We start from the raw sequence: 288,358 nt of genomic DNA on the forward strand, positions 1-288,358 counted from the left end.
GAGACACAACCCATGTTTTTTGGTGGTGTGTCAAGATACAAAAATTTTGATTGAGGGTTCAGAGTTTTGTGTGTGATGTATTGGGTACTCATCTCATTTTGCCTCAGACTCTGTATTTTAGGTGATGGGGTGGTCATTGATGTAGAGGATAAGTACATGAAGAACTGGGTCCTGGCCGGTGTTATGAAAGGCAGACAGGTCATCCTTGGGGTAGGAAGTCAGCTAGAGCGCCCACGTTTCGTGAGTGGTACGCATAGATGGGCAGGGTAGCGACATTAGAAGATTTGTCACAGAGTGCTAGGCAACATGGATCTATTCAATAAGAAATGGGGCATCTATTTATCCTTTTTAGAAGGCTCCAGGGGAGGGGCAATGTAGGGAGACTTGTTGTTTTAAATGTGTGTTGTAACCTTTTTGATTTTATTTATGAATGTATACTTTTTATACATGTACATTTCTAAATATTTTCTACTGCTTTATTGTCTGTTTGTGTGTCATTGTCAATTGGCATTTGACCACTGGGGTGGGGGGGTTAATGTATCAGAGGAAAGGTTGTAAATGTGATTCCAAATAATCTGTTTTTTAAACAATAAAATTGTTTTAAAAAAATACAAGTTTCTAAATGTCTTTAAGACCAAGATCTTTACATGTCCTTTGAAGTGTCAACATTGCTCTAAAGGGTCTACATTGAAGTCTCCACCCAAAATCATATAATGAAGGATCCCAGATGCTTTCCCTCAAGATCTACAGTATTAAAAAAGTTCTTAACATTTTGGGTGCATAAATATTAGCCAAAATAAGATTTTGTTCCTGTATTTCAGTCAAAACAATAATGACTCTTCCTAAATTATCTTTGATCTGTTTGAGACATTTAAATTGTAAATGCTTACTTATCAATATAATGACTCCCCTGGGCCATTGGCCCTTGAATAAGCCCACAGGAGGTACGATTAAGCCCTGTGACAGTGGGAACGCAACTGGCCCTGGCATGCACTAGCACGCCCTCATATGGCCTGGCAGTGGAAACGTGGCTATTGATGAGGCTCTGTTACCTACAGGTGCATCCCATCATCCACCGCTAGACGGGAAATATTATGAAGCCCCTCATGCCTGCTCATTCCAGTTGTGGACCTTACAGAAGCACGGCCATCAGAAGAGGCAGGCAACTACTTTTTCCTGTTCTCTACAGAAATTCTGATTTAACTTCACCGATTCTTGACATAAGGGGCAAAACCAGTTCAAAGTTTTTATTTTTCTATATTTAATTTGAAATGGATATATTTGTAGACACAGGTTTCGGGTAAAAAACCATGTAATGGAACAGGTTTTTATAAAACAAAAAAACCACCTGAAAATGAACATTTATTCACTTAATTTATTCAACAATCTTACACGCATGCTATTTTAATCTGATCCATCCAAAAAGAGTGTAAAGTCTTTACTGAAAACCATTATTAGATAATTAAAGGATTTTTTTTTTTTTTCAGTTTTCACACTATTCTGAAAATTCTGACGTCTTAACCATGTGTTGTACTCTGGAGCCATGTTTTTTTTCACAGTTGAAGTGCCTCTAAAACCTAAACTAAAATGCCAGAATTCTTCCACAATCCTTAACAAAAATGATCAGAATGGGAATGGTGGAGTTGACATGTTGAGGCAGTGACTGTGAAAATATAATTTAAAGTTTACTTATGTATTGTTTGAAATCTTATAGATCCCTGCCTATTTGATTTTTATATCTATGAATTGTTGCATTTTTAATAGAGGTCGACCGACATGGGTTTTTTCAGGCCGATTAATGCTGCAGATTTATTTTGGCTGATATGTGCTTGTTTTGAACCTCTTATTTGAAAGATAAAATGTAACACAAATAATTACTTAAGATAGACAAAATTTCTCAACAAATACATTTATTGAACACTTGACCAATCTGCACTTGTACACTTAAAATTTAAAATGTATAATGTAAAAACATATTGTATAAATAATGTATATAAAATAAACAAAGCAGGTGTTACGAACTGCTCCGAGACACGAAGGTTGAGATCCAAATGCAGCTTTAATTAAGGGGCAATCCAGACACGTAATCCAATATTCAGAGCATCCAAGAGAAGCACAGGCATAACTAGGGATGGGTATCGTTAAGGTTTTAATGGTATTACTACTCTTACCGATACTGCTTATTGATCCGGTACTTTAACTGTATTCTTAATGGTTCTTTTGTTATAATATATATATATATATATATATTACACAAATATAAACGTTATATAGGCACAGTGATTTAATTTCAGGAATGTCTACTAACATTACTGTTCAGGTGTGGTCTAAAAAGAAATCTAATAAAGTAATCAATTGTAAAATAACACTGCATAGTTTATCATAGATTAATGCTTATTAATGCAGAAGTTATTCATTCAAGAGCTGTAAGTGATTTTCTCTTTGCCTTTTGTTGTTTGATTCGCAGTAATGGCTCAATCGTCACATGTTTAATAGACTGCTTCCCCTTTAAGACTGAGTTCAGATCTAATAGACTCCTGATGCAGCATATTTTCTCCCAACTATTTCCATAACTACGTTCATTTAAGACATAAACTGTGTTTAAGTGAATCTCCAAGCCGGTCGTTTTGACATATTTTTGTGTATAGTTGATCGTTTAGACGCATGAAACCCAAAGTAGCCTATAGTTTGCTTGTCTCTTTGCGGTGTGTTTCGGAGCGCGCGCCGCCTTGGGAACGGTATCTCTTGCGTTCTTTTTATTATTAAACGCGTCCCGCAATTTAGCAACAGTAGCTAGACTGCATTTTACAACAATCACCCGTTTTAGGGAGAAATGTCAGTGCACCGCTGTGAAGGGAAGGAAGTTGTGCTAGACAGAATGCGGCTTATGTATAAATATAATTTTTATAATCTTTGGAAGGCGAAATATAAAATAAAATCAGACTAATATCACAGATCTAAACCAGGCTATGTTTGAATGTTTAGTTCTGTCACTCATTAAGCTGGGCTCGTGTTGTGCTCGCTGTGCACGAGATCTCTCTCTCTCTCTCTCTCTCTCTGACTGCGAATAGCTAAATTGCATCACAGACAAATGGTTTCATATTATTATACATAGAAATGGCTGGCGAGATAAAATAACTTTCTCTTTATAGCAATAATAAATGTATTCTCTTAATTTCTCCAGTACCGACAGCAGAACCGATAACGTCCGAGCTTACCAAAGCCAGTCCTTCAATAGCCTATACTGCGTTGGTATATTTTTATTACTTATTTATCTGCATTGAGTGACAACCCTCTCAAATATAAGACACACAAACAGAACAAATAAAAGTCTCAGATTCACTGTCTGTACTTATTGTGACATGATAGCAACCCTTCTGCTGTGATAATGCTACTTCAACTACGCTATCAATATCCAAAGTAGCCGAACGTCATGTCAACTATCGCGTTTGTCACGTATTTTTCTTGAAGTTGGCAGTAACGTATCAAACGTTTTTAATTAAATATAAAGCAGTTAAACAAATATAATCCTTACTGTTTTCTCCAAGGAACTTAGCTCCTTCCTTAGGCACTGGATGAGGTCTGTTCACTCTGCTGGAAAATGACTCTAGGGGCAGTGTGCCTCGAACACGTGTTCCACAACAACACTAGGCTGCCCACAGATGCACCTGCCTAATAATCGGCGTGATATACTTGGATATTGGCCGATGCCGATTATGTTAAAAAATGCAAAAATAAATCGGCAGATTAATCGGTCGACCTCTAATTTTTAAACACTTGGCAGTTTAACATTTGTAACCTCTTGATGAGGACTGGTTAAGTTACATGTGAATTTCTTGATTTTTAACAAAGAGTACTTTATGCTGTACATGTTTTGAACCTTATCTCAAGAATCCGTGACACATATCTGCTTATCAACAAAACCTCTTTGTGTCACTTTCCACCCTTGACTTTGTAACATTGTTCTAACCATTCGAACAGCTCGTGTATGCATCCTCTCCACCTTGTCGGCAAACATGCAATTCTTCAGTGCAGCAGTTATCTGTAAAACCACCTACTTACATTTTGGTTGCCTTAAATTTAGTTATTGCACTATGACTTTATTTATCAACAACATACATTCTATACATGTCTTTCCTTTCCTTTGTTTGTTTTTTGTTGGCTCCTGCTCTTTACATAGCATAGTCATGTGGCCCCAAAAACCCAACCTTTGTGCTGGACTTCAGAATCCTGATTTTCAAAATTTCAGATTCATCAAGTGTTGTCTGAATGATTCTAGGTGTTCCCATCCATCCTGAACTTTACAGTTGATGAGAACAAGATCGCCAAGATCGCAAAAAAAAACACCTTTTGAGAAGTCCATGCAGAATTTACAGATGAAGGTAAAAGTAAATTGTGTGAAATGCGCATTGATGTGTGGTACGTATTTCAGAAAATTAACAGAAATCTGTTGGTATTGTGTCTTTTATATAGATGGATGAGGAAAAAGAAACAGCCCTCTGCTGCCAAGAAGGAACTTAAAAAGGCCAATGCAGATGTCAAGACACTTCTCGATGAGTAAAGTGCATTTCTTTTTTCAAAAAGTCAAAATAATTTTTTGTGGTAATCAAAAAGCTATTTATGCCTCAAAAAGCTGTCAGTTTGTATTGAACCCAGAACTATTCAATGTAATATCAAAGTTCACTCTAAAGGTGCTTGTTACTTGGTGAATCTTGGTTTTTGTGAGTCCAAAATCTCAGCCCTGGTGTGGAAAAAGTTTTAAGGTTGCTTTATGCTGCTTTAAAGTAATGAGGGGAAAAACATGCAGGAGGGAACAATGGGCTCTGGCAATTGTTCCTCTTGTATGTAATGTCCGTGGGTGGGGATGGTGGTTCAGGCCCAAGAAGTGTCTTTGAGTGTGAAGCACTCTTCTGCCTCTGCTCTCATCAGCCCACCTCTCTGCTTATTTTTGGAAAGACTCCCTGCTATGACACAATGGCCCGTTCAACACTGTTTCTACATGGGAAGGTCCTTTGTTTTTGAAAAGTATGTAAGAATATCCCTCTGACCTTTACTCAACCTGCGTGTGCGTGTGTGTGTGTGTGTGTGTGCGCGTGTGTGTGTTTGTGGAGGATCTCTCCAGCCTTGATGTCTTGTTTACCACTTTTGTGTCTCCATAAGTGCTAAAAATATGGCATTCCAATTAAGAATATCTATCTACTTCTAAATCCTCTTTGATTGACCCTTGAGAAGTCAAGGGTGGAGGAGATGCCTTTTACTCCCTGTTCTTATTCGGACACTGTAGACAACCACACACAAAGTGAAAAGGATGCTGCCATATATGCTGCCATGGATGTGTTATGAAGTTATGCTATTTTCATACAATAAATCTGTATTATTAATTATCAATAAATATGTAATTTGAAGACTATAATCTGCCCTAACATTTTACATTGAAAAGGTCATTTCAGGCATTTCAATTTCCAACTTGAACATAATTGTGAAGTCTGAAAAAACCAAACAAAAAAAAAACACTTTACACAACTGAAACACGTTAGTCAGTTAAATTATGTGAATTGTCTAATACCAGATAATCTGATAACTTTTAATGCTAATTCCTTGAATAATCCTGGAAGCAGAGGTCTCCTTTAAAATGTTTTAATCTCTAGACAGAAGGCATCAATGGCTTGGTCAGGGGAGAAACTCACAGATGCAAAATTTTCATCTCCATGGGTATCAAAAATAAATAAATAAGAAGTTTTAAAAACATTAAAATAGGAGAATACAATCCCATGGTACTAAAGCTTCAACATAGTGGCAGTACCACACTGTTTTTCATTAATTACAGTTGTATGAAGTATAGTAATATTTCCAGGTGTATTCGGTTAAAGTGAAGCATCTTAAAAAATCTAGATGCAGCGTGACTGATATAACAGAATACAAGGGCAGCAGTTTTAAAAGTTAACATTCTTTTTACCTTACACAGCATCTAAGATTACAACGTTCCTGCGTGAGACACTGGCACAGCAAAGCCCGTCTTGTGTATGTTTAAATATAAAGAAATGAAGAGTGCTAATGGTCACAAAACAGTTTTGTGTGAATGGGCCCCTTGTGCTTCGAGACGCTCATAATAGAGCAAGATGTACCGACCAAAAACCTAAGTCATCGTTAGTGCTTGGGTCAGATTGTGAAAAACAAGTCGACACAGCAGAAAGAATGGAACATTTCTTGGAGTACTGTACAGTGGGGAAAATGGAAATCACACACACTATAAACTATACCAATTTGTAAACACCAATTTAAAATACAGTATTCCTCACGTCTGCCAGAATGGCAGTTTTAAAACAGAAGAGGGCCTAATACTGAGCCTTGCTGTACACCATGTCTGTCTTCAATATGGACTACTATTATTTCTTATCACACCTTCAATCTGAGTATCTTTGGTTCTATGGTCTCGTTTTATCTACAGATTTTTTTATTAAGTATATATTTTAATGTAAAAAAAAAAAAAGGATATTAACCTTTTGACATTAAAGGTGAAAGGTATTTTTTTTTATGTACAGGGATGTACATTTCACATTAACAGTGACATTTTCTTATGATATTTATAGATTAATTGCTGTGCAAAGCGGATTTCATTTGGTTTAAAAGTTTCTTGTGAGAAAATCATGAATATGTTGCACAGCAGCAATAGTTACAGTACATGTGGAAGCTTGTTTATTGCAGTGAATAAATCCGTAACAATTGAAGGATATAAAATGAAAATCTGTAGACATGTACTGGAATTGAAAGTCCTTTAATGTATGCTCCCTGTTTTGAGCAGAAACAGGAGAAGCTAATGTAAAAATTTGTATGTAACATTTTATCAATCTTTAGCCTAAGTTTACAGATATTTTATTTTATAATATTGTTGGATATTTAAAAATATAATACAAATATTAACCGACTCTCATTTTCATGCCACCTTGGATAAAGGCTGCTTTTTATATATTGAATATGTATTTTATATTTTAAGTGGCTATAAAATTAGATTGTCCAGTATAGTACTAATAGACTTTGCTTTAAGTATTGTTTAAGATTAATACATTTAATAACCTAAAATCTAAATATATCTGGCAGTATAATGTAAGCGTAAGTACTGCTTTTTGCATAAGCAATGCTTTGCAGTAGTGTTTTGTAAAATATTAGGTCAAGTTTAGTGTAATTATTGACAGTTTAATGGTAAGATAACCCTTACACTAAACTGGGTTTGTCTTTTAGACTTTGTCAGGTGGTGCTTGTAGACATTGTTTACAGTATCATCACCATTAAAGGCACTACTACTAAAACAACAACAGTTTTATGATTTCAATGTAAACTGAGGGTTTGAAATGATCTTGTGTGCTGAACGCAGGATATTGAACTGAATGGATATGACAATCATTTGTGGTGTGGTTGGTATTTCTGGTGACAAACATTTTGAGAAAACACTTTGTTTATAGGGTCTAATGTGCAAAAATACCTACGACACATGCACTTAACAAAATGGCTTTTTGAATTTACGAAATTTCTCTAAGGAATGGTTGCACAAAATTGATTTATATTTAACATATATATTATGAATTTAAAATTATTTTTGTTGTTAAAACGTCTCAATTGCATTGAGTAAAGCCAGCAAATAAAACAAATTCTTGTTTATTCTACCTAATGAAAACCATACATGAGGCTTTGCGTTATCTTTTTAAGGAAAACTCAGTATTCAACTTCAGTGTATAGTCCATCTGTAGTTGAATAAGAATGGTTATTTGATTATCTAAATACATTTCTTTCAGATAGTAATAGTGCTGGATTATCTACGTTCTACAGTAATCACATGTTTAGCTGAAGAACATAATAATGAACATAAAAACAACTTCAGTACTACCTTTACTACTAAACAACTATTTGATTTAAGCCCCAGGGTCTACATAATTAAATATTCAGGAAGAGCCTATGGCCACTCCCTGCTCAACTGAATAATTGTTAAATAGAAAATATTTTAATTTGATGTTAAATAATTGTCTGTTAAAAAAATCTGAGAATACAACAACATGCGTGTATTTTTATTGAGTAAAATGAAAAACATAATTAAAATTAATAACATGTCTTTTAATAAACAATTTACAAAGGGCCAAATTAATTACTTTTATTACAACGTTGTTGATTCTTCTGTTGTGATATCGCCTATATCAGTGGTTCTCAACCAGGGGGCTGGGACCCACTAGGGGGCCTCAGCACACTTTCAAGGGGGCCTCAAGTTGACTTAAAATGAATATAATATAAGAAATATAAAAATAATAACAAATAATTCAACTTAATTAAAATGCAAAAAAAATATTTTAATGCAAATTATAAACCGACTATTTCTGAAACTTCTAGAATCAAAAATGATCCATGATCATTTTAATCAGACACGTGTAGTTTCGGGCAAGGGGGCCTTCAAATATTGTCTTGGACAGTGAGGGGCCTTGGAGTCAAAAAGGTTAAGAACCACTGGCCTATATGATTTTAAAGAAAAAACAATTAAATAACAATCAACTTTGATCAACATATTGATGTTCGATTTTATAACATATGAAACATATATTGAAGATGTTTAATTTTTCAAGTTTTTGAAGAATCATCCATAAATGCATATTAAAGACGAGTGATTAAAAACTAAATAATTTGCGCTGAAGTGGATCTTTCTTGATGGAACATTTAAATCGATAAGCCAGGCCTACACTAAAGGTTTTAAGGTCATATCCACATACGTCATGCCTGTTGCGCTGAAGATGCAATGTTAGATGAAGGCAGCAAATGCACCTGTGGTTTTGGTTTATAACCTCTTTCTATGAGGGCATTGTGCTATAGCAGTAGAGCTGTGGTATGTGTGCAGCACACTAGCTTCAACTTGGTCTTAGAATTGCAGAAAACTGTAAGAAAATGGCAAAAACTAGGTTACTGATTTGTGAAGGAGTTCCAGTAAGGCTGCAGCTTCTAAGGAATTTGTTTAGTTTGATTCGATTCAACCCAGTTAATGATATGATGTCACCTTAAATAGAAAGCATCTAGGCTTTCTTTTAGAGATGGGTCTCCACTTCATCAGCATTAAAATATTTTCACACACTTTTGGCATCATGCATCTCTATAATTGTGGGTACTGACTACCTAAATTTGTAAACTGAGGCGAGATTTCCTCAGTAGGGATGATAATCTACTGGCCCAGGCCAACAACACAGAATGCCTAAAAAATGAACAAAAGAACTGTTATAAAGGAATCTGTAAGGAATTTTACCCTTCCAGAGATGGAAACCAATCGCCAATCCACGGTGATAACATTTGTGTGTAGCTGGTGCCTGTGTGCTGTAGTTATAGTGCGGTTGATGGTAAACTGTTTGTGTATAGTTAGGTTATGTATGTGTTGAAGTGAATTTAATAGGAAATGGTGTTGTGTGTATAGTTAACATGAAATTGATTGTTTATGGTTGAGGTATAGATATAGACTTGTAGACATGGATGTATTTTAGAGGGATAAACATTTAAAACAATACCAAAAATAGGAAGTGAAACGGGTAAGAAATAACTGTATGAAGGACTGTTTAATTATTGAAAATTAATGCACTGCTGAGGTGTAAAAAATATATATTTTTGGAGGTAGATCTGCCTTGAAAGGTTCATATCTTGGCAATATAAATCCATTTATCTTTGGAGAAAATTATGATCTTTTTTTTTTTACTACCGGAACCCTACTGAATTACAAATTTTTGGATGATCTGCCACCTTGGCTCTGGAAGTATTTTTCCATGAAAAAAATGTCCATAGGGATTTCATAAAATCCTTAATATAAGAGTTCTAACGAATAGACTTTATTCATGCTAGCGCCATCTTTGATTTTAATGACTATGACGAGGCTGTGAGGGATAGAATTACTACCTCTTCAATGGCACAAACTGTATAAAGCTGTTTAAAGCTCCTAGATCACATCTGATTTTCCACAACTCATGTTGTCTGGAGTTCTTTGCATACTGAATGTTCTCGGACCGATATTTTATCAATGTTTTTTTCTATGGAACGATCCAAAAACAATTTAAATAACAGTACCCATTGAAAGGTCTGTACATCTATCCCTCACAGCCTCGTTGTCATTCCCATTAAAGATAAAAGATGGCGCTAGCGTGAATAAGGCCTATGAACCAAAGCAACCAGCTAAGAGGTGAAGCACACCATTACAACTTTGATTTGAAGTATTTAAAAATTGGAAAAAAGGCAAAGGTAACAAATAAAAACATGAAGAAGAAAAAACCTATTGATTTAAAGTTGTTAATTATAAGTACAGAATCAATTTACTTAAACTATTGGAAAATATTTATATATACCTTTTACTTGGGAGTGGACGGTCGCTGCAGAGCTCTTTTGGTGCACTTTGTTTTGCTGCATTTCTCTGTGTGGATCTTTATCTTCAGGATCATGGATAGTGTAGTTCTTCATCACAAATTCCTCTATTTATTTATTTATTTATTTATTTATTTATTTTATTCAGTTGAAATAACGGAGACTGAGGGCTTCAACAGTATACCTTCGATTAACAGTGCTCACGGTAAGTCTGTCTTTAAAGTTTTATAAGATATCGTTAACAATTCTCTCTATTTCGCTCTATTCCTTTATAAAATAGTAGGCAGTTGTAGATACTGTTCCGTATGTAGAACACTAGAATTCCAAATATTAGGCACTTTTCCGTGCGCTGTGTCTTTAAGAGGCCGTGTGTTCGGTGTGCTGTAAGGGTCGGTTGATGGGGGAAGGGCTCTCACACAACGACTCATGGCGGAGATCACCACATCTTACACTCGGCTCGATCACACCGCCAAACCCGCGTCTTATCATGGACACAAGACGTCACGAGCGCCGCTGAGATTGCGGACACATTGGATGTTCCGTTTCGGATTTTATTGAGTCCCAGAGAGCCAGCTGCATTCATACACGGTGAGACATTACAAAATCTGTGTTATTATTATCATCTTTATAAACAACATAGGCGCTCAGGTCCATATTGTAGATCACGTATAGCTCTATCATATCCGATTCATGTCTTAAAACAACATAAGCATATACAGTTCGTGATATTAGCAATGCAGTAACAGTGATTTTATTTTAATTTTATTTTTTATAATTTTTTTGTTGTGCAATGTGCTGGATCTGTATAAAAATGATCCAATGGGTTATAATTAACTGAATTGGATCATATCAACTCAATTTAATTTAATCTACTTGTAGATATCAGAAGATTACAGTGTAAATCTCATGGATTTATGCATGTGATCTGTTAATCATGTATCTGTAATAATAATCCACACACGTTTATGCACCGATTATCATTCACCTATTATTCACCATATGACATGTCTTTAATGTATACAGCAATCTATGTCCGTATAACTACAAATCAGGCCAATTTCAATAAGTGCAACTTACAAATGGACACGTGCATACAATTTATAGTAGCAGGCCTGTGTGTGTGTGTTTTCCTAACTGATGCATATGGTGCATTAACCACTGCCATGTTATTTTTTAAGATGTGTGTTTACATTCTTCCTTATTTTCATAGGTGTCCTCGCCAGGCCCAGGAGGCTGTGAATTATTCTTAAAGGAACTGGACAACAAACAGGGGAAATGGCTGCGACCACCGGCTTCTCCTCCAATGGTCCCTGGACACTGAGTGACACCGAGGTGAATAATCTGTACCGGGATCTCGAGCTGGGCACTGTATTGACTCTCTTTTACTCTAAAAAGTCTCAAAGACCCGAGAGAAGGACGTTTCAAGTCAAACTTGAGACCAGACAGATTATCTGGACCAGAGGAACGGATAAAATTGAGGGGGAAAGTAAGTATGAGCGCAAGTTTGGTGGATGTTAAATGACTGTTCGGCGTTATGGTTGCTTGGTGACATTTGCATGGTGTAACCACAGTTTTGATTCCTACAGCTTCAAAATGGGTCTTTAGCTATTCATCCATTCTAAAAGCGTGTCTATAAAATAGAAGTGTGTACATTTTTTCAATGTTGAAGTACTTTGTGGCACTTAAAAAAAAAAAAATTGCACTCTTTGTTGGCACATCCCTACTGGCATAACAAAACTGATTCAACCAATGGTGTGTATTTTGCGGACAGGACTATCTGTTTTCCAACTTACGAGTGTCAGGTTTACCAACGTAGGATGTCGGGAAGACTCATTAATTTTTATGGGGAATGCTCTTCCGGATTGGTTAGGGGTAGGGTTAGGGCTGGTTTAGTTTATCCAACCACTCAGTGCATTAATAATGAGTATTACTGATTCGTCTAATCAAGGATGGCTTTCTTCATGAATATAAGTGACTATTCCCCTTCCATTCTGTGTTTTCGGAAGTTTTCTTTCGGGAATCTTGTTTGAAAACTGTAATTATTTTGCTATTCTGTTTGGTGATGCTAGTGGCTCACAAATTGCACACTTCAGTATGCAATTTCCTTTCCATTTGCATCGGCAAGCAGAGCTGCATATGAATGGTTTACTTATAATTGTCTCTGGACATTAAGCAGAATACGAGAAAGTATTTTAATACTGACAAAGTTACACACTTCAGGTTTAAAGTGGCTGATGTCATTAAAAAAGCTTATTTTGCTTATTCTTCCAAATGTAATGACTGGTCAGCAATATGTATTTTACAAACCTGTGTAATTTAAAGAGCTTCGTGTATTCAACAATTCATTGTTGGTTTTCTTGGTGGAAAATGAAATGGATTTTCACTGATTCACATTTGTCTGATTACTATCTACAGTACTAGGTACTTGGTTTGATTTTCTCAAGCGTAACCAAAGTTTTGGTCTCATCAGTTTTAAAATGTGTCTTTAGCTGTTTGTCCTTAGTAAAATTTGTAGCCTGATCTCATGAGAATTCCATGACTGGCGACATTGACTTATCACAGCAGTTCTGAAATTAAATTAATTAAATTAAAGCGAGTGCACTTTTCTCCCAAACAGATAAGGTTTTTAAGGTTAATGCTCTTTCCAATTTTAATCAACCAAACTGACCTCCTTAAACCTAACCGATAGTGTCAGAAAAGCTAATGTAACCAATTGCTAAAATAACCACGTCATTTTGTGATGCTTATATGACAATTTCAGCTCGTGTTGACTCGCATGCTCTTCAGGACTCATACCTCGATCTTTTGCATTGCAAGTGCAACACACTATCAGTTCTCTTACGAGAGGTTCTCTCGTATTGCGAAAGCTAGCTTACGCTACGGGAAAGATTAATCTTTTCTGAGATATTGAAGCCAAAAAATTATCCTTAATTTTGTATCCATTGTCAACGCAGTGCGGCAGCTGCAGACCTTGAGCGGGCTAGCTAGCGAGCTCATTGGTTGCTCTGCGGCAACTGCTGCAGCCTATAGACGAGCTTGGGCGAACTCGCATCCAATGAGAGGCGTCCGTGCGCTCACGGCATCAAAGCCCGCCAAAAAGGGCGTGACTAGAGTGCATATAAGCGTAGTTCGTAGGCTGGAACCCTGATTTTCATCTCTTCAGCGAAGCTCTTCGCATCACTGAACCGGAATCGGACAGCGAGGAGTGGTCAGGCTCACACGCCGCCTCCTCGGCCCAGGAATCCAGCAGGACCCGCGCTGGAGTCGAAGGGGAACTAACACGCCTCCTCACACAGGCCGTCGACCGCCTCGGGCTCCAGTGGTCACCGCCCCTTGAGCAGGCACCCAACAGACTTGACGGCTGCTTTCTACAGAGCCGCCGCCACGGCACCCGCTACCGGGCCGCTCCCTTCCTGCCGGAACTCCACGCTGAGCTTTCCAAATCATGGAACGCGCCTTTCTCGGCCAGGGTCCGATCCCACGTCTCCACCTCTCTTGCTTCGGTGGACGGCGCCACTGAGAAGGGCTACGCTTCCATCCCTCCGGTCGAGGATGCGGTAGCAGCACACCTTTGCCCGCCCTCCGCAAGATGACGGTCTAAACCAGTGCTCCCGTCTAAGGCCTGCAGAACAACTTCCGCCTGTGTTGGCCGTGCCTATTCCGCCGCCGGCCAAGCTGCATCTGCTCTGCACTCTATGGCCGTCCTACAGACCCTCCAAGCGGACCTTCTGCGGGAGTGGGATGAGGAAAGCAGGCATCCAGAGGCAGTTGCAGACATACGGAGTGCTACGGACCTCGCCCTCCACGCTACCAAAGCTGCAGCCCAAGCTATAGGGAAGTGCATGGCCGCGCTGACTGTGACCGAGAGACATCTGTGGCTAACGCTAGCCGACATGGGAGAAGCAGAGCGCTCTACGTTCCTCAACGCACCGCTCTCTCCATCCGGTCTCTTCGGCTCCGCGGTGAGTGGTATCATTGACCGGTTTTCAGAGGTCCAAAAAGCCACACAAGCCATGAATCTCTTTCTGCCTCGTCGCGCTAGCTCCTCTGCAGGCCGCCCACGTGAGCCTCCTGCACGAGCCTCTTCACAGCGCCCAGCTCAACAAAGCCAGACTTCTCAGCGTCGACAGGGCGGCCGCCCTCGATCCCGCTCAGACAGCTGCCGCAGACCGCAACCCCCCTGCGGGCCTCGGACTAGAATTGCGCTGAAACCTGAACAACCGAAGTCCTCCTAGCTTTGTTGACAAAACGACGGATCAGTCCCGCTGCGGCCGGACCACCGTCAAAGCTTCGCCCCCTGTCAGTCCCCTTCCTTCAGGCTACTACAGTGGTAGATTCAGCAGCCAACAAGCCGGTGTTAACGCCCGCTTGCCTGCGCTCAAACACCATTTTCACGGCGACCCAAATAAATCTGGTAAAGAGCAAGCATGCCATATGTGTAGAAAATGTGCCCACAACCCAGTGTTCACCTCTACACACAAGAATTACACATCCCGTGTCCATACCAGAGAGCAAACATGTCTTATGTGTAGAAAATGTGCCCACAATCCAGTGTTCACCCCTACACACAAGCATTACACGTCCCGTGTCCCTATCAGAGCACACTCACATAAAGCGGTTACGACCCGCTCGAGTGTTAGGGTTAATAAACGCACCCACGAATCCGTGCGCGCGCCCATTCTCTGGCCGCTCTGTCACACGACCAGCCTTATGTGTAGAAAATGTGCCCACAATCCAGTGTTCACCTCTACACACAAGCATTACACGTTCCGTGTCCCCATCAGAGCACACTCAAAAGCGGTTACGAACCACTCGAGTGTTAGAGTCAATAAATGCGCTCACGAATACGTGCGCGCGCCCATTCTCTGCCTGCTCTGTCACACGGCCAGCAAACACTTCTCTGTATGTAAGTCCCGTGCCCGTGACTATGCTTGGCATGCTTCGTTCAGAAATAGCAAACCTTCTGTGCAAAAGGGCCATAGAGAGAGTGCCGCCTCCCCTGAGCGAGTCGGGGTTTTACAGCCGTTATTTTCTTGTCCCCAAGAAAGACGGCGGCCTCAGACCAATATTAGATCTCAGGGTTTTGAACAAAGCGCTTGCAAAAAGACCGTTCAAAATGCTTACAACCAGCAAACTCCTCGCGCATGTGCGCCAGGGGGACTGGTTTATTTCTCTCGATCTGAAAGATGCATACTTTCAGATTCAGATAAATCCCCGTCACAGGCCATTCTTGAGATTCGCCTTCGACGGCCAGGTTTATCAATACACCGTCCTTCCGTTCGGCCTGTCCTTAGCACCCCGTACTTTCACGAAGTGCATGGACGTGGCGCTCGCACCCCTGCGGAATCAGGGTTTGCGAATTCTGAACTATTTGGACGATTGGCTGATTTTGGCACAATCACATACGGAGCTTCTGTCTCACAGGACAGTTCTCCTCAGTCATCTGAACAGTTTGGGCCTTGCAGTCAATTGGACCAAGAGCTCACTACAGCCCAGTCAGACAATTTCCTTCCTTGGAATAGAACTAGACTCAGTGGCAATGACGGCTCGCTTATCTACACAGCCGCGCGTGTGCAGCGACTAGCAGCGTCATTTCAGATGAACAGCCTCACACCTCTGAAGAAGTTTCAGAGAGTGCTAGGCTACATGGCCTCAGCCGCAGCAGTACTTCAACTGGGTTTACTGCGCATGCGCCGCTTCAGCATTGGCTAAACACCCGCGCGTCTCGCCGGGCTTGGGCCACAGGCCGCCAGCCAATCAGAGTGACTCAGACCTGTATTTCAGCTCTGCAGCCCTGGACAGTGGCCGAGTGGTATCAGCGGGGAGTGATGATGGGAGCTGTATCTCGCCGAAAAGTCATCTTGACAGACGCGTCCAACACGGGTTGGGGCGCGGTCTGCGAGGGCTCTCCGGTTTTTGGCCTATGGTCAGTTCAGGAAAAGCTCCTTCACATAAATTGTCTGGAAATGATAGCGGTCGAGTACGTGCTCGTGCGCTTCCTCCCGATCATTCAGGGTCACCACGTCCTGGTCCGCTCAGACAACAGGTCTGTGGTATCCTATCTAAACCGTCAGGGCGGTGTCAGATCCAGGAACCTCTTCCATCTGACGAAACACATACTGAGTTGGTCCCAGCGCCACCTGCGCTCGCTGAGGGCGACGCACGTGCCAGGCCACCTGAACGACGGCCCAGACAGACTGTCCAGAGACAATATTCCCCCAGGGGAATGGTCCCTGCACGCTCAAACAGTCCAGACGTTATGGGGCATATTCGGCAGAGCAGAGATAGACCTCTTTGCGTCAGAAGCGAACTCTCACTGCCCAATATTTTTCTCGAAAAGCGAGGACGCGCTGGCCCAGGACTGGCCAAACCGCCCGCTTTACGCCTTCCCTCCCGTCTCGCTATTGCCTCTATTGCTGGGAGAATCAAACATGGTTCCCGGAGCTTACGCAGCTGTCACTGACAGCGCCGTGGCCCATCCCAGTGATAGCAGATCTCCTCTCGCAAGCTCGCGGAACGATCTGGCATCCCCACCCAGAGCGCTGAGCGCTACACGCGTGGGTGATCAACGACTACCCGTCGCTTTGCCAGGAGTAATAAACACCATCATACACGCTAGAGCCCCCTCCACGAGAAGACTCTATGTGTCAAAATGGTCTGTGTTTTCAAAATGGTGCACCGACAGAGACCTGGACCCACGGACATGTGGGGTGTCGCCGCTGCTCGTGTTTTTACAAGAGCTGCTGGATAAGGGCAGATCCCCATCCACGCTCAAAGTGTACGTGGCGGCCGTCGCGGCGTTCGCTGAACCCCTGCACGGCCAGTCACAGGGTAAAAACGAGCTGATCATCCGCTTCCTCAGGGGAGCTAGAAGGATGAACCCTCCGCGCCCCCCATCGGTTCCTATCTGGGACCTTTCTATAGTTCTCAAAGCTATGAAAGTCCCCCCTTTCGAACCGCTTCAATCCATGGATGTGAAACACCTCTCACTTAAAACCGTTTTTCTAACTGCCCTATCATCAGTTAAACGGGTGGGAGACCGTCACGCGCTATCTGTCAGCGCTGCGTGTCTTGAGTTTGGACCAAGTGACTCCAAGGTCATTTTAAAGCCTAGACACGGCTACGTCCCCAAGGTGGTCGGTACTCCTTTCAGAGCACAGATCATTTCCTTGTCGGCGCTACCAGCATCTGATAGCGAACGCGACGCCAATCTCCTTTGCCCAGTCAGAGCACTGAGATTGTATACTGCGCGCTCCGCATCTTTCAGAAGCTCCGAGCAGCTTTTCGTTTCGTTCGAGGGCGCACCAAAGGTCTCGCCGCCTGAAACAGACACTGTCCAGATGGATAGTGGACGCTATTGCTGCCGCGTACGCGTCAAAAGACCTACCATGCCCGCTAGGCATTAAGGCTCACTCCACTAGAGGCATGGCCTCCTCGTGGGCATGGTCCAGCGGGATTTCCATTCACGACATATGTGTGGCAGCGGGCTTGGCTTCCCCCTCCACCTTTGTCAGATTTTACAATCTGGAAGTACCCGCTCTGCAGGCTAAACTGCTAGCGGTTTAATATGCTACAGCTCCCCTGGTGAGCTGCATTAATGGGACACAGTCCACACAGACCGGCACCGCTGCTCTGTCTATGTGCTTATGTACTACACACACACTGGCCCGCACTCTTGCCGGCCAAATATTAATTCCCCACTCACAAGGGCTCCCCCGGGTCCCCCTTAATTCCCTGGGGCTCATGCAGTGGATGCTTGGCGCGCACGGCGTTGACAAAGGGTTCCCGTAGCGTAAGCTAGCTTACGCCATACGAGAGAACCTCTCGTAAGAGAACGAATCGGTTACTAACGTAACCTCGGTTCTCTCTAGATGAGGGAATGAGTATTGCGTAACCGGCCGTGCTCGCGCCACGAGCGATTTTTCGCTTCATTCAATGAAAACCAGGGTTCCAGCCTACGAACTACGCTTATATGCACTCTAGTCACGCCCTTTTTGGCGGGCTTTGATGCAGTGAGCGTGCGGACGCCTCTCATTGGATCTCGTCTATAGGCTGCAGCAGTTGCCGCAGAGCAACCAATGAGCTCGCTAGCTAGCCCGCTCAAGGTCTGCAGCTGCCGCACTGCGTTGACAATGGATACAAAATTAAGGATAATTTTTTGGCTTCAATATCTCAGAAAAGATGAATCTTTCCCGTAGCGTAAGCTAGCTTACGCAATACTCGTTCCCTCATCTAGAGAGAACCGAGGTTACCTTAGTAACCGATTAGTTTTCTCACATTTGAACAAGCTTGTAAATATAGCTGGTTTTGTAATGCAAACGTTAGAATGTATCGCCTTCCAAGTCATGTGTTATAGTAAAAGTGTTTAGTTGTCATAAGTTAGCATTTTGTGAGGAACAGGGTGATTTTTGTGTTTTTGAATTATCTTGGAAAGTGCTATGATGCGAACAATGAGCCATGTAAAAATAATTTGGATGTCATGTAAGAAAAGATGTTTATTCTACCAAACAATGATAGCTCAATTAGATGAAAAACAGTTCCGTCACTGTCACCAATGTTTTATTCATTTGCATTTTCCATAATGTATTCATGGTTTTCATGGTCGTAAACGACAAGCTCATATTTTGTTATGGTGCTTTAAATTAGTCAAATTTCGCACAATTACTATAAATGCTTGTTTTGTTTAAGTGGAGGTTAGGGTTTGAACATGAACTCATTTAACAGTAGTGTACAACTCGTCTCAGGTCTGATCGTATCACGGCCCATCTGTGCTGCTGCGCTCCTGCAGCCGGATGCCTTACACACAGCTGCGCTCTGCTCCGGATGCACCAGCCACACTATTAAAAAAAAATAAAATAGTGAGCTTCACCGTGGTATCATGAAGTCATATGTGACCGTATGTGATCTAATAAACAGATGGGATGATGCCAAATGACATCATTGAATTTGTTTATTCATTGATTCATTTTGGTTGGGGTGGATTGATGTAGTAGATATTCATTGTATTGCATTTTGTGAGAGATGTTTGCAATAAATTCACCTCCATGTTACCTAATGATACAAAGTTTTTATAATCGCAGGAAATTTTCAGTGTTTTGTGTGAGAACATATACCAAGGTTATCTTGTTCATGGGAAGATAATATTTTAAAATGTTAAATTTGTGATTTCCAGGCCTGGAAAATTAAAGAAATTATAAAAAGATGTAATGGAAATTTCTATAGTGAATTGCTTACAAATTTGTCAAGTTATGTGCCACTCTTAAATATTTCATTGGCTAGAAATTGCTTATAATGAGTGTGATCTGTATAAAATCATGAACAGCTAGAAAACTGGTTTGGGATGTAGTTTATTAGTGTATTTGCTAAGAGAGTGCAAGAGTCTGGTTCCTGAAGTCCCATTCATTTTCTTCATAGGCAGATACATTTTTAATGATATCTTCTAAACCTTTAAAGACAGACCAGCCTTGAGCTCTGAGGTTGTTAATCGATGGTATACGCCTCTGTTGAAGATTTCAGTCTACTTTATTTCAACTTCATTTTTTAAAAAACAAAATTATAATTATCTTTTTTTATATTGTTTAATGGAGCATTTTCTGGTTAAGAACTGCTCTACCCATGATTCTGAAGAGAAAGATCCACCAATTAGAGAATCGTAGTGAAAATGTGCCCCAAAAACCTGAATGACTCAATCGGGTCACTCCCTACACTCTCAAACTACTTATATATTTGTGTATATCTGAATATGTGATCTTTCAGGGCTGCATCAAAATGGCGATACTGCCATATGTGATTATATATATATATATATATATATATATATATATATATATATATATAAAAGGCTGCCATTAAAGATGAACTGTGTGTGCTTCAGAATAAACAGGTGATGAGCTGTCCTTTGTGAAAGAAAATGACACACAGGTTCAAGCAATTGCGCAATTCCAATCATAAGTAACCATTGCAATATATACATTTGATTTTATTCAGTGCCTTCATCTGCTTGGCTACAATGGCTGTTTGGATGAAATATTGTTCCTCTGATTTAAAAAAAAAAACAAATAATAATAACTTTTGAACTATTTTAGAACAAATACATAATACATCAAACAATGTCAATAGCCTGAAACGTATCGAGATATAGTTTTTTCCCATATCGCCCAGCCCTACTTTGGATTCAAGTTTATAATTTATTGATTCCGCTCGGAAATGGTTGTTTCATGGCTTAGAACTATTTTATGAAATCCATATAGAAAAAATAAATAAATTGGGAAAATACTTCTGGAACCAAAATGGCTTTAAAAGTGTGCGGGCACTGTTGCACTATATAATTTGCTTGGTTCTTTAAGTCATACTCAACTTCATTAAGTTTCATTTCAAGGATTTTTTAGCACATCAAAATAAAGCTGATGGAAATGCAAATTATCACTAAAATTTCACAAGGGTCGACATAATATTTTTCCATTTAGCTCTAGCGTATAAACTCTATGTCGATACTTCTAATGAAAAACTGGTTTGGAAACACTTTTTGTCGAGAACATTTGCATTAACGCAAAATTGCAGTGTCACAGGACAGAATTTGCCCATTAGAAGTGTTAATCATGACGACAAGGTATACATCCTTGAAAGCCAATTTATTGTACTTGATTATGGATTGATTTTTAAGACAAATAGATCTGATGCTGCAAACATGACATTTCCAGGAGTGCCAACACAAATATCTCGTATTTTGCACATCGACAATGGCACGGAGAACAAATGAATGGCCACTGTTTGTTATTTAATCACGGTAGACATCTATTTATTTATTAAAGTTTCTTTCCCACACCTTTCAAAATAATAGATGGCAGTCATGGTATTAGCCCACAATACAAAAAACATATGATTTTTGTGCACAAGATGTTTTAAATTAAAAATAAATAAACAATACTAGGAGAAAAGCTTCAGTGCGCTTTTAAGGAACACTAACATAGCCCAGTTCTATAAAATTACTGTTTAACTTTTGAAAAAATGCCGGCAAAATTCCCAGTATTAAATTAAATAAATTACCAAATGAAAAAAGCATTAAATTAAAAAAATTAATTACCAAATGAAATATTTATATTTTTAGATCTATATATGCCTTTTTATTTTTACACAAACTTAAATTAGCCTTTCCCTGTTCTGTATATGAAAAAAGTAAAGTAATAAGTTCTACACTTTTTTCAAGAATATAAACTATCAGAACTATTTGTCCAATGAGTTCACTTTCAGAAAACTAGATTTTGAACATTTTAATATGTTTAAATATAACCTTTTTCTTCAGAAAATGTAAATTGCATTATGACATTAAACTAATTTTAGATGACAATCAAGTTCAGTTGGTCATTAAAAGTTGCTGGACAAATATGTGGGACATAATGCAGTTGTGATGGTGATGCTTTAGATTAGATGATTGCTCAAAATAGCCTATTGAATTTCAGGAATGTATCATATGTAAACCCTGATATTGCACTGCATCAATTTTATTTTAATAGCTGTGCACAAAGTATTACACATCAATGGATGGTCCTTATACTAAGACCGAAAGTTTACCCCACTACTTGGTGCAGGTTGCCAGCTTGAACAGGGCCATGATGATTCACTTTCGGGTCAGAACCAGTGGTATCCTACGATAGGCGCAACATCAGGACCAATATTACAATAGTCCTATCAGAAGGGCAACCATTCCCTTTTGATTGCAATTCCTCATCTTCTGATTGCATTTATTTGTGAAATTAAAATGACAGTAAGCTGCTAATTTTAATGAAGTATCTCAATAATCTCCCCATTTTACCAAAACTTAGGAGGAAAAAAATGAGGGACATCTGAGAGGCGAAAGGCACAGTTAGGGATAAACACACATTTCTGTATGGAAAGGGGTTAAGGGCAGATTTCTTTCTCGATAAACCAAAACTTAGAGTTTTTTTTAAGCATGACGTCATCACACATAATTTTTATAGATAAAAGGCCATTTGAATGGAAACAGGCAGAAGACGCCAAATTTCACAAAGTTTTTTTTTCGCTTTGTCGATAACAAAATAGTGGATGGAAACTAGGCTACTGTGTCTTGTTTATTGAAATCTCTTCAAGTATGCTGAAAGTATGCACACACTTTGTACCCACTTAAGTCTGTTTTTAATCTTCCCAGACTTCTGTTGTTTTGTTCAGAGCTTTATGTTGTCAAAGGCAAATGCCACACATGACGAGATAATGTGAGGAACACGGACAAGGCTGGTTTTTCTTCTTTTTTGTTGTCATGCAAATTTATGCATGTTTTGGAATGATGTTACACTGTACAGATCAGTCAAACATCGGAAACTTCCAAAAATAAATGGTATGCTGATAATTTAGACAAGGGAAAGCTGACATGCAACTTAAGTATCAAGTTCAAACTTCAAGCACGCCATGCCTGGTTTGGTTTCTATACTCAAATGATCGTATTCAAAAGTTGCATTGTATGTCTGATAACTTGTTTCTTGATCTATATCAGTACTTTTATTTTAAGACATTGTCTTAAAAATAAGTTACGTCATTGATTATTCGGTTGGTTGGAGAGCAACCTAAATGTCATCAAAAGTTTCCCATAACTCCCTACCTAATTCACCATCTTACCTGCCAATAAAAAAAAAAAGATGGTGCTTGGGTGTCACTCAAGTCCGGCATTAATAAAGTCTGCTGTGGGTTTTGCCCTGTTGCATAAATGATATTTGGACAGTTGACTTGAAAGGAGCTGGGAACCAAATAAGGTCCCTTTTTTAAATATTGGAACCATATGACTTTTGGGTCCGGTATTGGTTCTCGAATGTCCATCCTTCCACTGATGCAGATGCAACACTGTGCTAAAATACTCTTGACAGTGTTTCCTGTAGCGTTCAGTGATTAGCACTGGCTGAATTAACAGTGCAAATCTAATAGGGGGTCCAGTTTAGTCTGATTCCCGAACAAATTACTCTTGTGAGCTGATTCTATTGGCTCAGTGTGAAAGATGCAGCATGACCAGTGTAATCTGATTCCAGAATGAAAGATTCAAATGAGCCGGTTCTTTAAAATCTACAGCAATGACTAGTGTTGTCCGATTCCAGATTAAATGACTTGTTTGAGCCAAAGCTCGGCATAAGAAAGTAAGTCACACAGACTTGGAACAACATGAGGGTACATAAATGATGGCATTTTAAACTATTGTGAACTATTTCTTTTAAGGTGTAAGAGTGTGTTTCAGTGAAACAGGAAGGTTCTTGGTTGTGCCTTGCAGTTGTGTTTCCTGCTGCCCTGTTTGGAAATGAGGAGCGGTTCTCTTGCACTCAGTGCTCTAATCTCAATGCCTTTGTCCTGTGTGTTTGTGTTTGTCTTAGAGAGGGGCTTCCTCCTCAGGACTGTTGTGTTTGTACTCTCCAACCTTATATAAAAAGAACAGATGTGCAAATGTGGAGAACCTGAACCACTGAGCTCGTATTTCACTTGTTCTTGAAGACTCCAATATGATCAGTCATAAAATGTACCTTTTAAAGGAAGAGTTAACCCAAAAATGAAACACAACTTCATATCATTTTAAATTCTAATAACTTTTTTCCATTAAATACAAAAGAAGAAATTTAGAAAAATGTAACTGGTTGCAATTAGATTGAATTGAGGCTTCAGAAAGCTCAAAGTATTATCTTTGCGTTGGGAAAACTTGTATATCTGAAAATGATGACGCATTTGTTGTCATGTGATGCATCCATTTGATCCATTCAACCAAAACAATTCAGATGCCGCTCCATGTTATAGCGGCACTGTTGTGCCTGATATTCACTTTGATAGTGTTGTTAAAGAAGTTCAAAGAAGTCTGTATGTACATGTGTTCTTTCAAGCGGCTTTTGATCTCGAGGAATTTGTCTTTTCTTTTTTTAGACACATTAGTGAGCGTATTAAAACCATTAAATAAAATGGCAAATTGAATCCTTGTAAATTTGCCCCCAAAAAATGTTTTTTATTAATCGTGAATCAAATCGGTTCACTTTCAATGCAAAGATTCACACCCAGTGTAAACTTCGAATATGGTGAATGGGAGACCATGGCAACGGCAAGCATAAATTTAGCTTATTAATTTGCTCCAACATTGGAAAAAATGCCACTATTACATTTCCACAACTTTCCATATGAAGAACAAAATAGAGTGATGTATTACGACAATCAGAAGAGAGAAGATGGCAAATGTACTCACTCTCTCTGCAGCTGCATTAGAAACCTCATCGCATCTGTTGTAACTTGTTTTTCAAATTAATTCCTGGGTAATATAATCCAAAGTATAATGTTATAAAATTACACTATATAATAAAATTAAATTGTAAAAAAAAGTGCGCTTGTTATGCTGCTAAATAAGGTGGAAACGCATCATCATAGTCTGCTAAAAGTTTTCATACATGGCCAAGCACCGTGCAGACGCCTTCTGGGACTGTAACCATAGTAACAGCTGCACAAACCACCCATGGCACAAGAGATTTTCACATTTAGGTTTACACCCAAAAAAACTCTTATTTTCTGTTATATATAGAATATTTTCGGCAAGTGTAAATAAAACAATTCATGTTTTATTAACAGATACTAAATTATTACGGTTAAATTAGCAGTGACATTTTTAATCATGGTTAATAGAGAAAACGTTTAATTGCAACATTGCTACTCTGTATATACATATACACACATACACACAGTGCATGCGTATGAATAGTATAGGAACAGGATTTGAACTTGCAGGTTTCCATGGATACTTTAAAAGATAAAGTGAATCAACTTCCATATTCATACGGTAATCGTTTTACATGGGGATGTGAAGTATGGCTACAACTAACGATTATTTTTATAATCGACTACCGTAATTTCCGGACTATAAGCCGCAACTTTTTTCCCACGCTTTGAACCTCGCGGCTTAAACAATGACACAGCTAATATATGGATTTTTCCCGCTTTCAAATATGTATTAAAAAAAAAAAACATTCTGTGACGTGCTCAGTTGTTAGGCGGCATGAAGCTATCATTAGACCAATGAAATTGCCGAACGGGTTAAGGTCAAACAACTTTTTTGTTTACTGTTTAGATTAAATCGAGCGCGCTCAAACTTCCCATCATTCTGATTACGGTAGTCATTTTGTCACCCTCAAGACACGGAGAAATGCATATGATGCTGCTTTCAAGTTGAAGGCGATTGATCTGGCTGTTGGAAAAGGATCGAGCTGCTGCATGGGAGCTTGGTTTAATGAGTCGATGATAAGACGTTGGAAACAGCAGCGTGAGGAATTGACTCAGTGCAAAAAGACAACTAAAGCTTTCAGAGGGAAGAAAAGAAGATGGCCCGAACTAGAATATGTGCTCGAAGACTGGGTCAACACTCAGAGCAGACGGCCGAGGAGTTTCAACTGTGCAAATCCGACTTATTTTTGTTACAAGCCGTGTTTCGTTAAAGCCTGTGTAAAGTTACTTTGTTTCAATGTACCGGTAGGCACCTTCGGCTTATAGACATGTGCGGCTTATTTATGTTCAAAATAAAATAAAAAAAATTCATTCAGTGGGCTTATATTCAGGTGCGCTCAATAGTCTGGACATTACGGTAATATAATGATTATTCGAACGATTATTTGACAATTCGAGCAATTATTGCAATGATTTATCATTAGCACTTATCTGACTATTCAGCTTTTGCCGAACTTACATTTTTTTTATTAAACATGCTTACTAACAATAAAGAGGACAAATTCATCTTAAAAATACTTCTAAATGACTTTCACTGAATTAAAGGGGAAAAACTACTTTTTATTGTTTAATTTATAAAATATTTCACTGCAAAAAATTATGTTTAAGTGTTTTTGTCTTGTTTTCCATTTAACATTGTCTAAAAATCCTTAAAACAAGATACATTTACTTGAGAAGCAACATATATTTAGACTTGCTTTAAGAGAATGTGTCTTAAATAGAAGTGTATTTTTCACTTGCTCATACTTCTGCCAGTGCAGTAAAGACAAAAATAAGTCTAAAAGCAAGTCTAAATATCTTATATGTTGCTTCTCAGGTATATGTGTCTTGTTTTAAGGATTTTTCGATATTTTAAAATATTTTAATATTAAAATTAATTAAACATTATATTCAAAACTCTCTGATAACAATTTTTTCTTCTGCAGTATCTGCTAAAGTAAATGTACATAAGGAGTTTGAGATATTTATAATAGAAAACAAACCTAAAAATAAAACAAATATTGTTTTGCATTGTATAATGGGCTAAGACTACACCCTCTCACCTTTTTTGTTCACTTGATTTCAATCCATCTTTAACTCACAAAAAACAAACTCTTTCTTCTTTATAGAGCTGCGTAACACCGATTTTCTTCACCATAAGATACACACCGGGACACTCATATAGAGGTCGACCGATTAATCGGCCGATTTTTAGCATTTTTTACATAATCGGCATCGGCCAATTTCCAAGTTTATCAAGCCGATTATTAGGCAGGTGCATCTGTGGGCAGCCTAGTGTTGTTGTGTAACACGTGTTCGACGCACACTGCCCCTAGAGTCATTTTCCAGCAGAGTGAACAGACCTCATCCAGTGCCTAAGGAAGGAGCTAAGTTCCTTGGAGAAAACAGTAAGGATTAAATTTGTATAACTTCTTTAGATTTAATTAAAAACGTTTGATATGTTACTGCCAACTTCAAGAAAAAACGCGACATGACGTTCGGCTACTTTGGATATTGATAGCGTAGTTGAAGTTGCATTATCACAGCAGAAGGGTTGCTATCATGTCACAATAAGTACAGACAGTGAATCTGAGACTTTTATTTGTTCTGTTTGTGTGTCTTATATTTGAGAGGGTTGTCACTCAATGCAGAGAAATAAGTAATAAAAAGATATCAACGCACTATAGGCTATTGAAGGACTGGCTTTGTTAAGCTCGGACGTTATCGGTTCTGCTGTCGGTACTGGAGAAATTAAGAAAATACATTTATTATTGCTATAAAGAGAAAGTTATTTTATCTAGCCAGCCATTTCTATGTATAATAATATGAAACCATTTGTCTGTGATGCAATTTAGCTATTCGCAGTCAGAGAGAGAGAGAGAGAGAGAGAGAGAGAGAGAGAGAGAGAGTATCTCGTGCACAGCGAGCACAACACGAGCCCAGCTAAATGAGTGACAGAACTAAACATTCAAACATAGCCTGGTTTAGATCTGTGATATTACTGCGATTTTATTTTATATTTCGCCTTCCAAAGATTATAAAAAGAATATTTATACATAAGCCGCATTCTGTCTAGCACAACTTCCTTCCCTTCACAGCGGTGCACTGACATTTCTCCCTAAAACTCAAACTTAACGTCAGAATCAGCACGATCGGTGATTGTTGTAAAATGCAGTCTAGCTACTGTTGCTAAATTGCGGGACGCGTTTAATAATAAAAGAGCGCAAGAGATACCGTTCCCAAGGCGGCACGCGCTCGAAACACACCGCAAAGAGACAAGCAAAGTATAGGCTACTTTGGGTTTCATGTGCGTCTAAACGATCAACTATACACAAAATATGTCTAAAGCGACCGGCTTGGAGATTCACTTAAACACAGTTTATGTCTTAAATGAACGTAGTTATGGAAATAGTTGGGAGAAAATATGCTGCATCAGGAGTCTATTAGATCTGAACTCAGTCTTAAAGGGGAAGCAGTCTATTAAACATGTGACGATTGAGCCATTACTGCGAATCAAACAACAAAAGGCAAAGAGAAAATCACTTACAGCTCTTGAATGAATAACTTCTGCATTAATAAGCATTAATCTATGATAAACTATGCAGTGTTATTTTACAATTGATTACTTTATTAGATTTCTTTTTAGACCACACCTGAACAGTAATGTTAGACCTTCCTGAAATATATATATAAAAAACAAAAAGAACCGTTAAGAATACAGTTAAAGTACCGGATCGATAAGCAGTATCGGTAAGAGTAGTAATACCATTAAAACCTTAACGATACCCATCCCTAGTTATGCCTGTGCTTCTCTTGGATGCTCTGAATATTGGATTACGTGTCTGGATTGCCCCTTAATTAAAGCTGCATTTGGATCTCAACCTTCGTGTCTCGGAGCAGTTTGTAACACCTGCTTTGTTTATTTTATATACATTATTTATACAATATGTTTTTACATTATACATTTTTAATTTTAAGTGTACAAGTGCAGATTGGTCAAGTGTTCAATAAATGTATTTGTTGAGAAATTTTGTGTATCTTAATTATTTGTGTTACATTTTATCTTTCAAATAAAAGGTTCAAACAAGAGGTTAAAATCAAGCACATATCGGCCAAATATCGGCCAAAATAAATCAACAGCATTAATCGGCCATTGGCCGACCCGGATTTCAAAAGATCGGCATCGGCCTGAAAAAACCAATATCGGTCGACCGCTACACTCATATTCTTATGTCGTGAGCAATCACTATAAACAAAATCTAGCTGCAGCCAGCATGAGCCAGCGATGAACGGCCCCGTGCAAAACAGTGTATCAGCCGTGAGACGTTTGAAACTCTCTCGCACAGTTTTTCATGTTTGTGAGTTTGTGCTTATTTATACAGACCATTTCCTTATTATTTGAACTTTAATAAAGATGCATTAAATACCGTATATAACGACACTGTGTTTCCTTTTTAGATGCTCTGACAGGCAAGTTTTGCTCAAGCTGAATTTCACGAGGACACTGCTTCTGTATTTACTTATTTTGCATTAATGTATTATAATACTCTGCGATCAACATCACCTTAATCTGTTTGGGAAGTTTAGCATCAATAGCGTTTCAAAAGATCTCATGTTGCTTTAAATGAGATCAAACGACTATTCGACAACGTAAATTGACGACAATTTTTTATTGTTGTCGATAATGTCGACTAATCGTTTCAGCCCTAATGTGAAGTTATCTCGGCATTTACAGGAGGTAGTCAGTTTTTTTTTTTTTTTTTTTTTTGTGCTTTCCTAATCGTAAATGTCTGGAGAAAATTCCTGGCATTTTTTTTGACAACAAATGTGTGCTCCATGAGTAAGTGTTTTTCCCCAGAGAGTTTTATCATCAAGGAGGAATGCAAATTTACTTTAACTGATGTCCCCCTGAGAAATAATTACCTTTACGGGTTATCCTTTCATATATGTAGACATGATTAACATTGTGATATTAACAGCAACATATTAAATTTCATCAGAGCCCCGAGAGGACTGATGAATGTTGTTAAATATCTAAACAAGTGTAATGAAAAGTACTGGTACTTCGGTACTAGGTTGGTACTAAAGTAAAACAAATGTAATGATCCCAGTGTTTCTGCAGTACCGATAGTACCTGTGTGCTGTATGACTGAAACACGACTGCTCTCAGATGCTCACATGCTTACTCGTGCATGTGCTCGGTTACTCTTTTTAAACTGAAATGCACAATTAATCTAATTAAAATCGTGATATGTCCTAGTGTGATTATTAAACCGTGAAAGGCTGTAATCTTAGTCTTGATGAGCTGCGTGCTTTAAAGTGAATGTGTGAAGCAGACTGCTCATACACTGAAAACAAACATTACAAAGCAAAGCACTAATCTGTGAAGCTGTATTTCAATTATACAGTATTTATATATATATATATAAATCACAGTATTTGCACTTTAACCATCACACTGGGCCATGTAGTGAACTGTTTATCCATCAGAAGGAGGGACGCTTCCATCAAAACCACATGTCAAAATAAAAGCTCTATTCTGAATAAAAATGCATTTCTTTAATGTTATTCAGTTAACATTTTTTATTGATTTGTAGACATTTGACAAAGAAAAAACAACACATATATATATATATATATATATATATATATATATTGAATAAACATTTAACCCGAATGTTTAAAAGACTTCTAATTCTCTGTGTAATACAACTGCGGTCCTACAGTCTGTTTTCTGGTCCTTTCAGTTGATATTCGGGAGATTAAGGAGATTAGGACGGGACAGAAGTCACGTGACTTTGAGCGGTATGTGGAGGATTCGACGGCTCGGACGGATCAGGCCCACTGCTTCGTCATTCTCTACGGGACGGAGTTTCGACTCAAAGCACTCAGTCTGGCTGGTAATGACACACTTTACAAACAAATCTATTTGTCAAAATAAGTACAATGCAATTAGTACAATCAATTAATGCTAGTTTTCTCTTTTCTGAGCTATTTTTTGCAATGATTTCAGATGTGTGAAGTCAGTTCTTGCCATTAACTCTGAACAAGTTCAACTTAAGTTTGATGACTAGAAAGTGTCCATGTTTTTTGTCTTCATTGTGAACACTATACCAATTATTTTATAATTTCAAGACCAATAGATATCTTTTGTGAAATGCTTTAATTGAAAAGTGTATCTTCCTTTCAAATAGATGCCACTTGGTTTGATATTTTATGGGCTTATTCTTTGACATTCAGCCAGTGACTTAAGTTTCCCAATTCTTTTGCGGGCCACTATACTCTTTATTACACTTTTAACTACATGTCTAGTATAAAAACCTTCCTATATCAACCAAACGCACATGTTCAGAAGTGATCTCTTCTCTTCTCTCTGTGTGTATGACAGCGACGTCAGATGAGGAGATGGTGATGTGGGTGAAGGGATTGAACTGGCTGATGTCAGACACGCTCCGCTCCCCCACACCCCTGCAGATAGAGAGGTAACCTTTGATCTTTATCTACACCCAGCTCTACACTCCATCGCATATTGATTGATAACAGCCATTAAGATCATGTGATCTGCATGTAAGCATTAACGTGTGACTCTAAGATCAACTCATCAACACAGTCTAAAAAAAACTGGAACTTTTAGGGAATTCTCAATTTGTGATGTCCAGCCCTGGAAAAGTTATGAAAATGAATCTCAGTAAAGTCATGGAAATATTTATAGTAAATATATAAATGTTCTAGCTATCCTCAACTCAGTTACTCTGTTAGCTAGAACATTTTTAATTTGAGTGCTACTGTATTTCTATAAATTGATTTAAAAAAATAATCCCTATACAGTACTTCCGAATGAAGGGAGATGTTATGGAAACGCATTGGTCAAAAAGTGAGAACCCTTGTGGGATGTGCACGGTTACCATTTTTAACATTTGGTTAACCGCGAGGTTGCCCACACGGTTAATCTTTTTTCGTTGGGACACTGGAATAAAGAATGTTTATTGTAATGAAATTTCCTCAAACTACTCCAATCAGAAACAAATAAAGTGCACAGTGAGCTATGAGCCTAAATAGCACAAATGATAAAATCTCACAACTCATACAGGCTGTGACACTTTGATTATTTTTGTTTAAGCGCTCCACCTGGGCAGATTCCGTGAGGCAGCAAAAGCAATGTTACCATGTGCCTGGAATGAGCACTTTTATAGCCTCTTCGGGGTGCTTTGATTTTGAAATGGTTTAAAATCAAATGGCATTGAATTTGTCTAATTATTGTTCTAAATATGCACACCAGAGCGGGGCGGGGGCACTATCTCACCGCTTATAAAGCGCTGAAATTTTGCAGTCACATGACATCCTCTTTACAACCTGAACAGCATTTATAAATATTAAAGTTCTTTTTCACTTTACTTGGTGTCTAAAAATGTGGCAATCTTACGCAACAGTGCAGATTCAGCGCAACAGTCAAAGACACCCTTCCAGTGCGTGTTAACAGTACAAAGATAAACAGCACAGACGCACACAAATGCATGTTTAAACAGCCCCTAACTCTCGCTCTACTTGAAAAAAGGGACCCAAACCCGGCCAGAAAACATGTAGAAAAAATGAATAGTGGTTTTGGTATTTAGCGTGTTGAATGGTTGGCCAATTGTGGGCTATCAGTGCACATCCCTTACTTGTATGTCCAGTGAAAAAAAAAAAGTGTTTGTTGGTTGACATTCAAGTGACCGTTGTTTTTCTTTTACTTTTGTTTGACTCAGGTGGCTTAGAAAACAGTTTCATGCAGTGGATCGCAACAGGGAAGACAGGTATGGTTTAAAATAATTTCCCTAACAAAATGATTGTATAATGTTTTGTGTATAATATGATGTGTAATAATAGAAGCTCTACAGTAGTTTTGTAAATAAAAATTCCATTTAATAATTCACTTCATACAAATTGCAGTAAGCATAAAAAAAGCTTTCAATACCTCAAAACAGTGCACAAATTGTCCCAAGTACACCTAGACAGTTTTTCTTGGTTTTTGGCAGATTGGATGTTTTTGGAGAACTTGCCACAGTTCTATCTATGTTTTCTGTCTCCGCTGCTTCTGACTTCATGTAATCCCAGACTGACTCAATGATGTAGAGATCCAAGATCTGTGGAGGTCATACCATCTGCTGTAGGGCTCTTTGTTCTACTCAGTTCTATTTGCAAAAGTAATTTTGTTTCATTCCTGAATGTTTGAAGTACTACATTACCCATGATCCTGAAGCAAGTTCAACCAATCAGAGAAGTATGCTGGGAATGGCTCATCTGCCTCTGTTGTTGACTGACTTGTGCGTCCAATGAAACTCAAACAAATTGTGTTTTTGGAACAAATTAATCTGTCACTTGGTAGAAGCGAATCAAATTAGATAGATGTCAAAATGGACAGGTTGTGTGATCTGCCCTCATCCTCGAAAAGCCTAAACAAATCAATGTAAGGAAAAAGGGAATATGTGTTTTGTGTTGAGTTGCCACTTGAAGTCCAAAGTGAGGTCTGGGTCCTGAAGTGAAACCAGTTGAGAACCAATGCTGTAATGTTGGAGGAAAAAAGGCAGTAATGGTTTTCTCTGATAAGCAAACACATTTAAATTACATTAAAACTTTGATTTGATTCTGTCATTGGCAGTGTAAATAATCTTTGAAAATGAACAGGAAAATACTTCAGAACACAGGCAAAACGGTCACTGTCACTATAAAAAGGCCATTTAAAAAGCTTCTGATCGCTAGCCGTGTTTTAACACATGGGTATGTATGATGTGGTGATGGGTGAATATAGTTTGGTAGATGTTCTGTGTTGATTTGAAGGTTTTTCTGGTGAACTGATGTTCATAATCCCATCTTCCTATCTGAGTGTCTTTACATTATGATGTATATGCTTAAAGAGCAAAATAGCTGACACGGAGTTACTGAGTCTTATCAGCCAGAACTACCCATACACACAAACACACACTCCTGTTGGGTAAATAGAACTCCGAGACAGCACATCCTGCAACAGGAAACAAAGATCAGAACATGTGAACACACACACACACACAGGAGGGGTGGAGAGACTCAGTTTGAGGTGTTGTGTTCAGTTGAAATGGTGCTCGTATGTAGAGTCGTGACATTTTCAGTTTGCCAAAACATCTGTGGCTAAATCAAATAAAGGTGAACGATCTTATCCCCGCAAAGTGGAAAGTTGTCTCTATGCTCTGTATTACACGAAGTGTGTATACTTGCGTACAACAAGCATACACACTATGTATATGTATGTTGGTTGGGTGGTTCGCTGTCCTTTTCTGCATATCGTGGCACTGTTTTGTGGTCTGTTCTGCATAACGCGGCGGCTCATAGTTGCTTTCGTGGCCGAACCACTGGCCCACTCGGTTCTCCCGATGGACATTCTGCTCCTGAACAAAGTGTGTTGGCCCACTGGGAAAATGTCCGGTATGCCAGATTACCAGTCCAGCCATGTATGTATTTGTGTATGAGGAATGTAACGATTCTCGGTAAAAAAAACGAACCGTACGGTTTGCCACCCATGGCTTGGTAAGCATTGAACTGCGGTCGGTTCGCCTCAAGGTTGCATCTGGAGCACAAGGTTTGGTGAAGAAAACAAAGCATTAAACAGACTTTTACAACCTCCGTTAATTCACCTGAATTGATCAGGTGATGGATATGGGCCGGTGTTTCACGTGTGTCAACTTGATGACATCACTGTTCTGCACGTGTTGTGTGTAGCTGAAAATGGTAAGCGGAGAAAACGAGCCGCTGATAGAGAAGTCCCTTGATTTTCTCCTTTCTGGGAACAATTTATTTTTGCAGTCAATTACAAAAGCGATGGTCAAAAAACATTTATAAAACAGACAATGTTTATTTAAAACGTTGATTTATTCCAAACGTTATTTTTAAGCAGACAGTCCGTGATAATTCGGACAGACATGAAACAATATTTAAAGCACTTGGGGTGTTCATGTGGGATTTCCACGTATTAAAATACTCAAGCAGCATTATCACAACATCCCTTCTCGTATTCATTTTAATAGCAAGGCTATTCCTTTTTATAGTGATGTACAGCTTCCGAATATTGAATATATGTTGAGATGATATCAGTAACCATAGTTTTACTATATATTGTAACCATGACAGTAACCATGTTTATATTGTTGTTACTAAGAGTTTACTACAAATGCCATGATTAAACTATGAAGACTGTTGTAAAACAATGATTGTTAATTTTAAGAGCAAACCTGTTGATGTTTTTACCGAATAGATTATTCTTTGGATTTGGCAGTAATATTCTTTTTTTCTGAACATGGCAAATACCGAACTGTACCAAAAATTGTGGCCTTAAAACCATGATACAAGAAATTCAAAACGTTACACCCCTAGTTTATATATATATATATATATATATATATATATATATATATATATATATATATATATATAATGTATATACAGTGGGTACGGAAAGTATTCAGACCCCCTTAAATTTTTCACTCTTTGTTATATTGCAGCCATTTGCTAATCATTTGTTCATTTTTTTTCCTCATTATTGTACACACAGCACCCCATATTGACAGAAAAACACAGAATTGTTGACATTTTTGCACATTTATTAAAAAAGAAAAACTGAAATATCACATGGTCCTAAGTATTCAGACCCTTTGTTCAGTATTTAGTAGAAGCACCCTTTTGATCTAATACAGCCATGAGTCTTTTTGGGAAAGATGCAACAAGTTTTTCACATCTGGATTTGGGTATCCTCTGCCATTCCTCCTTGCAGATCCTCTCCAGTTCTGTCAGGTTGGATGGTAAACGTTGGTGGACAGCCATTTTCAGGTCTCTCCAGAGATGCTCAATTGGGTTTAAGTCAGGGCTCTGGCTGGGCCATTCAAGAACAGTCACGGAGTTGTTGTGAAGCCACTGCTTCATTATTTTAGCGGTGTGCTTAGGGTCATTGTCTTGTTGGAAGGTGAACCTTCGGCCCAGTCTGAGGTCCAGAGCACACTTTTCGTCCAGGATATCCCTGTACTTGGCCGCATTCATCTTTCCCTCGATTGCAACCAGTCGTCCTGTCCCTGCAGCTGAAAAACACCCCCACAGCATGATGCTGCCACCACCATGCTTCACTGTTGAGACTGTATTGGACAGGTGATGAGCAGTGCCTGGTTTTCTCCACACATACTGCTTAGAATTAAGGCCAAAACGTTCTATCTTGGTCTCATCAGACCAGAGAATCTTATTTATCACCATCTTGGAGTCCTTCAGGTGTTTTTTAGCAAACTCCATGCGGGCTTTCGTGTGTCTTGCACTGAGGAGAGGCTTCCGTCGGGCCACTCTGCCATAAAGCCCCGACTGGTGGATGGCTGCAGTGATGGTTGACTTACTACAACTTTCTCCCATCTCCCGACTGCATCTCTGGAGCTCAGCCACAGTGATCTTTGGGTTCTTCTTTACCTCTCTCACCAAGGCTCTTCTCCCCCGATAGCTCAGTTTGGCCGGACGGCCAGCTCTAGGAAGGGTTCTGGTCGTCCCAAACGTCTTCCATTTAAGGATTATGGAGGCCACTGTGCTCTTATGAACCTTAAGGGCAGCAGAAATGTTTTTGTAACCTTGGCCAGATCTGTGCCTTGCCACAATTCTGTCTCTGAGCTCTTCAGGCAGTTCCTTTGACCTCATGATTCTCATTTGCTCTGACATGCACTGTGAGCTGTAAGGTCTTATATAGACAGGTGTGTGGCTTTCCTAATCAAGTCCAATCGGTATAATCAAACACAGCTGGACTCAATTGAAGGTGTAGAACCATCTCAAGGATGATCAGAAGAAATGGACAGCACCTGAGTTAAATATATGAGTGTCACAGCAAAGGGTCTGAATACTTAGGACCATGTGATATTTCAGTTTTTGCAAAAATGTCAACAATTCTGTGTTTTTCTGTCAATATGGGGTGCTGTGTGTACAATAATGAGGAAAAAAAATGAAGTTAAATGATTTTAGCAAATGGCTGCAATATAACAAAGAGTGAAAAATTTAAGGGGGTCTGAATACTTTCCGTACGCACTGTATATGTGTATATGTATGTATGTGTGTGTGTATGTGTAATATATATGTATATATATATATGTATATATGTATGTGTATATGTGTATGTATATGTGTATATATATATGTATATGTGTATATGTGTATATATATATATATATATATGTAGATGGGCTGGTTTGAGTATTTCAGTAGCCATATCATCCTGCAGCTATTGCCTGGTTGCCTACTAACACTAAGCAGTGTTGAGCCTGGCCAGTACCTGGATGGGAGACCTCCTGGGGAAAACAAAGGTTGCTGCTGGAAGTGGTATTAGGGAGGCCAGCAGGGGGTGCTCACCCTATGGTCTGTGTGGGTCCTAATGCCCCAGTATAGTGACGGGGACACTATACTGTAAAAAAGCACCGTCTTTCGGATGGGACGTTAAACCGAGGTCCTGACTTTCTGTGGTCATTAAAAAATCCCTAGGACACAGGGTTTAACCCCGGTGTCCTAGCCAAATTGGCCCCTCTCTATCATGGCCTCCTAATAATCTCCATCCCTAAATTGACTACATCACTCTACCATCTCCTCTCCACCAATAGCTGGTGTGTGGTGGGCGTTCTGGTGCACTATGGCTGCTGTCGCATCATCCAGGTGGATGCTGCACACTGGTGGTGGTTGAGGAGATTCCCCCTATACTATGTAAAGTGCTTTGAGTGCCTAGAAAAGTGCTATATAAATGTAAATTGTTATTTCTGTAACTGCTGTTCTCCTGGTATTTCCAACGCATCTCAGTTGCCTCCGCGTCTGAGACCGTCAATCCTCACATCTTATGTGACTTGAGCGCGTTACCATGGAGACATGGCGTGTGTGGAGGTTTCATGATGTTCTGTGCGGCATCCACGCACAACTCACCACGCGCCCCACTGAGAGCAAACCACATTATACGAGGAGGATACGAGGCGGTTACCCCATGTGACTCTACCCTCCCTAGCGAACGGGCCAATTTGGTTGCTTAGGAGACCTGGCTGGAGTCACTCTGCACACCCTGGATTCAAACTCGTGACTCCAGGGGCGGTAGTCAGCGTCAATACTCGCTGAGCTACCCAGGTCTGGACAAAATCATCTTTTAAAAATAACTCTGAATCTGGCATTTCTCTGTGCTGTCAGGGCCTCTTCTAGTTGCAGTTTAGAGTTTGTAGTTATTTACATGACTAGCTTCCTTATTATTTGAACTTTAATAAAGCTATAACATTTACCATTTATAACGCATTAAATATGTAACACCAGGGTGTTTCCTTTAAAGAGCTCCTACAACTGTATATATATACTTCAAAACAAATTGGAATTTCAAACAGGTGGATGGCATTTTTTAAGGACATTTAAATGTTTTATTGATTAGTAAATGCATTTATTTTGTCTTTACTAAAAAACACAAAAATTAGAACACTAAAACTTGGATGCATGAAAATTCTGCAGTGAACATTTCAAGCTTGAATTGTCCTGCAACAATACTGAACTTCCTCCAGAAATCAAACTGTTGACATCATCCTGTGAAACGTTTTATAATCACATTCCAAAACGTTTGTGTTTTCTTTGCAGAATTTCCTGTAAGGATTTGAAAAGTATGTTGTGTCAAGTCAACTACAGAGTTCCCAACATGAGGTTCTTACGAGAGAAACTTCCGGTAACACACCCAACACTTTGTAGTTTAAATGTTAATTGTAAATATTTTTTTTATTGCATTGGTTTAATTTGTGTCTTAAGTAAAAAAAAATAAAAAATAAATATTTATTCAATTGTGCAAATATTTTTTGTTTGTTGTATTTTGCTTTATTTTTTCACATTCATTTTTGTAATTTGTTTGTATTCATTTATTTATTTTATTTATTAAGATTAAGTATTCTGTATTTTATTTTCATACATAATTTTTGCGAATGTATTTGATTTATTATTTCTTTGGTTTCCCATTAATTTATTTATTAATTTTATTTTATTACTTTTTATTTTATTACGATAATTAATTTGGTTAATTTTTCATGATTTATTTAAATTTGTTAATTTAGTTTACTGCATTTAGTAATTTTCTAACACATTTTGTTTTTCTAATTTCAGTATTTTTTATTCAGTATATTTTCAGATTTTGTATTTTTGCCCATTATTTTCTGTATTTGTTTTCATTATTTCTTTTTAATTTTCTCAAATTGAGTTTAATTGAATTGGTTAATCTCTGTTAGGATGGAGAGCTGCGGAATGTAGATGTATCGTACAGTCATTTCGCTCAGTTGTACCGCAGTCTGATGTTTGACGCACAGAAATCAGTAAGTTACAGTTTTATTTATTTATGTTTGCTATTTATATGTTTGTGTAGCAGGGCAAGATGCCGAGGCACTTACGCCCATCAGACGTCTCTGTTTGCCCCGCTTCTCAAATGGACTTCACGTCAATACTCGCCCTTTTAAAACGCTGCAAGATCCCTCGGCTAAAAGCTATTAGGCCACACTAAACCACACACACACACACACACACACTCACGGCACCCGGATGACCCCAGTACTCACACGCCATCTGTGCTTGTGTGTGTTTGTGTGTTTGTGTTCCTTTGTTGATTTAATCACTCGTATCAAGCAGATTATATATGAAAATAAATGGTTCTGGCCATTTGATATCTCGTCACGTAACTTCATTAGGTTCTGATGGGTCTGAGCTGTTGGTATTCAGACATGTAGATGTCAGTCTGTGTGTTTCAGTGTGTTTTACTGTATTCAAGTGGGTTTAGTTATAGGATCATGCAATAAATGTATTACTCTCATAATCACCCTGTCTGTTTTTCATATAGATGGAGATTCCTCTGCTGCAAAGGTTATTTACTCATTCTCTTCTCTCATCTGCCACTATAATGTAATGCCTTTTGAATTAGCTTTATGTGTGGGCATTTCTCAGCAATATTTATGAGATTAATTAATCAAGTAATTCATTCAATCAAATATGACACATTTGCACATCTGTCTCAGGATGTATACAGCCACCGTACCACTGATTTGTCGTGTTCTTGCAGGTTTATTGAGAGACCTGAGCAGAAGATCTCTCTGGAGGACTTCCAGAACTTCCTCATTGAACATCAGAAGGTGAGAGGATCATTCTAGTCACTGCTGGATTCACACTGGATTTGCACACATATAGTGTTATTGTTTGTACAGTGTACTTGAGTTTGGAAAACTGCATAATTTCTTGATTTTGAACTATCCCTTTGAGGGGCGTTCACACAGGACGTGTGCAAAACATGATGCAACAGCCAAACATGTCCATCTGGATATGTACGTAGACCAAGAATTACAAAAGATGCAGATTTTGCAGCCTTCAGTAGGGTAACTGACAGACGTTCCACAAATAAACAGTGTACTTTTCTGTAACATTTTATTACACCAAAACTACAGACCTGCAGATTGTTTAATTATGGAAGTCTATCAGAAATTGCATTTAAATGTGTGTTGAATAGGGCTGCAACTAATGATTATTTTGATTATTGGTTCATTTAAGGAGTATTCGACTATTCAGCGATTATTAAATGATTAATCATTAGCTCTTAACTGATTATTCAGCTTGTGCCCCGAATTAAAAGTTTGTTAAAGAGGACAAAATACTTTTTTTAAAATACCTCTAAATGACATTCACTGAATTAAAGGGAGAAAATAGTTTAATTCAGTAAAGAAATTCACTGCAAAAATTCCTATTGTTATCAAGTGTTTTTGTCTTGTTTTCCATTTAACATTGTCTAAAAATTCTTAAAACAAGATTTACTTGAGAAGCAACAAACAAGATATTTAGACTTGCTTTAAGAGGATGTATCTTAAATAGAAGTGTATTTTGTATATAAGTGTATTTTGTTTATAAGTGTATTTTTCACTTGGTTCTACTTCTGCGAATGCAGTAAAGACAAAATATAATTCTATTCAAGATCTATTCTCTAAAAGCACATTTTTATTTTATATTCAACATTCTCAGAGAAGATATTTTTTCTACTGCAGTATAGCTGCTAAAGTAAATGTAAATTTTTTTAAAGGAGGTTTAGATATTCATATTAGAAAACAAGCAAAAACAAATCAAAAATGTGTTTTGTTGCAGTCTATAATAGGGTGTAGACTTCCTCTATCATCTTTCTGTTCTCTTCAATCCATCTTTAACTCACAAAAAACAAACTCTCTCTTATTAATAAAGCTGTGTATTGCCAGTTTTCTTCACGATAATAAACACACAGTAATGCATATATTATGATTCATTAAGTCGTGAGCCATCACGTTATAATCAAGCTGCAGCAAGCGTGTGCACTCGAGGGACGAGTGTACCTGTGACAGTGTGCCTCAGCCGTGTGCCGTTTCAATCCCTCCCCCTTAGATCGGAACAGTCACACAACTCATAGAAGTTTGGCGTGCATCTGGACTGTGATCTGTGTAATTCTTCCTCTCCTCAGTCTGGCACGAGCTGCGGTGCTGTTCTCGCGCATCATCATCAGAGTTTAATGTGATCTCATATTACGTTAAATCAGATAAAATAACTATTCGACAACGGAAATTTATGTCGACAACATTCTTTTGTCTATAACGTTAACTTAATTGCTTCAGCCCTATTTTTGAATAAGGCGAATTTGAAGCTCAAGTGCTGCTTTGATAAAAGAAAATGAACTTTGAGAATCTTCTCATTGTGGGTTTACAGTAATGAATGATATGTTTGTATGTTTTTCAGGAGCTTTGGGCCACAGATGATAACAAAGTGCAGGAGTTCATGTTTCATTACCTGAAGGATCCTCTACGAGAGATTGAACAGCCGTACTTTCATCAGGACGAGGTGACACTTCATCCTAAACACTTCCTGCATTACTCATCTCACTTCATTTATTACTATTTTCCCACCCATGTTCTATTTGCTAATTTAACAGATATTATCTGATGTGCTCTGAAAGACCTGAATTAGTTTTTCTTATGTTCATTCATGCAACACGTTAAAGATATTGCAGTGTGAAGATGCTCTCTAAATTTGGTGCATCCCTTTTGCAGAAGAAGTGTCTTCCAGGATGCTTGTGGCTTTAGTTTGTGGCATCTCTTTTTAGATTAGATTTTGTGATATATTGATATATTGAGACATTTATTACACATGGGAACAGGTCACTTAAGCTACATCCACACATGCATTTTTGTTTGAAAATACATTCATGTTTTGGCCTTCCATCCACACTGAGACAGTGTTTTTGTCCAGCAAAAACTGGGCTTTTCGTAAACGCTTGATAAATCACATTATCATTATGCAAGCAAAAGAGACATTATAATGAAAATATGCTCTAATATATCGAATCAGAATCGAATCGAGAGCTTGTGAATCAGAATCGTATCTGGAAATCTGAATCAACACCCAGCCCTAGCATTCACGTTGTAGTGTGGTCAGGGAAAATGGAGATATTCGAAAACGCATTTGTTAGCATGTGACTCAGTCAAGATGACGGCCCATGTTATAGCAGTGTTTTTGTGCCTGCTATCCACTTTGATAGCAGAGAAATATGTGAATAAACCTTCACATTGCATTCCTTCAAAGGCAACGGGAAGTTTACACTGAATTGCAGAATGGCGAATAGTTCGCTTTTTTAAAAGAGCCACTTGTTTCAAAGTAGCTTCCCCAACACCAATAACACGGTTGCAAAAAATGGCAAATCTCATCTAAAATATACTATTTAGTTGAACCTTCTGTGGCTAGTGACCGTTTGATTAAAAAAAAAAAAAGAGCAAAAATGTGACTTCGTTTTGACAAAATATTTCACAGACACTTTCAAGAGTTTCGGGTTCTATTTAGCTCGAAATAGAAAGAAATTCTGAGTTTGGTTGAAAACCTACATGTTGAGTACCAATTCATGCACGCTTTTAATCAGACTGTGTTCTATGTTTTGTGATTTTCAGTTCCTTACTTATCTGTTCTCTAAGGAGAACACTATCTGGGACTCTCAGCTGGATCAGGTGTGTCCAGAGGACATGAACAACCCCCTTTCCCATTACTGGATCTCCTCATCACACAACACGTGAGTATGACTGTGATCACAGTGCAATGATGGACATTAACATTGCTGCATGATTAGATTACATACAAATAAATGAAGTTGAACTATTTCCTAATGGCATTTATTTTCTATATCAAGCAGAATTCTAAAAATGTGATTAGGTTTATGCAGAAAACAAGACACAACAATTTGCTACTTTTTTTTCTTTAAGAACATTTAGATTTACAGGAGAACAAAACAAAAGTCATGAACAAGAAAAACATGTATATATTGTTTGAATTGCACTGTCAAATTAGCCTGCTAAAGTTGAATGGTCTGTTTTTTAAGCACTTTTAATGTGTGTGTGTACTGTTAAAGGTAAATGGTTACTGAGTGTAAGATGTGTGTGTGCGCATTTGATAATTCGAGTTGTAAGGGACATAACACACTCACACACAGGCCCTGACGTGTGTATTTTTAGCTACCTGACAGGAGACCAGTTTTCCAGCGAGTCGTCTCTGGAGGCGTATGCGCGCTGTCTGCACATGGGCTGCAGATGCATCGAGTGTGAGTTTCCCCAGCACTCAGCCAATCATTATTAATGTTATATACCACCTTTCAATGCTAATACCGCTGAGTACTTCATATACAAATCATTTCTGAAATATTTCAACTTGGATATTCTGAAATTGTTGTATAAGACTGCATTATAAGCCTTAAATTATATTATTATCATCATATTTTTTATTCCTTCTAGTAGTAATTGTCTGTGTTCCGATTTTCTTCTTTTTTTGGGTGAACTAGGAATAGTTCACCCAAAAATGAAAGTTCAGTCATTTATTTATTCACCCTCATGTCGCTTCAGACTCATGACTTTCTTTCCTCCGTGGAACACAAACGGTGAATTTTCAGTGTTTACAGGATCAATTTGTCATAACTGATCATCAAGATAAGTATTTTCGTCTTGTTTTACTATAAAAACATCTAAATGTGCTTAAAACTAGATGAATTAACTTGAGAAGCAAAACTGCTTAAGATATTTAGACTTGTTTTCAGAGAATATGTCTTGGGGTAAGAAACAAATGTTTACGTCAATCCTAAATTAATCGTATTTTTCTTACCAGATTGGCAAACCGTTTTTTAAGCTTACTTCAAGATACATTCTCTGAATACACGTCTTTATATCTTACACCATTTTGCATCTGGAGTAAATTTATCTTATTTTAAGGATGTTTACTGGTAGATATTTTTCTTTGAAAACAAGACAAAAATACTTTTTTTGCAGTGTAATGAATATGAATGGTTGTGAATAGTGACTCCGGTGTGACAAATAATTATAAAAAAACCCATAATCAATTAAACTCATGCACTTATATTTCAAGTCTTCTGAAGCCATACAATCACATATATGCCTAACATCATTGAAGTGTCAAACAGGGCTGACACTTCAATGATGTTAGGCATATATTACTTTGGGCAGATGTTTGGATGGTTTTCGGCTGCAGATGACTCATGAGTGAAGCAGCATATCAAACAACAGAGTGAATGGGCACTTAAGAGTATTTGAGTATATTTGATGACATTTGTGGACTAATTAAACTTAACTGACTGAATCAGCTGTCACCCTGAAAGTAGTTGGAGCTTCAGGTCACACCTACCGATGATGTGGAACAATGGCAGTACCCTTACAAAAATCGAAACTAGCTGCAAATATGCAGCTTCTTATTTTCACATGCAAATTAGCTTTTGATTTGCTGCAAATGTTTGACATAAATTTGCGGCTCTTCGCCGGTAGTGGTGAACCTCCAGCAAGCATTTGGCAACAATGGACAATTTGCCACAAGTTTGCCGCAAAGCTCATTTGCATGTGGAAATTATCAGTGGCGAGTTTGCGGTAAATTTGCCATAAACTCTTGATTTTCATAAGGGTAAGAAGGTGATTAGCAGCTGGTTAGAAATTTCCTGACAGTTCGCCTTGACAAGCTTTTATGATTAGGGCTACGTTTCCCAAAAGCATCGTAAGCTTAAGCTAATTTTAAAAACCGTTGGTGCCAATGGTCTCAATGATCATCTTAAACTTGCAATGCTTTTGGGAAACACAGCCCTGGTCATTTTCCAATTCGACTTGTGCCCCCCTCAGTCGATTTGGAAAACGACCCGGCCATGCACTCAAATCAAATGAAGTCAGTAATAAAGCACTGAAATCAAATATGGAGCCATAATGATACATTCAGACTCAAACTGGTTCTCATGACCAAACATCATGTGGCACGTCTATTCACTATTCACTGACATAACGGCAAATAAACCCTGTGAATACATGTACAAATATTTCCCTTTGTGTTCCACGGAAGAAAGACAGTCATATGGAAAAAGTAATTTGGAGCGACATTATAATGAAGGAACTGTTCATTGTTTTTATTTAGATATTTAAATGCAGCTTTAACACATCTTGTAGAGTATAAGGGAAATTCTGACTGGACACTACAGTAGGTTAGCCATATGGCACATTGGAATCTACTCGGTACTTCTTAATGCACATAAAAGTGCACTTTTGTAAAGTACAATTGAGTAAAGACAAATGTATTAAATTAAACAGGCTCCAAGTTCACCAGATGGTGAACTTCAAACAAATCACAGCTATCAACCAACTACAACAAAACAACAATAGTCATAAGAATTAAAACTCTATACATTTTTAAATATCAATTATTATTTTTCTATGCAAGTTCCCTTTTTTTGACCAAGCATATATAATTTATTCAAGCTCAAGGGTTTATGAGTATCCCACACATCTGCAATTTTGTGCCTGATAATTTTGAGTTGGTAGTATTCGAAGTCAAAGTTAAAGAACGTATATATATTTGAGTTATGATTCCAAAATGTGACATTTCAAGTAATGTTTAATTAAGACCACTTAAATGTTTTTATTAATGACAACTTTAAGATTTAGAGTGTAATGGTAATTTAATTAAAACTAGTAAGAATAGTAAAAAACTAACGCTTAAGTTGAGTAGACTATATTTTTACAATTTGAGATAACTATTAGTATTTACAGTGTATAGAGCATTGTAACAGGCCAAGTGTCTGTCATTTCAAAATAAGAGTCCATGGTGTATTTGGGGCCTAGTTTCTAGTTAAAAGTTATAGTTATACTTAATTTTGGTTGCACAATAAACTGCTTTTGTGATTTTATTCTTTTAAGGATCTTGTAGTCTTAATGTCCGTGCATGTGATGGTAAGGGGAGACAGAGAATTTCTTTAGCATTTTATAAATAGGTTTTTAGAAAAGCTATCGTTTCCAACTTTGCCAGCATCTTAGTTATCGGTATTGGCAAAATCCACTATCGGTCGACCTCTAATGGTCTAGTAGTGAAAGAGATGATTGTATTTATTTCAGGGGGTTGTTGGATGTATTTGTTGTGCATGTGTGTATATATGTCAGACTGTAGTGTGTTTTTGTGTTGTTTGTGCAGTGGACTGCTGGGACGGTCCTGACGGGATGCCCGTCATCTATCACGGTCACACGCTTACCACAAAAATCAAGTTCAGTGACGTGCTTCACACCATCAAAGAACATGCTTTCGTCACGTCTGAGTGAGTGTCAAACATGTCACAATTCTGCTCAAACAGAGATAATGATGACGTCTGGGTGATCATACTCTGTGTGTTTTGATTTCTGTGTGTGTGAAGTTTCATTTTGGTTATGTGTTCAAATACACCACCAAATAGTGTAGCTTAAATGCAAGAAATTGAGCCCATATACTGTATGTGCCCAACTCTTTAAATGGCTGTGGCAGTGGCTAGTAAAAGTGAAGCAGCCAACAAATGTCCAGCACACATAGGAACAGCACCTTTAATTCTCTGCTTATATTTTAATTGCTGCTATTAAATATGAAAAATAGTTATAACAAAGAATGAGTGGGTGATATTTATGTAGTAACATACAAGACCCCTCATTCCATCCTCAACAGCTGTGATGATTTGGATTGTCTTTGTGTGTGTGTGTGTGTGTGTGTGTGTGTGTGTGTGTGTGTTGGTGTCCAGCTATCCCATCATTCTCTCCATTGAAGACCACTGCAGTATAGTCCAACAGAGAAACATGGCCACCTACTTCAAGAAAGTGTTTGGAGAGATGCTCTTGACCAAAGCAGTGGACATCTCAGCGGACGGTCTGCCCTCGCCCAATCAGCTCAAGAGAAAGATCCTTATCAAGGTGAGAGCCTCTTGGCTTAGTGAGACGTAGGGTTTATGGGTAAGACAAGTGAGTCATAGTGCTGTCTTTTTTGCGGGATGTGTCCCATACGAGTCAAATCCAGGAAGAACTGGTTATAAAGGGGTGTTTGTTAGGCACAACAAAAAGTTGTATTTGATTTCGCATTTAATTTTACAATGTCTTTTAAAGAGGCACGTCCAATCAGAATGATCTGTATTATAAAATCTGTTTTTAAGCATTAAAAAATGTCAAGCTGTGTTTGCACTGATGCTAGATTTATCATTCATTTGTTATGAATGGTCTTATCTTTGAGTTTACATCAAGATCAAAATGATGAAATTAGATTTAAGTACTTTTCATTAGTAACATATTTAATTCATTAGCTATTCCAAAAATAAGTTGTTTAACAAAATATATTGTACAAAACCATCAAAAAATGAATTAATGTCAGACTTTTCTGTGATTAATCACGATTAATCATATTAGGTTTGATTAGAGCGGTCACCATTCATTTTGGATGATGATTAATTTCCATAAAAATACAATAATTACAATTAACAATATTATTGTCACTTACATTGTCTGCCTCTTACATATAAACCTTAAGATGAGGCTGTTTATTCATATGTAGATTCATATAGGCCCTACCTATCATATCAATTTATCTTCATAATAACATAATGAAGTCTTGCACTGGGGTAGAATGACATGAACAATAATTCAAATATTAAAATACTTGGACTCCAAATATTTAAAATATTTATCCTTTTGGTCAACTTAAGTCTTGATTCAATTATATTCAGACTATAGTATTTGGAACCCAGCCTAATATTAAATTCTAGGAACGTAATATCTATTATTATTATTATTATCAGATTTGTTTTTAAATATTATTATGCAATAATAATATAATTTGTTTCAAAATTTACTTTCACACATTATTTTCAGGTGACACATAAAATGCATATTTGATGAGATATAAAATGCATTTCATGGCCATAAAAATGCTTCAATATTTTTTACGTGTGAGTCTTGTCCTTATTAATCTCATGTTAATTTTCCCAGCCCTAAAATTGCTATTAATGTGATTTAAGGTTTTGGCCATACCGTCCATCTTTACCTGTCATCATTGCACAAAGAACTTTTTGTTGAAGGGTTAGTTCACCCAAAATTAAATTCTCTCATTATTTATTTACACTCATGCCATCCCACATGTGTATGACTTTCTTTCTGCAGAACACAAATTAAGATTTTTAGAAGAATATTTCAGCTCTGTAGGTTCAAACAATGCAAGTGAAGCTCCAAAAGGCATACAATGCATGAAGCTCCAAAAAGCATATAAAGGCAGCATAAAAGTAATCAATACGACTCCAGTTGTTTAATCCATGTCTTCAGAAGCGGTATGATGACTACAGGTGACAACACGTGATAAACAGATAATTATTTAAGTCTATACTATAAATTCTCATTCCTGCCCAGTAGGTGGCGATATGCATGAAGAATGTGAATAATCAAAAACAAGAGTGTGAAAGTGAACATTTCTAGTAAAAAAGGACTTAAATATGAATCTGTTGAATCTGATCTCACGTCTATGATATCACTTCTGAAGACATGGATTAAAACACTGGAGTCTGATTGATTACTTTTATGTTGCATTTATGTGCTTTTTGGAGCTTCAAAGTTCCATTCACTTGAAATGTATGGACCTACAGAGCTGACATATTCTTCTAAAAATCTTCATTTGTGTTCTGCAAAAGAAAGAATGTCAAACATCTGAGATGGCATGAGGGTGAGTAAATGAGAGAATTTTCAATTTTGGGTGAACTATCCCTTTAACACTGCATCATTGTTGATTTACATTTTGTATGAAGCACAAGAAGTTAGCTGAAGGCAGTGCGTATGAGGAGGTCTCGTCTTCAACACCTTACTCTGAGAATGACATCAGCAACTCCATCAAGAACGGCATACTCTATCTGGAGGACCCCATCAACCATGTGAGTGGATCATACACGATCCTTCTTCATATAGACACTTTCATATTTGCGTATAAAGCCTCCACCGTTAAATTTATAGTGGTCATTTTTTTAGATATGGATTTAATGTGTGAAACCGAGTGAATGTAAACTGTTCTTGTCCTTGTAGGAGTGGTATCCACACTTCTTTGTTCTGACCAGCAATAAGATCTATTACTCTGAAGAGACGTCCAGCAATCAAGGGAACGAGGATGAGGAGGAGCATAGAGAGGTAAGGAAAACACATCTCACTTTATCAGTGTTAAAAGGCCGATTTATGCTTCTGCGTCAATCCTGCAACTCGTAGCTACTCGTTTAAGGCAAAGCCTGTGCCGTAGCCTGACGTGTACCTCTCCAAAAATGTAACCATGCGTCATGTTTATGCAGACCACAACAGCTGTGATTGGTCCACTTTGTAACCTAAGACCCTCCGTCAGGACGATAAAAAAAGTATGAGGTAGTGTTGCATTTTCTTCAAGATTAGTTTTAGATCTATTCATCATATCACATTGTAATTGGGTTGTGAGTAAAATAATATTTGTCGTGTTCTACTCGAGACCTTTCCGATCTGTATGATGGTTTGACAGTATGGCACTCAGTCATATTTCATAAGTTATGAAAACCAAGCACTTCTAATTTGTCAGCACATTAAAAAGCACCTGTTAAGAGTTTGTTATATTGTCTATACGCATTTTGAAGTCCAGCTTCTTTGCTTTAAAACAACACCCATTTTGTGTTGTTCAAATGAGTAGTTATTAATTTATTTGACCCTCTGTGCTGAAAATAAAATCATCAATGTATGCTAGAATATTTATTTTATTATTAAGTGATTCAAGAGCAAGCATACAGTATATGCCTGATTTATTTTCTCTTTGCATGGCAAGCAACATAATAATTTAATAAATACATTTAAATCCACAACTCACACACAAATGCAAAACTAGAGCCTTTAAAAGTAACTTTTTCTTTTTATGGCCGATACTAATATCTAGAGAGCAGATTGGCCAATGGCTGCCGACGTTATCCTAATATATGCACAACACAATTTGATGAGAAATGAGACTTGCACAAAATTACTTGAAATCAAATGAATATTTATTTTGGACAGTATGTAATCTATATTCACTAAAACATCTGTTGTAAAGAATGTCGGTAATTTTGAAATTTATTGGAGGAACTAGAAGTTCTGTTTTATGAGCTATTTAATCTAAGTTTTCTTTCCTTTTTGGACATGAAATAGATATTTAGTTAAATTTGGACATGAAATAGATATTTAAAGTTTATCACTATGGTTTTGATGCAGTAGATACATTTTATTTATTAGGGCCCAAGCTTTGAAAAGGCAAGGCCCTATTGTTTTCGTTAGAATATTATTTTTCTTACGACTATTCGGGCACTTTTGGGGCTCTTAACGTGCTCTAAAACTCTTGAAACTTTGCACAAGGATCAGAACCCGCGGCCATTAGGGCCGGGCTGAAGCTGGTACCGGGGCGTGGCAGGGGGGCTCGACGGCGCCCCCTGGAACGGGGTCTGAAAACTTGGTCCATAAATCAAACACGCTTGCATGTAATAATATGAAACTTGGTACACATATAGATCTCATCGTTTCATATATCCTTCATACTTTTACTTTGTACCCCAGCCAAACAGGAAATCGTCTATTTAGGGTTGTTTGGAAAACGCATGCAATGGAATTTGAAATACTCCTCCTAGAGAATTCCACCAATCGCCACGAAACTCAGTCAGCATGAAGTCAAGACATTGAGGATGAAAAATTGCCGGTGGATTTTTGATATCTCGAACGGTTTGGCCGTGGCGAGGAAACGAAATGATGGCGCGAAAAGAGAAACAGGAAGTGTGTCATAACTTCTGCATACATTAATTGATCTCGATGAAACTTCAGCAGTGTGTTCGCTGTAACAGGCCGATCGCATGGATGTGACTATTGTGAGTCAAAGTTATAGCGCCACCAACTGGCAGAAGGAAGTGTGTCACTTTCAAAATGCTTTGAAATCACCCTCTTATTTTTACCCGATTTACTTAAAACTTTTGGTGTGTAATGTAAACACACGGCAGATGTAGACATGTGAAAGGATTATTGATATCTTGGATACCGTTGCCGCGGCAATGCTTCAAACTCGAATATTCTTTTTTTGATGCTTTTGAGACTCTTAGCATTCTTGAAATTGCATGAAACTCGACAGACACATCACATTTATTAGCCAGTAGACATGTGCAAATTTCAGAAACGGGCGTGGTGCAGGGGCTCAGTAGCGCCACCTTTTGACAAAAGTGAGGGGGTTGGTTTTACACTTTGACCCACAGTCACAAAACTCAGTAATTATATTGTTCTCATCGAGCCGGACAACTTTCTAATTTACAGTCATTAGCTCAGACCAACAGAAAGTCAGATATTTTGGTTTGAATGTGGATGTTTTGGAGCATTTTCTCTGCCTCTCCCACTGACCCTACGTCTCTCTGTGTCTGGGGGGAGGGGGATGATTTGGCTGTTGAGTGAGAATGCTTTTATTTTTGTTTTTCAAGGTTTTGGGGCCTTTAACGTGCTCAAACTCTTGAAACTTTGCACACGGGTCAGAACCCGCGGCCATCAGGGCCGGGCCGAAGATGGTACCCGGGCGTGGCAGGGGGGCTCGACAGCGCCCCCTGGAATGGGATTTGAACACTTGTCCATATATCAAACATGCTTGCATGTAATAATATGAAACTCTGTACACTTGTAGATCTCATCGGGCCGAACAACTTTCGTGCTCTAAGTTTTACGCCAGCCCAACAGGAAGTCTGCTATTATGGGTTGTTTGGAAACACATGCTCTGGAATTATATATATTCCTCCTAGAGAATGAATCCAATCGCCACCAAACTCGGTCAGCATGAAGTCAAGACATTGAGGATGCTACATTCCGGACGGATTATTGATATCTCAAACGGTTTGGCCGTGGCGAGGAAATTGATTTAGGACTAAAAAAGGACACATAAAGTGTGTTATAACTTAGTTAGTTCTATCTACAGTTACAAAACTCGGCGTGTATATTGTTCTCGTCAAGCCGAACAACTTTCTAATTTACAGTCATTAGCTCCGACCAACAGAAAGTCAGATATTGTGGTTTGAATGTGGATTTCTTGCAATTTTTCTCTCTCTGACAGACAGAGTGCCCCCTCCCATTCTGTGTTTTTTCTCTCTGTCTCTCTCTGACAGACATAGTGGCCCTGCCATTCTGTCTGTGTGTGTGTGTGTGTGTGTGTGTGTGTGTGCGTGTGGGGAGGGGAGGGGAGGGGGAGGGAATTTCTTTGTTGGAACTTTGAAGCTCCAAATCGCCCTGAACATAGACATCCCAAGTCATTGAAAAGTACAAATGGTATTATTTTAAGTTTTTTAATTTCTCGCTTACGTTGTAAAATGCCACGTTTTTGAATGGCATGTAAAATGTAAAAATAATCACTCAATCTCCATTTTTTTTCTCTGATATGTTGCTATTTTAATGATTTAAAAATCAAAGCACTGACCATTTAAAGTGTGAGCTTGTACATTTTGAAATAGTTATAAACAGTCACAGCAATGCAGTGTTGTTATGTGCCTAGATAGTCTTTCAAATAAAATGAGTTTACCCCAAAAAGATATTTCTCTCATCATTTACTCACCCTCAGGCACGTGCACACATAGACATCAAAGGGGGCTTGAGCACCTGCCCTTTTTCTTCCTCGAGAGAAAGTGCCCTTTTTTCTGGGGTGTTTTTTATTTATTTTTATAAATAAATTAATATGTATATTCCTGTTTGCGCACAGCTTCCCTGTCAAACAAATATATTTATTAAATAAAAAATCAAAACATCAGGTCGGTAGATGAGATTTTGTCGATAGTTAACTTGTGTCTTGCTAACATTCATGACTCATGAGCTACTAGCTAATGTAATAGGTTAGCTAAAGTCTAGCTAAGGCAATATATCATGGCCATACAGGCCAATATACTGTACTTATTGGAGACATTACAGGTGAATACAGTCACATTTGTGTGATGTACTTAACATAATGATAAATAATCTTAAGATATTATATCGTATGCTATGTATTGTGAATACACCCATGTTAAACATAAAAATGTACTTCCATTGCATATCATAAGAACACATAAGCGTAAATTATAATTACATTGATAAACCTGTACAAAGACCTCCAGATAAATACTGGCCTTCTGGATTAACACATTTAAGTGCTGCAAAAGATATTGAGCTATGACATTAAAAATTATTCTACATTTGAATTATCTCATAGATGTGACTATTGTGGTTCACGGTCATAGGCCCTGTCCCAAATGGCACTCTTCATATATATTTTCAGTCTTGTGTACTTATTTCATGTGTCCATTAACTCCATGAGACCGTAGGGTGTCTCATTTTTCATTTTAGGTATCGGAAGGGTGCTCACGCATACTTTGTGGTCGATATGTGCCCTCAATGCGCACTTTTGCAGTGCAAGCTCTACAGCACACATCTTCTCGACAGTCAAAGCGAGGTTACGTTATTGCCCATCGTGCACAGCAACCCTAAAGGCACAGGGGGTGGCGGTGCCACCGGCTTGGGCCCGCCATCGCTGCTCGCAGCTATATTTCTTTCTTTTATTCGTTATTTAGCTGTTATTTAATAACATAAGGCTGGGGTATACTTTGTTTCTACAAAAATTATTTGTTTCGGTTCTAGTTTATAAAAACTAGGCTGCACGCAGACAGTCCGAGCATACTGTGCTGATGATGGAATTTGCATCACACGAACTGTGCGTGATACGTACCATACACGGAAAACCGAAGTATGCTTTAGCTTAAATTTGTTTGTTTATTTGTACTTTTAATAGTTATTAGAAATGTAAAAAATATCAATACTTTGATTATTGATCGGCACGTTATTTTCTTGATATGGTTTTAAGGCATCAATATATTAACATTAGCTGACATTTAAATAAGAAGCCTAATTTGTGTGCTTTCCAATTCACTGTCAGTTGGCCTTCTGTTTAATGTAGTCTGGCACAATAGCTTTGGGAGACCACAAGGGGATGATATAACATTTGCTGAAGCCGGTCACACACAATGGACGAGAAGCGCCACGTTGTGACAGATTAAGCACACAGGATGCATCAATGTGGTGCAGGTGAAGTCCAAAGATGTGAATCGAGTCACCATACACACAAAATGTATGAAGGTTTTTGTACTTCAACAATGAATAAAGTGATGTTGATGAGTTTGCAGGTTAGTGTATGAAACTGAACAATTAGAAATGACTGCTTTTATTATGGAATTTCTCTGTATGTTGTCTTAAAAAGGTTTCATTCAAGCTGTTAAACCACAAAAAGTGACTGAAAATACATTGGGTAGGCTATATGAAAGCTACATACACACAATATATTATCCAGTGATGGCAAGAGTAGATAATCTATGTTCTTTGAAAATGATTTGGGTTGAATTTAATAGAAAACTATGAGTTTCACTCGGTGGTGCTGCTGAATTTTAGCAGCTTCCAAAGTCGTAGCTGGGGGAGCCGATATATGCCAAGTGACAGTGTGCGTACCTCCATAGAAAAATAATTATTTAAAATTTTGGAACATGCCTCGTGGTCCGCCAGACGTGTCCGATGTGTGACCCGCCTTTAAGTTACCCTGCCTTTCACACTTTACCAAAGTTGTGTTGAGAAATATGTATGAAGAGACAAAGACTATTGTGCAACGATTAGCACTATTCCTATCTGAAAATTGCTGATATAGATCCATAATCATCGATAAAATGTTCTGATTTTCAATGCATGAAAAAGTTATTGATCCTATGCATAATACTTGTTTAGCATTTTTTTTCAGTAACTTAACACTAAGGTATTTTTTTTTTCTCGTGCCATTCCATTTGGGCAAAGTCAGTGCTCGGCCTTTCAAAATATACTCTTTTACTGCAATACGGACATGTTTGATGCATGCACACTGCGACTGATTTGTGATGGACACTTAGCACAGCCAATGGCAGGCACATGTTCCAACGACGTGCAAATACGTTGACTGTCTGAGTGTCTAGAAAACTTACCGGCATGCAGAAAACTGAAGTATACTTTGGCCTTTAGTACTGAAGCTAACTACAAAAAAAAAAAAAGGGTAATTTGAATGGTATTTAGCTACTTTGAAACTGTAGCTTCGCAAACTGCTAACGTTATACTCGTAATCGGCATAGATTTATCATTTAAAGTAGCATCTCCTGCACTGATGAATCGTGTGTATGTATGTGTGTTTCTCTTCCTTGTCCTCTGTAGGTCTGTAACGGGATGGACCAACATGTAATGGAGAAGTGGTTTCACGGTAAGCTGGGTGCAGGGCGTGACGGGCGTCAGATCGCAGAGCGTCTGTTGTCTGATTACTGTCTGGAGACCGGAGCTCCTGACGGATCATTTCTGGTGCGCGAGAGTGAGACGTTTGTGGGCGACTACACACTTTCTTTTTGGTAATAATGCCTCATTTTACCTCACTGATTCATGGAGTAGTGTTTGACAGATATTATTTTTCTTTCATGACGATATCAAGCCAATCGATTTATAATACAATTAGTGACAGCAAATTAGAGGATTTAAAAATGTATGAAAATAAATGAACACTTATTTCACAATACTCAAAATTCCCCCAAAAACCCATTTGTAAACAGAAAATACGTCTCAGTCAAAGCCGCAAAATGTATTTGGCGCCACAGCCACAAAATAACATAGTTGAATGTTTCTTCTCATCAGGCGATCCGGACGAGTCCAGCACTGCAGGATTCACTCTCGACAGGAAGCTGGAAGCCCAAAGTTCTACCTGACAGATAATCTGGTGTTTGACACGCTGTTTGCGCTCATCATACATTACCAGCAGGTGCCTCTGCGCTGCAACGAGTTTGAGATGAAGCTGACGGAGCCAGTGCCGCAAACAAATGCTCACGAGAGCAAAGAGTGGGTCTTAAAATTACATTTGTAGTTGAATAAAAATAAATGGCATCTATTTATTTTAGATTTATTTCATAAATAATTTTTCACAGCTAAATAAGCTGAAAGAAATTGTGCCAGAAGAATAGGGACATTTTGTCCTATACCAGACTGTACTAGGTCGTTATTTCTGATGTTTAGAATGACAAAGGTGTTATGCCCAATTTAATTAATAAAGTGTGCTTTGTCTTTTTAATTTTCTCTCAAATCTCGAGTTTTACATCCACAATTACAATGTACAAGTAAAAAAATGCAACTTTTACATTTGAAATGAGGCAATAGAACATTTTAATGTATAATGTAAAAGAGTAATAACTATATAATACTCTGCAAACCTGACATGGAAATTAGTTTACTGTTCAAATATGAAAGCATTAGTTGGGTTTTTTTGGAAACTGATGCTTTAAATAAATAAAAAAAGTTCTGAATACATTTGATATCTCATGTATTCTTAAGAAATTGTTCTTTCACATGACTCTATACTTTATGCAATTTACAAATGATGTTGAGTTTGGGAATGTTCTACAGTCTGGTAGTCTATGATTGCCATCTACAAAAGAACTACATTAAAGCATTTGAGTTTTTAAATTTTTGTTATTTTTTGATATGTACCCCCGACTATCCACCTTTGTAGTTCATAGCTAAAAATACACACTTTCTGAAGTCAGCTTTTATTTAGAAAGCATCTGAACATTCACTTTAAACAGCAGAGGACCTGCAGTGGGAGTTTAACTGTTTCCTGCTCTCTGAGTCTAATCTCAGTGTGTTGTTGTTTTGTGCAGGTGGTATCACGCATGTCTCTCCCGCAGTCAGGCTGAAAACATGTTGATGAGAGTGCCGCGTGACGGGGCTTTCCTAGTGAGGAAGAGATCTGAATTCAACTCATTTGCCATTTCCTTCCGGTAAAATCGACACTGACACTTCCATGTTTTCATTGTGTCCTTGTTAGTGGTTTTTTGGAGGTCAAGCAGCATTGTTATGGTTATTGCTCGTATTTAGTTTTTACCTGGTGGATAAAATCTGAGGCAAATATATATATTCATTTTGATTTTGCCGTATGTCCAACTGTAAAGCTTTAAATACTATGCATTTCTCACTTGAGACCTAAAGGTTGAGGAATTTATACAGCCGAATTGATCTGTTGAACGCACAGTAGTGCAATGCCATTTAGTGATCGTTCGATATGGGTTTTTTTAATGGCTGATGCAGATATCTAGAGAGGAGCGTGGCAGATATAAATTATATCACAATTTAATATGACGATAAATGATGTGCATAAATGCAAAAAAAATAGAACAATATTTACTGAAAATGTCACACCAACTTTAACTTGCAGTAGAAAATAAATCTTAAAAAGAATTAGATTTGTGTGTGCTTTAGATGAGAAATAGCCGCATATCCTGGTTTCTGTTTAGTCATCCCATTTTAGTAATTAGTTCACACATGTAAGTTGGTGTGAACAAATTACCATCACGGTTCACAAAACTTATTGGCCAAATGGGAAAATATCGTCCTTTGCAAAATCAGTCGAATGCTTATGCCATTATTGAGCACTGTTCTTTCGAGGCCCACCAAATCGTGGCATTTATTTGCAAACTCGATATTGATGAAATGATAACCAATCAAATAAAAAGTATAATCATATATAATCCTAAATAAAAGAATATCGGTCAAACCAATTATTGACTAATTATGCCCTCAAGATTAGACTTGTATTCGTTGAGGGACCTGAGCCATATCAAGAGACCAGAACATCAGAAAGATTTGGGGATGGGCTCTTTTGATTTTGGCCTATAAGCAACATCCATATACAACCTAGAACACCTTAGCAATGCCCTAGCAGCCATCCAGAACACCCTAGCATTGTGACAGCAAGTATTGAAATATAATTTTCTGTCATTCTCTGTTTCTCAGAGCGGAGGGGAAGATAAAACACTGTCGTGTGCAGCAGGAGGGGCAGACGGTGGTTTTGGGCACATCTGAGTTTGACAGTTTAGTGGATCTAATCAGTTACTATGAGAAACATCCGCTGTACCGCAAGATGAAGCTGCGTTACCCCATCAATGAAGAGACACTGGAGAAGATTGGAACTGCTGTGAGTGCACATAAACAAGATATTTAAAGTCTGAACCTGTGAGACTTCTGTACTGTTGATCTGTCTTTGTGGACAGTCATGTTTGTGCTCTTCCTTGACTGTTGAAGGAATTTCATCAATACAAAGATTGTTTGTAATGATTTAGTTGTACAATGACAGAGCAGATGTACTCAAATAACACATTAGTTTGTAGTCTTGCATGCTTAAAAAGTAGGAATGATCTTTGTGTGTGTAGGAGCCTGATTATGGATCTCTGTATGAGGGTCGTAATCCTGGATTTTATGTGGAAGCCAATCAGATGCCCACATTCAAGGTACCTCTGCTCTCATTACAGATGGCGAACTTCTTCTCTGTTAAAATTAGTGTTGATGACATCATTGTGTGTGTGTGTTTGTTTGTTTGTGTACAGTGTACAGTCCGAGCAATGTATGAGTATAAAGCCCAGCGTGATGACGAGCTCTCCTTCAGTAAGAATGCCATCATTCAGAATGTGGACAAACAGGAAGGAGGCTGGTGAGTGCAAGAGAGTTCTGGGTTATGTTCTACACAAAGTGAATATACTGTTTGTTTGTTTGTTTGTTTGTTTTTTATTTTTGTGTTTTGTTTTTGTTTTCTTCATCTGTTCTTAAAAATATATAATAAAGTGTGTTTCTTCAAACACGTAAGCATTTCTTGTATTACCTTATGATTTAATCACTTTCGTCTTTGTTTATTTAATACAAATATACCTGTATATATTAATGAACCTGGAGAGTTGCGTTCACAATGCTTGAGCGAACTGCTCCGTCACAGCACCTCACGTAGATGATCGGAGATCATTTGCAGCATTCTCATAGACAACATTATTCTCCCATCAGTTTTCAGTTGAATGAAACAGAGAAAAGGAGTGATAACTCTTTACATGCACTTGTTTCACGAGACAGGGTCCTGCTGCATGCCTCTGAACAAACAGTGAAGCAGATACGAGCATTGACGGCTATTCTTTTGTCTTTTCTTAAAAATATAATAAAGTGTGTTTCTTCAAACACGTAAGCATTTCTTGTCATGTGTCACTCCGAGACCTCTTACAGGTCACCCACCTTTTGCAGGTAGATGAGTAAAGCGTTGGGAAGCGGGGAGTGCAAGCGTGGCAGAATGGCAATGCCAGAATTATAGAAATTGACAATGCTAATGCTAGAGTTATGGAATGAAAATAAGAGGTATTGAGAACGCTAGAGATATTGTGTGAAAATGATAGCATTATGGAATGAGAATTCAATTTTTTTTATTTTACAAAGTTGGTATAATCCCTCTGACCTGGGCTGCATTTCCCAAAAGCAAGTAAGTAGATTGTAGAAACCATTGGCACCAGTGGTCTCTATGATCAACTTAAGCTTGCGATGCTTTTGGGAAACGCAGCCTAGTTTGGTACAGTTTGTGCCTTGCGGCAATGCAACAATCAATCACACAAAAGCTTGTTAGATACACTTTAAACCACTGAGGTCAAGGCGAACAGTGACGGATGGATTCACCTTAAAGGCTTTAAAAAAGTGGGAAACGGTCACACTTTTCAGGACAAGTGACAATCCAATATACATTGGGAATTTAAAAGAGCAGGACAGGTCCACTTTGTGGGCTTATAAGGGCTTTTCTTTTCTCCATGCACTTAACTCCCAATTCCCTCGACAGTTTTTATTTACTTGCCAAAGCCAGATTTACTCTTATTTTTTTGTGCTTGTGTGTAGGGATGTTAATTATTAATCGATTAATTGCCATAATAATTTGATCAATTAAGATAATTGATCATCGATTAATTACTCAAAATTGATATTGTCTACAAGTTATTATTAACAGTAATTAAACAATTTCCAAATTTGTTACCTCATTCAGTCCCTGAAGCTGAATCAATGTAGATGAAAACATCAGGAACCTGTATGGGTGTATGAAAAAAAACCTTTTCTTCTTCTTACAGGTGGAAGGGAGACTTTGGCGGTAAGAAGCAGCTGTGGTTCCCTGCAAACTATGTTGAGGAGATCAGCTCTACAACCGTGGAGCCCGACAGATCTGTGAGTTCAGCGCATCTGTGTTTGTTTTCTGTTTGATGTGTGTTTGTGTTTATTGTTGCTCTGTTATGTCAGAGCCACTCTGATCTTTCACCTTCTCTCACATGGCAGGCGACGGAGAACAGTCCTCTTGGGGATCTGTTGAGGGGAAGTGTGGACGTGTCTTCCTGTCAGATTGGTGAGTGTTTTCATACCTTTCCCCCTCTTCCCTGATAAACATTCAGATTTGAGTCACAACCACATTTGAGGCCCTTCCTAAGGAGCTCTAGCTGTTTGCTTAATTAAGGCCACTTTGTGAGTGCTTGGCCTCCGCGTTGCCATTGCGTGGTCCAGTTGAACATACTTAATGTGTGTCCTTGCATTACTGTGGCGTTATTATCAAACCTCAGTACTCAAGGGGGCGATAGAGTTGCCTTCAGATGTCTGAAAAATCCATTAAACTGGATGTGTTACTATTCAGGTAAGTTGCTATAAATGACTTCTCAGTAATATTTTCATCAAACTGTTGCTCTGCCATGACTGTAGTTGACCTAAAGGAAAACGCACTGTAGAAGAATAAAGTTTACACTAATGTGCAACATTGAGTATGCAATGTACACTTGCGTTGTTATGAATTGCGGTCTGACACATTTTGAAATGCAACAATGTGCAAAAACAAGCTTGCTTTGCTAGAAGCTTCTGTGTTCACAGTCTTGCATAGAGTACGTTTCGGACTTAAATGTAGATGTAAAGATATAAATCTGAAAGAACAGTGTTTAGCACAAAATAGGCAAAAAGTTTATTTTTCAGCTTGGACAATTGATGTGCATGCATGTTTTCGAGAAGGTTATTCTGTGTTAATCTCGTGAACGAAATTGCTGACAAATGTTTGTTAATGAAGGGTCAACAATAACAAAGACAAGGTGAAAATCATGGTTATAATCAAATGTTTTTTAGTTTTTTTTTTTTGGCGGTTTTTAGTTTTTTTTTAGTTTTTTGTCCCCTTTTCTCCCCAATTTGGCATGCCCAATTCCCAATGTGCTCTAGTTCCTCTTGGTGGAGTAGTGCCTCTCCTCAATTGGGGTGGCAGAGGATAAAGCTCGGTTGTCTTGTCGTAGCTTGTTGAGCTCGTTACCGCGGAAATCTAGCGCGTGTGGAGGCTTCACGCTATTCTCCGCTACATCCACGCACAACTCACCATGCACCCCACCGAGAGAGAGAACCACATTATAGCAACCACCAGGAGGCTAACCCAACGTGACTCTAACCTCCCTAGCAACCGGGACAATTTGGTTGCTTAGCCTGACTGGAGTCACTCAGATAATCAAACGGTTTTAATTAAAACATACTATTGATTAAAAAAAATAATGAAAAAAAAAAAATATATATATTGGAAGATTTTAACTTTGCACTAATGTTTTTTATTTTCAGAAAGAAACATTTAGAGATATATTATTGGAATAATTCAGTTACAGTATGTTGGGGATTTCACCTCTTGAGCTGCAAGTAGTTTGTGCATTTTTGAAAATATTTGGTTAAAGTTTGGTCTTTCACAGTTTGAAACATTTTATGTCATTTAGCACATTATTGTCAAAAAATAATTTTCTAAAATAAAATAGCATTTTAGTCAGTGTAAACTTGACGTAAAGTAATGAATATGACATGATGAAGTATTGACTAAATTTAAAGGACATTTTCATCAAAAGACAAAACAAACAAAAAGCAATTTTTTCCAACTGCCACCATGATGTGTTGTGATTTGTGTGAGTGGAGTGACTTATACTATCTCTAATCTCACTCATTTGTTCTCTGCCTGTATTGTCTTTGAATTGAAATACATATATGGATCCTTTCATGTGGCCTTTATTCATCACGGTAAATCTATCAAACTTTTAATTTAAAATGGTTAAATTATTTAATGTAACTCTTATGTAACTTTACTTTGTTTTATTACTATGGCAATAATAATACCGTAATTTCCGGACTATTGAGCGCACCTGAATATAAGCCGCACCCACTGATTTTTAAATAAAATATTATTTTGAACATAAATAAGCCGCACCTGTCTATAAGCCGCAGGTGCCTACCGGTACATTGAAACAAATGAACTTTACTCAGGCTTTAACGAAACACGGCTTGTAACAAAAATAAATAGGCTTTAATGAAACACGGTGTGGCAGCGGGGGCATGGTCAAGCGCCCTTCCGGGAGAGAAAAGCGGTAAGGGCGCTTACACCTTAGCTAAATTATGTCTAACACCGGTGTCTAATTTCAGTAAGCATGGGGAGAGCGGCTTAAAAAGGCAGCAGCCACAGAGCTGAGAGAGTGACACACGTCAGTCTAGTGTTGGCGCATAGAAGAATTGAGAAACTTTATAAAATTGATTGTAAACATTGCTGTGGCCATTAAAAGCCTTACCTGGAACGTCAAGTGCCCTGCTGAAAACTGTCACACTGGTGCCCGTGTGACAGTTTTCCCAAGAAGGACACGTGAAGCAGGGCACTTAAAATTAGACACCGGTGTTAGACATAATTTAGCGCAGGCGTAAGCGCCCTTACAGCTTTTCTCTCCCGGACGGGCGCTTGACCACACCCCCGCTGCCACACACGGCTTGTAATAAAACATTTGTAGTAAACAGTAGCCTACCAAGAAAGTCATTGGTCACTATCTTCCTCGTCCTGTGCACTGAAACCACTGAAGTCATCTCCTTCGGTGTCGGAGTATAGCCTCAGATTTAGTTGTCTTTTTGCACTGAGTCAATTCCTCACGCTGCTGTTTCCAACGTCTTATCATCGACTCATTAAACCAAGCTCCCGTGCAGCAGCCAGATCAATCGCCTTCAACTTGAAAGCAGCATCATATGCGTTTCTCCATGTCTTTGCCATGGTGAGGGTGACAAAATTACTACCGTAATCAGAATGATGGGAAGTTTGAGCGCGCTCGATTTAATCTAAACAGTATACAAAAAAAGTTGTTTTGACCTTAACCCGTTCGGCAATTTCATTGGTCTAATGATAGCTTCATGCCGCCTAACAACTGAGCACGTCACAGAATGTTTTTTTTTAATATATATATATAAAACATTTGAAAGCGGGAAAAATCCATATATTAGCCGCGTCATTGTATAAGCCGCGAGGTTCAAAGTGTGGGAAAAAAGTTGCGGCTTATAGTCCGGAAATTACGGTAAATAAAAATCAGCAAACTAGCCAACACTGTTGCGACTGGTTTTCAAATGCATCTGCTGTCATAATCTCTCTCTCTCTCTCTCTCTCTCTCTCTCGCTCCTCTTTTGGTAAATTGTGGAAATGTAACGGTGGTTTTAATGCATTTTTTTTTATTTTGCCTTTGGAGCAAAAGAGCATGACAAATTAGCTATGGTCACCTATTCACCTCTACACACTAGCGGTGAATACCAAACACTGAAATGTGAAAATTCATGAAAGTCATGAAACATGTGACTGTCTTCTCTGTCCTTTAGTGGTGAGACAAGAAGGGAAGGGCAGCAGAACGTTTGTCTTCTCTCTGGTTCCCGTGGCTTCACCGCGTACAGGTCCAGTGCTGGACATCGCTGCCAGCTCACAGGAAGAGCTGAAGGACTGGGTGGTGAAGATCCGAGAGGTCACAATGACCTCTGAAGCCAAGGTCAGCTGATAGCCCAAGCTCAATCATTGCATATCAAATGTTATATTTGCATTTGGAACATTGGTGGCCTGTCTTTACTCCAAGTGTCCAAAAACCTCTCCAAGCAAGTATTCAGGTGTTTTAAAGGAATATTCTGTGTACAAGTTAAGCTGAATCGACAGCATTTGTGGCATAATATTGATTACCAGAAAAAATGGTTTTGACTCATCCCTCTTTCTTTAAAAAAAGCAAATATATTTGTTACAGTGAGACACTTACAATAGAAGTGAATGGGGGCAATTTTTTCGCGTTCCCACCAAAAATTGGCCCCGTTCCATTTCATTGTACGTGTCTCGCTGTCACCTCGATTTTTGCTTTTTAAAGAAAAAGAGGGATGAGTCTCAATACATTTTTTGTGGTAATCAATATTATGTCACAAATGCTGTCGATTCAGTTTATTTGTATTGAACACAGAATGTTCCTTTATGCTAGTGTCACACTAGCAGAATCCAAACAAATCGATTTGGCTGAGGGTGTCACACATGCTGACTGTTTTGCTGAGGTCTCGCTTGCTTCAGTCGGAAGTTTGACACACTTGCAAATAAATATGGTGGAGGGGTAACAAATATACCAACTGACCACAAATCTCTCTCTGATTCAGTCACATGGAGCTCGCCAAAATAACATCAGGAGTATAATCAATTGTAAAAGAGTGATATAAGAAGTGATTCATGGAGTGTTGCCACCTTGTGGACCCTCTAATTAGTACAAATAATCCCAGGCGCTTTCTGAATGTTCTAAGTGTGCACCGTTAGAAAAATCTGGCTGCACACGTTTAGTCCTTGAGGACTCTTGTGCCATGCGTACTGTACACAGACACCTAGTGTTCGCATCTGACCAAAGTATACTTTGTGCCAACACAGCTGCCATATCGCTCAGCACAACATAAACAAATCATTTACCATAAAATGGATGCAAATTCCTGTATAAATATGCACAAAATGTCATATATTGTATGAAAATATAATATATAATGTTTGATGTGACTAATCATGGTATGACTGTTTGTTTTCTATCAGCTTGAAGAAGGTAAAATGATGGAAAGAAGAAAGAAGATTGCGTTAGAGCTGTCAGACCTCGTCATCTACTGTCGGCCGGTTCCTTTTGATGAAGACAGTAAGACAGCCAGTAGCTTTCAAATCCAAACTTACTACCAACTCCGATAGAGCATTCATTCACAATTATGACCTTGTTATTCAGGCATCTCTGTCTACCTCAGACAGATGGGTCTTTAGGCTTCTGTTATATGGAAATAAACAATATATTGACTTCTAAAGCTTTTTTGTCTTATCGGACACAATAAATGTAATGTCGTTATCTGATTATTTAATATATTTGATTTTATGATTACTTTGATAAAGATTATTTAACTTTTGCGTCTTCTATCTCTTACAGAGATTGGGACGGAGCGGGCCTGTTTCCGGGACATGTCCTCTTTTCCAGAGACCAAAGCAGAGAAATACGTGAACCGCATCAAAGGGAAGAAGTTCCTGCAGTATAACAGGCTGCAGCTGTCACGCATCTACCCGCGAGGACAGCGGCTGGACTCCTCTAACTATGACCCGCTACCCATGTGGCTGTGCGGCAGTCAGCTTGTGGCCCTTAACTTCCAGACCGCAGGTACAAACACGACTATATCATGATGGATCCATCTCATAATGTGGTCCTTTAGTGGTCCTGCTGCCCTTCACTTTGGTAATGATGTCTCGTGTGGTCTCTCCGCAGACAAGCCAATGCAGATGAATCAGTCTCTGTTCATGCTGAATGGCAGGAGCGGTTACGTGCTGCAGCCACCAATCATGAGAGATGATAACTTTGACCCATTTGATAGACACACACTGAGAGGAGTCGAGCCATTCACACTCATCATAGAGGTACAAACAACACACACACACACACACACACCTGCTGTATATAGACTAGATTAGAAAATGGAGTATAATTTAGATACGTAGGAATTTGAATCTATTGCTAATTTAATATCTCATTTGTACATTTGAGAATGTATTTGAACAGAAAGAAGATAATATATCATAGAAAATAGATGGAATGTAATAGAGAAAACAATGAAAGGAATAGAATAGAACAAAAGTTATTTTTCAGTTAGAAATATCAAAAGCAAAATGACAAGATATTTTGTCTTGTTTTCAGAGAAATCTAACAAAATGTAGTAAAATTTATGCTTATAACAACAAAAACATTATTTGCCAATCGAGTGAGAGAGAATTTATTCAAAGGGAAAACAAGTTTATTTTTCTTACCCCATTGCCATTTTTCTTATTTTAAGCATAATCCCAACTAAATTTAGTGACATTTCTCTGTCATTTTGCTTCAAGTAACATTTTTTATTTTATTTTTATTTTTAAGGATGTTTAGATATTTTTACTGGGAAAATTTTTTTTTGTTTATTTATGAATATTATTATTATTATTAATATTATTCAATACTTTTTTCATGTTGTAGTGTATAATTGAAAGGAATTGAATACAGGGTTCCCAGAGTCATGGGAAAAAAAATTACAAATTGTGAAGAATTTGGAAAGTGTTTTTTCCAGGCCTGGAAAAGTCCTGGAAGTTCATAAATTCTCAGAGGTCATGGATATTTCTTTAGTTAACATATCTATTTTCTAGTTTTTCTTTGCTCTAAAATATTTGATCTTGTGTAGAGTAAACTTGTTTGCAAACCAGAATAATGTCCAATTTGCCAGTGAATCCTTCTTTTGAGTTTTCAATGAATTTGTGGAAACGGTTCACAAATCAGTCTAAAAGATTATTTGGCAAATCAGACTGAATCTAAAGGATTTAAAAAAAAAAATATGTATCCAGAAATCACAAATGCCTGAATAGGTCATTGAAAAGTTATTGAAAGTCATTAGTCAAAAAGGGTGGGGATCCCTGTGTTTAGAAAAGTGTGGAATAACAAAATGGAGAATAGAATATTGTCTTTATTTGTGGCCACACAACTGAGGAAATTTTCACATGACGTGGAATGATTTCCATATTCATAAACTGTAGTATTTACCATACATGATACTCCAAAAATACCTTGGCACATGGAAAAAAATAAAAATCATGAGATGACCATGTCCAAAATCTTTTTTTTTTTTTTTTTTTACAATTTTGTAAGTGTTCAAAACTTCTGACAATTACGTTTTTAATATGTTATTAAAATGAAATTAAAATGTTGTTAAAAACAGTGTATTCCCTATATGGACAAATAATCCAAGAGAATTATCCAAGAAAAAACAGTTTGAAGCTAAATCCCATATTATGAACACAACCTTTTGAACCAAATATGGTATTTGTTTTTTTCTGGGGTAATTTTTTATCAGTGTGGGGAAGTTACTTTGATACTGTAGCTTCACAAGCTATCAGATGCTCAGTCAGATGCACAGGTAAATGTCTAAGCCGCACCTCCAAGAGTGCCTTCAGTCCAGGTGCGGGGTCATCACCTGGGAACCACCCATCACTGATGTTTTGTCCCATTAATCCCGGAACATCTCCTGGTGGTGGGGCAGTAGTCAGGGACATCTCCCTCACCGCCTGCAGCTGGACACCAGCGCCTGGATTCACAAATATTTTTGTCTTACCATTAGGAGTTCTTCAAAGAGTTCCTAGCTTGGAGTTTTGCTTTAAAGCTTTTAAAACAAAGTTTTATTACGTAAATCTTAAGATAAATGTAAGGCGGAGTTGACCTCGTTGCTATCGATTGAACGTCACATTTTATGAGCACGTTCTTTCAAACCACCCAACGTGTTTGGTAGACAGGGAAGAGCAATTTGTCTGTGAATTCCTTACAGTTAGCTGGATATTATAAAATAATATCATTAAAATACATCCGCTCAAGCATGATTTAGGCGATATCTCTTTAAAATGTTTAGGCCAAAATAATATTCTTTTTAATGTGGATTGACGACAGTAGATATGCTTCAGGTTTATGACTCAGAAGTCCTTTAGACAAATTCTAAGCTGTCGTGGTTTTAGGAGCTACTTAACATGTTAAAATGCTTCATGAATTACTATTAGATGAAAAGTCCTAAAAATAGGAGTAATGCCCCAGTTGCTCCCAAAATTACAGGCCCAGATCCTTTCCAGTGCTTCTAGTTCTTGCATCCCCATCAAGAATTTTCTCCTTTTACAGGTCATACCGTGCAGCCAGGATTTGATAACTTGTTAAACTACAATCAAACTATACATATGAACAAAAAGTAGCTAACTACATAAAAGCATATATATATATACATATATATATATATATATATATATATATATATATATATATATATATATATATATACACACACACACCGATCAGCCACAACATTAAAACCACCTGCCTAATATTGTGTAGGTCCCCCTCGTGCCGCCAAAACAGCACCAACCCACATCTCAGAATAGCATTCAGAGATTTTATTCTTCTCATCACAATTGTACAGAGCAGTTATCTGAGTTACCGTAGACTTTATCAGTTCGAACCAGTCTGGCCATTCTCTGTTGACCTCTCTCATCAACAAGGCATTTTTGTCCACAGAACTGCCGCTCACTGGATGTTTTTTTGTTTTTGGCACCATTCTGAGTAAATATTAGAGACTGGTATGTGAAAATCCCAGAAGATCAGCAGTTACAGAAATACTCAAACCAGCCCGTCTGGTACCAACAATCATGACACGCTCCAAATCACTGAGATAATGTTTTTTCCCCATTCTGATGGTTGACGTGAACATTAACTGAAGCTCCTGACCCGCATTTGCATGATTTTATACACTGCACTGCTGCCACACAATTGGCTGATTGATAATCACATGGATGATTGTTGGTGCTAGACAGGCTGGTTTGAGTATTTCTGTAACTGCTGATCTCCTGGGATATTTTTGAGAATTTGGTTGAGAAAATGTCAAGAGTACATTTCTCCAAATTCTAGGCAAAGGGTGACTACTTTGAAGAAGCTAAAATATAACATAGTTTTGTGACAACATAATACCCATAGTTTCATTTCTGTTATTCCATTGTTTTGATGACTTTACTATTATCCTAAAATGTGAAGAAAAAAATAATTATAATAAAGAATGAGTAAGTGACCCCAAACTTTTGAATGGCAGCGTATATTAAATGATCAGATATTATTTATTTCTGCAATCAGTTGTGGAGTTTTGAATACATGATTATTTATTAGGGTGACAATATCACATGGCATGAGGGTGAGTAAATTATGAGAGAATAAAAATTTTTGGGTAAACTATCCCTTTGTGTTTTGTTATCCGTGTAGTCATGCACAATTTACAATAAAGTGTTAAATATTTAATTGAAAAAACAATAATTTGAACATTTATTTGTTTTTACTTTTGTTTGAAGGTTTTGGGAGCACGCCACCTGCCCAAAAACGGTCGAGGTATCGTTTGCCCTCTCATCGAGATCGAAGTTTGTGGAGCAGAATACGACAATGCCAAGCAGAGGACTGACTCTGAAGGTGAGCTTCTCTTGCAACAACAGTCCCCAAAAACAAACATTTTACATGTCGGATATATACAACAAAATACCTGGTGACAAAAACATGCACACTTGTGTATCTCTCAGCGGACAACGGCCTGAACCCCACCTGGCCCAGGAAGCCCTTCAGATTCACTGTATATAATCCTTCCTTCGCATTCCTGCGCTTTGTGGTTTATGAGATCGACATGTTCAATGACCAGAACTTCCTTGCTCAGGCAACATTCCCCATCAACTGTCTCAAAACAGGTACTGCTCCAAGAAAGAAAAAAAAACCCCATTATTTTAATGATAAGACATTTGTTTTGTTGAGACCTTTTATATATCAAAAACCAAAAAAATTACCCTTGGAACATGAAAGTGCCTAAAGCTGAAGAAACACTCTTGTAAAATGTAAACTCTTCTATCAAAGCATTGCCACCACTAGTTGACCTAGTTGTCAAATGACTGGTTGACCATCCTGATCCATCGATAAACCTGGAAAGGTTCGTTTTCTGTCTTGTCTGCAGGCTACCGGTCAGTTCCTCTGAAGAACAGCTACAGTGAGGATCTTGAGTTGGCATCTCTGCTGGTGCATATGGACATCATTCGAGGAAGGGTGGGCTATGAGATCATAGTATGTAGAAACGTACCTCAGTAACATCTCGTAATATGCTATATTACTATGCTGTATTGTAATGGCCATTCTGGTTCTCCTCGGCAGCATGAGAACGGGGAGATGTTGAGTCCATTCTCGGCGGCGGGAGCAATGGTGATGGCCATGCAGGTGGGACGGGAGCGTATGGGCGACTCAAGCTCTGTTTCTTCCACCTCCTCCATGTCACCGTTGCCCTCGTCTCCAGCACAGGTGCTGGGATACCGCGGTAGAGAGGGCTCCTTCGAGACCCGATACCAGTCTCCTATCGATGAATTCAGAGTTTCACAGGAGGTACTATTTGACCAAGAAAACAGGAGGTATGATGTGTTTTTTTTTTTAAATAAAAGGTTTTTGAGAGTATGGTTGCAGAATTTTTGTTTTTGTAATTAAAAGTTTTAATTGATTCGAAGATTCAACATTTCTATTTAACACCACCATTACCCCTCCCCAATCACCAACCCCACCCTGACCCCCAACAAACACCCCTGTGGTCACATATAAGAATACACACATAAAAAAAGAAGAAGAAAACAAAATATAATAATAAGATAATTAAAACTAACCTTCTCTCTCCATCAACCCCCACAAATCCCAAAACCCCAGCCTTCTACACTGCCGTTCAAAAGTTTGGGGTCACTTAATTCTTTATTATTATTTTTTTTCACATTTTAGGATAATAGTAAAGTCATCAAAACTATGGAATAACAGAAATGAAACTATGGGTATTATGTTGTCACAAATAAATCAAAACTGTTATTTTAGCATCTTCAAAGTGGCCACCCTTTGCCTAGAATTTGCAGAAATGTGCTCTTGGCATTTTCTCAACCAACTTCTTGAGGTATCACCCTGGGATGCTTTTTAAACAGTATTGAAAGAGTTCCAATCTATGCTTTTGCACTTTTTGGCTGCTTTCCTTTAGTCCAATTCATCCATTTAAAAAAAATAAAAAATTAATTTGTTTTTGTAATGAAATATGTTGGCACAATTTAATTTGTCTACAAAACTAATTTAAAACATTTAAGCATTTGCCTTCAGATCAAAAGGTTTTTAAGATCATGAGAAACATTTTAGTCAAGTGACCCCAGACTTTTAAATGGCAGTGTACTTAACACCCCACGAAAGCTGCCAACCTCCCCATTTCCGCACACCACTCCGGAAATGAGGGCGCTCCATCTGACTTCCATCCCCTTAAAATAACCTGCCTACCAATCATCACACTGGTCAGAACCCAATTTTTTATTTGTTTAACCCCCATATTGATGACCGCCCCATCGCCCAAAATACAGAGTCTGGGGCAAAATGAAATTCGAATGCCCAAAACGTCACAAATAAAACTCTGAACCTTCAACCAAAATTCTTGGATCTTAACACACCACAAAAAAAACATAGGTTGTGTCTCCAACTTCTATTCTGCATCGCCAGTAGGTGGGTGTGTCTTCTAAGTCCAAGCCTATACAATCTAGATGGGTCCGATAGAATCGGTGTTAAATCTTGAATTGCATAAGACACACCCTTGCATCTCTATATGCAGACTTGATGTTTTTTAGAATTCTTGCCCACTCTCCTTCCTCTGATACCAAGTTTAAATCTTTCTCCCATAATCTCTTAAGAGAAGCCAAAGCTCCGTCCCCCAGACTCTGAATTAACAGGGAGTAATACACTGATGCCTCATGACCTTTTCCAAAAGCAGTAATCACCACTTCCATTGTATCTGCTGCTTTAGGGGTGTGTAAACTACTCCCAAAAACAGTGCAGAGCAGGTGGCACAGCTGTAAATACTTGAAGAACTGAGATCTGGAAATCCCAAAATGTTGAACCAAATTTTTAAAAGATCTCAACACTCCACTCTCATATAGGTCACCGAGTGTAATAACCCCCCTCACAATCCACTCTGACCAGCAAAAAGTGGACTTATTAATTCATAATTTTGGGTTCAGCCATATGCTCGAGGCAACATTTAAATAATTGTCCAAATTAAACACTCTGGACACTTTTGTCCATACCGAGTGCAAATGTGAGATAACTGGGTGTAAATTTACATATCTGGTTAGTTTGATAGAAAGGCTTTGCAATGTAAAATATGGGCAAGAAATTCCTGTTCAATACCAAACCAGGGAGGGACTCTCTCAGGTGGAAGCAACCAATGAGACAAATGTCTGAGACCGAATGCTTAATAATAAAAAAAGAAAAATCTTGGGTTGGTCTAGTCCACCTTTGTCAATTGGCCTATGCAATTTACTGAAATGTAATCTGGGATGTTTACTATTCCAAATGAAGGTCTTCGCTATGCTATCAAATTGTTTGAAATAAGAGGGGGACATCTACAGGGAGAGATTGTAGCAGCATTATTAATATCAATGGCCGAGGTAAAAATTTTACCAACAGCAGATTTCACTGAGGGAATGGTAGAAAAAGAATCTCTCTGCTTTAAATTTTAAGTTAAAGTAATATTTTGGTATAGAATTCATTTTAATAACATTAACCTTCCCAATCATAGATAAATGTAATCAACCCCACCTACCCACATCGCTCAAAAACATTTTTATTAAGGGGTCAAAATTAAACTAATTAAATCAGACAAATTTTCTGTGAATAAAATGCCCAAATGCACTGTTTAGGCCACTGAAAGGTGCCCGGTTGAAAAGCTGTTACCAGACATTATGCTGTCAGAGCCAAAGCTTTGGATTTAGACCAATTGACTCTGTATCCTGAGAACTTAGAAAAGGAATTAATAATTCTGTAGAGGCAAGGCATAGATCTAATGAGGTTGGAGATTAATAATAAAATACCATCTGTGAAAAGCAAAAGCTTATGCGCCACACCTCCCGTCACCACCCCTGGCAAATCATCTTCCCTTCTTATCACGGCTGCTAATGGTTCCAGGGCAAGACATAACAATAATGGGGAAAGAAGGCAGCCCTGCTGGGTGCCCCTATCCAGAGTAAAATAATCTGAAATTAATCCATTTGTTTGTACTGCCGCTACAGGGTGTCTATAAAGCAACTTAAAACATGTCCACCTTATATCTTCCCTTAATTTGTCAGCTTCCTGCGGGGAAAGGTGCATTTCTTGAAGAAACACTACATCATATTTCTTACGTTTAAAAAATAAATAACCTTCCTTCTTTTTATGGGGTGCCCCAACCCATTCACATTAGACGTGGAGAGAGACAATCTGCTCATATTAACATTTTGACAAAATAGAAAAAAATAGATTGTGTGTCAAAAATAAAATTATAACGAACACATTTCAACATTAGTGCAACAATCAAACCCGAACCTCCCCCTGAACCAAACATACAGAAAAAAGAAATGCGTGCACATTAACCCCATGCACAACAGTGCCAACTGATGTCCACCTCTCTAAACTCAAACAGTCCATGTATGCCTACGAGTGCGACAAATTTGCTGTCGGATTGCTCAAGTCTGGTGCTTCTATACAAGTTTTGTTTGACAGAATTACACAACAGAAAATAATCTATAAAACATACTCCTAATTTTTTTGCAGCCATCCTTAGTATCTATTCTCAATTTGGATGGGAACATCAGTGCTAAAGGGACCTTGCGTTGATGTAAGAGTTTCTTACATACCTTGAATCGATCACGTTTTTCTCTTGTTGAATTTGCAAAGTTTGGGAGCAAGAAAGTGCTGTGGTTCTTCCAAGAAAGTGTTCCTTAACTCCTCGCGTAACACTAGATCTTTATCGGATGATCTCAGAAATTTGGCCAGAATTGATCAGGGCCTGTCTCCATTTGCAGATCCCCGATCCGGAACTCTGTGAGCTTGCTCGATTTCCAGCTTATGGCCTGTTATGTCCAGCAGATTCGGGAAAAGCCCATCTAGGAATTTTCTTGGTACTCGGGAATTCCAACAATTTGGATGTTGTTTTGCCGGTTACGATTCTCCAAGTCTTCCAACTTTTGCCAGACGCGCTCCAAGTCTGCCTTGGTCACTAGTGGGTCTGCAGCTAATTGATGGAAATGTTTTCTCTTGTGAGCTTATAACCATCAATGTGTACTCTACTTTTGGACAGAGAGAAATTGTGATCTTAAGTCTACATACATTTCATCGCTTAAAAAACAACCTGTGGTTGGTCGCTTTACTTGTCAATCAGACAGTCTCTTCCTGTCTAAAGGGGCTTCCACATTATTCGTGTCAGCATTGGCTAATACCTTGAACTCTATGGAGAGAAGTGTTAGCTTCAGTGTTACCCTCATGTCTCTAAGATGATCTGTTGGGTGTTGCTACATGGTTGCTAAACTGTTCCGAATGGTTGCTTGGCATTGCCAGGTTGTTCTGGTTGGTTACGAGGTGTTGCTAGCATGTTTAAGCTGGTTGATAGGGTGTTCTGACAAGTTTCGAGGCATTGCTAGCATGTTTTATCATGTAGCTATGAGTTTCTAACATGTTGTTAGGTGTTGCTAACATATTTTTGCATGTTGCTAGGCATTGCTAGTATGTTTCTAGGCATTTCTAGCATGCTTTACCATGTAGCTAGTATTGCTAACATGTTGTTAGGCATTGCTAGCATTAAGGGCAGGCGATATGACCAAAATCTTATATCACAATCGCTTTAAAAAAATCGAGAGTTCCTGGCAAATTTGCCACAAACTTTCCACAAACTCACTACTGAGAATTTCCATATGCAAATTATCTTTGTGGCAAACTTGCGGCAAATTGTCCATTGTTGCCAAAGGTTTGCTGCTACCGGCAAAGAGCTGCAAACTTCCGGCAAACATTTGCAGTGAATCAAATGCTCATTTGCATGTCAAAATAATGATCGGCAAGTTTGCGTCTAATTTAGATTTTTTTGTAAGGGTAATGATATAAACACATTTTTATTTTTAAAATGTAACTATAGCGTGTTGTATATGTTAATCATATTGTAATCCCTATTTTTGAAAAATCTACCGTAATTTCCGGACTATAAGCCGCAACTTTTTTCCCACGCTTTGAACCTCGCGGCTTATACAATGACGCGGCTAACATATGGATTTTTCCCGCTTTCAAATTTTATAAAAAAAATAATAAAAATATATATATTCTGTGACGTGCTCAGTTGTTAGGCAGCATGAAGCTTTCATTAGACCAATGAAATTGCCGAAAGGGTTAAGGTCAAAACAACTTTTTTTGTTTACTATTTAGATTAAATCGAGCGCGCTCAAACTTCCCATCATTCTGATAACGGTAGTAATTTTGTCACCCTCACCATGGCAAAGACATGGAGAAATGCATATGATGCTGCTTTCAAGTTGAAGGCGATTGATCTGGCTGTTGAAAAGGAAATAGATCTGCTGCACGGGAGCTTGGTTTAATGAGTCGATGATAAGACGTTGGAAACAGCAGCTTGAGGAATTGACTCAGTGCAAAAAGACAAAATCTGAGGCTATTCAACTCCGACACCGAAGGAGATGACTTCAGTGGTTTCAGTGCACAAGACGAGGAAGATAGTGACCTTTTACTTTCTTGGTAGGATACTGTTTACTGCAAATGTTTTATTACAAGCCGTGTGTGGCAGCGGGGGCGTGGTCAAGCGCCCGTCCGGGAGAGAAAAGCTGTAAGGGCGCTTACACCTGCGCTAAATTATGTCTAACACCGGTGTCTAATTTCAAGTGCCCTGCTTCACGTGTCCTTGGGAAAACTGTCACACGGGCACTAGTGTGACAGTTTTCAGCAGGGCACTTGACGTTCCAGGTAAGGCTTTTAATGGCCACAGCAATGTTTACAATCAATTTTATAAAGTTTCTCAATTCTTCTATGCGCCAACACTAGACTGACGTGTGTCACTCTATCAGCTCTGTGGCTGCTGCCTTTTTAAGCCGCTCTCCCCATGCTTACTGAAATTAGACACCGGTGTTAGACATAATTTAGCTAAGGTGTAAGCGCCCTTACCGCTTTTCTCTCCCGGACGGGCGCTTGACCACGCCCCCGCTGACACACCATGTTTCGTAAAATCCTATTTATTTTTGTTACAAGCCGTGTTTCGTTAAAGCCTGAGTAAAGTTCATTTGTTTCAATGTACCGGTAGGCACCTGCGGCTTATAGACAGGTGAGGCTTATTTATGTTCAAAATAATATTTTATTTAAAAATCAGTGGGTGCGGCTTATATTCAGGTGCGCTCAATAGTCCGGAAATTACGGTAGTCATTGTATTAAAAACTTTATAAATGAAAACTGCTTTCTCTTGTATAATTTTCTCTTTATTTGGAACTTGACAAACATAGAGTAAAAAAAAATCAATTGATGGTATTCAAAAGTTGTAATCAACCTTACCATTATGCGATTATTAGAATGATTATTAAAGGGAAAAAATACTTTTTTATTAAGTTTAATTCAGTAACAAATTCACTGCAAAAAATCCTATTATCAAGTGTTTTGTCTTGTTTTCCATTTTAATATTGTCAAAAAAGGGATGAGCGTCCCCGCGACAGTGTGCCTCAGCCGAGTACAGTTTCAATCTCCCCCCCCCTTAGATCGGGACACTTAGTGCAAATCATAGAAGAGGCGCTGACTGCACAGAGAAATGCCAGTTTCAGAGTTTGTATTTATTTACTTGACCTGTTTTCTAATTATTTGAACTTTAATAAAGGATGATGAATTAAAGATATAACGGTGAGGTCTTTCCTTTAAAGATGCTCTGAAACGCAAGTTTTGCTTCAGCGGAGTGGCAACTCGGCTCTGCTATATTTCACAATGAGAGTGCTTCTGTATTTACTTATTTTGTATTTTTGCATTATAATGACCTCATACTTTGTGATCTACATCACCTGAAGTTTTTGGAAAGTTTGGAGTGCATCTGGACTGTGATCTGTGTAATTCTTCCTCTCCTCAGTCTGGCACGAGCTGCGGTGCTGTTCTCGCGCATCACCATTACCGTTTAATGTGATCTCATGTTACGGTAGATCAGATAAAACGACTATTCGACAATGGAAATTTATGTCGACAATGTTTTATTGTCAACGTTGAATCAATCACATGAAACACAGCTGTATGTGAGATGAGAAGCATATTTAGATCACGAGAAGAATGCCATTGAATTTGCTCAGTCTTATGTGAAGCCGCGCCACCTTTTCCATTTCTACGACAGAATGTGTACCACTTACGTTACGTGAATAGAATGAGGTGCATATTTGTAGCCACATGGTGCGATTTTGCGAAACCATGATATGGAGGATAATTCCAAATTCTCTTTTTCCAACTTTCTACCCGTTTTTTGTGTCTTTTGGTATATCGCCCACCCCTAGCTAGCATGTTTCAGCATATAGGTAGGAGTTGCTAGAACTTTTTAACATGCAGATACAAATTGCTAGCATGTTTTAACATGTAGGAAGGTGTTGCTAGCATGTGGCTAGGCATTGCTAGCAGGTTTTAGCATGTAGCTAGGTGTCCCTAGCAAGTTTTAGCATGCAACTATGAGTTGTTAACATGTTATTAGGTGTTGTTAACATGTTCTAGCATGTTGTTTGACATGGCTAATATGTTGCATTCATACATGCTAACATGTAGCTAGGTGGTGTTAGCATGTGGCTTGGCATTACTAGTATATTTTAGTATGCAACTGTCTTCTTAGCATGTGGCTAGGCATTGTTAGCATGTTTTTCTTGTTGTTAGGCGTTTGTTAGACATTGCTAGCATGTAGCTAGCATGTTTTCAATGTTTAATTTGCACACCTCCCGCTTTCTTGCCTGCCCCAGTTTTTATCGCGCAGAGCAGTGACCCCCAGATGTGAGTTATGTGGAAGCAACTTGGCCAGAACAAACTATTGTGTGGACCAGACTTTATGCCATTAGTCCACTACCTATGACGATGGTGGAAATGATGGTCATATTAGCTGTTAATTAGCTGTTTCTTTTCTCTCTAGGATACGCAGGGCACGTGTCAGCGCTGACAACCGCGCGTAAACCCACCAGATGAGCGTACGACTGATGGACAGAGACAGACGCGAGGCTAGCGATAAGGTTCCTCCAGGGCTGATGTCAAGGACTGCCGTGAAACCCGTTTCTATGGAAATATCATAGGCAGTGTTCGCGAACCGAAATCCCTCTTTTTCGTGACTCTCTCGCACTCTGAGCTGGGCGAGTGGCTAGGGGCCTCGCGGAGTGTCTGCGCGGTAATGGAGCCTTCGCTCACGGACAAAAATGAACAAATATCTGCTTAGCTACAATCTAAAACTGTGGCGGAATGGAACAGGGTGTTCTGATCCAGTGCAAAATGCATGGACAGCAGTTTGGTGGATGACAAAAGGCCAATGTTTCAAAATTGAGTGGGAGCTGTATCATTCACTACTTTTGAAACCGATTCCAGGTTGACATTTATGGAGTAATAATACTGTCTTTATGCTATCTCTCTCTCTGGCTTGTATATGAATCTATAAATGTGCATTCCCCATTTTGCTGTTAAAGAGCTACTAACTTTTTTTACTTGATTTCAAAATGATTATTTTTATTATTTAAACATCTGTTTTAAACTTACATAATGTTATTGTTTTTTCTATACAAGTATGTTTTCTAACACGATGGCTTGGCCTTTATAATTGCGTTTCTCAAATTCTTTCTCCTTCCCTCTGTCAGATGGACTAAAGTGTTTGACCTATTCCAAAATGCTTGTGTTCTTATGTTTTTAAACAGGCAGGTGATGAAATATTGAAGAGTCTCAAATAATTATTCTTCAATGTAATGTTCTTTAACTCTAGAACAGCTTTTCTTTTCAATAAAGTCTTTACTGATGTTGTCAAGAGACCAGAGAACAATATCACTCTCCTTGTTTTAGGTTTTAGCCTGTAATGGGCTACAGGAGTGTTGGAAGCTAAATATTGTGCATTTAGTTTACGGATCGGAACTTGAATCATCTCAATTCAGAATGTTTTATCCTTTACAAAACTATTTCTGTGATTTTGACGTTATGATGCCTCCATGTTTTAGCACTCAAAATATATGGTTCCTGACACTGTTTTAATACATCTTATCAGCTCAAATACGTTTTATGTATTATTTAGTACCATTAGTAGTTTGTTATCTTCTGAGTCTGTTGAAAGAAAGCTGAAGGTAAGCAGTCCAGGTGACTAATATCGTCACCTTCCTAAAATAATGTCCTCTGTAATTTTTGGTCAAAAAATATTTTTGGGCCTAATCATCTCATGATATTTGGTTCAGTTTTCTGAAACACCTGAAAAAAATTACTTCTAACATTATTTTAGGAAGGTGATGATATGAGAAATTGGGACCAAAAATGTTTAACTCAGTATATTGGATAAGCAGAACACCTTGAGCTTTCAACTGTCTGAGAGGAGAACTTTGGGATTTGTTGATAAATTGGCCAACTTTTGTGTTATTGTAGCTGTGTAAAAGAGTAGAAGGGCATTTTTGCTAAATCTGCAAATCTTTGTTTAGATATATTTATCTTGTGCCAAGCAGTCGTTATAGTCGTTGGTTTTATTGTGCCATATTATTTCTCTGATACAGGTTATGTTAGTAACAGATAAACAAGACTGCTACATTTTAGTATTTACAATTGATGTACAGTTACTAAGGCCATATTTATTGTAGGAGCTCAGCAGTTCTCATGTTAAGCCAGTAGAGGCTGAGATATGTCGCTGTATAGTTCTGAAAATAATCGTTTAGTCGTACAGCCATAGAAGCCATTATCATGGTTTTTCCGCATAATTCTCCATCACTGATGCTTTTCCTGGCTCTCCATTTGACCTTGTTTTTACAATTTAATGCATTGCAGACCTTATTAAGAACTATTGGATTCTCTTTTTGCATTTTGGCTGCTAGGTGATGCAACTGTCATTGCAATATTCGATTCGGTGCATGACTGCTTTTGGTCTGAAAGCATTTGATCTAGAAGTTGAATCCCAAAGCAATGTTGTGTATATTTACCTGATAGGGCATATGCAAAATGCTGATTAAGATTAAAATTGTGTTTAATTCAAGCGATTGATTTCATGTCATGCATAAAGTTTTATGTACATCAAATTTGCATGATATTCTCTAGACATACAGGGACCATAATGACTTCCTGAGCTTTTAAGAGGGGCCAAACTCATTTTGAAGGAATTTCACTCTTCCTCCTGCATTCATTGCTTATTGCCTTCAGTGTTAAATCCCTTTCCCTATACTGACATAGCCCTTCTCATTCTGTAAATAATTTTTTTGCATCAACTTTCATGTGCCTTTGTGTATATGTATGCATCAACGAAAGATCCCCCTGCTGGACATGTATGACTTTTCTATGCTTTCTTGCATCAACATGTTAAAACTGTTCTTATTTACAAACCAAGCCTTTTCTGTAATGTGCCTATGCTATATTGGAGGAAGTATACATTTTTAATTTAGCTTTTCATATGAAACATAATCAAGCCTGAGAATAAAGTACTTATTCAACAATGAAGATTTGACTGTTCTTTTCAAACCTAAAAATGCATGACCAATTGTGTGTTTACAAAAGTTATTTATTCTGTAAATAATATTTGTAAAAAATCATAGCCTACACATTCACACAGGTGAAACAGTTTTGACACTGATAGTCATGATTTTAGTTATTTTGCTCTATGAAATTTCAGACAAAACGGCGTGCTGTGGTATTGATGCTTCACATGCAGCATACAGCCACACCCCTCTGAGGTGCAATATTGTCAGTCATATTTAAGAATTACAAAAGAGCTCAATGGGAGTTGTGCAGTTTGCATTTCGTACCACTTTAAGTCCCTTAAAAGTCACTTTTCCACATGTACAGCAAGGAAATAACATCTAAGAAAACTGTGGATATCCATTCAGGTGCATCTCATTTTGAGGCCAAAGTCTATTTTCTCTGTTCTGTCCATATATATATAAAAAAAAGCAGCTGGTTGTGTTTGGGGTGTTATCTACACCATGTATCCGATGGTTAAAAAATAAAAAAAATATTAATTTGTGGAGAGATCATAATCTTATCTGACACCCCCCCAAAAAAGTATAGTCCCAATAAAGGTCTTCTGTGCAATAATCCCATGGGGTGACATCTCTGCTCTTGGACACATTGATGTTTCCACATTCCTCTTCAGTCCGACTCTGTATAAGGAACAGACAAGTGCTGTAAACACAACATAGTTTCTCCTTCACAATGTTTATTTATGAAACATTTTCAAATGTTATGACTTTTTTTTATTTTTTTATTATTATTATTTTCAATTGCAAAATGCAATTACATTTTTTAGGTAGGAAACTGAAATCTGATTACAAGAATTTAAAATGTAATGTGTTACACTACTTTATGATGGTAAAAGTAATTACAGTAGCAAATTTGTTTTTATTAATCAGATTACACCGAACACTGCAGTTTTGTTTTACAAGGCAATAAAAAAATATGTCCTGTATGCTGGACTTTTTACTGCTTAACCAGTTCCCCCATCCCCAACAGAGCAAGGATTTAATTAATTTAGATTACTCACCATTAGTGGATGCTTCAACTGTCGACTTTGTGGTTTGATCCTTGCTTACTGATTGCTCAGCATTTGCATCTTGGTCTGGATGCTGTAATGTTAGAGCAGCTTCAGTTGGGGTTGCTGCTGTAGATGATTCAGACATGATGCTTTTCATGTTCTCAGACTTTTTATCCTCCAATAAAAGGGCCGTTTTATTTGCAAACCACCGCCGGATTGATTCCTCACCAAATCCACTTGATTTGGCAATCTCCTCCATTTTACTCTCATCTAGTTTACCATGGGCATCCAGGTGCTCCTTCAACACACTAATGTTAGCTTTCTGGAAGTCTTCTTCATCAACCATAGTCTGGTAACTCTCGAGCCACTTGAGCTGACCATTCTTCAGGACATAGCGGCAATCTCCAAACCAACGTACCACTTCTGGTCGCAATAGGCCAGTTTTAGCAATCAGTTCATTGTACTGGGGACTGCTGGGCCAATGGGTGCGTGCAAAGACTTGCTTAAGTAGGTGGAGCTGTTCGGGTGTTTTCTTGCCTCGGTATGGGGAATTCTGAGCAACAGCAGTCGGAGAGATGGATTGCACCACTATATTAGCCTCGATCTGGGGCAGTTGACCTTCCTCTGGCTCAACTTTTCCATTAGCTTCAGTAACTTTCAGCATTTTGAGATTGATCTTGATAGGGTTAACTTTTGGCTCAGAACCAGTCTCATCCATCCGTTTTTCCTCTTGGCCTTGTTTTGTATCAAAGGAGAGATCTTTAGCTTCAAGAATCTCCTGATTGCTTGTTTTCTCTTTTTGTTCTACCTCTTCCTCATTATCTTCTTGCTTTTCCACTCTCTCGGCTTCCTGTTTCTTCTTCTCTGCTGCCACCCTCCTCCGCCGCTCAGCAAACCAGCCATGGATCTCACGACGAGTCATCTTTGTTTCCGCCCTCAACCGGTCAACTTCTTCACTTGGTGGATCTGGGTCCTGTGCAAAGCTGGCCTCTAAAGAGCGGACTTGGTGAGGCTCCCGTTCTTTGTACCGTATAGCAGTAAAATCGGGTGATGGAGGTCGTGGATGACGTCGGTTAGGGGTTGGTGGGGATGATGTGTGCGTGGGGCTGAGAGGTGACAGCTGGGGAGTTTTGGGCCTCTCTGGGGGTGTACTGTTCTCTGACAAGTCTATAGCAGCAAATGTATCAAGTTGGGAAACGCTACCACTAGCTCCTCCAGTTGGACCACCAGCACTTGACTTTGAACCCTTCAGATTCCGGAAGTGGTAGCGGCGGTCACTGAACCATTTCCGTACCTCACGCACAGACAGACCAGTTAGGCTGATAAGCCGGTCTACTTCCTCTTGACTCGGAAACTGGCTAAGAAGAAAGCTCTCCTTTAAGGCTGCCAGCTGTACCTGGGACTTTTTGGCTTTGCTAAAGCTGGGGTCTAGGAAGTTAGCAGTGGAGAAAATGCGAGAGTTCATTGAGATCGGAGATGAGGAGTCCGATTTACTTGGTGTTGTGCTATCTGTGGTAAGTGTAGATATAAAAGTGGTGGCATTGTCGGGTGGACTGGCAAAACGGTCACTCAAACTCTTGGTGTCATTATTGTTGCCTTTACCCTCACTAGTACTTTTCACAATATTAGCATTGCTTTTAACACGAGTGTCATTAGTACCATTTGTTTTGACCTTAATATTGCTGTTGCCATTTGACTTGGCAGTGCTACTGCCACCAATACTGATTACACTAGCCTGGCTACTTATGCTGCTAGTACTTCTAATACTGCTTGAACTGCTGCTAGTACTAGCATTGCTGCTACTGCTGCAATTTCCACTACTGCTGCTACCAACAGTGCCTAAAACCATGCTGATTCCTTTTTCGGCCACAAGGGCTGCAGCGGGTCTTGCCTGCATCATAGGCTTTGCAGCAGCCTGAGGCTTGGGTGTTACGGCGAGTGTGATAGGAGCACTGCTGACCTGAATTCCGTTAGCCATCATAGGCTGGGTTACAATCACTCCTCCTTGCCCAACCAGGCTACCTTGTAAGATGTGAGAGATCCCAGCTGTACCCAGAACTGTGATAGTTGGCTGAGATGTGGTTTGTTGGGTCTGTCGATGCTGGTGCCCAGTAGAAGGTGCCACCTGTATGATTGTATTGAACATCTTTCTGCGGGCATCCTCAATCTCCTCTGGAGACCAGCTGATTCCTTGTTTCAGCCTCTGTGCAGTAAACCAGATTTTTATCTGCTCCTCGGGGCACTTGGTGACTACTGTAAGGTAGCACAGCTCAGCCTTGGTTGGATAAGGGAACTTGCTAAAGGATGTCTTTAAGAAACTGCTATTGTCCATGGATGCATTGTAGGTAGGAATGCTGCTGAGAGGGATCATAACTTTTGGAAGATTTTTGGTACTTGACAATGAGGAGGTCACAGAGGAGGGTGAAGAGGAGACAGCGATTGGAGCAGATTGTTGATTGAGACTTCTGTTCTGCACAACAGATACAACTTGTGTAACAGCCGTCTTCAGCATGGGTAAAGCCCCAGAGCCATTAACAATCTGTATGGCTGATGGTAGCGCGACTTTGCCAGCTGCTCCGTTGTGTACAATAGTGGGCACATGGGTGACTGAAACAGCAGGAGAGTCCATTTTCTCCACTGATTTAGTAATAGAAGGTGGAGGATTATCCGTGGTGGCATGAGAAACTACAATCCTTTTGGGTTCTGATTTACCCTTCAGCATTTTCATGATTGGTGTCTTGGTGATGGAAATCTCGGTTTCTTTAGAGCTAGTGTATTCAGAAGTTCCAATAGTAAGAGTCTGCTCTACCTGAACTCTGTTTTCCTTCTTCTTGAGCTGAAGGTTGGTGGTTATTGTACTGGGATGGAAACGGGCATTGTGCAGTGCTAAGCCCTCAAACTTTGCAGCACTTAATCCACAATCCACACAAAGAAAACAGGGGTCAAAGAGGAAATCTGGGTGCCGACTGTAGACATGATCAAGGAAAAGGTTTAGGTCCTTGGACTCAAAGTTGCAAGGCCTGCAAGTGTAAGTGCCAACCTCTTTTTGAGTATCACCTGTTTCTTGCCCAGAGGACTCACCCAATCTAGGACTACTTTTTCTACTTGACACCTCCCTGAAGGAGAAGTCAATGTCCTTGGTTGAAGGGCACAGTCTGTCCGGTTCATTGTCATCCTGCAGACGTATGGTCTTTACAGGAATCATGCATGGAATGGTGGACTTTCTCCTGCTAGCCATGGCTCTTTATAGCCAGTCTCTAGTGAGATACCAAAGTAATTATTATGGTTATCCAATCTTATAGACCATCGATTGAAAACCTGGTGATGGACATGACCATCAGTTCAATATAAGTATTTTGTGTCCTCTATGTGCTTCAAACCTCAGAACATCAACCTGTAAAGACATAAATAGTATTTAGAAGTAGAACCAAATAATTCTAGCTAAATAAAATTTGAAATTTAAATAACATTAAAAAAAAAACACATTTACTAGCCTACAATCACATTTGTTCATTTAGCTGCCACTTTTATCCAAAGCGATTTACAAATGAGGAATATAGCAAAAAGCACTTTATCTTAAGGAGACAATAATATGAGATTGCCTGGCTATTGTCCTTCTATCTTAAACTGTCTTTGACATTTCGAGACTGACTTGCTAATAGATTTCATTAGACACATAATTTTTTTTTAGCTCAGCCAAACACAGTAACAGTTTGGGAAGGGATCTGTTAGACAGGTGTTTAAGAAACTGTTGAGGAAGGCTGTTTGGAAACATTTATTATTTCTTGCAATTTTGTTCGGTGATGCTAGTTGTCCAGGAACTGCACACTTCTGCTAAAATGACTGCTTGTTTTTGACCGTCTTGTGTGAGTCTAAGCAACTTGAAAGTAACTACAAACCTGAATTTCCTTTCATAAATAGCTTGATATCCATCAAAAAAGTAATCCATATGGCTCCGGGGGTTAATAAAGGCCTTCTGAAGCAAAGCGATGCATTTTTGTAAGAAAAATATCTGTATTTATAACTTTATAATCTATAATTACTGGCTTGCAGTAATGGCCATCCGCGCATTCACGAGAGAGTCAAGTTCCGGTGTATGACAGCGTATGTATGTGTAGTGCATGCGCCGGTGAGAAGTGACGAATGCGGAAACGCAGAGGATAGAGGAAGCCAGTAAACATGCAGACGGCCGTTACAGAAGTTTTTATAAGTGATTATATATATTACTATTATTTATATAACTATTTATTAAGTTATAAATATGGATATTTTTCTGACAAAAACAAGTTCGCTTCGCTTAAGAAGGCCTTTACTAACCCCCTGGAGCTGTATGGATTACTTTTTTGATGGATGAATGTGCTTTTTTGGGCTTCAACATCTTAGGTACCATTCATTCCCATTATAAAGCTTGGAAGAGCCAGGATATTTTTTAATATAACTGATTGTGTTTGGCTGAAAGAAGAAAGTCATATACACCTAGGATGGCTTGTGGGTGAGTAAATTATGGGATAATTTTCATTTTTGGGTGCACTAACCCTTTAATTGCTCACTAATGGTTGCCAATGCCTTTTAGAAATGTAGGTCATTTCACACATATTCTCCAATTCTGGACTACAGCAACCAAACATAACCAGCAACAGGACAGCAGTTCTAGTTTGGATGCAAGCCTGAACCTTGAAAATAATGGGGGTGATGAAAGGTCCACAACACAACAATGAGAACAAAAGTAGCCAATAGAATAGACCAAATGTAGAGCTAACTGTGCTAATGATTTATAACGGAGCTGAAGTGCTAGGCCTTAAACATACTCTACACTAGTACGTGAACACAAATGCTTCTAGCTACACAATCTTGTGCATGTTTAAGCATTCCAAAATGTCTCAGTCTTTTATTCAAGACACAATGCAAGTGCTCATTGCATTCTCCGTATTGCCACAAAGGGTGCTATAGTAGACATTAAATGGTAACTTTTGATTTATACAGTCAGTTTTCTCTTTCAGGTCAATTGACCCTTCGCTAAGTTCTGCCCCCCTTAGTTACGGTCGCTCGCTCGGACAAGCTCTTCATTACAATAGGTAGTTCTGCATGGGAGATTGCCGTGAACCACACGGTTTTTGGAAAAATATTCTCATAAAAGTAATTGATAATATTTTTACGTGGGCTGATATGAAGGGTGACATTGTAATGCAAATTTATCCAAAGTTTTTTGTAAAAACAATTGTTAAATTATGCTGTAATTTGATTACAAAGACTGGAGACTGTGAGCGAAAAAGTAATTTAATGGCGATTACACATCTAATAACATTACTGTAAGTGAAGTAAGCCTTTTATAACGTCTCATAACACACTCATTTTGATGCTGTGAACCGTTTATTTACTATTGTGTTTACTACGATTTGAAATCAATACATTAATTAACATTCAGTTTTTAGCTTGAATTTTCCTTGGAGCAAATGTAGGTGTCCTTGCAGATTTTATATGTTCATTTGGGAATGAGGTCTGACCCAGTTTAATCCATAACATGCTCTTCTCCAGAATTATTGAAAGATTTTTTTCAAAAAGAAAAAGGAAAACACTGCGTGTATCCTCTCAGTAACTCGTGTCACTACTACAAATGACCCAGTAACAATGTTTTTAAAATGTTTTGATTATTTTTTTATAAAATCCCACTTAAAAGTACCCAAACACACATTACTTTAATAGGCTGTCATTGGAAAATAGCAAATGCATGTAAGGGTAATGGTGGCAGGGCCATGGATTTCAGGGATAATGGATTTCAGGGATGGTTTCAGGGATAATGGATTCTGGCAGAAGGTACATGTTGGTACATGAATCTTCTCCTAATATAAAAACTTGTGTCAACCTAGAGTGACCAATACGACAGCGGGTATAAAGTATATGTCCCAGCAATTTGAAAACAGAGAGGAACTTTTTTAGTCAACAATAGGGCTGATTTCATGGAGTTTGTTCATGATGCATTGATCCCAATCCATTTGTTTTTAATATATTAATTTATTATGGGTTTTATGTCAGTGGGAGCTTTTGGACACTTTTGGAAATCTGCTGATAAAGCCTCTTTTGAAGCAGTGTCTCCTTCCTCATTTCCTTGGATTCCACAGTGTCCAGGTACCCAGCAGAAGCTTGAAAATTTGGGCCTCCAAATCCAGCAGTTTGCATAGAATATTTACAAGCATTGGGTGATCGTTTTTTAAAGATGACATTGCTTGAAGACAAGATTTTGAAAAAATTAGTTAAGAACAGTCTCATGAGGGATCACCTCTGCTAAAGGAAAACACTTCTTTCCTCAGAGCTGAAATGCCTTTCATTTGGGTCTGCCACTCTGCAAAGGCAAGGCCCTGACATCAATCACATGGGTTGGCCCTGAGGATGCAGGACCAGTGAGTAGAGTGGGGGGCTGGGTGAGTAAGCTTGGCCCGAGGTGTGTGTGTGTGTAAATATTTGTTAGGAAGTTGGGGAGGGGCCGTTAACGGTCACAGGAAGCAGTGAGGTGTTTCACCCAGGATTATAATTTTTTTGGCCAAGATACCCCCCCACCCCCTTTTTCCACCCACATCCAACAATCACACAGCCATTATTCCCCCATCTCCTCCTCCTCTCTGGCTCACTCCAAAGGCTCTGGAATGTTCCGCCATGAGCTACTTAGCAAGTGGTCAACCTGGGAGCCAAGCTGCCATTTTGCATTAAGTGTCTCTTGAATAACCCACGAATACATGACCACGTGCTGCTGCATGCAACATCAAACTCAAACCCACTACTACAAAACCTATGGCTTGTTTGCCAATTGGTATACACTTCAATCACATATCTCCCAAAAACATTTTGTTAGCATTCATTTATGGTTCGACTGAGATGAGAACATCTCGAAACCACCCCTGTAACAGATACTTAATGGAATATTTTGGGTTAAACACGAGTTCAACTTTATCAACAGTAGTAGTGACATGCCGGCAAAAACTTCAGTTTATATTTACTAACTTGACAGAAACAAGTCATGTTTATCAAAGTTACAAATTGAATGCATGCACAAAATCTGAATATCACAAAACAGTTTGGGGAAAAAGCAGCGTTTCTGTCGTGTTTAAGAGAACAAAATAGTCACATCTGGAAAATTGGCCCAAAATAGATTTAATAAGAAGTTGAAGGTGCTGCACTCTTTTATTAATTGTAATAAATGACTTGTTGTTTGGATCGCATAGAAAAAATTCTGTTTGCTAGCTCACTAATACCGTAGGCAGTTATGTTTAATTAATCGTGAGAGGCGGCGTGCTCTATATACACAAGCATGCGCTGTAATTGTCCAGCAGGGGACATTGTCAATGCTAACAGATCCGCCCTCTCCAGATAAAGTGGATATTCTGATTTTCCTTAAAAAAAAAAAAATTTGTGATAAGAACAAGAGATGAGCTGAAAGGCAAAAGACAGAATTCTGCACTGCTAATGTCTTAATTGTGAATTTATAGCTCTATAAGCTTTGTATTGTAATTTCGTTGAAGAAATAGTGGTCATGAATAAATGAGGGATCACAGTAAAAATAGTTGCCCATCAGCCACTGTGTATTAAAAATAAAGAAAGATAAATTTTCCCTGCTGTACCGAACCCATACCAAACTGTGACCCCAAAACTGAGGTACATACCGAACCATGAATTTTGTGTACTGTTGTAACCCTATTTCCTACCGAATCAAAAAATGTATCCACCTCAACGAGTTGTTTAATGCACATTTTGGAGATTTGCATTTTGCTGTCAACATCCTGCATTTTTATGCAATATCCCATAATTTACATAAAAATACATGGCTGGAACCCCGGCTACTTTTAACCAAAGGTACTTATAGTCCATTTTTGTCAGTATGTGTGTTCACTGGGAATGAAACCCATGACCTTGCCACTGGTAGCACCAACTGAGATACCTAATCTTCAACACAAAACGTGTGTTCAGAGAAATACATTTACAAAGAAAGTCTAAAGGGTACAATGGTAGGCACAGATGCTGTTAATAGAGCTTAACTTGCAACTAGGAAAATGTATTTAAAAGTAACTTCTACTTGTTTGCATGAGAGCCGATTTTCTAAACCCCCAAGCGATTCACACTAAACCCTGATCTCTAGGTATTAGTATTATTGGTAATGTCTCTTTTTGTGTTCCACAGAAGAAAGCAACTCATCTTCACAGTAATTTCATTTTTTGGTAAAAATAGTCCTTAAAGAAACCTTTAAGAGTTTGAGGCCTGGCATTCAGACAGCCATCGTCCTGTAAACAACAGGACAGACTATCTTAGAATATCTTTGGAGAACATGTTAATATGCAATGTCACATGCCATATGCTTAAACTGACCAATTTCTAAAGCAAACAGCTGTTTTAGAGGCCAGGAACTCCAGCTTTACCCACTTTGCGTAGTTAGATCTGGGAACATTACACTGTTCTCCAATTGTACGTGAAAGTAACTCTTCTTGATCGTTACATTTATTTAATAGCTTTGGTGAAAACACGTACCCCAACGTAAGTCTGCCTGCCTTAACTTCCCCTCCCCCACTCCCTGTCTCTCTCGCTCAACAACTTCAGCCCAGTCTGCAGGGAGATGGGTCATCAGCACCACTGGTGTGTTACTATCACCATGGCAACCCCCCCCCACCACACACAACTCTCTCTCTCTCTCTCACACCAACATCAAATCACACATTAATACACACTGGTCAGCCCACAGACATCGTTGGGTTCCTGGCTCACACTGGTTTGTTTTTTTCCGGACGCTACTGGGAATGGCGAGCACAGGCCCTGATCCTATTTCAGACTGTGTTTGATAGGTGTGGTGTTCTCACCAGCACACTCATTGTCTATAGTATGGCACCCCCTTATCGTAGCCCCTCGGTCTGAGTGGCACATCAAAGTATGTTGGTTCTCTCATGCACAAACTTGTTTCTTATTCACAATTCTACTTATATGGTCACGTTTTGTTCTAGACTGCTAAAGTCTAACATGACTTAAATAAAGTAACGTAAACTGGTTAGTCCGATTTGTGTGTGTTTGTCTTCACAATATGCTTTAAATAAAAGAGTGCTTTGCCAGAGAAAACAACAGTGGCATTTACCTTTTTTGGTACGTTTTGATTGGTCAGTTTGGTTTTCAAATGTTGGTTCCCTAAGGCAAAAACACGCTTCTTTTTCGCAATTCAAATACTATAATCATGTTTGGTTGTAGACTGCCATGCAAACGTAATGCAACTAAAGCAACGTAAACGGGTTTGTCTTATTTTATTCTCTTTGCGATATGATTTAAAAAGAAAAGCTCTTTGCAAAAGAAAACAACACTATTTTAAGTTTTTGGTTGGCTACACTTTGATTCCTCAATCGTTTTCTAATACAAATTTAACTACAATTGCGTACCGCTTCATCATTATCGTGAGTTCAAAAGTGCCAGGGAACATCTGGCTTTTTAAATGCAGAGTGAGAGCACCTGAAGATTTGATTCTAACAAGCGGAAATGCTTTTTGTAGACATGATTCAACAAATATGAATACATTTCTTCAAGACTAGCTCCCAAAGTCAAATGTAATGTAAATTTAACTGTTTTGGAAGAGTTTGTCCGATTTGTTATTAGTTTCTACCATCAATATGCTTTGAAAACAAAAGTTTTTCCAAAGAATAAAAGAGTGGCGCTGATTGTTTTATGTTTTTTTGGTTTTCAAATGTTGGCTCTCTTAGGCAAATTTTTTTTTTACTACAATTTGACTAATATGATCACATTTTGTTCTAGACTTGTGCGCAAAGTCTAACGTAACACAAATAAAGTAGTGTAAACTGGTTTGTTAGATTTTAGTTTTTCCTCACAATTTAATTAAAAAATATAAATCACAGAGTTAGGTAGCTCAGCGAGTAAAAATGCTGACTACCGCCTCTGAAGTCACAAGTTCTAATCCAGGGCGTGCTGAGTGATTCCAGTCAGGCTTCCTAAGCAACCAATTTGCCCAGTTGCTAGGGTGGGTAGTGTCACTTTGGGTAACCTCCTCGTAGTCCCTATAATGTGGTTCTCGCTCTCGGTGGGGGTGGGGCGCGTGATGAGTTGTGCTTGGATGCCTCGTAGAATAGCGTGAAGCCTCCAGATGCACTACATCTCCGTGCTCAACAAGTCACGTGATAAGATTCGCGGATTGACGGTCTCAGACGACGGAGGCAACTGAGATTCGTCCTCCACCACCTGGATTGAGGCGAGTCACTATGCAACCACAAGGACCTAAGAGCGTATTGGGAATTAGGCATGCCAAATTGTGGAGAAAAGACCCCCCCCCCCACACACACAAAAAAATTGAAACTAACAAATATTATCACATTTTGTTCTAGACTGGCGCACAAACTTTGCATAAATAATCAAACTGGTTTGTCTGATTTGTTTCCCCTTACAATATAATTTTTAAATAAGGAATGCTTTGCCCAAGAAAGCACTAAACGTTAGGTTTTTGGTATGTTTTGATTGTTCAGTCTGGTTTTCATTGAAAATCTAACTACAATTGTGTACCGCCACATTATTCTTATGAGTTCAAATGTGCCAGGGAACATTTGCCTTTATAAATGCGGTGTGAGGGCACACATTCGAAGTGACCAGCACCTAAGGTGTTAAGGTTCAGTTAAAAATGGAAGAGCGAGAGGGGGAAACATGGCGGCACACCACACACTCTGCTGTCCAACCTAAAATGGCTGACATCACAGTCAGCAACCAGTGAGGCAGTGCAATGCCAGCTCGTGCTGACCAGAGCCGCTAAAACACGCACAGCGCAGGGACCCTTGTTCTGATTTCAGACGACGATGCGCTCATGACCAAGCTGAGGGAACGTTTCCAGGTTTTGTTTGGGAATTGATTAGCAATAATCCCACCTGAAAAGAAAAGTAAAAATAAAGAAATACTATACTAACAGACTCTCAAACTGATTTGGTGCAGTTTACCACAGTGATGTCTAACAGCAGAAAAATTATAGAAGTATCATTAGTATATAAAAACAAAACTTCTTGCATGGAGAGGCTCGACATAATCGAACACTTTCAAATGACAGTCGTTCTGAACTTCCAGAAATGTGTTCTGAATAATATGACTAGCTCTGAATAGATATTCATTTTAGATTGCAAACATTTTGAGATGTAAAAAGAGCTTTGTTAGAGTGACCATGGCCCTTGAGAAGAGAAGAGGCCCATGAAGGTTCTAAATCCTATACATCTACAGCATTCCATTCAATCAAACATCATGGCCCAAGTTCACCTCAGATAGCCTTGAGTTTCAGGAAAACTGACTTCATGGTTAGATGTAATAAGACTGTGAGATTTGTTTTCTTTTTATCCAAGCACGTTTTTCATGCTGTAGTACTGTCAGGAAACACTGGCATTACACCATACTACAAAACTCGGTCTGAATCAAAATGTAAATGATCATTCAAAAAAAATGTAAACTGTGAAACAACTTGTGATCCACCAATATGGGTATTTTAATACAGAAAGATTCATATATCAAGGTGGCAGAAGGCCGTTATAATGTTAATTATAATAGTTTAAACAATTATTTATGCCTAAGTATTTCAAAACAGACAATGTGCAGTCTGTAAATCTGAAACGGACACTGGGTGTAACAAGTGCTTCTGTAAATCGGCCAATCAGGCAGTTATCGGCCGATACTGATAATCTCAAAATTTAAAATATATGCTAATACTTATATCCATCTGTCACCAAGTAAAACATTTACATTTATTATATTTTGATCATATAGGAGTTTTTGTCATTACTGTCAAATTGAGGGATTTTAAAACAATAATATAAACGTAAAACTATATGACATCTGATCTGTTTAGTTTCACATGTCACTGATCTGAACAGATATAGACATTCACATATGTTGTGCATTGCTGATCACACAGGTGTGGCATTTAACTTTACATGTAGCATACAGTTATGACTATAAAACAATATTACAACAAGAACAACAACAACCCTGCACCCCTCCCACTGTCGCCATCCATCATCTCTATCTCTCTCTCTCTCTCTCTCTCACACACACACACACACACACACACACACACACACACACACACACACACAGTCACTTTAAATGTGTTAGCGGTAACAATGCTACATTGTGACGTCGCTATGTAACAATAAAATTCAAACATACTCACCCGCGCTCATGTGTCAAATCCCGCCAGAGACGCGTGGCTGTAGCAGCCACACACTTATTTAATAAAACTCAAGTAGACCTGTGCAGTAATACCGAGGAGTGTATCACAAAGGCCCTCGCTCTTGTTTATGTGCAGTCGAGCTCTGTGTGCGAGAGACGGAGAAAGAATCTCACGCTCTACGTCACCAGCAGCGGTGTCACATGACTCAACGCGTCACTGGCGTACGAAGCGCTGACGATCAGCACATGCACTGATTAAGAGCAATTCATTACAACATATAACAATACAATCATGCAAATTATACCAAAGGCAACAGCAAAGAATGTTAATGAAATTAAATTTGCGCTCAAATCAAATTGAAAATCAAAAACTGGTGTTACAGTTCAAAGTTACAGGAAAAATAAAGGTACACTGAAACAGTACAGCAAAGCAGATCTTACATGTATAGGCAAATATGCAGATGTATAGATGAGGTGCAGGAGAATTCTGTGGCTTTGCTTCCAGGCAGTAGTGTAATCCAGGACATACGCATGCATAAACTGTACACCCACCAGTAATAAGAGCATACGTTTGGCCACTAGAATAACAAGTAGTCTTGACCTGGAACTTTTTCAGTCTGCTAACGTGATGCATCAGCACCGTTGAGTGAACTGTGATTTTGTAATTCAAAAACACTACTACACCACTGCTACCAGGTTAAGTGAGTTTACATCTGTGTTGCGAAATAAGAGGTGTGACTGAACTTCTGATAATGGGGAAATAAATAAAGGATCTGTACACTGATATTGGAGATTTAGAGAAAATATTTGGAGAAATGGTGTGCCATTTTTGCTTCTTTTTTTCCTGGTCTGAACTGTAATATGAGCCTTACTGACAAAAATTGTAATATAAAAATAGTATAATATAATGTTATATAATATATAAAGTGATTGTATATATCCTCTGATAAAAGATATGTACATATTCTCTGTCTGTCTGTATTACTTTTTATTTTATTATTGATATTAGTTCATAAAATAAATATTCTGGGTTCAATACAAGTGAAGTTTAATCGACAGGACTATGTTGATTACCATATAAAATAATTTCAGTCTGTCCCTCCTTTTCATAAAAAAAATAAAATAAAAAAGGAGGTTACAGTGAGGCACTTACAATTGAAGTAAATGGGGCCAATTTTTGGAGGGTTTATAGGCAGAAATATGAAGCTTATAATTTGATAAAAGCACTTACATTAATTCTTCTGTTAAAGCTTGTATTTTTTAAACTGCTAAGTTTTTTTTAATAATTGATCTTAGAGTAATTTTAGGTTTTATGGTGTAATGCCATCATGGTAACATGGTCATAAAATGTTATATAACTTTGAATGTATATAAATGAATCGGAAATAGTTTAAATTTTATCACACTGAAATCATGTTAACAACATACATAATGTTTACGTCTTGTGATTATACTTTTTTAAAAAGTGAGTGAGTATCTTAACGTTTGCGGATTGGCCTCATTCACTTCAATTGTTAGTGCCTCACTTTAACCCAGATTTGAGCTTTTTTCAAAGAAAAGAAGAACTTTTATTGTTTAAATAAAACACAAGTTTTACAGTAGAATTAATGTAAGTGTTATTGTTTTTAATAAGCTTCACATTTCTGCCTTTAAACCCTCCAAAAATTGGCCCCATTCACGTCCATTGTAAATGCCTCACCACCATTTTGTTTTTAAGAAAAGGAGGAACGAATTTAAATACATTTTTGTGGTGATCAACATTATGCCACAAATGCTGCTGATTGAGCTGAACTTGTATTGAACCCGGAATATTCCTTTAGTGGTAGGCTATCTATAATTGTTAACATGATTTCTTTTAAATGTTGTTAATCAATCATCATTTTTTTATATAGAAAACCAAAGTTTAAAAGTCTAAAGCATGGATGTGTAATGATAGTGCAGCTCATATTAAAGGATGTTAATAATAAATAAAACTTTAAATTTAAATAAATATAAATGTTAATTCTATTTTCTTTATTTATAATTTAGATTATAATGTAATTACACCTTTATAAATAATATACGTATAAATAATAAACAAATTAAAACATATATGTTAATGGATATTTTGAAATAAAAACATGCACACATTTTAATTATGAATATAAAAACAAATTTACATAAACGCAATGTTGTCTGAATTCATTCATGTTTTCGTTCATTTACTGGCACTCCTCATTATTCACGCTTGCGTCACACCCCTTGCTCTGCCTTCTCATTGGCTAAACGTAGAGACGTCGCATTCGCTCATTGGACGTGCCGATAAGGTCATGAGTCGCGGGTGCATGCGCAATGTCAGAGTTTTGAGCCGAATCAATGTAGGCCATTCAACAGTGGATGTGAGATCTCACAATTGCAATACAAATTTCTCTTCAGATCGAGTTTAATTCGAGACTCAGATCTAGTGTGGCCATCATGACGAGCAGCTCGAAGCGGAAAGAGGAGGTGCACGTGCAGAATGGAGGAGTCAAGCAGTCCACATGGAGCAAAGCGATCAGCTGTAGAGCAGTGTGGGAAGAGAAGGTCTGATACCGTCATGTCATTATGTTTACCTACCATTATCTTGAACGTGTATTGTAAAGTGTTAAGGCGTGTACAGGTGTGTGTTTGAGCGGTGATTAAGGGTTCACTGTTAAGGGTTTAGGGGATTGGGCTATCTACAGGATTAACGTTGCCATGTGTCGCTTCCCCCTTTATTATCATTCACACATCAATCAATACTTTATAATGAACTACTATGGGTCATCAGATGGTACTACTATGGTACTTTTATGTATACCATGATTTTGAATGTTTAGCATATTATTGCATCAGTATTTGCATGACACTCAAGGTACTTCAAAGAGGATCATCGCATTAGCTTGAGTACATGTCGAAAAACTACCATGGTACATGTCTAAACAGTCATAGCATTACTTTAGTACCATGTCCAGAAAATAATTGTTTTATCATGGTACCAATAATAGGCCTAAAAAAACACGGTAATATGATTATATAATGTCCAAATGCATGGTAATACTATTGTGGATGTCCAACAAACATAGTATTACCATGGTAAATATAAAAAAAATAAAAATGTGTAATTACCACAGTCTGAGCAGATTAGAAAGTATTTCTGAAGCATTTGCTCACACAAGACCTGTAAATGTATTCGCCCAGGACATATGAGCATTATATGTATGTGTATATATATATGTGTATATATGTGTGTGTATATGTGTATATATATATACATGTGTGTGTGTGTGTGTGTGTGTGTGTGTGTGTGTGTGTGACCCATCTGACAAGTTACACCGATTTAGCACTCAGTGTTGTCAGGACAAACATGGTTTTTCATTACAAGGGCTGTTGAGGTAGATTTTTATCTGTTCTGATGTTGGTGTAAACATGTCAAAAATGGTTTGTCGCAGTTGTCTTATTCATTGATTTGAATACATTTCTCTTGATCTGTTTCCACTGCAGGATGAGTTTTTAGATGTGGTCTACTGGTTTCGTCAGATCATCGCCATCATTCTGGGTGTAATATGGGGCGTTGCGCCACTGAAAGGGTTTCTAGGTATAGCTATGTGAGTACTGCAGTCCTCCGCCTAAACGTGATCTTCATGAAATCATCAGTGATCTTTGATCTCCTGTCTGTGTTGTTTCCTCAGATTCTGTGTGATCAACGCAGGCATTCTGTACATGTACTTTAGCAGTTTTCAGCAGGTGGATGAGGAGGAGTATGGAGGGATGTGGGAGCTCACTAAAGAAGGCTTCATGACTTCATTTGCTTTGTTCCTGGTGGGTTTATTCTCTTTCTGTTCTTTGTGTTGCATTAAAGGGATAGTTCACCCAAAAATGAACATTCTCTCATCATTTACTCACCCACATGCCATCTCAGACGTGTATGACTTTCTTCTGATTAGGGCTGCAACTAACAATTATTTTGCTAATCGATTAATCTTCGATTATTTCTACAATTAATTGGATAAAAAAAGAAAATGCATTTCCTGTATTTTATTAATATATATTTATTTTTTACATTTATTTGTCAGACGCTTTTATCCAAAGCGACTTACAGTGCACTTATTACAGGGACAATCCCCCAGAGAAACCTGGAGTTAAGTGCCTTGCTCAAGGACACAATGGTGGTGGCTGCGGGGATCAAACCACTGACATTCTGATTAGAAGTTATGCGCTTAGCCCACTACACCACCACCAATCCATGTATACATTATAAAACAGAAAATAGCACCAGCATTTCATCATGTGATGGTGACAATCCACTCTTAAGCGCATCAAACAGCACAATCACTCAGTCAACACACCTGATGCAGCAACCGCTCCACATTCAACTGTATGCTTATTATGATCTTCATTGAGGTGTTTATTAAGTGTTCTTGTGCACTGGACCACTTGAGTCATGTTTTTCCACTTCAACTTGTTTCATCATGCAACACATTTTTCACAGGGCTGTAAAGTGACGTCACTAATCGATAGTGAAGTTCGTTGTCGATGATTTCCTTTAACAATAATAATATATTTTGTTGATTGGTTGTTGCAGCCCTACATCTGATGAACACAAAGGAAGATTTTTAGAAGAATATTTAAGCTCTTAAGTCATTATTCCAGAACTTTGAAGCTTCAAAAGCACATAAAGGAGGCATAAAAGTAATCCAATGATTTAATCCATGTCTTCAGAAGTGATATGATAGGTATGGGTGAGAAACGAATGAATATTTAAGTCCTTTTGTACTTTAAATCTCCACTTTTATATTCTTTTGTTTTTGAGGATTCACATTCTTCGTGCGTATCGCCACCTATTGGGCAGGGAGGAGAATTTAAAGTTAAAAAGGATTAATCTGTTTTTTACTCACAACTACCATGTCACTTCTGAAGACATGGATTAAACCATTGGAGTCTTATGGATTACTTTTATGCTGCCTTCATGTGCTTTTTGGAGCTTCAAAGTTCTGGTCACCATTCACTTGCATTGTTTGGAGCTAAAGAGCTGAAATATTCTTCTAATATATTAATTTGTGTTTTTTTTTTGGTCCCAAAACAATTATTAATTTATTTTAATGGGGTCTTTTGATTTATAAATATTTTTATGAATTGTATATAAAATGCTAAAATACACATCATAAAAATCATATATAACGTGATTTAACATCACTGTAACTGCGATTTTTGCTTTTCCTGTGTGGAAATCAACACTATGCCACATATGCTGTTAATTGAGCTTAACTTGTATTGAATCTGGAATATTCCTAATTATGTAATAAAATTACAATTAGGCACATTTTAATTCCCAATTTTCATTACTGTACGAAATTCTCATTCTTGTTACGCTAATACTTTTTAAAAAAAGTGATTGTTTTTATTATTATTTTAATTATTATTGATATCAGCATAAATTAAATTCAGTAGTCCAAATACTTCCATGCCATTTAATTACTTTCAGATTTAGGCAAAGATGTGCCAATGCAAAAAAGAAAAAATGCATTTAAATTGTAGTTTATTTTGAGGCGTCTGATAGTGCTGGGTTGTGTTTGGTGTGCAGGTGGTGTGGATCATTTTCTACACGGCGCTACACTACGACTGAGAACACACCGGAAACCCATAGTCCTGGAGAGACAATGATGGACATTTTATTTAATGTGATGATGAAGGGCTGGAGCTGCTGCTGCTCAAGGCATCTGTTTATGTGACCAGCAGCATGTTTGGGCCTCGACGAACAGCTGCATTGTGGGTACATCTCCATAACCTTGTTGAACCCAGGGCGAATGTTGTCCAGTGCACTGCCACGGCTTTTGGGTTGATGCTGTTGTTTTGGTTTTTCCTATTTTTCTTGTTTGAATGCTGCTGTATCAAACACAATTGAACTTAAATTGATGTTTTTTTGTTTGATTCACAATTGGCTTATGACCAGTAAGTCAAATAGCAGTGTGTAAATTCTGTACAATTTCATTTTATCAAGTCCATAATGTATTCATTTCTTATGTCTTGATGTAACATACTTCTCAGTATTTTATAGTGTATTCATGGAAATATGAATGTTCTGTATGCTTTTTATGATTAATAAGACATTAATGATGCTGTAGAGAGACTATTTTCTGGCCGAGATGTTTTGGAGAAAAAAATTAAACCTGGGCATTGTCTGCCCCACACTTTTCAACAGATGTTCTGCTGGACTCAGTGATTTTATCCATGAACTCAATTTGTAAAACTGCACTAGAATTGTTTTATTTGAAATTCTGTCCTCCAAATAACTTTTATATATCACCTATAGTGCATAAAGTTAACATTCATTCATTTCATTCAAAATGTGATCAAGGCTGGTTGCTTATGAGAGTTTTTATTCATATTGAACATTCATTAACCACAAACTGAACTCGTTTAGAGTGTGTCAGGTGCTTATTTCATTTCCGTATGTTATAACCACCTATGATAACAAAAAAATGCCATGCAATAATTCTGTATATATTACTGAATAATTGGCATTTGCTTCTACTGTACAGGACAACTATTAGCTTGGATTACATATTGGCAAAGTTTAAAACTAAGCATAGTACAAAAGTATACATTGTTCAATAAAGTTACATTGATGTATATATATCATTATTACATTGCTGGGTCATTACTTTTATTTATTATTGAAATATGTTCCTTGAGGTTCACTTATAATTTTATTATAAATGTAAGTGTTTTGCACAAAAAAACAGTTCTATATAAAGAAAACAGTCATATATATTTGTAAAACAAGATCATCTTTCACCCTCAATCTGACACTGTCAGAAATGCTCTGTTTTGGTGCTGCTTCTCCTTTTAAGACTTGACAGTAAAGCCCACTGTTCTGATTGGCTCTCTGCTCTTGATTGACCTGTCATCTCACATTTCACCGCTACAGGGTGGGGCTACAGAATTGATAAGCTAAAGTGGCAGTTGATGTGTTGTTGTGGAGACGGTCAGTGTGACATCACAATATGCTGGAAGTAGAGAAGTCATTTTGGTAGCTCAGTTTCAACAAATGCTCTTTTTGCAGTGAAGAGGAAGTTCTAAAATGTACAGTGTGTTTTTATAGTACAATGCCTCTTATATGTTAAATGATCAAGGAAAATTGTATTCCTCATGTTGTGACCCTTTTAAATAATTGTAATTCAAATGATTAATCTTACATTATGGCAAACACACACAGAGGTCAATCTTGACTGTTGGTCGGATATCCATGTTTTATTGTTACATGAATATCAATTAGTTATGTAGTAATTATTTTTGCAACCAATGGATACTATTTGCCAACATTATCTCACAGAGTCTTTTGATATCTTTTTACTGGTAGAAACTTGGCTTTAGTCTATCTTTTTAATTAATTTGACCACTAGTTGTTTTTACTGCTTATCTTCAGCTGTGTTTCAAGGTCCTTATCCTCATTATTTTGTTACAGCTGGGTGCTCTTTGAGGCCTCTGCAGCATCAACACTATTAGTAACCTCATATGCTCTCTCCTGGGTCACACAAAGGCCAGGAAACTTATGTAAGTACTTTGATATAAAATCATACTAGAATATTGAAAAATATACTATAGTCTTCATCCTGGTTTTAGCAATAAAAAAATAAAAAAATAAATACTTTATACATATACAGTAAATGTGTTGATCTTATAATTAAAGTACTATGAGATCTATATTATCAATTTTTTAAAAGAGTGTTTCAGTTAAGGTCAATCAACAGCATGTGTGGCATAAGTTTGATTACCACATTAAATCATTTTGACATTCTTTGTTTACTAAAAAAAAAAAAAAATTAAGCAAAAATCACATATTAAAGGTAGGAAATTACAATGGAAGTAATTGGTCTCAGTCTATAAACATTAAAATACATACTGTTTCAAAAGTATAGCCACAAGAAATAAATAGTATACATGTTAGCATAATTTAAGTGTGATAAAATCCAGGATATGCATTACAATGTTATACCAGATGCAGCAAATTTGTAATATTGGCTATAGCTTTACACAGAAAAGTTTATGAGTGATTTAATTACACTAAAATCACGTTAACACACATATCGTTTATGTCTTGTGGCTTTACTTTTGAAACCGTTAGTATTTTAATGTATACGGATTGGCCCCATTCACTTCCATTGTAAGTGCCTCACTGTAACCCTGATTGTGTTTATTTTTTTATTATATTGTTTTATTCTTCAAATAAAAAAAAAAGGGACAAGTTCAAGTGATTATTTATTATTATTATTTTGTGGTAATTAACATTACTTGACAAATACTGTTGATTGAGCTTAACTTGTATTGAACCTGGAAAATTCCATAAAAACTAAAACAGTTAAATAAATTATAAATTATAATAAAAATAAATCACACTTCAAATTATACAGTATTATGTTGTTTACATTTACAGTAATAAAATTAAATCACAATTGTAAAAAAAATATACAGTAAAATATTACAAATGTGTTTAATAGTTTTTATTGTAAAGTATTTATAATAATAATAATAATTGAGGAAAGAGGAACAAGTCAAAATAATAACAAATAATTATCACAATAAATCACTTTAAAATAAAATTTGAAAATATATTTATGTAAAAAATGTTATTAAGTTTATTTTTTTTTTTTAATTATTATTAATAATATGATTAGCATTATTACTACCAAAAACAAATATATCGGACGATTTGTTTTGGTTCGTCCAGTCTTTGTCGCCCTCTAGGGTCCAAATTAGAGCTTACGTGTTTTGATGACGTCCCTTGAAGCACATTACGTCGTGCATCATGGCGGCGCCCCACTCCACCATGAAATTCTGGAAACCCGGTAAAATGTACACCATCTAGCACAACAGAACTAACATTATATATGTTTATATATATATATAACTTAGAAGTGTTTTATGAAAGCACAGTAAATGCATTTACTGTGAGCAGTAGGGCGTGTGTGTCGTGATGTTAATGAAGCGTTAGTGTGCTACTGCAGCGGTGATAACATGATCACGTGCCTTTTGCATCACATCACAGCAACTTGTAGCGTATTGCGTTAGTTTTTACAGTTATTACACTGTCCTGCTCTAGACTGACATTATGTGATGAAGATGTATTTACTCAGTCTCTCAGAATGTATCGATTGAACCTGACGATGCATCACACAGAATGAGATGCTGTCAGTGCATTGAATCTTCATGTGTGTTTGGTTGCAGGATCAGAGGCACCCGGTGTGTGTGAGGAGAGAGATCTGTCCACCGAGACCACCGGCTCGCCCATCATCTTTAACCCTCACACTGCTCTCTCTATAGAGAAACAGAGACAGAGTCTGCCAGTGTTTAAGGTGAAACTGACAGCCACCCAACATAATACTGATTCCGATGCAGATCTGTGAACCTGCACAAATAATTTTTTTGTTTTTCGTTTTGTGCAAAAATGTGCAAAAGTTCTTTGTTTTCCCTCCAGCACAGAAACAACATCCTGTATCTGGTGGAGAGTTTCCAGACTGTGGTGATTGTTGGAGAAACAGGATCTGGAAAAAGCACACAGATCCCACAGGTCAGTCTGATGCCCTTGAGCAATCAGATTCAAGACCATTCCGGATGCAATTAGTCGCAACATTGATGCCGGATCTTAAATCAGGCTTTTTTCTTTGGCAAGCTTGCTTAGTGCATCTGTAATGGTTCTCATTGTTGATGTTTGTGGCAGTACTTGTTGGAGGCGGGATGGGCGGCAGACGGAAAGGTGATTGGTGTCACTCAACCTCGACGGGTGGCCGCTACATCTGTATGTATGCACGGCAGTTCTTCATGCCTAAACCTCAGATGCATTCCTGCTGCAGGCTGTTGTCTATTACTATTGTCTGTAACTGTGTGCGCAGGTGGCCAGTCGTGTTGCAGAGGAACGCGGGGCATTTCTGGGGCATGAAGTGGGCTACACCATCAGATTTGATGACTGTTCTGACCCTCACGCCACACGCATAAAGGTAGATGCAGTACTTTTCTACTACTAAAGCTATCCCACAATTAAAAGCTTCCATGTTTTTACATTTTCATTTAAACTAACATTTGTAAGGTTACTGTACCTTATACTTTAAATATTGAATTGAAGCATTGATTCAGTTGCAGTCGGTCATTTTCCGTCTCTCAGTTTCTGACAGATGGGATGTTGGTGCGGGAGATGATGTCTGACCCACTGTTAAAGAAATACAGGTACTGCAAAATGATCTGTTTATTGTTTATAACTTTTGGTAACACTTTACAATAATGGTATGCTCGTCGCATAAGGTATATTGAACTAACAATGAGCATTATATTTTTTACTAGGGTTGTCAATCAATTAAAATTTTTATTGGAATTAATTACATGATATGGCAATTAATTAATCATGATTAATCATAATGAGAAATTCCCTCAAATAACAATAATTTAACATGGAGTGATCAAATAATTATAAATATTTATGTTTTTAATAATTTTAAATATAAAATATATAATACAAATTGTAATTTATCTAATAAAATTATGTATATTATTGTGGCAGATGAGTAAATATTGATAAGACAAAAAATGGCTTTAGAAGGCAATAAATTGTTTATTTCCATATTACTGAACATAAACCTCTCATTGTCCTACAGTTCACAGCAATCCATTTTGCAATAGAATTTGTCAATCTGTTAGGGATTTATTATAAATTCCCCCAAAAATGAAAATTCTCTAATCATTTACTCACCCTCATGATATCCCAGGTGTGTATGACTATCTTTCTTCAGCAGAACACATTTGAAGAAAAATAGAAAAATATCTCCGCTCAGCAGGTCCTTAAAATGCGAGTGAATGGACATTTCTCTTTTGAAGCTCCAAAAATCACAGACAGTCAGCATAAACGTCATCGATATGACTCCAGTGGTTAAATGAATGTCTTCTAAAGCGATACAATTTCTTTTGGTGTGAAAAAGATCAATATTGGAGTACTTTTGTAACTCTAAATCATGCTTCTGTTCTGCAGCGGTACGCACGTGATGTAATCGCATTGGCATTTGAAACACGCAAGAACTGACACATGTGAGTCACAGCTGGAAGAGCAACACTGTTTACAAGTGAGGAGGAGGAACACTGTAAATTAGCTCGGTTGGTTTTGGTTTAGATCTGTATTTGTTTCTTTACTCACAATGATGTTTTTGTGTGCTTATCCTGGATGTCTCAACCAAGTGGAGAACTTGAGATTACCTCGGTTATCCATGGCAACATGGATATGTCACACAAGAGACCCCCTCATGAACCTTACCCTCACATTGGATTGTAGTAAAAAAGTACTTAAATATTGATCTTTTTCACACCAAAAGAAATTGTATCGCTTTAGAAGACATTAATTTAACCTGTGGTGTCGTTTCGATGACGTTAATATCGATAATTTCCATTTTTAAGATATTTTATAAGATATTTTCAATTTTTTCTTCAAATGTGTTCTGCTGAAGAAAGAAGGTTATACACACCTGGGACATCATGAGGGTGAGTAAATGATTAGATAATTTTCATTTTTGGATGAACTATCCCAAGTGTGCGTTTAAGTATGCGTTATTGTAAATATGTGTCAGACAGATGCTTTTGGAGCTCTTTGGTTGCATCGCATCATAAACATACCATTTTTAGTTCTCTGTGTCAAGTTAAACATAGTTTGAAACATAGACAATCACGTCTTGAGATTCCTGCATTCGGAGTTTTGCTCCATCCAGCTGTGTTTGTACGCAAGAACACATTCTCATTTTTTATTGATGCTCAAAACAGTACAGAAAGTAGTAACAGTCAACAACAAAATACATAAAAAAAGAGGAAAAGAAAAAACAAAACAAAAAAAACTAAAAGCACATAATATAATTAAATTGTACATATTGACAAATTATAAGAATTACATGACACTGAAAAAAGGAAAAGTATTGCAAACAGATAATGTTTTTAAGGCTTTTCTGTTCTCAGACAATTTAATTGAAATTTTTTATAAATACAAGAAAGAGAGGTTTAGCATTTAGGTATTTAGATTTATGTATGTGGAACTTGGCCAGTAACAAGATCAGATTAATTACATAAAATTGACCTTTTTTAGATTGATCATAATCACAATTCATTCCTAATAAATCCTAAAACATCTTGCCAGAACATTTTAGTAAAGGGAGAAAACCAAAAAAGATGCTCTACAGTTTTGTCAGAGTTGGCACAGAAAGAGCAACTGGAGGAAAGATCCTTTTTGAACTTTAAGTAGTGGTTATGAATTATTTTAAAAGAAATCTCTTTTACTTTATTGTTTAAAATGAAGAGATGTGGAAGCATCCACACTTTTTCCCAACAGGTATTACCTGCTGCATTATTCCAGTAAGCAGTTACAGGTGGTAAAGTAACAATTTCCTGCTGGAATAATGAACGGATTAATCCAGTATCATTTTTGTAGGGTGAAGCAAAACACAATTTACCAAAAGGGTTTTTAACCAAACTCAAATAGACTGGAAGTAGAGATTTAGCATCTCTCAATAAAACAGGAACACCTGATGGGATTGAACACATAACTATTGCAAATTCTTTTGGAGAAACAGGAAACTGAAAATGATCTAGAAATTCCTTGTATGAAAACAACAACCCTTGAGAATTGATTCATTGACTGACTAACAAAATATTTTTATCAAACCAATTCTGAAAAAATAGAGATTTATTCTTGTATAAAATATTACAGTTATTCCAAATAAAATATTTATGGGGTGAAAAATTGTGTTTAAATATCAAAGACCAAGCCAAAAGTGCCTGTTTATGTAATTTTTCAATTTTGTCGTTACATAACAAAAGGAAATCTAGGCCACCTAATTGGGAATAAAGTTCCATAAAGACCCTGGGTTCTTTCAAACTGTTTCAACCAGTTCATTTTAATGTGCTAAAATCCAATAAATTCTTCTTCTTCGAGTCCGTTGCAATCTCAGATGTCGTTCTGCCAATATCTGGCGCAGATCACAGCTGATGTAGTTGGTTCAGCCAGATCCTGGGCACTGCACTAAGGGGCGTTTTCACACTCCAGTAGATGGGACATTGTCTGTACTGCTCCGCAGCTACATGTGTCGTCTGTCTGGTGGTTCCATATTTTCATAAGTGCTTTGCACCTGCCCTGTTCCACTCGTAATCTGTTGAGGGTCTTCCAGGTTAGCCATGGGAGGTCGTGCCCGCTGGCGAGACATTCAGTCGGGGTGATTCCTCTCTCCATCCAATCCAATAAATTAAGACCACCCTTTTCATTAATGTTCATTACAACGAATATTCTAATATAATGAATTGAATTTTTCCACAACTTGAGAGACCTTCAGCCTTTGTAAGAAGTACCCTACCTCACAAAGAGAGATCTCTTTGTAGCCACTGGTTAAATCTCTTCTGAATTTTATCCAAAAGGGGTTGAAAATTAAAAATGCAAATTTCTTTTTGGTCCTTCACTATATGAACTCCTAAATAACAAACCTTTTCTTTCACAGGAATATTATGAATAAAGGGGTCATTGCCATTGGTTTATGGCCAAAAGCTCACATTTTGGAATATTTAAATGCAGGCCCGATGAAAACTCAATCAAAGGTATTGCCAAAGGGATCTGCAAAGCATCCCTAAGAAAGAGGGTGGTGTCATCAGCAAGCTGACTGATGATCACCTCTCCTTCAGCAATAGCTACTCCTTTCAGATTGCTAGTTTTTATGTGAGTACAAAGAAGCTGAGCAGCAAGAAGGAAAAGGTAAGGTGAAATGGGGCAGCCCTGCCTAATTCCCCTTGAAATTTCAAAGCGGTGGGTTGCACCATGTTTTAGGAGAACAGAACTACTGCCATTCATGTATAAAGTTTGTATGGCACTACAGTAGAAATCTCCAAATCCAAACTTTTCAAGAGACTGAGAAATACATTTATGCTCCAAAGTGTGGAAAGCTTTCTAAAAATCTAAAAAAAAGAAAACCATCATCAAAACTAGGCTAGAATGATCTAAAACATCTAAAACTAGACCAATATTATTTAAAATATGTCTATCATTTATGAATCCAGATCCAGCCTCATCTTTTATAGAATCGAGCACATTTGTAATTATTTTGGAAAGTATGTGAGCCAAAATCTTATACATTCTCATCTAGTGCTGAATTAAGCCTGTTGCTAATACAGCTGATGTTTCGCCCCCTGCTTTAAAGAGGAGGTACTTCAAGCTTGAATTGCTCCGATGGTAGGAATATTCCTTATTACGGTCCAGAACATGGTTTATTGTGTTCATTTCTTTAATGCATTATATTTGAGATAATTAATTGCACCGACGCTTTAAATTGACAGCCCTCATTTTTACTATAGACTGTTTTTTTTATTATTAGTTCATATTGAATTAACTATTGTTAACATAAGTATATTTTGAAATTAAGAGTAACCTTGACAAGTGCTGTAAAAGTTTTGTTCGTTGTTAGTTCATGTTGAATCATGTTGTTGACTAATAGTAAAGCTATACTATGGAACTTTGTGATCTGTGTTTGAAACTTAAAATTGCTCGCAATTTGCGGAAGAACAGTTTTAAGTTGGTCGTGTTTTGCCACTGTCTTTCTGCGCAGATGAATCACATGATTTGAGCTTACCTGTTCATCATCTGTGTGTTATCATGACTGAGTGATATTAAGAGCCAGAGTAATAACGTGCTATTTTCATGTTGATATTAAGTTATACGATTAAACATTTAAAACTGAATATTACTTGTTACAATACTCATATTTACCTATTTTGAATGAATGAATTGTTCACTTATAGCACTTTACTGTCACTACACACAAAGTGCTTTTACACAGATAACAAACCACCACAAGTTACCAGCATATTTTAATATGATTATTCAAGTGTTTTATCTAGTATACATTTTTATCAATTTAAGAAGTGAAACTTGTGATATGGTTGATACGAGTTCAATGGAAGACTTTGTTATTTTTATATTATATTTTACAGCCTCAGATGATAATGCAAGTAAAACCATAATATTACTGTAAAGAGTGTTCAATGGGAAGGAGGCGAGAACAGTCTTGACGATACAAATAATATTTTAATAATATTAAACAGACGCAAACACACACACATGATGGACATGTCCGTAAACGATCTCTCTCAATCGCACCATACTCCACAGTCGGCCTTTATCCCTCTCGGAGGCTTAATTAGCATGTTAAGGGACCGGGTGTGTAGAATCACGACCCGGCCCCACCCTCCGCCCTGCCACAATTACAATAGTACATCTACACAAATCACACAATAACACTGTAAACTAAAAACTAGGTTTGTCAATCGATTAACATTTTTAATCAAATTAATTACATGGTGTCCCGATTAATTAATCGCATATACAAATATTTGCTGAGAAAGCCCCTCATATAACAATAATTCAATGTATAATGATGAAATAATTATACATAGTTATCTTTAAATATTAAAAAATTATATATATAATTCTTGTGGCAGAAGAGTTAATCATTGATAAGACCATTCAAAAAGCGGCTTTAGAATACAATGTATTGTTTACTACCTTATTATTGATCATAAGTCATTCATTGGCATACAGTTCACAGCAATACATTTCACAAGTGAATTTGTCAATCAGTTGGAGATTTATTTTGAGGGGACCCTTCAATGTACAACTGCGTCAGACATTATATATATATATATATTTACAATAATGCCAAGACATTATATTCATTACATAGTGCAATGGTTTTCAATGCTTTGGAGTTGTTGGAGGTGCAAAGAGTATTTAAATAATATTTCAAGTCTTTACAAAAAAGAGCAAATAGGGGCTTTATAGACATAAATTTACACTTATGTATAAAAAAAAACTTGGCAAGAAAAATAAACAGATCAATCAGAAAATATTACCTGAAGTTATCAAATTTGTGAAAACCAAATAAAACGTCTTTATAAAGCAAAGAAAAACTAGTTAAAATGGATGTACGTACAAACAACATTTTCTCCAATAATACAGCATGGACACATTCCCGAAAAAGGTGAGGGGCAGATTCATCTACAGCATTACAGAAGGAGCAAAGTGGATCTATTTCAGGGAGCATGTTTCTTAAATAAAGATTGACTGGGTAAATATGGTGTAACAGTTTAAAGGACACCTCCTTAACCTTGTTGGTAATTCAATATTTGTGAGGTAAAGAACATACGACCTGCATCAGACATGCTTGTGTCACGTCTCTGGTGTGTTACGTCATAAAAATTAAATGTTTAGGTCACTGTATCAAGTTAAATATAGTTTAATACTCAATCTTTAAACACATCTTGAGATCCCTTAGTTTGCATTTGCGCTCATTCAAGTGTTTTGAACGCAAGAACGTAACGCATGTGTATGTTGTGTGTCCGCTGAAGGGTTGTTATTGTTTTGTTCACTGTATAAACTGTGTGTTGCTCACACAGCTGAAATTTCACTTACTGCCCTCTGGAGTAAACAGGTGGTACTACAAGCTTGAATTTCTCAGGAAAGCATTGCGACTAAAATGCGTGAATTTATTTTTACGACAGCCCTACTAAAAACATAAAACGAGGATTCAATAAAGATGGGGATTAAATATATGTTATTAAACATGGAAATAATATGCAGAAATATACAATATAACATTTAAAAAATACCTTTAATAATTTATTTAGCAGTGAAGTTATAATAGATAAAAGTACACTAAACAAATTAATATGTACTTTACTGTGCTATGAAATCTGTAAATTTTAAACAACTTGAGATTATTATACATTGTAAACAGACTGCTGAAAGGACAATAAGCGATAGCTTGTTCTTTTCTGCGACTGGGGAAAAATAAATTTAACAGTGGCACAGACACCCTTAGGGAACCTGGAAACTACATCAATGTTATAAATTACTCAGAAGTCATGAATATTAGTCAACATGTTTCAGAAACATCATAGGACATTGTAGATACATCACGATTAGTTAACACACGATTATTGTTCGATTCATACAAGCATGACAAGCAATATAAGCTTTAACAACCCTACCAGAAAACATCCACGTATTATAGCATGTAATGAACTTTGACAAACAGTGAAAATATAAACATCCATCTAGACTGCAGCGATGCTGACCTGAACTGTGTGACTTTGACTGAACTAAAGTAAAGAGTGTAGTTTCTCCTTCAGGAACACGTGACTGCCAGCTAATCTTTCCTGTGTTTACGGACATGACCGTATGACAAAATGATGAACGACTTAAGCCAGCGACTCACACCAAATCTGACCGACTACTCAAAATAAAATCATTTTTATAGGCCTAACGTAGTGAATCAGGTTAAGGTAGGAACATTGTTTTGAACACTGTTTTTATGTACAAATGGAACCTCATTGTAAAGTGTTAAGGAACAATATTTTCCTCCTGGAACTGATTTTCAGAGTGTTTTTTTAGGGCACAGTTTTTCTAACCATATAAAAACATGCCAAAAAGTTGACAAAATGTCTAAAAATGTATTCATTAAATAAATCATAATGGATAAAAGGGGTAAAGACTTTTAAATTATTTATAAATTCCTGATAAAATCACTAAATAAATCAATGAATGTGTCCCAGATATTTAAAATCACTAGATTTGCATCCATTTTTAATTGACCAATAGCTGTAGTTTCTCCATCAGTCTGGTATTGGAAGTAAAAATTCACCAAAGGTAAATTAGATATTTAAACATAACTTATAAACGTTTAAAGACAGATCTACTGTGAGCTCCGAGTTTGTTAATCAATAGTATGCACTTCTGTTGAAGCCATTAGTCCACATAATTTAAACTTAATAGTTTAATTCTTGGTAAAGAACTACACTACCCATGATCCCGAGGAGAATTGCAGTGACCGCCCACTCCCATGAAGAACTGTGAATGATGCAAGTCAAATCTTACTACATTATCTAACTACTTATATTTTTTATATATATCTGAATATTTATATACAACTGAATATACAATTTAGATTTAGATTTTTCCATCATTTTTTTATCGGATTGTGTCATTCACAATGCTTTATGGGATTGTAGTTCATTCTACTACATTAAGTACACAGTCTTGTACCCTGGTCTTTTTGTCTAATTTTCAAATACTTTTTAGCTTCAATTCAAAGTTTGTAATGTTGTGATTCACCTCGGAGCTGGTTAGATTGCTTCATGGCTTACAACTTTTGGAAAGCATGGTTGTCATCCACACAGGAAAGCACTGCTTGCCATTGCCAAGACCCATACTGATAAAGGTGTAGACCTTTGAGAATCTATACAGTGGTCTCATGAGCCAAAATGTTTTGGGGTTCTGATGGATTCCAAAATGCATTGTGTCACACAGGATTGAGGGAGGGAATACATGGTACCCACAGTGATGCACTGTGGTAGTAAAGTTCTTATATGGGGATTTATGAGTGCTGGAGGTATGGGGAATTGTACTTCACCAATGGCATCATGAAGTCACAGATACTCAGCAAAATCTTAAAAAAAAAGATGCCACCCTCTCTCCCCACCCTGGGCTGTCAGGCACTTTTTTATCATGACAATGACCCCAAACATTATTCCAAAGCCATGCTGCTTTGCTATGGATAAACAAGATAGTATGTCACCCAACCTTAACCCTATTTGAGCACCTGTGGGGAGCAAGTTGAGCATCACTCCCCATTAAACATCAGAGTACTCAAGGAGGTCATCCTCCAGGAGTGAAACAGGATAGACGTGACAATATGTCATGAACTTGGACACTTGATGTCAAGAAGGGTCAGAGCAGTATTTAAAAGTTATGGAGGACTTTCTAAGTACTAAAATATGAAACACTGTTTGAATTTATTCAAGGGTATACTCTTTTTTTGCAACCCTTTATTTTAGCAAAGCTGCCTAATTTAATTCTTTTATAGATATTGATAACATATCTTTAAATTTTGTTAAGTACAGTATGTGTTTGTATATGGATTAATGGAAAGGAGTAGGCGAGAACCGGCTTGACAATATAGACAACATTTAATTAAATAAAAAGACACACACAAACACACACGGTGGACAAACACTCTCACTCTCTCTCTCTCTCTCTCTCTCTCTCTCTCTCTCTCTAGCATCACCATCTACATGTTTAGCGGCTAGTAGGGATCTCCCCCAGCCCCTGGCAGCAGCCCTGACTGCTCCAGGTAGTCGTCTAGGAGCCCCTTCTCCCCTCGCTCCTCCGTTGGGGTGGATGGTTGTGGCGATAACTCCACTACTGCGTATCCCTCCTCCTTCCTGGGACTTCGGCACCAGTATAAAGGGATTAATGGAAAGGAGGAGGCGAGAACCGGCTTGACAATATAGACAAAATTTAATCAAATAAAAAGACACAAACACGCCAGTAAATAATCTCTCTCTCGCACGCACCACCGTCCGCAATCAGACTTTATCCATCTCGAAGGCTTGATTACCCTGATAAGAGGCCAGGTGTGTAGAATCACGACCCGGCCCTGCCCTCCGCCCTGTCATGGTGTTTAATACATTTCAATTTTGTCTTCTTCTCATAAATTGTAATAGTATGTTTTTAGAAATAGAAATATATCTTTGTTCAGAGGGGGTGTACTAATTTATTCTGCATACGGTATATATATATATAATATATTAATTAAACTGTGTGATATTTCATTTTTTTTCTTTTTAATAAATTTGCAAAGTTATCAAAAATCTGTTTTTTGCTTTGTCATTATGGTATATTGAGTGTAGATTGATCTGAAAATAAATCAATTAATAATTTAAAGCCTTTTAGCTTAAGGCTGCAACAACAAAATGTGAAAAAAATGAAGGGGTCTGAATGCTTTATGAATGCACTCTATATACACACAGACTGTTGTGTGTGAAAATCCCAGGAGATCAGCAGTTACAGAAATACTCAAACCAGCCCGTCTGACACCAATAATCATGACACGCTCCAAATCACGTTTTTCCCCATCCTGATGGTTAGTGTGAACATTAACTGAATCTCCTGACCCGTATCTGCATGATTTTATGCACTGCACTGCTGCGACACGATTGGCTGATTAGATAATCGCATGGATGATTGTTGGTGCGAGCTGGACTGTTTGAGTATTTCTGTAACTGCTGTTCTTCTGGGATTTTCACACACAACAGTCTCTAGAATTTACTCTGAATGGTGCCAAAAACAAAAACATCCAGTGAGCGGCAGTTCTGTGGACAGAAATGCCTTGTTGATGAGAGAGGTCAACAGAGAATGGCCAGACTGGTTTGAACTGACAAAGTCTATGGTAACTCAGATAACTGCTCTGTACAAATGTGCTGAGAAGTATAGCATCTCTGAATGCTATTCTGAGATGCGGATTGGTGCTGTTTTGGCAGTACAATATTAAGCAGGTGGTTTTAATTTTGTGGCTGATCGGTATATACAGTATATTGTTTTGTAAATATATATATATACACACACACAGTATATATAAATACATATTGTATGGTATACTATAGATAATATGAGACTTCAGCCCAGAGCCCTTGTCAGTTTCTGACCCTGATGTCATGGCATATTAAAAAATTGCTCTCGTTTTTTGTGTAGTGTGTTAATGCTGGATGAAGCTCATGAGAGAACGCTTTACACGGACATCGCAATCGGCCTGCTGAAGAAGGTGACACTTTACTTTACACTTTCATTTCCATCAGTTATTATCATTTGGTGTGTTTTTTTGGGGGGGTTTTTTACATTTAAATTTTTTTTCTTCTCTTTTCTCAGATTCAGAAGAAGCGGAGAGACTTGCGTCTGATTGTAGCCTCGGCCACACTGGATGCCGAGGTTAATATTCCCTTTATTTTGCACAATAATTACAACCACCAAAGTATTTGAAATCAGAAAACTACATTATCCAATGAAAAGACTGTTGGTAGGTTAAATGTTTGTAAATAATTTGCATGTCTGTTCTTTATTGGCCCTATGATTCACATGATTTGGAGAACCCGGATGGTATCACGGAATCTAGTAACACAATTATCAAACGCAGAATTTGACTTTGGGATTTGGAACAGTGCTGGGTAGCAGATTTACTCTCGCTCTTTTTTTTTTTTTGCTGATAATTCTCAAATATAAGTGATCTTGTGAACACGCATGCCAAAATTTCTGGAGAAAGAAAATTTTAATAATAAAAAAAAATTATTATTTAACAGAACTTCAGATTTTGATCATTAGGCAAGTTTTCTTTAATGCATTAAAGCAACATTGTCAAAATGGTACAAGATTATTCTACTTATATGCATGTGACATCAAATAAACAAGAATTATGTCAGAAGAAGTTTTGTCAAAAGTTGATACAAAAATAAAAAAAGATGTAAAACTAGTTTTTCTGCAGTACCGAGCACGGACTCAATCCGGTACCAGTGCGCAGAATGACTGACACATGACTGCTTTAAAATGCTCTTTTTGAGTGCATGCTCTGTTACTCCTTACACTGAAATGGACAATCAAATTAAAATCATGACATGTCTTAGTGTGATTTATTAAACCGTTAAAGGCTGCAATCTTAGTGTGGAAGAGCTGTATACTTTAAATACCATCTGGCCTCTCATCCACTAGAAACTCCACAGACATTGAGAATCATTCACAACATGTTGTATGAGATGACAGAGTATAGCACTAATCTACTGTGAACCAAGCAGCACATGCAAACTATATATTCATATAATTAAATCACAGCAATTGCACTTTAATCTCAACTCATCTTTATTTATTAAAAGCAAAGTGCTTCACAGTAATACAATTTAAAACATAACATTTTAAAATTACCACATACACACAACATTAATCTAAAATACTGTATGGGAATTTGGTATGCTAAATTTAGAAGGGAATTTAGGGTCTCGAAATATGTGAGCTATGAACTAAATTAAACTGTCCTGATTCTACATTACTATGTAAGGCAATTTATTATGGAATCAGTCACGTTCGACAACCATTATAAATTAGATAAATGACAAATAACTAGATTATTTGTCTGAAACAAATTCTCACCCATTAAAATCGTAATACAACGTCTTGTATCTGCTCACAATTTCTACTGTAAGGAATTAGCTTTAATAAGTGAATTATTATTAATTCACTTTTTTTGGAGTGATGATATTCTCATGGCTTATTGAAATTAATATCACATGTATTAAGGTACAGCTTTGAAGCTAAATATTTTAGAAACAGGGATGAGATTATATATCAAAATATACCAGTCAAATCATCTCTGAATAAAAAATTTATTGATATTTTAAACATAAATCTAATCAAACACATATATACATGAGACAGGTTGATGAGAAGAGTGACAGAATGTGAAATAAATGATCAACACAGTGAAAATTAACTTTATGGAATCTGTTGATAATACCTTAAGAACCATTTAACCTTATTTCAGTCTACATCGATTTGCCAAATCAGATTACCCAAAGTATTTAACTAATACACCAGCACTTTGAGCACAATATTGAAGATATACTTGCGTGTAGTGGTGTATCCTTGCTTTCTTTGTGTTGCTTGGTTCTTGGCTCTTGGTTGAAAGTTTGTTCCATCTATGTTTTGGACCTCTGTAAGATCGTATAGTTATTGTCTGTGTGAATGATGAGGTTGGCTTTGAAGCGAGGCCTTCTCATGGAGGATCCACAACTCCTGTTGGAGAATGAGAGGCTTCCTCGGGACTTTGAGTCCTGAGCTTCCTTGGTCCTTACATGGCATGGATCTGGTTCCGAAGAGATCCTGAGAAGACCACGAGGGAAGAGCCAGAGCAGAGAGTGCAGAAGGGATAAGACAAGAGAGGAAGAGAGAGAGCGTGTTCTTCCTGGTTGGAAACATTTGAACTGAAATTGGCTGCATCCCCAAAGGTGTCTTGCGCCAAGTAGAAGTGACTTTTCAGAGTCACATGGTCAGCTGGGCTGTCTTTTCCGACAGTTGATTTTATGGTCCTTTGTTTCAGATTCTTTTAAAGCTCCCTCTCAAAAATAGTGCATATTTTAATCATTAACTTTTATATCTTGAGAATGGTACAAGATACATGATATTCGTTGTCATCAGCTTTCTCTATGTAACTAAGCAAACCTTTACATACTAAACATTTTCATTGATATTATACACTCACCTAAAGGATTATTAGGAACACCTGTTCAATTTCTCATTAATGCAATTATCTAATCAACCAATCACATGGCAGTTGCTTCAATGCATTTAGGGGTGTGGTCCTGGTCAAGACAATCTCCTGAACTCCAAACTGTATGTCAGAATGGGAAAGAAAGGTGATTTAAGCAATTTTGAGCGTGGCATGGTTGTTGGTGCCAGATGGGCCGGTCTGAGTATTTCACAATCTGCTCAGTTACTGGGATTTTCACGCACAACCATTTCTAGGGTTTACAAAGAATGGTGTGAAAAGGGAAAAACATCCAGTATGCGGCAGTCCTGTGGGCGAAAATGCCTTGTTGATGCTAGAGGTCAGAGGAGAATGGGCCGACTAATTCAAGTTGATAGAAGAGCAACTTTGCCTGAAATAACCACTCGTTACAACCGAGGTATGCAGCAAAGAATTTGTGAAGCCACAACACGCACAACCTTGAGGCGGATGGGCTACAACAGCAGAAGACCCCACCGGGTACCACTCATCTCCACTACAAATAGGAAAAAGAGGCTACAATTTGCAAGAGCTCACCAAAATTGGACAGTTGAAGACTGGAAAAATGTTGCCTGGTTTGATGAGTCTCGGTTTCTGTTGAGGCATTCAGATGGTAGAGTCAGAATTTGGCGTAAACAGAATGAGAACATGGATCCATCATGCCTTGTTACCACTGTGCAGGCTGGTGGTGGTGGTGTAATGGTGTGGGGGATGTTTTCTTGGCACACTTTAGGCCCCTTAGTGCCAATTGGGCATCGTTTAAATGCCACGACCTACCTGAGCATTGTTTCTGACCATGTCCATCCCTTTATGGCCACCATGTACCCATCCTCTGATGGCTACTTCCAGCAGGATAATGCACCATGTCACAAAGCTTGAATCATTTCAAATTGGTTTCTTGAACATGACAATGAGTTCACTGTACTGAAATGGCCCCCACAGTCACCAGATCTCAACCCAATAGAGCATCTTTGGGATGTGGTGGAACGGGAGCTTCGTGCCCTGAATGTGCATCCCACAAATCTCCATCAACTGCAAGATGCTATCCTATCAATATGGGCCAACATTTCTAAAGAATGCTTTCAGCACCTTGTTGAATCAATGCCACGTACAATTAAGGCAGTTCTGAAGGCAAAAGGGGGTCAAACACAGTATTAGTATGGTGTTCCTAATAATCCTTTAGGTGAGTGTACATGTAGGTAACAAAACATGAAAATCCCTGGTTACAAATCATAATGGTTAACTCCTTGTTTATACAACATGGATAAAACATTGCACACATTTTAAAGAGGTACATCAGGCTATAATCATTAATTTGTCAGTTATACAAGTTACCCCAGTTCAAAGCAATTGTCAGAATTACCTATCAAGACTAGGTATTGTATAAATCGTGGATTTAAATGAATTCTGTACATTTTAGAAGGTTAAATCGGTAAAGTACTGTGACTTTGTGTAGATTAAGATGAAATGTGTTAGTATTCGAGTCGTGCAAATCTGATGGTCTTTTGGAAAACTTTCAAAGAGAAGTCTGCTTTAATACTGTGTGGAATTTCAGAAGGTCATGCTGAGGGGCCTTTCTGACCAATGACCCGTTTTGCTTTTAAATTAGGTTGTTTAGTGTGTCTTGACCATTTTATTGTCCAAAGACAGGCCTTCAGTAGGATTGTTGATACTTGGTCCATTATTTATGATGTTGAAGAATTCCATGATTAACAAGTTTGGGTTTTTCCTAGATTTAAATCATGTCATTTCAATTCTTCTGCATGTATAATGCTAAAATACAGACACTCCAAAACTGTGTCCTACATTTCATTTGTCAGATTCAAAGGCCAGTGTAAAGAGATGAGATTTCAGACATGACTTAAAAGTCTCGGTGTTGCAAACAGTTTATCCGGAAAGTGACGATTCTGGCAAAAAATACACGTCATAATAAAAGCCTGTTTCAAAATATAAGCTAGAGCCCTGAAATTCAAGAAATTGTGACAGAAATATATTACAACTGTATAGTAAAATGTAATATTAACTGTAATGATAATAATAAAGCAATATATCATGAGCAAGACTGCATTTGAAAAAAGTTTGGCAGTAATGACATGTTGAGAAGTTCTATTTTCACTTTTGTTTTTACAAATTAATTGATTGGACACCATTTTGATGATGAAATTAAATTAAACTCATGTATTTCTGAAAAAAATTAATAAAAATGGATGCTTCAAAGTGAATGTGTGAAGCCGGCCACACATACATTGATAATACTGCATCATCATCATCATCATCATCATCATCATCCCATGAAGCTCAGCACATGCAGACTATGTATTCATATAATTAAATTGCAGCCTTTTGCGGTTTAACAAGCACATTAAGCCATATAGCGAACTGCTTATACGAATGCGAGCATAAAACTTGAATCGGTTTCTTATAAAAGTGTGCTGCTATACTAAATAAGTTTTCATCAATGAATTTTATCAATTATTAAAAATAATTCCACTTTTGTTTTGTTTTGGAATGTGAGTATCTGACAGCACTTCATTTGAAAAAAAATAAATGATGTAATTGTATGTTAAAAAATAATTGTTCTATTCTCATGTGATTACATTTCAATAAATTCATTTGATTTGGCATGTTTTGTTTTTGGTATATAATTAAACTTAAAAACACATTTATAAAAAATGAAATGGAAAACATGGAATTTGGTACAAATAAAACAGATTTCATATGGCTCAGCTTGTACAGTCTTTGGCTTCTGGACTATATTTGCGTTGTTTGTTCCATGTACATCTAAAACAGCAGTTTTTCTCACAGAAATTTCAAGATTTCTTCAACCTGAACGAGTCTGGAGACCCAAGCAAAGACACCTGCGGGATTCTGACCGTTGAGGGCCGAACGTTCCCTGTGGATCTCTTCTACACTGTCAGGTGTGTACTTCATGAAATGAGCATTGTGTTCAGAGAGAATGAACCCTATGAGATTAATCCATCTCTCTGTTGTGTATAGCAATGATGGTTTAAGCAGAACTTTTTCAAATGTTTTCTCTGCAGTCCAGTCCCAGACTATGTGAAGGCTACGGTGGAAACGGTGCTGAAGATTCACGAGACAGAAGATGATGGTGATGTGTTGGCATTTCTCACAGGACAGGTGCGAGATCTATGGGGGATGCACCTGACAACAAAAGACTGCCAAAAAAATGTGTTGCTATTTTATGTTTGACCTCACTAATGTGTTTCAAACTGATTTATTGTTTACTAACTGTGATGATACTAAAATCACATAGCCGTAATATGATTATGTGTGCATATCAGTCTGTTAGGGTATGCAAGAATTAAAAGAATATTTCGGGTTCAATACAAGTTCAGCTCAATGGACAGCATTTGTGTCATAATATTGATTACCACCAAAATTTATTTTGACTCGTCCTTCCTTTAAAAAAAAAAAGAAAAAATCTAAATTACAGTGAGGCACTTACAATGAAAGTGAATGGGGGCCAGTCTGCAAACATTAAAATACTCAATGTTTGAAAAGTAAAGCCACAAGACATAAACAATATGTGTGTTAACATGATTTTGGTGTGATGAAATCACTTACTAACCTTTTCTGTTTAAAGTTATAGCCATTTTACAACTTCGTTGTCATGACGATGTAATGTTAAAAGTTCAAGGAAGGGAGGGAAATGAGGACACAGGAAACTTGGGCATCAACTCAAAGGTATAACTTGTAATAAACAAACTCAAAGGGGCTTTAACTAAACACACACACAGTCTCTTTCAGACAGGTAGCTCTCTCTCCCTCTTCTCTGGTGTGGTCCGTTTTTATCGCTCTCCCAAGTACTTACTGCAATCAGAAACGTCTCGGTTACTGATGTATCCTCCGTTCCCTGATGGAGGGAACGAGACGTTGTGTCGATGAGTTGACACTAGGGGTCACTCTTGGGAGACCAGACATCTCTGATCTTTGAGAAAAGGCCAATGAGAACTGGCGTGTGGGATTTGCATACGACTCCCCCGGACATACGGGTATAAAAGGAGTGCCTTTGCAAACACACACTCCGGTTTCGCACTGAGGAGCCGAGCCAAAGACCCGGCCATTTCAGCGGTTGGTTCAGTGTTGTGGCAAGAGGGACACAACGTCTCATTCCCTCCATTAGGGAATGGAGGTTACATCAGTAACCGTGATGTTCCCTGTCTGTCACTCACTCAACGTTGTGTCAAGGAGTTGACACTAGGGGTACCAATGGAAAACGCCACAAGAGTTGAACCGGGTTAGGCAGACTGGTGGTGCGAGATTGGCAGAACTATGTGTGCCTCGTAGCAAGCGCAGCAAGCTTTCGCTTAACTACCGCCAACATACAGGCAGGCATGAAGTGGTCTCCTACACCTCCGGGAGCGGCTAACTGCTCAGATGTTTAAGGACTGGCTGGCCCAGCCGTAGCCTTCTCTCTATTGTTCTCCCCAAAAAAGGAACAAATCGTTCAGCTGGGGGCCATATAAGTTCCACGTTGGGGGGTGTCCCTCTAAAGAGGAGGACACTGTGGAGACCACACCCGGCCCCCGAGGGGGGCAACAACGACTTCTAAGTGGAATACAACAGATGGTCTTATGGGGTCAGAGTGGAAGCACATCGTGCGAAGCGGCACTGGGGTAGGTCCTACCCAAGGAGGGGAGGAGTTACTACAAACACGGTGACCAGAGAGAGAGGGCCCTCTGCCCAAGGAAGGTGCGGTTTACCAGCAGGGAAAGCATTTTGCGGAATATACATCACACGGGGTTACCCAAGGAGACAACCAGCATATGAGGAGCACTTACCTCGTACGGGGGCCTAAGTGATGCACGTACTGGGGCGGCGGCCGCAACTTGGAGCCGCAACACCCCTGGTAGAGTGGGCTCGTAGGCCAGCAGGGGGCGGCACATGCTGGGCATGGTATGCCATGGTGATGGCATAAATAACCCAGTGAGTAATCCTCTGTTTGGAGAAAGAGATTCCAACAATCGTGTCGGACGTACCAGCGGGTGGGGCCTCACGATGGGGCAGAGCCTGAGGTGCCACTTGTGGCTGTGCTAAGTCTAGAGACATCCAAGCACTTACCTGGATCCTTGTGACCACTCCCGGAACAGCCTGGGATAGGGGAGGAAGATTTTCATCTAAGTTGGCCTAGGCGGCTAGGCCAACTTGGTTCGCTGTGTGTGTGTGTGTGTGTGTGTGTGTGTGTGTGTGTGTGTGTGTGTGTGTGTGTGTATATGTGTGTGTGTGTGTGTGTGTGTGTGTGTATGTATGTGTGTGTGTGTGTATATGTATGTGTATATATATATATATATATATATATATATATATATATATATATATAGTTTATATACAACCATTGTGTGTAAGGGGACAGCCTTTCAGAGAGAGAGATGAATGGAACAGCAGGAGGAATTTAGCTCTGTGAATACGTCCGCTCGGATCCGAAGAAGAAAACTGAGTGTGTGTTTGCAACGGCACTCGTTTTATGCCCATTTGTCTGGGGAGTGGCATGCAAATCCCACACGCCAATTCTCATTGGCCTTTTCTCAAAGATTAGAGATGGATGGTCTCCCAAGGGTGACCCCTAGTGTCAATTCATCGACACAATGTTGAGTGAGTGACAGATAGGGAACAGGTGTTACGACATTATAGCACTCAGGTGTGTGAACCCTTACCGCTTTCTCTCTGGATGAATGCTCGACCACGCCCCTACCACCACATCAACAAAACGCTAAAATGACTGTAAAAATGACAATTTAAATAATATTACAGCACAAATAAAACATGAGTTTTAACAGAAGAATTAATGTAAGTGATTTTATAAAATTATACACGTTACATTTCTGCCTTTTTAAACCCTCAAATATTGGCCCCATTCACTTCCATTGTAAGTTTAAAAAAAAATCAACTAACATTTTTGCGTCTTTGTTGCCTCTTCTTGGGTTGGGGTGCTTATTGACACTTTTTGAATATGTTTTATTAGTCGTTTTGTTTTTTTGCTAAATTTTGTAAACCCAAGGTTTCCTAGCAGAGTCACCACAGAGCACATGTTTTAAATTTGACAACCAAAAATTGACAACCATATCTATTGTTTTATTATTCAAATTGTCTGAGAACTTGGTAGTTGTAGCAATTTAAAATGCATTGACGAGTCCTCTGAATGTGTACAGGAGGAGGTGGAGAATGTAGTGTCGATGCTCAAGGAACAGGCTCGAACTCTGTCCCGCTATGGTATGAAGAAGCACCTGTATGTGCTGCCCATGTATGCCAGTGTGCCCTATAATGAACAGATGAGAGTGTTTGAGAGGATGTCCCCTACTGTCAGAAAGGTGCAACTGCACACATTCAACATAACATACCATAAAATATGAAGACTGGGACAAACTGCAATTTCATATTCTATAATCTTATATATTTTATAGCATGGATAGTATTTTAAGACTAATGTCTTCTGTTGGTTTCTTTCAGGTGGTGGTTGCTACCAATATAGCCGAAACATCCATCACCATTAATGGCGTGGTGTTTGTGATTGACTGTGCGTTTGTGAAGCTGAGAGCGTATAACCCTTGTACAGCGATAGAGTCACTGATCATAACGCCCATCTCTAAAGCCTCTGCATGTCAGAGAGCGGGAAGAGCTGGACGCAACCGCGCAGGGAAAGTGTTTCAGACTCTATACAGGTACCGTGCCTTGATTTACACAAATCTGAAGAATAGTTAGCATATAAACTAGGGAAGGGCATTTCAAGAAATGTTGTAGTTGTGTACTCTAACACATAAAAAAACAATAATCTATTACTCCAAAAATAACAAGTGTGAGTATATTTTTTATTTACTTTGAAATTGGACTGGGTGAAATATTGATATTCCTGGCTGGTAAATATTCAGGTTTCACTCACCAGTAATTGTGTAGTATAGGGGGAAGAAATTATTAACACCGAGATTCACCCTTCAGATGCTCTTTACAGAAATGCTGGTTTTCTTAAAGAGACAGTACTGGTTTTTAGCACATGTTCAACAAATCATCGTCAATCTTGAAAATGGTACAAATTATGCAATTAAAAAAGAAACATGTAAGAAAATATTATATATACATTGTAATATCATATTTAATGATGGAATCATGGATTTGACTGATAAATTAAATTATCCATACAGTTTATTTTCTTATTTAGGCCTTACTTTGTGACAATATTCACTTTAATATGTCTTGTTACAGCTGAAAGCCAACAGCAAGGAGTTTGTGCTCCCTTCTGTTTTACACTAGGGCTGAAACGATTATTTGATTTTATCGACAAGGTTGACCAAAAGAAAATGTCATTGTTGAATAGTCGTTTGATGTCATTTAACGTAACATAAGATCACATTACATGCGAGAACAGCACCGCAGCTCGTGCCAGACTGAGGAGAGGAAGAATTACACAGATCGCAGTCCAGATGCACTCCAAACTTTCCAAAAACTTCAGGTGATGTAGATCACAAAGTATGAGGAAATTATATAAAAATACCAAATAAGTAAATACAGAAGCACTCTCGTTGTGGAATAAGCGGAGTCGGAGCTCTTTAAAGGAAACACCCCGGTGTTTCATCTTAAATGCAGTTTTAATGCGTTATAGCTTTATTAACGTTCAAATAATATTGAAGCTGGTCATGTAAATAACTACAAACTCTGAAACTGGCATTTTTCTGGGCGGTCAGCGCCTCTTCTATGAGTTACGCGAATGTCCCGATCTAAGAGGAAAAGATTGAAACTGCATCCAGCTGATGAACACTGTCGCGGGGATGCTCATCCCTCAATCGCACACACTTAATGCAGCTAGATTATAATTTATTGGCTCACGATTTATTGAATCATAATATATGTCACTGTGCATTTCTTATCGTGAAGAAAACTGGCAATACGCAGCTTTATTAATAAGAGAGAGTTTGTTTTTTGTGAGTTAAAGATGGATTGAAGAGAACAGAAAGATGATAGAGGAAGTCTACACCCTATTATAGACTGCAACAAAACACATTTTTGATTTGTTTTTGCTTGTTTTCTAATATGAATATCTAAACCTCCTTTAAAAATATTTACATTTACTTTAGCAGCTATACTGCAGTAGAAAAAATATCTTCTCTGAGAATGTTGAATATAAAATAAAAATGTGCTTTTAGAGAATAGATCTTGAATAGAAGTATATTGTGTCTTTACTGCACTCGCAGAAGTAGAACCAAGTGAAAAATACACTAATATACAAAATACACTTCTATTTAAGATACATCCTCTTAAAGCAAATGTTATATGTTGCTTCTCAAGAAAATGTATCTTGTTTGAAGAATTTTAGACAATTTTAAATGGAAAACAAGACAAAAAAACTTGATGATGACAAGAGTTTTTTTTGCAGTGAATTTATTTACTGAATTAAACTTAAAGGGTTAGTTCACCCAAAAATTTAAATGATCCCATAATTGACTCACCCTCAAGCCATCTAGTTATATTAAAAAATATCCTGGCTCTTCCAAGCTTTATAATGGGAGTGAATGGTACCTTCGATTTTGAAGCCCAAAATAGCACATCCATCCATCAAAAAAGTAATCCATACAGCTCCAGGGGGGTTAATAAAGGTCTTCTGAAGAGAAGCAATGCGTTTTCTAAGAAAAATTTCCATAATTATAACTTTATAAACTATAATCACTGGCATCCGGTAACTGCCGTCCTCGCGTTCATGATAGAGTCGAGTTCCGTTGTCCCTTCTCTTTAAAAAAAAGAAAAAAGAAAAAATCAAGGTTATATTGAGGCACTTACAATGGATGAACAAGGCCAATTTTTTTTTTACATTAAAATACTAACTCAAATGTAAAGCCACAAGACAAAAGATATGTGTGTAAACATGATTTTAGTGTGATAAAATCACTTACTAACCTTTTCTGTGTAAAGTTATTGCCAATTTACAACTTTGTTGCCATGACTATGTAATGTCAACAAACCTTAAAACATAAAATGACTGTAAAAATGACAATTTAAACACATTTACAGCTCAAATAATGCACAAGTTTTGACAGAAAGATGTATGTAAGTGTAATTAATGTAAATTATAATCTTCACATTTCTGCCTTTTAAACCCTCCAAAATGTGGCCACATTTACTTCCATTGTAAGTGCTTCACTATAAACTAGATTATTTTTTTTTTGTGAGAAAAGGAGGAATGAGTCGAAATAAATTTTTGTTTTAATCAACATTATGCCACAAATGATGTCGATTGAACTTGTATTAAACCCGGAATATTCCTATAAAAACCTAATTTAGTTTTTATATCAATAATTCCATTGTTACTAATGAAAATGTCCATTCCTGATTTCTACAACTTACAATTAAAACAACAAATGCTAATTTGTGTACATATGTAAATGTATTTCAATATGTTTTGGAACGGAGAATGGTTCCAGTTTTTAAAAAAATACCAGAACCGTATAATCTTCATGACTTTCGCTTCCATGAACACTTCTCAAACGTGCTTTCTTCTGCTGATGCGAACTGAACACTGTGCTAAAATAATCTGACAGTGTTTTCTGCGCTAACATTCAGCGGCATTGCAACAACGCTACTGAATCAGCAGCATGAAAACTTGACTCTAATGAGCCAGTTCCTTTGAATCTACAGTGCGAAACATACAACATGACCTGAGTACTCCAATTCCCGAACAAATCACTCAAACAAGCGTATTGATTCCTTGCATCATGTTTGACTCGAAATGAACCAAGATCTGTTACTGTGTAATGTGTACTTAAGGCTTGAGTAACTTAAATCGGAGTAATTACTGGATGGTTGTTGAATTCCCATCCCTACTTGTCCCTCCTGTACAGTACTATACAACACTCATTGGACTATACAACATAAAACTCTACTCAACTCCACTGTGCTTTATTGTACTATACTGTGACACAACTGTTTCTGTCTCTATCAGAGGTGGACTTTGAGAAGTTGCCTGCATCTACAGTTCCAGAGATGCAGCGCTGTAATCTGGCTCCTGTCATTCTGCAGCTCAAAGCTCTGGGCATCGACAATGTTTTGCGATTCAGCTTCCTGTCTGTGAGTGCCACCTACATATGTCTGCTGCACAGATAACAAATACAAGCCCATTTATGAATCCTTTCTTTGTTTTAGAGTGGAAATCCTCAGCACAGATCAGTGTGGTCAGATGTGTCAATGCTGTGTTGTGTTTGTATTCCAGCCTCCACCAGCTCAGTCTATGGTTCAAGCTCTGGAGCTGCTCTTCGCTCTTGGAGGTATAAAAACACCACTGCCTAAATCACTGTTTCATCATCAATGTCTAGTGGATATTCTTTGCATTCTCATAAGAACTTGCTCTATCAGGCCTGGATCAGTACGGGCGTCTGACTGACCCGATGGGCGTGCGTATGGCAGAGTTTCCCCTCAGTCCCATGTTTGCCAAGATGCTGCTGGAATCTGGAAACTTCGGCTGCTCCAAAGAGATTGTCACCATAGCGGCCATGATGCAAATTCAGAACATTTTTATGGTGCCGCACAGTCAGAAGAAAGCAACTGTGTGTGTTTGATGTCAATGTTTCTACTTTGTACTCTTTATTTTATTTGAATCGTCAACAAATTTCAATAATTTTTACCATAAATTTGTGTATTTTTCTATCGGTCTGTGTTCAAAATACATCAGGCACGTGAGCACAGGAAGTTTGCAGTAGCTGAGGGCGATCATTTGACCATGCTGAATGTTTATGAGGCTTTTATAAAGGTAATTGCTCTGGCTGACATGCCACGTTCTGCTATTGAAAGCAGTTGTCGACTGATATGAGTTTTATTAATGTCCGATGTGGATACCAATAGCTAGAGAGCATAAATGGATGACATAAATGTTGATATACATAATAGAATGTAACAGTAGCAAATCACACAAAAGTTCTTAAGTGAAACAAACCCGTATTTTGTACAGTATTTACTCAAATTTACTTAAACTTTAAAAAAGCAACATCTTTGAAAACCGATATTGTTTTCTATTACTACCCATTTACAAATCTATTGGTAGATTTTGGAACTGAGTCAAGGTAACACTAGTGTTTATCGGATAAGTGAACACGGTTTTCGGCTGATGTGATAATCGCAAAAGGGCTAAATATTGGCCAATATATCGGTCCATCACAAATTGAAAAGCTGATTTTCTTAAAGATATACCTTGATATATTAGAGGACAAACTAGAGGTCAACTGATAGTGAATTTTGGCAATATGAATTAAGATGTTGGAAAAGTCAAATAACCAATTAATCAGAAAAGAAAAATCAATATATAAAACAATAAGAAATGTCTTGGTCTATCCTTACTATCACGCACAGACATTGATGCTACAATATTCTTAAATGAAAAAAATCCCAAAAGCAGATTATTGTGCAACCCAAATTCCAAATAGATAAAGTTTGTCAAGAGAAATTTTGATGTTGGCTTGAGAAAGCCTAGCATGAATGTTTGAAGTAGGTGTAAAAGCTTGAAGTTTGAAGGTTTTAAGTTTGAAGTAGTTACAAGTTTTAGTAGTTTTAAAAGTTCAAAGTTTAAAGATCATTAGACCATTCAGTCAGATATCAGATATCTATCAGATAGATAGATAGATAGCTCATTTGGTTACTAGGCAGTTACCACGGTGCTACTCAAAAGGCTTCTTGCTACCCTGAGTCCAATGAATGAAACCGGAAGTGTCTACTGTGTTCTGGTGCAGAGATGTGTGATTTGTAACTTGGTTGCTAGGGTAACCCCCTCTGGTTCCTAGGCAGTTATCAAGGTGATACTCAAAAGACTCCTTGCTAGCTTGAATCAAATGAATGAAACCGGAAGTCTCTACGATGTTCTGGTTCAGAGATATTTGTTTTGTTACTTGGTTGCTAGGCATTTTAATAACATACAATCCAACAATGAAGTCTATGATTCTGATCCAGTGATACCAATCTAAGCTTATTTTAATGGAAGTCAATGGTTTTTGGTTGCTAGGGTTCACTAAATGTTTGCTAGAGTGTGGCTAAGCATTGTCGAGAATGATATTTAAAGGCTCCTTGCTGGTCTGAGTCAAATAAACCAAAGTTTAAGTCTATATGATGTTGTGGTGCAGAGATATGTGTTTTGCTATACGGTTGCTAGGTTGTATGCAGTTGCTAGGGTGTTAATGTGATGGAGTGAAAGAAATAATAAAAAGAGTGGATTGATGGAAGGATAGAAAAAGAAAGTGGTGGAGTGATAAATAGACAGTATGAGTGGTGGAGTTATAGCATATAGCTTGAATCCTCTAAAGGAGTTATTACAGGAAAACTTTTTCATACCTTGAATGGAAGTCAAAGAGACATGAGGCCTTTTCGGAAGTCCGATATTGGAATATTGTTATTCCGATCATTTAGAAAAGATATAGCACACTATTCAGGATTAGTCTTAAGGTCTTTGCAGAGTTTGGTGCATGTAGCTTAAAAGCTCTAGGAGGAGTTAGAATCAGACATTTTTGTCTCAGAAGAATAATAATATGTTTAAATAGAATATCAGTATGCTGGCTTTCTCAAGCCAGTTTGGGACTTATTACTATAAACAATGCCTTCATACACCGGGGACTCTTATTTTGAAATGACAGACACTTGTCCCCAATACAATGCTCTATAAGAATTTACCAAATAAAAAAAACTATCACCGTATACCATAGATATTTGAAGCAACTATCGACACCGATTAATCAGTAAAACCGATATATCGGCCTACTTCTTATACAAACCCAGCTTATAAAATGTATTTATGAAGACCAAATGTGTTCATGTGTCCCACAGCATCAGAAGAGCTCTCAATGGTGTCAGGATCATTTCCTGAACTATAAAGGTCTCTTGCGTGCCGTGACTGTACGAGAACAGCTAAGACACCTCCTCAATAAGTTTAAGGTGCCTCGAACATCCAGTGAAGGTAAGCTGTCATTTCAGTTTATCATAACTGTGATCAATGTTCATGCTAATGTTAGGTCTAAAGCACATATGGTAATACATTCTACTGTAAAGACTGTAGCAGGGGTCGGCAACCTATGGTACGTGGTGGGGCAATCACACCTGCTTGCCGATCTATATCTTGATGTTATCCTTCCCCATGATCATGCAGCGTGTTTTTATGAGCTGAATGGGAAGGGTTTTATATGTTGCCTTTTGTTTTCAGACGAAGACACTGCCATCAATCCTTGAGATCTTCAAGCCAGTATGCACCCTCCTTAAACCACAATGATGGTCTCTCTCAAAACTACATTTAATGATTAAGAGTAAACATAAACACTCATCATGGGGTTCAAAAATCTTAGTTTGATTTAAAATAGAAATTCAACTCAGAAATTCAGGATTTAAAAAAAAATATGACAACAAATTATATACAGTATATATTTTTTTTTTTTGAAGATTCCGCACTTTATCCAATGTGATTTGTCACTAATCAGATAAGCTAATTTGTAACATTAACTGTTAACTTATTTTGTACAAAAGGTCAGGTTTTCCTGCTACCATTGAAGAATAAATGTTTCTGTTATGTGAATTAATGATACATTACAACAACCATACAAAATCATTATATTGTGGGGGCCTGGGAGCTCAGCAAGAAAAGACGTGACTGCCACCCCTGGGGTTGCGAGTTTGAATCCAGGGCATGTTGAGTGATTCCAGTCAGGCTTCCTAAGCAACCAATTGCTAGGGAGGGTAGAGTCACATAGGGTAACCTCCTCATGGTCGCTATAATGTGGTTCTCGCTCTTTGTGGGGCACGTGGTGAGTTGTGCGTGTATGCCATGTAGAATAGCCTGAAGCCTCCACTCGCACTATGTCTCTGTGGTAACGCTCTCAACAAGCCACACGATAAGATGCGTGGATTGACGGTCTCAGATGCGGAGGCAACTGAGATTCATCCAATTTGCTGAAGTTTAAAATCTCAAAACTGTTAATTTCTCTGGCTGCCATTCAGTCTCTACCACGCGGTTTCACTTTTGAAACTGGTTCAGATTAAAGTGAGTGAGCGTTTACAGGCGATGCAAAAATATACAGCTGCTTGCCCATATCTCTCACACACCTGGTTCACCACTTGCGGGTGAAGTCTTCATTCTCCGTACAGTAAATCCGCTCCCATGTTAAAATACTCATGTGTAATGAATACGCATGACTGCTCCACATAATCAGTTTCTGTGCTGGGATGTGCAGTCAAGTCGAGCATGTACCCCCTGCAAATGCCACTTTTAGCCACAGGAATTGGGGAAAAACAATATTGAAGTTTCTCCCATTGGACACATTTTCCTGGGTTTAAAGGTGTCGTCAAAGCCATTAACAAGGAAAATTTAAAATGGCACTCTGTCAAAAGGATGCCCTGGAACTAGGGCTGTGTTGATACAATGAAATATCGATTTATAGCAATTATATTTCTCACGATATTGTACCGATAATTAGATCCATATATCGTGATATTTTCAGTGCTGTCAGAAACATTTATATGAGGCACGAAAGAGACTGAATCTGATCCTGCAGGATTCACTGTTTCTCTCAAGGTCATGCTGTACCTCTCTCAGGCATTCTTCATTTGTTCAATCCCAATTTCAATTCTTAAAATACCAAGATCGCTCTTTCTTTCTATCGGCAATACCCTACAAACCTATGTGCCTAAATACATCCTATATGCAATAAAAAATGTCTGTGATATGATACTGGCTAGTGAAATATTTAGATTTCACTCACTGCGTGCTGAAGAGTAAAAGCTTTGACTCTTTCAGTGTGATGTGAGTCCAAAGACTAGATTCAAGCAAAACATTTGTTGTTTAATAATGTCTTTTTTAATATCCTTTCTGTTCTCTACAGTCAGTTATTTGGGCAGTAGTGGCTCATTGGTTAAGGCTCTGGGTTACTGACCAGAATGTCAGGGGTCAAGCCGCAGCACCGCCAAGATGCCACTGTTGGGCCTTGAGCAAGTCCCTTGACAGCAAGACAGCCGTAACATGGCTGACCCTGCGCTCTGACCCCAGCTTAGTTGTGATATGTGGAAAAAAATTATTACACTGTATATGTGCAAATGTACAATGTGTGACAAAAATAAAGACTTCTTGTTATTTATCAAAAACAACAAAGGAAACATTTAATTCTAATCATACATTGCATAGATGCTGTAAAGAAGCCATTTGACCAGACAAACACTTCTGTCAAAGTCCCTGCCACAGGTCTTAAAGAGACAGTACCATTTTAACATTGTTCTGCATGTCTAAGTAAATACTAGTAAATAGTACAAATTAGGCATATAAACAAAAAACATGTAACAATATACTGTATATATGTAATATAATATATGTCATTTCAATACATCATGTTTATTGATGTAATACATGGACTATATTTTTTAAAAAGCTACAATGTCACAAATATGATGAAAAACGAATGATAAAAAAAACAAATGTCCATAATAAAACAAGTTAGACAGTTCCCTGTATAATGAATAACATTAATTGAAAGAGTGTGTCTTTCATACTTTATGTAAGAAAAATGGACATTATAACAGAAATTTACCCAAATTAATTAAAAGCGAAATTGAAATCTAATCATGATATCATGGTGTATCATAATGGATACCGAATTGTGATCGTATCGTACCCAGCCCTAATCAAGCTCAGGTTTATCAACTCCATCATGTCTTTGTACAGTTTTGTTGGATTGTCATACAGTTAGATCTTATTGTCATATTGGTTTGTTGTAAAAAGGCTTGCACAATTTGGATAAAAACTCATGTTGCAATTTATTTTATAAATAAATCAGTGAAACAAAGAGAGAGAAGAAACACCGTCTTCATATTCACATTGTACCTGTCCACTGCGTATCTGTTTTGGTCCACTTTGCGATACTGTCTCAGCCCACTATTTATTATTGTTTTTTGGAACCCAGTCAACTTGAATATTTTGTTATTGTAATATAATAATATTATATTGATTTATTATTGTTTATCATACAAAAATAATATATTTCTTGTAGCTGCCAAACATATTTGGAATTACAAAAAGTGGCTAAAGCACAGGGCTGTTAATCAGAAGGTCACAGGTTCTAACCCCACAGCCACCACCATTGTGTCCTTGAGGAATGCACTTAACTCCAGGTTGCTCCGGGGGGATTGTCCCTGTAATAAGTTCTCTGTAAGTCGCTTTGGATAAAAGCGTCTGCCAAATGCAATGCATAAATGAATCTGGAGCACTTAAAACAGGAATGCTCACTTATTAAATGAGATCCATTTTTCATAATGTTTTTATAGCAAAATCTCCCATGCACAATATATATGTAAGCTGTGTTTTCACCACACCAAAATCTCAGTAGTTGGCAGTGAAATTTGATGACTCTTGATATAAATTTCTATACTACAACAAATAATAATACTAATTAGTTAATTATGTGCTCAAGTTCTTAATGAGTTATTCAAGACAAGAAATAGAAACAAAATAAAGCAATGAATAGAAACGAATGAAAAACATTAGAACGAAAAAAATACAAATTAAGAACTTTTATAAAACTTTTTAAGAGCAGTATCAAGTATTCAAATAAATGTTCAGGATGAAGTTCGTGTTTCTGTCTCTGTCCTCTTTCCCTTTTTGGCCTGTTACCAAGATTGACTAATGGTAGCCTTGCGATCAACGTAATGAGCACCCCTGGCTTAAAATAAAATTAGCTCAGCACACGTAAGCAGAGTAAGCGGATCTAAACTCGGAGCACATCTGTTACTCTGAGTACGAGATGGAGTTGTGCAGCACAGAACCGCACTGAAAACACTAACATTTCATTATTTAATTTAATGTCATTAAATCGCAGCCCTTTGCCCTTTGGTCATATCACGATTTCGATTTTGTTTCTATTAACTGTGCAGCCCTAGATGTAATGTTAGATTGTATTGTCATATTGGCTTGTTTTATTGTCTTGTCAGGTTGATGTTTTATTGTCAAAACATATTGTCATGAAAGTTTGTTGAATTGTCACACCATTTTTTCGTTATGTCCTAGCAGTTCATCAATCTGTCATAACGGTTTGCAATATTGCCAGACCGAATTATCATATCTATTTGTCATATTTATGTATCAGTTTGTCGTACTGTCAAATTGTATTGTCATATCAGTCTGATTGCAACTCTGATCTTCTGTCTGCTCTCAAGGTGACCCGGATGTGATTCTCAGATGTATTGTGTCAGGATTTTTTGCGAATGCTGCTCGTATGCATCACTCTGGCTCCTACAGGTCAGTCCGGTCAATCAGAGTTTCACCCTTCTTTATCCTCAATAATTCATTTTCATCACTATTATCATCTAACTATTCCAGCCATAAATGTGTTTGTCCTAATGTCCTTCACACATGTAGGGTATTTACAATTTAGAGATGTGGACTCAATCAGTTAAAATGGGTAATTTGCACGCATGCTAAATTTAGGAGGCAATTTAGGGTCTCGAAATATGTGAGCTATGAACTAAATTAAACTGTTCTTATTAGGTAAGGAAATGTATAACAGAATTAGAAATAACTGCTCAGTACAGTGAAGATGAACTCTGTGGAGTCTGTCGACAGTGCCTTAAGAACCATTTCATCCTTCTTTGAGTCTACATCAATTTGCTATCGGATTACCCAAAATATTTAATTAATTCACCAGCACTTTGAGCACAATATTGGAGGTGTTAATTGCTTGTCCTGGCATCCTTTATGTTGCTCAGTTCTTGGTCGAAAGTTTGTTCCGTCAATGTTTTGATCTCTTTGTATGATCAAATTTATTGTCTGTATGACTGATGATTCTATCTGTAAAGTGAGGCCTTCTCACTCCTTCTCGGGACATCGAGTCCCTAGTTCCCTTGGATCACACATGGGAGGAAGAGTGTTCAGAGAGCAGAGAGCAACTGGAGCAACGTGAAGAGAGGGCAAGAGAGATGAAAGGATGAAGAGTCAAGAGAGAGAGACTTCCTGTTTGGAACTATTTTAACTGAAATTAGCCGCATCCCCCAAAGGTGTCCTGCGCCAATCAGAAGTGACTTTTCAGAGTCACATGGTCAACTGTCTTTTCCGACAGTTGAGTTATGGTCCTTTGTTTCAGACTCTTAAAAATGTTCCGCTCAAAAATAGTGCCCATTTAATCATGAGCTTTTCTATCTTGAGAATGGTACAAGATACATGATATTCATTGTCATCAGATTTTTCTTCATACACAAACAAATGTTTACATACTAAACATTGTCATTATGGATGATATACATGTAGGTAATAAAAAAAGAAAATCTCTGTTTTACACAGAGTTTTACACATCATTGCATTTTATCAAGTTAAACCTTATAGTTACCATTCTTAGTAAAATTAGATAAATCATACAAAAATGAAAGATTACATTTATCAACTATATGTGATTGCACATTGCTACACACATTTTAAAGAGTTCCATCAGTCTATAATCCTTAATTTGTTAGGTACAAACGTTACCACAGTTGTCAAAGTGATTTTCAGCATTATCTAGCAAGGCTAGATTAAGATGAAATATCTTAGAGGTCTTAGTGATCCTTGTAACCTTATAAAAGAGAAGTCTGCTTTAACTGTGTGTGGAAGATCAGGTTGCAGAGGTGCCTTTCTGACCAATCAGGACGCCTGGGCCGTTTGGTTTATGACGGTGAAACATTCCAAACAGTTTTTTTTCCTAGATCCAGATATATGTTGTTTCAATTCTTCAGCATATATAATCTTACACACATCAGCATTCATGTTAATGTTTTACATACATTATGTACTTCATGTGAATTTGTTTTTTTTGTGTACAGGACCCTACGAGATGACAGAGAACTGTACATTCACCCCGATTCTGTACTGTATGGAGAAAAGCCCCCAAAATGGTACAATACATTACCTTTTGTAATCAGTGCATTGATTTCATCCAAATTAACCACCACAGCCCCCAATATTTATCTGTTTGTCATCCAGTATTTAAGGGATAGTTCACCCAAAAATGAAAATTATCTTTCATAAAAAAAGACAAAAAAATTAAGAAAATCATTTACTCACCCTCATGTCATCCAGGATGTGTATGACTTTCTTTCTTCTGCTGAACACAAATCATTTTAGAATATTTCAGCTCTGTTGGTCCTCACAATGCAAGTGAATGGTGACCAGAACTTCAATCTCCAAAAATCACATAAAGGTAACATAAAAGTAATCCATATGACTCCAGTTGTTTAATCTATATTTTCAGAAGTGATATGATAGGTGTGGGTGAGAAACAGATCAATATTTAAGTCCCTTTTTACTATAAATATCCACTTTTGACCAAGACTTAAATATTGATGTGTTTCTCACCCACACCTATCATGTCACTTCTGAAGATATGGATTAAACCATTTGAGTATTATGAATTACTTTTATGATGCCTTTATATGCTTTTTAGAGCTTCAATGTTCTGGCCACCATTCACTTACATTATGAGGACCAACAGAGCTGAAATATTCTTCTAAAAATGTTCATTTGTGTTCTGCAGAAGAAAGAAAGTCCTACACATCTGGGATGGCACGAGGGTGAGTAAATGATGAGAATTTAATTTTTGAATGAACTATCCATTTAACTGGACAGTTTCTCTTGTGTCTTATCTCAGGGTGGTTTTCAATGAGGTGGTTCAGACCAGTAAGTACTACATGAGGGACGTGACGGCGGTTGAGTCATCCTGGTTGGTAGAGTTGGCCCCTCACTTTTACAAACAGGCCAAGGTAAGATTCACTAACGTAAAGCCAGTATGCAGTGGATTTGTGGGTAGATGTGTTGGAGTCAGATCTGATCCATTCTGTACTGACTGCACTTAAAAATTACATTTTTGCAATGAGTTTGATTTGCTACAGTAGAAAGTCAGATTTCAGGTGCTATTTAAAAGGCTTGTAGCATGGAAAACAGGATTTTTCTTGCTCTATTACTATCTTCACAGGTCATTTTAGTTTCTTTGCTCCAGTAAAACAGTTTTGCATGTTTTCATGTGTTTTACAACAAAAGAAAACCAGATTTTCTTTTAAATATTTCTTCTCTTGTAGCACGGGTCTCTGAACAGCAAACGGGCCAAAGTCTTCTAAGCTGACCTTCAACACCAAAAACCAGGCACCCTCAATACTCCTTAGACAAAAGCTTAGACATAACTTTAATACACATTCAGATTTTGAGCACGGAAAACAGGAAAAACACTGTGTTACTTTTTGTAGATACAGATGTATGATATATTTATGCTGTCATGGCCATCTTTTTATTTAGTGACGCTGGACAGACATTGAAGTAATTTAAGTGTGATTTTATTGTTTACTGTTTGAGAGTGAAAAGTGAATATGAGATATCTACTGTATATTTGGATGGGTTAGGTTGTGTTAGGTTAGTTTTGGTTAGGTTGGGTTAGTTTAGCTTGGGTTTAGTTTGGTTAGATTGGGTTGGGTTTGTTTTGGTTGGGTTAGGTTGGATTAGTTTAGGTTGGGTTTGGGTTAGTTTAGTTTAGTTTGAGTTGGGTTAGGTTGAGTTGGGTTAGGTTAAGTTGAGTTGGGTTAGGTTAGGTATGTGTTAGTTTAGGTTTGAGTTGGGTTAGGCTGGGTTGGGTTAGTTTAGGTTAAGTTGGGTTAGGTTAGGTTTGTGTTAGTTTAGGTTTGAGTTGGGTTAGGCTGGTTTAGGTAGGATTAGGTTGGGTTAGGCTGGTTTAGTTAGGGTTAGTTTAGTTTAGGTCAGGATGCATTAGTTTAGGTTAGTTTGGGATATGGTTATAGTTGATGGACAGGTTGTAAAGCTTTACAACATTGCACGATTCCCTACTCTCAATAAAATCCATATTAATAACCAATATTACTATAATAAGCTATTTTTTACAAATTATTTCAAATCCTCATCGGAGAAAAACTGTGTAGATCAATCGTAGTGGCCTTTTTACCATTTTGTGCCAAATATTATGAAACCATAGAGCATTTCCTGGTATTTATGGAATGTGCAATTAGTCGTAGTTATACTAATAAGCATGCAACAAAAAGTGCCATTTTTATTTTAGTATCAGTAAAAATTAGCCTCTTTGTTCACCTATAGCTTCTAAAACTGTTATTAGGTGTAATTTGTCATAGTTCATACTGTCACTTCCTAAGGAATAACCAGCCATGACTAGATGTTTGATAAGATGAGAGTAAATAGCACAGTGAAAGACACTCCTCAGGGAGGAGCTTATTTCATAATTAATTGGACTGGGGTGCCAATCGTGTGAGTGAAGGCGGAGCCTCTATCTTGTCAATATGAATGTGATGTTCTTTAAACTCGGAAGCAGCCTTTTGTATTTCATTGCTGTTTTCATTTTACTGTGGTTTCTTTGTCCCCTAACACACTTTTGCCTCTCCAAAATGAATTTTAAAGTTGTTAAAGTCCATATAAAATCTTCTTTCATGGTAAGATCTCAACTGTATTGCCAAATCTCTCTATGGTAATGTACACAGTTATATATGTTGTCAGTTAGTGTAGATTTAACTTGTATTCAGCTGTCCTGTTTCACAGTCAAATTAGCTGAAAATAAAACCAGTTTAAACATAGCATGATCAACAGTGTCTTTAAATATGGAAAATCTCAAGTAGTTTCACATCAGTGCAGTAATTTGAATCAGTCATATATAATATGTGCAAAGTGTAATCTAATTTCTGTCCAAATGTCCCATTCCAAAGCACTGTACAGCATATAGTAAATGTATTTGTTTGTAGTAAATAATTGTGTTTATTCCTTATTGTGGTGCATTTTTAAAGGAAGAAATAAAGAAACAATTTAAAAGACAATAAATGTTAATGGGTTGTTTGTACTGAACTGTGTGTGGTCTTTGCGTTTGATGGTGTAACTCGTTGCGGACTTGGGAAACTGAAATTTGAGTTGTCAAATCTTTTCTGAGCCATTTAACTAACTGATGCTATTGTGTTGCTAGAATACATTGCCAGATTAAATATATGATTTTTCATGAATTGTTTTTTTTTTCTTTTTTCTCCATTTTAAGGACAGAATACTCAACAATTAAACCAACAAACATGGTAACAGGTGTTACAATTTCAGTGTGATGCCTAAAAAAAGTCAGTAACTTCTGACGTTGACCAGGATGTGTCAGTGTTGGCTTGAAAATGTATAATTAGCCATAATCAAATGCTTTTTCTAGTGGTCTCTCTCTCTCTCTCTCTCTCTCTCTCTCTCTCTCTCTCTCTCTCTCTCTCTCTCTCTAAATATATATATATATATTTAGACTAGAAAAAAAAAAAAAAAACTACCACTAGAAAAAGCATTTGATTATGGCTAATTATACATTATATATATATATATATATATATTTTATTTAAGAAACTTGGTAAGATAACAAATAGGACAACAAATCCATTTTGAGTCATTAATTGTGTTGTTTTAGGCATTTATCTTTAAAATGTGTCATTTGGTCTTGATTGACTATTAAAAGTACTGCCATTACTTTGTGGTACACTGTAAAAAATAAAAAGAATACGTAGTTTTTCTAATAAAATACTGTAAGCTGTGTCTGCCAGAAATATACTGTGAAAATTACAGTTACCATGTTCCAGGCTCTATGGGATGTTAATTTTGGTGCCTTTATATTTTACAGTTCTATACCGTTTATATTATTAAATGATATAAACTTGATATTCTAACCTTTAGGAACTATAAAAGTCTGGTTTTCACGTTAAATTGTATTGTTAATGACTGCAATAAATACAAAAGGCAACATGATGACTTAAAGTTTTTAAAGAGTGACCCTTTCCAGCAGCAATAATAATACAAATTACAGACGGTATACAGTCACCCACATAAACACAAAACACCATCATGAGAACACATGTAACACTCTAATAATACAGTAAATGCTAACTAAACTACACAATAGTTTACTATGAAAAGTACATGTATTCTCTTGTTAAACAATTATATGGAAAAATCATACTTTTTACATCTAAAAAACAAACGTTTTACAATATTTTCCTGTAGAGTTACACATATTGTCTAGTTAAATATAGGCTATTATAATTTTTTACTGGATATGTTAAGATAACTACCCTTAAAACAATAAATGGTCTTTTACTGTCATGTTTTTACATTCTTTTACCGTTAAAATTGACAGTATTTAACAGTTCTTTTACAGTGTACAGTTATTAAAATGTCTATTGAGGCTTTAAATGTTTGCAAATGTAAAAGTATTTTAGTACAAATAATTTGTGAAATACATTCTGTATTCAGTCTTACATTCACATACAGAACTAAACTGTTCTTATATACTTTCTTGTATCAAGACCATGCCAAAACTGTAATTATACAATAACTGTTTTTATTTTGGATATGTATGAGCATTCGTGATAGATATAAGAGTAACACTTTGCAATAAGTCTATCTGTTAACATTAGTTAATTCATTATGTATCATGAAAAAATAAAAATAATTTTCCACATCATTTGTTAATCATGTGGAAGTTTCCATTGTTAGTTCATATTGCGTTTACGCATTTTAACATACATTTTGATTTAAAAAATGTATTTTTATATGTTGAAATAAACATGAACTATGATTTATAAATGCTGTAAAAATATTGTTAATTGTTAGTTCAAGTAAACTACTACTAATGTTAACAAAAGGAAACTTATTGTAAAGTGTTACCAATATATGTAAGTACAACACAGGTAACACTAAACAGAATAAGCACTAGTGAAATGAGAATACGGAATTGACAGAGATAAATAAAAACGTCATTTGAATATCAAATAATTGATAAAAAACAACAATGAGATTACAATATTGGGTGAATACTGTAATCTTCTCACATTATATGTATATTCCTCTATTCAAAATAAAATAAACATTGTATCATTCTAAAATAGTATGTCACTGATTACATTAATGTAGACATTTGAATCATATTTTAAAAACAACAAAAACAAATGATCAGAAAGTGTTCTACTTTAGTTTATCCTTCTGTTATTCCAAGTGCACTTCAATATTTTTATGTAAACATGGTAAGTAAATGTAACAATCAGTAATTATTGCAGTTGCTCTCTTGAGGAGACATGTAAAGATGGAACAGTGGAAGGGTTCATACATTGGCAGAATGAGAAAGTTTATCTTGCTTATGTCTTCAAATTGCTCGGTAAGGAAAAGAACAGCTTCACGAGAGAGATAAAGCACGAGAGGAGCACTATACAACACACTGCACAACATTCACTTATACACACTCAACACACACTAACACATTTGACAACTGTGGCAGCGGGGGCGTGGTCAAGCGCCCGCCCGGGAGAGGAAAGCGGTAAGGGCGCTTACACCTGAGCTAAATTATGCCTAACACCTGTCTCTAATTCCAGTGAGGACGAGGAGAGCGGCATAAAAGCAGACTCCGAGCCTCCAGTGGAGAGAGAGAGCAAAAAGCAACTCAGTGTGCTGTATGAGTTTTTGTTATAAAGTACTATTTGTAAAACGGCAATAAAAGCCTACCTTCAGTTATTGATCCCCATTTCCTGTGTCGTCCTTGACCATCCTTCCCGTAACGTTCTACACTGGTGCCGAAACCCAGGAAAAATTTATTTCCAAGCATGGAGCAAAGTCGCCCCATAGAGTCCTCCCAGCTGGCAGAAGTCCTCCAGTCCCTCGCGACGCTGCATCAAGGCCTCCAGCAATCCCTGCTTGAGCTCCGGCAGGACCAAGATCGCCGGTTTTTTGAGATCATGCAGGCTCAGGCAGAGGACCGGCTTGCCATCCGGAGCCTCCTCAGCCAGGAGACGGAGCCGGCCACAGCCGCGACCCCGGACACCGCGCTACGCTACCCCCGCCCACGTTACAGAAGATGGGGGCAGCAGATGATCCTGAGGCCTTCCTCGACTTGTTGGAGCGGACGGCAGAAATCTGGGGCTGGCTGCCCGAACAGTGGGCAGCCCGCCTAATTCCTCTCCTGTCCGGGGAAGCTCAACTCGTGGCACAACATCTGCCGGCGACAAACCTCCTGGCTTACTCTGACCTGAAGAGGGCCATTCTGCAACGGGTCGGTCGGAGCCCAGAAGAGAATCGCCAGCTCTTCCGGGGAATGAAGTTAGAGAAGTCCAATCGCCCGTTCGCATTTGCTCAACGGCTCCGGGACGCCTGTCGGCGGTGGCTGCTCGCGGTGGACCGCGACCTCGAGGGAGTCATCGATCAGGTGGTGCTGGAACAATTCGCGCAACGGCTTCCCAGGAGAACGGCGGAGTGGGTCCAGTGCCACCGCCCGGCATCGCTGGAGGAAGCTGTTCGGCTGGCGGAGGACCATTTGGCGGCGATCCTGAGGGCGGACGAGCCGCCGCCTTCTCTCTCTCTCGCCCCTTCCCTTGTGTCTCCACCCCCCTCCTCCCCCTCCCCTGTGTTTTCTCGTTCTGTTTTCTCCCCAGGGCCCGTTCCTGTCCCGCGCAGGCGTGGAGGGTATGTGCGACCTGCTTCCCGGCCTTGGGAGAATGCTCCTTCCCCTTCCCCGTCCTTCAGCCGCTCTCCTCCTCAGGTGGGGGCCGGTCTGTTGGAGGTGCGGGGACCCCCCGACGTCCCGCAGGCTGCCCCCTATCGGGCTGGAGCATACCGGATTCCGGTAAGGATCAGGGGGGGTATTTACCAAGCTTTGCTGGATACCGGCTGCAATCAGACCACCATCCACCAACGCTTGTTCCACCCGGGGCTTTGGGTTTAGCTAAACTGGTGAGGGTGAGGTGTGTGCTTGTGTTCACAAGTATCCCATGGCGACTTTGGCGATTAAATTCAGGGGAAGAAACCATAGTGTGGAGGCAGCGGTTAGTTCCCGCCTCACCCATCCGCTAATCTTGGGTACTGATTGGCTGAATTTTAAAGATATTTTAGAGGGTATTTGTGCGGATGGGTCCTGCATAAAGAGGTGTGCGGTGTGCGATGCTTTGGCAGGGGAGGCGGAGCCGGGGCCATCCTCGGCTGCTCGGAATGACGAGGGAAGGGGCGAGGTGGCCACCCCTCCTCTCAGGGAATTCCCGGGGGGGACTTCCCTCTAGAGCAGTCGCGGGACGAAACCATTAAACATGCTCTTGACCTAGTGAGAGTAATTGATGGTCAACAGCTTCGGCCGGGCATCGCCATTGCATACCCATATTTTGCCATGATTAGAGATCGGTTATATAGAGTGACGCAGGACGCTCAAACAAAGAAAGAAGTGACACAATTATTGATCCCACGGAGCCGCCGGGAAATGGTTTTCCAGGCGGCTCACTATAATCCTATGGCCGGTCACCTAGGGGAACGGAAAACACTTCTCCGTCTAATAGCCCGTTTCTATTGGCCGGGCATTGGCGGTGACGTCCGCAGGTGGTGTGCGGCGTGCCGTGAATGTCAGCTGGTAAACCCACCGGCCACCCCAAAAGCGCCATTGCGCACTCTACCATTAATCGAGGTCCCCTTCGAAAGAATTGGGATGGACCTCGTCAGGCCATTAGAACGGTCAGCACGCGGACATCGCTCCGTGTTAGTCCTAGTGGATTACGCAACGCGATATCCGGAAGCAGTGCCTCTGAGCAACATCGCCGCACGTAGTGTTGCAGGGGCACTCTTCAAGATAATCTCCCGGGTGGGGATTCCGAAAGAAATCCTCACCGATCAAGGCACGACTTTTATGTCACGAACACTTCACGAACTTTACGAGCTCTTGGGCATTAAATCGATTCGCACTAGCATTTACCATCCGCAGACTGATGGCCTAGTGGAACGATTTAATAAAACGCTCAAGAACATGATTCGTAAATTTGTACACGATGACGCTAGAAATTGGGATAAGTGGCTAGACCCCCTGTTGTTTGCAGTACGAGAGGTCCCACAAGCCTCAACAGGGTTCTCCCCATTTGAGCTGCTGTACGGGTGACGCCCACGCGGTGTCCTTGACGTCATCCGCGAAGCTTGGAGGAGGGACCTTCTAATAGCAAAAATGAAATTCAGTTCGTTCTCGATCTTAGAGCAAAACTCCACACACTGGGGCGACTAACACAGGAGAATTTGCTCCAAGCTCAAGAACGCCAACGCCGGCTGTATGACAGGGGTGCTCGGCTACGGGAATTTGCACCGGGAGATAAGGTACTCGTATTACTCCCAACATCGAGCTCTAAATTACTCGCCAAGTGGCAAGGACCCTTTGAGGTCACACGACGAGTAGGGGATCTCGATTATGGAGATCTATTATGAATAGAGGGGGCGCACGTCAAATTTATCACCTCAACCTCCTGAAATTGTGGAGGGAGGAGGTGGCCTCTGTGACGTTGGCCACGGTAGTTCCGGAGAGGGCGGAGCTCAGACCGGACATAAACAAAAACTGCAATCTTAACACTCCGGTTACTTGTGGAGACCACCTCTCACCGCGTCAACTCACAGAGGTTTCCGAATTACAAAAGGAATTTGTGGATGTGTTTTCCCCTCTACCGGGTCGTACAAACATCATACAGCACCACATCGAGACCGAGCCGGGCACGGTGGTGCGTTGCCGCCCCTAACGCTTACCCGAACATAAAAAGAAAATAGTACGGGAGGAATTAGATGCGATGCTTGATATGGGCGTAACAGAGGAATCTCACAGTGATTGGTCCAGCCCGGTTGTTCTTGTTCCCAAGAGTGATGGGTCTGTTCGATTCTGTGTGGATTACAGAAAAGTCAACGCGGTGTCTAAATTTGACGCGTACCCAATGCCCCATGTTGATGAACTGCTCGATCGGTTAGGTACTGCTCGATTCTATTCGACCTTGGATTTAACAAAGGGTTATTGGCAGATCCCCTTGACACCAATGTCCCGTGAGAAAACAGCCTTCACTAAGCCGTTTGGATTACACCAATTTGTGACGCTTCCTTTCGGTTTGTTTGGAGCACCAGCCACGTTTCAGCGACTCATGGATCGGATCCTCAGACCGCACGCCGCATACGCCACTGCCTATTTAGATGATATTATCATTTATAGCAATGATTGGCAGCGGCACATGCAACATCTGAGGGCCGTCCTGAGATCGCTGTGGCGGGCGGGGCTCACGGCAAACCCTAAGAAGTGCGCGATTGGGCATGTGGAGGTACGGTATCTGGGGTTCCACTTGGGTCATGGCCAGGTGCGTCCCCAAATTGACAAAACCGCGGCGATTGCGACTTGCCCTAGACCCAAGACCAAAAAGGGGGTGAGGCAATTCCTGGGGCTGGCTGGCTATTATAGGAGGTTTGTGCCTAATTATTCGGACGTCACCAGCCCGCTGACTGACCTCACTAAAAAGGGGGCTCCAGATCCGGTCCAATGGTCGGAGCAGTGCCAACAGACGTTTATGCAGATTAAAGCCGCACTTTGTGGGGGGCCGCTTCTTCACGCACCTGATTTCTCTCTCCCTTTTGTATTGCAGACGGACGCTTCAGACAGAGGGCTGGGGGCCGTACTCTCGCAGGTGGTGGAGGGGGAGGAGCGCCCGGTGCTGTACATCAGCCGTAAGCTCTCCTTAAGGGAGACTAAGTACAGCACCGTGGAAAAGGAGTGTTTGGCCATCAAGTGGGCGGTCCTCACCCTCCGTTACTACCTGCTGGGGCGGGCCTTCACCCTCTGCTCGGATCATGCCCCACTGCAGTGGCTCCACCGCATGAAAGATACTAATGCCCGGATCACCCGTTGGTATCTGGCCCGCCAGCCCTTTAAATTCAAGGTGGTCCACAGACCGGGGGTGCAGATGGCTGTCGCCGACTTTCTCTCCAGAAATGGGGGGGGAGTGGTAGACAGGCCGGATGGCGCCCCGGCCTGAGTCGGGCAGTGGGGGTATGTGGCAGCGGGGGCGTGGTCAAGCGCCCGTCCGGGAAAGGAAAGCGGTAAGGGCGCTTACACCTGAGCTAAATTATGCCTAACACCTGTCTCTAATTCCAGTGAGGACGAGGAGAGCGGCATAAAAGCAGACTCCGGGCCTCCAGTGGAGAGAGAGAGCAAAAAGCAACTCAGTGTGCTGTATGTGTTTTTGTTATAAAGTACTATTTGTAAAACGGCAATAAAAGCCTACTTTCAGTTATTGATCCCCGTTTCCTGTGTCGTCCTTGACCATCCTTCCCGTAACGTTCTACAACAACATTGATAGTTCTTAGTTGATTTGTTCAGCATCTCATGAAAATTAGGTGAACGTGGCAACATTTTTATTTCCAATCTTTTTTATTGGTATTTAACAAGACAAAACACAACTGTACATTTGTTAAATCAAACAAAAACAGACCCTCCCCCATCCAAACTTCCAAATCAACATAGTACCAATAACATGCACCCTACATTCCAGGTAGGGGAAAAATAATAATAAATAAAAATAAATAAATAATAATAAAAAGTTCACGTGTTTCCATTTAAGAAGAATGGCTCATCTATCTAAAACTGTTTAAAAGCAATAACCCAGCGAGATGAAGCAGTTAAGTCAGGTCTCATGGAAATGCTGAAAAGGGCTGTCAATGGATTGGGGTCCAGGTCTATGTTAAGAAAATTTTTAAGCATATCAAAACCATTAGACCAAAGGTCTGCTAACTGGGGACAGCTCCAAAACATATGAAGGTGATCAGCAGGAGGCTGCTTACAATGATTACAGGCATCACTCTTATCTGTAAAAAATGTGGCCAATCGGGCATTAGTAAGATGGGCTCTGTAGAGCACCTTACATTGCAGTAGGCCATGCCTGGAAAATAAATAAATATACAGTTTATTTCAGTTATTATAAATAACTGAAATAAAATGTTTCTGACCTGCATTTAAGGAGAGAAGTTGATCAAGGGGGCATTCAGGAGGGTGATTGGGGAAGTAGGGAAACAACTTTTGAACAAAGTGACTAACCTGAAAAAAAAAAACTAAACAAATGACTACTGTGCAGATTGTATTTAGTAGACAAAAATGAGAAAGATGTATAGACTCCATCTACATACAGGTCATTGAGCGTAATAAGGCCGTTGACTGCCCAGGTGCTGAATGCAGGGTCAAAGCAAGATGGGGCGAAAAGGTGACTATTTAATATTAGTGTATAGATAGAAGCTCTATGCAAACCAAAATGTTTCCTGAATTGGACCCAGATTTGAATAGAGCTAGTGACTACTGGATTGGTTGAGATTTTGGTAATGGCTAAAAGAAGCTGAGAGCAAATAACAGAATATAAAGTTCATTTTGATGATGCAACCTCTATTTGGGCCCAAGAGGGGCAGGTTTCAGCATGGATAGAGCTATTCCAGTAGAGAATCTGGTTGATATTACAAGCCCAGTAATAATGTTGTAAGTTAGGAAGTGCTAGGCCTCCTTTAAACTTTTTGAGATGCACCAGATTGTTTTCCCCATAAAAATGAATGCAAAGTGCCATCAAATTTAGTAAAAAAGTATTTTTAATGCAAATTGGAATATGTTGAAAAAGATAAAAGGAATTAAGTCCAAGATTAATGCGACCGACAAGAGATTAAGGAAGCATGGTCCATCTGGACATGTCTAAATTGGTTTTATCCACAAGTGGTTGAAAATTCTTAACAAATAAATTATTATAAGAATTGATGAATAAAATCCCAAGATATTTGAATCCACTTAGTGCAATCTTGAAGGGAAAAAGAGAGTACGAGAGCTTCCTGGCCAGAGCATTAACAATACAAATTTCACTTTTTTGCAAATTTATCTTGTAAAGTGGTCAAATTTATCAAGAATTTTTAAAATAATAGGCAAGAAAGTGGTGGGATTAGAAATGTACAATAAAAGATCGTCAGCATAAAGAGAAAGTTTATGAAGTCAACCATAATGCAAAATTCCCTCAAAACCATTGTGTCTACGAAGCCTGATAGCAAGAGGCTCTATAGCAAGATTAAAGAATAAAGGGGAAAGAGGTCCACCCTGACGTATCACACGGTGAAGAGAAAAGAGAGGTGACAGCAAGCAATTAGTGATCTCAGAGGTGACATGGGATGAATAAAGAAGCCGAATCCAAGAGATAAAATTAGAATCAAATCCAAATTTCTCCAAAACAAAAAAAAGATAAACCCATTCTACCCTATCAAAGGCTTTTTCAGCATCTAAAGAAAGGATGATTTCTGGCGAATCAGATGAGGGGGAGAAAAGAATATTAAGAAGCTTCCTGGTATTAAAAAAAGAATGTCTTCATGGAGTGAAACCTGTCTGATCATGGGAGATTAAAGTCAGCAGTACCACCTGAAGCCGAGAACATAAAACTTTGGCAAAAAAAATTTAAATCAACATTTAGGAGTGATATTGGCCTATAACTACCACAAGAAGTGGGGTCCTTATCTTTTTTAAGGAGCAGAGAAATAGAAGCCTCGGATAAGTTTGAGGTGAGGCAGCCTGTCATAAAATAATCATTGTATAGCCTTGTCAAGGTAGGAGTTAACAAGGAGGCAAAATATTTGTAAAATTCAGCTGTAAAGCCATCAGGGCCAGGCGACTTTCCAGATTGCATAGATTTAATGGCCTCTTGTATTTCTAGCTCAGGGATTGGATCAACTAAACTTCTAGCAAGACTTCCATCAATTCTAGTGAAGGTTAATAAATTGTGAATATCAAAGCTTGCTGAAGCATTTGGGGAGTTCTCTGAAGTATACAATGTAACATAGTAATCTGAAAAAATAAGAATTGATCCCAACTTGATCTGATATCAGTTCATCTGCTAGGGACCTAACTCTTGAAATCCACCTTGAAGAGCTAACCATACGAGCTTGGTGAGCCAGGAGCTTCCAAGCTTTGTCACCATGCTCAAAGAACTGTTGCCTACTTTGTCTAAGTTGCCTCACTATTGTATTTGTCATATTCTGCATGTAACTGTAGCCATTTAGTATAAAAGGAGGAGTATTTATGCAGATCTTCAGCAATAGTTAATAGTCTAGACGTTTCAGTTTAGCGGTTTGCTATCAATTCTCTAGAAGGTGTGATGTACATGTGAAAAATATGTGAAAGCTTTATCTTGAGGATTCTTAAATCTCCAGGGGTCAGTGAGTCCCAGCTGGGTGGCATCATTTAATACTACGTTCACCGACATAGATAAACCAGATTGCTTAGAGGAAGATCTATTAAGCGAGGCATCTTATTCCAAATTGAATTCACCTCCAATAATTATATGGTGATCATCCACATTTGGAAGACTTGAAAAATACTTAACAAAGAATTCCTCATTATCCCAATTAGGGGCATATATAGAAACTAAAACAACTAGTACATTATGAAGATTACCCGTGACCACAACGAAACAGCCATTGGGGTCAGATATAGTATTAGTCAGTTCAAACATGACATTCTTATGAGTAATAAGCCCCACAAGATCTTTGGGAGAATTTAGAATGATACAATTGGCCCATCCAGGCCCTCTTGATTTAAAGCATGTCAGCAGTTCGCAGGTGTGTTTCTTGCTGAAACATAATATTGGCCTTAAGATGTTGTACTAGAACCTTACCAACCTTAACACTGTTATTCATTCCCTTAACATTCCAAGAGATTAGCCGCAGTCCGTGGCCTGTCATTGTAGGAATATTAGCCATTCTACGAAATTAGTAAAGCTGTGGTATCGATCTGATAGAATACACTTAGGATCCAAAGAAATGAAAAAGAGTAAAGATGAAGCACAAAAGAAGGTGGAAGAAAGCAGAGAGAGAAAAAATAAATTAAAAATAACTGAGTTTATAACTGAATAACCTTGACTGAGCACTCAGACTCAACATCTAATAACACTGCAATCTTACAGTGTCTTGCTCCCCTAGTTAACAATAGGTAAGCCCCAGAAAAGTAAAAAAGAAAAGAAAAGGAAACAAGTACTGAAAAAAAAGATAAATAGTGACCTTATGTCCTCCTTTATACCCTAACCCACTATTAAAACACAAATGGGTCAACAGGTTGTCTTTGATTAGTGACTGAGGAGGGCGCTCATGCAATAAAGGCACAAAAAGGACAAATAGCCCTTCAATAGAACAAATATTAAACATAACAAGGAACCATGCAATGCTAAACAAACAAGCCATTATATCAATTGATCAAGCAAATAGTCACTAAATACAAATAAACAATGGCATTATTAAAATAGAGGTCCATCGCGGTACATGACCAGCAGTCAAACTTATAACCAAAATGTTCGAGGCATTTTGTGAGCGTTTGAAACAGTATAAAAATGCCGTTGACCGTAGGGCATCACTGCGGGCACGGTAAAAATAAACACACCATATTTACGAGCAGCTGGCTACATGTCAGATAGTTTGGGTGAATGTTACAAAAACTGAGTTACGAAGATGAGCCAGCACGAATATACACAACGTATTCTCCAGCCTCTGCCACTGAGGAAAATGACCTCCTGTCCCCATCTTTGGTCCTGATGGAGAGCTTTGCAGGGAAAAGCAGGGTTGGTCTAAGTCCCAAGAGTGTGATGAGTCTGTCATCACACTTCGATATTTAGAACATTGTAATATCACCTCAGGAGTGTAGTCCTCATATATGGCGATCAGGCTACCCTGGAACATGAGCTTGCCTCTGTTAGCTCGAGCCTCGCAAACAACCAACTCTTTCTGCAGACAGCGGTGAAGCCAAATGATGACATCCTTGGCTTTCCTCCAGCTGCAGGTTTTTTGATGAGAGCACTATGTGCCCTCCGGTCTATCTCCGGTGGCGAGGAGAGAATATCCTTCCCCAGGACGTCAAACAGGAGTTGTGAAAAGAAGGCCCTCAATCGATTCCGGTAAGCCAACTATTCAAATGTTGTTACGGCGGCTACGGGACTCAAGATCAGTAACCTTTGCTAGTGTGACACCCTTGACGTATAGTCACAGGTATATTTCTTTTCATGCATATGAATATTTCATTTTCGTTATGCATGTTATTATTTGTTTGTGATGGTATTGCCTACCATTATACACCTGTACTGGACTAATGAGGTGTAGTTCGCTAAGTGAACAGTAGGGGCTGTGCATTCATTATGAGAGTACTGCGAGCCGCACCGGAAAGACTGTCATTACTAGAGCGGCTCCGGTGATGTTAACAGCACCACATTGTCTGTCTTTCATTTCTATTCTATAGGTGGTTGGAACTTGTTACTGTGAACACAATATCAAAAGAGCATAATGGTAAAGTGTATTTATCATTTGAGGAAGGGGATGTACATTTTGACACCGATGTAATATGATTTATGATGATGATGATATTTTATAGTTACATCAATGCCTCGTGCGTGAACATGTCGTGGCATGCCCAGGTGTTGCATCAAATAACTTAAAAGGTTATCTAAAGGCTCCAGAACACTGTAATCTGACACAAATGCTATATTTATTATATTTAAAATTCTAAACAGTGATTCCTACTTCAGTAGTTTTGTAAAATGTGATACCGGTTTTGCACTACAACCCAAAGTTGTTAAGACTTACCCCTTTGTTCCTCGAATATCACTGTATATGGGTTTAGAATGTGTTCACCATATTCTGTTAGTGAATTTAAGTGTTGTATTGTATTATTTGTGGCCAGCTCAAAGTATTTAGTTCTAAGGACAGTATATTACTTTGATACATTTTTCATACAGTATTGAGAGACTGTAATGTAGTATGATGTGAGTTGTTTGAATTAAGTCTAAATATGTGAATATATACACTAACATACTTCAAGAAAGATGGTTTATTGACATTACTAAGTTTAATGTGAAAACTTAGCTGAGCGAAAAAGATTAACAATGTTGAAAAGACATCAAATATGAAAATATAAAATGATTATAATAAAGTCATTACGAGAGCGGCTCCGGTGATGTTAACAGCACAACTTTGTTTGTCTTTCATTTCTATCTAATAGAAAAATTTTACTGCAGCACCACCAGTCGGATGGCGGGCGTGCTACACTAGCAACTTAGCGTTACTATGGTAAAATGGTCTGCACTTATATAGCGCTTTTTTTTTTTTAACCTTAGAGGTTACCAAAGCGCTTTACACTGTGTCCCAATCACCCATTCACACACAAATTCACACAGAGCTGCCATGCAAGGCGCTAGCCTGCCATTGGGAGTAACTTGGGGTTCAGTGTCTTGCCCAAGGACACTTCGGCATGTGGAGTCATGTGGGCCGGTTATCAAACAGCCAACCTTGCAATTGGCAGCTGACCCGCTCTACCACCTGAGCCACAGCCGCCCCTAACTATCAGATAGAGGGGCATGTGACGCTTCCAGTGCAAGCAAGCGTTCATCTAAGACATTAGTGTTAGATTCCAGTGAATCAATCTTGTGGGTATGGTCGTAAACCGCAGTTTGAACACTGTCTATCTTTGACTCGAGTGAAGAAATACTCAACCTGAATTCTGCTGATAGGGCCTGCCGGTGTTGATCTAAAAGCCTAGCAATGCTAAGCTTGTTGGTAGCGTCATCAGTGAGGTCTGTTTTAGGGTCTTTCCTGCTTTGCTTAGTCGATTTGGTGGATATATTGAAATTAAATTATACAAGTTTCTTCAGTACAATCAGATTAAAATTGAAATAACCACATAAAGGGGCTCAAATAGTCAAGAAAAACAGAAAGTGTGGGAGAAAGACAAACACGTCTACTCCATCTGCCTATCCACCCATCTTCAGAACGTGGCAACATTTTTGCAAAATTAAATTAAGTGCTTCATTACACGTTTGGCTGCAGTTTCCAAGTGAAATGTCCAGTGGGGGGCACCAAAAGCGAGTAAAATGGTGTCATAATCAGACAAGGTTTTTAAGGTGAATGTTAGATGGAGGTTTAATGAGTAAAACGTACCTCCCTAACCTAAAACTTTAACCTAAACCTAACCAGTATTGTTGTAAAAGCAAATGAGAGATGAACAAAACAGATATCCTTACCCTCAACCAACACCTAACCCTAACTGACAATGGCGCAAAACCAAATCTGACATGAAAAGCCCATTTTCTAAAGCAAACGCATCATCTCGTGTCACTTATACGACACTTTCGCCTCACGTGTTAGCTTGCGTGATTGGCTGGGCTCGAACTACGGACTTCCGAGACCAAAGTCCAAAACTAGCAGTTGAATTTGTTTTAAATGTCAATGTGGAGAAACCACATGCTGTAGTGCAAAACAAATGTAAAATGGACACATCTAAAATATGCAAGAATGTTCCCTTCATGTAAAAGTGATTCTTCTCAAAACACAGGATAATGTGTTTCTGCTAGAAACGTGCTTAGTTACATTGATATATAACATGAATAATTGTGAATGTGGATATACTGTATATAGATTTTAGGTGTGGTTTTTGACATACAGGATGACAATAATTGTTTGAAAGGGATTTTTATTCTATTAATCATTTAATCACAGAGAAAGGCTTGATTTCCAAGTTGATAACGAGCAAAGAAATTTTTTACTTGTTCATTCTGGTTGCCAATAATAAAGTGCATATGCAGCAATCTAGCAAAATGCAATATAATACCCTGTCATTTCATAAAACTTAGCATGTAAATAGTGAATAAAGAGTGTTTAATGATCTTGCCATCAATGAAAGCACTCTGTGCTAACATTAAGCTTTGAAAATATTCCAAGAGCTCTTCATTCATGCCACTAACATTGTATAGTATGCAGAAAATATATGTAATATATATATTACAATAAATACAGGACAGTAGAAAGGTAAACAATTTACACATTATTTATGGCAATGGAAACACAAAATCAGAAAAGTAAACATTATAGACAAGATTAAGAGTGTGAATAGTGTAGCATTGAGAAAATAAAGAAAATGACTAAGTAAAAAGTATATTGACTTGTTTGAGCCAATAAAAAGAATGTTCTAGATGCAGAAATAATATTCTGAATGTACAGAATAGCCTAATTATTTTTGAAAAACAAAAACAAATCACAATATCCACAGTGGAAGGGAGGAGTTGTGTGTGTATGTGGGTGTGTGGGTGTGTGGGTGTGGGGGGGGGAGGGGGCCCCTCCTGCCGGTGACAAATTGAATGTGCCTCGCTGTAGTTTATTGCCCTGATCAGGTCAAACGAAAAATATTGGAGGTCTGCACGCGGAGACAGTTCCGTCTGCCGCAGATAAATGGACTGATCATTTCTTATTGAGAAACAATTCCTAAAAGGTAGTTTACAGCATGACTGAGGGAAGCAGGCAGCGCTGCTCTACCCTGACCCTTACCGCCGCCGCGGGGATGAAATGGATAGAGAGCGCGTGAGTTTCTGATGGCACAACTCCACCGCACAGACACACCATTTATTATGAAGCTCGGGATTCTGATGAAGTGTAGGCAGCGGACTGCTGCTTCTATATTTATTTATTTATTTATTTTCTCTCTTTCTTTCTCAGGTGAAGTACAGGGCTGGCCTTCAGGCTCATACGCTCTCCAAATGGATAGAGGGAGGCGATTGAATTTAACACTCCTCTGGTTATGATTAATGCCCGTCTGTGGATGGGCGCAGAGGCGTGGAGTCGCCACAAAGTGGAGCTGGTAATCTACAAGCGTCTACTGTGATGTTAAAGGAATAATAAAACCTTATTCACAGTAGCACCATCTTTGATTTTTAACAGGAATTAAAAAGAGAAGGCGTGGGATGGATGTACAGCCTCTTCAATGCCATGCACTTTAAAAAGCTGCTTAAAGCTCCTTGGTGAAATTACTTGGAAAGATATTTTTTACAATGTTTCATAAGCAGAATGATTCAGAAATACTTTAAACAACTGTACAACCCAAAAACTGTACATCTATCTCTCACAGCCTCGTTTTCATTCCCATTATAAATCAAAGATGACGCTGCTGTATATAAGGTCTATTAAAAAATAAAGTGCAGCAGTCTGGTTCCAGAAGTTGATATCCAATTCATTTTTTTTTTTTTTTTCAATAGGGGAATTAATTATTAACAATAATTTTTTAACCTTAAAAAACAGACAGGTACCGTGAGCTCTAAGGTTGTTTGATGGCATATGCTTCTGTTGAAACCATCAATTTTATTTTTAAAGTTGTGTTAATAGCGGAATTTCTGATGAAGAGCTAGACTGGACTACTGTAACGCTCTCATTGCAGGCCTTCCTACATGTGCTATTAGACCTCTCCAAATGATCCAGAATGCAGCAGCACGTCTGGTCTTTAATGAACCTAAGAGAGCACATGTTACACCACTCTTTGTCTCTCTCCACTGGCTGCCGGTTGATGCACGTATTAAATTCAAGGCCCTGATGCTGGCATACATAAACAGTCACTGGGTCTGCTCCAGCATACCTAAAAACATTTATGCAGAGCTACGTTCCCGCCAGAAGCCTGCGGTCAGCTAAGGAATGTTGCCTTGTCGTACCAAAACAAAGGCACTAAAACACTTTCCCGGACTTTGTTTCATCATACCACGTTGGTGGAATGACCTTCCCAACTAAATCCGTGATATTGACTCTATCTTCAAAAAATGGCTAAAACACATCTTTTCCAAAAGCACTTAAAAAAAAAAAAAAACTTTAAAATTCTTGTTGCATTTAAATCTGTTTTGTATACTATTCTGATGATAGTCAAACTTTGTAGTATGGCACTTTTCGTACCACTGTCTCCTTAAGATGATTCGCTTATGTTTTCCTCTTTTGTAAGTCGCTTTGGATAAAAACGTCAGCCAAATGAATAAATGTAAACGTAAATGATAACATTGCTGCCACTGGTGTCTTAATGCCAGTAGGTCTCTCACTGGCTACAAATGTACTGTGACAGTCAATTGCGCCACAGGAAAATTGAAGCGCATCTCAAATCTCGCAATAGATGCGTTCTACATCCTCCTGACTGAAGAAAGGTGTTCATAAGAATGCAAGTCTGATGTCTGTGTTCTTAGCATTGAGAACCACCAAAGCTCTGATGTGAACGTCCATTTCCATGTGACACTGTGAATGATACAATCGATGATGCAGAAGCACTACAAAACTATCCACATGGCATTTACAGCTCAGGACATTCACTCCAAAAAGGTTGCCTACAGTTGAATGGCTCTGGGAAAATGCAGCAGTATGCTGGTCACATATTTATGTGTGTAACGTTTTCCTACTAAGGAAGGGTCGGAAACAGCGTCAGCTTCAAGGGTAAGCTTTCTTTTAATGTGTATTTTGGTCTTTTACAACAAATGACATCACAGTTAATTCTTGGCATTGGTCTCGGGCTCCCTCTCGATGTTCTGTGGCTGCTGCTTTTTATCCGCTCTCCTCACGCTACTGCAATTAGACACAGGTGTTAGGCTTAATTTAGCTCAGGTGTAAGCGCCCTTACCGCTTTTTTCTCCCGGATGGGTGCTTGACCACGCCCCCGCTGCCACAATGTACCTGCATGCTCCAACCTAGCAACTGCTATATGATGAATTGGAAAGCTAACTGATAGTTTAAATTAATTTAGACAAACTACACTTTGCTCTGCAGTCAGTGTTAATAGATAATCCTCGCCAGCAGCAGTGTTATTGCTGCATACTCGGTACACTGCTCTACTCTAGTAACCTGGTGAGTGGGCAGTAAACGTTTTTTTTTTATCACTTTACCCATTATAAAAGGGCGATAAGGTCTAATAAAACCCACACAAGGTGCTGTTATTAGACTACATAATGTGTGTTTTACGCCTTTGGTGCAGGTATTAAAATAACACTTGTAAATCTTTGGGGCAGGTATGAAATACTCCAGTTGAAGAATTTTAATTAAGGTTTATTCATTTTGTAAATGCATTTTTGTGAAACTCCTTAAATGTTTGAAATAAACTGATACTGCGATTTTGTTTTGTGAATGCCAAAACAGATGCACGCCACTTTGAGTCAGTGAATCTCTGACATGTATAAAGTGTGATTAGATCTAGATTCAGCCAGAATGTCTCAGCAACATGAAAGGAAGCACAGGAGACAGTGGCTGCTTTAATTTAGCATTAATAATGCAGAGGAACAGACCCGATGTGTATGTGATCATATCTGTTGGGATTTGAAATATGAAACGTGCTGGAAAACATTAAAGTCAGACCTTACAAACTATTATACTAAATACAAATTTTCCTTAACATTTTACACATTAGTAATTCCTGATATGTTTACTCAAAGATCATGTTTATTTTTCCAGCTCAAAAGCTTCCAACACACACGATTGATGCACTAACTCACTGACTCACTCTCTCTCACGCACACACACACACACACACACACACACACACACACACACACACACACACAGACAGGTGCAGGCTCAGCTCTCTCTTTCCTCACTGGTGTCTGGCTCACTCTTAAATCCGTCTCCAACTCTCACTGCACTGACAAACAGCTGGTAGAGACAATCATTGCCAGGTGATGATCCTTACTATTCTCATCTCCTGATCTCGCTCTCCATTCACAATCCGGCACTCAACCACGCCCCCACCACCACAACTGAATTGAACCAATATCACCCAAATGAAAAATTCAGGTAAAGAAAACCTAATAGTGGGCAGCTTGTCCTTGCAGGCAGATGCCGTACCTTCACCATCTGGGCTCAAAAGCATATTTTTCACTTAAAAGTAGCCACGTATTTTTACAAAATAAATATTTTTGCAAGCAACAGTTAAATCGCAATTTTAGTAGATGTTTTGTAGTTTTTGGATGGTTCTTAAAGGTTCACTCAGTAATATTTTTGTTTTGCTCTGACACCTTGTGATGTAAATGCAGTATAACGCAAGAGCTTTAATTTTCAGCAACGTTTTCTGTTACTATTGCCATTGTATGCCAATGCCATTGTCATTTTACAATGAAAAAAGCATTGGTTTTATTTATTTTTTAATTGTTTATTGATAATCATCGGATTCCTAAATCCGAGGCTATTCCATCTAATGGTGTTTTGCCTGATGCTTTTGAGTCAGAGGCTGTTTGTTTCATCTAATGCAGCTAGTTTGATACCTTTGAGTCTGAAGCCATTTCATCTCATGGTGTTTAGCTTGATGCCTTTGAGTTTGAGATTGTTTCGTCTGATGCCTTTGAGACTGATGTTGTTAAGTCTGATTCCTTTGAGTCTAAGGCTGTATCATCTAATGCCTTTGAGTCTGATACATTTTCACCTGATTCCTTTGAGTCGGATGCAATTTCATCTGATGCCATTTCTTCTGATGGCATTGAGTCTGATTCCTCTGTCTAATACCATGTCATCTGATTCCTTCAAGCCTGATGTATTTTCTTCTGATGCTGTTTAGTCTGATGGCTTTGAGTCTGAGGCCGTTTCATGTGATGCCTTTAAGTCTGATGTTTTTCAGTCTGAGTTTGTTTCATCTGATGCGGTTTTATCTGATGCCTTTGAGTCTGATGCCATTTCATTCAGTGCATTTTGGTCTGATGTCTTATTGAATGTGACCCTAAACATGACAGTATTTTTCCCAAGACCTGGAGCCTTTCAGTCTGATGCACAACGCAATTCTGTCTGTTGGCTGAAAACTGATGCTGAGGTAAAATGTTATCCTAAAATGAACAATTTACAAATGGAATTTAGGATAGTTAATGGAGTAGTTGCTAGTGAAGGGCTTTGGACTCCGTTCTTGGTTCAACCAATCAAGGTTGTCAGGATGTCATTATCCTGCAATTCCAAAGCGATTTGTCCAAATCCAAAGTGATACTATGGTTCTCACAATGTCAACCTCTGCAATTTCAGAGTGACTCCTGAATTTCTTGCACGCACGCACGCACGCACGCACACACACAGATTGATTTTTTAAGACTGTTTGGGTTGTTACTCCCAAAACTCTGCAGTGTGTACATGGCGTAAAAGGTCTAATTTTAACATTTAATTAATAAAGCTGTAATATTTTTGTCTACTTTGTTAGTATTTCAAAATTCTTCAAAAACTAATTTCTAAAATATATTTAGAAACAATTTGTGACTTTCAAGTCCAAAATCTGCCTACTATTGAGAATATCTCTGCACCTCTATTTCACCATAATGAGTCCTTCAAGCTGTGTTTCTGTCAACATAAAATGGTTGCCTGTGTAAAGTAAATGGACTGTGCAGTCTGGAGGGATATGAGCAGATAACTGGACGTACAAACAATGCAAAAGTGACGGAGCATAGGGTGCCGAGATTGAGGGAGAAATCGATAGAAAATCAGCGTTTTGAGAGGGTCACTCATTTATTAGATGACATGGTTAAATAGCGTTAAGGCACTAAAAATGAGAAAAATATGTCCCATCCCAGTCATTGTATTGATCACGGGTGAATGGGCCCTTAGAAGGTGAAGCTACTAATAAAACAAGACATATCTTAGAGTGAATCAGCCAAAGATCGATCGGGATGCTGATCAAGGCCAAAAACGTCTTCACTGGGATTTAAACTCTGATACTCTGACCCCACATACACACATATGCTTACACACCGTACACAACATAGGTTAGCTGGCTGTTTGACAAGGGTGATTCTTCTCAGTGCCTGCAATTTGGATTGGACTGGAATTGCCGACACTGTCCAGAACTCCTGCCAAAAGCTATAAGGTATCTAGAGATCAAGGTTACTGAGAAACCATAAACACAAGCCGACTTTTGCCCTAAAGCCTCTCCACACCAGGGCGATAAGTTTGGACACACTTGACTGAATTTGATAAAAAATTTATAATAATTATCTAAAGGCTTATACTTGAATGCTTGAAATTGGTTTTGTAGACACATATAAATAAGGTTTAAGTATGAATTTCTTAACAAAACTAGAAAGAATATTTTATTTGGAGTGGATAGGGCAGGAAACACAGACAAAAAGTGTCCAGCATACATGGGAATTCCTTCAAAACTATTTCATAAGCCACAGCTCACAGACAAAGAAGCTCAGATTCACAATGGTACAAATGTTCACATGATGTCTTGCACTTTTTTTAAGATTTAAAATTAGCTGCACAGCTCCTTCATTACCTAAGTGCTTCATGCTGTGATTTAATGGCTTCATTCAGCACCTCACTCTAAGTTCTGATGCTTTATGACTGTTGTAGCCTGTTTCAAGAAGATATTTTAAATCAGGAAATGCAAAACTGGCCCTTTTGTGAGATCTGACAGAGAAGCAGGGTACATTTAATGTATCAATAAAAATGAGAAGAAATGTTTGGCTGAAGAAGTTTCCAGAGGGAAGTTCAATTCAGGAGACACAGTTTACAGTTTACATGTACGTTTCACCTACAATACCTTAAGTGAAATAAAAATGGACACAAATGTGTTGATTGTTGACATACAGGAAGCATAGCATTGCTCAGATAATTAATCTTGGAAGAAGATATTTTTAAATTGATATTACGAATCTCCAGAGACATGTCAGGAAAAAACTATGAGAAGCAGAGGAATTTGATAAACCGGTCTCATAATAATATGATTGTGGCGTGGGGACGTGGTCGTGTGTCGGTTTGCGGGAGAGAGAGAGCGCGGTAAGGCTTGTCACCTGGTTTATAATTAACCCTAACACCTGTGTCTTGTTATAGTGATGCGGAGGGAGACATAAAAGGAACGCCAAGTGTCCAGAGAGGAAGAGAGGAAGGTTACTGTCGAGTGTATTATGGAGAGAATTAAAACTGACCTCAAGCTGTTTCTCTGTCTACTGGCTCCTCCATTAACCGACCAAATAGTGTTTCAATGATATAGCAAGAATTATATGAAAATAACTTTTATGTAAGACAACATCTAGGTTTGGATTGAAACAATGGAAGCATATTATGTAAGTGATATCTACAGTCAGCTGGTTATCACAAAATAAACCCCAGCAGTGTGATCAGGACGTGAAAAAGAGGGGTTTTGTATCAGCCTGATGGGGCTTATTTTGCAATATCAACTGGATGACTGTACATAATCCCACTTATTACACGGCTACTGTGCAAATAAATAGCAAATAAATATGGCATATAAATAGACATAAAATGTTGATTTGCATTGATATTATGTTTTTATATGAGAAGAAGAAAATCGCTGAACAGCTGAAATCCACTTCTGGTTTGCGTCAGAGTTCTGTTGGTGTTTAATTAGCCATTATTGAACATCTCACTACTCATTTCCAGCATATTACAAGACTACTTGCCAAATAATTAAAATAATGGACATGAAACATGATTTGATTTTAAATATTATTTTTTTTTAGCTGACTTGTAGAGATCGCAGAGTGATCCGAGAAGCAGGAAAGATGACTCACAATACAGCAGTCTGATCTGTGGATGGGCAGTTGTGATTGCTAGATGGCAATCAGAATCGAATATTCCAGAGTGCCATGTAATAAAGGTGACTGGGGCAGCATTTTTTAAACACTTAATTACGTACTTCAATAAACATTTCACTGCAGTTTTCCAGTGAAATGTCCAGTGGGGGTACCAAAATCAAGTGAAATAGTGTCATAATCAGACAAGAATTTTAAAATGAAATTGCACTATTAGTGTTAAACTGGTTATAAAAGCCCTACATTAATTGTATTGTCCATTTAATGAGCACAGATGTCTTTCTCCCAAAGTCACAATAATGCGATGCTGGCCCTTAAGGAATGTGTGTGTTGATCATGTTTGAGAGAGAGTAGATGGAGAAATTCAGGAGTCACTCTGAAATTGCAGAGGTTGACATTGTGAGAACCACAGTATCACTTTGGATTTGGACAAATCGCTTCTAACTAACGAGTTCTGACTAACAAGATCAGGATGAGAGCTGAATCCACAAAGCATGTAGCATGCAGTAGCCTGCGTTAATGCCAGTTGTTAGATAAAGTGATAAATGGGTGATAAATAAAGTGATAAAAAACTAAAACTAAAAATGGTCCTTTCTACCAACTAAGAAGTCTTTAGTTACAGCATAAGAGCAGTATTGAAGGGCTATTGAAGATTATTTTCATCGGATGGCGTAGATTTGGGAGTTTGTATTTTCTCGCATGGCAGAGGTGTTTTGAACTTGCAGAGTTTGATATTAATCTGCATGAGAGGGTAGTTCCTGAGTAATAACTAATTTTATGTGGCTCTCAATGCTTAGTTACATTCAGATTAAGTTCATATTTTCAAAATGTTAAGGAACAGTGTAGTATTTCATCTTTTATTGAACACAGAGGGGAGAGAGTTCATCAGATCCAGCGTGTGTGTGTGTGCACATCTGTCAATGTGATGATGAACAGTGAGTTTAAATCATTTAATTTTGTTTCAAGTACCACCCGGGACGATGCAACACCGCAGCGATGCCCTTTCCAGGAGACCAGGATCAGATGAACCAGAGCCTGAAAGTGAGGACACAGAGTATGTTGGCTGTGTGGCGATCTGTAACTGGCTTAGGACAGGAACAGTTTTAGGACCAGACTTGTTGGCAGCAGGAGTTGAGTGATGCAAAGCCAGGCAGTTGCAGGCATCCATGGCAAGAAAGGATGATGTTGGAACACCCCTACTTTGCCAGGATATTCAAAAGCAGAACTCCGTCAGTTTCAGGAGGCGGATCCAACACTCAGTGTGTTCAGGATGTGCTGGAGCAGACAAAGTAATCCTACCCGCCAAGAGTGATTAGGCTTGTCCAAACCTGTTTGGTCCCTGCGGAAACAGTGGCAGAAAATCAGAGAAAAGGAGGGGCTCTTATACCGTGTAATTGAAGATGTCCACACCAGAGAGTGTCACCAGTTGTTGTTACCCACCTGTCTGACTGATCAAGTCCTAAAGAGTGTCCATGATCAGATGGGACATCAGGATATAGAGAGAACACTAGGCCTGTTAAAACATAGATGCTTCTGGGGAGGTATGTACGAGGATGTGGAAAAGTGGGTGAAAAGATGCCAGTGATGTGTGCTAGCAAAAATGCCGTAGCCCAAGGTCCAAGAACCCTGGACACCATTCTTAGCCTCCCGACCACTGAAAGTTGTTGCAATAGACTTCACTACACTTGAACCAGCCACAGATGGGCATGAACATGTTCTGGTAGTGACTGATGTGTTCACCCAGTTCAGCCAAGCGTTCCGCACCCATGATCAGAAGGGGGAGACCACTGCAAAAATACTTTTAAGAGAATGGATTCTGAAGTACGCCGTGCTACAACGCTTACTCTCTGATCAGGGCAGAAATTTCTAAAGCACTGTTATATCTGAGCTCTGCAAGTTGTATGGAGTGAAGAAACCTTCCATGACACCGCATCACCCCCCCCAGGGGAATCCTGAATTCGAGAGGTTTAACAGAACTCTACACGACCTTCTAAGGGCTCTCCCACCAGAAAATAAGCACAGATGGCCGGAACACTTACCAGAGCTGGTGTATGCATATAATGTGACGCCACATTCATCCACAGATTATTCACTGTACTATCTGCTGTTTGAGACCTAGCCGCATCTCCCGATTGATGCTCTGTTGGGTCAGGAGCCAGTGACAACAACAAACCCGACTGGTTAACTGTACACAAACAATGTTTCCGAGATGCACATGTCCGAGCAAAAGAGTATGGCTGTAGAGAGAGTTATGCAGCAAGAAGAGAAGGTATATTGCCCAGCATTGGAGACTGGACAACATATGTACTTATTCCATCAACCACCCGGAAGGAACAAGATCCAGGACGCATGGTCATTCACCATGTATTGAGTGACAGAGGTCCAGGGATCCATGTACGTGGTAAAGCCTGTAGAAGGAGGCCCATTTAGGAGAGTGCACAGATATAACTTCAGGCCCTGTTTGAATCCACCACCCTTGCCCACCCCCAAGAGTCAGGAACCCCCTAATGTGGATGTACCTGCCTCGATTTCAGAGCCAGTGATGCCTTTACTGGATGCAGAATGTATGCTAATGGAGGACGTCCAATATCCAGTGGATAAGCAAGCACCAAACCCAAAACTTGAGGAGCTGGATCAGCCAGTTGCTGAAGTTGAAAATGGTTCCAGTGACCCGAGAGAGGAAACTGATGAGAGTGATGTTGTTTCAGGACCTGAGAGTCATGCGATTCCTATTGATACCCTGGAAGAGAGGCCAGTGTCTTCTTACCCAGAAAAGGAAAGTGTTAACTTATCTTCTGAAATAGCAGAAGTGAGACCTGTGCCTACTAGAAAGAAAAGGGAGGGGTTGCTGAGCCAAAAGTGCTTTGTCCTGTGCCACATAAAACACAGAGGGCAACGGCAGGGGTACATAGCAACCCAAACAGATTGCCTAAATCAGCTTGCAATGCAGTGTCCTTTAGTCCTGATGCTTTATCAGTTGTTAGCTGCTATGGTCCATTACACTTCCGGGATGATCCAGGGGAGACTTGATGAGTAGAGAGTGTTGGTAGTCACCGAGGACATTGACTATGGGCAGGGGAAAGTGTAACCACATTGAAGTTCTTTATCTTTAAGCTTTAAGCCCATCTTTACGCTGTGTACTTCTAAACATTGACAAAATTTGTTTTCAGAAGATATAAGCATTTATAATCTGCAGGCTCTCGCTTTTGCCTAAACAGACCCAGAAAAATGAATGACACAACTTAATTTTGTCCAATCAAATGCTTTTAGAAAGAGAACATACCATCCTCTTTCACCTGATCAGCCTGCCTGTCTATGTTGTAACTTGCCCTGATCATAACTTTGTAGGACATTATGAAGGGAGCACAGTCTATGCTGTAGTATCATTCCAAACAGAATTTACAATAAGAATCACTTGAAATTTTAGTTTTAAATGACCGTTATCACCTTTCAGCCCTATAAAGCTCAAGCAAATTTGTTTTATTCATAGACAACACTACAGTGAGTATTAGCATGTGAAATCTACATGTATCTTTAAAAAACAGGATAAACACCCTCCATCACACTTTTGTTTATTACTTCATGAAAAAACACATGGTAAAGTTAATGAGATATCACAATTTACAGCTAGCAATCCTGAGTCAAACAAGCCCTTCCTCAACATCATACAATTTGTAAAGCCAGCAAAATCTCTCGAAGAGTGTCCTAAGAGCTACTGTGGTTAGGTTAATGTTGCTAAAGCAACGGTGTTCTATGGGAGCATCTCACTGAAACGTGATTCTTCATGTCATAAACCTAGTTTCCATCCACTTTTCATGCTGTTTTGTTATCGACAAAGTGAAAATGCATAATTAATTTTTTTTTTGCAAAGTTTGCTTTCTTCTGCCTGTTTCCATTCAAATGGCCTTTTATCGATAAAAATGCTTAAAAAAACACTTTGTTGCATAAGTTTTGGTATCGCAAAATAACTCTTTCCATACAGAAATGTGTATATATCGCTAATTGTGTACCTTTTGCCTCCCAGATTTCAAAGTTTTGGTAAAATGGAGAGGGTATTGAGTTAAATTAGTTGAAATTAGCCAGCTTACTGTCATCTTAATTTCACAAATAAATTCAATCAGAAGATGAGGAATTGCAATCAAAAGGGAACAGATCTGATAGGACTGTAATATTGGTCCTGATGTTGCGCCTATCGTAGGATACCACTGGTTCTGACCCGAAAGCAAATCATCATGGCCCTGTTCAAGCTGGCAACCTGCACCAAGTAGTGGGGTAAACTTTCGGTCTTAGTATAAGGACCATCCATTGATGTGTTTATACTTTGTGCACAGCTATTAAAATAAAATTGATGCAGTGCAATATCAGGGTTTACATATGATACATTCCTGAAATTCAATAGGCTATTTTGAGCAATCATCTAATCTAAAGCATCACCATCACAACTGCATTATGTCCCACATATTTGTCCAGCAACTTTTAATGACCAACTGAACTTGATTGTCATCTAAAATTAGTTTTAGCATCATAATGCAATTTATGTTTTATGAAGAAGCTCAGCAAATCTGATCCGAGGTAAAGAGGGTTAGATTTAAAATATAAAAAATTTTCAAATGCTAGTTTTCTGAAAGTTTACTCAGCATTGTAAAAATAGTTTTATCTAGTCTAAAAAAATGTGGAACATTCTGAGAATGTCATTCAGCTGACTTTTTTCATCTACAGAACAGGATGCTTTATTCGTTTTGTAATTTTTTACATTTAATACTGGGAATTTTGCCGGCATTTTTTAAGTAATTTTATAGAACTGGGCTATGTTAGTGTTCCTTAAAAGCGCACTGAAGCTTTTCTCCCAGTATTGTTTATTTATATTTTATTTAAAACAACTTTGTGCACAGAAATCATATGTTTTTTGTATTGTGGGCTAATACCATGACTGCCATCTATTATTTTGAAAGGTGTGGAAAAGAAACTTGAATAAATAAACGGATTTCTACCACGATTAATTTAATCCCAAAGAATGGCCATTCATTGGATGCTGCGCTGAAAAAAGCCCTTTGGGAACAATCCTACATTGTGACCAGCTGTGAACATGTGTGTAACACGTCAATGAACATTGGCCGGAATTTATAGCCTCTGCTGGTGAGATCATTTGATGCACCTGTGGCCAGGCTATAAATGGATGTGTCACCAGTGTGTTGTCAGATCTATTTTCTTCAGAGCCATTCTATGTGTGTGTGTGTGTCTCACAAGCCTGTCACAAAATTTCTTTCCTCTGCTAGGAGTTAGAACTTGGTTAGGCAGTGCACAGTGAACCTTTTCTCCTTTCTCTGCTTTCTAAAAAGAAAAAAAAAAAAAGAAGAAAAAAAAACAAAACAAAAAAACAAATACATATATATGCGCGAGCACGGCGATCTGCTTTCGGTCAGGGTGCTTCGCACTCGCCTCGCTTACTTCCGGGAGCCAGCACCCACACTTCGTTCACGGGGCTCTCGCATGGATTTGGCTGAGGAGCGAGAGACGGGTTCGTCCCTTTCTCTCGCTCTCTCCCCAGACCCAGCTGGTCCTTCCCATGATCTCGAAGCACGTTCCGGTGCCTGTTCGGTTCATGAGGGGGACCTCGAATCTCTACCCGCCTCCGAGCTTTCCGTCCGCAATAAGAAATCGGTGGAGGAATTGCTCGATGTGGTTACTCGTGCGGTGGCCAGACTTCAGGCTAGATTTTTGTCTAGTGACCGGGGAAGGAACGCCTCATCAGTCCCTTCCAACCTCCATGAAGTGCTTTCTCGCTCATGGAGGAACCCGTATACTTCCCGTGTTCACGTACCCTCGACGTCTTTATACTCGACTATTGTGGGTGCTGAGACACGGGATTTTCAGTGATGCCGCCGGTCGAAGAGACGCTTGCGGGCTATCTCTCGCCGGGCTCGGCATCGTCATTTAAAAAGCCCTCTCTCCACACAAAGCCTTGCAGAATGACCTCCACTTTAGTGGGGAGGGCTTATCAAGCAGCAGGTCAGGCTGGTGCTGCTCTGCACACAATGGCTGTATTACAGGCTTACCAGGCTGACCTGCTGGACGACCTGAGTGTGGGTGCTGCGCTCGAAGAAACAAGTTTTTTCTGAGATTCGTTGAGCCACAAATCTTTCTCTCCGCGCGTCCAAGCAAACAGCCCATGCTATTGGCCGGTCTATGTCTGCCTTGGTCAGCGCAGGGAGGCACCTTTGGCTCAACCTTTCGGGCATCAAGGACAAGGATAACATTTTCCTCCTTGATGTCCCGGTTTCACCTTCTGGCCTATTCGGAGACGCCATGAGCACGGTTATCTCCAGGTTCCAAGAGGCGAAAAGCCATGAGGAGGCCATCGGGCAGTTCCTCCCTCGCCGCACTCAGGGGGCGGGTCCGTCGGCTACCCAGACCCGCTGTTAGAAGGGAGGCAAAAAAAAGCGTGGCAAGTCGTGCTCAGCAGCCCCCAAAGCAAGACCTCAGGATCCTAATTTCTAAAAGAAGAAAACCCTGATGGTCTTGCGCTTAGTCTTGTGGGGGTAGCTCCCCTCAGGACGGGGCGCGTGCTCCACTTCGCCCCTCCCGGTACCCCCGCGAAGCCTCTCCATTTCTGCTGCCTTTGGTGTTTCGGGTGTTAGAGGCTCCCAACAAAAAGTTGGGTGTTTCACTGCACCCTGCATTAATCCAGGACGTGGAACACTCGACACCCCCTCAACAGGAAGTGTTAAAAGATTTATACCCATCTCAAAGAACCTGGCAGCGTAGAAACTTCTGCCAGATATTTCGTGGGTCCTAAGAACAGAGTGGTTCCCACTACTGTAAACCGGATCAGTTATATCTACTGTGGGGAAAACTGCTAAATCTCCTGGTTAAAGGGGCCATAGAATGTGTTCTCCTTCCAGAGAGAGAGTCAGGTTATTACACCGAATACTTCCTGGTTCCCATGGAGGGTGAGGGTTTGCGTCTGGCCTTAGATCTTGAAGCTTGAACTGCCCAGTCTGGGTGCTCAAGTCCATGATGCCGCCTATCAAGACGATCGTGTCACAAGCCCAACATCACGTTTGGCTGGTCACCATCGATCTTATGATGCATTTCTTCACCTAAAAGTTCTGCCGCAACACAGGAAGTTCCTGAGGTTCGCTTTCGGGGGCGAAGCCTTCAAATATCGGGTTCTTCCATTCGGCCTAGCCCTCTTAACCCGCACATTCACAAATGCATGATGCAGCACTGGCTCCTTTGTGACTCCGAGGCATCCACATTCTGAATTACATAGATGACTGGCTGATCCTAGGGCAGTTCCAGCAACTGGCAGTTTAGCACAGGGATACCGTCTTAGCTCATCTAGTTTCAATGGGGTTGAGGCTCAACGCCAAGAAAAGCGTCCTCTCTCCCACTCAGAACACTGTCTATCGGGGGACCGTATGGAGTTCGATCACAATGCGGGCACAACTGTCTCCCGCTAGAATAGAGTCCATTCAGAATACCAAGGCTAGGTCAAGGTTGTACTAGGTCTCAGAGCGACTGCATCCTCTGTGATCCCTCTGGACCTTCTGCACATGAGACCGTCTTTGTTGTGGCTCAAAGCCAGGGGATTTCTTCCAAGGGCCAAATCCCCAAGGCTAATAAGGGTTACGCGCCGTGGGCTTTGTTCCCTTTTTATGTGGTTCAGACCCCGGTTTCTTACCTTGGGTCCCACTCTAGGTGCGTTTCATTGTCGCAGGCTGCTAACAACAGACGCCTCCCTGACGGGCTGGGTAACGGCCTTAAGTGGTCGTCCAGCTTAAAGGGAATCGGAGGGTCATCAGCTCAGTTGTCACAGTAACTGCCTCGAGTTGATGGCTGTATTTCTGGCCCTGAAATACTTCCTCCAGAGACTGCCATGTCTTCGTGTGGGTGGGCAATACAGCGGTAGTCTCTTACATAAACCATCAGGGAGATCCACGTTCACGTCAGCTGACTTTCTGGCACATCGGATTCTCCTTTGGGCCCAGGGTAGCTCCTGTCGCTCAGGGCATCCCTGGATGCCCGTATGTGGGAGCAGATTTACTGTCCAGACAGAAAATACCGATGGGGGAGTGGAAACTCCACCCTGAGGTAGTGGGTGAGATTTTTCCCGGGCAGAAGAGGACCTCTTCGCACCTATGAATAGCGCAATGTCTCCTCTACTTCTCCCCAGAGTCAGGGCACATACATGACCCGGAATGCGTCTGTATGCCTTTTTCCTCCAGTTTTTCTGCTCCTGGGAGTCTTGGCCAAGGTTCGCCAGCAAGGGTCTTGCCTCCTAATGATAGCGCCACGCTGGCCGAACAGGATATGGTTCTCGGAGCTAAATTCTCCCCTCGACGGCTCGCCTCGGGCGATTCCGAATAGGAAGGACCTTCTTTCTCAGGCACAGGGGACTGTATTTCATGCCCGGCCCGAATTGTGGAACCTTTTCATGCTTGGCCCCAACTGAGGTACACAGGGCTTTCTCCTTTCTTCCAGAGGGCTCGTCTCCTCTAAAGCCTTGGCGAGAGGTGTCCCTCTGCAGCAAGTTTGTGATGCGGCAGGTTGGTCCTTTCCGCACACATTCATTAGATTCTATAGTTTAGATGTTCATGCCACTCCGGGCTCCTATGCTCTCGAGTCGACATCTCAAGCTCATGTCTGAGATCTCTCACTTTCTTGTGAGCACACTTCACAACCGTAGGGGTCCGGACAGCCTCAGTGCGGCGGCGTGGGTATTCTCATTCCCAAAGCGCTTTTCTCAGCGCAGCATCCTAGTGAAGCTTTTTGTAAAGGGAACATCTCGGGTTACGTAGTGTAATCCCTGTTCCTTGAAAAAAGCGGAATGAGATGCTGCGCTTCTTTGCTGCACTGGGATGTCCCAGGACTGCTCTTCAGAAAAAAATATCTGACGACACGCTGGTGACGCATCTATTTATACAGGTGCATCCAATGATCTCACCAGCCGAGGCTATAAATTCCGGTCAATATTCATTGACGTGTTACACACGTATTCACAGCTGGTCACAATGTAGGATTGTTCCCAAAGCGCTTTTCTCAGTGCAGCATCTCGTTCCGCTTTTTTCAGGGAACAAGGGTTACACTATGTAACCCGAGACGTTTTCCATGATACGTGCAGGGGATTCTGTAGAGGTCCCCAGTGATTCCTAATAGAAGGCCTCCACTCTCTTCACAGTACGCCAATTGCATTCAGCTCAAGAATTCTGAAACAAACAGCACAAAATTTTAAGTTTGTGCAGTGATATAATTTTTTTTAAAACATACACAATCTACACAATTTATGTAATAAACACAACAAAAAATAAAAGTAGAGCTCTATGGTCCCATTTTGGCTGCTCAGAGCAAACACACTCAGCTGAGGGCATGCACAAAGACCTGGTGACACAGAAACACTGTTTATTATATAAAGAGGGTCGAAGTGTGGTAAAGTGCACTTTGGTTAATTTGCAGAATTGATTATGTGTACCTACTATGTGTGTATGCTGAGTGCGTTTTATACTGTACATGTGAGAGTATAATAGCTTTCATGCATTTTTGCTTTTGGATATCTAATAACAGCTGATGTAATTCACTTGTAGGTGGAGTTTACATTAGGCATCACATTCTCTAACCTGTGATTTTGATAAGAGGGTCTTCTTTGAAAGGGTCTTCTTATCAAAGCAGGCAAAGAGCTGCTCAGAGCAATTAGAGCTCTTCGTACAATCCAAATAGATGCACAAAGCAAGCAACGATAAGGCTAGGCTTGCATCCTCCCGGGGCAGCTTCGCTTGCAGGCTCAGGAACCTTGAGCATATAGCTCGGTCGTGGTCTCAGGATCATGTGAGAGTCTTCCGATTCTTTGCTGACCGAGAATGCTTGCAGGTCCCCGACCCTCTTGATGGAAATGAGCATGGTCAGGAGGGCGGTCTTTAATGAGATGGCCTTTAACTCGACTGACTGTAGGGCTCAAACGGGGATCTCCAAAAGGCCTAGAGGACCAAGGAGAGGTCCCATGAGGGAAGAGGCACGGCCTAGGAGGATTCAACCTCCTCATGCCTGTGAGGAACCTGATGATCAAGTAGTGCTTTCATAAAAACTTACCGTCTACTGTATCATTGTGCGCCGATATAGCAGCAACAAACACCTTTAAGGAGGGGGGGATAGCCACCCCAGCCTCTCCTGCAGGAAGGAAAGCACTGATCCGACTGCATCTCTGGGGGGTCTTAGGGTCTGGAGAACAACACTAAGCGAACACACGCCACTTCATGGTATACATCTGCCTTGTAGAAGGAGCCCTGGCAAGAGTGTTCGTTCTTACCACTTCGGGCGGTAGACCACATAAGTCTTATGCATCCTGTCCAGGGACCAGACGTGGAGATTCCAGAGGTCTGGGCATGGGTGCCAGACAGTGCCCCATCCCTGAAAAAGAATATTTTTCCTCAGGGAAATTTGTCAGGGAGGTGCTGTCACGAGGAGCATGAGGTCAGAGTCGCCTGAGTTGCCATTGACACCAGAGGAGGAGGTGACGGGCGATTTGCGACATGCAACGAGAGTGTAAACCGCCTTGGCATTTTATATAAGCCACTGTCACCATGTTATCTGTCCGGACCAACATGTGCCTGCCATGGATCAATGGTAATAGCCTCCGCAGGGTGAGTTGCACCACCAGTTGATGTGCCAACGCAGCCGCGGTCTTGTCCATGAGCCAGCGACTGCGTGCCCATTGCACGCGGCGCGCTAGCCTGACTTGGAGGCATATGTCATGACCACGACACACATGGACACTTGCTGTAGGGGGGACTCCAGCCCGCTGAAACGCAAGGTCTATCAAAGGGCTGAAAAAGTGGTGGCAGGCCATCGTGAAAGCCACATGATATGTGCCGTGGCGTCATGCGTACCTCGGGACTCGAGTCTGGAGCCAGTGCTGTAGCAGTCTCATATGCATCAACCTGAGCACCGTGACCGCCACTGAGGATGCCACGTGTGCTCTTTTGTGAGGTGAGCTGACATTGAGATTGAGACAAAAATGCATCAACATCTTGAACGGGAGTCTGTGCAAGGCCTGGTTCAGAACTCGCAGGTCCAGGAATAGTCGCAACCCACTGCCCTTCTTCGGAACGATGGCATAAGGGCAATAAACCCTTGCCTCAACTCGGCTGGAGGGACAGGCTCTATCGCGCCCTTCTGCAGAAGGATTGTGATCTCCGCATGTAGGACAGCAGCATTCTCGCCTTTCACGGATGTGAAGTGAACAGCGCAGAACCAGGCAGTCGCCTGACGAACTGAATCCCATAGCCGAGCCATATGGTTCTAGCCAACAGGCGTGACGGGTTGGAGAGTGTTAGCCACACGTCCAAACTCTGGGGAAGGGGCACTAATGGAAGGATCACATCCGACCTACCTGGGGGTGGGGCCTCATGGTGGGGGGAGCAGGAAATGCCACGTCAAGGAGTGACGCTCTGACCCGAGGTGGCCGCGCTGAGGAAGTCCTTGAAGCACTTACCTTGCTCTGCGAACCCGGCATAAGGCGGGTCGTCATCTGAGGAGGAGGGCCTATTGTGGCATCCCTTGAAACTCGTCACCACCGGCTGGCCGGGGTGTGGTTTGTGTGGTGCAGCTGGGCATGTGAAGGTGGGGAGCTGCATTCTTGAGGCCCTGGCTGCGAACGCTCGGTGTCCGGTCGCAGTGGCAATGACGACCGTGGGTACCAGCAGTGTGACCCAAGGAGAGAGGAAACTGCTCTTTTTTGACAATGTGGGTACCGCAGCCCATCCGGGGTGCAGTGAAAAGAAAAGGGGAACAAAAGATTCTCCTCCCAGCCCTCCACCGAGGGATGGAGTGGTCTGCTAACCTGCTCTTGAGTTCCGGCAGTCTCCTTCCTCGGGTCTCAGTGGTGCTTAGGAGCCCTTTTGGGGGTCTTAGTGGCGGGTCGAATGGCGGGGGGCGTCGACCTCCTGCGGGAGGGCTCTATGCCATGGCCAAGAGCTCAGTTCGGTCGCCAGAGATGACGTAGTCCTTCAGGCTCGAGAAGGTAGTTCCGGCTGGCACTCAGTGGGCACAGGTGTGCCGCGATTGCCTTTATCCAAATGGGGCATCGCAGCCTTGGCCAGTCCGCCATCGAGGTAGTGAGAGTGGATGAGCTGAAGGAATGGGTTCGGGCAGTAAAAGGTGCCTTCCACGACCTCGTCAGCTCGTCATGCACCTCTGGGAAGAAGGGGACTGGAGGGGACATGGCCGTGAGAGGCGTGTTGACCCCAAGAACTAGTCGTCAAGCCAAGAGTGCTCAGGGGTGGGTGGAGGGTTCCACTCTAGCCCAACACTTGTTGCAGCCCGGGCAAGCATGGTGGTCAGCTCCATCTTCTCTTAGTGAGAACATGAACCAACCAGGAATGCTTCCTCAACGTGATTATGGCCCAGACATGTAAGGCAGCGATTGTGGCCGTCAGAGGCGGAGAGGTAACGACCGCACCCAGGAACAACACAGAGACGGAAAGGCATCTTTAAAAAGATGCGTCTTTAAAAAGACGTTCATGTGTGTTTGCTCTGAGGAAATATACTCTTTAGAGGAGAAAAACACTCTTTTAATGCCGTCGAAGTGCCCAGGGGCATTGTTCTGCACTAAGCGTGCAGAGGAGAGAAAGCCACTGGAATGTGCTGTATATCCAACAGCAAACGCTTCTTTAGAGGTGAATTGGATTCAGCTCGCTGATACACAACCACTCGGCTCCTCTGGAATTAATCCTGCATTCCAGCTCCCTTTCATACCCGTATATCTGGGAGAGTGGCATACAAATTCCACACAACATTTTCATTGGCCTTTTCTCAAAGATTTGAAGGTGTTTTGGGGTTCCCAAGAGCGACTCCTAGTGTCACTGCATCGACAAAATGCAGAGTGAGTGACAGAAGGGGAACTATGTTTTTCAAGATACTGCAAGGGGACTTTAAGGTGAATATTAGATGGAGGTTTAATTGAGTAAAATGTACCACCATATCCCAAAACGTTAAGCTAAACCTAACCAATAGTGATTTAAAATTAAATGAGAGTTGAACAAAACAGACATCCTCACCTAACCGATAGTGTAGTAAATGCAAATGAGAGTTGAACAAAACAGACATCCTTACACTAAACCAACACCAAAACCAAACAGATAGTCGTAAAATCAAATGAGAGGTGAACAAGATAGACATCCTTACCCTAAACCAAGACCTAAACCTAACCGATAGTGTAGTAAAATCAAATGAGAGGTAAACAAAATAGACATCCTTACCCCAATCCAACACCTAAACCTAACCGACAGTGTAGTAAAATCAAATGAGAGATGAACAAAACAGACATCCTTACGCTCAACCAACATCTAAACCGAACCGATAGTGTGGAAAAAGCAAATATGATATGAAAAGCACATTTTCTGAAGCAAACACAGCATTTTGTGTCGCTTATATGACACTTTCATCTCATGTTACAGCTTCCATACTTGACTTAGCATACTTGACATAGCAGCGTGTAAGTAATAGTGCAAAAAATAAGTGTTTCTAAAGTCACAATCAGTCATTGTAGTTGTGATTTTTGTGAAAGTGAAGAAAACAGTTTTTATAGTGTTCTAGTGTTAACTGCAGCTAAATGTAGAACGTGTCACATAAGGTAAGTTTGCAAAAATTTAGTTGTAGTAATGTTCATATGAGACTAGGTTGGCACATTGGTAGGCGAGTAACCAAATATGTTCACAAATGTTTTCATTTCTTAAACTGTACAAGTGCTGGGTAGGAGGCTAGCTAAAATTTGAAGCTTGTACAACATCGATTCTGTTTGTTTGTTAATTGGTTGGTTTGTATTGTTGTTCATAGATGTGAAATGTATAAAACTTACAATAAACTTGACTTTAAGTTTGTTCGCCCAGTAGTCCTTGGTGACCAGCACAAACCGGCATTTAACAGAATGGAGATTTATGCTGGTGTAAGATGATCTTTTCAGGGGGGGTACCTGAATTTACCTTATGATATGTTTTTGCTTTAAATGAAGTTCAAACCAGGTCTCATAGAATCACATTACTATACCTACATTTTGCTAAATATGGCTACATTTGCTTTACATGGCTTGTTGTACGTATCATGGTAGTTTCCTGGTGAAATGAGCACTAGAGGCGCTACAGCAACAATGGCTTTAATTCACTTTGACATGAACAAATGGCAAATTATCAGTTCATAAACACTTTTAACCCTGTTCCACACACAATACTGTCTTATGACAGCTAAACAATTTTTCACCAGAAAATGACATGGTTGCTTCAGTATTTGTGTTTTTCATCACACTTTTACTGTTACTTTTGCTTTTACTGACACTATCGGTTATGTTTAGGTTTAAGGTTTAGGGTCAGCAGGCTGGTTTTGTTGATTTAACCTTAAAAACCTCATCTGTTTGGGAGAATATTTAACTCACTTTTAGTGACAGTCAAACAGACAGTCAGGATTGAATACATACACTCGTGTCTCCTCTTTGCTCTGAGTCTTGCACACATCGGCAACGCTACAATTCCCAGCAATCCTCAATAGGTCCATTGGAATTTCCTCGAGTTCCCAGATTCCAGTTTATCCATTCCAAATGGAAGAGAAAACATCCTGTCAGTGTTTCAGTGGAAGCAGGTATCTACAGGGAAGAGCAATATTTTCACATTGTCAGAAGTCATCATGATGAGAATGACTTTAATAATGTTTTACTGCTTCAGTCAGTTTTTTGGGGGGCATTTTTGAAGAATTGTTAGGAAGCTCATGCCATACATGGACAATATTATCAGTGAATCAGTGAAGCACTTACATTTCAATATATTCCCATAGGATTTGGAATATAATGTCTAAGACTTATTGAGTACTTTTATGGTGCTTTTTGCATAATTACTTTTAAACAATTTCCCAGAGTGAGTAAATAATGACATTTTTTTGGCTGAAAATTTCTTCAACAACTTCTTTCTAGACATCTTTTTGAGAAGTAAGAGACAGTTAAAAAAGGTGTTGAAAAGTTGTTGTGTTCTCTGTATATGATTTCCTGTAACAGGATAGGAAGTGACTTGAATGATTTCTGAGGAAGAATTGTGATGATGTTCTTGTCCCTCTGGTACCACATGAGTTCAGTCCATCAGTTTCCTTTCATGTTATCTTCTCTGCTCAGGCAGCGACCACACCACAAAAACAACATTTCCAAGATGTTCCTACTTTTCTAAACACCCATCTCCTATCAATATTTATTCACCATTGTGTTGTTCCAAAGGTGAATTTTTGAAGAACATCCTGGTCGCTCTGGACAGTAAATGAGGGTTGTGGGTGTCAAGCTCCAGAATGACACAGTACAAATACCATAGAAACAGACCATAAAAAATTTGCACTATATTCCAATTCTTGTGAGGTCATACAGCAGCTTTTTGTGGGCAACAGACTGAAATGTAAGTCATTGTTACCGGCCTCAGACCTAGGGGAAATGTGGGCTGGCAGCAAGGGTACACAGGCAGTGAAGCATGGTGCACCTATGAAACGCTGTGAAATAATAAAGAGACAGACAGGATAAGCGTCTTTCCCTTGGCGCGTCAGCTTTACTTCTGAGATCGCACAATATTAACAACTGTAAACATTTCTTGAATTACATACAGAAAAATAACATCATCTGCACATTAGCCGATATGTAATATGACTCATACATACTCTCAGTACCTGAATACACTCCTGTGATCCATAACCAATTTCACCAAAGCAATACATATATATATATATATATATATATATATATATATATATATATATATATATATATATATATATATGTTACATACCATATGCATAGAAGAGTATGTACAAAATAAACCAAGAAAGATTCACATAAATGTCACTTTTAGGTTAAACACATAAGCAAAATATTCCCACACACAAATGTGTATAGCTTAAATGTACCCAGTCTGAAAAATACATAAATCAATAATACCGCTGAAACCCGAACGGCATGTTCTATACACCATTTCACTCTCATTACCTCGTGTCACACGTTTACACGGCACGTGTACCCGTAAAGCACTCAAAATGGCGATCGAATTATAACTGTGTCACATATACTCAACTACTCAGTTTAAACCCAAATATAACAAATACCCTCGCAGTACTAATGCGATTAAACATTACAACAATGTCATCTGTCTTGAAACGCTTTTAAATGTATTTACTAACTGATTAATCTGTTTATATCTATAACCGTCGAGTTAATCAAATCTATATAAGCACATTAAAACACGAAAAAGTTACTTCAAACACTTCACAGTTACTTCCTTAAACCTTCTTGTGATCTCATGAACAGTTAGAAGTATGTATAAAGTGTATTTTATTTACCTGTGAAATAATAAAGAGACAGACAGGATAAGCATCTTTCCCTTGGCACTTCAGCTTCTGAGATCGCACCCGGGAGGAAGCTAGTCTCAATAATATACTTCACAGGAGCGCTCCAGCACCATCCGCTGGTGTGGCGGCGAACTGATTCCTAAATGTTAGTGTTCTTATTCAAAAAATAGGGGGGGGGGTCATTTTCCATTAATTAATAATTATCTGGTAACATCTTTTATCACATCCTTTTAGAACTATCCGTCTGATGCAGAGACAGGTAAGTATTTGAATTTAAACAGTCCTGTATCGCTTATTCTGTTCTGATCTAATTCTAATATGTCCACACAGGTGGTGAAGGATAGTGGCGATGATCAGGTATGACAGGGTAAGTATGAATAGGATACAGTACGCAGGTATGTATTGCATTCACTCCTGGTCCCCAAGATTGGTATGTAGGTTGTCCCATTCGATCATATGTGAACACTTCCTTTGGCTTTACTGCACGTGCAGATCTCCGCAGGGTACAGTCTTCTTCATTCATTAACTGAGCAACCGGTTCCACTTCCACGTCAGTATCTCCATAACTACTTCTAGCTATGCAGTCATCAACTTGTTCCTGATGTTCTGGAGATGGCAACGGATCAGCTAGTGTTTGTATAGGTTCTGATGTCACAACTCGAGGTTGTTGTTCCTGGGATAGAGGAGTTTGTACAGTTCTGTGGTGTTCTGGATTAAACTCTTGTGCAGCTACTCGAAGATCACCGTTTAAGTCATGATGTGACTGTTTTCGAGTGACTTTTTCTCTTTCGTATACTGGAACTGATCTGGGGTTACACGCATATTCTTCCTTGTTCCCAGAATCACTGGAGTCATGTTCCAAGATATTAAATCTGCGACGTCGGCTGTTCTTGTGGAGTCGTTTCTGTGTCCGATTATCCTGTCCATTATATTCAAGTGGCAAATCATTCACAGGCAACAGAAGATTACGGTGTAGAACACGCAGAGTGCGATCACCGGCTTCTGCTTGAATTTGATATACTGGACCATCTCCCATTCTTTTGACAACATGGTGAACCTTGTTCTCCCAGTAAGCACAGAGTTTGCCGGGCCCACCTCTCTCGGATATGTTATGAGCAAGCACATGATCACCGGGCTGGAGCACAATCCCTCTGACTCCACGATCATAGTTTCTTTTTCTTTTTGCAGAACTCTTTTTACTGTTTTCAGAAGCAATTTTGTACGCTTCCTGCATCCGAGAAGCCCACTTCTGCGCATACTCCTGCCGGGTTTCAGTCTGTGGCTCAGGTTCCAGGCCAAAGAGTAAGTCGATAGGCAATTGCGGGGCTCTTCCAAAGAGGAGAAAGAATGGTGAATACCCCGTGGCTTCATGCCTCGAACAATTGTTTGCGTGCACTATGTGTGGTAAGTGGTCTTTCCATGCAGATTTCTTGTCCTCTGACAAAGTTCGTAGCATCTGGAGAAGTGTTCTATTCAAGCGCTCAACGGGATTCCCCTGTGGATGATAAGGAGTCGGTCGAGAATGAGCAATGCCAGCCAGTTGCTGCAGCCGTTGGAATAAGTTATTCTCCAATTCGCGGCCCTGATCATGGTGTAACTTCTGTGGGTACTCAAAGCGTGGTATAAAGTCATAGAAAATCTTCTGCTTAATACATGGACACTGGCAAATGACATAATTTTCTATGTCACGCTGCATGAAAGGCCAATAAAATCTCTGCCTTGCTAGTTGAGTAACTTTGTCCGCTCCGACATGTCCCATGTCATCGTGAAGGTGTTTGAGCACCAGAGACTTTAAGGAATCAGGTAGGACCAGTTGTCTATGTTGTCCTGTCTGTCTGTAGAGAATTCCTTGGTCAAGTCGCAGTTTGTTCCATTCATGAATTAACCGTCGTGTAGTGAGTCTCATTTGTCTCTTGTCTTTGTCATTAGGATTCCATCCTCTCTCTTTCAATGCAATTACCTCGCCGATGGACGTATCCCCTTTCTGAGCAGTACGGATGTCTTCTGGAGGAAACAAAGGTGTACTGACCGGAAGCAAACTATCATCCCTGGAGCCCAGCTGAAGAGCCGCAACCCATGGTACTTCTCCTTCCCTCTTGGCTTTGTCTCCCTGCCATATGGCAGACACAACATTTGGAGGTAAAACCTCAGAGTACTCTCGGATGTGGTCCAGAAGCTTCACTGGGAAGCGTGATAGGGTGTCAGCGTCAGTGTTTGTCTTGCCTGGTCTATATTTTATGGTGAAGTGAAAGTCGGCCAGTTCACCCACCCACCGGTGCCCAACTGCACTCAACTTGGCGGTACTCAAGATATAGGTGAGGGGATTGTTATCGGTGAATACGGTGAACATGGGGGCATAGTAAAGGTAATCTCGGAATTTATCGCAGATGGCCCACTTCAAGGCAAGGAACTCAAGTTTGTTAGAATGGAGGTGGTAATTCTTCTCAGCGGGTGTGAGTGTCCTCGAGCCATAGGCGATAACGCGTAGCTTACCCCCTTGTTCTTGATAGAGTACCACCCCCAGACCTTCATTGGATGCGTCGGTGTGAAGGACAAAAGGTAAATTAAAGTCTGGGTAGGCCAAGATAGGAAAGGTGGTCAACATATCGACAAGGCAAGCAACCACAGCACGGTGTTGAGGTCCACTGGACCATTGTCTTCGATGGCAACTGACCCTTTTTCATACTTTGCTTAGTCGTTCTAGTTTTTACAGGTTTCTCTCCAAACTCATTAGAACTCTCTTGGAGTTTAAACAGTGGCCGGGCTATTCTGGAAAAATCCTGAATGAAGGACCGATAATAGCCCAAGAATCCCAAAAGAGCTCTTACTTATCCAACATTCTTCGGTTCCCGCTCCTTCCATTGCATCACTGCTTCCAAGTCTTTGGGATTGACTTGAATGCCCTCACTTGTAACTAAGCACCCAACATACCTCACTTGACGTTTAAATAACTCACACTTCTTTGGTCGTAATTTAACTCCATGCTCCCGCAAGCGGCAAAAAACTCTCTTCAAATCTTTGACATGGTCCTGAAAGGTTTTGGAAAAGCAGAGAACATCGTCTAAGTAAGGAAAACAGCATTCATCCCTCAGACCACTCAACACACCTACCATACACCTTTGGAAAGCTGCCGGTGCATTGGAAAGGCCAAAAGAAAGACGGATCCACTCATACAATCCCCACGGCATGCTGAAAGCTGTCAGGTGCCTAGAGTTCTCCTCCACAAAACCCTGGTGATATGCACTGCCCTGGTCAAGTATAGAGAACCATGAGTAACCTCCCAGGCTATCTAACAGATCCTGAATACGTGGAAGGGGATGACGGTCGGGAATGGTTTTGCAGTTTAGTCCACGAAAGTCCACACAAAGATGTAAGCTCATATCCTTTTTCCTTACGCAGACCACTGGGGAGGAATAAGGTGATACGGACTTCCTAATCCATCCGTGGTCTAGCAGCTTTTGGACGTATTTAACCTCTCTATACAAGGACTTTTGGACTGGGGTGTCATCTTTTAAGTAGATTTTGAGTTGTAAGTCAGAAATGCAACCAATATCGGTGTCATCTTCAGCAAAGACATCTGACTGGTCATATAACATACACTTCGCAATCTCTTTCTCTTGCTCAGCTAGATGAGACAGATCGACAGGAGGATGCCATTTGTCTTTGGTCTGGTGGGTGGTTTTATGCGTTTCCCTACTTGTTCTCAAAGTCTGCTCACAAGTACACAATTGAGCTGAACACAACACAGTTTATGGATGAATGTTTGATTGGTTTTAGATCAAGTATATCTTCAAGAGAACCAAGAACAGTTTTCTTTGCAAGATAGATGCCATGTTTTGTCGAGTTCTGAATCGGGACTTTGATCCGCTTAGATGATCCAACAGGGACATCAACTAAAGCTGGGAACACTTCCAGACCCTCCAGGCAATGATTCTCAGGGCGAGGCTGAAACATCATCGTACCTTCACTGTGCCATCCTCGAACTCTACACTGCAGAGTTCTATCTCTATCTTGCCTGCGGGGATATTTATACCTTTCTTGCAGAGGCGTACAATACACTCTGGCATTTCTGCGGGTCTAATAGTCTGGAGTGTAGAGACTAATGCTTCCACGGCGCTATCACTGACACTCAAAGCTTCTTTTAGTATTTGAGTTACGTCAGTGTTATCATGCTGATCGAGATTTGCTTTGATCGTCTCCGAAATGACGTTACTACCTAAGAGAGGGTAGTTGCAGTCGCGACTGATAAGTAGTGGTACTCGGATTGTCACACGGCCATGTTGCTGGCTACATATTCCTAACTGTTAGTGTTCTTATTCAAAATATAGGGGGTGGGTTCCATTAATTAATAATTATCTGGTAACATCTTTTATCACATCCGTTACATCATTATTCACTGAAAATCTTGACATCTGCCTTAGATCTCCTTCAAGGGTCAAGGGTAACACCTTACAATAAGGTCCATTTGTTAACATAAGTTAATGTGTTAGGTATCATAATCAAACAATGAACAATGTATTTTATTGTACAGCATTTATTAATCTTTGTTAATGTTAGTTAATGAACAATTTTATTTTTATGTTAACTAATGTTGTTTACTGAACTTAACACATGGAACCTTATTGTAAGGTGTTACCAAATCAATTGATCTAGTTCACAAAACGGGTCTGAATGATTTGTTCACAAACTGGACTGATCCTGTTCTCAAGGTCTCACTGACTCAGTGATCCAGTCGTAGTGATTAACAGCCCAAGATTTTCAATAAACTTAAATCATAACTCTCTCTCTCTTTCTCTCTCTCTCTTTTTTTTTGCTTGACAGTTCCAATCCTCCTCTGTTCATTGTAAGGAAAAGTGGGCAAAAAAAAAGTCACCTTTTGTGTTCCACAGAAGAAAGCAGCCTGATCTCTTGAACATTATGTGACTGTAGCCCAGTGCTTCTCAATTATTTTCTGTTACGCCCCCCCTAGGAAGAAGTAAACATTTCGCGCCCCCCAACTCTCCGCCGCGACTGTAAATAGTATCATTTGTCTATAAAATTGTTAGAAGTACACCTCTGCATAACATTGTATCCTTATTAACATAAAAAAAGAAATATAGATCAACTTACAACAAAAAATAACATTATTAACATTGTTTTTTATTCTGTAACAGGAAAGACTTAAAGTGCATCAATTTGCCTGAAATTACCCTTATTTAAACTGTAAACATTTTTTGACCATTTGATACTAATTTTTTTTTTTATATAATCAATAAATAATAATAAATTCAAATTGATCAGCAACATTAACTCAGGAGCACAATATATAAAACACTTTGACCTATAAAACAAAAATGAATAAAACAATTTGTGCTGATTTTTTCTTTTTATCAAAATGAGGAAGTCAGGATTAATGGCTACTATGAGCACGTTTTGCAGTGCACAGCTTTTCGAAGCGGGGTTTGAAGCATGATACTGCAACTCTCAGCTCCTGCTCAATGTTTAGCTTGGACCTGTACTTGGTCTTCAGTGCAGCAACAGCAGAGAAGCCAATCTCACAAAGATAAGATGTTGCAAAAGGAAGAAGAATGCCCATGGCCCTCTGCCCTAAGAGTGGATACTGCCTCTCTACAGTCAGCCAGAATTCACTCAGTGTCTGTGATGTGAACCTCAGTCTCAATGTGGAGTCAGACGTCATTTCAATGAACTGGTCCTCCTCTGCAGAGCTGAAACCAGTTGGAGCTGGTGCATTGAAAGGATCTCTCACCCAATCATATTGGGAACTGTTTTCAGGGAAGTACTTTTTAAAGAATCCCATCAGTGATGAAATATGCTCCTTGATATGTGGAATCACTGAGGTGGCATCATAGTCAGTAGTGTCAACAAATTCATGCAGGTTCTCGAATGAATCAGTATTTCCTTCATCGAGTCAGCCTGCCCCACATTGCAAGCTTTCGAGTGAAAGAGCTGATCTTGTCTGTGACCTGAGGGAGGTGTTTATCTTTCCCTTGAAGCTGTAAATTTAGTTCATTTAACTTTCCAAATATGTCACTCAGGTAGGCCAGTTTTGCCAGGAAGTTCTCACCACTAAATTTTTCTCTGCGAGGTCATACTTGTTCTCCTGCTCCAAAAACATTCTTATCTGCTCTCTGAGCTCAAAAACTCGGGACAAGACTTTTCCTCGTGACAGCCACCTTGCTTCACTGTGAAACAGCAGAGCTTGATGTTCAGCTCCCATCTCCTCACAGATAGCAGAGAAGACTCTTGTTTTCAGTGGTCTGGTCTTTATAAAATTTACTACACCTACAATGTCAGTCATAACCTCACTTAATTCAGAGGAAAGGTGCCTTGATGCCAGTGCTTCTCTGTGTATAACACAGTGTGTCCACTCAGCATTAGGTGATTCCTTCTTGATAAGAGCCCGAAGTCCTTTTCTCATCCCTGCCATGGTCTGTGCACCATCACTGCAAACACCAATGCAGTTCTCCCACTTTAGCCCATTCTCAGTCAGGAAGCAGTCCAGCATTTTGAATAGCTCTTCAGCTGTGGCTCTGTCTCTGACATATTTACAAAAAAGTAGATCCTCACACAGGGAGTTTGTCATGTCAAAACGCACATAAGCAATAAACAAACAGTCTTTGTTGCTGTCAGTTGCTTCATCGAACTGTAAGGCAAAACGTTTGTCTTTGAGTTTATCTACCAGCTGTTCTTTAAGATCGTTAGCAATGTCATTTATACGTCTGGCGACAGTGTCATTGGACAGAGGGATAGTTTTTATTTTTGCAGCACTTGCGTCATCCAGCATGACAGAGACCATGTCTAATGCTGCAGGCAGTATCAGCTCCTCTGCTATGGAGTGGGGTTTTTTGCACTGAGCAATTTGGTACGCCACCTTATATGACGCTAACAGTGCTCGCTGGTTTGCTGAAGTAGCATTCACAAAGCGGGACGATTGTTGACAATATTCGGCACGTTTTCGCTGAAAAAACTCAAGCGGCTTATCAGCGTGATTGGGGTGTAATGTCTTTAAGTGACGCCTTAATTTATTTGGCTTCATGCTGTCCGCTGCCAACATTTTTAGACACAGTAAACATACCGGTCTTTCCTCGTCTCCCACCGTATTCACAGTGAAGCCAAGCGCTACATACGCTTCGTCATATTTCCTCGTCTTAGCTCTCGGGAGACTTACGTTTGTCTCATTATCTCCGTCTTTCTCCGCCTTTCTTTTCATCCCCGTTAAATATTTTTCCATGGTGTCTCACGGGTTTGTTATCTGCACTTCATATCTCCTGCTCTGTGCTGTGTGTTCTTCTTCGTTGCAAAAAAAGCATGTTCCCTGGGGTCACACGCGCCCCCCCTGGCATCGCTCCGAGCCCCCTCAGGGGGGCGCGCCCCACTATTTGAGAACCACTGCTGTAGCCAAATGGTCAAAATTGTATTAAAAATGATATTACGTGGTTCATTACACATATCACGGCACTTATGAGTTGAAATATCCACTGTGTGGTGCTAAAAGTGAGTACAATTTTCTCCCAAACAGATTTTTAAGGTTAATGCTCTATCGAGTTTTAAATCAACAAAACCAATCTCCCTACCCTAAACCTTAAACCTAAACCTAACCGATAGTGTCAAAAAAGAAAATGTGAGATGAAAAACACAATTGCTGAAGCAACCACGTCATTTTGTGAAGCTTATATTATCCTGTTATCCTATTCTAAAATAAAATGTTTCACCTTACAAGTCATGCGATATAGTAAAAGTGATGTGATTTAGATGTCATAAGATAACATGGTATGAGAAACAGGGTGAAAAGTAAGTGTTTATGAACTGATAATCTGAAGTTATACTCGTGATTTATGTGAAAGTGAAGTTAAGTTGTTGTTGCGACTCTATTGTTAATTTCACCAGGAAACTGCAGCTAAATGTACAAGTAATGTTAATAAAAGTCATCCAAGTTTGCAATGACAAAGTGTAAGTAAACAACAGAATCTTTATTTTGGGTGACCTGTTCCTTTAAGAAAATACTGCATGTGAACTGGTGTGATAATCCCACACAGGATCATATCAAGCAGAAAATGTGCAATGCTAAACATACATTAGTGAAACCATCAGCACAAGAAACAGCTTTTATTAATTTCCTTAAGCACAACTGTTGTGCAGTATATGCTTTCCAAGAGTTCTGTGTTTGCAAAAAAAGGAATTGTGGGTGGGTGGGGTGCTGAAAGGGGGTCGAACTCACCAGCTGGGCTGAGAAATTGAAAATACAGCTTCATTCCACAGTTATTTATTTATTTATTTTCTGGTTGTACTAAAATGTTTACCACCGCAAAAAATCCTGCTTGGGTTTTAGGTTTCTGGTAATGCGTCCTGATGACGATTATGAAATCAAAAACCCAATAGGAAAATAATTAGGAAATTAAAGTGGGATCGATATTGTTTGCTCCGGCCTGCTGTGTGTATTCAGTGGTCAGTGCCTCTCTGCCGAGACCCCTCCTCCTAAATGTCACATATTGAGTTGAGCCTCTCAGAGCAATCTGTACTAGCCTCTCCTCTGTGGATTCAGCTCGGGCTCTTTTCATAGAAACAGCAATTTCTATTTTTTTGACGACTTTGTCGTTTTCTGCCTGCTCTCTCTGGCTCGCTAGTTTTTGCTAATTCTGTCTTTCTAAAGTTATGTTTAATATATTCATATTGCTTTGGCTGTGCTTTGATCAACTTCATTTATTGTCATTTTATATTTAGTTAAAATAACTGATGTTTACTCAGAAACAATGTGCATTTTTATTAGGCAATTTTTTTTTAATTCACAAATTGGCTAAATTAGTTTACACAACCAGGGAACCCCCATCCAGACTCTCAGCTAATTCAGGGCCCATAATACAATTTTTATTTTTTTTTTATAATAAAATTCACTAAGAATATTAGCTTACATGACCACATTTACAGTATAATGCTTGTTATGTAATTCATTCATGTTCCTTTAAATAGTTAGAAATGTCATGAGAGTTTTTTATAAGAAAAAATTTAATGTATTTTTGGGCCCCTGGAATATCCATTCAGACCCTCAGGGGACCCCATGGACCCCTGGTGGAACACTCTGGTACAAATACACAATTACTGCAAATGATTGCTTATTATCAAATAAATAGATATATTTTAAGTTTTAAGCAGTAATAGCAACATGCATAAAAAGAGCAGTGAGCAGTTTAACTTAGATGTTATAAATTCCTAATTAATACACTTATTCATATTTAATTTAGTTAAAACATAAAATGGGGTCCTGGGTAGCTCAGCAAGAAAAGACGCTGACTACCACACCTGAAGTCGCGAGTTTGAATCCAGGGTGTGCTGAGTGACTCCAGCCAGGTCTCCTAAGCAACCAAATTGGCCTGGTTGCTAGGGAGGGTAGAGTCACATGGGGTAACTTCCTCGCGGTCACTATAATGTGGTTCTCGCTCTCGGTGGGGCACATGCGGAGTTGTGCGTAGATGCCGCAGAGAATAGCATGAAGTCTCCACACATGCTACGTCTCGACGGTAATGAGCTCAACAAGCCACTAGATAAAATGCACGGACTGACTGTCTCAGATGGCGTGGCGTAGGACAAATCTCAGATGTGGAGACAACTGAGATTTGTCCTACGCCACCTGGATTGAGGCGAGTCACTGCACCACCACATGGATGTAGAGTGCATTGGGAATTCCTAATTGGGGAGAAAAGGGAAGAAAAAAAAAAAAAGAAAAAAAAAAGAAAATAAAAACATAAAATGCCCTAATTCATGATATATTTCACAATGTAGCAAAAAAGAGTAGTATATTGAGATTAAAAGGATAGATTAAATAATTTTGCCACAGTCTAATTTATTTATATTTACTAAGATTTGGTTACTAATATTGAATAAGTGTTACTAAGCATTTATAACACAATTTGCATAAACTGTGCCAGAAAACTTGTGTTTTAAAGATGTTCAGATATTTTTTCTGGAAAAAGAGACTTAAATACTGATAAAGATCAAGAATATTTTTGTGATTCTGGTAAAAGTATCTAAACAACCTTTAAACAAGAAAAAAAAAATAGTTTGAGATGCAGAATGACATGAGATATCAAATCTTGCTTTTAGAGAAATCTAACAAAATTAAAATAACTATTTGCCCCATTTTCAAATAGTTGTGTCTATTTATAAGCATAATCACTGCTAAGTTTTTTTTTCGATTTCTCTGAAAACAAAACAAAATATTGTATGTTGCATTTATCTTCTCAAGAAAATTCTTGTTTTAAGAATGTTTACTAGAAAACAAGACAAAAATACTCTAAGAAAATGATTTTTTGCAGAAGGCACAGTTTTGTACTGTACAGCTATTTGTTTCCTAAGATTAAAACAAAGTGCCTGCATTTTATCCATTCTATCTTAAATTAATCTTCTTTAACTGTTGGTTGGTACAGGAAATCCTGTTCTACATAATGCCTAAGCAAACCAACTATAACCAATGACTGTTCCACCAAGACTCTTGTCAGGTACTATCTGAGAAACCTCTGAACACTCAATCTGTCATACCTGCCCCTCAAATCTCACCAGAGGATTGGGGTCCAATCGGATTAGGTTAACACCTCGGGTCACGCAGGGGTCGGTCACATCACGCCGCAGGGCATGTTCGGGGCAAGACCCGGATACTGAATGACCAACGTACAGCAGGGATCCTTGCCCCTGATCCCTGCATGTCTTGCTCCTCATTCTGCCAGCCTGCTGGAAACAGCTTTCTTTTTTACTGGACAGAGGCATCGTGTCCACGGCCGGCTATTTGTCCTTGTCTAATTACAGCAGTGGGCTGCTGCTCCCTGCATGCTGATGAGTAATGGAGCGGACCGGTTGGGGGGGTGCTTGGGGGGTGGGGGGTTGGGGGAGCACTGGATGGGCCAGCACAGGGTGATTTGTGGGCCAGGAGCTCTGTCATCAGCACGTGCCCATTTGTCTTGTTGAGGCCGGGGTGAGGGGTACATGGAGCAGGGTGCTCCTGAGCAGAAAATAGTTGAGTATTACTTCCCATTTTACAGCACTTTATGCTCTCCTTCGCCACAATTTCGCGATGGCTGGGTGAATACAAATTTTACAGGAGCCTTGATGGCTGATCTTTTGAATGGAACTGGTGTTTTTGTCTTTGTCAGTCTGATGTGTTGATCCCTCATGGAAGGCAGGGCAGGATATTTATGTGGATCTTTTTTTAGAAGTATCTGTCAAAGACGAGTGAAATTAAAAATATCTTCCCATCATGCTGAACCTTGTGTACATATCTTGTCAACTGACTTTATTTAAAAAAAAAACATATTTGACCTTTTTAAGTCCACCATGAAGTGCGAGGCCTCGTCAACACTTATCCGTTTAAGTTTGAAACTTCTGTTTTCAGTTTCGTAGCATCATAGTTTTCCAAAGTATGCGGTAATGGAGAGCGTTTTCAAAGTCTTCTTTTTAAGTTGAGGAAACACTGTTCTATTGTGAAACACTAGTGTGCTGTGAAAGATTGGACTCAAGATGACGCCGAGTTTGGCTGCTGTGTTGCGAGCTCCGACACAACACTGCAGTTTGTTTGTTTTGTTTACAGTTTTTTGTTTTTTTTTGTCTTGGATGTTGTCTGCCTTATTGTATAAGATAGACAAACGCTTTTGGACATTGGTTCTGCAATTACACACCGAAAACCGGACTTCAAATTCCTCAATGCCGACCCACTGTTTACAAACACGCCAACGGAGCCTTTGTCTGGGCTGCCCGGCTGCAGAAACGCAGAACGAAAAGGGGAAAAGAGCCGGCGTTCTCATCAGAGTAAGACGTCGCGCAAATCGACCAGTATACTACTGGCAAATGTTCAGTCTCTGGACAACAAGCTCTGCGAGCTGAGAGCGCGGATCTCTTTCCAACGAAAGCCGAGGGATTGCTGAGTTATCTGCCTTACAGAAACCTGGTTGTCTGCGGAGATTCCAGACTCAGCCATCGAACCTGTGGGTTTCTCCGTGCACCAAGCGGACAGAGTGAAAGACCTCTCAGGTAAAAGCAGAGGTGGTGGTGTATGTTTTATGATCAACAAATCATGGTGTGATGAGAGGAACATACATTTTATTAAGTCTTTCTGCTCTCCTGATTGGAATATCTCATGGTTCTGTGTCGACCATTCTGGCTACTGAGGGAATTCACAGCGGTCATTATCAGAGCTGTGTACATCCCCCCACAAGCCGACACAGACCAGTCACTCAAGGAACTGTATGGGAGCATAAGTGAGCAGGAAACCACGCACACCGAGGCCGCGTTCATTGTTACCGGGGACTTTAACAAAGCCAATTTTAAAACAATCGCACCAAAATACCACCAACACATCAGCTTCAACACACGAGGGGACTAGGTTTTGGACCATTGCTATTCTAGTACAGGCACAAAATTGAAGGACAATGCGGTGCTTGACGCTGGGTTCAGCCTCCAGAACCATATTTTTGGATTTTTGGTTTAAACCGATGCGGAAACAGGAAGTTTTTAGTTGTTGATTGAGTTCTGTTCATTGTATTTGTTCCCCTTCTGTCACTCACTCAACGTTGTGTTGATTGTAGTGACACAAGGGGTCTCTTCTGAGAGCCTCGCATACCTCTGAACTTGAGAAAAGGCTAATGTCAAGTTGGCAGACAGAATTTGCATGCCCCGCCCCAGGACATACGGGTATAAAGGGATTTTTAAAGATTAAGATTTATAAAGTTTGTGGATGGTTCATGTTCTTTCTGTGAGGACATGGCCATGGCAAAATTGCGGCCGCCCCCCGCGTCGCTCCATCTTCCCACAGGATTGAGGACAACCCGGTTGGCAATGGAGGCGATTTGGGGATGGCAGCTGGCTCGGTTTCGCCAGGCACAGCCCCACAAACCACCCGCCCCCCGGCATGCTCATTTGCTTCCGTCTGCGCTCGGGACGGTGACGGCTGGCTTCACGGCCAGTTTGCATCATCCCTGGAGCCAGGTCTGGATGACAACATCGCCGCTGCATCGGAGAGCATTCAGGCGTCTGACGCTGAAGACCTGACCAGACTCCTGTCCTCGGGCCAGCCCCCCCAGTCAGAGTCTGACGTGCAGAAGGCCGACATTCTTTCCCGGAGCTAATTTCTCCTGAGACGGCACACCCAGGAAGCCAGACGTTTGCTCCGGAGCTGGTAACAAGACCACTCCGTCCCCTAGTGGAGGACCGGGAGGAGAATCCTCAGTTCTCCTTTTTTCTTTCGTCCAAAACGATCATCCCGTTAGTGCCCCTCACATGGAGCTTAGACACATGGCTTGCACTTCTCGATGGCTGGCCAGGACCATCCGACTCGGCTACGTGATTCAATTTGCCAGGCTCCCACCTCGTTTCAGCGGTATTCGCTCCACTCCGATGCGCAGTGAAAGCGCCAGCACTTTACAAGCAGAGATTGCCACTCTGCTACTCAGTATAGAAAAAGATAGAACCTGTCCCTCCAGCTGAGATGAAGAAGGGTTTCTACAGCCCTTACTTCATTGTACCCAAAAAAGACGGTGGGTTGCAGCCAATCTTGGACCTGCGAGTTCTCAACCGGACTTTACACAGACTCCCGTTCAAAATGCTCACACAGAAGCGAATTCTAACCTGCGTTCGGCATCGAGATTGTTTCGCAGAGGTAGACCTGAATGACTCGTACTTCCACGTCTCCATTCTGCCTCGACACCGACCCTTCTTACGGTTCGCATTCAGCAGCCAGGCGTATCAGTAGAAGGTCCTCCCCTTCGGCTTGTCCCTGACCCCTCGTGTCTTCATGGCGTTTTGAAGTGGGACCCCTTGTGTCACTACAATCAACAAAATGTTAAGTGAGTGACAGAAGGGGAACGTCATGGTTACTGTTGTAACCTCCGTTCCCCCGATGGAATGAACGAGACGTTGTGTTTTGATTGCCACGTCAGTATCCCTATGACTGTAATGCGCCGTAACCGTATTCTCGGCTCCTCAGTGAAAACCTGTCTGACATTTGCTCCCCAGCTACCCTTTATACCCATATGTCTGGGGGCGGGGCATGCAAATTCTGTCTGTCAACTTGACATTGGCCTTTTCTCAAGTTCAGAGGTATGCGAGGCTCTCAGAAGAGACCCCTTGTGTCATTATAATCAACACAACGTCTCGTTCCTTCCATCGGGAACGGAGGTTACAACAGTAACCATGATGTTCTTTGTAATATTGCATTGTTCATATGTTGTGTTTTAGTGGCTTCCGCTGTCACTGTGGGGAAAAACATTAATCTGCTTCATGTGGTGTCTCTGTTGTTCAACTGTTCTCTTCATAAATAAATAAATGCATAATCTGCTATATGCTCGTCCTGTAAGTTCATGATTAAAACTGAAAATGTGAATGAAAATAAAAGCTATTAAACGTCTTTTTATAATTAAAATATGAAAATACAATTTTATTATTTTATTGACATCTTGGACTGTTCGAGTCCTCAGATGACAGCAAAAACATGCGATGACAGTAAATATCTCACTATCTTTTAGGACACACCAGTTTGTTTGCTAAATCAAATTTTTTGTATTTAAATGCACTTGGCATATTAAAAACCCTTTTATTACTGTATAGATGTTAAAAGCTTCCTATTCTCATTTACTATTCTGGTGCCTTCCTTGTATGCCATTTTCATGGGTGAGGATTATGATAATTGTGAATGTCTGGAGTACACTAACAGACACATGTTTATCTAACAAATCCGGATGTGAATCTAGAGGAAAGTTTTCTGGAAGGTCTATTTTACAAAAGTTTAATAAATGAGGCTAAACGCATTTTCAAACAAAAACATATTAGCGTGGACAAGGACATAGCCTTTGACTCAGATGTTTCTGATAGAATTCATTAAGAGAAAGAAAATTAATCAAATAAGACATTATTGTTCCCAAAACATTATATTATATCATGAAATCAGAGTATAAATCAACAAAAGCAATGTGAATATCATCAGATAATTTGGTCTGGGAACAATTTTATGAGAAATATTTTAGTTCATATGGAGATCTAAGTAACTTACGTGACCCATTTGATGTTAATTTTAGTCAGTTGCTGTCTAAGTGAAACAAGTAATATGTTAAATTTATCTCTTTCCTAGAAAAAGTTATATTTCTTTCCTATTGGTTATTTATTATCTCCTTCCTCAGTACCAAGTTGAAACTCATATAAAGATGCTTTAGTATCAGTTTCTCCAATACACCAGAAGAGCATTTGGACACTCCCCTAAAAGCCTGTGAAAAAACTCTGATCAGAGGCCACATCTCCGTTACTCCTGTATTGATTTTCGGGACTTTTTCGCCTTCCACCCTGCTGCTACTTCCCCTTTTCTTTTTGAGTAAATAAACACCAGATTTGTCATGTGCATGTTGGTGGAGTGGGATATAGGGGCTACGACGCCCGGGTCAGGTCTGGGTCACAAATGATTCATACTACCATCTTATGGGTGGAGAGTTGGAGGCTCAGCCTGTGGCAATCCTCTCCTGACCCCAACTCCCGGAGCCGGGCCGGTGCTAAATCACTTCCTGTCAGCTGGCTTTTGGAACAATGCAGCCCATCACCTCCTCCGGCTGCTGTATCCTCTGTTGTTTGTGCAGAACACGTGGCTCAGGCTGGCTCTACGCCCCGAATGCTAACTCCTGGGATGGCTTTTAGGGCAGGCTTAAGGGGAAGAAGGATTCCAGAGCATCCTGGAACAGTGGATGACAGGTACTAACCAAATTTTCCATGAATCACCATTGTTCAGCATGCTGGGTGGAAGCAGAGGTTGGGGACATTGGTTGCATTGAGGCTACTTAATGACAACGTCTACAAGAGCAAGTCTTCAACATTAGTTCAACCCCAAAAAATTTTATTCTGTCATAATTTTACTCCCTTTATGTGATTTTAACTAGATTTGGGTTTGAGTCCACCTTAGTCAAGTCTGAGTCAAGTCCGAGTCTTTAAACAATCAAGTCTGAGTTAAGTCAGAGTCCAGAAGGTGCCGATTTGGAGTCCATTACATTCCGAGTCGAGTCCGAATGAATCTGTTTATGAATTTGAATTAAAATTGTAACCATAAACTCAACATCAATATTTAAGATTATTTTAAACTTCACAACTAAGAAAAACTGTTTGTCAATATAAATGTAACAAAAACACCTCTGTTGCCTTTCATATATATATTTTATGATTAGTATCCTGCTGAACAAACTTTAAAGTGGTTTCAGAATGAAAGCATATGCTTTAGGTGTATGAAGACAAAACTGTCCTTGAACACAATTCTTATTGTGTTCTTTTGACATTTCAATTATTTGTTGCTTTTTCCCCTCCACTCAAACATAGACATGGAAAGTGAAAGCTGCGTTAGTCATTACAACCTGAGTTATTAGTATTTCCAATTTTAATTTAGTTTTTATTTCTACTTCATTTTCAAATTGTCAATTCAGTTTAATTTAGTTTTATTTAAAATTACCCCTTTCTAAAGAAATAATAGTCTATACTGAGATTTCTGAAACATTTTTTCTCTATCTGCCGACTGGTTTGGGAAAATACAGTACATGCAAATGAGTCAACACAAATTAGCACTCACCGAGAAGTTACGTCTCATGATTTGACTGCAAATGCTACATCCAAAAACACTGAAAAAGCCCACTGATAATATTGGGACCATGTCATCACGGACATGATTTTCTAGTTAATTTGTGGGAAACCGCACAATGCTGAGCAGTACTGTGTGCTGCTTGTGTACCTAAATCCCTGATTCATCTCTGTGCGTCTTGCAGCAGCTGCCGCAGAAGATAAAAAAATTATAATATTTGATATTTGCTTGAGCGGCAGCCTTGTTGGTCTTCAATCAGTCTGAAATCTTTCAATACCAATGAAAGAAAATTTTATTAAGCTTTTCTTTAACCACTAAAACCTAAAAATATCATTTTGAGTCATAAATGTAACAGAATTGTATCAGAGATATAGGCTAAAAAAGATGTGCGTAAGGTGCCCGGTGGTTTACAATAAAAATTTAATAAAATACAAATGTAAAACATTTTTTTTATAACCAACCAAATTCATCTCGTAGCATGAAGTTTAGCTTCATAAACAAACTCGAATAATGTATTTATTTTATTGTCTACAATTCTATTATAAACAAAACTTTTCATTTCAAACATATTTTATTGTGCATGATTGAATGTGGTGGACAAATGCTGTAAAATAATGTATTTTAAGCACTTAGTCAATGCTTTGAAAATAGTCAATAATAAATAGGTGCTGTTTATCTGTTGCTGTCTTTTTTAGAAATAACACTTTTTTTCCCTGACTATTTAAAAAGTGACATGGTTAATTCATCAAGCTAATATGGACCAGTTCAAGCTGACAACACTGCGTTGACAACAAAAGACTACAGAAGCCTAAATGTGTAGATACATTACACCTAAAAAAACTTAATTTACAATAATATTAATACTATTTTTGTGTATTTTTATTTCAATATGCAGTTTTTAGTAAACTGTGAGAGAATTGATGTGGGTGACTTGACTCAATAAAGTTCTTGATTTTAAGTTTTTAACCACAATGAAACTTCAATGTGAGTACCTTCTTGCCTTCACAAATGCCACATGCACTTTTACCAGTTGCCAGGTCCCATGTCGTGTGAAACTACCTTGTTTAGTTTCTATTACATTGGATACATACCCATCTTAATGTTTTCGTCATGCCATTCACCTTGGTAGTCTATGTTTTACAGTAGTCTCTGTAGTAACATTTAAGTGTATTGGTTGACTGTATTTTGTTGACATGTGCCTGTGCTCATGCGTATGTGTGTGTGCGTATGTTTGCTTAAACACAGTGAAACAACTGGCTACATCTACGACTTCAGGGGCTGATAAAGCAGCATTAATTTCTGTTTTGTTATTTATTTATTTAATTGCATCACAAATATCATTGACTGTGAAAAAATATCACGAGTCCCAAAGGCTCGAGTCCGAGTCAAGTACGAGTAAAAATGCATCCGAGTCCGTGACAAGTCCAAGTCCATTAAAATTGGACTCGCTACTTGGACTAGAGTCCGAGTAAAAACTTGAGTACCCCAACTCTAATTAACCCGTTAGTAAAGTTCATTGTACAGGTGTTCAGCTCATGCATCTCAAGCTGAGAAATCCCCAACATGCTATCTCTGGTTTATTTCAATCAATTCTTTCTAGATTTTTCTTTCTTAAATAAATGTAAATAAATAAAAAACAGTGTGAGTGCATTGGTAATGTCTTGCAGTATTTTTCATTCGTCATATTTCTGTCAACAGTTGTTTTAATAAAAAAAGGCTTGATTATTGTCATCATGCATATTTTTCATCTCATCTTTGTTATCGTTAACAAAATAAAAAACTCTTCATCAATTAACAATTTAATCTGATTTACACTGACTTTAACAAAGAAAAAAGCTCATAAAATTTGTAACGACATGAGGGTGAGTAAATGAAGGCAGAATTGTCATTTTATGGGTGAACTATTCCAAATTGCATTCTACTGAGAATTTTATCAAGGCAAAAACAGGTCGGCTGCCACTTATGCTGTCAGTGCCTCTTACCACTTCTACATAAACAGCTTTCCTGTATTCAAGCTTTTTAGAACACTTATTTTTTAGAGTTGGTTCTGGAAGCATAATCTATCACTTCTCCTCAGTGGCAGGCAGATCAATATGTCAAAACCTACACACCACGAACATGCAGTAATGATAATGTTGGCGGTGATCGCGTTACAGTGCAGTGAGCAGAGGATCGAACCTGAGCTGTCAAGACAGCTGACAAAAAGCGTGAATCACTATTAGACTGGCTGCTTTTCCCCTTAGTCTCATTCCATACCCAATTTTTCTCTACATGTGAGTGAAATGCACCATTTGCTGCAACATTTATGCAACATTTATGCAACAAACATGCAAACTCCAAAATATACATACATTGCAATCATAAATTATTCAGACCCCTTCATGTTTTTCACATTTTATTATGTTGCAGCTGTGACGACCCTGAGTTCGCATTGTTGTCTGTGCTCCCCATGACATTGCGATTGGTTTCGTACAAATTGCTTCATTGCACACACCTGAACACGTCTAAGACTGTGAGATTGCTTCGAAGTGGGCTGCTCTTGGTGTCCGTTGGACCTTTTTCTTTGTTGTTTATTTTGTACATCCATCACCCCCCTCGGCAATACATTACATCAACGTCCACGTATTCTACTCTACACTACTGATTTTACTTAAATACACACAACATCTTTTTTTTATTTAAAGATATTATGAATAGAGCAATTGGGGGAGAAGGGCATTGGTAAGTGAGGTGACCAACAACCTGACGGTCACTCTGGTTGAGCTCCAGAGATCATGTGTGGAGATGGGAGAAACTTGCAGAAGGACAACCATCATTGCAAAACTCCAAGATCTGGGCTTTATGGTGAGCAGATGGAAGCCTCTCCTCAGTGCAAGACACATTGATTGAATCTCATACTGTGAGAAACAAGATTCTCTGGTGTGATGAAACTAATATTGAAATGTTTGGCCTCAATTACAAGCATCATATATGGAGGAAACCAGGCACCGCTCATCACCTGTGCCATACCATCCCAACAGTGAAGCTTGGTGGTGGTAGCATCATGCTGTTGGGTTTTTTTCAGGGGCAGGGGCTGGGGGACCAGACATGGAGCAAAATACAGAGATATCTTCAATGAAAACCTGGTCAAGAGCGCTCGGGACCTCAGACTGGGCCGAAGGTTCACCTTCCAACAGGACAATAACCCTATGCACACAGCCAAGACAATGCAAGAGTTGCTTAGGGACAACTCTGTGAATGTCCTTGAGTGGCACAGCCAGAGCCCGGACTTGAACACAATCAAACATCTCTGGAGAGATCTGAAAATGGATGTCCACCCATGGCCCCCATCCAACCTGACAGAGCTTGAGAGGATCTGCAGAGAAGAATGGCAAAAAATCCCCAAATCCAGGTGTGCAAAGCTTGTGGCATCATACCCAAACAGACTTCAACTAAGTACTGAGTTAAGGTTCTGAATACTTATTTAAATGTGTTATTTAAGTTTTTCATTTGAATAAATTTGCAAAGTTATAAAAAATCTGACTTTTGGGGGCCTGGGTAGCTCAATGAGTATTGACGCTGACTACCACCCCTGGATTCGCGAGTTCGAATCCATGGTGTGCCAAGTGAATCCAGCAAGATCTCCAAAGAAACCAAATTGGTTGCTGGTGTTCATGATAACCACGGCCTGGGAGACCGGAAATAGAGCCTAGGGGCTGAGGAAACTGCTCTTTTTTGAAAATGTGGGTACCGCAGCCCGTTTGGCTTGCGGCGAAATAACATTTGTAAAGAAATAAGGATTCTCCACCCAACCCTACAGCGGGGGAGGGAGTGGTCTGCTTACCAGCTCCCGTAGTGCAGTTTCCGGAGTCCTGGGGCTCAGAGGAGCTTTGAAGCCTTCTTTGGGAGTGTGGGGTTCTGTGGCTCCGCCTGGGCAGGATGTGCTGTATGTCCGCCAGGTGGAGGCACTTTGCGGGCATAAGTGCACCGCAACTGCTTGATCCACCTGGGGAATTCACCCTTGGCACCCCGCCATCAAGGGTACTGAGAGATATCTGATGTGTGTTTGCAGCATCACTCCTTTTATACCCGTTTGTCCGGGAGTGGCATGCAAATTCCACTGTTGAGAGAGTGCCCAGATGCAGTCTCAGGAGAAAGTCTTGATGGGTCCTTGAGTCGATGGTGTTGAAGATACAATAAACCTCTTCCACTTTGAATGAAGAAATGATGATGAACTTGCGGTGTTAGTTTGACTGTTATCGTCAAGGAAGTTACACATGGCTTGACGTGTTGAGGCCTGCCGGCCCACGCCCTCACAGTCGGACCGGGTGTTTCCGGTCCCACACAAGTGAAGAAGGAAGAGAGAGGGAGTCACTCCGACAGTGCACTTTAACTCCTGAGGTAGGTCACTCCTCTCGAGTTTGGCTTGATCAATGAGAAAGGTGCAATTTTCCAGCAGGAAAAGTTATTTTGTTTGGAAGCTGACTCATTTGCATGATTGGAGTAAGCTGGCAGTTTGTGCCCCTTTATGCTCTGATTAATAAAACAAGCATACAATGTATGCTATAAGGAGGTGATATACCCCAAAGTGCAGGGCATCACACAATGATTAATTTGATAGGATTAATTTGAAAAAAATTATAATTTTACATTTTCTACTGGTTCTGTCATAAGGCATGCATAAAACGGTATACAGTACAAAATAAACTATACAAGACAGTAATAATCATACACACAATGTCCTGGGGATATGCATGTTCATTTATAGAACAGTTTGTCTGTAAATGAATGATGAAAAGTCTTTTTATGGCCTTTATGTGTCTTTCCTATGGGGAAATGGAGCAAGTTACTCTCCCCACATTCCTTTGTTCAACATGACCAAGATATACTGAAAAAAAATCCCTAAATTGACTGGATACTTTAAGATCTTTGCACAGGAGCAGCTAATCTGCAGAAGGAATATGCATGTGTTCTAGAGGAGGATTTTGTGGATGAAATTAGACAATTCAGACAATTTATCAAAGAAAAGAGGACACCTCAGCAAGGTCACGGCTGCAACTTATAAGAGCAAGGAAACTACTATCAGTGTTTCCAAATGTTTATATAGCATTCCAGCTATTTATGACTTTGCCTGTAACCAACGCCAGCGGGGAGAGCTCTTTTTCAAAACTTGGACTAATTAAAAATAGACTGAAATCCACAATGTTGGGCCAAAACCACCTGTCTCTGATGTCCATTGAAAATGACATTCTGCGCAAATTGGATTTTACCACTCTCATTAAGGACTTCTCTGCCAGAAAATCAAGAAAGAAACAATTCTAAAAGGTAGGAATATGCAATAATATGTACATATTTATTATTTTGCTGCTGTTTCATTATTGCTGTTATAATATAATGTTTTATACACAGTTTAGTGTATTGCACTGTGGTTTGTGTCTCAGTAATGATGTTGTGATTTTGCCTCAGTAAAACAGGGTGTTCTGTTCTGATGCAGATGCTGTAGCCTACCTGTTGGTTTATAAAGCTAAAAGCGGTTACCAGCTTGCAGTTGAACTGTGAATGCAGGGGATTCTGTTGCTTTGCTGTTTATAGTTACATATTTCCTTGTGATTGTTTTGTGGCGGCAGAGGGTAATATCTGGTATTCTTTCCACTTACATCACTGTATGTTATTTTGGTTGTAGTGCCAGTGTTTCTTGATCATAAAGGGCTGCTTCTAAGCTCTGGGCCATGTTCTTGTTTGTATTTTGTTGGTAATGTTCAGTTTCTCATTTTAATTATGTGGTGTGGTGGTAATTTACTTACTGTGGTGGTCCACCATTTTAAGAAATGTAGAGGAAACACTGTAGTATTGGTGTGAGTCTTAAAGTGTGTGTGTATGACCGTTCACCTTACTATTTGTGTGTGGACCATGTATGGCACTAAATCAATTTTTCCAGTTAAGCATAATGATTAATGGGGGGCCTCACACAAAGAGCAGCCTAGGGGCCCCTGACCACCTAAATCCGCCTCTGCCTACATGGAATATCTCTGAGGTCCACTAGTTGCTGGACCAGTGTCAGAAAGGGGGAGTAAAAGCTGATAATGATCAGTGGGAGGGCAGATATCTCGGAGTCTGCTTGGGCCTACTTGGACCCTTGCTTGTTTTGGTCTTGAGACTGGATTATTCATTAAATAATTAATAATTGTGTGTCTGATTGGTCCAGATGCTTCACAGCATTCACAATTTTTTTTTTTTTTTAAAGATTAACAGTACATATTTACTCAAGATTTACGTGTTTCAATTTCATAATGAATTTCCATCCAATTGAGTAATCTTTTAAAATTAAGTAAAAAAAATATCTTAAATTTTTTCCGTTTGACTAATTTCCAGTTCCTTTCAGCAACGTCTACTCTCTAAAGAGAAACCCTTTTTGTCTGAGAAAATGTTAGAGATTGCAGATCATGCCTTCATCACTTCTCGTCTGGACTACTGTAATTCTCGCTATTGTGGAATTTCCTAATCTCTAATTGCTTGACTCCACTTATAGTTCAGCAATTTGAACTTGAACTTTGAGAAGTTTGAAAATTTGAAAATTGTTGCGTAAATCTTAAAAATAGTCATCATACTCTCTCAATCGTCTGAACAAATTGGTTCGCTAAAATTAATCAGACTTTCTTGTGAATGCATATTGTGTCCTGGAATGGATTGAATTTTTCCAAGACCAAAAACTGGGATGATCCTGGAAAATCCTGGATGGGTGTCAACCCTAACAGTAGATACACTTACCAATCATCCACTCTTTTAATGTCATGAATTTAAAATGGTCCCACATTCAAAAATGTGTTCCTGGGCTTACTGCACACAATTCTGTGCACATTATCTGAATAAAGACAAGTTTGCATTTGTAATCTTTTATCATCATGTATTAACTCTGAAAGCCATTGAAACAACTTGCCTTTTTGCTGATTTCAAAGAATTGCTCTTACTTTTCATCCCCTCCAACAACCTGGCTCCATTCTGTTATAAAATGCTCACTTTTTATGATCCAAATGGAACCTATTTCACTTGGGAATAAATCAGATCAATATGATCAAAAAGGAAATTGACATACTCTTAAATCAATCCCATTCTGCCGAATTACTGATACCCTTACCAGACATTTTTGCATCAATTCAGACATCAACACATTTCTTTAGTTCTACTGATTGTGCATTGTGCTAGCAATCTCCGATGCACTGATTCTGGTCCCATGGGAACCAGGAAATAATCACATTCACAGAATCAATGGTGAGTACAATTTCGAGGTTGCCCCTAATGAAAATTGAGAGATCTGACAAACTTGCTACAAATTAGCCACTCATTATTTTCACATGCATATTAGCTTTGTGGCAAACTCTTCAATGTCGCCTATGGTAAACTGCAGGTTCACAACTACCAGTGAAGAGCTGCAAACCTATAGCAAATATTTGTGGCGAATTGGAAGCTCATTTGCATGTGACAATATTGAGTGGGAAATTTGTGGTAAGTTTGCAGAAAATTTTGTTTTTTTTTTGTAAGAGGAATTTTTGCTCTAAAATTACATTTTCACTCCTTAGACGGTTAGGTTTAAAGTTGGGGTTTTGGTTAGGGCTTATGGTTAATAAAATATGCATTCCTGTTGACTGTATAAGCAATTAAATAATAATAAAAAAAAGAAAGAAACTCTTTTGGCGGCACTCTGTGGACATTCCACCCCAAAACTGGAGCTCACACATGCCCAAACGTTCACAACACTTTCAGCTTCGGCCACTGAGGGCAGTGATTTGAATTTCAGTAAGCACAGATCAATTTCATTTACTGGAAAAAAGATGTACTGTAATTTTATTAAATAATTCAGATTTAAATCTTTTTGAGAAAACACAACTACTTTTAAATGACCGTTAACGGAGAAACAAGCTTTTTTGCCATCATATGGTGTAGTTCCAGCATCTACATGCAGGGTCTAAAGGGGACCTGCTAACCAGCCCCTGATGCCCTGGTTTCAACTTGTTCTTCCTAGCTGGTAAAACTTGATCATACCAGCTTAAGGTGGTCAAGCTGGTTTGTTTCTGGTCCAAGGTGGACTACCAGATCTCTTCTTTTTGGCCAAGAGGGTCTACCACAGGGGTGTCAAACTTGCAGCCCGCAGGCCACAAAGGACTACAATCTGACATGCATGATGATATCAGGGGAAAAAAATACTTAAAAACATTCACGTTGATTTAGCCTGTTACATCGGTATGATGATCTTTTAAGCTACAGCAGGACAGATAAACATTTTAATTTGCTGTGTTGTATGGATGTCATATATTGCATCATCGGTGGAAATTATCTGAATTACGCACGATATTCAGCGCTTGATGATTCATGCCTATTAGTGAATACCCCCGCTTGTATTCACAACAGTCCCATGACAACCCATCCCACTGTGAAATTTGTGCAAGACTTTACAATGTGCAATTAATGACTCTCATCTGGTACGTTTTCCAAATGACTTGCCAACTCACGAGTTATTGGTTTCAATCAGTCTGAAGATTCCTTCACAGAATGAACTTACATTTAAGCGAATTGTGAATTAGGTTGACACAGTCACCCGAAATTGGATGCTTTGCTCCACGTTCCATAAGTCATGAGTGACTTGCAGTGTCTGCATTTTAATTATTTGTCTATATTCATTTCCCCCAAAATTACAAACCCACATTTACGGTATAAAAAAATTAAAATAAAAAACGGAAACTGATTTCTGTTTAAAAAAATTATTTGCGCAGCTGTCACCAATGCATTCGTTGAGAGGGTGTTTTCACTGATGATGGTTGCGTGGGTGGAGCAAAGAAACTGAGCCAGTTTGGACCTCATCAAAAAATGTACTCCTGGTGAAGGGTAACTACTGCTGCACCTGCCAAGAGTTCCTTGCTCGAAGCTGCCAGATCTGACAAAAAAAAAAAAAAGTTTAAGATGCATTGAATCCCGTAAGCACACATTTAATTTTTGTATAGTCTAATAAAGGAGCATAAGCTAGTCGCTACTTAAGGGAATTATTTTTTGTATAAATTGTGATTTTTTTTTTCTGTTATATTCAGCTCATTATAGATTCCTGTGCTGTTAAAATGAGATTATGTCACTAAAGCCTGGACAAATTGAGTGCTGAATAGAGCACTGCCTTAAAATTAGCATTTCGTAAAGACAAGCAATTTAAAGCACATTATTATCCAATGTCACTGCAAATAGGCATTCCTACTAAATAGTCTCATAATAGTTATTTCTTTCTCTTCCATGTGTCCCGCATTGTCCTGCAAAATCACATCTTCTGTCCTGCATCAGAGCAATAACCAGGTGGTCACCCTATTGTAAATTGAAATGAAACAAGATCTGTTTTTACACAAAATTTATTCAATCATTACACTTGTTGTTCAAATGATAACATCAGGTTAAGATTCACATTTTTTGTAATAAATGGTTTTATAATTTCAATACATGACACACACACACGCGCGCGCCTGCACGCGCGCATGAACGCGCACACACACATGCAGTGTGGACAACTTGTGAATTGTAATCTGTTACTGATTACAAATTACAGTGGCATGCAAAGGTTTGGGCACCCCTGATTAAAAATTCTGTTGCTGTGAATAGCTAAGCAAGCAAAAGTTGACACATTTCTTTAATATTTTAAGCAATTTAAATTTTTTAGATCCATATTTTACTGTTTCAAAATAACAAAAAAGGGACTGAAGCAAAATTTTGGGCACCCGACATGGTCGGAACTTATTATCCCAGCTTGTAAAAGCTTTTTGTAGCCAGCTAAATGTCTTTCAGTTATTGTTTGGGTGATTTTCACCCATTCTTCCTTGCAAAAGGCTTCTAGTTCTTTGAGATTCTTGGGCCATCTTGCATGCACTGCTCTTTTCAGGTCTATCCCCAGATTTTCGATGATGAAACCTTCAGCTTGCGCCTCTTGAGGTAGTCCATTGTAGATATTGAGTTGTGTTTAGGATCATTATCCTGTTGTAGAAGCAATCCTCTTTTCATCTTCAGCTTTTTTACAGATGGCGTGAGGTTTGCCTCCAGATTTTGCTGGTATTTAATTTAATCCATTCTTTTGTCTACCAGAGAAATGTTCCCCTGTGCCACTGGCATAAACACAAGCCCAAATCATGATCGATCCACCCCTGTGCTTGGAGAAGTGTTCTAGTACACGCTGGCGCCGCCATCTTTGTTTTGGGTCCGACGAATCGACGCGCATATTTTGCGCCGACGATGTCGACGCGTTGTCCCAGCCCTAATTACTACCCAGCACTGTATATACATTTATACCATGGTCTGTTCTATTCTGATTTGATGGAATGCATGCAGTTCAAACTTGCAGCAAATTGTGATTGTATTAATACAATCAGTCGTTCAGCCTTGATGGATACCATTCCGATGTCTCAGAGGTCAAAAGTGTGTTTTGAATGATTTTCCCCTTATTTATACAGTAAGTGCTACTTTTTCTGTCACTGCCACATTTGTAACGTCGGTTTTTCCACATTAATGTAAAAACATCAATTTAAATAATACATTTTCTCTGGAGTGCCAACCCCTCTACATTCTGTGGATAACATTATTTCTGGTCTGTGCATTTAAAATTCACAGTTTTGACCAAGTGTGTGGTTGCACTACTTTTTCTCTGCATCTGATTTAGAACAGGCGGAGCTGCAGATCTTAGCTAAAATTAACCATTATTTTTTATTCTTCCCATCAAAATTTACACTGCAAAAAATCTATGACAGCTGTAACTAATCAGTTCTGGCAAGTGACCATGGTATAAGCCAGATAATCCAAGGCTAGCTTAAACGAATATGGAGAAGATGAATCTTTTATATTCCGATTTTACATTATTATTTCCTGTTTGGCCACCCATAATATGTACATAGTGTATATATAAATATGTATGTATATACTGTATATATACAGTATATTTGTGGCAAGTTTGCAGCACATTTGCAGTGATTTCTAGGGGAATCTAGCTACCATAAGAAGCTGGTTTTGGCAAGACTTTTTAGCAAAGACTTGTTATCAAGATATTTTTGTTTTGTTGAATGAATGCAAATTATGAGCTTTTTTGACATCTACCTTCTTTCACCAAAATCTAATAAACAAGGTCACCATCCATTAGCATAATCTTTAAGGTGGTTACTTCTAATGCTAACCAACCAAACTTAATACTAAATATAGCTGCAAGCAGCAATGCGGATTCCTCCTCAAAATGGCAAATCATTTAAAATTGATCAGTAGAGGATTGGGGTTAAACCCCAAAACACGTATTTCTGTCTGAATCCTAAACGAAACATTTTCAGTGTACAGGAAAATCCATCATACCAGACCTTATGGATCCTTGAGGCTTTTTTGTTCCCAATGAGAAATGAGGCATGTACACCAAGTTTGAGAAGAATTGGTTAAATGGTGTGGAAATGGTATCACTTTGAAAATATTTTTTGGGGGCGTGGCCTGTAGCACCACCTGTGGGCGAATGTGGGCCATTCTTGGTTTGTGGGTTCCTGTTGGCCTGTAGTTTCAATGTACAAAATTAGAACATTTTTGACCAGAAAATGGGACTTTTGGGAATTACCTGTAGCGCCCCCTAGGGGCGAATGTTGGCCATTCTTGGTTTGTGGGTTCCTGTTGGCATGTAGTATCAATGTACCAAATTAGAACATTTTTGACCAGAAAATGGGAATTTTGGCGTTTCCTGTAGTGCCCCCTATGGGCGAATGTGGGTCATTCTTGGTTTGTGGGTTCCTGTTGGCCTGTAGTATCAATGTACCAAATTAGAACATTTTTGACCAGAAAATGAGAATTTTGGCGTGGCTTGTAGCGCCCCCTAGGGGCGAATGTTGGCCATTCTTGGTTTGTGGGTTCCTGTTGCCCTGTAGTATCAATGTACCAAATTAGAACATTTTTGACCAGAAAATGGGAATTTTGGCATGGCCTGTAGCGCCACCTGTGGGCGAATGTGGGCCATTCTTGGTTTGTGGGTTCCTGTTGGCCTGTAGTTTCAATGTACAAAATTAGAAAATATTTGACCAGAAAATGGGACTTTTGGGAATTACCTGTAGCGCCCCCTAGGGGGCGAATGTTGGCCATTCTTTGCACAGTACTTCAGAGTGATGTCATCTTGAAGCATGTTAGGTTTGAAAAACCATCAGTCAAAATTCATTTGATATATTGACACATATATATTGTTAAAATTTGGACATTTATATAAACACGCCCCTTTCAGCCATTTTGTATCGTATTCATTTTTCCTAAGTTATGTTTTCAAAGACTTCAATTCTACACATGTGTACCAAATTTCAAGTCAATTGGAGCTACGGTTCAGGAGAAGAAGAGTTTTGTATGTTTTCGCAAATTTTCAACGTACGGGAAAATACATCATGGCGGAAGTTATGGGTCCTTGAGGCTTTTTTGTTCCCCATGAGAAATGAGGCATGAATAACAAGTTTCAGAATATTTGGACAAATGGCGTGGAAATGGTATCGCTTTGAAAATATTTTGTTTGGGCGTGGCCTGTAGCGCCACCTATGGGCGAATGTGGACCATTCTTGGTTTGGGGGTACCCGTTGGCATGGAGTATCAATGTGCCAATTTAGAAAATTTTTGACCAGTGACTTTTTGAGATATTGGGGCTCAAGGAGAATAATAATAATAATAATAATAATAATAATAATAATAATAATAATAATAATAATAATAATAATAAATATAGCTGCAAGCAGCAATGCGGATTCCTCCTCAAAATGGCAAATCATTTAAAATTGATCAGTAGATGGTTGGGGATAAACCCTCCCAATTAAGGAATTCAAAAAAACATGTCTTCGTCTGATTCCTAAACAAAACATTTTCAGTCTACAGGAAAATCCATCATACCTTATGGATCCTTGAGGCGTTTTTGTTCCCAATGAGAAATGAGGCATGTACACCAAGATTCAAAAGAATTGGTTAAATGGCGTGGAAATGGTATCACTTTGAAAATATTTTTTGGGGGCGTGGCCTGTAGCGCCTCCTATGGGCAAATGTGGGTCATTCTTGGTTTGTGGGTTCCTGTTGGCCTGTAGTATCAATGTACATAATTAGAAAATATTTGACCAGAAAATGGGACTTTTGGGAATTACCTGTAGCTCCCTAGGGGTGAATGTTGGCCATTCTTGGTTTGAGGGTTCCTGTTGACCTGTAGTATCAATGTACCAAATTAGAACATTTTTGACCATAAAATGGGAATTTCAGTGGCCTCTAGTGACCCCTAGGGCTGAATGTTGGCCATTCTTTGTTTGTGGGTTCCTGTTGGCCAGTAGTATCAATGTACCATATTAGAAAATTTTTGACCAGAAAACGAAATTTTGGGAGTGGCCTGTAGCTCCCTAATGGCTAATGTGGGCCATACTTGGTTTGTGGGTTCCTGTTGGCCTGTAGTATCAATGTACCAAATTATAACTTTTTGACCAGAAAATGGGAATTTCGGCTTGGCCTCTAGCGCCACCTAGTGGTGAATGTCGGTCATTCTTGGTTTGTGGATTCCTTTTGGCCTGTACTATTAATGTACCAAATTAGAACATTTTTGACCAGAAAATGGGAATTTCGGCATGGCCTGTAGTGCTCCCTAGGGGCTTAATGTTGGCCATTCTTGGTTTGAGGGTTCCTGTTGACCTGCAGTACCAATGTACCAAATTAGAACGTTTTTGACCAGAAAACGAAATTTTGGAGTAGCCTGTAGCTCCCTAAGGGCTGAATGTGGGCCACACTTGGTATGTGGGTTCCTGTTGGCCTGTAGTATCAAAGTACCAAATTAGAAAATTTTTGACCAGAAAATGGGAATTTTGGCTTGTCCTGTAGTGCCCCTAGTGGCGTAATGTCGGTCATTCTTGGTTTGTGGATTCCTGTTGGCCTGTACTATTCTTGTACCGAATTAGAACATTTTTGACCAGAAAATGGGAATTTTGGCTTGTCCTGTAGTGCCCCCTAGTGGCGTATGTCGGTCATTCTTGGTTTGTGGATTCCTGTTGGCCTGTACTATTAATTTACCAAATTAGAACATTTTTGACCAGAAAATGGGAATTTTGGCATGGCCATTCTTTGCACAGTACTTCAGAGTGATGTCATCTTTAAGCATGTTAGGTTTGAAAAACCATCAGTCAAAATTACATTTGATTTATTGACACGTATATATTGTTAAAATTTGGACATTTACATAAACACTCCTTTCAGCCATTTTGTATCGTATTCATTTTTCCTAAGTAACGCTTTCAAGGATGTCCATTCTACACATGTGTACCAAATTTCAAGTCAATTGGAGCTACGGTTCAGGAGAAGAAGAGTTTTGTAGGTTTTCGCAAATTTTCAACGTACGGGAAAATCCATCATGGCGGAAGTTATGGGTTCTTGAGGCTTTTTTGTTCCCCATGAGGAATGAGGCATGTACACCAAATTTCAGAAGATTTGGACAAATGGCGTGGAAATTGTATCACTTTGAATTTTGTTTTTTTGGGCGTGGCCTGTAGCGCCACCTATGGGCGAATGTGGGCCATTCTTGGTTTGGGGGTACCCGTTGGCATGGAGTATCAATGTGCCAATTTAGAAAATTTTTGACCAGTGACTTTTTGAGCTATTGGGGCTCAAGGAGAATAATAATAATAATAATAATAATAAATATAGCTGCAAGCAGCAATGCGGATTCCTCCTCAAAATGGCAAATCATTTAAAATTGATCAGTAGATGGTTGGGGATAAACCCTCCCAATTAAGGAATTCAAAAAACATGTCTTCGCCTGATTCCTAAACAAAACATTTTCAATGTACAGGAAAATCCATACCGACCTTATGGATCCTTGAGGCTTTTTTGTTCCCAATGAGAAATGCGCATGTACACCAAGTTTCAGAAGAATTGGACAAATGGGGTGGATATTATATCATTTTGAAAAAAAAATTTGGGGCGTGGCCTGTAGCGCCACCTATGGGCAAATGTTGGTCATTCTTGGTTTGTGGGTTCCTGTTGGCCTGTAGTATAAATGTACAAAATTAGAAAATATTTGACCAGAAAATGGGAATTTTGGAGTGGTTCTGTAGCTCTCTAGGGGCTTAATGTGGGCCTTTCTTGGTTTGTGGGTTCCTGTCGGCCTGTAGAATCAATACACCAAATTAGAAAATGTTTGACCAGAAAATGGGATTTTTGGAATTACCTGTAGCGCCTCTAATGGCTTAATGTTGGCCATTCGTGGTTTGTGGGTTCCTGTTGGCATGTAGTATCAGTGTACCAAATTAGAACATTTTTGACCAGAAAATGGGAATTTTGGCATGGCCTGTAGCTCCCTAGGGGTGAATGTTGTCCATTCTTGGTTTGTGGGTTCCTGTCTGCCTGTAGTATCAATGTACCAAATTAAAAAAAATTTGACCAGAAAACGGGAATTTTGGCGTGGCCTTTAGCTTCCTAGTGGCTTAATGTCGGCCATTCTTGGTTTGTGGGTTCCTGTTGGCCTGTAGTACCATTGTACCAAATTAGAACATTTTAGACCAGAAAATGGGAATTTCGACATGGCCTGTAGCTCCCTAGGGGCTTAATGTCGGCCATTCTTTATGCAGTACTTCAGAGTGATGTCATCTTGAAGCATGTTAGGTTTGAAAACCATCAGTCAAAATTACATTTGATTTATTGACAGGTATATATTGTTAAAATTTGGACATTTACATAAACACGCTCTTTCAGACATTTTGTATCACATTCATTTTTCCTAAGTAATGTTTTCAAGGATGTCCATTCTACAAATGTGTACCAAATTTCAAGTCAATTGGAGCTACGGTTCAGGAGAAGAAGAGTATTTTTAGGTTTTCGTAAATTTTCAACGTGACGGGAAAATCCATCATGGTGAAAGTTATGGGTCCTTAAGGCTTTTTTGTTCCCCATGAGGAATGAGGCATGTACACCAAGTTTCAGAAGATTTAGACAAATGGCATGGAAATTGTATCACTTTGAATGAAAAATCACTTTGAAAATCTCTACTTTCACTTTCACTTCTCTCTTAAGATTTTTTTCTGTTTTTTTGTGTGATTTACATAAGCATATCACAAGCAATTTTATTTGAAAGACTATCTAGGCACATAATAACACTGTATAGCTGTGACTGTTTATAACTATTTCAAAATGTAGCCTACAAGCTCACACTTTAAATGGTCAGTGCTTTGATTTTTAAATCATTAAAATAGCAACAGATCCAGTGAAAAAATGGAGTGATTGTGTTTACATGCCATTCAAAAACGTGGCATTTTACAAGGTAAGAGAGAAATAAAAAAACTTAAAATAATACCATTTGTACTTCTCAATTACTTGGGAATGTCTATGTTCAGGACCTAAGGCTAAATTGTTACTGTCTCTTTAAGAGGCTTTTATCGCATGATACGATACTTAAGGCACAGTTCAGTTTAATCTTTTGAGAACTGAGAAGTATCATTATTTTCGTTTTGTGCCATGCTTGTTGCATTTGTATTCATTGTGAGATGATAAAATACAGACTGCGTGAATGGTTGATTTTGTTCACTTGAATTTTGTGACGTGTTTCAGAAAAATAATCGCGAAGACAGAGACTGAGCACCCTGTTTATTTATTTTACAAAAGCACAAGGTTTTGTTGTTATTGTAAGTGTACACAAATAAAAGTAAACATTTCATAGTTCGTAATGATGTCTTGCATGTTTCTGTATGGGCAAAAATGACGCAGTATTTTGTTTAAGTTGTTTCCGCTGTTTCGAGAGAAAAATATAGCAGGACGCCATCTGAATAATGCCAGAATAAAATATAATTATTCCAGATTTCTTTCTCAACTGTTTGTTCACTTGAGACATAACAGACTCCTCAATATATCATGTATTTTGACACTCTGTTGTATGAAATTGTCCGCTCAGACGCAAGCAGCAGCGAAAGACATCGGAGTGCGTGGAGTTAGACGCGACGCGCTCGCTGTGTCACACAAACAGCTCGCAAACATGTATTTGAGTTGTTTTGACATTTGTTGAGTTGAATAGTGTAAAATCGCTTGAATGTTCAAACAGGCAAACATTGTATACAACCGACAAACCTTCATGATGATGCGAGCAAAAATGATCTCGCCATGGGTTTATGCGGTTGTCAGAGACAATTAAACAACATCATTCTCGGAAGTTTTGATAACGCTAGGATTGATCAGCCCATCCCTACTTTCTTTAGACATATGTTTCATGTTTGTGTAAGTTTTTGTGACGTGTTTCAGAAAGATATTCGCTTAGACAAAGAGCACACGGTTTATTTTCTTTATTTTACAACAAATAAAAGTACAACTTTCATAGTTTGTGACGATGTATTAAATGTATCTGTATGTGCAAAAATAACGCAGTATTTTGTTTAAGCTGTTAACGCTGTTTCGAGAGAAAAATCTTAACAGGACACCACAGCTGCATCCGTGTTGTTCACAATAATTCATAATTAAATATATTGATACCCAATTTCTTTATCAACTGTTTGTTCACTTGATACATAACAGACACCCCAATATATCATGTATTTTGGTGTATGAAATTGTCCGCTCAAACGCATGAAGCTGTGAAAGCGTAACTCTCATCGGCGCAGCGAAGCGTTAGTCGCGACGCTGCTCGCTTCGCTGTGTCACACAAACTGCTCGAAAACATTTATTTGAGTTGTTTTGCCTTTGTTGAGTTGAATAGTGTAAAATCGCTTGAATGTTCAAGCAGGCAACCATTGTACACAACCAACAAACCTTCGTGAAGATGCAGCAAAATGATCTCACGAGGATTGCGGTTGTCAGAGACAATTAAACAACATCATACTCGGAAGTTTTGATGACGCTAACGCTGTCTCGATAGAGAAAAATCTAACAGGACATCACAGCCGCATCACTAGACCCCTTCAATAATTCATAATTCAATATATTGATACCCGATTTCTTTATCAACTGTTTGTTCACTTGAGATATAGCAGACACCCCAATATATCATGTATTTTGGTGTATGAAATTGTCCGCTGAAACGCTAAGAAGGGAAAGCTTAACTCTCATCGGCGCATGAACGTTAGACGCGACGCTGCTCGCTCGCTGTGTCACACAAACTGCTCGAAAACATTTATTTGAGTTGTTTTGCCTTTGTTGAGTTGAATAGTGTAAAATCGCTTGAATGTTCAAACTGGAAAGCATTAAGACACACAATTGATTTGACATACCTCCGTGCAGACGCAAAATGTCTTCTGTAGTCTAAGTCTGAGCTCCACCCACTAGGAGACCGAAATGCTTCATTAGAGAGATTGCTACAGAAGAGCTGCATGTGGTAGACAGAGTTACTCCAGTAGAGGGAGCCTCTTTGCTCAGCCAATGTAAGTGAATGGGATTTTACATGTGGACCATATTTGTCCAGTAGAGGGAGCACTTTTGCTCAGCCATTGTAAATCAATGGGATTTTAAAAATTTTTGATCATCTTTTGTGTGTACATTTACATAAACACGCCCATTTCAGCCATTTTGTATTGTATTCATTTTTGCTAAGTAACGCTTGGAAAGACATACATACTACACACGTGTGCCAAATTCCAAGTCAATTGGAGCTGAGGTTCAGGAGAAGAAGAGTTTTGTAGGTTTTCCAAAATTTTCACTGTACAGGAAAATCCATAATGGCAGAAGTATGGGTCCTTGAGGCTTTTTTGTTCCCCATGAGAAATGAGGCATGTTTACAAAGTTTCAGAAGATTTGGACAAATGGGGTGGAAATTATATCACTTTGAATTTTTGTTTTTGGGCGTGGCCTGTAGCGCCACCTATGGGCGAATGTTGACCATTCTTGGTTTGGGGGTACCGTTGGCATGGAGTATCAATGTGCCAATTTAGAAAATTTTTGACCAGTGACTTTTTGAGCTATTGGGGCTCAAGGAGAAGAAGAATAATAATAATAATAATAATAATAATAATAATAATAATAATAATAATAATAATAATAAAACCGACAAATACAATAGATTCCTCCTTACGGAGGAATCTAATAATAAAACCATCAATTACAATAGATTCCTCCTACGGAGGAATCTAATAATAATAATAATAATAATAATAATAATAATGGCAAATCATTTCAAATTGATCAGTAGAGGGTTGGTGTTAAACCCTCTCAATGGATGAATCCAAAAAACATGTATTTCTGTCTGAATCCTAAACGAAACATTTTCAGTCTACAGGAAAATCCATCATACCTTATGGATCCTTGAGGCGTTTTTGTTCCCAATGAGAAATGAGGCATGTACACCAAGATTCAAAAGAATTGGTTAAATGGCGTGGAAATGGTATCACTTTGAAAATATTTTTTGGGGCGTGGCCTGTAGCGCCTCCTATGGGCAAATGTGGGTCATTCTTGGTTTGTGGGTTCCTGTTGGCCTGTAGTATCAATGTACATAATTAGAAAATATTTGACCAGAAAATGGGACTTTTGGGAATTACCTGTAGCCTACCTAGGGGTGAATGTTGGCCATTCTTGGTTTGAGGGTTCCTGTTGACCTGTAGTATCAATGTACCAAATTAGAACATTTTTGACCATAAAATGGGAATTTCAAGTGGCCTCTAGTGCTCCCTAGGGCTTAATGTTGGCCATTCTTTGTTTGTGGGTTCCTGTTGGCCAGTAGTATCAATGTACCATATTAGAAAATTTTTGACCAGAAAACGAAATTTTGGGAGTGGCCTGTAGCTCTCTAATGGCTTAATGTGGGCCATACTTGGTTTGTGGGTTCCTGTTGGCCTGTAGTATCAATGTACCAAATTATAACTTTTTGACCAGAAAATGGGAATTTCGGCTTGGCCTCTAGCCCACCTAGTGGTGAATGTCGGTCATTCTTGGTTTGTGGATTCCTTTTGGCCTGTACTATTAATGTACCAAATTAGAACATTTTTGACCAGAAAATGGGAATTTCGGCATGGCCTGTAGTGCTCCCTAGGGGCTTAATGTTGGCCATTCTTGGTTTGAGGGTTCCTGTTGACCTGCAGTATCAATGTACCAAATTAGAACGCTTTTTGACCAGAAAACGAAATTTTGGAGTAGCCTGTAGCTCCCTAAGGGCTTAATGTGGGCCACACTTGGTATGTGGGTTCCTGTTGGCCTGTAGTATCAAAGTACCAAATTAGAAAATTTTTGACCAGAAAATGGGAATTTTGGCTTGTCCTGTAGTGCTCCCTAGTGGCTTAATGTCGGTCATTCTTGGTTTGTGGATTCCTGTTGGCCTGTACTATTCTTGTACCGAATTAGAACATTTTTGACCAGAAAATGGGAATTTTGGCTTGTCCTGTAGTGCCCCTAGTGGCGTATGTCGGTCATTCTTGGTTTGTGGATTCCTGTTGGCCTGTACTATTAATTTACCAAATTAGAACATTTTTGACCAGAAAATGGGAATTTTGGCATGGCCATTCTTTGCACAGTACTTCAGAGTGATGTCATCTTTAAGCATGTTAGGTTTGAAAAACCATCAGTCAAAATTACATTTGATTTATTGACACGTATATATTGTTAAAATTTGGACATTTACATAAACACGCCCTTTCAGCCATTTTGTATCGTATTCATTTTTCCTAAGTAACGCTTTCAAGGATGTCCATTCTACACATGTGTACCAAATTTCAAGTCAATTGGAGCTACGGTTCAGGAGAAGAAGAGTTTTGTAGGTTTTCGCAAATTTTCAACGTACGGGAAAATCCATCATGGCGGAAGTTATGGGTTCTTGAGGCTTTTTGTTCCCCATGAGGAATGAGGCATGTACACCAAATTTCAGAAGATTTGGACAAATGGCGTGGAAATTGTATCACTTTGAATTTTGTTTTTTTGGGCGTGGCCTGTAGCGCCACCTATGGGCGAATGTGGGCCATTCTTGGTTTGGGGGTACCCGTTGGCATGGAGTATCAATGTGCCAATTTAGAAAATTTTTGACCAGTGACTTTTTGAGCTATTGGGGCTCAAGGAGAAGAAGAATAATAATAATAATAATAATAATAATAATAATAATAATAATAATAATAAAACCATCAATTACAATAGATTCCCTCCTACGGAGGAATCTAATAATAATAATAATAATAATAATAAAACCATCAATTACAATAGATTCCCTCCTACGGAGGAATCTAATAAAACCGTCAGATATAGCTGCAAGCAGCAATGCGATTCCTCCTCAAAATGGCAAATCATTTCAAATTGATCAGTAGAGGGTTGGGGTTAAACCCTCCCAATGGAGGAATCTAAAAAAACATGTCTTTGTATCTGAATCCTAAACAAAACATTTTCAGTGTACAGAAAAATCCATTATGCCAGACCTTATGGATCCTTGAGGCTTTTTTGTTCCCCATAAGAAATGAGGCATGTACATTAAGTTTCAGAAGAGTTGAATGAATGGGGTGGAAATTACAACTTTGAAAATAGGACATTTGGACATGGTCTGTAGTGCCCCCTAAGTGTGAATGTGGGCCATTCTTGGTTTGTGGGTTCCTTTTGGCCTGTAGTATCAATGTACCAAATTAGAACAGAAAATAGGAATTTGGGCATGGTCTGTAGCGCCCCCTAAGGGTGAATGTGGGCCATTCTTGGTTTGTGGGTTCCTGTTGGCATATAGTATCAATGTACCAAATTAGATCATTTTTGAACAGAAAATTAGAATTTTGGGCATGGCCTGTAGAGCCCCCTAAGGGCGAATGTGGGCCATTATTGGTTTGTGGGTTCCTGTTGGCCTGTAGTATCAATGTACGAAATAAGAACATTTTTGAACAGAAAAAAGGTAATTTCGGCTTGGCTTGTATCGCCCCCTAGGGGCGAATATCGGCCATTCTTGGATTGTGGATTCCTGTTGGCCTGTAGTATCAATGTACCAAATTAGAAAATTTTTGACCAGAAAATGGGAATTTCGGCGTGGCCTGTAGTGCCCCCTGGGGCGAATGTCGGCCATTCTTGGTTTGTGGATTCCTGTTGGCCTGTAGTATCATTGTACCAAATTAGAACATTTTTGACCAGAAAATGGGAATTTCGGCGTGGACTGTAGCGCCCCCTAGGGGCGAATGTTGGCCATTCTTTGCGCAGTACTTCAGAGTGAAGTCATCTTGAAGCATGTTAGGTTTGAATAACCATCAGTCAAAGTTACATTTGATTTATTGACACGCATATATTGTTAAAATTTGGACATTTACATAAACACGCCCCTTTCAGCCATTTTGTATCGTATTCATTTTTCCTATGTATCGTTTTCAAAGACTTCAATTCTACACATGTGTACCAAATTTCAAGTCAATTGGAGCTACGTTTCAGGAGAAGAAGAGTTTTGTAGGTTTCCGCAAATTTTCAACGTACGGGAAAATCCATCATGGCGGAAGTTATGGGTTCTTGAGGCTTTTTTGTTCCCCATGAGAAATGAGGCATGTACACCAAGCGGTAATGGTATCACTTTGAAAATATTTCTTTTGGGCGTGGCCTGTAGCGCCACCTACGGGCGAATGTGGACCATTCTTGGTTTGGGGGTACCCGTTGGCATGGAGTATCAATGTGCCAATTTAGAACATTTTTGACCAGTGACTTTTTGAGATATTGGGGCTCGAGGAGGAGGAGAAGAAGAAGAAGAAGAATAAGGAGAAGAAGAAGAAGAAGAAGAAGAAGAAGAAGAAGAAGAAGAAGAAGAATACTATCAATTACAATAGATTCCCTCCTTACGGAGGAATCTAATAATAAAACTGGGGCACTCTTGGTCAAGACTCCTAATAAATCCCATGATTAGGCAATATTAGAAATCCCTATAAGTAAATTTTAAGAAGTACTGCTATGGAACATTTTTATCAGAGTTTTTTAGTAGAAAGTGCAAACAAATTATACAGATATAATCAACAGTACAATTTTTAAACATTTATTTCTAACCTGGTCTCGTACATTCACGCTACTATACCTACATTTTGCAAAATATTTTTTAACGTGTCTTGTTGAATGCATCGTTTTCTGGTAAATTGAACAATAGAGGTGCTAAAACAACAATAACTTTAATTAACTTTCACACAAATCATGAGTAAAAGAGCAGATTATCAATTCATAAACAATTACTGTACTTTTCGCCCTGTTCCTCATCTAATGCTATTTTATGACATTTACATTTTTTTACTTTAGCACATGATTCATTTTAATGTTGCATTACACAACCAACTACATTTAAGCATGATCAAGTTGCTGATCTGAGAATGAGTTGCATTTGTTAAACAAAGGACATGGGGATTAGTCGAAACATGAGACGAAAGTGTCATTGAAGTAACACAAAAGGACGTGGTACCTTAGTAATTATGTTTTTCATCTCATAATTTCTTTACTGACACTATCGGTAACGTTTAGGTTTAAGGTGCATAAACCTTAAAAACCTCATCTGTTTGTGTTTTAAGCGCCACACAGGGGATATTTTTAGAGTATTAGATAAGTGTAAGGAGCCATATAGTTTAATTTAGTAAAAATATCACCACAATTCCGTAATTTTCACGAGATCAGGCTGTTGTTTTTAGTGAAACAAAATATGAGATGTAATTATTATTTCTTTGAAAACACTGCTTAGCTTTCCTCCACACATAATTACCCAGGTACATTTTAATAACAACTCGACTGATTAAGTCAAATACAGGATGGAAAGAATATTACAGAGGAATAACAGGACAAAAATATGATCAAATTAAGCCTTCTATCAGAGAAAACAATAGTTTTAAGCTGGCCTGCAGCAACAGCGTAGTTTTATGATGGACTGGCTTTTAATTATACCTCAATGTAATTTCAACAGGGTTTCATCAGCCAGGACTGTTTGTTGCTAATCTGATATGATTCTACTAAACACCTGCTGCTTGTTTCAGATGGTAAGCAGTCCACCTCAGCGACTTGATGAGAGATAAGTTTCAGTTAATTCATGCATTTAACCCTGCTAAACAATCACACTCACCACAACAAAGCTAGCAGAAAAAGTATTGTGAGTGGCGCTAGGCTAGTCTCTAATGCTCCTCAGCCTATGTCAACAGCCATTTAACCTGCTAGACTGCAACTATTGCCTGTGCTATTTGCCCTAATAGCCAGCGATGGTTATGCATTTTTGTGTGTGTGTTTAAGTAATGTGCTCTTTTGTATGTGTGAAAGTAAGGGATATTATTTGAGTTTACAGGATGCAATTTTTTTCTATATAAATGTCCTAATTTAATTTAGCGTCAGGCGTGCGGTTTAGCTCCGAGCATTTGGCAAGTGTATGTTTCTGCTGACTATCTGCTTTAGCAATTTTTGCAGATGAGTGGCTCTCGGGGTGTGCATTATGCATCTCACTCACTTGCTTAAAGATTACATGTGCACTGGAAAGGCATTACACAAACAAGGAAATATGCCTTTGATTAATATATCTTTTACAATTTGGTAATAGAGTGTGTCTGCCCCTCCTACTTGATCTATGTTTCCCCTTCTGTCACTTCACTCGACGTTGTGTCGAATGAAGTGACAAAAGGGGTCTTCCTGGGACACCAAAAGTACCTCTGAACCTGAGAAAAGGCCCATGGCAAGTTGGCAGACAGAATTTGCATGCCCCGTCCCAGACATACGGGTATAAAGGGAAGCGGGGAAGCGAGTGCCACTGTTTCACTCACCTCTGTCAGCGAGAAGCATTGCTGTTGGATCTACGGCGCATTTCCAGCTGGCGTTCTCTCTCTCTGCACGCAGACTATGTCCCTGGGCTCTTCGACAGCACTTTTCACTTTTAAAAGAGTATTCTCCTCCCAAAAGTGTTTGATTTCTCTAAAAGAGTTTGCGTTTTCCACTCACAAAAGAGCAATACACAGCAGCGTTGAACTTTTCCAAGATGCCTTTCCGCCCCTGTGTTGTTTCTGGATACGGTTGATTTCTCGTGGATGGCTCATGTACTCATTGCGAGAACATGACCATGGCAGTGTTGTGGTCACGTCTCTCTTTCCTCAAGGTAAATGCCACTTCAGCCCATCCCCCTGCGTCGCTCCTCCTTCTCACAGGATTGAGGATGACCCGGCTGGAAATGAAGGTGATATGGGGAAAACGACGGGCTCGGTTTCAACGGGTAAATCCCCACGAACCACCCGCCCGCCGACATGCTCGATGCTTCCGTCCGAGCTTGGGATGAGTGCGGCTCTCCTCACAGCCAGCTGGCATTCTCCCTTGAGCCCCTGGACTTGGATGATGACATCGCCGCTGCATCGGAGAGCGTCCAGGCATCTGATGCAGAAGACTGCCGCCTTTGGGCCAGCCCGCCCAGTCTGAGGCGGACACGCAGATGGCCGACATACTTGCCTGGGCTGCCGTGAGCGTGGGCTTGGACTGGAACCCTCCATCGTCTCCACAGCCTTCACGGCTTGACGACTGGTATCTCGGCTCCAGGCGCCGCTCACAGCCACGCCCCCCGGTACCGTTCTTCCCGGAAGTGCATGACGAGCTGACCATGTGACCCAGAGAAAGAGGAAATTGCTCTTTTATTGACAATGTGGTTACCGCAGCCCGAAGGGGGGAACGGAGTGGTCTGCTTACCAGATCCGGAGCAAACGTCTCGATCTCTGGGTCATCTGTCTCAGGAACGCTTGGGAGCCTTCCAGGTCCTGGAGGATGTTCATGGTAAATGGTCTGCACTTATATAGTGCTTTTTTTCTAACCTCAGAGGTTACCAAAGCACTTTACACTGTGTCCCAATCACCCATTCACACACACATTCATACACCAATGGCGGCAGAGCTGCCATGCAAGGCGCTAGCCTATCATTGAGAGCAACTTGGGGTTCAGTGTCTTGCCCAAGGACACTTCGGCATGTAGAGTTGTGTGGGCCGGGAATCGAACCGTGCGATTAGCAACCGACCTGCTCTACCAACTGAGCCACAGCCACCCCTTTGAGACGGGGGGCGTGTGCTTCCTGCAGGGCGCTCGATGCTGGGGCTGAGAGCTGGGCACAGGATGAGGCAGAACAGCACGTTTCCTGGAAGCCGCAGGAGGATGCCTTCGGCGAGCAGACGGAGCACATGATGTGAGAAATGGCCTCCGTCTGTTTCTTCACCGCTGAGAAATGCTGGCCGAAGAGACAGAACTGGGAGATGGGGGCGTTAAGGAAGCGTGCTTTGTCTACATCCTGCATCTCGGCCAGGTTCAGCCACAGATGTCGTTCCTGAACCACGAGGGTGGCCATCGCCTGCCTGAGTGTCCGCGTTGTGACCTTCGTGGCCCTAAGAGCGAGGTTGGTCGCTGAGCACAGTTCCTGCAACACGTCGGGATCAGGACAACCCAAGTGCAGATCTTTAAATGCCTTGAACTGGTGGACTTGCAGGAGGGCCATGGTGTGCAAGGCGAAAGCGGCCTGTCCGGTGGCGCTGTAGGCTTTGGAAGTCAGTGACAACGTCATTCTACAGGCCTCTCTCATACGGTTTGACATCTGTGCTGTTCCTCCTGCTCCCACGCCCACACCCCCCCATCGTCGTCGCATCATTACCTCATCCACAGTTGATGACTTTGTTGCTGCTTTTACTGTTTCTGATTTCGCCTCTACTGCTGGATTGGCATCGCCTCTATGTCCTGACCTTTTCCTCTCCTCCTTCCACACCGTCTGCTCCCAGATTATGGACTCTGTTGCGCCCTACAAGGTAAAGACGACCAAAGGTACTATGGATCCCTGGCTCAATGATACAACAAGGGTCGTCAGGCGTCAGTGTAGACAGGCTGAACGAAAATGGAAGAAGGATAGGCTGCAGGTGTCACTGGAGATGTTTAGATACAGTCTTGCCACCTATCAGAATGCAGTGAAGGAATCTAAAGGACAGTACCTTTTTAATCTCATCAATAGCAACAGCCACCGTCCTGGAATCCTGTTCAGCACTATTAATTTGGTTATAAATCCGGTGTCTGTTGCTTTAAATGATGTATCTGAAAATACATGCAATGCATTTAAACAATACTTTTTGGACAAGGTTTTGTCTGTCAGGCAAACCATCACTCAAGCCCCTGCTGTTGCCATGTCCACCCGAGCGGCACAATGTGTGCTGGAGAACTTAGAGACAGTTTCTATTGTGGACCTCAAAAAAGCTGTCCATGAGTTGAATCCTACCACCTGCACTCTAGATGCTGTTCCTGCTAAGATTTTGAAGGAGTTTATTGACATCATAGGTCCCTTCCTCATCTCCTTCATAAACACCTGTCTTAGTTTGGGCACTGTGCCCGCTGCTCTCAAACACGCCATTGTTAGACCGCTGCTCAAGAAACCCAACCTTGATCCCTCCATACTTTCCAACTTCCATCCAATATCTCACCTGTCATTTCTGTCCAAGTTTAGTTTAGTTTAGTTTAGTTTATTAAGATCCCCATTAGCTGCTTCTTCCTGGGGTCTATAGACTTCAACACATAATTTTTTTTTCTTTTAATATGAAACCATACATTATATTGACAAAAAAGGAGTGTACACATTCATACATAACAATACAAAAAAAATCACAATACACAGTTACAGCCCTACTACTATAGGGTTCATAATTTTCACAATGTTTTTCCTCTTTTCAACCATCATATCAAAAAAACAACACAAATAAAATAATTACAATTATTAAAATGTAAATAAATAAAGTCTTAATCTTTTACGAAAATTCATTGCATTCATTCCCAAAATCAAAAACAGCAGAAGAGAATTCCATACCACCATTGCTCTATACAGCACCGTCTTTTGTATAAGGTTAGTTCGACACGGAGGTAACAAAAAGCGACTCTCTGTTGACTGACGTGTGGAATATTGATGCACAGCACTAAAAAAAGCCAGTCTGCTGTATAGTATTTCTGGCATTTTTGTAACAATAATTTTCCTAACAAAGTTAACAATGCAATAATTAATTCTACTTTTTACACTTAGAAAACTAACCTAATATTCAGGTCTCTAACACTTGTCCTGAACGGGCAACTTAAATCTACCCGAGCTGCTTTATTTTGAGCAACTTGCAATTTTCTTAAATTCATTTCAGTTGTACTTGACCAGATAATTGAACAATAATCCAAATGTGATAGAACTAATGATTCTACTAGTATTTTCATCACTCGATTTGGAATAAATTTTCTACAATGCTTAACAACTGCCAGACTCCTGCCCATTTTCAATAATATTTGATTTATATGACTATTCCAATTTAACAAATTGTCAACAGTCACACCGAGTAGCTTTACCTCCGTGACCTGTTCTATTACAATACCCCCCACAGTCAGACTCAACACAAGCGGATCTTTTAACAAATACTTGGATCCTAGCACCATACATTTACTTTTCTCTGCATTAATCACCATTTTATTGTCCCTAATCCAATTTTCAATTAGTCTCAGTTCAACTTGTAAAATTTTATTAAGTTCAACAAGTGTTTGCGCGGACATATAAATTGTAGAATCATCAGCATATAGAGCCATGGTGGAATTCTCTAAAACAAAAGGCAGATCATTTGTAAAAATAGAGAATAAGAGTGGCCCAAGGCAACTCCCTTGTGGCACACCACAATCAAGAGTCTGTATATCAGAATTACTCCCATTAAATGTTACAGTAAATTCTCTATTGGCAAGATAACTTTTAATCCATTCAATAGATTTTTCAAAACCATAACAAATTAACTTTTCCAACAAAATTTCATGATCAAGTACATCAAAAGCAGCACTCAGATCTAACAATACTGTTCTAACAATCTTTTTATTTTCAATATCTTTTATCCAGTCCTCAGTTATCTGAGCCAAAGCTGTTGTTGTAGAATGTTCCTTCCTATATGCATGCTGATAAACAGAATTTAAATAATTTATACTAAAGTACATACTGATTTGATCAAAAACAATTCTTTCCGTAATCTTACTCAGAATAGATAGGTCTACTATTTTTTCCCGCCAGTGGTTCTTTATTATTCTTTATAAGTGGCATCATTTTAGCTACTTTCCAACTAGTAGGACAAATACCTTTCTCTAAACTTAGATTTATTATATAACTTATAGGCCTAGCAATTACACCAGCTACTAATTTCAATAATTTTGCATCAAGGTTATCAGCACCTGATGGTTTCTCTTTAATTACTTTTAATAAATTCTCAACAGTAGTAGTACTTACTCTTTCAAAGTCAAATTTGCATGTTTTATTTCCCATTATTTTATTACATATTGTTCTATTATTTAAATAACTTTTATGATTCAGATTCATACCTTGTCTTAAAGTTGAAACTTTATTCTTGAAATAAGAACTTAAATGATTTGCAATATCACTGGGTTTAGTCAAAAAGGATCCAGCAACTTCAATAAAAGATGGCACTATTTTAGTTTTTCTTCCCATTATTGTATTAAGCATACTCCAAATTTTATCAGATTTTGCCTCTTTGATCTTATTTTCATAGTAATTTCTTTTTTTTGTTCTGTTTAATTTAGTAACAAAATTTCTTAATTTCCTATACTTATTCCACAGGATACTGTTTCCTGATGCGAATGCTTCAGTCTTTAATTCATTTCTCAGCTTAATGTGATCCTTAAGTTCTAAATCTACCCAAGGAGCAGCAATAGTTCTCACAGTAATTCGTGTCAAAGGCGCATATTTATCCATGATTGGCATTATTGAACTAGTAAAAGCCTCTAAGTCTCTATTAGGATCGTCCTCAACTAATATCTTTAACCAGTCATCATTTCAACAACTTCTTCACAATATTCATTTTCATTAAAATGTTTAAATATCCTTTTAACAATCATTTTCTGCCCTGATTTGGGAACCTTAGTTTTCCTATTAATTGAAACTAAATTATGTCTACTACTCACTACTTTCTACTGGCCTAGAAATTGCTTTTGAACATAAGTCTGCAGCATTTGTAAAAATTAGATCAATACATGTAGCTATTTTTGTGCCATCAGATCTATAAGAAACTCTAGTTGATTTTTTAACAACTTGTGATAAATTACAGATCTCTGCTAATGAAAGCAACTTATTTTTTAACGAACAGTTTTTCAAATGCCAATCAATATTCAAATCTCCTAAAAAATATATTTCATATTTTGTATAACAAACTTTGTCTAACATAGTACAAATCTTATCTAAATAAACTATGGGTACATTAGGTGGTCGATAACAAACACCGATTAGAACAGGCCGAAGATGTGGTAACTGTACTTGTAACCACAAAGCTTCTACACCCACACAACTAAAATCATTTCTAATTTTTGCAGGTATTTGATTTTGAACGTAAATTGCAACCCCACCACCATATGCATTTCTATCATATCTATACAGATTGTACCTATTTATATGCAATAATGAATTGTCTATATTTGTATCTAAATGAGTTTCTGATATTGCCAGAATATGCAGATTATTATTTATTAGTGTTTCCGAAATATCCTGAATCTTATTTCTCAGACTACAGACATTTAAATGTGCTATGCATAACCCTTTAATATTTAATCCATCTTTTACCATAACCATTGTATCTGATTGAACATCTGTCAATAGTAGAGCTGTACAACAACAAAAAATAACATCTAACAGAAAAACATACAAACAATCAAAACAACATACAAACATACACACCCACACTTATGCACACCCCACTTGTCAACATTTATGAGCAAAACCAATTGGCAGCCACACCATCTCCTGACATAAACATAAATTATTTTCACATTACTCTGCTGTAACGAACACATAAACAAACTTATAATCATTTAGTTATTATGAAACATTCCGTTCTACAGTCTCACAAAATTCATGTTGATGGAATTGCTGGTTTTCTCTCAGCTTCAATCTCATCTCCAACTGCACGTCATTGGTGATAAATTTCAGTCCGGTTTCAGGTCTAGACATAGCACCGAATCGGCACTATTGAGGGTCCATAATGACATTCTTGGAGCACTGGACTGTAAAAGCTCTGTGGTTTTGGTGTTACTGGATCTGACCGCTGCATTTGACACTGTGGATCATGCCATTCTTATCTCCCGTCTTCAACATGTTGTCGGTCTGCAGGGCGCGGTGCTCAGTTGGTTCTCTTCTTATCTCACTAACAGAACATTTTCAGTAATGCTTAATGACTTTTCCTCCTCAGCTGCCCCTCTCTCTTCCGGTGTGCCTCAAGGATCCATTCTCGGTCTGATTCTATTTTCATTGTATATGCTGCCACTTGGTAAACTCATTTCCAATCACAATGTACATTTCCATTTCTATGCTGACGACCTCCAGATCTACCTTCCTGTGATTTTGAGCAATCGTTCTGCACTGGATCCTCTGCATAACTGCCTTCAGGACATCAAACAGTGGCTTTCCCAGAATTTCCTTCATATGAATGAAGGAAAGACTGAGTACATTCTGTTCAATCCAGACTCATCCAATAGGTCTCTCAGTTTTGGTCCTCTAACACCTCAGTTTGCACCCAATGTGCGTAACCTGGGTGTTATTTTTGACAAAGGTATGCAGTACGATAAACAGATTAGTGCAGTTGTGAAGGTGAGCTTTTACCAGTTAAGGCTCCTGAGTAAGGTCAAACCATTTCTGTCCAGAGCTGACCTTGAAAAAGCCATTCATGCCTTCATCAGTTCGAGGATAAACTACTGCAATGCCCTCTACATTGGATTGAATCAATCACTTCTCAATAGGCTTCAACTGGTACAAAACGCAGCAGCACGTCTCCTCTGCAATGCCACCAAACGATCACATATCACCCTGATCCTCCGCTCGCTCCACTGGCTCCCGGTGCGGTTTAGGGTGGAGTATAAGGTCCTGCTGTTCGTGTTCAAGGCCATTAACGGTTTGGCCCCGGCCAATCTCACAGAATTACTAACGGTCCACCAACCAGCCAGAACCTTGCGCTCCTCTGAACACACCTCTCTGGTGATTCCAAAGTCTAAATATAAAAAGTTTGGAGGTCGGTCATTTGCCGTCCAGGGCCCAAAACTGTGGAACGCACTTCAACCACCCTTACGAAGTATCACCATGTTGAGTGTTTTTAAATCGCAGTTGAAAACACATCTATTTAGACAAGCTTTTAACACGTAGCCTCCGACTTGATTCGATTGCTATTTTTATGTACACTTATGTTTTTTTATATACTGTTGTCTATTGATGTTTTTACTGGAAAGCGCCTTGTGCACCTTTTGGCTGTTGTAAGGCGCTCTACAAATAAAATTTGATTGATTGATTGGAGGGGAGCACCGGGCGATCCCGCCAGGTGGTGGCGTTCTCAGGACATCACAACCGCCCTATCCACCTGGGGGACCGCCGAGTACCCGTGGGCCGCTCCGCCATCGAGGGTAGTGAGAGCGGATGAGCTAGGACCCTCCACGACCTCGTCAGCTCATCATGTACCTCCGGGTGCTGTGAGTGGCGCCTATACACAAGGAACCAATCATCCAGCCGTGAAGGCTGTGGGGAGGACGGAGAGCTCCAGTCCAGCCCCACGCTAACGGCAGCTCGGGCAAGCATGTCAGCCATCTGGGTGCGTGAAGCAAGCCGCTGTCACCCCGAGCCTGGGTGGAAGTCAAAGAGCCTGTCGGGGGCGGGTGGTTTGTGGGGATGTACCTGGCGAAACAGAGCCCGCTGCCATCCCCAAATCACCTCCATCGCCAGCCGGGTCATCCTCAATCCCGTGGGAAGAAGGAGTGACGCGAGGGGGCGGCTGTGACCGTCAGGAGTGGAGAGAACTCGACTGCATCCAGGAACTACACGGGGCGGAAGGGCATCTATATAAAGACGTGTCCTGAAAAGGACGTTCAACGCCGCTGTGTATTACTCTTTTAGAGAAATAAACTTTTTTAAGAAAATATTCTCTTTTATAAAAGCACTGTCGAAGTGCCCAGTGGCAAAGCTGCACTACCGTGAAAAGAAGGACAAAGCCGCTGATATGCGCCGTAGATCCAACAGCATACGCTCTTTCAAGAGATGAAGTGAACAGTCTTGTTCACAGCTCGCTGATCACACAACCGGTCGGCTCCGAAGCAAAATTCTGAATGGACTGACACATTTCCCTGCCTTTATACCCGTATGTCCGGGGGTGGGACATACAAATTCTGTCTGCCATTTTCTCATTGGCCTTTTATCAAGTTCAGAGATGCGTGAGGCTCTCAAGAGAGACCCTTAGTGTCGCTTCTTCGACACAACGTCGAAGTGAGTGACAGACGGGGAACATGGGTGAAATATTCATATGGACCCTTACCACAACCTTTACAGTTTTAGCAATACATGTTTTGAGAGTTATTAATAATAAAAATGTGTATCCTTTCTCATATGCTAAACCGAGAACTTTGGTTACCCCTAGATTTCTGACCATTTTGGAAGGTGTAATTGTAGAATAACCCAGCAGAACGGTGATGTTGTGCTCAACAGCAGGGTTGGCTGGAAAGATGAGGAGCTCAGACTTATACAATTATATTAGTATTTTCTTTTCTCGATTATTTATCTTCTTTGTCTTATTAATATATCCATTTGTGCTGATATATGCTTTTTCTTTTGCTTTTTATTTATTTTTTTACATTATTTTTTCATTTTTTTTCCTTTCCCCTGTACTTCTTGTCTTTATGACTCAGTGATTGTATTCATACATTGTTAAATCTGTGTAATCTTCTTTAACATTTACATTGAATCTTCTGTTTTTCAATGAAAAAAAAAATCCACAGTTTTAGCACAATGTGTGGACTTTTTACCCACCATAGGTAAAATTCCAACTCTTATCAATGTTAAATTAGCGATCTGATCAGCTTAAATATGGAACAATCACATTCTGTATTGAATAAATATGGGATACATCATGTCATCTTTAAATATGGGATGATCCCGTAATTCATAATAAAAGACAATAACTGATTGTAACCAGTGCATATTATGACCATGAATAGCTTGCTAGCATTAGCAGCATGATTGCAGACATACAAATTACACACAATTTACTGCATACAGTATATATTATTTTAAATAATAACTGAATAATTAAAACAGCTTCTTTTACTGATCTCATGTGGATTATTTTCACAAAACGCATCATTAAATACATAAACAGATGGCGCAGTGCATATTATGGCATCCCTTATAAGAAATCTCGAGTTACCACAAACTCTAAAAAACAAAATTAACCACTCATTAATTTTCACATGCAAATGAGCTTTGTGGCAATATCTTCATTGTTTCCAAAGGTTTGCTGGAGGTTCAACACTACTAGTGAAGAGCTGCAAACATTTGCAAACAATAGCAACCTCATTTGGGTGTGAAAATACTGAGTGGTGAAATTGCGTTGTTTGCGGCAAGATTCCCAGAACTGTAGATTTTTTGTGAGGGGTCATATAGCTTGTTAGCATTAGCCCCATAAATTCAACATGTAAATGTTCAAAATCATACATTATATCCTGCATATTTATTATTTTAAATTATCATCAAGTGGTTCTTTTACTGATCTCATGTGGACTCTTTTGTAGTCAATTTACAAAAAATCTAAAGTTCTGACAAACGTGCCAAAGATTTGCTGCAAAACTTGCAAATTTACCACTCATTATTTTCACATGCCAGTGAGCTTGTAAATGTTTGCCGGAAGTTGGCAGCCCTTCACCTGTAATGCCAAAACCTTTGGCGACAATTAAGAGTTTGCAGCAAGTTTGCCAGAACTCTCGATTTTTATAAGGGCATTGATAACACATTTTAATGTCACATTAGTTAATGTTATACACATAGCCAATTGACAGGGCAGTGTCTCATATTTAAGTGGTCCTGTAAATGCCGGCCCCTATACTGTTGCTCAGCTGTTTCAACCATCTGTCTAGTTCTGAGCTAAGAATAAAGAAGCCCTTTGCTGTGAGTGCATCTGAGCCTTTAAGGGTTGTTCACACAGAACGTGTGTCTCACAGAAAAAAGACATGCTTCGCATTAGGTGGTATCCTCATCAATGAATTTACGTTAGAATCAGGGGGCCTGTTTAATTTAGTTCATTTAATCATTTACATTTTACATTTACGTCATTCATTTGGAATACGTTTTTATCCAAGAAGATAAAATACAACATAAGCGATTCATCTTAAGGAGACAGTAGTATGAAAAGTGCTGCATTACAAAGTTTAATTTGCATCAGAAAAATACTATCCAAGACAGATTAGAGTGCAACAATAATAAAATCTATGTTTTATATCTCACGGATGGTGTTGGGAAGATCGTTCCACCCAGGGTTGGGGAGTAACGAAATGCATGTAATGGGATTATGTATTTAAAATACAAAATATATGTAACTGTATTCCACTATAGTTATAATTTAAATCATTGGTATTTAAAATACAGATACAGTTATTTTTACATTTTATTGTAATTTGTTTATGGAAAAATGTATACATATAAATGATGCATCCAAAATGCATTTGAACGGCATTGAAACACTTTCTTATAATGCGTTACATTCATACGAGCAGACAGAGAAGTAAGTTTGAATTAAGTTTGTAGCAGAAGAAACTTTGTCTGCAGAAATAGTATGTAAATTGTCAGCTTTACGCTAAGCTAAAAGGCTATTTCTTGCCATTTTACATGCATGTTACCAGGCACGATCATATTTTTATTATCAAGAAAATTCACGTTGAATCATAATTAATTTTTTTCTAGTAAGACCTTTGATATTATCATATTCTTGATAATAATTTATTTTATCGTTTTCCTGTAGAAATATATAAAAATCCCTAAAACAAGATCAATTTGATTTATCTTGTTTTAGAAACAACACTGCATAAGATATTTAGGTTTTTGAGAGAATGTATTTTAACATGTGTATTTTGTCTTACTGTACTGACAAAGTTTTTATAGTCAAAACAAGTGAAAAAAATCTACCAGTGCTGAAGAAGTAATCCAAAGTATTTAGAATACGTTACTGACATTGAGTAATCTAACAGAATATGTTACAAATGACATTTTACAGCATGTATTCTGTAATCTGTAGTGGATTACATTTCAAAAGTAACCTTGGTTCCACCAACGGTAGAGTAAAGCCAAAATCCAGGAAAGTAATTTGGTGGCATTACAGTAATCCAGTCTAGAAATGACAAATGACTAAATAAGGAGTTGTGTGGCATGTTCAGAGCGGAAGTGTCTTATTTTCCTATTGTTATAGAGTGCAAATGTACATGATCAGGCTGTCTTTGAGATGTGGTCGGTGAAACTGAGTTGGTTGTCGATGGTTACCCCTAGATTTCTGACCATTTTGGAAGGTGTTATTGTAGATTAACCCAGCTGAACAGTGATGTTGTGCTCAACAGCAGGGTTGGCTGGTAAGAAAAGGAGCTCAGTTTTCGAGGATGATTCTTCATCTGGCCGAGATATCTGCCAAACAGACTGAGATTCGAGCCGTCACTGTAGGGGCTGGAAAGACAAGTAAAGCTGTGTGCCATCAGCATAGCAGTAGTAAGAGAACCCATGTGCTTAAATTATTGGTGTTAGTGATGTTGTATATGAAGAGGAGAGAAGTGGGCCAAGCTCTGACCCCTGAGGTTCCCCAGAACGTAGCTGATGTGACTTGGACACCTCACCCCTCCAGGCTACCTTGAAAGACCTACCTGAGTGATTGGACTTGAACCAGCCAAGCACAATTCCTGTAATGCCCAGAGTAGAGAGGGTGGACAGGGGGATCTGATGGATGACTTTGTCAAAGGCTGCAGATAATCACAATAAATTAACAGATTTTTCTCCCTAGATTTGTTTATTGACAGCCAAACATAAATTGAACATGCAATCTCTTGTTCAACAAGCCAATTGATTTCAGCATGATATTTGTGGCAGGGCGGAGGGCGGGGCCAGGTCGTGATCCTACACACCCGGTCCCGTATTAGGCTAATTATGCCTCTGTGAGGTTTAAAGGCTGACTGCAGAGGGCCGTGCGGGAGAGAGAGATCATTAGCGGACATGTCCGTCATGTGTGTTTGTGTTGTCTTTTAAGTTTTCCATTAAACTATGATTTATATCGTCAAGCCGGTTCTCGCCTCCTCCTTGCCCATCCTTTAACGGTTTTACATTGGTGCCGGAACCCGGGAAGGAGGAGGGATACGCCGTAGTAGAGTTCTCACCACTACCGTCCACCCCAACGGAGCAGCCGTGGCCATCTGCCGGGGGACGAGGAGCCCAGCCACCTGAACGAGGACGATGGCCGCCGACCGCGAGGGGAGGAGGAGCTCCTAGCCGACCGCCTGGAGCAGTCAGGGCCGCTGCCAGGGGCGGAGGAGTCGCCTACCGGCCGCTGAAACGCAGCAGGGTTTAAGACCGCCTACCGCGAGCGGGGAGGGGCTCACTGCCGACCGCCTGGAGCGAGAGAACCGTTGCCAGGGGCGGGGGAGACCCCTTCTAGTCCCCGAGAACGCGGCGGGGTGTTCCGTCCGCCAGGGGCTGGAGGACTGCCTCAGATCCGCCCGGAGAGGCGCGGCTGTCGTCCGATAAAGGGTGGAGGAGTGGCCGAGGAACAAGCTGCGGCGTATCGGAGAACTGGCGAGTAAGTTTTTTTTTTTTTCATCTCTCTCTCCTCTCTCTCTCTCACTGTCACTCTGCGTTGGCCTTTATCCTCTTTTAAATTTTACAGTTTTTTTTGGGGGGGGGGTACTACACTGTTACAGGAGTACCCTCCCATTTTAATAATTTCTGTTTCCCTCCACTTGTCCCCTCCCTCGTCCAGGTAGATGGGGATGACCTGCCGGCAGTCAGCGCGGGGATGTACGTCAGGCCGGGGGCTCCCCAGCCTGAGAGAACGAGGGAGGAATGTGGCAGGGCGGAGGGCGGGGCCGGGTCGTGATCCTACACACCCGGTCCCGTATTAGGCTAATTATGCCTCCGTGAGGTTTAAAGGCTGACTGCAGAGGGCCGTGCGGGAGAGAGAGATCGTTAGCGGACATGTCCGTCATGTGTGTTTGTGTTGTCTTTTAAGTTTTCCATTAAACTATGATTTATATCGTCAAGCCGGTTCTCGCCTCCTCCTTGCCCATCCTTTAACGGTTTTACAATATTATTAATGTCCGTAGCATAAATGGTACAGGAAGATTTAAGCACAAAAGTGTAATACTTAGGATTATGGGGGTTTAAAAAAATGCTGATGTGTTCATGAATTGGACTGATCTGTTCAACTCACTGACTTTCGTATCTGGTCACAATATTACTCAATGTAAAGCTCACTGTAGGAGAATATTTTCATAACTTCTTACATTTTTGTCTGTTTCTCACACAAAGCTATCAAATTTCTTCAAAAGATTTGGAATATCCCCATTCATAGTACATTTTTAAACATTGCCGACAAGAACATTTAGCCTTTTGTGTTCCACAGAGAAAAGAAAGTCATACCGGTTTGGAACAAAAGGAAATAACATTTTGGGTAAACTATTCCTTTAAAATTATGAAGAGGAGAGCACGGATAAAAACAGAGGAGTCATTGCTTGGTGTCTGAGGAAGAAAGAGGGGCCTTTGAATGAGAACAGATGGAGATTTGCTCTTTAATTAACCCCACAGAATCAGGAGGGTGGAACCAGGCCTCAGCCCGTGAATAACACCCCGTGTCACGCAGCACCATACCGGCGGGAGAGTTATCAGACTGTCCCCCTTGCAAACTCCGCCTGAAAATCCCTTTCCCCTTGCGCACATGGTATTTTATTTCTCATTAGTGTGAGGCAAACTGCTAGGGGATGAAATTTGCTAACAGGAATTAAAAGCGCATTAACACATCGGGGGGGAGACCATTTCTGCTAATAGTTTTATTAGTGCTTTGACCTTTCAGTTCATTAGAGGGGTTGATATAGGAGAGAAAGAGAGAGAGAGAGAGAGAGGTGAGAGATGAGTGTTTAACACGCAGGGTTAAAAGCACACTGAGAGCAGGGTAGTGCAGACGTCACAAGACAATATTATAAGTTTACTGTTAATCACAATCTTTTCAAGATCCCATGAAATTTATATTTTAATTCTGTGGCTTGTAGTTCATGTATGTTATCTCTGAGGTTGTCTACATGCTAATGTGAAAGTGGTATCACTCATACTTTATTTCATAATTTAATTCCTTCTATCCTTTAACTGTCAGTTGGTTGCACAGGATGCAGCTGAATCTCCTATCAGACATGTTAGCATCAGCTTCAGTATGATTACCTACCTTTGTGGTGTGACTGGAAGCGTGACACGTCTGCAGCGTGGGATTTAAGCCAAATGGCTTGGCCCACCTTTTCTGCATATCGTGGTGCCGTTTTGTGGTCCGTTCTGCATAACGCGGCGGCTTTTTGTTGCTTATCGCTGCACATTCGGCTCGTTTCGCGGCTGAACAACCAACCCTCTCGTTTCTTCCGATGGCCATTACGCCCATGATCGGCCCAAATGTGCGTCGGCCCACCAGGAAAATGTCCGGTATGCAAGATGACCAGTCCAGCCCTGCGTTAACATAATCAGTGTTGTATTTTTCCCTATAAAATTACATCTTTACTCCAATGATGGTTAGGTTTGGAGGATACAATTTATAAAATATGCATTCTTCACTGTATTACAGCCTGCACAGCTGTATGGCAGGGCGGAGGGCAGAGCCGGGTTGTGATGCCGCACACCCGGCCCCTAATCAGGCTAATCAAGCCTCCGAGAGGGATAAGGGCCGACCAGAGATGGCAGTGTGACAGAGAAAGAGTTACGGGCAGCTGTAGGACACGTGTGTGTGTTTGTCTTTTTGGTTAAGTTCATTATTAAATTATTATTTACATTTTCAAGCTGGTTCTTGCCGCCTCCTTTCCATTTGACCTTGTTACAAGCTGAAAACAATATGTGGACAAAATGAAGCTCACACATATCCATACACCCAACAACACACTGCTTTAGCCACTGGGAGCAGTGTATCGAATTTTGGTAAGCACAGACAGATTTTAAAGAAAAGTCAAAACTAATTTTGATTTCATGGCATATTTAATGTGATCTTTAATATCCTGAACTGTAACAAATTATATTGTGTTTAACCTCATTTGTTTTACGAAGGTAAAAGGTTGTTTTAATTGGGGAACACACAAACGTTACAAGTTGGAGGTAATTAGCACCTTAAATAATAATAATAATATTGACGTCCTGGATCAATAGGCTTGATCTGTTGCTAAATTAATCCTACTATCGACGCAACATGGAAACCATGCAATTAAGAGAATGAGATGGACCAACAAGTGAGAAATAGGGTGCTTTTTATCTGGCTAGTTCAACTTGGAGAAATCCTATGAAGGCTTTAATTAATTCATGCATTATTAATGAAGACTGCAGTGAGGAGTTTAGGATTATGCACAAAGAGAAAGCAAAACACAATTAGTGATATCAACCTAATAATTTTTACACGTCATCGAAACGCAATGTATTTGTTGTGAGGATGAATTGGGCTAAAATTTGCTTGGTTGTGTCTTTGTGTCAGGGTACGTATGTGTGTTAGCAAAGATAATTGTCTCACTTTTTAGATGCTGTAACCTGAAAGTTCATATTCTCTGCCAATCTGAGGGAACCGTTGTGGCTGAACAGAGAAAGAGGAAGAGAAGGAAGAAAAGTAGGAAGAGGAAAAATAATTGCCTCTCAAGAGTTATGAGGCATTAAATCACACACAGGAAATCTCAAGGTTCCTCAAGAGTGCTGCACAAGGAATCTTCGACCAAAGAAATATTGTTTATGGTTTAAAAGTCTCACCGATGGATTTATAAAAGAAACATTCATCATGACAGGAAAATGGAAGAAAACATTCATGAAATAAATACTCACTCTATAGGTATACTTGTCACCTGGACAGCACAATAACAAGTGAATTGGAAGGAAGATCCTTCATCCATTGGCAACTGGCCACTGATGGGCCAAGTGGATCGCTGCTCTCTGACTCCACTGAAGGGTCTGGAAATCAGAAGAACCATAAAGCACACCGCTCAACACCAGCCCTTAATGGATTTTAGCCCTCTCTCTTTCAAAATTACATGTCCCAATACTTTTGCTCCACCATAATTTTGAAAGGAAAACATGTCAGTATTGTTTATATTTTATAATACTGAAAATGAGCATCTTTTATCAGTGAGTGAAATATTAGTATAAACATATTTGTTTAAATATAAAATGTTTCAGGTAGGGATTTCTCAGTAGTGCACTCAATATTAAAGATTTTGTAATGTCCAAGTATGGCTCAAAATTTTTCTACCTGCAGCAAACTGATATCCTAAACTAAAGCAAGAAACAGAAAGACAATTTTGAAATAGTAATTAGTATAGGCACTATGAAATCTAAATGTGGAGATGGGGAGGGGGAGGTGGAGGGATGAATCTGGAAGGATCGTCATCAGTGCGAGGGAAGCAGCATTTTATATATCCTTGGGGTATGATTGGAAGGTCTAGATGAACAAGCTTCTCCTGAACTTAGGTTTGGAACTTCAAACACCTCTGATCTTTGAGAAAAGGCCAAAGGGAATTGGCGAGTGGAATTTGCATGCCATTACCCCAGACATACGTGTATAAAAGTAGCTGGCTTGCCACCATTCATTCAGGTTTTGTGTTGAGGAGCCAAGACAAGGTCCCAGACATTTTAGCGGGTATTTCAGTATTGTGGCAGGAGGAACACAATGTCTAGTTCCCTCCATCAGGGAACGGAGGTTAAGAAAGCAACCAGAAAGTAACCAGGACTTGACGTTGTCGATGTAGTGACACTCTAGGACTACTTATACAATATGCCATGATAACTGAACTTTGTTACGTGGACTGACAATGCGAGATGGGCAGACCTTTGTGTGCCTCGTAGCCAGCACACCCGGCCGTAATGTAACCTCCCCAACACTCTTACAGGCATCATATGGTCCCCTGCACCTCGGGGACCAGTCGACTGCCCAAAAATAGGGACCGGCTGTCCCAGCCTTGGCCTCTTAGGAACAAAATCGTTCAGCTGGGGGCCATATAGGGTCCAAATCGAGGGGTGTCCCTCAGAAGGGGAGGACACCGCGGAGACCACACCCCACCCGGAGGGGGGGTATTTGAGTGGAAATACGTCACATGGTCTTACCGAGTCTTGTCGGTAGTATCTCATGTGGAGAAGTCCCATGGTAGGTCCTACCCCAGGGGGGGAGGAGCTCTTACAAACATGGTGGCCGGGGGCAGAGGGGCCTCTGCCCAAGGAAGACATGGGTTTACCAACAGGGAAACTTTCATGGGAGATACATCACACAGGGTTACCAACCAGTGCCAGTGGAGCCAGTACCAGTGCAGCACCTACCCCAGTACAGGGGCTAGTTAGCACACATACTGGGCCGGCAGCGAGTTTCTCCATAAACGCGTCTGCCACAGGGCTAAGGAGGAAGGACATCCAGGGTCCACAACTTTGTGAACACGACTGGGGGTAAAAGCGCATGTCTTCACCTCATGGAGGGTAAAAGTGCTGGGCACAAGCAGTACACCCGCAGCCTGTTGCTTTGGCACGGGACATCACCTGCATGGCGAAGACTACAAAACCCTACATGCGGAGATTGCAACCCTTTTACTCAAAGACGCGATAGAGCCTGTCCCTCAAGCCAAGAGGAAAGGTTTCTACAGCCATTACTTCATCGTACCCAAGAAAGGCGGCGGCGGCTTACGACCGAACTTGCACTTGCTAGTTTTCAACCGGGCCTTGCAAAATCACAATTGTTCACACAAAGACACATTCTAACTTCTGTCCGGCATCAAGATTGTTTTGCAGCGGTAGACCTGAAGGACGCGTACTTCCACGTCTCTATCTAGCCTCGACACCTACCCTTCCTACGGTTCACGTTTGATGGCCAGGCGTATCAGTGTTCATCACCCCCGCCTGCTGCCAGACTTTCAACCTCTGGACAGAGTCCCCCTACAGCAGGTGTCCCGACGCATTCTGGTCACCACAGACACCTCCAAACTTTGGGGCGCCATTTACAACGGGCACGCAGCCGATGGCTCCTGGACGAGGCCCCGGCTGGCTTGGCACATCAACTGCCTAGAGTTGCTGGCTGTAATCCTTGCCCTGCGGAGGTTTCTCCCACTAATACGGGGAAACCGCATCTTCATTCACTCAGTTAGCACTGCTACGTTAGCGTACATAAATCGTCATGTCACCGTGCGATCTCGTTATATGTCACAACTCGCCCGCCATCTCCTCCTTTGGAGTCAGCACCACTCACATCCCAGGCAACCTCAACACGGCAGCGGATGCGCTGTCGCGACAAGGTACGCTCAGCTGAGAGTGGAGGCTCCACCCCAGACGGTCCAGCTGATTTGGGAGCAGTTCGGCAAAGCACAGGTAGACCTGCTTGCTTCACAAGAGACCTCCCACTGCCCGGTCTGGTACTCCCTAGCGGAGGCTCCCCTTGGGACAGACGCGCTGGCACACAGCTGGCCCCGGGGGCTGCATCCCCAGTGAGCCTACTTGCACAGGTGCTGTGCAAGGTCAGGGAGGACGAGGAACCTGGCCCACACGGACTTGGTTCTCAGATCTCACGCTCCTCGCAACAGCCCCTCCCTGGTGAATTCCCATGAGGAAGGACCTTCTTTCTCAGGGATGGAGCACCCTCTGGCATCCACGATAAAAGACCTCTGGAAACTCCATATCTGGCCCCTGGATGGGATGCGGAAGATCAAAGTGGCCTACCACCTGCTGTCGTAGACATGATCAACAAAGCCAGAGCTCCCTCTACCAGGTAACTTTACGCCCTGAAGTGGTGCTTGTTCACAAACGCTGCTGACGCTACAGATGATGGTTCACTCTCCGTCTCTGTTGCGGATGTAACCCGATCCTTCCGACAGGTGAACATACGTAAAGCCGCGGGTCCAGACGGCATTCCGTGCCGCATCATCAGAGCATGCGCGAACCAACTGGCTGGTGTTTTTACGGACATTTTCAACCTGTCCCTCTCCCTGTCTGTAGTCCCCACATGCTTCAAAACGTCAACCATTGTTCCTGTACCGAAGCAAGCCAAAATCACTTGCTTAAATGACTGGCACCCTGTTGCTCTGACCCCCATCATCAGCAAATGCTTTGAGAGGTTAATCAGAGATCACATCTGCTCTGTGCTTCCCACGTCTTTGGACCCATTGCAGTTTGCCTACCCCAACAACTGCTCCAATGATGATGCCATTGCATCTACAATACACACTGCTCTCTCCCACCTGGAAAAAAGGAACACATATGTGAGAATGCTGTTTGTAGACTACAGCTCAGCATTCAACACCATAGTGCCCTCCAAGCTTGATGAGAAACTCTGGGCTATGGGCTTAAACAGCTCGCTGTGCAGCTGGATCCTGGACTTCCTGTCAGACAGACGCCAGGTGGTTAGAATGGGCAGCAACATCTCATCACTGACCCTCAACACTGGAGCCCCGCAAGGCTGTGTTCTCAGCCCACTCCTGTATTCCCTGTACACACATGACTGTGTGGCAACACATAGCTCCAATGCCATCATTAAGTTTGCTGATGATACACTGACAATGATGAAACAGCCTACAGCGAGGAGGTGCACACTGTGACACGCTGGTGCCAGGAGCACAACCTCTCCCTCAACGTCAGTAAAACCAAGGAGCTTGTGATGGACTTCAGGAAGAAAGACAGAGAACAGTGAGTCAGCAGTTTCAAGTTCCTCATGTCCACATCACTGAGGAACTCACATGGTCCGTCCACACTGAGGCCGTTGTGAAGAAGGCTCACCAGCACCTCTTCTTCCTAAGACGGCTGAGGAAGTTTGAAATGAACCACCACATCCTCACACGGTTCTACACCAGCACTGTAGAGAGCCTCCTGACTTGCTGCATCACTGCCTGGTATGGCAATAGCACCGCTTACAACTGCAAAGCCCTGCAAAGGGTGGTGTGAACTGCCAGAAACATCATCGGAGGTGAGCTTCTGTCCCTCCAGGACATATATAATAGGCGGTGTGTGAAAAAAGCTCGGAGGATCATCAGAGACTCCAGCCACCCGAGTCATGGGCTGCTCTCACTGCTACCATCAGGCAGGCAGTATCGCAGCATCAGAACCCGCACCAGCTGACTACATGACAGCTTCTTCCCTCAAGCAATCAGACTTTTGAACATTTGATCTCTCACGATCAATAATCAGCACCGCACTTTATTAATCTTATATCTCACACTGGACTGTCAAATATATTCTCCTCAATACAACTACTGTATATATATATTTTTATATACTTTTTATTTAAAAATGTTATTGTAAGTGTATTCTATATTGTCTGTATTGTTTACTGTACATTGCATATAATTATTGTGTTGTGTAAGTATGTGTACATTTGATATGTAAATTGTGTTGTGTAAATATGTTGTTTATTGTAATTGGTATATGTCTTGTCACTGTCATGACTGCTATGTTGCTCGGAACTGCACACAAGACTTTCACCTACTGTTGCGCATGTGTACAAGGTAGTGTGACAATAAAGTGATTTGATATGATTTGATTTGATTTGATTTGGTATTGTTCCCGATCTGAAGACCCACAGAGATGCACAGTCGGGACAGCACAAGAGAGGCTGGAGGGGAGTCCTTCCTCCTCCATCTTGAAGTTTTATGTAGCTGCCATATCGGCTCACCACGACGCAGTGGACGGTAAGTCTCTAGGGAAGCACTTACTTAGATTAGCAGGTTACTTAGAGGTGCCCGGAGGCTGAACCCTCCAATGCCATGCCTGTTTCTCTCATGGGATCTCTTCATGGTCCTTTCAGGCCTTCAGAGACCCCCCATCAAGCCACTAGAATCAGTCTAGCTCAAAGCCCTCTCGTTGAAGACGGCCCTCCTGATCGCGCTCACTTCCATCAAGAGAGTTGGGTACCTGCAATTGTTCTCTGTCAGTGACACATGCCGATGTCATCCTAAGACCAGGACCGGGCTATGTATTTTGTTGCTGTGTCCGGTCCGTGCTTTGCCTACCTATGTGGACCGGACGCAGAGCTTTAGATGTTCTGAGCATACTTAACGAGAAGTGTGGCATCCTTGTGGGCACTGGCCAACGGCATCTCCCTAGCAGACATCTGCAGAGCAGCGGGCTGGGCAACACCCAATACCTTTACAAGATTTTACTCAGGGTTGAGTCGGTCTTGTCCCGTGTTCTCTCAGGTCCGAGCACGTAGAAATCGGGAATGGGGAACGTCTGACCGGGTCTTCCGCTTGCTCATAGTGCCTTTCAGTACCTCCACTGAGGTGATCACGTGCGCTATTTTCCCCCAGGATAGTCCTCTGGATTCGCGCTCCCTGTATGTTCTTCCTCCCTAGCCCTCTGGTCCGTGAATTCAGTGGAGTAATTCCCTGACCAGACCCAATACAGGTACTAAAATTACCCTTTAACCAATTCATGTGTAGTTCTGAATGCCCCTAGAGTGTGAGCACATAAAACATTATGTTCAAAGAATGCCAAAACCGCTAGGACAAAAATACTTTCACGTGGTATGTCACATCCAGCACACTAGAGGGGGACAGAGTTTAGGTGACACAGGACATGGCATAAAGGTAATCCATACAACTAGAGTTGTTTAATTTATGTTCTGAAGCAATATGATACAATGCAGTGCACAGTTCTCTGCACATGTGTCAAACACGAGGAAGTGTAATCGAGTTTCAGATCAAGAGTGCTTCTATGGCTGAAGTATTTGCCTTGCTGTCAACAAAAACCCACTCTCATGGGGTTATTTTAAATATGTACATTAAATTGTAGAGGCCAAACATAAAGAAATGTGAAATTACAAAATGTTTCAATTAAAGGTGCTTTAAATAATGAGCTCAATGCACGTTATCACACTGAACTTATAGGCAGCAGATAGATAGCGTTTGTGAGTATGAATCACAGAACCACTCTGAAACCACATGTGTAATACACTGATCCTGTTTACATGTATGTAAGAAAGCACTACAGACAAAACAGCCGTGCACGTATTGAGAATATTCATTTATTTAATAAATTGTTTTCCATGTAATCATTCGCTAGACGGATGTCTTTTGACAACTGCATCATGTTTCACTGTGTTTTTAAGCATCTCTCACAGGAGCACTAGATTTTTAGAAGCAGTGTGAAGTTAAAAAGAACTTCTTCCACTGATAAAAACACGTCTCAAGACACCTGCTTGTGCTGCATTTTGCTTTATTTAGCACGAGAACATGTTTGTTCTGAATAGTTACTAGAAGAATTGCTTCAGCCAATCATTACATGAACGCTACTCATACTTGAGAAATAAAATACTTCTATCAAATTCACCAGAATTGAATGCTTTGGTTGTTTTTGCAAAGTAAATCTCATGGGGGAGCACACCCCCTGTCCCCCCTTGATATAAGGTTGTATTAGACAGATTTCTGTGTGTACCCTCAGATGATGTCCTGCGGGTGCATTTTTAGATGTCAGTATTGTTCAACCTTGAACTTCCAGTGGAGACAGATGTTTCTTCTTTTGTTAGTTCCTAATGTAAATGACTAAAAGTGTAGAGAAATGCAAGTAAATCACCTTAAACAACTTAAACTTATCAGTCACAACATTAAAACTACCTGCCTAATATTGTGTAGGTACCCCTTGTGCCACCAAACAGCGCCAACCTGCATCTCAAAATAGCATGAGTTCTCTTACGAGAGGTTCCCTCGTATTGCGTAAGCTAGCTTACGCTACGGGAAAGATTCATCTTTTCTGAGATATTGAAGCCAAAAAATTATCCTTAATTTTGTATCATTTGTCAACGCAGTGCAGCAACTGCAGACCTTGAGCGGGCTAGCTAGCGAGCTCATTGGTTGCTCTGCGGCAACTGCTGCAGCCTATAGACGAACTTGCGTGAACTCGCTCCAATGAGAGGCGCCAGCGTGCTCACTGTCCCAATGCCCGCCAGAATGGGCGTGGCTAGGGTGCATATAAGCGCAGTTCGTAGGCTGGAACCCTGATTTTCATCTCTTCAGCGAAGCTCTTCGCATCTCTGAAACTGCAAGAAGCCGCGTCGCCGTTCGAGGGGCATCAAGCAAGCTTGGACAGCGCTCGAAGAAGCCGGCGCCGCCACCTTCAGCCATCCTGCGAGCTACGCCATCCGGCGACGTATCCTTTTAAAGCAAACTAGTTCCTCAGTGAACTTCACAAAAGAGCACGAGCGTCTTTTTAAAGATGCCTCGCACCTGCGGTTCATGCCGCACCCTCTCAGCGCCGGAGACCGCCACATCATCTGGCGCTCTCTGCCTGGGACTGGGGCATGCAGAGCTCGCCTTCGCTGACGGCAGATGCGACCTCTGCGAGGAGCTTCCGATGTCGACCCTGCGGGCTAGACTCGAAGCGCTCAGGACCGAAGCCGCCGCGCCGCCTTCTGTTTCGCCGCGCCGGAAGAAGCGCCGCTCCCAAAGGCTTCCGGAACTGGGTTTAGAAGCGACTGTCTCGCCGGAGCCTCTCCCTCGAGCATCGCGTTCACTCTCCCCGCCCCCCCGGGACGCGCAGTTGCTGCCTCTCTCGGCCAGGATTCGATCCCACGTCTCCACTTCTCTCGCTTCAGTGGACGGTGCTGCCGAGAAGGGCTACTCTTCCATCCCCCCGGTCGAGGATTCGGTAGCAACACACCTTTGCCCGCCCTCCGCGAGATGGCGGTCTAAGCCAGTGCTCCCGTCTAAGGCCTGCAGAACTACTTCCGCCTGTGTTGGCCGCGCCTATTCCGCCGCCGGCCAAGCCGCATCTGCTCTGCATTCCATGGCCGTCTTGCAGATCCTCCAAGCAGACCTTCTTCGGGAATGGGATGAGAAAGGCAGGCACCCAGAGGCTGTTACAGATCTAAGGAGTGAATTCAGCAGCCAACAAGCCGATGTTACTACCCGCTTGCCTGCACTCAAACGCTGTTTTCACGGCGACACAAAAAGATCTTGTAAAGAGCAAACATGTCTTATGTGTAGAAAATGTGCCCACAATCCAGTGTTCACCCCTACACACAAGCATTACACTTCCCGTGTTCCTATCAGAGCACACTCACATAAAGCGGGAACAGCAATAAACGCACCCACGAGCCCGTGCGCGTGTCCCCTCTCTGCCCGCTCTGTCACACGGCCAGCAAATACCTCTCTATGTGTAAGTCCCGTGCCCGTGACTATGCTCGCGCATCACTTAACAGATGTGACTCTTTCCCCATTCATCTCAATCGGGAAGTCACTCACAGAACAGCATGTCCCTGCTGTCTGCGAGCAGTCATGCATAAGCACAATAAGCGCGCTCACTCATTCTGTTCAGCCCGCTGTGTACGGCAATCAGGGCGACTCGGCCATTCACCCTCTAGCGTTACACTTCAAAGCGTGGGAAGCTATCCCAGGGATATGCAAATGGGTGTTAAGCACAATAAAACAGGGCTATTTGCTACAGTTCGATCGCCGCCCTCCCGCTTCAGGGCGCGGCTCGAAACTACTGTGAACACGGAAGCAGCCTGCATGCTTCGTTCAGAAATAGCAAACCTTCTGTGCAAAAGGGCCATAGAGAGAGTGCCGCCTTCACTGAGCGAGTCAGGGTTTTACAGCCGTTATTTTCTTGTCCCCAAGAAAGACGGCGGCCTCAGACCAATATTAGATCTCAGGGTTTTGAACAAGGTGCTTGCAAAAAGACCGTTCAAAATGCTTACAATAAGGAAACTCCTCGCGCATGTGCGCCAGGGGGACTGGTTTATTTCTCTCGATCTGAAAGATGCCTATTTTCAGATTCAGATAAATCCCCGTCACAGGCCATTCTTGAGATTCGCCTTCGACGGTCAGGTTTATCAATACACCGTCCTTCCGTTTGGCCTGTCCTTAGCACCCCGTACTTTCACGAAGTGCATGGATGCGGCGCTCGCACCCCTGCGGAGTCAGGGCTTGCGAATTCTGAACTATTTGGACAATTGGCTGATTTTGGCACAGTCACATACGGAGCTTCTGTCTCACAGCACAGTTCTCCTCAGTCATCTGAACAGTCTGGGTCTTGCAGTCAATTGGACCAAGAGCTCAGTACAGCCCAGTCAGGCAATTTCCTTCCTTGGAATAGAACTAGACTCTGTGGCAATGACGGCTCGCTTATCTACACGGCGCACGAGATGAACAGCCTCACGCCTCTGAAAAAATTTCAGAGAGTGTTAGGTTACATGGCCTCAGCCGCAGCAGTACTTCAGCTGGGTTTACTGTGCATGCGCCCGCTTCAGCATTGGCTAAACACCCGTGCGTCTCGCCGGGCGTGGGCCACAGGCCTCCAGCCGATCAGAGTGACTCAGACCTTTATATCAGCTCTGCAGCCTTGGACGGTGGCCGAATGGCTCCCCGAATCAGCGGGGAGTGACGATGGGACCTGTATCTCGCCGAAAAGTCATCTCGACAGACGCGTACAACACGGGTTGGGGCGCGGTCTGCGAGGGCTCGCCGGTTTTCGGCCTATGGTCAGTTCAGGAAAAGCTCCTTCACATAAATTGTCTGGAAATGATAGCGGTCGAGTACGCGCTCGTGCGCTTCCTCCCGGTCATTCAGGGTCACCACGTTCTGGTCTGTTTGGACAACAGATCTGTGGTATCCTATCAGATCCAGGAACATCTTCCATCTGACAAAACGCATACTAAGTTGGTCCCAGCGCCACCTGCGCTCGCTGAGGGCGACGCACGTGCCAGGCCACCTGAACGACGGCCCAGACAGACTGTCCAGACACAATGTTCCCCCAGGGGAATGGTTCCTGCACGCTCAGACAGTCCAGAAATTATGGCAAATATTCGGCAGAGCAGAGATAGACCTCTTCGCATCAGAAGAGAACTCTCACTGCCCAGTATTTTTCTCGAAAAGCGAGGACGCGCTGGCCCAGGACTGGCCCAACTGCCCGCTTTACGCCTTCCCTCCCGTCTCGCTATTGCCACAGGTAATGCAGAGGATCAGGGAAACGCGTCACTCGGTGCTCCTCATAGCCCCGCGCTGGGAGAATCAGACATGGTTCCCGGAGCTTACGCAGCTGTCACTGACAGCCCCGTGGCCCATCCCAGTGAGAGCAGATCTCCTCTCTCAAGCTCGCGGCACGATCTGGCATCCCCACCCAGAGCGCTGGGCGCTGCACGCGTGGGAGATCAACAACTACCCGTCGCTTTGCCAGAAGGAGTAATGAACATTATCATACACGCTAGAGCCCCTTCCACGAGAAGACTCTATGCGTCCAAATGGTCGGTGTTTTCAAAATGGTGCACCGACAGAGACCTGGACCCACGGACATGTGGGGTGTCGTCACTGCTCGTGTTTTTACAAGAGCTGTTGGATAAGGGCAGATCCCCATCCATGCTCAAAGTGTACATGGCGGCCATCGCGGCGTTCGCCGAACCCCTGCACGGCCAGTCATGGGGAAAAAACGAGCTGGTCATCCGCTTCCTCAGGGGAGCTAGAAGGATGAACCCCCCGCACCCCCCATCGGTTCCTATCTGGGATGAAAGCCCCCCCTTTCGAACCGCTTGAATCCGTGGATTTGAAATACCTTTCACTCAAAACCGTTTTTCTGACTGCCTTGTCATCAGTTAAACGTGTGAGAGACCTTCACGCGCTGTCTGTCAGCGCTGCGTGTATGGAGTTTGGACCAAGTGACTCCAAGGTCATTTTAAAGCCTAGACAGGGCTATGTCCCCAAGGTGATCGGTACTCCTTTCAGAGCACAGATTATTTCCCTATCGGCTCTGCCAGCATCCGATCGCGAACGCGACACAAATCTCCTTTGCCCAGTCAGAGCACTGAGATTGTATACTGCGCGCTCCGCCTCTTTCAGATGCGCTGAGCAGCTTTTCGTTTCGTTCGGAGGGCGCACCAAGGGTCTCGCCACCTCGAAACAGACACTGTCTAAATGGATAGTGGACGCTATTGCTGCCGCGTACGCGTCGAAAGACCTGCCATGCCCGTTAGGCATTAGGGCTCACTCCACCAGAGGCATGGCCTCCTCGTGGGCATGGTCCAGCGGGATTTCCATTCAGGACATATGTGTGGCAGCGGGCTGGGCTTCCCCTCCACCTTTGTCAGATTTTACAATCTGGAAGTGCCCGCTCTGCAGGCAAAACTACTAGCAGTTTAATACGCTACAGCTCCCCTGGTGAGCTGCACTAATGGGACACATTCCACACAGACCGGCACCGCCGCTCTGTTTTCCCTTCCCACTATGTGCTTATGTATCACACACACACTGACCTGCACTCTTGCCGGCCAAATATTATTTCCCCACTCACAAGGGCTCCCCGGGTCCCCCACCCCCTGGGGCTCATGCAGTGGATGCTTGGCGCGACGGCGTTGACAATGGGTTCCCGTAGCGTAAGCTAGCTTACATAATACGAGAGAACCTCTCGTGAAGAGAACGTCTCGGTTACCTACGTAACCTCGGTTCTCTCTAGATGAGGGAACGAGTATTGCGTAGCTGGCCGTGCTCGCGCCACGAGCGATTTTCGCTTCATTCAATGAAAACCAGGGTTCCAGCCTACGAACTGCGCTTATATGCACCCTAGCCACGGCCATTCTGGCGGGCTTTGGGACAGTGAGCGTGCGGGCACCTCTCATTGGGCACGAGTTCACGCAAGTTCATCTATAGGCTGCAGCAGTTGCCGCAGAGCAACCAATGAGCTCGCTAGCTAGCCTGCTCAAGGTCTGCAGTTGCTGCACTGCGTTGACAATTGATACAAAATTAAGGATAATTTTTTGGCTTCAATATCTCAGAAAAGATGAATCTTTCCCGTAGCGTAAGCTAGCTTACGCAATACTCGTTCCCTCATCTGGAGAGAACCGAGGTTACGTAGGTAACCGAGACGATTCTTCTCACCACAATTGTACAGATCAGTTATCTGAGTTACCGTAGACTTTGTCAGTTCGAATCAGTCTGGCCATTCTCTGTTGACCTCTCTCATCAACAAGGCATTTTTGTCCACAGAACTGCCGCTCACTGGATGTTTTTGGTTTTTGGCACCGTTATGAGTAAATTCTAGAGACTGTGGTGCGTGAAAATCCCAGGAGATCAGCAGTTACAGAAATACTCAAACCAGCCCGTCTGGTACCAACAATCATCCATTCGATTATCAATCAGCCAATTGTGTGGCAGCAGTGCAGTGTATAAAATCATGCAGATACAGGTCAAGAGCTTCAGTTAATGTTCACATCAACCATCAGAATGGGGAAAAAGTGTGATCTTTGGACCATGGCATGATTGTTGGTTGACTTGCCATATCTGATTATACATAAACACAAATGAGATTTGAGAGCTTCAGCAGAGTGGAAGATTATCAGTGAATAACAACTTACTTTTTGGTCTGTTTCTCACACAAAAATATCATATAACTTAAGAAGACTTGGAACATCGCACACAAGTTGTATGGACCACTTTGTTTTTTTTTTTTGTAAATTTTTGGAGCTGGACAACCCCAGTTGCCATTCACTTGCATCCTATGGAAAAGAGCAGCCAATACATTCTTCAGCATTTCTCATTTTTTGTTCCACAGAACAAAGTTTGGAACGTTATGAAGGTCAGGAATGGTCAATTTTGGGAGTCTTAAAATATTAATTTAAAACATTAGATCTCAGAAAAATGTGAAATGAAACCAAAAGCAAGTGAATTCAGGAGGTGAAGTTGTGCAGGCAGACAGATGGCTGTGTAAGTGAGAGAGACAGAGATATTGCCAACGGTGGGGTGTTAGGGATGGGACGTGCAGCAGGCAGATGTGTGCATGATGGATGGTCCGGCCAAGCAAGGCCGCAGATAAGAGTGCAAACAAACTCTGTAATAAATGAACAGGGCCGAGCGGCACTATTGAAGCTGGCTCCTCACGCCGTGATGCATGCCGAGGGAAGCCGTCGGCAATTTGTAATGGAGAAATGAGGGAGTTGTCAGCCCAATGAAGAGACAACACTCAGGAGAAAAGGAACAGGACTGGGCCAGCGTGGGCTGGGCAGCATTCTGTGTGTCCACTCACCAGGGGGGGTAATCAGGCCTGGCGGGGTGCTAATTCACCCCATAATGAGACTTGCTGTCATGGCGCACTGTGAGTGTAAGACCTGCAAAATAATTCATGTGAGGAGCGGAAAAGAAGAAGGCTGACTGATTCAATTCATGTTTAATGACAGACTCATTATAATTCATCCAAGCCCAGAGGAAAATGTTATTGCCCAGTTGTTTCACTTTCAAATTGTATGAGTTTTTAGTTGTTTTATTTAAGATCAACTCACAGATGTTTCTCCTAAATTTTAAGAGAAATATGAATAGACATAAATTAGTCAATGTTGACCTGCACTAGAGTATAGTGAAATAAAATTCAAGTGTTAGTTCATCCAAAAATGAAATTCCTGTCATCATTTACTTAACCTCATTTTGTTACAAATGCGTATGCCTTTCTTCTCTGGAACACAAAAGGAGAGGTTTTGAAGAATGCTGCTCATTTCCATACAATGAATGTGAATGGTGACTTTGGCTATAATTCTGCTTAGTGTCTCCTTTTTAAGTGTTTCACAGAAAAAATATAGTCATATGGGTTTATGGTCACATGGGAACAACATGAGGGTGAGTAAATGATGACATTGTTTACATTTTTGTGTGAACTATTCTTTTAATATGGATTATGTAAGGTAGAGGAGACACATGAGCGATTACTGGGGCTTTTTTTTTTTCTTCAGGAGAATGAAGCAAAGAATCCCTTTAATATCAATTTGCATTGCTGTCTAAAAGAAAGAACTGAAACATTAAAGAGATCTTTTCTTAAAGAGAAAGAATGTTTCTTTCTTATGGGAGACTCTTAATAGATTTACTCAAAGATTTCCCATGATTACCAGAGTTCCCTTTACAAAAAGCTTCACTATGATGCTGCGCTTTGCTAAGCGCTTTGGGAACACGTCTCAGTGTGACCAGCTGTGAATATGTGTGCAACACGTCAATGAACATTGACTGGAATTTATAGCCTCTGCCGATGTAATACATTGTACGCACCTGGCGCAGTGGGTATAAATAGATGCATCACTGGTGCATCATCACAGATTTCATCTTCAGAGCCATTCTGTGCTGTGTGCTATCACAAACTGTCAAATTTTATTTCCTCTGTTAGGAGTTAGATTCTGTTAGGCAGTGTGCAGTGAACCTTTTCTCCTTTCGGTTTCCCCTGAAAAGAAGAATTTCTTCTTCTTCTTCTTCTTCTAATATATATATATATATATATATATATATATATATATATATATATATATATATATATCTGTCGTTTTAAGAAGAAATGACTGAAAATCAAGGTAAACGATGCGTGTTTCCCTGTCTCCGGACAGGCATTAGTTTTGTTCCCTTTACAAAAAGCTTCACTTTGATGCTTTTTTGCTAAGCGCTACGGGGAACAACTCTAGCTGTGAACTGAGCTGAATAATGTGTGTAACACATCAATGAACATTCACCGGAATTTATAGCCTCGGCTGATGTAATCATTAGATGCACCTGCGGCCAGGCTATAAATGGATACGTCACCAGGTGTCGTCAGAAACTCTTTTTTCAGAGCGATTCTGTTTCTGTGTGTTTCACAAACCCTGTTCAAAACTTTCTTTCCTCTGTTAGAAGTTAGAATCAGTTAGGCAGTGTGCAGTGAACGTTGTTCTCTTCTGTTTAGCTAAAGAGAGAATGACTGAAAGCCGCAAACGGTGCGTGTTCCCCTCTTCTCGCTCTATAGCTGAAGATGACACACATCAGTTTTTGCTCTGTTTGTTTGGGGGTAAGAGCACGCTGCTCTCGCGTTGCAGCAGGGTGGGTGAGAGCACTGCGATTTGCTTTAACAGGCAGAGTGCGTTGTGCTCACCTCGCTTGCTTCCGGGAGTCAGCACTCACAAAAAAAAAAAAATCGTTCGTGGGGCTCTTGCATGGATTTGGCTGAGGAGCAAAATACGGGTTGATCCCTTTCTCTCACTCTCTCCCCAAACCCAGCTGGTCCTTCACATGATCTCGACGCTTCTTCGGATCATGAGGTGGATCGCGATTCTCTTCCTGCCTCCGAGCTTTCCGTCCGCGATAAAAAATCTATGGAGGAATTGCTCGATGTTGTTACTCGTGTGGTTGCCAGATTGGACTGGCCACGTGAAAAAGAGACCCCCAAACGCTCCAAATTAGGGGATAGATTTTATCTTTCAGTCTAAGAAAGGGAACGCCTCATGGGTCCCTTCCCTTCTTTGATAACCTCCATGAAGAGCTTTTTCGCTCATGGAGGAACCTCTAAAAAATAAAAATATATAGGTCTATATATATTTTCTTCCCGTGTTCACATACCCTCGACGTCATTATATTCGACTATCGTGGGTGCTGAGGCACGGCGGTATTCAGTGATGCCGCCGGTCGAAGAGACGCTTATGGGCTATCTCTCGCTGGGCTCGGCATCGTCACTTAAGAAGCCCTCTCTCCCCTCAAAGCCTTGTAGGACAACCTCCACTTTAGTGGGAAGGGCTTATCAAGCAGCAGGTCAGGCTGGTGCTGCTCTGCACACTATGCTGCTCTGCACACTATGCTCCTCCTCCCAGGGACTGGGGACAGTCTCGCCGCCCTCGCCAGCCCCCGAAGCAAGACCTCAGGACTATAAATTCTAGTAAGAGAAAACCCTGACGGTCTTGCGCCTAGATTAGGGGGTAGCTCCCCTCGGGACGGGGCGCGTGCTTCACTTCACCCCTCCCGGTACCCCCTCGAAGCCCCTCCAACCCCGCCACCTCAAGTGAAGTCAAGTCAAGTGGTTTTTATTGTCGTTTCAACCATATACAGCAAAACGAGACAACGTTCCTCCAGAACCGTGGTGCTACATAAAAACAACAAAGGACCAACACAGGACCACATGAGACAACACAACGAAATAAAAAAAACCTATATATACCTATATAAAGTGCACGTGCAAACGTGCAAAAAGTACAGGACAGTACAACAAATTTCTGACAATGAACAGGACAATAGACAGAGTGCAGCGCCGACCAGTACTCAGTAGTGCAAAAAGATGACAGTTTCTAAAAATGTAAACATAACATACTATGAGATAGTGTTCTATGCACATAGCAGTTATTGAGGTAGCAGACAGTTATAAAGTGACAGTAATTAAAGTGCAACTCAGGACACGTGTGTGTCAAACCAGTCTCTGAGTATTGAGGAGTATGATAGCTTGGGGGAAAAAGCTGTTACACAATCTGGCCGTGAGGGCCCGAATGCTTCGGTACCTCTTGCCAGACGGGAGGAGGGTAAAGAGTTTGTGTGAGGGGTGTGTGGGGTCGTCCACAATGCTGGTTGCTTTGCGGATACAGTGTTTTTTGTAAATGTCTTTGATGGAGGGAAGAGAGACCCCAATGATCTTCTCAGCTGTCCTCACTATCCTCTGCAGGGCTTTGCGGTCCGAAGCGGTGCAAGTCCCAAACCAGGCAGTGATGCAGCTGCTCAGGATGCTCTCAATAGTCCCTCTATAGAATGTAGTGAGGATGGGGGTTGGGAGATGTGCTTTCCTCAGCCTTCGAAGAAAGTAGAGACGCTGCTGGGCTTTCTTGGTGATAGAGCTGGTGTTGAGGGACCAGGTGAGGTTCTCCGCCAAGTGAACACCAAGGAATTTGGTGCTTTTGATGATCTCCACAGAGGAGCCGTCGATGTTCAGCGGAGTGTGTTCACCTTGTGCTCTCCTAAAGTCAACAACCATCTCTTTTGTTTTGTCGACATTCAGGGACAGGTTGTTGGCTCTACACCAGTTCGTCAGCCGCTGCACCTCCTCTCTGTATGCTGACTCGTCGTTCTTGCTGATGAGACCCACCACGGTCGTGTCATCGGCAAACTTGACAATGTGATTCGAGCTGTGCATTGCTGCACAGTCGTGAGTCAGCAGAGTGAACAGCAGTGGACTGAGCACACAGCCCTGGGGGGCCCCAGTGCTCAGTGTGGTGGTGGTGGAGATGCTGTTCCCGATCCGGACTGACTGAGGTCTCCCAGTCAGGAAGTCCAGGATCCAGTTGCAGAGGGAGGTGTCCAGGCCCAGCAGGTTCAGCTTTCCAATCAGGTGCTGGGGAATGATTGTGTTGAATGCTGAGCTGAAATCTATGAACAGCATTCGAACGTATGAGTCCTTATTGTCTAGGTGGGTGAGGGCCAGATGGAGGGTTGTGGTGATGGCATCGTCCGTTGAACGGTTTGAACGATACGCAAACTGCAGTGGGTCTAGTGAGGGGGCAGCTGGGTCTTAATCTGCCTCATGACGAGCCTCTCGAAGCACTTCATGATGATGGGTGTAAGTGCGACGGGACGGTAGTCGTTGAGGCAGGACACTGAAGACTTCTTTGGCATGGGGATGATGGTGGTGGCCTTGAAGCACGTTGGAACGACGGCGCTGCTCAGAGAGATGTTGAAGATGTCAGTAAGAACATCTGCTAGCTGGTCTGCACATCCTCTGAGCACTCTGCCAGGAATGTTGTCTGGTCCAGCAGCCTTCCGTGGGTTGACTCTACGTAGAGTTTTCCTCACATCTGCCGTGGTAAGACAGAGCACCTGGTCGTTGGGAGGAGGGGTGGACTTCCTCGCCATCACGTCATTCTGCACTTCAAACCGAGCGTAGAAGTCGTTCACCTCTTGGTGTTTCGGGTTGCAGAGGCTTCCGTCAAAATTGGGTGTTTTCGCTGTTCCTGCATTTTATTCAGGACTCCAAACACTCGACAACCCCTCAACAGGAAGTGTTAAAATATAATACCCATCTCAGAGATCCTGGCAGCGTGGAAACTTCTGCCGGATATATTCTTTTCTGTGGGTCTTATAAGGGCGTCACGATTGAATTCACTCGCCGCTTTTCCGTGTTTCAACGGCGTGTTCTCACTACCGTGAACCGGATTTCTTTTTATGTAAAAAAAAAAAACTCAATCTCCTGGTTAAAGGGGCCATGGTATGTGTTCCCCTTCCAGAGAGAGAGTTAGGTTATTACACTAAATACTTCCCATTTCCCATGGAGGGTGAGGGGTGGCATCTGGCTTAGATCTTAAAGTTAGAACTACCCGTGGGTGTTCAAGTCCAAGATGATGCCTGTCAAGACGGTCATGTCTCAAGCCCTACAACTCGTTTGGCTGGTCACCATCGATCTTATGACGCACTTCTATACGTCATTTAGAAGTTCTGCCACAACATGGAATGTTCCTGAGGGTCACTTCCGGGGGCGAAGTCTTCCAGGGTCAGGTTCTTTCACTCAGCCTAGCCCTTTTTACCTGCACATTCACAATGCATGATGTAGCGCTGGGTCCTTGCGACTCCAGGGCATCTGCATTCTGAATTATGTAGACGACTGGCTGATCCTAGCGCAGTTCCAGGAACTGGTAGTTCAGCACAGTGATACTGTCTTAGCTCATCTAGTTTCTATGGGGTAGAGGCTCAACGCCATGAAAAGCGTCCTCTCTCCCACTCAGAACACTGTTCATTGGGTATGATGTTCGATCACTATGCGGGCACAACTGTCTCCCTCTAGAATCGAGTCCATTCAGTATACCCTGAGCAAAGTCAGGCTAGGTCAAGGTTCTACTAGGTCTCAAGGTGACTGCGTCCTCTGTGATCCCTCTGGACCTTCTGCATAAGACCGTTTTTGTTGTGGTTCAAAGCCAGGGGGTTTTCCTCCAAGGGCCAAACCCCCTAGGCTAATGAGGGTTACGCGCCTCGGGCTTCGTTCCCTTTCTATGTGGTTCAGACCCCGGTTTTCTACCTTGGGTCCCACTCTAGGTGTGTCTTGTTGTCGCAGGCTGCTAACGACAGATGCCTCCCTGATGGGCTGGGTAGCGGCCTTAAGTGGTCATCCAGCTTAAGGGGATAGGAGTGTCGTCAGCTTGGTTGTCACAGTCACTGTCTCGAGTTGATGGCTGTATTTCTGGCCTTGAAATACTTCCTCCTGAGGCTGCCATGTCTTGGCTTGGCCATGTCTCGGGTGGGCAATACAGTGGTAGATCCACGTTCTTTTCAGCTGTATTTCTGACATGTTGGATTCTCCTTTGGGCCCAGGGAAGCTCCTGTCACTCAGGGCAGTATATCCCTGGATGCCCGTATGTGGGAGCAGATTTACTGTTCAGACAGAAAATACCAACGGGGGAGTGAAAACTCCACCCTAAGGTAGTAGTTGGCCAGAGTTCGCCAGCAAGGGTCTTGCCTCTTACTGATAGCGCCACGCTGGCCGAACAGGGTATGGTTCTCGGAGATAATATCTTTCCTCAACGGCTCGCCTTGGGCGATTCCGAACAGGAAGGATCTTCTTTCTCGGGCACAGGGGACAATATTTCATCCCTGGCCCGAATTGTGGAACCTTTCATGCTTGGCCCCTGAAGGGTACCAACAGAGGGACACAGGGCTTTCTCCTGAGGTTATCGAGACCATTTTAAATGCTAGGGCTCCTTCCACTTGGAGGAAGTTTGGGTGAGATTGTACAGGGCAGAAGAGGACCTCTTCGTCTCTATGAACAGCACAATGTCTCCTCTACTTCTCCCTGTGTCACCCAGACCCGTTGGGTGTGGACATAATGACACGTACATGACCCGGAATGCGTCCGAATGCGTTTCTTTCCCCGTTTTCTCTGCTCCCGGGAGTCTTGGCCAAGGATTGCCAGCAAGGGTCTTGCCTCCTACTGATAGCGCCACGCTGGCCGAACAGGGTATGGTTCTCGGAGTTAATATCTCTCCTCCTAACAGGAAGGACCTTCTTTCTCAGGCTCAGGGGACAATATTCATCCCCGCCCCAAATTTTGAAACTTTTCATACTCCGGGCTCTTACGTCCTTGAGTCGACATCTCAAGCTCATGTCTGAGACCTCTCGTGTTCTTGTGAGCACACTTCACAACCGTGGGGGTCCGGACATCCCCAGTGTGGTGGCGTGGGTATTGCGTTCCCAAAGCGCTTAACAAAGCGCAGCATCATAGTGAAGCTTTTTGTAAAGGGAACGTCTCGGGTTACATGTGTAACCCTTGTTCCCTGAAAAAAGCGGAACGAGATGCTGCGCTTCTATGCCGCACTGCGACGTCCCAGGACTGCTCTTCAGACGAAATATCTGATGATGCACCGGTTACGCATTTATTTATAGCCACTGCGCCAGGTGCGTCCAATGATTACATAGGCAGAGGCTATAAATTCCAATCATTGTTCATTGACGTGTTGCATACATATTCACAGCTGGTCACATTGACACATGTTCCCAAAGCGCTCTTCAGCGCAGCATCTCGTTCCGTTTTTTCAGGGAACAAGGGTTACACATGTAACCCGAGACGTTTCTGCCAAAATACCATAGTTACAGTTTTACAGATATTGTTACTACAATAAAACTGGGGTAACAGTAAAGAGTCTCCCTGGTCAACGACATCAACAAAAGACATTAAAATGATTTTAAGATTCTGAAATCTTTGAATTACAATCCAAATTAATGTATTATGATGATGATGATGATGATTATTATTATGATTATTATTAACAGAAGAAAAATTAACCAGGGTAATTTGGTGTTAAGTGTCATGGTAAAGTTATCATAAAGATTTTGTAAGGGGTTTTAGCCACTGTTAAAGATTTATATTTTTTTTATTGCTCATGAATTTTCAGCCTGATCTCATTATAATATACAATGTTTGTGGTATTCGTATGAAACATATAAACAGACATTTTTGTATGCTTGGATAGATTCTGAAATGTACATTATGGATGTATTGATGTATTAGTTACATTTATACATTTATAAATGTACAGGTTTTGCTCTTATGGAAAGAAATTGGTATTCAACTGATCTCAATGTATAGAAAATATAACATTACAATTATAACTATTACAATTTGAAAGAACTTTTCAGAACTTACTTCAAAGAATGCTCATCAAAAAATCCTCCACATGCAGCAATGACAGTTTTGCAGATCCTTGGCATTCTATCTGTCAGTTTGTCCTGAAACTCAGGTGACATTTCACCCCACACTTCCTGTAGCAATTGCCATAGATGTGGCTGTCTTGTCAGGCACTTCTCACGCACCTTACAGTCTAGCTGATCCCACAAAAGCTCAATGGGTTTAAGATCCATAACACTCTTTTCCAATTGTCTGTTGTCCAATGTCTGTGTTTCTTTGCCCACTCTAAATGTTTAGTTTTTCTGTTTCAAATGTATTTTCTTTACTGTTATACATCAAACTGGTGTTGAACAGGTTGAATTCAATGAAGCTGTCAGCTGAGGACATGTGAGGTGACTAATTTTCTCAAACTAGAGACTCTGATGTAGACGACTTCATTGGATATGGATTCTGCAGGGTTTCCACACAAATCTTGTGGGAGCAGGCAGTTTTAACTTTGCTGCGGATGGGAGTGGGCAGTCAAAAAATATACCTGGGATTTAGCTAGTTCTAACAAGAAGCACAGAGTTAACTAATTAATTTGAAAAGAAAATTAAAGTGGGGTTTTACTATACAAACCCAAAACAAGGCAAGCCTGAAATTTGGACAAATTTCTCAGTTGTGACCGATTCACAGACTGGAAAGACCTGGAACGCATCCTGCATTTCAGCACCAAACCCTGTCAATGCTAAAATAGCGGAATATCTCAGCACCTGGCTCTCGGACAACCCAGACCCAGACAGTGTGCTTGAATTGTGGATGTTCAACAGAGTGCTTTCATGTGCTCTCAAAACTTGCACATTTCTTCTTGAGTATCCCTGCATCTAGTGGGTCGTCAGTGAGGGTATTTAGTGTGTGTGTGTGGGCGCATCTTGGGAGAGAGATGCACAAGCCTTGGACCGCAGTCGGTCAGTAACATTTTCTTCCTCCACAGCAATCTTAAGTATGCCAAGTGATTAATTCGTTTCAGTCATTAGTTAAGTTCCTTTAATTTATTAGTATTATTTAGGCCATTCATATGTCTTGCTTTGCTATTTGTAATTACATAAACAGGTGTGAAAATACCTTGAGGCATCTTGCTATACAGCTAATAATTTTTAAGCTGCTTTTGTTCATTTTATTTCTTATAATGGGATATTTGCAAATGTGGTGATTTAGTAGGCTTTAGCCAAACAGTTGTGATGCTTTCTATTAAAAGCTGAGAGATTTATTTGATTTCCTATTTATTTAATTTTTTTACTTAGTCATCTGGCATTTTAGAGGCCTTAATTTGAGTTTTAAAGTAAAGTAATTAATATAAATATTGTGCCTCGTTAGACCATCACAGCATGATAATATTGCTATTTGTCAATTATAGAGTTATTGCGCATACTTTTGAATATAATGTTTTTGTAGGCTCTGCTGAAGCCTAACATTTGTGAAGTTCAGATCAAAATCTGAGAGAGTTTTATTAGGCAAATAAAAAATAGGCCCAAGTTATTTGTCATGTGTGGTGCTTTACTTTAGCTTGACATGAACACATTTAAATTATGGTCCGTTTAATTGAATGCAATGTTTTATATCTGTTATTCTGAACGTTTAGCATAGCCATAAAATTTTTGTAAATTCTTCACTATCTTGTACTTATCCTTATGTTTAGTTGTATCTGGACCTTCCACATCTCTTTCTGTCCTTGTTATAGCCAGTTGTCCTTTGTCTTTGAAGACTGTAGTGTACACTTTTGTATAATTTTGGCAATTTCAAGCATTGTATAGCCTTTATTCCTGAAAACAATGATTGACTGATGAGTTTCTAGAGAAAGCGGTTTCTTTTTTGTAGTTGCCATTTTTTTATCTAATACTGACCTTAAGACATGCCAGTCTATTGCATACTGTGGCAACTCAAAAACAAACATGAAGACAATGTTAAGCTTCATTTAACAAACCAAATCATTTTCAGCTATGTTTAATTTAATGGCAAGAGATTAGTAGTACCAAATGATCAATTTAGCATGATTACTCAAGGAAAAGGTGTTGGGTGATGGCTGCTGGAAATGTCCTGACTATACTTAGTGATCAGCTGAATGCCACTTTGGTGAATTAAAGTACCAATTTCCTTCCAAAACAGCAAGCCAGTTTGATTGATCAAAGATCTGTTAGGAATTTAGCATCTTCAATATCTTGGCATATTGTTGTCTAAATTTGGTGACAGTCACATGAATCTCCTCGGTGGAGTATTTAAAAGTTCAGAGCCTGCAATGTTCCAAAAATGTTTTTTGAAATTTTTTTGACTTCCTGTTGGGCAGAGCTAATCACTGTAGTTAATAAAGTTGTCCAGCTTGATGAGAACAATATGTGTATCAAGTTTTGTGACTGTAGGTGCCACAGAGCCCCCCTTACATGCCCATTTTCAAGGGGGTGCTACAGAGCCGCACCCGAGAGCCCCCCCTGCACACCATAATGGCAGTTTTTAACACATGTTAAGTACCCCCAAAGTACCAAAATCCTTGAAAAAAATTATAATAGTAATCCTTAGAAGACCAATAGGGTCTCTGCAGACCAATAGTGCTTGGGCCCTAATAATAATAATAATAATAATAATAATAATCCTTAGAAGAACAATAGGGCCTCCCCACTTTCAGTGCTTGGGACCTAAATATATGATGATGGGCCCAAGCACCATGGGTCCATTTCCATCTGTTGGCTTTCGGAAAACAATGCAAGGTGGACACATACATTTGACATTTGACATTTTTCAAAAAAAAATTTAAGCAATGTGGGTAAATATAAGAGGACTATTTTAAAGTCTGTTTTATGATCCACACTTCATGCGGCCAGGTGGTGGCACTGTGACCGTGACCCAAAATAGTAAGAAAGGAATAATAACAATCAATGCTTTGCCATGGCAACAGTATTTAATATATCAAATATTCCTTTACAATTTTACATCAGCAATGTCTTGACATTATTCTGAAGAATTTTGAAGCAATTCATGTAAACAGAAGAGGGCTATTTCAAAGTCTGTTAAAAGTGCCATATGTCTGATGTAATGGAACCCCTGTCTTCCAAACAGTTCTCCTTTTGACTCATCAGTCCACATAACATTCTTCCAAAGTGTTTGAGGATCATCAAGGTGTGTTTTGGCAAAATTCAGATGAACCTTAATGTTCTTCTGGGTTAGCAGTGGTTTTCACCATGCCATACTTCCATGGATGGCATTTTTGGCCAGTGTCTTACTTATAGTGGAGTCGTGAAAAGTGACCTTTATTGATGCGAGAGAGGCCTGCAGTTCTTTGAATGTTGTCCTTGGCTTTTTTGTGACTTCCTGGATGAGTCGTCGCTGTGCTTTTGGAGGAATTTTAGAAGGTTTGCCACTTCTGGGAAGGTTCACTACTGTGCCAAGTGTTGTCCATTTGGAGATAATGGATATCACTGTGTTTCTTTGGAGACCCAGAGCCTTTGAAATAGCTTTGTAACCCTTCCCAGACTGATGTATTTCAATCACCTTTTTTCATTATCATTTATGGAATTTCTCTGGCATAGTGTGGTACTGGGTGAGACCTTTTAGCCAACTTCATGATGCTGAAAAAGTTTTATTTAGGTGTTGATTTGATTGAACATGGCTGGCCGAAATCATGGGTGTGTACCCATGAAAACTGCACATGCACAGTTTTTATTGGATAACTTTTTTGTGTCAATAAATATAATTATCATTTAAAAACTGTATTTTGTGGTTACTTAGATTCCCTTTGTTTTATGTTAGATTTAGTTTGACCTTTTGAAACAATTTAGTATGAGAAATACACAAAAACAGAAGAAATCAGGATGGGGCAAATACTTTTTCACAGCACTACACACACACACACACACACACACACACACACGCACACACACACACTATTTATTGGGTACACAGGGCTAAAGGCACCTCTTAAGGAAAGTTAACATTTTTCTGGTCACAAAATTTATCAAGTTTGGAATATTTGTTTTTATTGACCGTTGATGAAGAAACATAATGTGTGTGAAAATAAATAATAAATGGAAAGTTGTTTTGATTAAAATTCAGTTTTCAAAAAAAGGTGGTGAGAACGTCCTGCTTACTTCTGTAACCTCCATTCCCTGATGGAGGGAACGAGACATTGTGTCGATGTAGTGACACTTGGGGTCGCTCTTGAGAGCCCGAGACACCTCTGATCTTTGATAAAAGGCCAATGGGAATTGGCGAGTGGTATTTGCATGCCACTCCCCTGGACAAAAGGTTATAATGGAGGGGACGTGCATACCGCTCATTCAGGTTTTGTGCTGAGGAGCTGAGAATAAGGTCCAGCCCTTTCAGCGGGTAGTTCAGCATTGTGGCATGAGGGACAACGCTGAAGTAGCCAGGAAATTCCCTATCTGTCACTCACTCGATGTTGTGTCCATGTAGTGACACTAGGGGTCCCCTACAAAAACGCCACAACTAGCTGAACTGTGTTGTGTGGATTGGCGGTTCGAGACGGGCAGACTACTGTGTGCCGCATAGCCAGTGCACCGGGTCGGCACGTAACCACCCATGATACTAGTATGAGTGACGAACAGCCCTTTGAGGATGAGTCGACTGCCCAAAGGATTGGGACAGGCAAGCCCACTCGTGCCTCTTCCCACTTTTTTCTTTTTCTGGGTAGGTCCTACCCAATGGGGGAGGAGGCTCTACAAGCATGGCGACTGGGGCAGAGGGGCTTCTGCTTAAGGAAGACACAGTTTACCTACGCAAGAGCTTACCTATGGGGAACCAGCACATGCAGAGCACCTGTCCCAGGCTTAGTTAGCACAAGTACTGAGCCAGCAGTGAGTTTCTCTGCAAACTATGCCACAGGGCTAGGAGTAATTCAACCAGGGACCACATTTGTGAACGCTACTGGGAATCAACAATGCACATCTTCAGCTCAAGGGAGGTGAAAGGTGCTATGTGCAAGTGATATACCCGGCCGGATGACCCGGACTTATCTGTTCGTTCCTGCTAAGACACAGGACTTTTACACGGGATTGTAGAATCTCGCAAAAGTGTTGGGTGTAGCCAAGCCCACTGCTCTGCAAATGTCTGTTAGAGAGGCGCCACTGGTGAGAGCCCAGAAGGCCACCACACTCCTGGTGGAATGGGCTGGTAGCCCTGCAGGGGGCGGCACGTGCTGAGCTTGGTAAGCAATGGTTATGGTGTCAATGATCCAGTGGACGATCCTCTTTTTGGAGACAGCACTTCCTTTCCGCTGTCCACTAAAGCAGACAAAGAGCTGCTCAGAGACCCTAAAGCTCTGCATGCGATCCAAATAGATGTGTAAAGCGCACACCAGACACAGCAAGTCAAGTCAAGTCAAGTGGTTTTTATTGTCGTTTCAACCATATACAGTTAGTACAGTACACAGCAAAACGAGACAACGTTCCTCCAGGACCATGGTGCTACATAAAAACAACAAAGGACCAACATAGGACCACATGAGACTACACAACGAAATAAAATACCTATATAAACTACCTATATAAAGTGCACGTGCAAACATGTGCAAAAAGTACAGGACAGTACAACAAATTACTGACAATGAACAGGACAATAGACAGTGCAGCACGACCAGTACTCAGTAGTGCAAAAAGATGACAGTTTCTAAAAATGTAAACATAACATACTATGAGATAATGTTCTATGCACATAGCAGTTATTGAGGTAGCAGACGGTTATAAAGTGACAGTTATTAAAGTGCAACTCAGGACACGTGTGTGTCAAACCAGTCTCTGAGTATTGAGAAGTCTGATGGCTTGGGGAAGAAGCTGTTACACAGTCTGGCCGTGAGGGGCCGAATGCTTCGGTACCTCTTGCCAGACGGGAGGAGGGTAAAGAGTTTGTGTGAGGGGTGTGTGGGGTCGTCCACAATGCTGGTTGCTTTTGGGATACAGTGTTTTTTGTAAATGTCTTTGATGGAGGGAAGAGAGACCCCAATGATCTTCTCAGCTGTCCTCACTATCCTCTGCAGGGCTTTGCGGTCCGAAACGGTGCAAGTCCCAAACCAGGCAGTGATGCAGCTGCTCAGGATGCTCTCAATAATCCCTCTGTAGAATGTAGTGAGGATGGGGGGTGGGAGATGTGCTTTCCTCAGCCTTCGAAGAAAGTAGAGACGCTGCTGGGCTTTCTTGGTGATAGAGCTGGTGTTGAGGGACCAGGTGAGGTTCTCCGCCAGGTGAACACCAAGAAATTTGGTGCTCTTGACGATCTCCACAGAGGAGCCGTCGATGTTCAGCGGAGTGTGTTCACCTTGTGCTCTCCTAAAGTCAACAACCATCTCTTTTGTTTTGTCGACATTCAGGGACAGGTTGTTGGCTCTACACCAGTTCGTCAGCCACTGCACCTCCTCTCTGTATGCTGACTCGTTGTTCTTGCTGATGAGACCCACCACGGTCGTGTCATCGGTGAACTTGATGATGTGATTCGAGCTGTGCATTGCTGCACAGTCGTGAGTCAGCAGAGTGAACAGCAGTGGACTGAGCACACAGCCCTGGGGGCCCCAGTGCTCAGTGTGGTGGTGGTGGAGATGCTGTTCCCGATCCGGACTGACTGAGGTCTCCCAGTCAGGAAGTCCAGGATCCAGTTGCAGAGGGAGGTGTCCAGGCCCAGCAGGTTCAGCTTTCCAATCAGGTGCTGGGGAATGATTGTGTTGAATGCTGAGCTGAAATCTATGAACAGCATTCGAACGTATGAGTCCTTATTGTCTAGGTGGGTGAGGGCCAGATGGAGGGTTGTGGTGATGGCATCGTCCGTTGAACGGTTTGAACGATCACGCAAACTGCAGTGGGTCTAGTGAGGGGGCAGCTGGGTCTTAATCTGCCTCATGACGAGCCTCTCGAAGCACTTCATGATGATGGGTGTAAGTGCGACGGGACGGTAGTCGTTGAGGCAGGACACTGAAGACTTCTTTGGCATGGGGATGATGGTGGTGGCCTTGAAGCACGTTGGAACAACGGCGCTGCTCAGAGAGATGTTGAAGATGTCGGTAAGAACATCTGCTAGCTGGTCTGCACATCCTCTGAGCACTCTGCCAGGAATGTTGTCTGGTCCAGCAGCCTTCCGTGGGTTGACTCTACGTAGAGTTTTCCTCACATCTGCCGTGGTAAGACAGAGCACCTGGTCGTTGGGAGGAGGGTGGACTTCCTCGCCATCACGTCGTTCTGCACTTCAAACCGAGCGTAGAAGTCGTTCAGCGCATCTGGAAGGGAGGCATCTTTGTCACAGGCAACTGATGTTGTCCTGTAGTTGGTGATGGCCTGGATGCCCTGCCACATGCGCCGCGTGTCACCGCTGTCCTGGAAGTGACTGTGGATTCTCTGGGCGTAGCGCGCTTTGCCTCTCTGATTGCCCGTGACAGTTTGGCCCTAGCTGTTCTTAGGGCTGCCTTATCGCCTGCTCTGAAGGCAGTCTCGGACCTCAGCAGCGTGCGCACCTCCGCAGTCATCCACGGCTTCTGGTTGGAGCGTGTGGTGATGGTCTTGAGAAAGTGACATCATCAATGCACTTGCTGATGTAGCTGGTCACTGATGCTGTGTATTCCTCCAAGTTGGTAGAATCGCCATATGTTGCAGCCTCCCTGAACATGTGCCAGTCAGTACACTCAAAACAGTCCTGAAGAGCAGAGATGGCTCCTGCTGGCCAGGTTTTCACCTGCTTCTGAAGCGGTTTTGTGCGTCTGACTAGCGGTCTGTATGCTGGAATTAACATAACAGAGATGTGGTCTGAGTAGCCGAGGTGGGGCGGGGCTCCACCGTGCAGCGCCTGGGATGTTTGTGTAAACAAGATCAAGCTGCTCAGCCCTCTCGTTGCAAAGTCCACATACTGATGGAATTTAGGGAGCACTGTCTTGAGATTTGCATGGTTGAAATCTCCGCGACAATAAACAGTCCGTCGGGGTGAGCGTTCTGCAGTTCAGCTCATAGCCCCATACAGTTCACAGAGCTTCCTTAGCGTTAGCGCTGGGGAATGTAAACTCGGTTATGCAAACAGTGGTGAATTCCCGTGGTAGATAAAAAGGTCTGCATCTAACAGTCACAAGCTCCAACAGCGATGAACAGTAACTAGAGACTAACATAGAGTTCTTGCACCATTCCGTGTTGATGTAAACACACAAGCCACCACCGCGAGTCTTACCGCGAGAGAGCTGTATTTCTGTCGGCACGAAACGAGGCAAGCCCGTCTAGCTGAATGGCGGCATCCGAACTCTGTCGCTGAGCCACGTCTCTGTGAAAACAAAGACGCAGCAGTCTCTAAACTCACGCCATGTAGCCTGCTGGAGTCGGATATAGTCCAGTTTATTGTCCAGGGAGCAAACATTTGAGAGCAGGATAGACGGGAGAGCCGGCCGGCTAGGGTTTGTTTTTAGCCTAGCATGGACCCCGCCCTCTTTCCGCTTCCGCTTTCGCACACCGCTACGACGTCCTCTCCCGGCCACCGGCATCAGGCGACGCCGAGGGCTGGAGGCCTGGTCTCCGCAGCAAGCCGAGTACGCGTAGCGCCTCCTGCAGGTCATCATGCAGCTTGGTTTTTGCATGATTCTTATATTTGAGTAGTGTCTGGCGATGGTAGACACGAACACTGGTTGCTCCGATATCCATGTGTTGCAAAAGTCGGGCTTTTTTTAACAAAAATAGCACCGTTGTGGATCCGGAGTGGCCGCTGCGTGCTACCGCGCCGCCATCTTGGGCACTGCTAAGGCTGGGTCTGCCTCCTCCTAGGGCAGTGCTTGCAGGTTCACCACCTGATCCCTGAATGGGGTCAAGGGAACCTTGTGCACATAGCCCGGTCGGGGTCTCAGGATCATGTCAGAGTAGCCCGGACCAAAATCCATGCAAGTTTCGCTGAAAGAGAATGCTTGCAGATCCCCTACCCTCTTGATGGAGGTGAGTGCCATCAGGAGGGCAGTCTTCAAGGAGAGTGCCTTAAACTCTGCTGACTCTAAAGGCTCGAAGGGAGCTCCTCATAGGCCTTGCAAGACTACAGAGAGGTCCCACAAGGGAACAAGGTGCGGTCTGGAGGGATTCAACCTCCTGGCACCTCTCAGGAACCTGACGATCAGGTCGTGCTTCCCTAAGGACTTACTGTCCACTGTGTTGTTGTGTACAGCTATAGAAGCTACGTACACCTTCAAGGTGGAGGGGGACAGCCGTCCCTCCAACCTCTCCTACAGAAAGGAAAGCACTGAGCCGACTGCGCAACTCTGGGGGTCTTCATGTCTCAGGGGCGCTTAGAAGTCTTCTTCTTAGCAGGTGGCCGTGAGACGGTTGGCGTCTGCTTCCTGCGGGGGGCTCGATACCGGCGTCGCAGTGGCAGGCCGAGGCGGAGCCAGTGCAGCCACCGCAGGGAGAGGCCCTTGGCGATGTGCAGATGGGGTGTAGGATCTTGAGCCGTGCTGGGGCAGGATATGTTGGATGGCCTCCATCTGCTGCTTCACCGCCGAGAACTGCTGGGCAAAGTCTCCAACAGTGTCACCGAATAGGTCGGCCTGGGAGATGGGGGCGTTCAGGAAGTGTGTCTTGTCGACCTCTCACATTTCAACCAGTTTAAGCCATAGATGCTGGTCCTCGTGCAGATCTTTTAGCACCTTGGCTTGGTGTACCTGCAGGAGAGCCATGGCATGCAGGGTGGAAGCGGTTTAGGCCCTGACCGTCAGGGACAACGTAAGCCTACATGCACTGGACAGGTGCTTCGGGAGCCTGTGCCAGGTGGCTGCACTCTGCGGGCATAGGTGCACAATGAGCACCTTGTCCACTGGGGGCATCGCCGAGTAACCCCTGGCCGCTCCTCCATCGAGGGTAGTGAGAGCGAAAGATCGGGACTGGGCAGTGAAAGCTGCCTCCCATGATCTTGTCAGCTCCTCATGCACCTCCGGGAAGAAAGGCACTGGGGCGGGGCATGGCTGTGAGCCCAGATACCAATCATCGAGCCGCAAGGGTTCAGGGAAGAGTGGAGGGTTCCACTCTAGCTCGATGCTCGTGGCGGCCCGGGACTGCATGTCCATCATTTCAGCGTCAGCCTGTGACTGGGAGACCATGTCTGAGGGGGAAAGTCCAGTGGTTTCCGTGTCAGACTGGACGAGCCCACTCTCCGACGCTGCACTCGAGAAAAGCACCGAACAAGAAGTCAAACTCGCCCTGGGACGAGCCGGCGCACTCATCGGAGTGCCTAATCATCGCAAATGAGCGTGCCGGGGAATGGGAGGTCTGTGGGGATTTACCCGCGGAGGTGGTCCCATTGTGGTCCCCGAATCGCCCCCAAGTGCTCATTCTGATTTGTGCTGCTCTTTTAGAATGTACTCTAAATGATAAGCACTCAGGGGCGATCTCTGCAGTGCACTCATGCAGAGAGGGGAGAAAGCCGCTGTAATGCGCCATAAGGATCCAGCAGAGGTGGGAATGGAAGCCGTGGGAAATTCAGCTCGCTGAACCATCGACCGCTCGGCTCCGAAGAGAAAATCTGAATAAGCGGTTTGCACGTCCCTTCATTTATACCCGTATGTCCGGGGGAGTGGCATGCAAATACAACTTGCCTTTTATCAAAGATCATTGTGGGGTCTTTAGCCCTGTTGTACCCTATATATATATATATATATATATATATATATATATATATATATATATATATATATATATATATATATAAACAGTATTGTATATAGTAACTAAAATTATTGTCATCCTATCCATTTCTAAACAATATAAACATTTATCAGGCAGATCAATTTAATTGCAATAATTAATATATATATATATATATATATATATATATATATATATATATATACTGTATATTTTTATTTTTTTGGCAAAATTGCAGTTTCAAAGTAGAGAAAACACCAGAGTGCCAGAATCCACATTGAAAAGAATGAAATGGTTTTAACCTCCTGAAATCTGACCATGACTGCTGTGTGCATTTTTATTTCCCTTTTTAATTTGTAGCTAGTAGCAGCTAAAAAAAAAAAAGAAAAAAAAAATCTAGAGCAAATAGTTTTCCTAAAAATTGATGTCCTCATATGAGGACTAAGTTGGGAAATATTAAATAATACCAAGCCATCAAAAGTCTTTTTTAAATAATTTTTTTTATACTGTTTATGTTTCCAGGAATGTTGGTTATTCATGTTTTTGAGATGTTACAGACATTACAGCTGATTTTCTGTAAAGCTGCTTTGGAACAATGAGTATTGGGAAAAGCACAAATAAATATTTTTCTACTTTGGTAACAAAATCTCAATGTTCTGGGGCTTAAAAATGTTGACACCCATTTGTCCATTTACCATGGACCTACAGAGCTGAAATAAAAAAAAACCCAGGAGGGGTTGTAAATAATTAGATAAATTTCATTTTGGGGTGAACTATCGCTTTAATCTTACTGATTATTAATACCAAAAAAATCCGCCAATTAATTCCATGAATTCAATATAAGGATTCTTAAATGTCTTAAGCTGATCATATGTGAAATGTTCATCAACATTTTTTTATACGTTTTAGTGTGTATGCAAACATAAACAAATGTTTGTGAACTAGAACCACACTTTACATATGAATACATACAAATGCTTACAAGATCACATTGAAATTATTAGAGTCATTTGATTTTGCCAGTGTGGGTTTGATCAAATCACTCTTTTCAACATCTTTTTGGTGGTCATTATACTTGAATGGATGCTTAATGCTGGACTTGATTGAACTTCAAGATATCTCTGAGCTCAGCAGCATTGAGAGAAACATTTGAGGATAAAGACTATTAACACTGAAATACTTGAAAATGAAATTGTTGTCACTCTGAGTTCACATTTAAAGGTCTGAAGGGAAGTGTGAGCTATTCCCTCGTCTGTCACTGTCAGATGCTTATACATGAACATCAGGGTGATAATTTATTTGCAGTGCCTGTGAATGAAGCTATCACACTCAAATCCCTTGGTAAGTGCTGTCACACACACATGCATCTCTTCATACGGCCAATAGAAAACATTTCAATTCTGGCTCAAGTATCATGAGCTGTGATGCTGGGTAGTTTAAAATACTGTCACATGCCTTGTGAAACATTTTATTTTTAAGCATGAATTGTAAAAACCAACCAAGTTAGTCTCAGTTCTTCTGTATTATGCCATAAATTCACAGAGGCTGCAGCTACACTGTCAGGATATGGTATAAATGATTTGTTACAAATCAGATGTTCACGTCACACACTGTTAGCTCAAATATATCAGTATAAATTCTGTCCAGTTGTCTCAGTCAAGGCTGTTGTAGATCTACTACCCTCGACACACACCTTGTTTTCCTCTTTACCTGTCTCTCAGAGATGATAATTCATTCTCTGTTGTGAGATTTGTTTCAAGCAGTTCACACACAATAGAAACTCTCATAAACAAGTTTTCTAACATCTAAACATTGACACCTCTACGTTATGACGCAAAGGTGATGTAGACCGTTAGCATGTAATGACCTCACTCAATCTGAATGAGGCTTTTTGATAGATCAACAAACATTAGTGGGGTTTATCGAATATCTTTTATAACACGTTGTAGATTCACAACAGAGACATGAATTCTGCTGGGAATAAAGGGATCAGCAGGTGGATGAGGAGGAGTATGGAGGGATGTGGGAGCTCACTAAAGAAGGCTTCATGACTTCATTTGCTTTGTTCCTGGTGGGTTTATTCTCTTTCTGTACTTTGTGTTGCATTAAAGGGATAGTTCACCCTAAAATGAAATTTCTCTCATCATTTACTCACTCTCATGATATCCCAGGTGTGTATGACTTTCTTTCTTCAGCAGAGCACATTTGAAAAAGAATAGAACTATATCTTAGCTCAGTAGGTCCTTAAAATGCAAGTGTATGAAGATATCGCTTTTGAAGCTCCAAAAATCACAGACATAAACATAAAAAACATAAATATAAAACATAGTCAACATAAATGTAATCTATATGACAATACAATTAATGTCTTCTAAAGTGATCTGATCACTTTTGGTGTGAAAAAAAGATTAAGTACTTTTGAACTATAATCTAATGCTTCGGGTAACCTTTACGAGAGGGTGGAGTTCACATGGTCTCTCATGTGACGTATTCACGTTACCATGAGACAGATTTGTCCAACTAAGAAAGTTTAACAAATTCTGAATTCCAGGATTGGTTTAAGTTTGACGAATGTCACCAAATCCATTCAGGCTTCATTAGGGTTAAGTGGTATCAAGATGCTCATTATCAACTTTCTCTATCAACACAGAGTTTGATCCTGAGTTTATGATTAGTTAATGTGTGCTTTCCATGAATGAAGTGATTAGCCAATCAAATCCAACATGGAGTGAGACACACCATGATACAGTTGTGAGAGAATGCACAATTTATATCTCTGCTGAAGATATAGTATTTATGTACATTTTTATGAATTTAAACAGTTAAACCACAAAAGAGGACGTTATAAAAATATGATAAATGAACATGTCATGGTTACAGTTGTAACCTCCATTCCCTGATGACGAGACACAATAGTGCGATAGGCCAACGTAATTGCATCCACTACCCAGTGGGAAAGCCTCTGTTTGGAGACAGCGTTGCCTTTCTGCTGTCCACCAAAGTACATAAAGAGCTGCTCAGAATGTCTAAAGCTCTGCGTGTGGACCAAGTAGATATGCAAAGCACGTACCGGACACAGCAACGAAGGGGCTGGGCCTGCCTCCTCCTGGGGCAGCGCTTGCAGGTTCACTACCTGGTCCCTGAAGGGAGTGGTAGGAACCTTGGGCAGGTAGCCCGGTCGTGGTCTTAGGATCATGTGAGTGTCTTCCGGACCGAACTCCAGGCAGGTGTCGCTACAGAGAACGCTTGCAGGTCCCCGACCGTTTTGATGGAGGCGAGCGCGATCAGGAGGGCTGTCTTCAAGGAGAGGGCCCTGAGTCCGACTGATTCTAGCGGCTCGAAGGGGGGTCTCTGAAGGCCCGAGAGGACCACTGAGAGATCCCAGAAGGGGAACAGGCTCAGGCGGGAGGGATTTAACCTCCGGGCACCTCTTAGGAACCTGATAATTAAGTCGTGCTTACCCAAAGACTTGCCATCAACTGTGTCATGGTGGGCTGCGATAGCAGCTACATACACCTTCAAGGTGGAGGGGGACACACCTCCACTCTCCACTGGGCAAGCGTTGTCATGAAAGCACATCCGCTACCATGCTGAGGTTGCGTGGGATGTGAGTGGCACGCAGTGACTTGAGTTGCTGCTTGCTCCAAATGAGGAGACGACGGGCGAGTTGTGACATGTGACGGGAGCGTACGCCGCCTTGGTGATTTATGTATGCTACCGTGGTGGTGCTGTCTGATCGGATCAAGACGTGTTTGCCCTGAATTAGCGGGAGAACCCTCCGCAGGGCAAAAATTACAGCCAACAACTCTAGGCAGTTGATGTGCCAGCGCAACGGGTGCCTTTCCAACGGCCCGTGGCTGTTTGCCCGTTGCACACGAGTCCCCAACCCAATTTGGAGGCGTCTGTGGTGACCAGGATGCATCGGGACACCTGCTGCAAGGAGACTCCTGTCCATAGAAAGCAGAGGTCTGTCCAGGGTTTGAAAGTTTGGCAGCAGGCGTGGGGGGGGTGAACACACGGTGCGTGTCGTAGCGCCATGCTCCTCTCGGGTATCGAGTCTGGAGCCAGTTCTGAAGCGGTCTCATATGCATCAACCCTAATGGCGCGACTGCCGCGGAGGACGCCATATGCCCCAGGAGCCTCTGGAAATGTTTTAAGGGGACCGCCGTGCCCGGCCTGAACGCGGTGAGGCATTTCAGCACTTACTACGTGCGCTCGTTGGTGAGGTGCGCTAACATTGAGACTGAGTCTAACTCCATGCCAAGAAAAGAGATGCTCTGAACCGGGATGAGCTTGCTCTTTTCCCAGTTGACCTGAAGCCCTAAACGGCCCAAACTGAATTGCATAACCGAGTCGAATGGTCCTGGCCAGCCAGCGTGACGGATTGGGAAGCATTTCCTTCCCTTTATACCCGTATGTCGGGACATGCAATTCTGTCTGCCAATTTCTCATTGGCCTTTTCTCATAGCTCAGAGATGCAAAAGGCTCTCAAGAGAGACCCCTAGTGTCGCTTCTTTGACACAATGTCGAAGTGAGCGACAGACGGGGAACTACATTTTTGCAAACTGATTTTTACCAGGTACTATTTAGCAGAGATAGGTCACTTCTATTAAAATAAATGGGAGAAATTGGAACACCCAATGGTGAACTGATGTAGAAAAGAAGTCTCGCTTTACTTGTAAAAGAGCCAATCAGCTTTAAGAAACAGACATTGCCTGTCAATCAACTTGAAAACTTGAAAGGATGTCTGTTTTCTTACCTCTCATTTGATTTTACAACACTATCAGTAAGGTTTAGGTGTTGGTTAAGGTTAAGGATGTCTACACTATCGGTTAGGTTTAGATGTTGGTTTAGGATAAGGATGTCAGTTTTGTTCATCTCTCATTTGATTTTACAACACTATCAGTAAGGTTTAGGTGTTGGTTAAGGTTAAGGATGTCTACACTATCGGTTAGGTTTAGGTGTTGGTTTAAGGTAAGTATGTCTACACTATTGGTTAAGTTTAGATGTTGGTTTTTTCACCTATCATTAGATTTTTTGACACTATTGGTTAGGTTTAAGTGTTGGTTTAGGATAAGGATGTCTGTTTTTTTTACCTCTCATTTGATTTTACAACACTATCGGTAAGGTTTAGGTGTTGGTTAAGGGTAAGGATGTCAGTTTCGTTCATCTCTTATTTGATTTTACAACACTATCGGTTAGGTTTAGATGTTGTTTGAGGGTAAGGATGTTGGTTTAGTTTACCTCTCATTTGATTTTACGACACTATCGGTTAGGTTTATGTGTTTGTTGAGGGTTAGGATGTATGTTATGTTCACCTCTCATTTGATTTTATGACACTATCGGTTAGGTTTATGTGTTTGTTGAGGATTAGGATGTATGTTTTGTTCACCTCTCATTTGCTTATACAACACTATTGGTTAGGTTTAGGTGTTGGTTAAGTTTAAGGATGTCTGTTTTGTTCACCTCTCATTTGCTTTTACTACACTATCGGTTAGGTTTAGGTGTTGGTTTAAGGTAAGGATGTCTACACTATCGGTTAGGATTAGATGTTGGTTGAGGGTAAGGATGTTGGTTTTGTTTACCTCTCATTTGGTTTTTGGGCAGTTATGGTTCAGGTGATAGAGTGGATTGGCTGCTAAATCGCAGGGTTGGTAGTTCGATTCCCGGACCACACGACTCAAAATGCCGAAGTGTCCTTGGGCAAGACACTGAACCCCAAGTTGCTCCCAATTGCAGGCTAGTGCCTTGCATGGCAGCTTTGTCGCCACTGGAGTATGAGTGTGTGTGTGAATAAGACACAGTGTTTGTTTAGGGTAAGAATGTCTGATTTGTTGAACTCTCATTTGATTTTTTTTTCTAATTTGCACAGTATTGGTTAGATTTAGGTTAAAGTTTTAGGTTAGGGAGGTACGTTTTTCTCATTAAAACCTTCACCTAAATCCCCCCCAATACATTCACCTATAAAACTTATTCTGATTACAACACCATTTCACTCCCTTTTGGCACCCCCTTGCCTTATGCTAACCAGCCAAACCTTGACCTCTTAGTTTTAACAAATCCATTCATTCACACATTTAAAAAACTGGATTCATAAAAGAACTAGATTCATAAAAGCCTCTTTGTATCAATGTACTTTTTAAAATAAATATTTAGTAAAATACTGCTCTTCTGTTAATATTTGAAGTATATTTTTGAGCTGTGAGAAAACAGCATGCTCTACAGCCACCCAGAAATCTGCAGTGGGTCTGATTTACCACAATGACACAATCTTAGCGTCCCGCTGATGTTGTTGCTGCGCTGTTGTCACGTCTTATGCGAAGCTAGCGGAGGCCAGGCTGGAGAAGAAAAATTAGGGCTTACACCTGCGGTGGCATAATTAATGCCATTGTCACCTTCCAAAAATAAATCAGAACCTCAACAATACTTTCCTGTTTAGGGTCAAAATCTCTCCCCGCCATATTCAAATTAATCACTTTCCCTGCTGTTGCCGTGGAGTGAAGGAGAAAAAAATGCCCTGCTTCTGCATTTCTCTGTTCAGAAGTAAAAATAAACAGCAAACTCGAACACCACAACATAGAACATGGATTAATTAGCCGTTCCTCTGCCGCTAGTAAAAAGAAATGAAATTCCAAAACAGATCTGCATTGATGAATTGGTAAACCTTTAGAATTCATTTGTCATATGGAGGGTGTGTGTGGGTTTGTGCTTTTGAAGAAAAGGTTAGGAGTTGCCTCGGGACGAGAAATTGGCGTCATGAACAGGATGTGTTTTGCTATTCACATGTATGTGAAAGTCTTGGGATGATCTGGGCATTGAGTTCATGCCCATGAATGAATACATTAGTTATTTACTTACTGGATTAAGTAGATTTTTTTATAAACCAAATGATGTCAAAATTCTTTATCTAATCAAATAATTTTGAGCACTATAAAGTGACGTCTTAGTAATGAAAGCAAGCACATTCTCTGAAATCTGTCTCAGAGGCTGATGGTTTTTGATTGATTATGTAAGCACCCTGGTTTATTATTTTATTTTCCTCTAATGCTCAGTGCATAACAAGGCAACGAAAAATTTGCGATCGCCACCGCCTGGCTGTTTGCTCGATTAGCCAGTTTCTCTGTTTCAGGCCAAACAATTAGAAAGTCATTTATTTTCACATTTCAAAGTAATGAGCCCCAAACATGCCTTTATAGATCTTTCTTTCCTCAATGGTGTCTAATTGCATAATGGGATATAATGCTTCTGAAATGTGGCCTTGTGGGACTCGCCGAAGATTGAGACACAAGATACCAGTGGTTGAGCATATTTATGTCTGTTTTGGGGAAAATTAATGGTGCATTTTCACATTGTATAATGTTATTTAATGGTGCAATTCAAAGAGAAAATGTTTTAAACAATGTTATTTTACATACGAGGAAGCTCAGCTGGCCTGTACAAATATTTCCCTCTGCGTGGCTGCAGTTTTTGCGCTGCAGGCTGTTTTACACCATCATGATGGATGATTTTGCTTGTCTCTGTTCTATGCCCAGTAAATTGCAATCCAAATTGCTGTTTTGAGATGAATACATCTTAACATATTGTTTATATATAGCGAATATGATTAAACTTAACAAAAAGCTAAATGTATATTGTATGGTGATAATTTCGAGCATTTATTTTGATGATTTTTGTTTGCGACAAACAGTGTTGTGCATAAGATTAATATAAGAACATTCACGTTTAGAAATTATTTTTTTTACATTTGAATGATATGATAAAATACCAAATGTATACCAAAATGCAATTTAAAATATATCACATGTAGTTTATTCTTTATCTTTAAGATTATTAGTTCCAAAATTTCAATATTTAAAGTAAAACAATGAAACGTCTTCTCTCATTTTCACAGAGCTCAATTTTTACTTTTTCATCACTCAAAAAAGAATTGCTGCAGACAATCAGAGCACAATTTAAGACACTGTGGAGATCTTTTCTGAAACTCACAAGACATATGCAGGTAACTCAAGCAAAACAATCTCAATTTGCTCTCCTTTTAATCTTGTATTGGAGAAAGTAGTGTGGTATTAAAGATCTCATTTGTAAAAAAAATGCTCATTTGTAAAAAAAAATTTGCATGTGTGCACAGTGCCTTTGATTCTTTCAGATGAAACTTTGATGTATTGAATGTCCTGCACTAAACGCCACAGAAAGAGCATCATGCTTCATATTTTATGTATTACCCATCATGGGCACAGCCCATCTGTCCCTTCTCCATACACCCTCACTTGTCATTTCTTAATTTCTCAAACCCTTTCATTCTAGATTGTGTGCCGTCTTTATGAACAATGTGTTATTGTTAGAGTGTTTATGAACTGATAATCTGACATTTTATTAGTGATTTATGTGAAAGTGAATAAAATCATTTGTTTTAGGGCCTATAATTTTGAAAGAATGTAGGTATAGTAACATGATCCTACGAGACCAAGTTGTTTTTTGTGCTTGTGTGCATGTACAGTAGATCTGCATACATCCGTGTGTGTTTAGGTCTGTATTCTAGGTTCAGTTGTCTGGATGCATCTGCTGATTTCACCTCCAGCCTGAAGGTACAGCTGTTAAAAAGGCACTTTAGAAATTAAAAGAGTTTCACTGCACTGTAATGTGGCTTAAATGATCCAGAAAACACAAGATATATTGACCATTTAATGAAACACACACTCACCCTCCACAACTCAAACACTGATCTTGCCCTTGTAATCGCCCCTGCATTCTGATGCTCACTACATTCTTTTCTTTAGGTTTTGGTACATTATATGGACAGCTATGTGTATTTGTAGATGATAAAAATATCAGATCAATCTGTAATTCAAATAAATCTGTTTTCTATTAGCATTGTTAAGCACATTTAAGTTGCCTCCCTTGCCAATAAGCTGGGTCGTTGAGATGAAATATTTTGGGAATGTGACATGTCCTGTGGTGTGCTTCATTCCTATTTAAAACCATTTTAAACAGAATTTAGCTAATTATTTTCTAATAATTATTTTGCATGCAGATTTTATAACCTCATATTAGACTTAATTCTTTTAAAATGAGCTAAAAGGTGAATGTTGAAAAACTAATATGAAATGTTGTCTATTTACAAGATTAAGAATTACACCTTATCCTTACACCTAATGTATTCCACTACAGATTACAGATTACATGCTGTAAAATGTCATTTGTAACATATTCCATTAGATTACTCAATGTCAGTAACGTATTCTAAATACTTTGGATTCTTCAGCCTGGTAGATTTTTTCACTAGTTTTGACTATTAAAACTCTGACAGTACAGTAAGACAAAAAATACATTCTCTGAAAAACCTAAATATCTTATGCAGTGTTGTTTCTAAAGCAAGATTAATCTAATTGATCTTGTTTTAGATATTTTTAGATATTTTTACAAAAAGCAATACAAAAATAATTATAAAGAATATAATTTTTGCCCTAATATCAAAGGTATTACTACAAAATAAATGAAATTATGATCCAACATGAATTTTCTTGATAAAAAAAAATTTGAATTGTGTCTGGTGAAGTGTACATGTAAAACGGCTAGAAATAGCATTTTAGCTTATCGTAAAGTTGACAATTTACACAAGGTTTATTTCTATTTCTCCTGCTCCAAACTTACTTCAATCTTACTTCTCTGTCTGCTCGTATCACAAGAAAATGTTTTAATGTTGTTCAAATGCACTTTGGATCAAATAATTTATATGTATACATTTTTCACCTAAAAGGACTAAATATTAAATGAAACAAATGACAATAAAATGCAAAGTAATCTCTTCAGTAATCAAAATACTTTTTGAATGTAACTGTATTCTAATTATCAATTATATAAATTGTAACTGCAGTGGAATACAGCTACTTATATTTTAAATATGTAAACCCGTTACATGTATTCTGTTACTCCCAACCCTGGGTATGTAAGATAATACTTGCCTCTTTTTAAATATGAGATCTATAAGAGGAGTTTATAAAACTCTCTTTACCTAAATCTTCATATCAGTCTTTAAACACTATTCTACCACCACCCCAGATTATTTAATGAAAATATGACATCCACATGACCCTGGTCACTTATGAATGTCTGTCTTGTATTGTACACTAATTGTGCATTAATTGTACATCAAAATGTAATTAATTTCTCTGTCTCTGTAATTATTTTTTTCCTCTGATGTCATCAAGGCTGCATAGGTGGGGAAAATGAGGTAAAACAATATTATCTACCGAATATAAATACATAAAGTTAAGTCCCGCCCTACATTATTTTTCCACAGAATATTCTGTCACTTATAAATGCATCACACTATGGCTATTAAATGCTGTATCATGTTGTTTTTAAGTATCTGGACTGACATTCTAAAGGTCACATGCTTGACCCTTCTGAAGTTAATCAATTTTACTGAGTTACTGTGATCCCTGATGTTCTCATGAGTTAGAGTGTATCAGGGGTCCCACAGGCATTGGCAAAATGAAAGAAATTCAACACAGTCTCCAGGTTTCCAACCGTGTCTTGTACCCTATTCCTGGATTTATTATTGTCACAGTGGTATAATTATCTAGAACTTCTAAAAGTGTTGACAGAAAAAAAAAAAAAAAAGCTTTTTGGAGACCTTTTTGAAAGTGTATATTTGAAATACACAGTGAGCGCCCTTATACCTCTCATTGCTGTGGGCTTTTGGGAAGCTCTCTCTCCATTGGTTAATTCCCTGTCCGAGTAATAGAAGGAGAACACCCTCTCCAAATGTCACAGAGACCAGCTCACATGGCATTACACATTATTAATCACCCTTTCATTACCTCAGAGTCGGAAAACCCGACACACAAGCGAGAGGCGTAGGCCGGGTTGTGTAGAAGTGGTGGAGGAGGTAGAAGAAGGGATGAGGGTTAGGAAGCCACAAATAACTACCATCAATCATCCGGCAGTCAACATTTTCACATGGTGCGACCGCACTGGTATTGGCAACTCTCAAAGTTCTCTGGAGCGTTCGCAACAAAACAACCCCCTCACTCAAATCACGCTGTCAGCAGGAATATGGCAGGTGTGTTAACTCCCACCACTCCAAATTAGGACCTGCAAGATTTGCATAAAATGTGTATTTTTATTTTTTTCATCGTAGCTCAGGATAATTAGAAACGATATCAGAGGTGGTGGAGATGGTAGTAGTGGGAGAAGAGAGAGCTGTTTTGTTGTGGAAACTCTTGGTAAGATGTAAGCTACCTCTGAATCCCCCCTCCAACAGGAAGATGGACCCTTCAGCCTCTGTTTGAACATCTACCCATGACATCAAAGACTAAACCTACACTTCTGCCATGTTCTGAGACTATGAAAGAAATGCAACCAGGTGATTGGATGACTCCGTCAAAATTTAAAAAATGATCCACAATTTCCTGGTTTCAAGTGAGCTTAATTTCTTATGGATTTCTTAGTTCTTGAAAGTGTTTGATTTGAAAACGGCTTCCATGGCATCCTACTCAAAATGTTTCAAGTGGTTTACTGTTATCCTGTAATTTGTGGCTTCATTGAAACTACTGAAACATTTTTAATGGTAAATTTGCATGTCTAAAGGGATCGTTAACCTCTTTAATGACAATTCTGTCATTTTTGCACATCTCTAATGTCATTCTAAGTCTTCTGAATCTAAAACAATAGATTTCTTTATATGAGAACAGAATGAGATTTAAGTTATTCATTGATTATTTACCCCTGAGCTGTAGCTCTCATATTATAGCACATATTGCACAGGTTGAATATAAATTATATCAAACATCACTGACATCAAACCTGCTGCGGCATATCTAACAGCTCCATATTTGATTTCAGACTAGAAGAAAGATGGGAAGATTTTCAATGAATATAATGTCAATTTCTAATTTATTTAGCCTACAGGTCATATAGATCAGTGATTCTCAACCTTTTTGACTCCAAGACCCCTGTTTTACAAGAAAACATTCGAAAGATCAATATTAAGTTATCAATTACAATTACATGATTTCAGAATGGGATGTTCCTCTATGAAAATAATTACAATGAAATGAAACCTAGAGTAGATGGAAAATCAGGCCATACCAATCTCTATGTCACTATGAAATACATCATCCAAGTGAGTTTTAGCATGTTTTCAACATTTTAGTTGTTATATTGTTAGAATATAAATTACATTTTAAAATAATTAAATAATTTTGTGGCCCCTTTGGAAGTTTGCTGGTGCCCTCTGGCTGATATATAGGGAACTTTCATGTTTGGTTTTTTTGTACTTTTTGGAGCTTGACAGATGTCCCTATGAACTGTCATTGAATGGAAAAGAGCTGTGTGAAGATTCTTCAAAATTTCTCCTTTTGTGTTCCACAGAAAAAAATGACATCATACAGGTTTGGAATTAATTTAAATTTTTGGGGGAATTGTTCATTTATGGTCAGGGTCCATTGAGAAGATATATAAAAACCTGTCTCAAATGTACTGAACTAATTGAAAGAAGATTAGCTAATTATCTGTTAACGTAAGGATTATTGTAGTAAATGTTACTTAATTGTCTTAATGAAAGCTATTATAAAGCATTACAGAGGAAGTCTAGATTTTTATTAAACAACTCCACAAGTTGGCAGAGAGTCTGTAAAGATTGAAGACACCTGCTCTATGGCAATGCAGCTGTGACACTAGGCGGCGCTAGAAGGCTATTTGTGTGTCTGATGCTTTCACTGACAGAAATTTGTCCTGTGCAAAGATTGTATTAAATTGACTAGAACGGTCAGGTGCACAGCTTCAGTTTATTTGTTTTATTTCAGTGAAGTAAGACCTTATCAGTTAGTATCAGTCAGTAACTAAATCAAGAATAAGTGAACTCAGTTATTTTGTGCATGCACACATTAAGTACAACTGTGCTTGATTATTTATTTATTTATTTATTATTTTTCTGAACCTACATTGTGACAGTTCCAGATTTACATCGATTTTCATCATGTTTAATTAGTAATGTGGTTCAAAACAGAAGGCATTATTTGCAACTCTTCAATAAACCTTTAATGAATTCTTTAATGACATTAATTTAATACCACATTATATTACAGTAAGCGAAAAAAATATGTTATAGTAAAAAAGCCTATATTATTTCAAGTATCCCCCCCAAGTAGCAAGTTTGTGGCAAATTTGCCATGAACTCTACATTTTTTGTAAGGTTATTCTGTCATATTTCAACTAAAAGATGGTTCACAGTATTTGTGAAGGTTGTGTGTGTAACTTAATATAATGCTTTTACTGCTTTTATAATGGGATCTCTTATGGGGATCCATTTGGCAACTTAAAAAGTAATATGATAATATGTTTGCATGCACAGCATACAGTAACTAAACCACATGAGTCATCTGATAACCCTCCATCAGTGATAAAGATGATTTGCATGAGATTGAAGACAAAGAAAATGATGTCAACCTTAAATGTAAGAAGACAATAACACAAGTGAGAAAAAAATAAAGTGAGAGAACAAAGCTTTGGAAGTCATCTTGGGTGTCAGGGAACTCATGCTGTTAAAATACTGGATTGCCACAATTAATGTAAAGCAATTTATCAATGAAACTACAAATCATATGATCATAGATCATAACAGAAATTAAAACATACATTATCACATATATAAAACATTGTACTAATTATGTTAATAATTAACAAAGAAAATCAACAAACAACAGTCTGAGCATATTTTGTGGCATCTGCTTCAAGTACATAAGGGTGTTTTTTTTCTATATTTGAGAGATGAGAAAATAAATAGGGGAAAAATTCCCCATATTAACTATTTCTTTGCCAAAATATTATAGATGTTATTTCTGTATGTAACTGTAATTTGATTATGTCCCTCTAGATTGCAGTTATTCATTCTTATAGATGGTAATTCAGATATATAACATGACAATTTCATAGTAAATATTTGGATTGTCTAATTTATTGCATTATTATACAGTATATTTTCTTCAAGATTACACATTTTGTTTTGCCGTCATTTGCTTAAATATAGCTTAAGAATAAAGGAGTAGTTAATAAATACTGTAAAGCTAATTTAAGTTTTTTTTAAATTTAAGTACAGTGAGGTTCACTGAATGTTTGTGGGCTGTAAGGATTTGATTAGCTATAGGATGATTTAATATTTGAGAGGATTTAGATGAGAATTTCTTACAGTCCTGTCACACACACGCACACGCACACACGCGCGCTCTAACAAGACATCTCGCTGCACTGAGCCCATTCAGAAACCAAAAGTTTCCAGACAATGACTGATTCACCACTTATATCTTTCCATTTATTGTCGATGTCTGTATTTTATCAAAAATATTTTCATAGAACATAGAAAAAAATGCTTCATGTGGTAACAACTAAATTAACGGGTTTGATTGCAGTCAAATTATTGAGCATCACTGAATCAATCTGAATACATTAGTTTTCACTAACAAGGTGTTTTTCAGTGTTTTATCAAGTAGAAATGACTCCTAAAGGTAACCATTGCAGTTTAGAATTTTTCTTTTTTACAATATATATATAGAGGGTAGATTGCTTCTGCATTTCTTTTCACAGAATTTATTTCTGTACATGTTTTGGCAAACTGTAATCTTTGTGTAGAATTTTTATACCAAGTTTAATATTTTTAATTTGACAGTTCTATATTTCCACATATTTTCTCTGTCTACATGTGTCTATAGTTTACCACCATATAAAAGTTTTGATTTTATGTTAAAAAAACAAGTTGCTAGATTGTGATCTTGGACAGCCCATGTGCAGATTTTAGTTGGTGTCATACAGGAGGTTCAGGACTGTGATCAGCTTCACTGATGTGATGATCACTGCATAACTGATACACAGAGATACAAAATTTAAATAAGACTTTGGTAAGCTTTTAAAATGATTAATATGGCTTTGAAAACATCAGATAAATGTATGGAATGAGCATTACTTCAATACCTGCTTCGTGAAATCCTGTTTTACATTAACAAACTCGTGCAAGAGAGGATGAATTATTGATAAGCATCAAGATTTCCTGTGTATCATGAATATGGTTCATTCACAATAACCACAATAAAATAATCCATCTCAATTTACGAGAAATTACAAAACTATCATGTTCACGTTCAGAGGGTCACAAAATATATATGTGCATAAATGTTTAACAACTTTGTAATTACAACTATATCTGAAATTAGTCATTGTGGCAGGGCAGGGCTGGGTCGTGATTCTACACACCCGGTCCCTTATCAGGCTAATCAAGCCTCCGAGAGGGATAAAGGCCGACTGCGGAGGATGGTGCGAGAACGAAATGTTGTTTACGGACATGTCCGTCGTGTGTGTTTGTCTTTGTTTAAGTTTAATCATTAAAATATTATTTATATTGACAAGCCGGTTCTCGCATCCTCCTTTTCATCGAACTGCTTTACACTGGTGCCGAAATCCGGGAAGGAGGAGGGATTCCCTTCGCAGGGTCCTTGACACTGCTGTCCACACGGGGGAACGCCACTGCCATCCGCCGGGGGAGGGAGTAGCCCGAACGCCCGAACGGACTGGACTCCCCGACCGCCTGGAGCGATGGAGCCGCTGCCAGGGGCGGAGGAGTGCCCTGCCATCCCCCAGAAACTCAGAGGGGTCGACAGAAGACCGCCGTATGCGAGAGGAGAAGGGAAGTGACTCCCCGACCGCCTGGAGCGGTAGGGCCGCTGCCAGGGGCGGAGGAGTGTCCCCAGGAGTTGCCGTGAACGCGGAGTGGCGTTCTTTCCACCGGGGGTCGTAGGTCTGACTCCGGTCCGCCCGGGGAGGAGCAGCTGTCGTCCGCCTGAGAGAGTGGAGGAGTGATCGAGGACCATGCGACGGTGTATTAGAGAACCGGCGAGTACGTTTTTTTCCCCATCTCTCTCTCTCTCTCTCTCTTTCTTTCTCTCCCGCTCCGCATTGGCCTTTTCCCTCTGGTCCCCTTTCCTACTTTCAAATTATTTCTGTTTCTCTCCCCTTGTCCCCTCCCTCATCCAGGTAGACAGGAATGACCTGCCAGCAGATGGGGCGAAAGGCAAGCCCCTCCCCAGGGAAAGTGTGTGTGTGTGTGTGGGGGGGGCCTTCTCTCCCACCCTGCCACATTCCTCCCTCGTTCTCTCCCAGCCTGAGAGAACGAGGGATGAATGTGACAGGGCGGAGGGTGGGGCCGGGTTGTGATTATACACACCCGGTCCCTTATCAGGCTAATCAATCCTCCGAGAGGGATAAAGGCCGACTGTGGAGTATGGTGCGAGAGAGAGAGATCGTTTGCGGACATGTCCGTCGTGTGTGTGTGTGTGTGTGTGTGTGTGTTTGTCTTTGGTTTAAGTTTAATCATTAAAATATTATTTATATTGACAAGCCGGTTCTCGCATCCTCCTTTCCATCGAAATGCTTTACAGTCATTGTAAATACATCATAGTAAAAGGTTAAGCTATGCAGCAAAATAAATACACAAATGAAGAAAATATAAGTCTCAAGTAATGTGGTGGTGGTGTTATGAGCTAAAAATTAAGTCTTGTTTATTAATTAAACAGTTATTTTTAATAGTTTTTTATTTAACATTAAGCTTTTTTTAATGTCTTCCTCACATTATGTTTTTTGAGTAAGATAGTTTGTATTGTAATTTTAACTCAAGTTTTTTATTAATGTATTTCTACAGAAAGTCAGTTTTAAGGTCTGCCTGTATCTTTGAGCACAAAATTACCCCTCTTTATATTTGTTTATATATGTATAATTAGCAAATAATTATATCTGGTTTGCTTCTCTGTTTGTTTCAATATTGTGAAATATGTTTTTAAGTTGTAAATGTTGATATGTGTTATTGCCATGTGGGCATGAAAATCTGATTCAGTGTTGGCACAACTCCGCTGTCAGGAGTTAATGCTGTGTGGGGGGTATCAGTAGACATTGACAGGTGTGTAAATGTGTGTGTGTGTGTGTTAAGTCAGAGGCAGGTGAAAGTAAACATCCGCTGATACCCTTCTGAACTCGACTTATCACACATACACATAGACCAGACAAAAGTACACAATTAAAATATGTTTTGTCAGGCTACCTAAAATTTATTCTAATGCCCCTTAATAAAAATAGAAAATTCATGGCAAATTTGCAGCAGATTCACCACTGAATATTTTCACATGCAAATGAGCTTTGCGGTAAACTTGCAGCAAATTGTCCATTGCAAATTGTCCAATGCAGACGACACACAGATCTACTTAGCCCTATCACCTAACGATTACAGCCCCATTGACTCCTTGTGCCAATGCATTGATGAATTAAACAGTTGGATGTGCCAAAACTTTCTTCAGTTAAACAAAGACAAAACTGAAGTCATTGTGTTTGGAAACAAAGATGAAGTTCTCAAGGTGAATGCATACCTTGACGCTAGGGGTCAAACAACTAAAAATCAAGTCAGGAATCTTGGTGTGTCTCTAGAGTCAGATCTTAGTTTCAGTAGTCATGTCAAAGCAATAACTAAATCAGCATACTATCATCTGAAAAATATTGCAAGAATCAGATGCTTTGTTTCCAGTCAAGACCTAGAGAAACTTGTGCATGCTTTCATCACCAGCAGGGTGGATTATTGTAATGGACTCCTCACTGGCCTTCCCAAAAGACCATAAGACAGTTGCAGCTCATACAGAACGCTGCTGCCAGGATTCTGAGCAGAACCAGAAAATATGAACATATCACACCAGTCCTCAGGTCTTTACACTGGCTCCCAGTTACATTTAGATTGATTAGTGATTTATATACCAGTATGATTACTGGTATATAAATCACTCAATGGGCTAGGACCTCAATATATTGCAGATATGCTCACTGAATATAAACCCAACAGATCACTCAGATCATTAGGATCACATCAGCTAGAAATACCAAGGGTTCACTCTAAGCAAGGAGAGTCTGCTTTTAGCTATTATGCCAGCCGCAGCTGGAACCAGCTTCCAGAAGAGATCAGATGTGCTCCTACAGTAGTCACATTCAAATCCAGAGTCAAATCACATCTGTTTAGCTGTGCATTTACTGAATGAGCACTGTGCCACTGTGTGTCCGACTGTTTGTACTGTATTTTATTTTATTTTATATTCTAAACTGTTTCAATTATTCTTATTTTTTTTTTTATTATTTTAATCTCTTCTATGTAAAGCACTTTGAATTACCATTGTGTATGAAATGTGCTATATAAATAAACTTGCCTTGCCATTGTTGCCAAAGTTTTGCTGGAGGTTCACCACTACTGGTGAAGAGCTGAAAACTTCTGGCAAACATTTGCGGTTAATCACAAGCTCATTTGCATGTAATAATAATGAGTGGCAAATTTGTGGCAAGCTTGCAGAACTCTGGCATTTGGCATCTGATACCATATCTGGAAAGAGTGGTAAATCAACCTAAATTAAAGTTATTAAATTAAGTTACACCAGTAAAATAATTTTGTATGGTTTAGATCAAGTAGAAATAGATACTTGTGGTAACAATCACAGGTTACCATGTGAAATTTTTGCTCAATCATATTACCTCATTCACTCTGTGGTGCTAAAAGCAGGTTACTTTACTCCCCCTAATGCCATCCCAGATGTGTATGACTTTCTTTCTCCTTCAGAACACAAATTAAGATTTTTAGAAGAATATTTCAGCTTTGAAGGTCCATACAATACAAGTGAATGGGTGAAGCTCCAAAATCAACATAAATGCATTATAAAATAATCCATATGACTCCAGTGGTTAAATTTATATCTTCAGACACTATATGATAGGTGTGGGTGAGAAACAGATCAATAGGCTATTTAAGTCATTTTTATAATAAATTCTCCTCCCTGCCCATTAGGGGCAACATAAACAAAGAATGTGAATCACCAAAAACAGAAGAAGAAGAATGGGAAAGTGGAGAAGGATTGAGTAGTTTTATATATATAAAGCTTAAATATTGATCTATTTCTCACCCACACCTATCATATGCTTCAGAATATATGGATTTAACCACCTGAGTCGTTTGGAGTACTTTTATGTTGCACTTATGTTGATTTTGGAGCTCCAAATGTTGGCACCCATTAACTTTTATTTTATTAACTTTCAGAGCTAAAATATTCTTCTAAAAAAAATCAGAATTTATGTTCCGGAGAATAAAGTTGCGAGGCACCCCTCCCATCAACAACTTTGGGGGAGTTCTCATTTAGAATCACATATACCCCCCATCAGTTTATAAACTGATAATCTGCCTTTTTCTCCGGATATGTGTGAAAGTGAATAAAGGTCAGTGTTGTTGTAGCACCTCTAGTGTTCATTTTACTTGGAAACTACCAGAATCCATACATCAAATTGCATATATATAATTATGCCAAAATGTAGGTATAGTGATGTGATTCTATGAGACAAGGTTGCTCCTGAGGCAGTTTTCAATGTCGAGAAATGTCCTTTCTTGGTCATTTACTAAAAAGTCAACAATAACTCAAAAACTTAAATTCAAATTTAACATATTCAAGAAATATTCACTAAACCGAGGCCCCAAATCAGTTCCTGAACCTCAATTTATTCTCAGTTAATGTGAGATCTGTGATTCGATACAAGAGCTGTGTCTTTCCCCAAGGACAGATACGACTAGAGCCCTTTCAGATATTTTAACGTCATTCAGCCCCCATACAACAAAAACGGCACAAAGCAGCAACGTTCACACGCAATCTGATGGAAACGTGAAAGAGAGAAAGAAAAAGAGGAAAAACTTAGACATCAGCAAAAATAGATTTTTCTGGGGATTCTGTGTGTGCGTGAAACTGAATTAGATGATAAGCATGTGATGTTGGACTTTTTTCTCTGTCTTTTCTATAATGCAACACCTTACAGTAATGCTCCCTTTGTTAAAGGATTATAAAACGTTCATTAATGACTAATAAGTCATTTACAAATGCATCATAAATCGGTAACACTACATTAAGGTTCCATTTGTGAACAACTGTCAAATATTGTAAATCGCCCTTTTTATACATATTGCTATAAATGCATATCAATGATTTATAATGCATTTATAAATGACTTACTTGCTATAAATGAACCCCTTTATAACTTTAACAAAAGGAAAATGAATGTAAAGTGTCCTTGTCTGGAGTGTTTGAGTGTGTGTGTGTGTGTGTGTGTGTGTGTGTGTGTGTGTGTGTGTGTGTGTGTGTGTGTGTGAGTATAAGGATAAAGTATTAATTTTGCTTGTCACATCAATCCAGATGTAAAGATGCCTGATAGAAGCAGAGAGATAGACTCCGCACTCTGTGTGTATGTGAGACTAGTTTGCACAGATTTCTTGGTGCCAGTAAAGGAGAGCTCATAAGAGACCAGACACAGCAAACTAGCTAATGATATGAGCAGAAGGGTCATTCAAAACAAAGCCCTGTAGTCACAATTAAGGCGATCTGTGATGCCCTCTGCCCAGGCAAACACACGCTGTTTACAAGAAAAATCAACATGTGCTGGAAGCACCAGCGATGTATGCCAACCAGCACAACAGACAGCCAAATATGTTGGTCTGCAGGTGTTTGGAGGAAGGATGCATCACAGAGTTTAAGATACCTCGCAGGGGTCGACATAACCCGAGCCACAGGAAGCACACACACTCTACACAGGGTGTGTGTGTCCGATCGTGCTGATGTGTTAAGTTCTGAAACATCTGAACTCGGTGGGGACGTTAGCGATTTGTCTCTGTTTGTATCTCATTATGCAAAAAAAGCAGGCAAACCTGTAGAACAGTGCAAAAAACAAGAGGCCAAGCTGCTCTCGCATATGGTGAAGAACAGCAAAATAATCTGACGTGTTATTTTTTGTTGATATACACTGTAGAAAAGTGGTTACCTGCAGATATTAACTTACGGAGCTATTTCTACCTGATCTGACCCTTAAAACTTTGTTGGAGTAATCTAATTTGTCTTTTTGATTCCTATACAGAAACCTGATATATGGCAATATATGTACAACACGTGCAGTATATGTTCATGTTTGGTTTTCACTGATGCTTGCGGAACATTCAAAATAATGTCTATTTCCTCCTTGTTCATAGGCGCATGCAAGTAACAGACTCATTTCTCCCTTAAAATGGTAAAAAGAATTAATTTAACTGAAAGTCAGCAACTGTAATCTGATTACTAAAATATAAAATGTAATGCGTTACACTACATAAGATTACACCTAACACTGTTGATCAATATCTTAACATCTGATTTATATGCTCTATAATGAAACATACTGTATTTCAAATTGCCTTCATTTTAGTTATGGATTCATTTCATGCTTATAATTATTTGAAATAAAAAGCCAACAAATAATAATACATAAATAATGAATACATTTCTTTATTTCATTTAATTACATAGCTATGACATTAATTCTCTGTAATTAAAAGACTGAGCTTGAACCTTTAGACTCAAACACTTCAAATGAAAGACTTCCATTAACATGGAAATTGACAAGCTTTAATTCGTACTGCTAGTAGATGTGTTTGCAAATATGAATTGTAGCGGAGTATTCATTATTTGACTGTGCATTCAATTAGATTCAGAAATCATTAATTTGTTGTGTTTGATTGTATAATAGTGTTAAGACTGATGCCATAAAACACAATCTAATTTCATTCTTGTTTGAGAGGACAAATTAAGCCGTTTAAATCAGGCTTCTCTTCACTGTCAGTTTCCTCAGTGGTGTTATACGACTGTTTCTATTATAATACAGCTTTTCTAATCTAAAAGGTCATGGGGTTGTGTGATTAATTTGGCAGCTGCAGACACTAGTGCAGCAGTTTGCCCTTGTAATAGCTGTGCAGTCTCTATCTGTGGAAATTACATCTGTATGAAAAATCACTGTAAAAGTCCTGATTTGAACACTTCCAACCATTATTGGACAAGAGGAGCTTTAGGGGCATTTTTCAAGAATATGGTACGCTTTGGTGTCCCATTACTTTTTAAACATTAAAAGGCACAAATTGTTCTTCTTTCTTTTTTTGTTGAAAATGTGTTAAACATTCTACTATCTAAGATAAAACATATTTTGGATAATTTCTATAACATGGTGGAAAGCCAATTAAATAATCTTATTCAAATTACTAAATTTTAACACAAATTAGCATTGACAGCATTCGTCAAGCTCAGTGATTCAGTCCTGTTACCAAAGTAATTGTGAGAAAATATAGAACACTAATGTTTTTAATACATTTATGGGAAATATAAGTTTATCAGTAATTATAAAAACAACAATTTGTTCCAAACTAGCAATAGTGATAGCTTAATTTATGCTAAATTAATTACAGTTAAGCACATTATAGTACACAAAATAAAATAAATAACCATTTATTACGATAAATATTATTTTACTATAAT

General features: G+C 40.0%; 4 protein-coding genes across 4 annotated transcripts; 3 read left to right on the forward strand and 1 right to left on the reverse strand.

The window, feature by feature from the left end:
* The first annotated feature begins 10,544 nt into the window (after nucleotides 1–10,544).
* LOC127628606 (1-phosphatidylinositol 4,5-bisphosphate phosphodiesterase gamma-1-like) lies at nucleotides 10,545–80,172 on the forward strand. Its single transcript, XM_052105375.1, has 34 exons — nucleotides 10,545–10,576; nucleotides 10,760–10,959; nucleotides 11,582–11,857; nucleotides 30,345–30,497; nucleotides 30,986–31,079; nucleotides 32,343–32,390; nucleotides 38,221–38,305; nucleotides 38,856–38,939; nucleotides 39,458–39,480; nucleotides 39,677–39,746; nucleotides 41,362–41,463; nucleotides 42,564–42,682; nucleotides 43,122–43,207; nucleotides 46,117–46,237; nucleotides 46,688–46,856; nucleotides 48,728–48,850; nucleotides 48,999–49,100; nucleotides 55,167–55,354; nucleotides 55,635–55,835; nucleotides 56,651–56,770; nucleotides 57,783–57,963; nucleotides 58,199–58,276; nucleotides 58,373–58,476; nucleotides 59,915–60,008; nucleotides 60,117–60,183; nucleotides 63,462–63,625; nucleotides 64,684–64,780; nucleotides 65,060–65,284; nucleotides 65,390–65,538; nucleotides 69,016–69,130; nucleotides 69,238–69,399; nucleotides 69,660–69,766; nucleotides 69,854–70,104; nucleotides 77,649–80,172. Exons 3-34 carry the CDS (start codon nucleotides 11,647–11,649, stop codon nucleotides 77,686–77,688), a joined length of 3,933 nt encoding a protein of 1,310 aa, XP_051961335.1. The 5' UTR covers nucleotides 10,545–10,576; nucleotides 10,760–10,959; nucleotides 11,582–11,646; the 3' UTR covers nucleotides 77,689–80,172.
* A 58-nt stretch (nucleotides 80,173–80,230) lies between these two features.
* zhx3b (zinc fingers and homeoboxes 3b) lies at nucleotides 80,231–93,944 on the reverse strand. The gene is made up of 4 exons (XM_052105377.1): nucleotides 93,825–93,944; nucleotides 93,385–93,634; nucleotides 81,219–84,603; nucleotides 80,231–80,838 (listed from the first exon to the last, which is right to left on the reverse strand). The coding sequence occupies exons 3-4, from the start codon at nucleotides 84,445–84,447 to the stop codon at nucleotides 80,828–80,830; spliced, it is 3,240 nt and encodes a 1,079-aa protein (XP_051961337.1). The 5' UTR covers nucleotides 84,448–84,603; nucleotides 93,385–93,634; nucleotides 93,825–93,944; the 3' UTR covers nucleotides 80,231–80,827.
* A 1,760-nt stretch (nucleotides 93,945–95,704) lies between these two features.
* LOC127628985 (respirasome Complex Assembly Factor 1-like) lies at nucleotides 95,705–100,141 on the forward strand. The gene is made up of 4 exons (XM_052105988.1): nucleotides 95,705–95,945; nucleotides 96,885–96,988; nucleotides 97,073–97,202; nucleotides 98,965–100,141. Exons 1-4 carry the CDS (start codon nucleotides 95,838–95,840, stop codon nucleotides 99,004–99,006), a joined length of 384 nt encoding a protein of 127 aa, XP_051961948.1. The 5' UTR covers nucleotides 95,705–95,837; the 3' UTR covers nucleotides 99,007–100,141.
* Nucleotides 100,142–102,188: 2,047 nt separating this feature from the next.
* LOC127628787 (probable ATP-dependent RNA helicase DHX35) lies at nucleotides 102,189–138,345 on the forward strand. The gene is given in 22 exon segments (XM_052105674.1): nucleotides 102,189–102,229; nucleotides 102,609–102,736; nucleotides 102,859–102,951; nucleotides 103,102–103,179; nucleotides 103,274–103,378; nucleotides 103,543–103,604; nucleotides 113,977–114,046; nucleotides 114,151–114,210; nucleotides 119,357–119,469; nucleotides 119,593–119,689; nucleotides 122,722–122,880; nucleotides 123,020–123,205; nucleotides 123,207–123,231; nucleotides 126,498–126,622; nucleotides 126,765–126,819; nucleotides 126,908–127,098; nucleotides 127,224–127,301; nucleotides 129,359–129,488; nucleotides 133,721–133,802; nucleotides 135,356–135,427; nucleotides 136,180–136,291; nucleotides 136,607–138,345. Coding segments are annotated over 22 exon segments (2,100 nt in total). The 5' UTR covers nucleotide 102,189; the 3' UTR covers nucleotides 136,646–138,345.
* The last annotated feature ends 150,013 nt before the right edge of the window (nucleotides 138,346–288,358 follow it).

The sequence above is a fragment of the Xyrauchen texanus genome, chromosome 35 (assembly GCF_025860055.1).
Source record: "Xyrauchen texanus isolate HMW12.3.18 chromosome 35, RBS_HiC_50CHRs, whole genome shotgun sequence".
Lineage (NCBI taxonomy): Eukaryota > Metazoa > Chordata > Actinopteri > Cypriniformes > Catostomidae > Xyrauchen > Xyrauchen texanus.

What these genes read in the sequence shown, in the direction of transcription:
- zhx3b (XM_052105377.1), bottom strand. Translation starts at nt 84,447, where the DNA reads ATGGCTAGCAGGAGAAAGTCCACCATTCCATGCATGATTCCTGTAAAG.
- LOC127628985 (XM_052105988.1), top strand. Translation starts at nt 95,838, where the DNA reads ATGACGAGCAGCTCGAAGCGGAAAGAGGAGGTGCACGTGCAGAATGGA. An exon ending in GGGTTTCTAGGTATAGCTAT is followed by an intron (nt 96,989 to 97,072) that starts GTGAGTACTGCA and finishes TTGTTTCCTCAG; the next exon opens with ATTCTGTGTGATCAACGCAG. An exon ending in CTTCATTTGCTTTGTTCCTG is followed by an intron (nt 97,203 to 98,964) that starts GTGGGTTTATTC and finishes TTTGGTGTGCAG; the next exon opens with GTGGTGTGGATCATTTTCTA.
- LOC127628606 (XM_052105375.1), top strand. Translation starts at nt 11,647, where the DNA reads ATGGCTGCGACCACCGGCTTCTCCTCCAATGGTCCCTGGACACTGAGT. An exon ending in ATCAGATGCCCACATTCAAG is followed by an intron (nt 58,277 to 58,372) that starts GTACCTCTGCTC and finishes GTTTGTGTACAG; the next exon opens with TGTACAGTCCGAGCAATGTA. An exon ending in GGGTGGGCTATGAGATCATA is followed by an intron (nt 69,767 to 69,853) that starts GTATGTAGAAAC and finishes TCTCCTCGGCAG; the next exon opens with CATGAGAACGGGGAGATGTT.